Below are 288358 nucleotides of genomic sequence, written 5' to 3' on the forward strand. Positions count from 1 at the left end.
ACAGGGGCTGCGTTTAATGGCATGGCACAGTGGTGACAATGTATGGCACAGTGGCTGCGTTTAATGGCATGGCACAGTGGTGACAATGGATGGCACAGTGACTGCGTTTAATGGCATGGCACAGTGGTGACAATGTATGGCACAGGGGCTGCGTTTAATGGCATGGCACAGTGGTGACAATGTATGGCACAGTGGCTGTGTTTAATGGCATGGCACAGTGGTGACAATGGATGGCACAGTGACTGCGTTTAATGGCATGGCACAGTGGTGACAATGTATGGCACAGTGGCTGCGTTTAATGGCATGGCACAGTGGTGACAATGTATGGCACAGTGGTGACAATGGATGGCACAGTGGTGACAATGGATGGCACAGTGGCTGCATTTAATGGCATGGCACAGTGGTGACAATGTATGGCACAGTGGCTGCGTTTAATGGCATGGCACAGTGGTGACAATGGATGGCACAGTGACTGTGTTTAATGGCATGGCACAGTAGTGACAATGGATGGCACAGTGCTTGCGTTTAATGGCATGGCACAGTGGTGCGAATTGATGGCACAGTGACTGCATTTGATGGCATGGCACAGTGACTGCGTTTAATGGCATGGCACAGTGGTGCGAATTGATGGCACAGTGGCTGCATTTGATGGCATGTAACAGTGGCTGCGTTTGGGCACAGTGAGACTGCAATTTTTTTTTCCTTTGCGCCCCCCCAAAAATTTTGAGCACCAGCCGCCACTGCCTGTCAGTAGTGTTGCTCACGAATATTCGCATTGCGAATATTCGACTCGAATATAGCATATTCGAGAAATCGCGCTATATTTCGAATTTCGCGGTGAATATTCGCAATTCCGAATATTCGATTTTTTACAATTTTTTTTTTTAAAACAGATCACATCCTAGATATCTCCATCAACGTCTAAAAGCATTGCTGGTATCATTAGAGACCCTGGGCCGAGTAGCTGAAGCGTTCATTGAATTTTCCCGAAAAATCGCAATGCGATTATTCGGCAAACGCAATATCGCGCGATTATTTTCCTCGCCCCGATCTTCCGCATCAGAGCGATTTTTACAGTTTCATTTTTAAAACAGATCACATCCTAGTGATCTCCATAGACGTCTAAAAGCATTGCTGGTATGATTAGAGACCTTGGGCCGAGTAGCTGAAGCGATCATTTTATATTGCCGAATATTCGCAATGCGAATATTCGGCAATAGGAATATTGCGCGATTATTTGCTCCGCCCTTTTGCATCAGAGCCAATCAGAGTTCTCCTTCCACACTCGTCAGAGGTTAGCAACCAATAGGAACCTGCCTGCATGGACATTATATAAGCTCACTCCCAGCACCATTTCATTGCAGATTCAGAAGCTGGCTAGAGAGTGTGGAGGCTGTTTCTGTGTTCCTGTGTCTTTGTTCCTGATTGATTTATATCATCACCAGCATTGCTATTTAGTGATTCCAGTGGATCTTTTCCAGTATATCAACTGCTTTTTTCAAAGCAATAGACCCAAGAGCTTTTTTCAAAGCTACGTTTTGTGCTGTTTTGTGCTGTTTTGTTCATTTGTGTTACTGTTTGATCCTGCATCTTCGCTGTTCAGTGATATTTGCTAGAGATTTCAGTGCACATTTTGCTGAGCTTTCTAAAAGAGCTTTTCTAAAAGCTAAGTTTTGTTCATCTTGTGTTACTGTTAGATCTTGAAGGTTCGCTGTTCAGTGATATTTGCTAGGCATTTCAGTTCACATTTTCTTTAGTTTTTCCTAAAGAGCTTTTCTAAAAGCTAAGTTTTGTGTTCAGTTTAGTTAAATTTTGTGTAGTAAGTGTACACACTGTTAGTGTACATTTATTTCATCTAGCTTAGCTTAGTGTGTGTTTAGTGTCCGTGTTTTGTGTTTAAAAAAAAAAAAAAGTTAGTAAGTTAGTGTTTGTTTAGTGCTTTTTTTTTTTTCTTTTTTCTTTAATTTTGTAGTCCTTGTCTTTGGTGTACTACTTTTCTTATAGTTTAGTAGCTGTCTGTGTACGTCTTTGTCTGCGTGCCTGTCTTGTAAAAAAAACACAAAAACACATTTTGTTCACATTCCCCCCCCCCAATAAAGTTTACCCCCCCCACACACATATCAGCAATAATGAGCGGCATCCGTGGCCGTGGCAGCAGGGGTAGGGGAGTTACTCCCAGTGCTGGATCGCTGCCAGCACGGGGTACCTCTCGTGCCCCTACTAGTGGTAGAGGATCGGGTGCAAGGGGAGTACGCCTGATCCGGGAGTTCTTCCCATCGGGCAGCCGCCCGATATTGCCATCTCAGGCTGAAGTAGTGGTGGACTACATGGGGCACAGCAGTGCCACTGAGTCGTCGGTCCCGACTCACAGTAGTACCACCATTACACCGGTGCCTGTAGTACCCCCCCAGCCCCCAAGAGTCCAGCATCTTACTGTTCGACAGCGACAGTGATAGGGATATCTTGGGGGAGGCCATGCATCAGGCAGACCTTCAGCTCTGTCCTGATGGTCAGGACCTTTTTGAAGGGATGGATGAGGAGGATGGGATACCTGCTGGCAGTATCCCAGAGACATCCCTTCAAACTGGTGCTGCTGTTTTGGTGCAGGAAACAGCAGCACCTAGTCAGACCCAGGCGTGGGTGAGGGGACAGCGGAGCCAGGCTAGAGGCTCCATGTCAGTTGGTTCCCTCAGACCAACACATTTCAGCCCTTGGTCTGACATCTCTGGGGGCGAAGAGGGTGACCCATCATGGTTGCCATCTGACGCGTCGGCTCACTACGTCAGTGACGACGGGGAAGGTAGGCACCCTGGTGAAACGGTGCGCCAGGTCACCACCAGGGAGACCATCGTCAGGGTCTCCACTGGTGATGGCAGCAGGAGGTGTCAGGAGGAGGAGCAGCAGCAGCAGCAGCAGCAGCAGGCAGCTCCACCTGTGCGCACCGAGTCCCAGCAGGTGCAAGTAAGCGTCACCCCATCTGACAGGAGGGCGGTGCTGAAGTCACCTGTCTGGAATTACTTTACCCTGGTGGCAGACAACCCTACCGTGGCCATCTGCCGGATTTGTAAAGTGAGGGTGAAGAGAGGGAAGTCTTTGGCTCGGGTGGGTACCACAGCCCTGAACCAGCACCTGAGGATAAACCACTGGGCGGTGTTTGACGAGATGAAGCGTGGTGGTGGTAGCAGCGCCACCACCACAAGTGAGCAGGGTACAGCAGCCCCTGCCACATCTTCATCTCTTTCCAGCAGGTCATGCCCCCCCGCTCCCTTTAGTAGAGGTACTGGTACTGGCAGCCAGACCTCTACTTCCACAGCACCCTCCACGTCTGTGTCCCGCACTGCCGTCCGGCGCCAGGCGTCGATTTCAGACGCCTTTGACCGCACCACTCCCTTCCCCCCTGGAGACCGACGTGTGAGTTCCCTCAATGGGCTCCTGGCAAGGGTTATTGCCCAACATCTGCTGCCCTTCAACATAGTTGACAGCAACCCCTTCAGGCAGATGTTGGAGCAGGCCCAACCCCAATGGCGTGTCCCCAGCCGCCATTTCTTTGCCAGGACTGGTGTCCCTGCCCTACACCAGCACATTGTGCAGAATGTAACCCTGTCGCTGGATCACGCTGTCAGCGACAGGGTTCATCTGACAATGGATGGCTGGACCAGCAGGCATGGGCAGGGGCGCTACATCAGCTTCACGGCCCATTGGGTTTCCCTCCGAGGCGTCGGTGAGGGATCGGCGGCAACCGATCTTGTGGTGCCGCCCCGGGGTGTCCAGGGGAGAACTGCTGGTCTCCCTCAAGCCACTGTCTCCGCAGCTGCTGAGCCTCCCAGCAAGCGCCCCCGTAGCTACTCAAGTGTGGGGCACGTGCGCTGTCAGGCCGTGCTCCAGCTTGTTAGTTTAGGGGACCGGAGACACACTGGAGAAGAAGTGCTGAAAGCACTTCAGGCTCAGGTCCAGAAGTGGCTGACACCCCGAAGGCTCCAGGCAGGTATGGTTGTCTGCGATAACGGCAGCAACCTACTCGCCGCCCTTAGTGCTGGCAGTCTGACCCACGTGCCCTGTCTGGCACATGTCCTCAACCTGGTGGTGCAGAAGTTCCTGCGCACTTATCCAGGGTTGAGTGACATTGTGGCAAAGGCGCGTAGGATTGCCAGCCACTTCAGGCGCTCCCCAACCGCTACCGCGTCCCTGTCCAAGTTGCAGCGGAAGTACAGTCTGCCCCTTCACAGGCTGATTGTGGACAGTGTGACGCGGTGGAACTCCACCCTCCACATGCTGAAGAGGTTGTGGGAGCAGCAAAGGGCGGTGAGGGAGTACCTGATGGAACTAGGCACTGAGAGGGCTTCACCACAACTCCCTTTCATCGCCTGTGCGGAGTGGGGGCAGATAAAGCAGGTCTGCCAAGTGTTGTCCTCCTTCGAGCAGGCGACCAAGATGGTCAGCAGTGAGCACATCGGCCTCAATAGCGTGCTGCCAATAGTGTTCATGCTGGAGAGGACACTAGATCGCCTGCTCGAAGCTGGGGAGAGTGCCTTGGTGGAGCAGGAGGAGTCAGCAATGCTCCACCGAGACCAGGGCCAGGACGAGGAGGAGGAGGAGGATGATGATGATGAGGAGGAGGTGGTTGCTGGTGTCGTCCCGGAGTCAGGGCCTGGTCAGGAGGGAGAGCCGGTGTTGGGGGCACCGATAGTCCGGGGGTTGGGCATCTCTGAGCGTGACCAGCAGCGCCTCAGGGATGAAGAGTCGGACCTCATTCACCTGGCCAGCAGTGTGGAGTCACAGCGGGCTGTGCTCTTCCCCATGGCTGCCCACATGCTGAGATGCCTCAGGAAGGACCCCCGGGTTAAGACCATCAAGGCGAGGGATGATTTCTGGATGGCCACCCTTTTGGATCCCAGGTGCAAGGGGAAACTGGAGCAGTTCATCCCAGCCAGCCGGAGGCAGCACCGGATGGAGGAACTGCAGGCAGGCATTGTCAGCCGGTTGGAGCAGGCAACTCCCCGGCCTCCAGTTGTCCCCCCTCATCTCACCCAGCAGGTGGCTGCACCCAGCAGCAGCCGAGCAGGGGACCTAATGGATGAGATGAGGATGTTCTTCCAAACCGAGCGACCCAGTACCAGCACCAGCAGCAGCAGCAGTCACCACCAGCGGCTGGCCCACATGGTGGCAGACTACATGGCGTCCGTCGGTGCTTCTGACAGTATGAGCACCGACGACCCCATGGAGTACTGGGTTGCCAGATTGGACACCTGCCGCGAGCTCGCTCAGTATGCGCTGGAGTTATTGTCTTGCCCCCCCTCCAGCGTACTATCTGAGCGGACATTCAGCGCGGCAGGTGGGGTGGTCACGGACAAGAGGACCCGTCTGTCCACAGACTCCGTGGACAGACTCACATTCATAAAGATGAATGAGTCCTGGATCGGCGGTGACTTTCTGGCACCCGTCGTCAGTTCAGGGCGCTGAAGGGTCCCTTGTCATGCCTTCCCTGATGAAGCCCCGGACCTGATGTATTTACAGTGCTGAATATAACTATTTTAACATCTGAGAAAATCAATGTTAATATTTGGTACAGTAGGCTTTCTTTGCAATTACAGCGGTCAAACCTTTCTTGTAGTTTTACACCAGCTTTGCTACACACTGGAGGAGGGATTTTGGCCCACTCCTCCACACAGATCTTCTCTACATCAGTCAGGTTTCTGGGCTCTCGCTGAGAAACACGGAGTTTGAGCTCCCTCCAAAGATTCTCTATTGGGTTTAGGTCTGGAGACTGGCTAGGCCACGCCAGAACCTTGATATGCTCCTTACAGAGCCACCCCTTGGTTATCCTGGCTGTGTGCTTTGGGTCATTGTCATGTTGGAAGAACCAGCCTCGACCCATCTTCAAAGCTCTAAATCAGGGAAGGAGGTTGTTGCCCAAAATCTAGCAATAAATGGCCCCGGTCATCCTCTCCTTAATACAGTGCAGTCACCCTGTCCCATGTGCAGAAAAACACCACCAAAGCATGATGCTACCACCCCCATGCTTCACAGTACGGATGGCGTTCTTGGCATGGTACTCATCATTATTCTTCCTCCGAACACGGTTAGTGAAATTATGACCAAAAAGTTATATTATGGTCTCATCTGACCACATGACTTTATCCCATGACTCCTCTGGATCAGTCAAGACACCTATGTCAGAAGTTATTTACCACTCTATACTACTATTTTCACTGCTGTTCATCATGGCACCTCCTGCCCAAGTGATTTGACTCTCTATTGTCACTGTCTACTACTACTACTGCTGCTCAGTCAAGACACCGATGTCACAAGTTAATTGCCACTCTATACTACTATTACCACTGCTGCTGCTGCTGTTCATGGCACCTCTTTCCCGAGTGATTTGACACTATATTGTCTACTGTTACTAATACTGCTGCTGCTCACGACACTTATGTCACAAGTTATTTGACACTATTGACTACTATGGTCATTACTGATGTTGTAAAGTCCTGCCCACGTGTTTAGATGCTATCTAGTAATATTACCAATACTCCTTGTAAATGATGCCTGTGTGAGAGTAAAGTGGTCTTGCATAGCAAGAGCACTTATTGTTATCTCACATATATATTATTCTTATTATAGCCAACTTTTAAACGGTATCTCCTCCCACAGTTTTTACACTACATAGACAAGTAATATATCGAAACGTGTGGATTGTTCCAGAATGGTGTGCTATTACTTTGTGGAACGTTTCGCTTAATCATTCATGAAATATCGTCATTTTTGCGGCAAAATTTTCCCATAGGAGTGAATGAGGAGAGCTAGAGTGTGGAATGTGAACACCGGAAAAATCAGCACATGATTTGTAAACTGCGACCACTCCCTCATTTTCAAGCCGACCTACACAAATCTTATATCAAAAAGTTCAGCTCTCCCTGCTGCCATCACACGTGTTTACGGCTAAGCGAATGATCAAACGGTATTCACAATATGATAATTTGTTTGCAACCAACGACATCCATTATTTCAATGGAAGTCAATGGAGGTCAAAGTTTATAAAACTAAAATCTGCTGTTGAATTTGTAAACTTCGACTGTGCCTTAAATTTTATTATTTCAGAGACATACTATACATCAAAATGTAGGTCTGGGTCTTGTGATTCGTAAACTATAAAGATATTCACTGTGAGATTTATAGTTTTTAAGATCGAACAATGTAAAGGACAAGTATTCAAAAAACATTCCTCAATTTCTGCTGTGTTTACAGAGAGCCTGCAAACCCAAAAATTGGTTTCCTAGGAAAAGCTGAGGAGTTTAATAACACCTCACAAACAGTTGTGAGGTGAGTTGGTTCCTCCCACACAAGGCTGAGGGAACTTTCCTCTGTTAAGCAAGGGTCTCAAACTGGTGGCCCTCCAGCTGTTGTAAAACTACAGTTACCATCATGCCTCTGCCTGTGGGAGTCATGCTGGTAACTGTCATTCTTGCAATGCCTCATTGGACTTGTAGTTTTGCAACATCTCCCCGATGGGCGGTGCCGAGCCGCACGAGGAGCTGAGAGACAGAGGCATACAGATCATGACTGCACGGAGCTGTTGTAACATCCGTGCGATGAGCCATAAATTTGGCTTCTGCAAACTACAAACGAGCTGAGAGGAGGGGGGGATGGAAGTGCTCCGGAGGTGAGAGATAAGCCTGTCATGCTTGATATATGGGTGAGTGTAGAGAGGTGGCAGCATCCCCCCCATTCCTGCTGCAGCGATCCTCTGTGTGTGTGTGTACTGTTTGTGCAGCCCCCAATGTGTAAGGCAAACTCTTTTACTGTCTAATTTCTTGCTGTGATTTCCCAAACATCTCTCCCCTCTGGAACCATCTACTGATCTGCAAGCAGTATATTTCTTGCTGATTGGAATGTCTCCCTTTTTTTTATTTGTGCAGTGATGTTGACCTGTTTACTATGCAAGTTGCTGCCAAAAGACTCAATGGCTTTGTTAAAGTGATACTAAAGGGTATTATTTTCTTCTTTAAAATTAAAATAAAAATAAAAATCATACTTACCTACTGATCTTCTGCATAATTTCCGCAGTCTCTGACCATTTCCTGTAGCATGTCCGCATTCTCTGATCATCTTGTGTAGCATGCACGCAGTCTCTTATCTCGTGTAGCATGTCCCCAGTCTCTGACCATCTCCTGTAGCATGCACGCAGTCTCTTATCTCGTGTAGCATGTCCCCAGTCTCTGACCATCTCCTGTACTATGTCCGCAGTCTCTGACCATCTCCTGTACTATGTCTGCAGTCTCTGACCATCTACTGTACTATGTCTGCAGTCTCTGACCATCTGCTGTACTATGTCTGCAGTCTCTGATAATCTCCTTTAGTATTTTGGGGGGAGAGACATGCGCACTTGCGCTGCAATCGTGATGCATCGTGATGCATTGCGGAATCGAATCGAATTGAATCGTGGACTTGATAATCGTAATCGCATCGAATTGTGAGACGGGTGAAGCTGCGCAGCACTAGTTTTGATGGTGCAGTTTTGATGGGCTAGTTTTGGATGGAGCAGTTTTTGATGGGGCAATGGACCGAACTGGATCCACACACGGTTGGATCACATTTACATCTCCAGGGGCACCGTCTCCAGTCAGTAGTATTGGTGGAGGCAAGACCACGCAGCACAATTTACCCTGAAATTGTATCTTTTCTAGTTACATTACATTTTAATACTACTGCTGCTGCCTCCATGCTGAGTAAAGCTTCATGACCTCTCTGGCACAGCGGATCCACCAACAGCCTCCGCTACAAGCTACCAGACCTGATCGTAACAGCAAGTGTAACTAAAACAATGAACTTTATGTTAAAGCCTGGTTTGCGGCCTTTATACTGCAACCATTAGCCTGTCTGCAAGAGCAAAACTGCATTTTCTCTCTCTTTCTTGCTCTCTCTCTGTATATATATATATATATTGTTGCTTTTGTTATGTTCATTTTTCAACAGTTTAGTTTGTGTTCGTCGTGTCTGTGTCCGCGAACTTTAGTTTGTCCTAGGTTTGTGTTACATAAAATAATAGTATAACATTTTTTTTGCTTATTAGGAAGTTAGATGTGTTGATGTTGATGTGTTAGATGTGAAGTTAGATGTGTTGAAAAACCTAAAAATTTATCTCAAAAAGAAAGGAAACATTTCAAAAAAATAACATTTTTTATTAACATAAAAAAAAATTAAACGTAATTACGCATGCGCTGCTGAAGCTCTGCCATCTTTGAATAATTTATTAATTGCTGCTGCTCCAGCTGCCGATTCTGCTGGTCCAGGTAACAAATTTTTTCCTGATTCGAGAGGATCTTGTCATTCGTTTTTTGGATCAAAGCCTGCCTCTGCAGCATTTTTTTTGCAACTGTTAGGATATAAGAAAAAAACATTGTGATTTCAAAGACCGTTACCAAATAAATAAAATATTTATGTTGCTTATTAAACAATCATTATCATGTCTATACACTCGTTATGTGTCTAGCACATACAGAGAGTGAAGAATTATTGGGCAAATTAGTATTTTGACCACATCATCCTCTTTATGCATGTTGTCTTACAAGCTGTATAGGCTCGAAAGCCTACTACCAATTTGGCATATTAGGTAATGTACATCTCTGTAATGAGAAGGTGTGTGGTCTAATGACATCAACACTCTATATCAGGTGTGCATAATTATTAGTCAACTTCCTTTCCTTTTGCAAAATGGGCCAAGAGAAGGACTTGACAGGCTCTGAAAAGTCAAAAATAGTGAGATATCTTGCAGAGGGATGCAGCACTCTTAAAATTGCAAAGCTTCTGAAGCGTGATCATCGAACAATCAAGCGTTTCATTCAAAATAGTCAACAGGGTCGCAAGAAGCGTGTGGAAAAACCAAGGCGCAAAATAACTGCCCATGAACTGAGAAAAGTCAAGCGTGCAGCTGCCAAGATGCCACTTGCCACCAGTTTGGCTATATTTCAGAGCTGCAACATCACTGGAGTGCCCAAAAGCACAAGGTGTTCCATACTCAGAGACATGGCCAAGGTAAGAAAGGCTGAAAAACGACGACCACTGAACAAGACACACAAGCTGAAACGTCAAGACTGGGCCTAGAAATATCTCAAGAATGATTTTTCAAAAGTTTTATGGACTGCTGAAATGAGAGTGAGTCTTGATCGGCCAGATGGATGGGCCCGTGGCTGGAATGGTAAAGGGCAGAGAGCTCCAGTCCGACTCAGACGCCAGCAAGGTGGAGGTGGAGTACTGGTTTGGGCTGGTATCATCAAAGATGAGCTTGTGGGGCCTTTTCGGGTTGAGGATGGAGTCAAGCTCAACTCCCAGTCCTACTGCCAGTTTCTGGAAGACACCTTCTTCAAGCAGTGGTACAGGAAGAAGTCTGCATCCTTCAAGAAAAACATGATTTTCATGCAGGACAATGCTCCATCACACGCGTCCAAGTACTCCACAGCGTGGCTGGCAAGAAAGGGTATAAAAGAAGAAAAACTAATGACATGGCCTCCTTGTTCACCTGATCTGAACCGCATTGAGAACCTGTGGTCCATCATCAAATGTGAGATTTACAAGGAGGGAAAACAGTACACCTCTCTGAACAGTGTCTGGGAGGCTGCGGTTGCTACTGCACGAAATGTTGATGGTGAACAGATCAAAACACTGACAGAATCCATGGATGGCAGGCTTTTGAGTGTCCATGCAAAGAAAGGTGGCTATATTGGTCACTTATTTGTTTTGGTTTTGTTTTTGAATGTCAGAAATTTATATTTTAGAATGTTCAGATGTTATATTGGTTTCACTGGTAAAAATAATTAATTGAAATGGGTATATATTTTTTTTTTGTTAAGTTGCCTAATAATTATGCACAGTAATAGTAGTCACCTGCACACACAGATATCACCCTAAAATTGGTAAAACTAAAAAAAACTACTTCAAAAAATATTCAGCTTTGATATTAATGAGTTTTTTGGGTTCATTGAGAACATGGTTGTTGTTCAATAATAAAATGAATCCTCAAAAATACAACTTGCCCAATAATTCTGCACTACCTGTATACTTCTATCATAAATACCATATTATGGTTCTGAAATCTGACGGGTGCGCTTTAAATGTTGTCAATTTTTATATCTACATGTTATTGTTAAAATGTTATTAAGCTTTGTGCACATAATTACCCTCCTGACCGAGGCTCACAGCAACGGTCTCTTCCACCTCCTCGACCTCCCCTGCAGCCGCGATTTGACCAGAAATTTGGGGGGAGGGGGTAAGCTCCGCATCAGGCACCTCAACTTGAGCAGGAGCTGGGGTTGGCGAGTGGGAGGGCCCTGGCTGCTCCTCCTCATCCCTCTCCTCCTCTGCCGCATCCTCCTCTGCCGCATCCTCCCCTGCCGCATCCTCCTCCTCTGCGGCCTGTCGCCTTGTGCGCTTGGGGCGCACAGTTGGTAGCGGAGCTCCTATAATAACACAATGTTCATAGATTATAAAAATGTTTTCTAATGACGTATGCAAATTCTGTGTACTCTGCTGTATTGTATATGAATACAAAATTAATTTATATAGACAGTTAACCAATGGGACAATGTTATATTAAAGGGTCTTGTGGGCACTACAGGGGACTGAGCGTGAGCTGGGCTGCCACCATGGTAAAATGAGCTGTTTTTGTCTCCTTTGTTTTGTTCAGACGATCTCATGTTAAAAAAAGGGCTTGATGGAGTACACGGGATTACTATAACAACCCCACGCCTAACACAGGAATTTAGTGGGAATCTATATATATAAAACTCAACGTGTGTGTGCATGCATGTATGTATGTATGTTCCACCATCACGTCAAAACGGCTAAAGATATTTACATGAAACTTGGCACACAGGTTACTTATATGTCAGCCACAAACATAGGATAGGTGGTTTAACCCTTACCCACCCCCATTTGCCTTGGTCAGGGTTTTTCTTTAAAGTCCCATTCAACTCTATGGGAAATACATGTTACTTCATAACAGCTGTAGATATTTCGATAACACTTGGTCACATGTTATCTATACGTCCACTTAAAGTATAGGATCGTTAATTTATCCCTTAACTAACCCCATTGGTGAGGGTCGGGCTTTTTGTTTAAAGTCCCATGCAAAGCAATGGGAAAAGTATGTTCCCACATAACTTCTGTGTTCCTGTCTGCTGTCCCATGTTTTTTTCCAACAGTACTATGAATACCTTGGCTGGTGGTGATATATGTTACAACAACATGGCGTCTTGGTTAACAACATCTGACCTTACATTAATTACATATGACCTTACATAACTGTCCCCAAGGGACCCGGGCTGGCTCAACGCGATTGCCACTGCGCTGACAAGCCATTCACCTCTGCAGCTAGGGGTTCGGATCCCGCTCTCGGCTACATGTGAATTGAGTTTGGTGGTCTCAGCTCGGCCCCCGGTGGGTGTGCTATGCGAGGTAAGCCTGCGCTTAGTATGCCCACCTCCCTCCCACAAAAACCACCACACTTACACACGCACTCGCAATTGGGTTAACATGCACGCACTCTGACCATGCGGTCTCTAAAAAGAGAGGCGAAGGACTAACGGGGCTGGTTGAGCGGGCAAATCCTCTCACTCCCTTATAGGGAGTCCCTCTGCCCCGTTGGGCTTCGAAGCGGAGCAGGTAGGACGGTCTGTGTGGGAGGACCCCCTCACACCCGCCATTGCCACCCGGGGCATGGAGAAAGGTGGCAGATTACCTCTGGGGGAGGCCTGCCTACTCCCAACTCCTGCAGTCCGGCTCCTCTCTCGAGTACACGCACAAAATACACTTTAGGGGAAAAAAAACATAACTGTGACCAATAACTTACCAGGATGATATTTATTCCGGATACGCCTGACCCGGTTCATCTGGCGCCTCTTCAGGTCGGACCACTTTTTGAGGATCGCCATGCGAGTGGGTGCTTCGCCGTAGTTTCTCAATCAGGGAGCTTACAACTCCCTGTTTTTCTTGCTGCCTCCGCAGCTCATCGTATCCTGTTTCCAGGAACTTCTGCAAGATGAAGAACAAAGTATATTGTAATACTTTTGTTGACAGCCTTATGGATATATGACGTAAATGTATGCTATTCAACAATTGGAAGCATTCTCGCCTTATTAATCAATGACAGGGGTAACATGACAGATTTTATATCCTGCCATTTCGGTCGCCACCTTTTTTACATAAATATAGCAGCCATTATCATTTGCATAATTATGAATATATTATTAACAACACAGGATACACGTATAGGGGAGATATGCGTTGCTAACTCTTTTCCCTGTCAGGAGCCTAACGCCCCGGGGGGTCAGAGACGGGACCTTTTCGGAGGACCACTGACGTATGCAACCGTCGCAGTTTTTTGTGATGTCACTCTTTAGGTGTGTGCAAATTTTTCTTTCTACCGGGTGGAGTTTTTGGGTTGTGTTTTGCACGCCACAGGCTTTTCAACAGAAAAAAACCAGCTGGAGGCAGAATGGTTGCAAAACACTACGGGTTTGTTACCTAACTCTGGGTTTCAAGACCAGTCCACCTCCAGCTGTTGCAAAACTACTACTCCCATCAGCCACGGTCTGTCAGTGCATGCTAAGAATTTTACTTTTGCTGCATCTAGGGTGCCACAGTTTAGAGACCCGTGCATAAAGGCCTGAAAAATGGGGGCCTGCAGAACTTACAATACTAGAAGTGCCAGCATTCCCAGGCATGCTGGAAGTTGTAGTTCTGCAACATCTAAAGGGCAATATGTATTCGAACGTCCTTGGGCCTTGAGGACACTGAAGTCAGGACGTTCGCATACGTCCTATGTCCAAAAAAATGTTAAATTCATTATGCTAAATAACAAGGAAAAGTGCCTAAATACACATTTGCCAACCAGGGTGTCTGCAGCTGTCCAGGCATGCTGGGACTTGTAGTTTTGTAAAAGCAGGAGACACATTTTTTGTGAAATACTAATATCTGATCATATATACTAACTTTTAAACTAGACTAAAATGCAGTTGAAGATGATGAAATAACAGTGGTCAAAATACTTACACAAATCAGCAACTTTTCCTCAGACTTAGTGAAATTGCTTCCAACCATGTTGCTGTGTGATTGCGCTGCGATCATAAGTTGGAAACTGGCAAGGCTCCAGGAAATGGTCGCGTGTTGTTCGCGCGATTGCGCATGCGCGATCGAAAAATCGCAATCGCAATATGTTTTTTGGTTAAAATATCATAAATATTCGATTTCAGAGTGCTGCTACAGCAGTTTTCGAAATATCTGCAATCAATTTCGCATTCGCATTTTGTGAAATTGCGTTAAAATATCTCGAATATTCGATTTCAGAGTGAGCCAATCAGAGCGCTCCTCCAGCATATCTCGAAATTGCGCAATAAATATCGCATTCGCATGTTGCGATATTTCGATAAAATATCAGGAATATTCTGAGCCAATCAGAGCGCTCCTCCAGCATATCTCGAAATTGCGCAATAAATATCGCATTCGCATGTTGCGATATTTCGATAAAATATCACGAATATTCTGAGCCAATCAGAGCGCTCCTCCAGCATATCTCGAAATTCCGCAATCAATATCGCATTCGCATGTTGCGATATTTCGATAAAATATCACGAATATTCTGAGCCAATCAGAGCGCTCCTCCAGCATATCTCGAAATTCCGCAATCAATATCGCATTCGCATGTTGCGATATTTCGATAAAATATCACGAATATTCTGAGCCAATCAGAGCGCTCCTACCGCAGTTATAAAAAAATCGCAATTATTTTCGCATTCGCAATAGCGAAAAATCGCAATCAATTAATTTCGATAAAATATCACGAATATTCGAATTTAGCGAATATATCTCGAATATTCGAATATATATTCGAGATATATCGCGAAATCGAATATGGCATATTCTGCTCAACACTACCTGTCAGTGAAGGCTGCTGAGAGGTCATGAGACATAGCGGGGGCAAACATAAAAGAAGAATTGTGTACCTTGTGTGTGGCTTTCAGCTGTTCTTGCCAATGGGTTGAGTAGTGGGAGGTTAAATGCTTTGTCAAGCATGTGGTACCCAAATGTCTGGTGTTTTTTGCTGCGCTTGATCTGCTTGCGGCAGAGATTGCAAATGGCAACAGTGTGATTGGCTGCACATGTGCTAAAAAAGGCCCATACAGTTGAGCTGTGGGAAGTGGGCTGGGAACAGCTCCACAATCTGATGGCATGGGATGGCTCCTCTCTACTCTTCCATGATGGCTTCATCTGGAGAACATCCTGCCTCATTTGTGTTGTTTCTCCCCCTCAATTATTTTTCGAACAAAAGCTGTGCACTAACGATCAGATCATCATACGATTGCTTCGAAATCTGTATTTATTGCATGATTTTCTGATTGTGTGTACGGGCCTTTACTCTATGCGCTTAATGCTACAAAATCATATTACAACACACACACAGCGACTGCATAATTTTGTAAAGGAAATAGTTCATTTGGGCTAGTGTGGCCCAAACAAACTAATAGTTTGTTATTACTAAACTAACTATTACTAAAAGTAATAAAAAACTTGGAATTCTACTTTAAAGAAGTTGTAAAGGTTAGTTTTTTTATTTTCTAAATAGGTTCCTTTAGAGCCGGTTCACACAGGGGCGACCTGTCAGACGCCTGACAAGTCGCGGTCCGCAGTAGTCAATGGAACCGTTCTAATAGGAGCGACGCAAGTCTCTCCGACTTAGAAAAAGGTTCCTGTACGACTTTGTGGGCGATTCGGGGCGACTTGCATTGACTTCAATACAGAAGTCATTTTGCAAGTTGCCTCTCAAGTCGCCTTGAGATCGCCTTGCCGAGTCGCCCCCAAAGTCGTGCCGCCTGTGTGGGAACCGGCTCTTAAGCTAGTGCATTGTTGGTTCACTTACCTTTTCCTTCGATTTCCCTTCCCTAAATGTTTTTTTTCTTTGCCTGAATTTCTTATTTCCTGTTCCCCCTCAGTAAGCTTGCCCCCATCATCGAGCCATTCTGGCCGGGGGTTAGTCAACGCTGTATCTTGGCCTAGACCAACAAGGCCCAGGCCTAGGGCAGCACGAAAAGAGTCCCTGCCTGTCCCTGTCCCTGCCAGCTTGCGCTACACTGTTAGTGTAGTGCCAGTCTTAAAGGGCAGACTGGGCTGAGAGGCAAATTAGTCTAGCGCCCCCATAAATCGTCCGCACTGCTTCCAGCATGCAGGCAGCCGGCATTCCGTTACTGTGGGGGGGGGAGGGGGACCGCTTCTAATTTTGACTGTCCAATTATCCTGGACCACAAACCTTCCTCACTGTGCTATATGTTTTCTGCTGCACCATTGGCATGGTTATATCTTCTTAGGGGCAGATTCTCGTAGATCGGGGAAAAAATGGGTGGGCGTAATGTATCTGATTTACGTTACGCCGCCGCAAGTTTTTCAGGCAAGTGCTTTATTCACAAAGCACTTGCCTGTAAAGTTGCGGCGGCGTATCGTAAATCACCCGGCAGGATTCAAATTCGGCGGGTAGGGGGCGTGTTTCATTTAAATGAAGCGCGTCACCCTGCCGAACGAACTGCGCATGCGCCGTCCCTAAAATTTCCCGGCGTGCATTGCTCTAAATGACGTTGCAAGGACGTCATTGGTTTTGACGTGGACGTAAATTACGTCCAGCAGCATTCACGGACGACTTACGCAAACGACGTAATTTTATAAATTTTCGACGTGGGAATGACGGCCATACTTAACATTGGCTGCACCTCATATAGCAGGGGCAAGTATACCCCGGGAAAAGCCTAACGTAAACATCGTAACTTTACTGCGTCGGCCGCGCGTACGTTCGGGAATTCGCATATCTAGCTAATTTGCATACTCGAGGCGGAAATCGACGGAAGCGCCACGTAGCGGGGAAAAAAAATATTGCAGTTACGATCCAACGGTGTAAGAGCCTTACGCCTGTCGGATCGAATGGATATCTATGCGTAACTGATTCTAAGAATCAGTCGCATAGATACGACGGCCCAGATTAGGACTTACGACGGCGTACATGGCACTGCGCCGTTGTAAGCCCTTTGAGAATCTGAGCCTTAGTTCTTTCCATCAAATTATCAGCTTAAAGTAGAACTATAGGCAACACTTTTTTTTTTCACTTTGGATAGAGTAAGGGAGGGTTATAGCCCCGGTCAGTTTATTTTTTACCATCCCTGTCTCATTGCAGAGATTTAATTTCACTTCCTGCCTCATAGCCAAACAGGAAGTGAGAGGAAATCTATGCAAATTAAGGGAATCCATTGCCCCCCTCGGAAGTAGTGTTCCCAATCGAAAATTTCAGGATGTGTCTAAAACAGAAAGGGGTGCGGCCTTGGCAGGAAGGGGTGAATCATATTTAAATTAGGGGGTGCGCAAGTTTAGTCAGGCCTAGGGCAGCACAAAATCTAAGTACACTACTGGGGTTAGTAGGCGTGCTAGCCCCCTCCCTTTCCCTTGGACTACATCCCTGCAGGGAGACGCTGTGTTCACAGCGTCTCCCCGCAGGAATGTAGTGCCAAGAAAGGGGGCGAGTGCTCTGACTAACTTCCAGTCAGAACGGCTCAGATGATGGGGGCAAGCTTACTGAGGAGGAACAGGAAGTGAGAAATTCAGACAAAGAAAAAAAACATTTAGAAGGGAAATCGAAGGAAAATGTAAGTGAACCAACAATGCACTAGCTTAAAGGAACCTATTTAGAAAATAAAAAACGAACCTTTTCAACCCCTTTAAGATTACCCAGTCTAAATCCCTTTGCAGCTCGCTATCTATAAAGGTTTTACATTAGAAGTACAGTAGCTCTGCACTAATTTACAACATCATAATTAGCTTTTCTTTTAATTCCAGGCTGCAGGTATAAAATTGTGCAAATCTATTGAACATTATAATTTCCCACCTTGGTCTACACCTTTTTATCACATACACTGCTATACAACATTTCCTATAACTAAAACCTTTCTGACTGCATTTAGGTGGAAAGGTTGGTTTAATTTCATATAATATTGGTTTGTATTTTAAGATTTTTTTTTTTAAATCTCTCACCTCTCACCATTTCTTGTAAACCTAAAACACCTCTCACACAATTTCTAGAAGCAGAATGAATTTCCTAGAGCTGGTTTTCAAAAAAATAAATTTTTCACAAGTATGCTTGAATAACTGCTGTTCCTGCAAACATCGCTGTAAAGAGGCTAAGCGGTATCAAGAAAGGCGCTCAAAGTGGTGAATACACCACCAACTCTAGCTGTAAAACCTGCTTCCTGCGCTTAAATTTGCTCTTTCCCTCCTTAGTTTACAAAAAAAAGGGAAGGGGGGGGGGGGTTAAATGATGTCATAAGTCTTAAAGGAAATGTATAATGGCCCAGATTCTCAAAGGGCTTACGACGGCGCAACGCAATGTGCGCTGTTGTAAGTCCTAATTTGGGCCGTCGTATCTATGCGACTGATTCTTAGAATCAGTTACGCATAGATAACCATTAGATCCGACAGGCGTAAGGCTCCTATGCTGTCGGATCTTAAATGCAATTTTTTTTGCCGCTATGTGTTGCCTCCGTAGTTTTCCCAGTCGAGTATGCAAATTAGCAAAATACGCGAATTCCCGAACGTACGCGCGGTCGACACCGTGAAGTTACAACGTTTACGTTAGATTTGCGACACGTAAAGTTGCCCCTGCTATATGAGGGGCAACCAATGTTAAGTATGGCCGTCGTTCCTGCGTCGAAATTAAAAAATTGACGTCGTTTGTGTAAGTCGTCTGTGAATGGGGCTGGACGCCATTTACGTTCACGTCTAAACCAATGACGTCCTTGAGACGTCATTTTGCGCAATGCACGTCGGGAAATTTTAGGGACGGCGCATGCGCAGTACGTTCGACGCGGGAACGCGCCTAATTTAAATGTTCCACGCCCCCTACCCGGCTCATTTGAATTAGGCGGGCTTGCGCCAGGGGATTTACGCTACGCCGCCGCAACTTTACAGGCAAGTTCTTTGTGAATAAAGCACTTGCCCGTAAAACTTGCGGCGGCGTAACGTAAATTACATACGTTACGCCGCCTCAGTTTTACGCCCAGATATGAGAATCTGGGCCAATGTTTTCAACGTTTTCAATTTTTTTTTTTATTATGTAAAAGAGCTCAATGTAATGTCAATAACCTTATAAATATATATCCGAGAAGTTCTAAAAACAGGCTATAAAATTCATAAAGTATGTTGCAGATACTCTTTGGAAATTTGTCACTCCTCCACACTACAAATGTCAGGAAATGTCAGGAACAGGTACATGAATTTGTCGTAGGAGGCAGCCTCCACTGAGGCCGGAGTGTGCATACCAAACACTTCTTCCTCAGTAACTCTGAGGCCCCGTACACACGACCAGTTTCCTCGGCAGAATTCAGCTTCCGACCGAGTTTCTGGCTGAATTCTGCCGAGAAACCCGGCCGTGTGTACACTTTCGGCCGAGGAAGCCGACGAGGAGCTCGGCGAGGAAATAGAGAACATGTTCTCTATTTCCTCGTTGTTCTATGGGAGCTCTCGCCCCGCCGAGCTCCTCGGCGGCCTCAGTGCTGAACTGGCCGAGGAACTCGATGTGTTTGGCACGTCGAGTTCCTCGGCCGTGTGTACGAGGCTTGAGCCTGATAAAATCGCAAGCTCAGTGCTGATCCCTGGTCAGCCACAGCTTCCATAACACAGACAGGTGCAGCAGTCGAGAAGTTATCATGTGGGGTAAGCGGAGTCTTCCCAATCAAGTCCTCCTCCCTTGTAATTGTCAGCGGGTGGCAGTGGGTGGATTCTAAATTTGCTATTGGAGTGAATATCAGTCACAAGGGAGAAGGACCTGATGGTGAACAAACTAGTTCCCTAGGTGCATCTGCTTGTAAATGACAGATTTCAAATATCCCAGTTTAGGTAGTGCTTTGCACATAACATTAGCGTGAAATAAGGAAAGCATCACCAGATCTGATGTCTGCACAATCCAACTCTTCCACATATGCAATTGCTGTCAGACTGGTCAAGGGTAACGCTTGCCTGTGCCTTTATGGTGAATAATGCCAAAACTCCTTCTGCACAGTAACCACAGAACAGCTAGGAGATTCCTGACATTCTTCAAAAAAAAACTTTTGCAGTAAGGTAAAGCCTCCATCAATCAACATGTAATATCCCATCCCCATTGTGTTTAGCTGTTCAAGGGGCATGGAGGATAAGGGATGGAGTGGGCTGTAATTTCCAGAGTGTATACAGCCATAAATGTTTCTCTATAGTCTTGTGGGCTCCACAGACAAGAAAAAGGAGGACATTAACCGCTTAGAAGGGAACTGAAACTGGAGCATGCTCAGTAGATGTGTCAATGGCTGGTCTACACAATCTCAGGCTGCAGCAGGGACACAGGCAAGGAGGAAGGGGCAGTGAATAGCAGGATCAACCAAGTTTTTTGCAGAACTCAGGAAACAAATCCCATAGTGACTGAGTGAGTCAGCATGTACTGATTTATGCATAGTATTTTTTCTATATATTTTTTATATATTTTTCATATATATATATATATATATTATATACATACACACATAGGCCCGGATCCACAAAGAAGTTACGTTGGCGTATCTATTGATACGCCGCGTAACTTCTAGGATGCTCCGGCGTATCTTTGTTTTGTATCCACAAAACAAGATACGCCTGAAGCTGGGCTAGATCCGACTGACGTACGTCTTAGTACGCCGTCGGATCTAAGGTGCATATTTACGCTGCCCGCTAGGTGGCGCTTCCGTTGATCTCCACGTTGAGTATGCAAATTAGCTAGATACGCCAATCCACAAACGTACGTCCGCCTGACGCATTTTTTTACGTCGTTTACGTAAGGCTTTTTTCGGCGTAAAGTTACCCCTGCTCTATGAGGAGTAAGCAATGTTAAGTATGGACGTCGGGCCAGCGTAGAATTTTCCGCCATGTACATCGTTTGCGTAAAAAACGTTTGCGAATAGGGCTTTGCGTAGAATTACGTTCATGTCGAAAGCATTGGCTTGTTGCGGGTTAATTTCGAGCATGTGCACTGGGATACCCCCACGGACGGTGCATGCGCCGTTCAAAAAAAACTTCAATTACGTGGGGTCAATAGGGATTACCATAAAACACGCCCCCATCTTATCCATTTGAATTGCGCGCCCTTATGCCGACACAGTTACACTATGCCGTCGTAACTTACGGCGCAAATTCTTTGTGGATACGGAAAATACGCTGTGAGTTACGGCGGCGTAGTGTATCTGAGCTACGCTATGCCAGACTTACAGATGCGCCGAGGTACGTGGATCTGGGCCACAGTCTTTTTAGAAGAAAGTGGCCCGGATTCACAAAGCACTTGCGCCGACGTAGAACAAGATACGCCAACGTAAGTGCAAATGTGCGCCGTCGTATCTGTGCACCGTACCCACAAACTAAGATACGCCTAAAAACAGGCTTAATCCCACCGACGTAACTTGCCTACGCCGGCGTAGGGTGGGCGCAAATTTAGGCTGGACGCATGGTAGCGCTCCCATTGATCAGCCATTCAAATATGCAAATGAGGAAAATACGGCGATTCACGAACGCAGCCCGACGCAGGCTACACGATGTGCGCGTAAGTTGTACGTCCGGCGTAAAGTTAAGCACCATAATGGAGGTGCAACCCAGCAGCAGACATGTAAAGGTCTGCACCAAGGAATACAAGCCGGCGTATATTGCGTAGTTTACGTAGGACGTGAGTCTGACTGGGCGTAGGATACGTTCATGGCGTAGGCAGTGTTCCGGCGTATCTTAGGCAGTTGTTCCCGACGTGGTTGTGAGCATGCGCAGGGGGATGCGTCCACGGCATGACGCATGCGCAGTTCGTTAAACGTACTTGTCTGGCGCTCGGACCATTATTTGCATGGGGTCACGCCTCATTTGCTTGGGTTTGCATGGGTCAAGCCCACTTCCACCTACGCCGGCCTGCGCCTTCGAAACCTACGTCACTCCGACTCAGTGTGGGGAGCACTGGCTTCCTGAATTCCATGCTTGCCTCTCTGCGCTGCGTCGGCGTGGCGTACATTGGTTTGCTCTACGGCGGCGTAAGGTGCGCCCGCTCTCTGTGAATCTGGGCCTATATGTATACAGGCACTTGGTATATGAAGGGTTGATACCGATTTACACATATATATGTTTGGTGGATTGTCATTTATTAGTGGATTTGTGGTGGAACAGCGCAAGGTGAAATCCACAGGTATTCATTTTTGTTTATTTCACAAGATTAGGTAGACTCAGGTCACTTACCAGGGTAGCGCAATCCCTATATCATATTTCGGGCAAGCTACTATAGAGGAACTTGCACCCTTTTGATTGCAGCAAACCATTCAACACAGATCAAATTTATAAACATAAAGGGGCAGATCCACAAAAGGATTACGCCGGCGTATCTACTGATACGCCGGCGTAATTTTAAATTTCCCGCATCGTATCTTTGTTTTGTATCCACAAAACAAGATACGACGGCATCTGGGATTGATCCGACAGGCATACGTCTTAGTACGCCGTCGGATCTAAGCTGCAATTTTTCGGCGGGCGCTAGGTGGCGTTCCCGTCCAAATTCGCGTTGAGTATGCAAATTAGCTAGTTACGGCGATCCACGAACGTACGTCGGCCCGGCGCATTTTTTTATGTCGTTTTCGTTCGGCTTTTTCCGGCGTATAGTTAAAGGTGCTATATGGTGGCGTACTCAATGTTAAGTATGGCCATCATTCCCGCGTACAATTTAAAAATTTTTACGTTGTTTGCGAAAGTCGTTCGCGAATAGGAATTTACGTAGAATGACGTCACCGTCATAAGCATTGGCTTGTTCCGGTTAAATTTCGAGCATGCGCTCTGGGATACCCCCAGGGACGGCGCATGCGCAGTCGGGTCGCGACGTATTTACATTAAAACACGCCCCCATTACATCCATTTGAATTCCGTGCCCTTACGCCGCAAGAGATACACTACGCCGCCGTAACTTACGGCGCAAATTCGTTGAGGATACAAAACAAAAAAAAGTAAGTTACAGCGGCGTAGTGTATCTTAGGTACGATACGCCCGGCGCAATAATGCACCGCTGTACGTGGATCTACCCCACAATATTTGTCTTTTCCATTTGCGCCAGTAACATCCGTCCCATACATGTAATTCAATACCCCTGACTTATAACATACTGTATGTAGTGTAACTATGTTTTTATTTTACTAAACTGTAAGAGCTCCTCACAAGATACATTAGATGTGTCTATATTAATTGTTTCTTGTCATTATATTTAATTATTCATATTGCAGTACTGATTTGTATGAACCCTCAGGGACACTTGTTACAAGTGTAATTGTATCCTTTTTATTTTCACTGGTTCCTCTTGAAGATGTCAGTGGTAAAACTTTGCTATGACTGACACGCTTTAAGCTATTGTAACATTATACCCATTGTGCTGTCATTTATTTGATTGTGTTAATTACTATTTTATTTATTTATGTAATGTATAACAATCTGTAATATAAATGTAAAATGTTATGCAAATTTAGTTGTAGAGCTTTAGTGCACGCCAAAAATATGTTTGTACTTGCTTCTAAGATGCCCGCTACTTTCTAAAATGATTCAATCCAAACACTAGGACCAGAAATATTGACCTACTCGTAGCCTGTGGGAGATGATATCTTGACAAGTGAGGTGCTACTGCTGCTAATCCTTTTAACATGAAGGTTAAACAGTGTTCTGCATCAGCTCCTTTTATGCAAGTATATACAGTGGATGATGACATTTGCTGTATAGCCTGTGAAGGTGCACAGGGGATTCTAAGGTCCGTCAGGGTGGAGAGTGGGGAAGGGGCTGGTTAACATGTCATGGGCTGCTCAGTCCTAAATGCCAGGCCTATATTTTGTCCCAGTCCGGGCCTGACCATGACCACCAATATAACAGAGGGATTTACAAAAACCACCAATATATAAGTGGAAATTACATTGCAGATGCATCTCCTTGTTCAGGTGGGTAGTCAAGGGTTGGTAAGACCATGACACAACTGCCAGATTTTACTTACCCCCATCTACCCATGTGAATGGCAAAAATTAAACATGCAAAGTGAATGGGTCTGTAACAAGGGAATGTGCACTGACCAACAATGAAACCAGGAACTTTACATTGATCACCAAGGTAACCTGGGATTTACACTGACCCCCAATATAATAGATGCATTTACACTGACCATATAACCATGAAATTTATCATGGCCACCAATATAATGGGGGAATTTACAATGATCACCAATGTAATGAATGCATTTTCACAGACCACCATTATATTTGGAGGTTGGAGGAGGGTCTAAACTCGCTGAATAAATATGAAGGGGCTTCCTGTGTGGGGAAGGGTTTGATGAGGGGGCTAAAATTAGAGGGGATTTGCAGCATAATATGGTTTTGCTAGATGACATATGTCTATGCTCTTGCAAAGTTGTATATAGTGCATTCGGAAAGTATTCACAGCGTTTCACTTTTTCCACATTTTGTTATGTTACAGCCTTATTCCAAAATGGATTAAATTCATTATTTTTCTGAAAATTCTACAAACAATACCCCATAATGACAATGTGAAAAAAGTTTGTTTGAAATCTTATTGCAAATTTATATATAAAAAAAAATAAAAATAACATGTACATAAGCATTCACAGCCTTTACCATGACACTCAAAATTGAGCTCAGGTGTATCCTGTTTCCACCGATCATCCTTGAGGTGTTTCTACAACTTGATCGGAGTCCACCTGTGGTAAATTCAGTTGATTGGAAATGATTTGGAAAGGCGCACACCTGTCTATATAAGGTCCCACAGTTAACAGTGCATGTCAGAGCACGAACCAGGCCATGAAGTCCAAGGAATTGTCTGTAGACCTCCGAGACAGGATTGTATTGAGGCTCAGATCTGAGGAAAGGGTACAGAACTCTTTCTGCAGCGTTAAAGGTTCCTATGAGCACAGTGGCCTCCATCTTCTGTAAATGAAAGAAGTTTGGAACCACCAAGACTCTTCCTTGAGCAGACCGACTGCCAGGCCAGACTGAGAGATCAGGGGAGAAGAGTCTTAGTCAGGGAGGTGACCAAGAACCCGATGGTCACTCTGACAGAGCTCTGTGGAGAGAGGAGAACCTTCCAGAAGAACAACAATCTCTGCAGCACTCCACCAATCAGGTCTGTATGGTAGAGGGGCCAGATGGAAGCCACTCCTCAGTAAAAGGCATATGACAGTCAATTTTCCATAAAGGTATGATACAATAAAATGTGGTATGAATATGTGACAGTGACACACTGGCATCAGGTAAAGTGGGAGTAAACTCCTATGCTTGATTTTTACCTATAGGTAAGCCTGTAATAAGGCTATAGGTACTGTAAATATCTCCTAAATGTGCACGGTTTAGGAGAAATTTATTGTAGCTGCAGCCAGTGTTGTCACCGGCGCATGCGCTCTGAAGGAGCGGCATACCTGTGCCATTCCTTCAAAGTCCTGTGCCATTTTTGGTGGCTCTTGTGAATGCGTGAGAGTGACGTCAACGCAGCTCTGGCCACTCGCACAGCTGTAGTCCACAAATCCGGAAGGAAGACTGGTTAAAGATGGAAGCACCTTCAGCGGTGACCGCATGCCATTGGAGGGCTTCGTTCTAAGGTAAATGTTGCATAATGTGCTAGTATGCAATGCAAACTAGCACATTTTGCATGGTTTAAAAAAACAAAAACAATTTTATCTCAAAATTCAATAGGGTTGATTTAATAAAGGCCAATAGACAGTCTCCTTTTCAAGGAAATTACCCCCTTGAGTTAAATTGCATGTTACTTGTCATTAACCACTTCCTGCCCGCCCTTTAGCAGATTGACGTCTGGAAAGTGGTTCTGTTGACCTGACTGGGCATCATATCACAACATCCAGCAGGGTAACATCCCGCAGCGCGGCGATCATATGACACACAGCATCTCTGATCGTGATAAGGAGCCTCTGCCTGAGGCTTCTTACCACGTGATCAGCTATGACCAATCACAGCTGATCATCACTTGAACCAGGAAGTGCCGGTAAGTGGCATTCCTCGGTTCGTGCTGACAGGGAGAGCCAATCGTGGCTCTTCCTGTTAGAGGGGGGTCTGTGTTGATAATCAGCACATTGATTATCAGCACAGCCCCCTCAGATGTGCCAAGCACCTGCCAATCAGTGTCCAGCAGTGTCCCAATAATAGTCTGCCAGTGCCCACCACAGTGCCAATCAGAGCCCACCAGAATGCCAATCAGTGCCCAGCAGTAATCAGTACTTCATCATCAGTGCTGCCCATCAGTGCCACCTGTCAGTGCCCATCACAGCCACCTGACAGTGCCCATCAGTGCAGCCTTTCAGTGCCCATCAGTCCTGCATATCAGTGCCCATTAGTGCTGCATATAAGTGCTGCCTATTGGTGCCCATCAGTGCTGCATATCAGTGCCACTTTATCAGTGCCAACTCATCAGTGCCGCCTCATCAGTGCCCATTAATGAAGAGGAAAACAACATTTGTTGACAAACTAAGAAAAACGTTTTTTTCCAAAAAAAATTAGTTTGTTTAGCAAAAAATAAAAATTGCAGAGGTGATCAAATACCACAAAACGAAAACTCTATTTGTGGGGAAAAAACTGATAAAAATGTTGTTTGGGTACAGTGTTGCATGACCGCGCAAATGTCATTCAAATTGGGACAGTGCTGAAAGCTGAAAATTGTCCTGGGCAGGGGGGGGGCAAAAGTGACTGGTATTGAAGTGGTTAAAATAGTAATAATCAGGGCCCAAATATAATTTCTGCACAGAAGCCCTGACTGTGTCTGTCACCAAAGGATTAGGTCAGAGGTTAAGGAAGATACTGAATAAACCTAGAAGGAGAGTACAAAACCCCAGTACCTGATGTAGGAATTAGTTGGGAAAGTAGCATGTGTTGACAACATTGCATTCGCCTTCCGTCACACCAAATACGGCTTAGAAAATGTGTGACTTCAATTGAAATCACACAATTTGTAAGCCGCATTTCAGTGCGACTTGGAAAACATTTGTGTGACTTAAAGCAAAGATGCCTACGCACGACGCACCTGAACTTGCAAAAAGTAATGAAAGAACTACTTTCAAAATCAGTGTGACTCCGATGGCATCAGAGTCGCACCGATTTGATCACTTCCATTGTGGACAATAGAGTGCGACTTGTCATGCGACTTGAAACAAATCAAATTGTGTGACAAGTCGCACCGGGCTTAGAGTGCAGGGGTCTGAACTATGCATTATACAACATTGTATAGTTGCAATGGTAAGGAGTATGTATACAAAGTGCAGTGGTCAGGAATATGTTATGTGCAACATAGAGTATAGTGTGCAGCTCCCAGGAATACGTGATGCATGGCCCAATGTGAAAAAAGTGAAGGAGTCAGGAAAATGTAAAGTATAACAAAGTACATAGAGCACAGCAAACAGGAGTATGTAATATGGAGACCCTTTCTGGTCAATGAGATGAAAAAATGCCTCATTGTGGGAAGAAGAATGCCCCAGCATTGGCGGCCAGTGGAAAGAAGAATTTCCCTGTGTTGGTTCAGTGCTAGGAATGGCCTGATATCCATCTGTAGGAATAATTGGCATTATCTGTGGGAGGAAGAATACCCCACCATTCGTGTCAGAGAGATAAAATATTGGTGTCAGTCAGATAAAGAACATCTCTTCGTTAGTGTCAGTTGGATGAAATATTGTGGTCAGTGGAAAAAAGGAATGTCCCTTTCATGGTGTCAGTGGGAGGAATAATTTGCCCCATTATTGGTGTCAGTGGGAGGATATATATCCCATTGTTGGCATCAGTGGGAGGATATATGTCTCTTAATGGTGTGAGCAGGATTAGGAATGCCCCAGCAATGGCATTCAGTTTTTTACTACCTTGGAAGAGGTTTTCTTTCCCATACTGTTGGCTCTGCCCTGTAACCGATGACATTGGTTTGGAATTATGCCTGCACTCTCAGGCAGGAGACCAATCCACCTGGGTATTTTCTTTGGCATTTGAAAAGTTCAGCAGAGAAGGAAAGAAAAGGTATGAGCTGGTAGGGTGAGGTGCATAAAACCAAACCTGTACCTTTTCCCTGCAGATTTGCTTTAATATTAATTAACACTTACCAAAAGTAATGGCAGCATTACTTTGCATTGTTTAACCGCTTAAGCCCCGGGCAATTATGCAGGTAAGGGACCTGGCCCCTTTTTGCGATTCGGCACTGTGTCGCTTTAACTGACAATTGCGCGGTCATGTGACGTGGCTCCCAAACAAAATTGGTGTCCTTTTTTCCCACAAATAGAGCTTTATTTTGGTGGTATTTGATCACCTCTGCGTTTTTATTTTCTGCGCTTTAAACAAAAATAGAGCGATAACTTAAAAAAAAAAAAACAATTAGCTAGATTCACAAAGAGTTACGCCGGCGTATCTAAGCCGTCGTACATTTAAGTGTATTCTCAAATTGAGTTACACTTAAATGTAGCTAAGATACGACAGCCTGCACCGTCATATCTTAGCTGTCTAGTTCCGCTGGCCGCTAGGGGCGTGAACGCTGATTTACGCCTAGAATTCGTAAATCAGCGAGATACGCCGATTCACGAATGTACGCTTGCCTGTCGCAGTAAAGATACGCCGTTTACGTAAGACGTTTTCCGGCGTAAAGTTAGTCGAACAAATAGCTGGCCTAGCCAATGTTAAGTATGGACGTCGTTCCCGCGTCGAATTTTGAAATGTTTATGTCGTTTGCGTAAGTCGTCCGTGAATGGGAGCAGGACGTAATTTACGTTCACGTCGAAACCAACACGTCCTTGCAGGGTACTTTGGAGCAATGCACACTGGGATATGTCCACGAACGGCGCATGCGCCGTTTGTTAAAAACGTCAATCACGTCGGGTCACTAGTCATTAACATAAAACACACCCCCCTGTTCATCATTTGAATTATGCGCGCATACGCCGGCCCATTTACGCTACGCCGCCGTAACTTAGGATAGGAGGCAAGTGCTTTGTGAATACAGCACTTGCCTCTCTGACTTACGGCGGCATAGCGTATATGCGATACGCTACGCCGCCTTAAAGTTATGCCAGTGTTTCTGAATCTAGCTAATTATTTTTAACTTTTTGCTATAATAAATATCCCCAAAAAATATATATATATAAAAAAAAAAAATTTCCTCAGTTTAGGACGATACGTATTTTTCTACATATTTTTGGTAAAAAAAAATCACAATAAGCGTTTATTGATTTGTTTGCGCAAAAGTTATAGCGTTTACAAAATAGGGGATAGTTTTATGGCATTTTTATTAATAATATTTTTTTTACTAGTAATGGCTTTGATCAGCTATTGTTTTCGTGACTGCGACATTATCGGAAACTTTTGACACATTTTTGGGACTATTGTCATTTTCACAGCGAAAAGTGCTATAAAAATGCACTGATTACTGTGAAAATGGCAGTGAAGGGGTTACCCACTAGGGGGGCGCTAAAGGGGTTAAGTGTGTCTTATTGTGTGTTTCTTACTGTAGGGGGGGGGCGTGGCTGGACGTGTGAAGTCACTGATCGTCGTTCCCTATGACAGGGAACAGACGATCAGTGACAAGCCACAGAGAAGAACGGGGAAGGTTTGTTTACACTCACCTCTCCCTGTTCTTCAGCTCCTGTGATCCAATCGCGGCACACCGGCGGCGATCAGGTCTGCGGGTCCCGCGAGCGTGGTCACGAAGCTTCGGACAGGATCGCGAGCACGCTGCCGGCGCGCACTCGCGACTCACGGCTGGGTTCTTAAAGGGGACGTACAGGTACGCCCTTATGCCCAGCCGTGCCATTCTGTTGACGTACATCGGCGTGCGGCGGTCCTTAAGTGGTTAATGAAACATGCTTGTGTTCATTACTAACAAATCTCTAGGAATATGCTTTTATTTGAGTCATGTTTCTTATATGCTGATGACATCACTGCAGTTTTCCAAGAAGAAAATCCAGACTAATCACTGCAATCACACTGGGTATTACACTGACCATTTAGCACATTTGCTTTCATTTCTTATCCTTTTGGTTTTGTTTGTATAACAGGATATAACAACCATCTCTATCAGTGGCACTGTAAAAATGAACCTTTATTCTTGAAATACCATTGTGTATATTGCAGATAGCGATTAGCAAAACAACGGCTCATATTGGAATAAAGATAAAGTCAGAATGAGATCACTCTGTAAGGAAACAATTCTACTGTATTGAGATGAAAGACGTTACCCAAATAGAAGAGGACATTTCCTCACTAATTACAGGTTCTTTGTGGGACCACGGCTTCCTAAGAAGGGATTTGTCCCTGTAGACTTTTATGAGATTTCTGCTCATGGAGTAAGCTGTACCGTCAGGGGATCAAACGCCCTGAGAGTTTGATCTTGTGTAAATCTCACTTCTGAAGGATTTCTCGCTCTTACCTTTCATCAGAGGTAAGGCATTACACATGCACATCAAAGAGGAAAAGTACGGCTCACAAGTTGTCTTAAAAACCTCACCGTGTGTCTTGTGGGCTCAAATGAAAACAGAACATTCTAAAAGAATGAAAGAGGGTTTGAAGTGGTCTAAAATCCAAGAGAGGGTGGTGAGAAACAGGTGATGTAATAAACGGCGACCACCAGCTTTTGGAAATTGGCCAACAGCTTATTGCCACTGAAATTGTTAAATTACGTCTGAGGTATATTTTAAATTTTAAAATCTAGACATTCCATTTAGGACTTCTCTCTGTAAAGTAGCAGCCAGACGCACAACAACTTCCACTCCTCTGGTTCAAGAAACAGTATAGGGGTTGCCTTTTTAAAAGTTTATTACAGATCAGCATGGATGGGAATTAGTCCTGAACACTAAGCAAGGGCGTGAGGATGTTATCGCCTTAAAAACAGCTTCCTAACACAGTCCTCCATGACGTGGGCAGCACTGGTACACCATTTGCAATGTCCCAGGCAAGCCCTAAACTGAGTGAGGCAGGGGTTAACAACAGCATAGTCACTGAGGTCCCTTCTCCCTCAGGTCCGTACTCAGTGTCCCCAGGGCTTGGATGTATCCCTCAGATTTAAGCATGCTTCCAAATAACTTGTCCCACATCTGAGACCTCGGTTTGTGAGCTAGGCAGAATCTTAAACAGAACGGCCAGGAAATGCTAGCAGTCCTCCTGGCTTTAGATCCTCTCCTCCTAGAAAAAATACACAGAATGGCCGATTAGCTTCTCTCCTGACAGTGGGAGTCTGTGCTGATTGTTTATTAGCACAGCCCCCCTGCGGACCCAGGCCCACCAGGGATGGCCACCACTGATGACCACCGGGGATAGCATCCCTGGTGGCCATGGGTGCCAATGTGTGCCCACACGATGCCAATCAGTGTCCACCAGCAATACCTGCCAGTGCCTCCTAATCAGTGATGCCCATTAGTGCCATCAGTGCCACATATCAGTGCCCAATAGTGCTGCCTTTCAGTGCCCATCGATGCAGCCTTTCAGTGCCCATCAATGCAGCCTTTCAGTGCCCATCAGTGTTGCCTATAAGTGCCCATCTGTGGCACCTATGAGTGCCCATCTGTGCTGCCTATGAGTGCCAATCAGTGCTGCATAACAGTGCCACCTAGCAATGCCCATAAGTGCCACCTTATTGGTGCCACCTCATCCACTCTTATCAGTGCCACCTCATCAGTGCCCATCAGTGAAGGAGAAAACATACTTATTTACAAAACAGAAACAAAGAAGAACATTTTTTCAAAAGTTTCAGGCTTATTTTATTTGTTTAGCAAAAAATAAAAAATCTGACCGAACACTTCTGATTTTATAATTCAACATGTTAACAGTCTGTCGGATTTCTAAATCCTGTATTTCACTATATAAGCTCCTTTTACTGTTAAAAATAAGTGTGAAATGCCAAACTCCGCTGGGTGTAACAAGATGTCCGCTTACCTCCTTCTCAGTGTATCCTTACTGTGGACAAGTGCGGGGTGTAGCAAGATGGCAGTGACGGAATGTCACTTCCGTTACAAATTCTGACGGGTCGCCAAATCTGATGAAACACCTGCATGCTTTGCAGCTTCTCCTCTGTTGTCTACTTTACCGTGAAGACCATGCATTTCATGTTACCTACAAGCAGTGATTCCTGTACTGATTCTGCCTCCTGAAACACCTCCTCTCAGCACCTCTGTAGTCCAGAAGGCAGGCTCTGTGAATAAGGCCTCTTGCACACGGGAGTAAAAAATGCTTAGCTTTTTTATGATCTGAAATAAGATGCATTGTTGTCTATGGAACATTGCACACATCTGAGTATAGAGCAGTAATACAGCGTTGAGTACAGAACAGTGAAACGGAAAATTGTATTCTCACCTTTCCGTAATTTTCCTTTCCATGGCAACATACAATGGGTTGTGGCTCTGAGCCCACAACCTGATAGGACTGGTTAACTATAAATCAAAGACAGACCTGGCTCACAGCATTCTCTGGAACTCTCACCATTTGGATGGGAATCTGTATGCTGCCATGAAGATACACCAGAAAGGAAAATTACGGAAAGGCGAGTATACAATCTTCCTGGCGCATCATGGCAGCATACAATGGGAACTATTTCGCCATACGGGAGGCAAGAAGAGTTTTGTAATGGTCAGTGGCATAAGTATGCACAATACATTTTTCATATGTTACTGTCGTGAGCTGAGCCGGGTTCACCTAATAAAGTGTAATGAAGGGGAGGACCATAGTGCTGACCTGCAAATAGCCTCAGGTGACACTCGGCACTGCTCTGTCTACAGAGCTGGCACTGTCCTGGTTTAATGTGCTCTTAAGTCATCCCTGGAACAGTAGACTCTTTTAAGTGCCTTAAAAATCTAGGAGGTGACTGCACATGTTGATGCTAACTGACCCTACCTTAAGCCATGCCGGAACTGAGCACAGATTTCAGTTTTTCTGAATGAAACGGTAGCTGCCAAGCCGGCCATCAGAGTTAGATCACCATCCAAGTGATGTGTTTCTCTTGCTTTATTAAGAAAGACGGTAAATTGACTTCCTGGTTAAAGTGGAAGAAGAAAAACACCTTATGGATAAAAGCAGTCTGGGGTTTTTTAGTACAAGAAATAAATCCCACTGGTAGCGCTACACCATGAAAACGATAATACACAGTGTTCTGTGTAGTAAAAAAGGTAACACAAAAAAACCCTCCCGTGCAGCTGTCAACCACTTGAGAACATGGGCAACACACTAAAACAAAAAATACAGCGCTCAGGGGTTGGGTAAAAATCACTTTATAGTCTTAAAATTAGTACAATGTGTATACATGAACTGAAAAAGTAATATGCAAATGGCAAACAGTTATAATGAAATCTAATTAACAGTCCCCAACACATGTACAGAAGTCGTGTGGTGATAGTGGGCTAAAAACCAAAAATCACTTCTGGGAGGATGTTGAAAAAGCTTCCAACTAGTGTACATACAATGGTATGTGGAGATGGTACAGTACCTCAGCAGCCGTTTATATGCCTCTATGCAGGGAGATGGAATCAAGCAGTGGGGAGATGACATCCACGCTGAAAGTAAACGTTAGTGCTGTTCACCTGCAGAGGGAGATATTGCTGTGAATCCAAACCAACAGGGAGGCCGATGGGAGCGAGATCTCTCTTCGCGACAAAGGTGTGGGGCAGCGGGGAAGATCCTGGATGGGAACCACCGAGCCAGTACAAGGACGCCGCCGCGTCGGTCAAAGGCGTCTGGCACGCGAAACATGTCAGTCACGGCTCACCCCCATTTTGTTTGATGCCCCCACTTGTACACAAGAAGCCAGCTTTGAGACACTGACATTCTGGGAATTCCTCTAGTGACGCCAGCGCTTTTACCAATACTGCTCGTTTGTCTCTTCCACTGATTGGCCCCTGGAGTCACATGATCCCTGAGGGATAGGGTCCGGACATCACTCCCTTCCTCTTTGTGTGACGCAGCGGAGATTCCGCCCCTCCCTCCTCGCCTTTGACCGACGCGGCGGCGTCCTTGTACTGGCTCGGTGGTTCCCATCCAGGATCTTCCCCGCTGCCCCACATCTTTGTCGCGAGGAGAGATCTCGCTCCCATCGGCCTCCCTGTTGGTTTGGATTCACAGCAATATCTCCCTCTGCAGGTGAACAGCACTAACGTTTACTTTCAGCGTGGATGTCATCTCCCCACTGCTTGATTCCATCTCCCTGCATAGAGGCATATAAACGGCTGCTGAGGTACTGTACCATCTCCACATACCATTGTATGTACACTAGTTGGAAGCTTTTTCAACATCCTCCCAGAAGTGATTTTTGGTTTTTAGCCCACTATCACCACACAACTTCTGTACATGTGTTGGGGACTGTTAATTAGATTTCATTATAACTGTTTGCCATTTGCATATTACTTTTTCAGTTCATGTATACACATTGTACTAATTTTAAGACTATAAAGTGATTTTTACCCAACCCCTGAGCGCTGTATTTTTTGTTTTTTGGTTTTTTTTAGGACTATTCTGTCCGGGTAGAACGTTAGGTGAGGCTCCTTGATTACAAAGTTTGCAGCTCTGATACCTTTTTACAGAGGTTGTAGCAACCAGAAATACGGTCTTCAGGGTTAGATTGCAGAGTGTAGCCATTTCTGTAGGATAGAAATGAGGCCTTGATAAAGCTGAGGACCATAAGCAAGTCCCACATAAGGAACAATAGTTTCCTGGTAGGTCTATAACTCCATGCAAGCCTTTTAAGAATTGCATCACTAAAGGGCTCCTTAGATTTTCAAGGCTTTAACAATGTAGATTGGGTACCTCTCTAGTTCCTTTACTAATATTTTGCGGTCCGTAGGATTTTGCCACCTGGGAGTTGCTACCTGCATGCTGGACCTTTCAGATTTTCTGTTTTTTGTCAGATGATCTCCACGCTGACCTGCCAGTGGTCACCATTGAGATGGCTGTATCCTGTCTACTTCCAAATAGATTGGATTCGTTTTTTGGTATCTTGCACCCCATTTTTTTCTTAAGGTGGGGGCCTGCCAACCATGGCTTAATGTGTACAGAACGCCCCCAAAACATAATTTCCTGCTTGTGCGATTTAGCTCACTGATTTTCTCAGAAGTTTGCATGAAGATACAAGTCAGATTTTTGGCATCCACTGCAACAAAAATGTCATTTTTGGTGAGATACTCCCAATAAGAAAACACATCTAAAGGGATGCAGACCCTGTCCTCATTAGAGCCCTGCAGGTGAAGCTGCCAACTGAGTACAGGCTTCATGTATCAACTCCTTGGCCGATTCTTTAATCAATGTTTGCTACTTTACACACATCCTCTTCTTTGTTAGTTGTCACTTCCTTGTCAGACAATGACTTTCCACCAAAAAACCCAGCAACCATTAGGGCTGGTAACCTGTGGCGTTTGTAAAAGAGAAGCAATAATTATAATGAGAGGCAAGAAGATGAACTTGATCAACGTTGCCTGGATGTCTGCGCTTAATAGTGACTGTTCTGGCTTTTAGAGGGCTCCCTCCATTTTGAGTTCATTGCACGGCTGTATGCTACTTGCTCCAGGCAGATATGACATACTAGCTTGTCAGGCAATGACTTTCCACCACAAATGCAGATACTATTAGGGCTGGTAACCTGTGATGTTTGTAAATGGGGAGCAATGATAATGAGGGTTGAGATGATGACCTTGATCAATATTGCCAGGATGTCTGCTCTTAGATGGTGACTTGTGTTGACCTTTAGAGGGCTCTCTCCATCTTGAAGTGGATGTAAACCCGATTCATGAAATTTGAGCTGGGCACATATATCTGCAGTGTTTGGTTATCTCTTTTCAATGAGCCAAGTCGTATAGCTCTCTTCTGACAGGTTCCTCTGTTATCAGCCTGAGAACTCCTGGCATTTTTTTTTACCTTTTAGACAAAAGCAGCCTGAATCTTTTGTCATAGGAGGTTGCTAAAATAGATTAGCAGCGAGCAGCTCCTATTACAAAACAGCTCTGAGAGTCTCTGCCTATGAGGAGAGGGGGTGTGTGCCTTTCCTCCAATCAGCAATTTTAGCTAACTTGGCTGTATGCCCAGACATCACACTCTGTGTTAACCAGGAAGAGAAAATCTCCTAACAAAATCTGAACTTTCTAAACAGTATATAAATGTGAACACAGCAGATATAGATATAAAACCTATGTAGGGAGGTTTGGTTTATCTCACTGGGTGTATGGAGGGTTTACATCCACTTTAAGGTCCTTACAGGACTGTAGATATTGGCTCTTTTTTCACAATATCTTCATTACTTAATTAATCCCTTTACCTTAAAAGCAATGGGTGGTCTGACTGGGCAGCGTTCCCCATAGATACAGAGCAAAGCAGGAGACTGAAATGGAAAAACAGCATGACATAGTGATCCCAGAGCAAGCACTGAGAAGGAGATAGGAAAAGCCAAGGTCATTGCCCTAAAGAGCACAGTGTTTTTCATAAAAAGGGAAAACATACCTGTAAATAAATGACTACATAAGCATCCAGCATGCATGAGTAGAGAAGTTGCCCAAAAATGACACATTTTTGATCCTCTGTATCCGGTAAGAGTATTTGACCTATTTCGTCCAGCTGTGAGGAATGTCCTGTCTATGATGTTTGATGTGGCCACATGTTTTTCAGCTTATCACCTATTCATTGATGGACATTTATTTGCACATTAACTGTTGTTTTCTCTATTCCACATTTGTGCACATCATCCACTTGTTACTTCAGTCACTTTAGGTGACAGTATTTTTATTATTAGCGCTACATATTTTTTCTATCAATTTTTTTTTTACACTGTCACATTTTGCCATTAGTGATGATATCAGTGCCTGAGCATGCTCAGATCACCATCATGGAAAAGGGCTAGCCAGGGAACTGGCCACAAAGGCTGCATAATTTCCCCCTTTTCTTGCTCAGAATGTACTTGCACTGTTGTAGACATCTTGGAAATGGCAACTGCCCACAAAACAGAGAAAAGAAGTGAAAAGCAAATGGAAAACAAAGGAAAAATGTTGTCACTTATTCCAAAGCTTGTTTAAAGTTTTCTTTGACAGGCCTGCACCACCAAAATGGGGCTCCAACCATATAGCTCATGTAGAGGCTGTACAGGAAGGACTTCAACCCAGGAGAGGCTGAACCTGGCTCTTGGTTCCGTTATTCTGACTTGTGACCCCTGCATGGGTCCTGCCCTTGATGTAGGCCAGATATTGGCTGTTTTGTTGTACGTCTGTTTTTTTGTTTTCCGTTTTGTTTGTGGTGCTAAAAGCAAAATAAAAAGATAAAGAATAAAAAAAAAAAAAAACATCAGTAAATTATGACGCCTGTATGCAAAGGGCCTAAATGAGTATATTACAATACTGGCAACGAAGAAGAATTTTACTTGTCTATACAGTTATGCGGTTATGCACCTACTCTGCTATACTCAGGTCTGTACTCATAATTTTTGGCCCCTTGCACTCGGGCATCACAAGTTTCCGAGTAAAAATCTGTAAATTATGATGCCTGTGTGCAAGGAGCGTAATAGGAACGAGCTAGAAATAACTAAAATACAATATGGAAATGAATATATAATTTTACATTTTTACAATAGATACTCATGGTGTGTTTTCAAAGATGTTCTCAAAGACTCACAGAACTTACTGGCGTGCACTTGAAACTACAGTTTGACATTTTATACCCAAGTATTCATATTAACGACTTGACAAATTATATACTGTATGATTATACATATAATAGCTTGTTGTAATCCACACTAACTAATTACACGCTTCATAAAACCAGTGCAAAGTAGTTGGATGTAAGATAATATTTGGTTGATAATATATTGATAATATATTTGCGCTATTTGTATAATTAGGCTTTTGTGTACGGCAAAGTTGTCAAGGCAATTACACAATATGGAATGCCAACCAAGCATCCCTGTTTACCTACCCCCTGTTAATAAGGTTATCATATGACGTCTTTGATAACAGGGGTGGAGAGGTGTCTGAGAAACTCTACTTGTCGTTTCCCTCTGCCCCCGGGTCTTCTCTGACAAATGCCTCTCTCACTCTATGACTTCATGGGAGATGCTGATATTTCACACAGAATGAATGGCCGCAATTGTACACAGAAGGTCATGTGCAAACAGTATGGGAGGATATAGTCTACAGACCAAAGTTTGGAAAGTTCGAATCTGAGGTTAACTATTTTTATCATTGAAAGTCATACTGTAATAAATCAATAAAAAGAACTAAGCTAATCTCAATGTTCTACATTCATTTATATATCATATCCATATTCAATAAACTGCCTGAAAAAAAAAATATTAGTTAATATGTATATACAGTTAAAACTTTTTTTCTTAGCTTTGGATAGAGTGGTCTATTCAGGTCTCTCTGTTAGAGAGATTTTCCCTTGCTCCTTATACAAAACCTTGGATTGTGAGCATAAATTTGTTCCAGAAACATGCTTGTTATCCAAAGCACTTGTATATCAAAGCATATTTCCCCATAAGAAATAATGGAAACTCAAATGATTCATTCCACAACCATTTATTCATAAATCCTTCCGTTTATATTCCATATAAGATTATAGCAATGTGAGGAGGTTGTGTAACCATAAAATGTCCATACACAAATATAAGCCTCCACAAGGGGATCAGAAGCAAAATCCAGCAGGAGCTACAGAGTATAATAGAGAAGAGAGGAGTATAGCAATGTAGCAAAATGTTGCTAAATGTTGTACCTTCATTAAATGTAACCATATTGCTACACTTAGGCCCCTTTCAGACGTGCGGACCGTATGTTCGCTTTTTCATCCATCTGTTTGCGGATGAAAAAGGGACATACATTGGTCCCTATGTGATTGCGGGTGTCAGCGGATAAACATCCGCTGACACCCGTAATCATCCGCCTCCGCAAACATCCGATTTTGCAGACGGAAGAAACACTATTTTTTCTTCCGTCTGCGGATCGGATAAACACAGACACACGGTCCGTGTTCATCCGATCTCCCATAGGGGAGAGCGGAGAAAAGACAGGGCGGTCCCTGCACAGTGTGCGGAAACCGCCCTGTCATCCGACAGGCTCAGCGGGGATTTACGGAGCGATCCCCGCTGAGCTTACGGACACACAGAGGCGGATCATTACTGATCTCCCCCGTGTGAAAGGGCCCTTAGAGGCACCTCTCTTCTCTTTTATACTCACTTGTGACATGATATATTAAGACATCGCTTATATATCAAGTCAGAATTTATTAAAATATGTTGCTTGTCTTGCAAAACGCTCTCAAACCAAGTTACTCTCAAACAAATGTTTTACTGTACTGCTGTTAGGCGTGTAATTCCAATTTTACAAAATTATTTAGCAATTGACCTAGCAAAATCATATAAGTGCATTTGCTCTGTGCAAATGGGGTAAAAAAAAAATGTATAAGGCCGCGTACACACGATCGGTTAAACCGATGAGAATGGTCTGATGGACCGTTTTCATCGGTCCAAACCGATCGTGTGTGGGCCCCATCGGTTATTTATCCATAGGTTTAAAAAAAGCAATCTTGTTTTAAATTTAACCGATGGATACCTAACCGATAGAAAAAAAAACGATCGTTTGTAGGCACAACCATCGGTTAAAAATCCACGCATGCTCAGAATCAAGTCAACGCATGCTTGGAAGCATTGAACTTCGTTTTTTTCAGCACGTCGTTGTGTTTTACGTCACCGCGTTCTGACACGATCGTTTTTTTAACCGATGGTGTGTAGGTACGACTGACCATCAGTCAGCTTCATTCGTTAACCAATGAAAACGGTCCATAAGACCGTTTTCATCGGATGGACCGATCATGTGTATGTGGCCTTAGGCTATTTTCTGTACTGGCCCAATGTTTTCATTTGTTTAAAGAAGTTTTATCATCACAGCATACATTTTCATTTTAAAACATCAAAATGCTAATAACAATACAAACAATAATTAATTTTGACAATCCAGTATGTTGCGAGAGGTCATCTCTTTTCACGTATTCCTGGATTCCCGGCAAGCTTTGGAACTTCTCCTATGCTGTTTACGTTCAATTTATAAGGACTATGTATCCCATGGTACCTTGCTGCCTGCAAGTGATTTCTCTACTGACACCACCTCCTAAAACTCCTCCTCTCTGCACCTTTGCAGTTTAGAAGGCAGGCTCTGTGAAATGTGTGTCACAGCAGTGCCTACTCACAGAGCACAGGGAAAACATGTCACAGAATTCAAGTGGTAACAGGCACTTTAGATACAGACTTAAATGTTTAGGGATTATTCAAAAAGTATGTTTACAAACATCAAATGGGGTATGGGGACTCTGCAGAAGACTTGGTGGCCCTGTAGGAGGGTGAGGATTCTGGATGAAGCTGTGGGCAACTGTGGTGAATGGGTTTTCTGGAGGAGTCTGTGGGCTTTGCATGGGCAAGGTGGATTTAAGGAGGGCACTGCAGGAGCTAGGAGTATCACAGGCAGACTAGTACTTACCGAGGCCGAGATGCCGAGAGCGGTTCACCCTTGCGACTAAGAGCACTTTGACCCCTGGAGGTGAGACAGGGGAGGAATGGCACAAAGAGGCACAGGCTACCCAGCAGGTTCAAGTAAACTTGCATCAGGGGCTTTCAAGTGGTCGGGCAGCTGTGTCAAACTGGCAGGTGCGTGGCTTGCTGGAAGAACTTAACCAGAGAGTCCAAAACTAGGCTGAGGGTCAAGCACAGGCAGGTAAGGTAGTCCCAACACAGCCGGAGGTACTGTGTAGGGAACACACAAGGCAAGTCCAGGTCACAGGCAAAAAGGTCAAGGCAAGGAGATAAGAGGCAAAGTCCTGGTCACAGGCTGAGGGTCAAACACAGGAGACAAGTGGATTCCGTAGTACACGCCAAGGTCAGGTCCAGGAGAAGATCAGCAGAGTCAGAGGCAATCCAGGTCACAGCAGATAGTTAAACACAGGAACAAGTTACAGGAAACAGGAAGCTGAAGACAAACCAGCAATTCCTGTGAGCACGTCCTGAGCTTTTATACACAGCCAGGAAGTCATGTGGTGCGTGAGTGTTTCACTGTCAACTTTGCTGCCATCTAGCGTTCAAATGGAAGTAGAACATGACTCTTCACAATGTGTTTCTCTGACAAGGAGGCACTGTAGGGACTGAGAGCTCTTTGGGGGCCTGGGGGACTGCAAGAGGTTGAGGGGCATTGCAGGCTATAGGAGGTTAGGTGGCACTAAGGCTGCCTGTCAACTGTGGGTATGTGACAGGTAAACTGGGAACGGGTATGTGCCACCAACTCCCGCCTTCTATTGCTAGCTGCCAGTCCTTCTCTCTCCACCCTTAGCCTCTTCTGCCACGCCTTCGGTACTCCTCTCTCCCCCAGCCGCTGCTGTTATCAATGAGTGGAGAGCGTGAGGCAGGACAGCTCAGGACAAAGGGCAGGAGGAGGAGCTGGCCAAGTTAATCCGCAGGTGATTGGTTGCTAGGTCCTAAGCAACCAATCACCAGCTTGTTAGCATAGGTCACTCTGCTAGCTCCCGCCACCTGTCCAGAACTGTGCTGCCTCTCGCTCTCCTATGTGCACAGGTAGGATGCTATGGGAGGGAAGGGGAGAAAGAGGACACTACTGTGTGTGTGTGTGGGGGGGGGGGTGATGTGAAGGGGGCAGTGGACACTGCTAAGGGCGGAACCACTCCAGTAGCAGTGTCCTCTACCACCCTTCACATCACCCCCCCCCCCCCAATCCCTGCATTCTGAGCACAACACATTCCTTGACCCTGCATTCTGAGCACAGCGCACTCCTGATCCCTGCATTCTGAGCTTGACGCACTTCTGATCCCTGCATTCTGAGCGCGACGCATTTCTGATCCCTACATTCTGAGCACAGCACACTCCTGATCCCTGCATTCTGAGCACAACGCACTCCTGATGCCTGCATTTCTGCTCCCTGCATTCTGAGTGTAAGGCACTCCTGATCTCTGCATTTTGAGCGTAATGCACTCCTGAACACTGCATTCTGATAGTAACGCACTCCTAAACCCTGCACTCTCTTGTAATACTTTTTTTTGTGTCCACTGCGTTTGCGATCTACGTTTGGGTAAACCCGCAGTAGATCACAAAGGCAGTGCTTTTTGAACACGGTGCAGGAAACACACATGGAACACGCCTTTCTGGCATCATGTTCTGGTGTGAATCGGCCCTAACAACTGGACACTGTGTCCGGTGATCTTTGACTTCATCAGTGTGGTTCAAGTAGATCTCCAACTCTGAAGGTTGCCTACCCCTGCACTAAGGGAACTTGTAGGTACTGTGGATGGTTAGGGGATCAGCAGGTAGCTGGAGGACCAGGAGGCTTAAAGGACAAGGCCCAGCAGTGGGCCACAGCCTAGTGGTTGAGAACCATTGATCTATACCATTGTTACCCCTGTGTTCAGGGGCGGACTGACAACTCATGGGGCCCCCGGGCAATAGAAGATTATGGGGCCCCCGGGCTTACAGATGGCCACCAAGCCAGGAGACAGTACAGAGGCGGGCAGCTAAAATCTCTTTTACTGAGCCTGGCAACCCTGATGGGGCCCCCTAGTGGCATGGGGCCCTCGGGCAGTGCCCGAGAGCCTCAATGGTCAGTCCACCCCTGCCTGTGTTTTGTTTTGATATGAGAAAGCAATGCTTGATGATAACAGAGAAGCCTTTCCATACCAGGTTAATGGAATAACCATGTGATATGAAGCAAACCATGTACATACCAATCACATAAAAGATGTAATTTTACTTTATATCTCAAATATTTGCATCTGACAGCATAATTTAGAACACTTAGGACTGTGGCTTGCCTTATTTGGCTGTCGAGTGAAGTCATCTTGATGGCATTCAGAGAGCTGATACGAAGGCATAGGAAGTGTGATCCTTATTAGGAATGTACCCGGAATCTTATTGATTCCTGTTTACTGCCTGAAGATGTCCACGTTGTTCCTGGACGCTGACTCAGACCGGACATCAGGTGGAGAGCCCCTTGCTATGACACCTGTTTATGGAAGGTACAGGAAAGACTGACTAAGACATGGCGATCAATATGTACTGCACTGTAATGGGGATTCCCGGGGCTATTGTGTGAGGAGCATGTGTGGAAAACATTATGTGTGGTGTGAAGACAGAAAAAACAATGAGGCGAAGGAGACAAGAGAACGCGCGACAGAGCGGGGAGAGACAGGGCAGGACCGAAAAAGAATTGAAAATAACAAAGTAAAGAGATAAGAGAGACAGTGTGCACATGAGGCCACTTCCCTTTCAACTAAAGTTTCCAGTCAAGTAAATGCAATGATATAAAAATACACAGTACTGTGAAAAAGTTTTAGGCAGGTGGGAATAATATGCTTTCAAAAATATACATTTTAATTATCAATTTACAAAATGCAAAGTGAGCAAACGCTCACATTGGCGCATCTTCAAAGTTGCACAAATTCCAGTGCGACTTTGGAGTGTGACTTTGAAGCGACTGTTGGTGCGATTTTGATCCGATTTTACATTCTGTGCATCAAAGTCATCTCAAAAGTTGCACCAATTTGAACAGGAAAAGAATGGGGTGCGACTTATCATGGGACTTTGATGTCCAAAGTCGCATGACAAATCACACAAGTGTGAAAGGAGCCTAAATCAAATGAATATTTGGTGGGACTACTCTTTGGCTTTAAGCCAGCATCATTTTTTTTCTAGTCACACACAATGCTTGTGCAAACATCTTGGAGAACTAACCACAGATCTTCATGTATTCCCAGACAGTGTCCATGATGTTGAGATCAAGGCTCTGTGGGGGGCCAAACCATCGCTTCCAGGACTGTATGTCGGCTGTATGTTTGGGTCAAGATCCTGCTGCAGGGGACAACCACACGCCTCCCTGATGGTATGGCATGATGATAAGTATCTGCCTGTATTTCTCAGCTTTGAGGACATTTCTGAAAGCATTCTTAATTTACAGCATTTTTTTCACAAGTGCCTAAAACTTTTATACATAGTTAGGTTGAAAAAAGACACAAGTTCATCTTGTTCAACCATAAAAAATAAATAAAATAATAAAATAAAAAATATCATACAATTCCATACATATACCCAATTCTATATCCACAGTTGAGCCAGAGGAAGGCGAAAAACCACAGCAGAGCATGATCCAATTTGCTAACAGCAGGGAAAAAAATTCCTTCCTGATCCCCAGAGAGGCAATTGGATTTTCACGGATCAACTTTACCTATAAATCTTAGTACCCAGTTATATTCTGTACATTTAGGAAAGCATCCAGACCCTTCTTAAAGCAATCTACTAAGCTGGCCAGAACCACCTTTGCAGGGAGTCTATTCCACATTTTCACAGCTCTTACTGTGAAGAAACCTTTCCGTATTTGGATATGAAATCTTTTTTTCTCTAGACGTAAAGAGTGCCCCCTTGTCCTTTGTGTTGACCGTAAAGTGAATAACTCAACACCAAGTTCACTATATGGACCCCTTATATATTTGTACATGTTGACCATATCCCCCCTTAATATCCTCTTCTCAAGAGTGAATAAATTCAGTTCCTCTAGTCTTTCCTCATAGCTGAGCTCCTCCATGCCTCTTATCAGTTTGGTTGCCCTTCTCTGCACTTTCTCCAGTTCCCCAATATCCTTTTTGAGAACTAGAGCCCAAAACTGAACTGCATATTCTAGATGAGGTCTTACTAATGATTTGTACAGGGGCAAAATTATATCTCTGTCTCTGGAGTCCACCTGTATGCCAACAATAATGTTATGATACCGACAAGGTGCAAAATAGACATATTGCATTATGATTAATTTCTCTTCTCCAGCCTGTAAAAAAATTGTAGATTTTTATAGCAATGGGGCAGGAAGTTACGCCGACATTGCTATAGCAGCCTGTCAGGAAGAAGGACAGCCTCGCTAAGGCAATAATTTGCGAGATCTAGGGGTGCATGCTGGGAAACCAGCTGCACAGAAATCCAGGAAATTAACACAGGAGGGCTTCAGATGCCCACAAATAAAATGGAACCTACCTGCCAATTCCGGAGCTGTCTTTGAAAAAATAATAAAAATGTTTGGGGACTGGAACCACATATGGCCCGCCAAGGCGATTTACCCGGCCCACGGCACAGACTGTCCCTTTTTTAAGATTGCAGCAGTTCCCCCTCTGCAGCACTCCCCCCTCCCCTCTGCTACATTAGAGACATGAAGCATGACAGGTCCAAACAAAGGGCGGGACTTTTCGAGTTAAGAAGCAGGTAATTGGTTACTAGGCAGTGGGGCGGTCCCAGCAATCAATCATCTGCCTTTCACTTGAAAAGTCCCGCGCTTTGTCCGATTTGCATCGTGTGTGAATAAGGTAGGGGGGAGGAGAGTGCTGTGATATGATATGCGGGGGGAGAGTGATATGATATGCGGGGGGGAGAGTGATATGATATGCGGGGGGGGGGGAGTGATATGATATGCGGGGTGGAGGAGAGTGATATGATATGCGGGGTGGAGGAGAGTGATATGATATGCGGGGTGGAGGAGAGTGATATGATATGCGGGGGGGGGGGAGTGATATGATATGCGGGGTGGAGGAGAGTGATATGATATGCGGGGTGGAGGAGAGTGATATGATATGCGGGGTGGAGGAGAGTGATATGATATGCAGGGTGGAGGAGAGTGATATGATATGCGGGGTGGAGGAGAGTGATATGATATGCGGGGCGGAGGAGAGTGCTGTGATATGCGGGGGGGACGACAACGCTGTGATATGGGGGAAGGAGGGATCTGTGATGTGATGTGATATGATTGAAGGGGGGACTCTGTGATGTGCTGTGATATTGGGGAAGGGGGGACTCTGTGATGTGCTGTGATATGGGGGAAGGAGGGATCTGTGATATGATGGAAGGGGGGACTCTGTGATGTGCTGTGATATGGGGGAAGGGGGGACTCTGTGATGTGCTGTGATATGGGGGAAGGGGGGACTCTGTGATGTGCTGTGATATGGGGGAAGGGGGGACTCTGTTTTATGGGGGAAGGGGGGACTCTGTGATGTGCTGTGCTGTGATATGGGGGAAGGGGGGACTCTGTGATGTGCTGTGATATGGGGGAAGGGGGGACTCTGTGATGTGCTGTGATATGGGGGAAGGGGGGACTCTGTGATGTGCTGTGCTGTGATATGGGGGAAGGGGGGACTCTGTGATATGGGGGCAGGGGGGACTCTGTGATGTGCTGTGATATGGGGGAAGGGGGGACTCTGTGATGTGCTGTGCTGTGATATGGGGGAAGGGGGGACTCTGTGATATGGGGGAAGGGGGGACTCTGTGATGTGATGTGATGTGCTGTGATATGGGGGAAGGGGGGACTCTGTGATATGGGGGAAGGGGGGACTCTGTGATGTGCTGTGATATGGGGGAAGGGGGGACTCTGTGATGTGCTGTGATATGGGGGAAGGGGGGACTCTATGATGTTCTGTGCTGTGATATGGGGGAAGGGGGGACTCTGTGATGTGATATGGGGGAAGGGGGGACTCTGTGATGTGATGTGCTGTGATATGGGGGAAGAGGGGGACTCTGTGATGTGATGTGAAATGGGGGAATGGGGGGACTCTGTGATGTGATGTGATATGGGGGAAGAGGGGGACTCTGTGCTGTGATATGGGGGAAGGGGGGACTCTGTGATGTGCTGTGATATGGGGGAAGGGGGGGGGGGGGCTCTGTGATGTGATGTGCTGTGATATGGGGGATGAGGGGGACTCTGTGATGTGCTGTGATATGGGGGAAGAGGGGGACTCTGTGCTGTGATATGGGGGAAGGGGGGACTCTGTGATGTGCTGTGATATGGGGGAAGGGGGGACTCTGATGTGCTGTGCTGTGATATGAGGGGACTCTGTGATATGAGGGGGACTCTGTGATATGAGGGGACTCTGATGAAGGGATTATGTGAAATACTAATAAGTTTATGTTGATTAATTGTTTTTTTGTGCACTACAAAAAAAATGTGTGCAGTGTGCAAAGGTATTTGTTTATATATTTTTTTCAAACTATAATCCGGCCCCCCAACAGTCTCAGGGACCGTGAACTGGCCCCCTGTTTAAAAAGTTTGAGGACCCCTGCTGTAGAGCAATAGTGACAGCTAGATGATTTGGACCAAACCATTTACCACTGACAGGGGTGCTCACAATGGTCAGCTTTTATTATTTTTTGTAAAACCTTTATCTCAAAAAGAAAACAAACAACTGCTTCTGTAGCGACTGTCTAAAGGTATCTCTGGTGCTCCTCCATCTAGACTGGAGTCACACAAAGACTGGAAGTGTGCTACTAGTTGGGTCTAGGGTTGCCACCTTTTTGTTCAGGCCAAACGCGAACACTTTTGCGACGCAGGGCAATTTTTTTTCCGTAGTATACACTACAGGATTATAAAAGACCTGGGACACCTTTGGGTGCCCCAAGGAGAGTAGTGATGTGCCACGCATAGTGTTTTGCGGTGAACAGTAGGTGTAACCCCCAGTGATGCCGAACCTGCCCACAGAAAGCCCCCACAAAGCCACCCAAAGCTCCCAGACGGCAACAGATCTGTGTGCGAATATCTCAGTTAGTTGAGGAGGAGCCACAGCCCGGTTTGAATAATGTGTGGACTGAAATCCGGACACATGATTCAAAACCTGGACAGGTGAAAACCCTAGTTGGATCGCCAGGTAAAAATAAAAGGGAAAGGGTCTACAAATAAAACGATGTTAGTCGCCACAATGAAGGATCAGTAAGCTGCAATAAATTGCATTTTTGCTTTTGAGCTGAATACCAATTTAACTAGATGCGCGAGAGCCCGTAGCTCTACGTCGGATCTCGAAGCGGCCACTAGGGGCACGTGCGCCCCCTGCTCGCTCCTGACTCCTGTGTGCGTGCCCGGCGGTCGCGATCACCGCTGGGCACCCGCGATCACGCGTTACAGAGCGGGGACTGGGAGCTGTGTGTGTAAACACACAGCTCCCGGTCCTATCAGGGGAGAAATGTATAAACAGCGATCAGCCATTTCCCCTAGTGAGTCCACCCCCCTACAGTTAGAACATACTTAACCCCTTCCCCGCCCCCTAGTGTTAACCACCCTTCCCTGCCACTGGCATTTTTATAGTAATCAATGCATTTTTATAACACTGATTGTTATAAAAATGCCAATGGTCTCAAAAGTGTCTGAAGTGTCCACTGTATTGTCGCAGTACCGAAAAAAAGTCGCTGGTCGCCGCCATTACTAGTAAAAAAAAAAGAAATATTAATAAAAATGCCATAAAACTACCCCCTATTTTGTAAACTCTATAACTTTTGCGCACTCCAATCAATAAATGCTTATTGCGATTTTTTTTGTTACGAAAAATATGTAGAAGAATACGTATCGGCCTAAACTGAGGAAAAAAATCGTTTTTTTTATATATTTTTGGGGGGTATTTATTATGGTAAAAAGTAAAAAATATTCATTTTTTTCAAAATTGTCGCTCTATTTTTGTTTATAGCGCAAAAACTAAAAAGCACAGAGGTGATCAAATACCACCAAAAGAAAGCTCTATTTGTGGGAAAAAAAGGACGCCAATTTTGTTTGGGAGCCACGTTGCACGACCGCGCAATTGTCAGTTAAAGCGACGCAGTGCCAAATTGCAAAAAGTGCTCTGGCCTTTCACCAGCAATATGGTCCGGGGCTTAAGTGGTTAAATATTTTCTAAGGAAAGCCTAACTAACTTCATAAATATTTCAAAAAAATGTCAGCAGTGTTATAAATGAATAGTTTTTAAAGGACAACATCAGCATTCTTCTGCTTGGTCCCTATGCGACACACGATACTACAGTGACAAAACAAAGATATTCGGAACAAGGAAGTCATTCTCAGAAAAGCTTGTCATACTTAGGAAAAAACAAAAATAGTTGTAATTTTTTTTTTTTTTTTTCGTTCAGTCTTGTCCTACAAAGATATTACTTGCTAGATTTTTACATTTACCCTTTGCAGCATTATTCTTTTCAGTTAATTTTATCTACATTTGTGGTAAGTGGTATGATGGGCAGCGGAACATGATATTTTTAGTAGTTCCCCTTACACTCATATACTTCCTTCGATAAACAATTTTCCTTACATATTTATTTAGTTTTTAGTTTTTTTTCTGCTCTCCCCCGGTCCAGAATGAAGTGTAGGAATGCTCATTCAAGGTGGGAGGGGGTGAGAGGTGAAGTCAGCGCTCATTTGTAGGTCTCCAGGTGATATTACCTCATAGATTCTCAGGACAGAATAGTAGACAAAAGCCTTTTAACCTCTTCTCCTTCTCTGAGTCATATTCCGCCTTCGCCAGGCAGGAAAAAACAGCTCTGTTTGCCATGTCTGATCCTGTTTGTGACACACGGATCTGCATGGAGGGAGGAATGAGGAGGAGGCCGTCTTTTCCGCCACCCACAGGTCTTAGACAAAATAGTCTACATGCATAGGAGAGATGGGGACATAAAAAATAAGACGCATTGCTTGCGCCGGAACTAAGATATGCTCTTGCTAGCTCATTTCCATTCAAGGCAATGGGGCTTTCAAAAGGACAACTGCCAATACAAAGACTAAGGCACTCTGAATGACAGTTGTGACAACATTATAAATATAGAAGCTTAGTCATAGAAAAAAAAAATATGTTGCTATGTTTTGAGGGACATTTCTCGGATATTTAAAAAATATCTTCCTGGATTTTTTTTTTTCATCTTGACTGGTTAAAATATCCCTTTTTTTTATTTTTATGAAAAGTTACAACAAAATACCATATACTCGAGAAAAACACTGGGGTAGATTCAGGTAGCTGCGCTTTATGTTACGGCGGCGCAGCGTATTGTATTTACGCTACGCCGACTCAACTTACAGGAGCAAGTGCAGTATTCACAAAGCACATGCTCCGTAAGTTGCGGTGGCGTAGCGTAAATGGGGCCGGCGTAAGCCTGTGTAATTCAAATGTGGAAGGGGGGCGTGTTTTATGCTAATATGTGATGACCTGCCGTCCGTGTACATATCCCAGTGTGCATTGCTTCAAATGACGTCGCAAGGACGTCATTGGTTTCGACGTGAACGTAAATTACGTCCAGCCCTATTCGCGAACGACTTACGCAAATGAAGCAAAAAATTCTAATTTCGAAGCTGGAACGACATCCATACTTAACATTGGCTGCGCCACCTAATAGCAGGAGCAACGTTCACCGAAAAAGCCTTACGCAAATGACGTAAAAATCTACCGCCGGGCGCTCGTACGTTTGTGAATCGGCGTAACTAGGTAATTTGCATACTCTACGCCGAAAACGATGGGAGCGCCACCTAGCGGCCAGCATGAGAATGCACCCTAATGCCTAGTACACACGATAGGATTTATCCTGCGGAGCCGATTCCAGCGGATAGATTTCTTAGCATGCTAAGAAATTTTTATCCGCTGGAAATCGGTCGGCCTGAAATATATCCGTGGATAAATATCCGCTGGATCGTACACACCAGCGGATCTATCCGCTGAAACCGATCCGCGGATCAATTTCAGCGGATCGATCCTCTCGTGTGTACGGGGCCTAAGATACGACGGCGTAAGAGACTTATGCCAGTCGTATCTTGGGCTAATGTCGGCGTATCTTGCTTTCTGAATACAGAGAGAAGTAACGCTGGCGCAGATTTGAATTTATGCGGCGTATCTATGGATACGCCGGCGTAAATTCTCTCTGAATCCGGGCCACTGTGTTCAGTGTTCCGCCTATCACGATCGCCCTCTCGTCCTCTCGTCAATCACGAACGAGAGGGCGATCGTGATAGGCGGAACACTGAACACAGTGTTTTCTGGGAAAACGAGTGTTCCGCCTATCACGGAGCAGCAGAAGGAGGAGCGCGATTTTTTTAAACTGCACGGCCGCCGTCTATGTCACAGACTCGTACACAGATCGGATTCTGCAATGGGCACTGTAAGGTCAGGCTGAAATGGGCACGTGAGGTCTGGCTGCAGTGGGCACAGTGAGGTCTGGCTGCAGTGGACACGGTGAGGTCAGGCTGCAGTGGGCACAGTGAGGTCTGGTTGCAGTGGGCACAGTGAGGTCTGGTTGCAGTGGGCACAGTGAGGTCTGGCTGCAGTGGACACGGTGAGGTCTGGCTGCAGTGGGCACAGTGAGGTCAGGCTGCAAATGGGCACAGTGAGGTCAGGCTGCAAATGGGCATTGTTGACCCTTATTTCCGCTTACAGTAGCTGCTGCATTCTCACCCTCGGCTTATACTCGAGTCAATAAGTTCTCCCAGTTTTTTGTGGTAAAATTAGGTCCTCGGCTTATACTCGAGTATATACGGTATACATTTTTCAATTGCTATTTTTATTTAAAAAAAATTTAACATTAGATTCATGCTCATTTTGTCAAGGGGAATCGGGTAGTTTTTTTAAAATCGAAGCAGTACTTACCGTTTTAGAGAGCGATCTTTCTTGCCGCTTCCCGGTATGGTCTTCGGGACTGGGCGTTCCTATTTGATTGACAGGCTTCCGACGGTCGCATACATCGCGCCACGAGTTGCCGAAAGAAGCCGAACGTCGGTGCGGCAGACCGTTTTCAGCGAACAGTCCGTCCGTCTGTACAAGGCCTAATGCCGCGTACACACCATCACTTTATGTGATGAAAAAAAATGACGTTTTTAAAAACGTCACTTTAATTGACTGTGTGTGGGGGAAAACGTCGTTTTATGTCTTGTAAAAAACGACCAAAAAAAATTGAAGCATGCTTCAATTTTATGTGTCGTTTTTCAAAAGTGCACTTTTTACTTCACAGAAATTGACCGTGTGTAGCAAAAAACGTCGTTTTGTAAGACGTTTTTTCATCCACGCATGCCCAGAAGCTACTTCAATGGTAAAACGTGGTGGAACGTAACCTCACTTTGCAAGAACATTGTGAGAAAAACGATGGTGTGTATGCAACTTCGTCTTTGAAAATTGAAGTTTCAAAAACGTCATTTTTTACTTCACAGAAAGTGTCGTTTTTTTTCATCACATAAAGTGATGGTGTGTACGGGGCATTAGTCTCTGTGCAGTCCGGTATGAATGATGTGTCCAGGTCTGGGGCAGATAATAACCCGTACACATCATTCAAAAACACGACTGTCCAGGAGAAAACCAAACAGGTGGCAACTCTATCTGACAGGCTCCCAGTCAGATTTAGCAATAGCCCATTACAGGCAGGAACTCGCAGCCCCTTTAAGTGTAGTTCAGATAGTGAAACAGCATGTAATTTCTTCTCTGTGGCTACTGATCCCTGCACCACCCCTTCAGGCACTGCCAACCCACCTGGCTGCAGCTGCCCCTTTCACCAGGGCTGTCTCTACACCGGGCCCACCCGACTGACTATTCACCAGGCCACCTGGATGACTCTCAGGAGATCTCTCAGGGGAAAGGCCTGAAGACTTAAGCAGGCCATACACGGTCGAATTTCGAACAAATTTTCTTTTCAAAATCAGAAAGTTTGTTTCTTTTTTGTGATCCAATGATGCCACCATTGATTTTCGAAATTCGGCCGACCAAACCTTTAAGTTGCCGGGAATATTCGTTTCTCTTCGGGAATATTCTTCTCTCTCCGGGAATATTCTTTTCTTGCACATGCGCATTTTTTTTTCTATTACATTTCTCGCACGATTCTCCCATCATTGATCAGAAAATCGTTTGTTTTTCAAAACATTTCCAACATGTCGGATTTCTCAAATTTGTTTGCCGTACGAAAATTGGCTGTTGCTGCAGCTCACTAACGGTGCGAAATTCGTACGAAAATTCTTTGATACGATTTTCGAAAGAAAATTCTTTCGAAATTCGAACCGTGTATGGCCGCCTTTAAGCACACCACTGTCTTTAAGGGAGATTGGTTACGTGTGGCAGTCTCCCACTTTTGTTAGTCCCCACAGTGTTGCACTACTCACTCTGTCCTCTCTTGCTCTTGAGCCTCCAGGAAAGACTTCCTCCCGTGTGTTTTGGCAGGATCCTTCCAGCCCCCAAGCCCCAGCTCAAGGCAGGACACCCCCACCAGACTAGGGGGTGCCCCTCAGGGCCACACAGACAGCCCCTCCCCAACACTGTATCTCCATCTTCCACCCAACTGCCCTGCTGGCATGGCCCATGTCTATTTATGGAGTTATTGCAGCCCCTTGCTCTCTGGCACTGCTGGAATGTAAACAAAGCAGCAGGGATCCTGGATGGCTTCATTGACTAAATATGGTCATGACAACAGAAATCTGACAGGTGGTGGAGATACAGAGGTAGAGGTATTGATACAGCTGCTAAATTACAGAATTATGACTTCATCATTCAGTGGGTGGGGCAGGCGAATTGGTCAGATCAGGCTAGCTTGTTCACTGAACTGCAAACAGACTAGGTTTGGGTCAGCTCATGTTTAATCCCAACCGGAAGCCTATTCCTATAAGAAACATTTATCAGGAAAACAAGAGGATCTATCAAAAAACATTATTGCCCTGACCCTTAGCCCCTGTTCACACTGGTGCGACTTGTCATGCGATTTAACAGTTAGAAATCGCATGACAAGTCGCACCCAATTGCCGGCAATGGAACCATTCATATCGCCACGACTCATGTCTCAGCAATTAAGAAAAAGGTTCCTGCACTACTTTTGCTGATTTTAGCATTAAAGGGGTTGTAAAGGAATTTTTATTTTTTTTAATAATAGGCATCCTTTACCTGCAGACATTCCTCTTTTCACTTCCTCATTGTTCGTTTTTGTTTAGAAGTTGCTCTATTTCTTCTCTGTTCTGTTCACTTCCTGCTTGTCTGTATGAGCCATGACTAAGCACTGATCGCAGTGCGAAATGCGTAGACTGTATTCCACCCTTTGCTATTATTTGTAGTGCATTTTCCACCTATTTTTTAAATAAAGACAACCTAAGGTTTTTTTTGGAGGTGCGGCTGTCCATCTTTTCAACTTCTACATTTTGCCTTGTGCATTGCCGGCACTCTTGGCCTCCTGAGCAGCTACTGATTGTCCAGCAGACCCACCTTGAGTGGTAATTTCTCTTTACCGTAAAGGGAGGCTTTACTGCGGTGGTCAGTGGCGTACTCGCCCCTTCCTGGGAACTACATCTGTGCGGCAGGACGCTCTCTACGTGTTAGAGACTTCAAGGAGGTGTGAATTACTGGGTGTGCCGCAATGCATACTGGAAAATGTAGTTCTTACATGAACGTGTGCCGCAAACCAGGAAGTGAATGAGAGAACAGAAACTAGAACGCCGGAGGTGATATAGATGAAGGAATTTAATAGGTATTTACTCATTTTTTAACAGAATCATTACACTATTCTGTCTGTCTACCTTGCAGACATTCTGTGCGCAGCTCCCTCCAGACCCCACTTATACTTACCTGAGCCAGATCTCTATCCAGCACTGTTCCCCCAGAGCAGCATCTCTCTCAGCGGTCTCTTTCCTCACTGGAGATCCAGGCAGCAGTGGGAGCCATTAGCTCCTGCTGTTGTCAATCACAGCCAGTGAGGAGAGAACGGGGGCAGGGCCGAGCCAAGCTGTGTGTGTGTCAATGAACACACACAGTGTGGCTTGAGAGTGAGCCCACATGAGTGCCCTCATAGCAAGTGGCTTGCAATGGGGCACTTAGAGGGGGTACAGGAGCACCAGTGGGGAACCCCAGAAAAGGAGAATCAGGGCTGCTCTGTGCAAAACCATTAAACAGAGCAGGTAAGTATGATACGTTTATTATATATAAAAAAAAGATCCTTTAGAATCACTTTAAACTTTAAGCACTTTGGGCCAGATTCACATAGAGCGGCGCAAATTTAGTTTGTCCTAACGTATGTCAGTTAAGTTAAGGCAGCTGAATTTTGTGACGTAAGTGCCGTATCCACAGAGCATTTGCGCCCAAATTTTCACCAGCGCGACGTAAATACCGAGGCGTAAGGCGTGGTTATTGCAAGTGGGAAGGAAGTGGGCGTGCTCCATTGAAATGAGCCGTGACCCCATGCAAATGAAGGGCCGGCCGTACTGCGCATGCGCGCACGAATCTGCACCTCACTGGGCATGTGCAGAACTCGGTTTGGCGCAATCAGTGAGATAGGAAAAAGGCCAAGCATACTTAGTTTGAGAATCGCCCTGTGTATAAATAGCCCCAGACAAACGCACTTCCATTGCAAAAGTACATCCCTGTGTTCCCCTTTCCTAAAGCAAGTTGCTTTTGCTCTGTTGTCTGTTGCTGTTTGTTGGTGAGTGTATTGTTAGCTAAAAGATTTATTGTAGTAGGAGGTTGTAGTAGTTGTGTGTTTTTTCTGAGTGTTTTTTCTGTTTGTTTTTTTTGTTTGTTTTTTCTGTTTGTTTTTTCTGTGTTTGTTTTTGAATTTGTCTTAGCTGTCTGCTTGTGTTGTTTGATATTGCTGTCTTGTGTTTGCTGTCTGATTTTTGGGTGTGTTTGTTCAGTGTCTTTTTGTGTGTGTTTGTTCTGTGTGTATTTGTGTTTGTTTGTTGTGTTTGATTTTTGTGTGTGTGTTTGGTGCTGAGTGTTGGGTGTTATGGCACCAAAGAGACGCAAGTTGAATTTTTCCGTCAGAGAAAAGCAAATACTTGCCAGGGCTATCACCCGATTTGGGTGATATTTGCATGACCCTGAGAGCCGGGACACCCCCCCGGCCAGGAAGAGAGCCATCATCCAGGAGATAACGGATCAGATCAATGCGGAAGGGGGGGAGACGAGGACCCCCAGTGGGATAGCCAAGAAAATAAATAACCTGAGGAGCCTGGTCCATGACAAGATGGCCAAGATCAATGCCCATGCCACGGGCACTGGCGGAGGACCCCCCTGCTCCGTCAGGCTGACTGAGGAGGAGTGGGCAGTGGCCCGGTGCTTCCACCGACAACAAGTGGTGGGCCTGCCTGGCTTTGACTCAGAGGAGGGCGTGAGGACAGGTTATTTTTTTTTTTTTCTATCTGGTGTGTAGCATGTGTGGGTGGGGGAAGGGAATATGTGCCAAGTGTGTGGATCCTCCAACCTGTGAATGTTTTGTGTCTTCCACAGATGGCCAGGAGATTGCTGGGCCATCAGGCCAGGCTGCACCACCCCCAGGACAACAGGCTGCTGAAGAGCCCCAAGAAGGGCAGGAGTCCTCAGGGGAGGGGAGTGGCCACACCTCCCCTTATGAGGAGGTTGAGGGGGGGAGGATGAGGGGGAGGAGGATGGGGATGATCCGATGGACCTTGCAAGGGAAATACTTTTGACTTCGGATGTGGTTCCCCCTGAGGCTACCCCTGAGGCTACCCCTGTGGCTGGCAGCAGTCAGGCCTCCATCAGGGGTAGCCCCTCCCACTCCTCCCCCAATATGGCTCCCCCCACAAGGGTCTCTCTCTCCCCTCCTCCCAGGCCACAAGCCTCATCTGTAGGCAGGAAGGCGACCCAGAAGACCAGGGGGGTGGCCGAGGTTCTGCCGGCCAGTCTGCGGAGGGACCAGGCCCGGCAGACCCAACATCTGGGTCAGCTCACTCGGTCTTTGACCCAGATGGAGGACAGCCTGGGCTTAATTAAGGACCCGGTCAGTGAGGTGGGCACCAACTACTTGGCGGTCATCACATGCATTTGTGACCTGCAGACCGCCACAGCAGGCGTGGCCCTGGAGGTGTCTGCCCTGACCCAGGCTGTCCAAGCAGACACCCAGGCTGTCCAGGCCAATACGGCTGCCCTCACTGTGGGTCTGACCAGGATCGCTGTGGCCTTGGAGGGCAGGCCAGCAGGAGGACAGTCACCAGGGGAGGCTCCTCCTTCCCCTGCTTCCCCCCCCATGAGTCTCCTCCTTCCCCTGCTTCCCCCCCCCCATGAGTCTCCCCTGGTTGGCCGTGGCCGTGCCCGTGGGCGGCCCAGGCGTAGCTCACGCCGTCGCCATTAGATGTTGGTTGTACTTTTTTTTTATTTTTTATTATACTGTGATTATGATTTGGTTTATGTGTGTGAATGATGTGTGAATGTGGGGGTGACATTCCTGGTGAAAAAGAGTGTCACCCTCAGTTTTGGTGGATTAGGGATCCCCAGGACCAGGGAGAAGTGATCCCAGGTTCATGTGAATGGTGTATGAATGCACAGTGACATAATTGGAGCCGTGGTGTGGCGTTGCTGCTCCCTAGTCCCATGGGGGGTACTTGGGTCTAATCCAATTAGATGTGCATGAGATGTGTCTGTGCTAGGGACCACAGTGGGTGTGCATGCATGCATTTTTATTGTGCCATGATTAATGTGTGTGTTTACTGTGCAAAGATGCATTCTGCAAGAGTCTCCTGGCTGCTGTTCCCTCAGAAGAGGGGGTACCCTCGGTTACTAAAGTCACTAGTATAGCTATGAGCATGGATGCCCCTGGCATGTTGGTATACAGATTGTTGTCCTGCAAGTGTGTGTGCTCAGCTCTTCCCCAACGGTGTTGCTTTAGCTGACATTTACACGGCTGGTGTAAAGTTAGGGCACCTTTTATAAGGTGTAATTTTGCACCATGAAACTAGCAGATGCGCACAGGGCGTAATCTACGCCGCACAAGCGTACTTTTGTGGATCGCCCTATCTCCTTCATTTGCATATTAGCATCGAAAATCAATGGTGTGTCTAGCGTATTTTGCGCTTCAAGACGCGCCAGTGTAATCGTTCTAAGTAGGACGGAAAAATCTGGTTTTCAGGCGTATTTCGTTTTGAGGATCGGGCGCAAAGATACGCGCGGCGCATTTTTCAATTACGCCGCGCAACTTTAGATACGTCGGCGTAAGGGCTTTGTGAATCTGGCCCTTTAAGCTGGCCACACAGGTCAAATAGTGATCAGCGTGTGGCCTCCTCCACACATGTTAGAAAATCTTCAGATAAAAAAAATAAATAAAAAATAACCAATTATGGCCAGCCTTTTTTTTCGGCATGTAAAAAACGACGTTTTTAAAACATTTCATTTAAAATGATCGTGTGTGGGCTTCACATAATTTTTCGGGTTCTAAAAAACGACAAATAAAAAATTCAAACATGCTGCATTTTTTAACAACGTTTTAAACTATGTCGTTTTTCGGGTTGTAAAAAATGATCGTGTGTGGGCTTAAACGACGTGAAAAACCCGCGCATGCTCAAAAGCAAGTTATGAGACGCGAGCGCTCGTTCTGATAAAACTACCGTTCGTAATGGAGTAAGCACATTCATCACGCTGTAACAGACTGAAAAGCGTGAATCGTCTTTTACTAACATGAAATCAGCAAAAGCAGCCCCAAGGGTGGCGTCATCCGCATGAAACTGCCCCTTTATAGTGCCGTCGTACGTGTTGTACGTCACCGCGCTTTACTAGAGCATTTTTTTTAACGATCGTGTGTGGGCAACGTCGTTTTAATGATAAAGTTGGAAAAAACTTTGTTTTTTCTAGAGGCTGAAAAACGTTGTTTTTTACAAGCCGAAAAATTATCGTGTGTACGTGGCATAAGAATCAGGATCTAGAGATGCAGGAAGAAAGTGTATATGCACCAGTAGATGGTGCTGTTTATGTTCTTTAATACCAACCAAGTTTCATGCTACATACTGTATACAAAACTCCGTTTTTTTTTTCCATTCAGCCAGCTGAAGGAAAAAAAAAACGGAATCAATTCCCATCCACACATTTGAGACGGAATGGGAAATCCTCTCTGAGCTGACTTGTTTCTCTTTAGCCATTTATTGTCTTGTATACCTATTGCTGCTTATAATTATTCTACTTCTACCATAAGGAATTATTGGGATCCCCCTCATATGATTAATTGCTCAAGGAGAGAATAGCACAGGGAATTCCAATGGTAAACTTGGTTTTAATGTTGTAGGGGGTCATGGAACAATATTTGGAGCTGCTGCATGCTCTGCACTGTTTGGGGTGAACTGGTAACTGGACATTTTGACCACTTCACCAGTTCATTGACCCAACCAGCTTATGAAAACGTATTTGAGGTGAATCATCCTGTCCATTTCTGACATATGTGAAAATGATACTAACCTAGCTCCGAACATAACTCTATATTTCCCAGTATTTCTTTAAAATTGCAGAGTTCACTCATGGACAGAAAATAAAACGTACATCCTATGGAATCAAGGTTTAAACACCTCCTTAGTATGTTTGCACCTCACATATAACTCTTATACCTACCAGAACTTAATTGTATAATTTATAAATGGCTGGTATAATTCTATTTATTTAACTTATTTTACCCAATAAATTGTAAGTTGACCTCTTCTTTATATCTCTTGAAAATGGTCAACAATATAAATAGAGGGGTAATACTTCTCAGTGGGGACAGACAGGGGCGTACCTAGAGCATTTGGCACCTAGGGCAGATCCTATATCTGGCAACCCCCAGACGGCCAGGCAGCACAGTGGCGTAAAGGGACGGCACGTGTGGCGCATCTGCACACTGCGCGTGGAACTCTGAAGAATACTCCTCCCTCTGCTCCCCCGGGCAGCCAGGCCCCTCCTCTGCAAAAATGGCACCGACCGACCCAAGGATTGCCATCGAGCGGCCGGCACCAGACAGGAATACATGTAAATGGCAGTGGCACAGTTACTATGTGCTACTGCCAGTTACGTCACTTGTGTTGGTGTCACCTGGTGCAGTAAAATATATTTTCCTGTTTTCTGAAAGTGTGCCAAAGATGCAGCATGCAGGACTTTTGGTGTGCTTTCAGAAAATGCATAAAAAAAAACGTAAAACCTAAAAGAAATCTATTGGACCGCAGCTATAACTGCAGGTAAAATGTAGGAAGACCCCCTTTACATTACACATACCCCTACCTCTGGATCCCTTTACATTACACAGCCTACATACTTCTGTACCCCTTCAAATTACACAGCCCCCATACCTCTGGACCCCTTTACATTACACAGCTCAGCACCTCTGGACCCCTTTACATTACACAGCCCCAAACCTCTGGACCCCTTTACATTACACAAATCCGCACCTCTGGACCCCTTTACATTACACAAATCCACACCTCTGGACCCCTTTACATTACACAGCACTCTGTACCCCTTTACATTACACAAATCCGCACCTCTGGACCCCTTTACATTACACAAATCTGCACCTCTGGACCCCTTTACATTACACAGTGCCTGCACCTCTGGACCCCTTTACATTACACAGCCCCTGCACCTCTGGACCCCTTTACATTACACAGCGCCGCACCTCTGGACCCCTTTACATTACACAGCACCTTGCATCTCTGGACCCCTTTATATTACACACCCCCTATCTCTGGACCCCTTTACATTACACAGCACCCTGCACCTCTGGACCCCTTTACATTACACAGCCCCACACCTCTGGACCCCTTTACATTACACAGCCCCTACCCCCCGTAGCTCTGCCCTTTCCTACCTTAGTCTGGCATGCAGAGCGGGATGCACAGGAGAGCAGAGCAGGGAGCAGGAGTCAGAATGGGAGAGAGAAACAGCAGCACTGAATAGACAGTGAGAGCTGCCGGAGTTAACTTTTCAAGTAAACCAGCAGGCAATTGGTTGGTAGGTGGTCCTAGCAACCAATCTTCTGGTGGTTAACGTGGAAAGTTAACTCAGGCAAAGGTGCATTTTGCCCCCCCCCCTCGGCACGCACGCACAGGGCACAACACATTAGGGTACAGTGCACATGAGGGCACAGGGCACAACACATCAGGGCACATGAGGGCACAGTGAACATCAGGGCATAGCACATCAGGGTACAGGACACCAGGCCACATCAGGGTAAAGGGCACAGCACATCAGGACACAGGGCACAGCACATCAGGGCACACGACATTGAGGCACAACAGACTGGGGCACAGGACATCAGGGCACGGGACATCAGGACACATGGCACATCAGGGCACAGGGCACTTGGTGCACATCAGGACATGTTGGCACTCATCGGGGCATATTGGAGCACATTGGGGCATATTGGAGCACATTGGGGCATATTGGAGCACATTGGGACACAGCGTTTACCTGGCAGGCAGTATGCAGGAAGCATCTGTGATAAGTTCTCTCTCATGTCACGCTGCCCTAGCGGCCTCCTCTCTCTTCTCGTCCATCCCAGATGATGTCACAAGAAAATAGGATGGACGAGAAGAGAGGAGGGGCCGCCGGGTCTGGGTGACATGAGAGAGAATTTATCACACACACTGCCAGTGTGGCTGCAGCGCTCCCTTCCCTCCCTCCCTCCTCTACACTTCACACACAGCAGGCATCTCCCGCTGTGTGTATCGGAGCTTAGTGTGAAAACTTTGGCCGCGCTGTGAGAAAAGTCCCGCCCTCCTCCTAGATCAGCTTGTGTGATAGACGCTGTGATACATTTGCCTATATGTCTCAGTGTAATCCTCCCTGCTTGCCCTGTGTGATTCTGTCCTGGCTAACAGGTTATTGACGTGCTAATGTCCCCTCACTATTTCTAAAGGTTAATTGATCTATTGTGTTGTGTGAAGGAGATCTGTGTTTAAGTGGCTTGTGTTAATTATTCTGATTGCTTCATTGTGGTAATTATCTCTCTATATGCGGGGTCGAGCGGTCTAGTTAATGTATTCAGTACAACTAGTAATCAGCGTCATTGATGTCATTGTCTAAAGAAAATGTGTTTTCAGCATCGGCTCCGTCGTGTCTGCCTAATCATCTGTATGGAAGCCCCAGTGTGAGGGGGGCGGAGATTTGTCATTGTAACAGTTTTGGAAATGACATATAAGCTGTGTGATATAACATTAAAGTCTGTCTTGTTCTAGCAGTAAGCCTGGACTAATGTGTGGCTTAATGGGCGATCTCAGGAATATTCCTCCTAGTGGAATATTGGGTGATGTTCTTATGGAAGAAGGGAATCTTTGACGGGGATATCATACCAATACCATCACAATTGGTTGGCAGCAGCGGGATTTTCCCTTCTACTCTCCTTTACACCCGGGATTCCAAGCAGACACTGGAAGAACTACTGGAAGTTCGTGGAAGGATTGCTAGCAACAAAACCGAACGGGTCATCATAGCAGAATCAATGGAGATAGACCAGGAGGACAGGATTGCAGCAACGCCAGCAGTACAAGAGATGGAGACACCAGTGATTCAGGAGGAGGAATCGCCAGCCAACAAGCTAATGAGAGAGAAGCTAGCATGGTTCGGCCCGAACCCAACGCCGGATGTGGTGCTGAAAGTGATGGACCTGTTAGTAAACGCAGAGCTACAGAAGGATAAACAAATAAGAGACGCAGAGCTACAGAAGGATAAACAAATAAGAGACGCAGAGCTACAGTTAAAACTGGCAGCAGTCCAACAAGCAGCCGCACATTCTCCAAACAGGGAGTACAGCACAGCAGACGCAAGGAAGATTCCGTTTAGCGCTTTTAAAGCTTTTGATGAAAAGGACTGTGAGATTGATAACTACCTGGCAGACTTTGAGCGACAATGTAACCTGCACCGAATAGCTAGAAGAGACTGGGTTGCAATATTGTCAGGCAAACTGTCAGGCAAAGCTTCTGATGCTTTCCGGACCGTGCCAGATCAGGATATCCATAGCTACGCCAGGGTTAAAGAAGCGCTCCTGGCTCGTTATGCAGTAACCCCAGAGTCCCACCGACAGAAGTTCAGGGACTCACGCAAAACCACGAAAGACTCTTACGCGGAATGGGCATGCCAGTTGTCCCTGTCGGCCTCTAACTGGGTTAACAGCAGCCAGGCCACCACCGCAGAGGACATTTTGCAACTAATGCTCCTGGAGCAATTTTACAATCACATCCAGACAGACGTCAAAGATTGGGTGAGAGATCGCAGGCCCATGACTCTACCAGAGGCCGCAAAGTTGGCGGATGAATATGCGGATACTCGCAAGACAAACCAGGTAACATCACGGGTACAACCTTCACGACCAACGGTGCCCTCACACCCACCAGCCGCTAGATACCAACCTCCTAACAGACCGGTGACATCTAGCCCTCGCTATCCACGCCAGGAGGACAACGAACAACGCTGCTTCCGGTGCAAACAGCTGGGTCACTTCAAGCAGAATTGCCCCATGAACGACAACACCAGGTCAAATTGGTCTCAACCGGGGTACCGCCCACCAGCAGCAGCCCATTGTGTAGACTCGGCTTGGGATCTCCAGGAGCTGGGTCCGGAAGAACCATTGGACACCATTTACGAAGTCCTCACGGTACAATCTGGTATTACGGACAACAGGGAACACCATTGTCAGCTGGTCATGGGCGACAGCCATGAGCTGGAGGGGCCCTGGAGGGAGCTGGGCAGAAAGAGGCACCGCCGGCTACCCCCCAAGAAGAAGAGGTCCTGGAAGCCGTATAACAAGCTGACCTGGGAGGAGAAGAAGCGACTGGAGGAGAGGGAGTCGCAGCGGGCGTCCCAGATGCGGGCCGAGATGTTCGCCAAGGGCCCACCGGTGGCCCCTTACACCACCACCCAGTTCCTGATGATGAAGGACCACGTGGAGAGCCTGCAGAACATGAGCAAGCAGGAGCTGATCCGTGAGTACATAGAGCTGGAGGAGTGCATAAGCCGCATGGAGGAGGATAACAACCACCTGAGGTCACAGCAGGCTGACCCCCCCAGGCTCTATGAACTGGAGATGGAGCTGGAGAAGCTCAAAGAGGAGAACTGGCGGCTGCGGAGGGAGCAGAGGGTGGCTGACCCTATGGGGCCCTGATTCCTCCCCCCCCCCCCCCCGAACTCTGAGCACCGGTGCTACAGCATTTCAACAAATATAACTTTTTCTTTTTATGAATCTCCTGTGATTGTCACTTCAGAGCCATAACCTGCCCCCTCCCATAGCGGGACACCTAGATGGCGGCGCACAGACCCATTCGCCGTCTTCACACTGACTTCTGGTGACTCTGCAGATCGCACAAAGACTTGGGGACTGAACGGCGTGTGATCTGACGACCCGGTGGCATACCTGAGTCTGAAGCAGTTGCCAAGGGAGGTCAGTCACGCCAAACGGAGTTAACCACGGACTAAAAGCTCTGAACCCGTCAACCCAACTGGACCAGGGAAGGTCCAACCGGGTTTTCCGGAGCAGGGAGAAAAATGGGGGCCATTGTGATACATTTGCCTATATGTCTCAGTGTAATCCTCCCTGCTTGCCCTGTGTGATTCTGTCCTGGCTAACAGGTTATTGACGTGCTAATGTCCCCTCACTATTTCTAAAGGTTAATTGATCTATTGTGTTGTGTGAAGGAGATCTGTGTTTAAGTGGCTTGTGTTAATTATTCTGATTGCTTCATTGTGGTAATTATCTCTCTATATGCGGGGTCGAGCGGTCTAGTTAATGTATTCAGTACAACTAGTAATCAGCGTCATTGATGTCATTGTCTAAAGAAAATGTGTTTTCAGCATCGGCTCCGTCGTGTCTGCCTAATCATCTGTATGGAAGCCCCAGTGTGAGGGGGGCGGAGATTTGTCATTGTAACAGTTTTGGAAATGATATATAAGCTGTGTGATATAACATTAAAGTCTGTCTTGTTCTAGCAGTAAGCCTGGACTAATGTGTGGCTTAATGGGCGATCTCAGGAATATTCCTCCTAGTGGAATATTGGGTGATGTTCTTATGGAAGAAGGGAATCTTTGACGGGGATATCATACCAATACCGTCACAGACGCATTGTTCTGCCTATCACACGAGTTGATCTAGGAGGAGGGCGTGACTTTTCTCACAGCGCGGCCAAAGTTAACACACTAAGCTCCAATACACACAGCGGGAGATGCCTCCTTTTAGCTATGACTAAGCACTAGTTTCAGTGCGAAACGCGTCAGTGGTCAGGTTTTATTTTATTTTGCCATGACTTGCAGTGCTGTCCTTCTTTTAATAAAAGGCTACAATTTGTTCAGTGTGCGGCGGTCCAGAGACAATCTTTGTTCCTGCTTTGGGAGATGCCTGCTGCGTGTAATCCTGGGACTCACAGAGACGAGAGAGACACTGACACAGTGACACTGTCAATTTTCCGCCCTGTTCCCTGCCGCCTTAAGGCAAGTGCCCATGTTGCCTTGCACTAGTGCCGGCCCTGTGTGTAGCCCTCTCTGTTCAAATAGTCCTGCTGGAAAACCAGCATTCGATCAGCACACACAGCACTGATCAGTGTATTCTGATCCCAGAGTCATACTGTCAGAATACAAAGACACAACAGTAGGAGTAAGGCAGACATGGGACAAGGACTGGGGGCTAACCACCTAAGCCAGACAACATAATATTATAGACTAATAAATAAGAAAAAAGCCTGACAGTGAAAGTCCTTAGATTTGAATACTGTAAGCAATGCTGTGTATTACTAGAATATGGAGAACTAAGTATGGATGTTATCAAAAAGACCTCAGTGTGTTCTTCAATTTATTCTAGGAAGCAAAGCTTTACAATTCTATCTCAAGCGCTCCTAAAATATTAAACTATGCACTATTGAAAAATTTGGATCATGGAAATACACAAACACGTGAACACACACATGAGACTGCGTACAATGTTTACAGCTTAGCTACAAGAATTAATACTCATTATTTGTATTTTTAAGTTTGCTTGTGTATGCAGCAGCAGCAGCTCACATGACAACACAGCAACTATAATTGAGCCTGTAACACAGGTAATAACCACAAGGGGGTGCCCTCCCATTTTTTTCATACCAGCTGACTTCACGTAGATATATTACAGAAGCTTGTACAGTATTAGTATTATTATTACACAGGGTTTATATAGTACCACCAGTTTGTGCAGAACCTTACAATATAAAGAGAGACAGTACAGTTACAAAACAATAGAGTACAAGAGGGTTAGGAGGGCCCTGCTCATGAGATCTTACAATCTAATAGATTGTATTATAAAAGTACTCCTCACATAAAATATTTTTGAAAACATCATATTTCTTATATTTATGAAAAAATTGCATTTATTATTGAAGACTGTAAAGTAATGCAATTGGGAGTTGAAGATACTGGGGCAGATCCACAAAGAAGTTACGCTGGCGTATCTATTGATACGCCACATAACTTCTAGTTTGCTCCGGCGTATCTTTGTTTTGTATCCACAAAACAAGATACGCCTGAAGCTGTGCTAGATCCGACTGGCGTACGTCTTAGTACGACGTCGGATCTAAGGTGCATATTTACGCTGGCCGCTAGATGGCGTTTCCCTCGATTTCCGCGTCGAGTATGCAAATTAGCTAGATACAGTGATCCACGAATGTACGTCTGGCCGGCGCATTTTTTTACCTCGTTTCCGTAAGGCTTTTTTCGGCGTATAGTTACCCCTGCTATATGAGGCGTATCCTATGTTAAGTATGGACGTCGTTCCCGCCTCGAAATTTGAAAATTTTATGACGTTTGCGTAAGTCGTTCGCGAATAGGGCTTTGCGTAGAATGACATTCACATCGTAAGCATTGGCTTGTTGCGGGTTAATTTGGAGCATGCGCACTGGGATACCCCCACGGACGGCGCATGCGCCGTTCAGAAAAAACATAATTTACGTTGGGTCAAGTAAAATTAACATAAAACACGCCCACATCTTTAACATTTGAATTCCGCGCCCTTACGCCGGCAGATTTACGCTACGCCACCGTAACTTTAGAGGCAAGTGCTTTGTGAATACAGCACTTGCCTCTCAAAGTTGCGGCGGCGTAGCGTTAATACGATACGCTACACCTGCCGAAAATTACGATCCGCTACGTGGATCTGGCCCACTGTATGCATACAAGTTACTCACTAAGGAGAGAACCTCTGGGGGAATTGAGGATGGGAAAGGATCTGGGGGTCCTAGCAGATGACTCAACAATAGCATGCAATGCCAAGCAAGCAAGGCCAGCAGTCTATTGACATGCATTAAAAATGATATTTACTCAAGAAATAAAATGTTAATTCTACCGATTTACAAAACTATGGATCGGCCACCTCTCGAGTACACCATCCAGTTCTGATCACCAATCCTCAGGAAGGATGTCCATAAACTGAAGAGAGTCCAGAAATTGGCAACAAAACTAATAAAGGGGCTGGAGGACAACAGTTATGAGGAACAACTGTAAGCATTAAACGTATTCTCCCTGAAAAAGAGACACTAAGCCCTGGCTCACACCAGTGAGGCTTTGAAATCGCACTACTTCCATCCATCATCAGATCAGTGCGATTTGCACCTCCGATTTCATTGCGGCTTGCGACTTCATTTAACAGAAGTCTATGCAGGTCACAGTGAAATCCCCAAAAAGTAGTGCAGAGTAATCCCCCAAAAGTCGCTGCTGTAATGGTCGTGTGGTGGCCATGTTGTTCAGAATTCACCATGGCATGCAACACAAGGAGGCCTAATAGCAGCAGTGGTATCCTTTTTACATTCCCCCAGGAAGCCATCTGGCACAAATTACAATACACAACTGTTAACTGATGCCAGGACTTTCTTATCAGTCCATTGATCGGACACATAGACCTCTCCATTAGCCAATACACAATTCAGTCTAGGTACCCTCAAAAATCTGTCCAGTTCACAAGCTTGTGTGACAAGAGAGTTAACAGACATTGGATCATAAATTTCTTTAGTTGGAATCCACATATCTGTCTTTCGGTAGAATCCATCATTCCGGTATAATAGTCATAACTTCTGAAACCATGACAGTGTAGCCAGAATAAAGTCATATTTATCTTCATCATTTATTAGGTAGCATTTTGAACCCAAACACTCCTATGCTAGAAGATACCAAAATGGATTAGGCCCTCACATCCCTCCTATGAAAAATAGATATCCGAGACCTGTCCTATCTATATCCATTTAAAAACGAATTTCATGCTGGACAATAATATGCAGGGTAGCCCACTGTACCCTGCAGATATTCAGAGATATGAATACCGTATTTATCAGCGTATAACGCGCACTTTTGTCCCCTTAAAATCAGGGGAAAATCGTGGGGGCGCGATATACGCTGATCCCCGCTGTCTCTGAGCGCCGCAGTACTGCGCACTCGGCTAGGCTCGGCCACGCACGACTCTGCCCGCAGCCACGCGAGAGGAGCCTAGAGAAGCCGAGAGGAGCCGAACACACAGGAAATCCGGCTCCTCTCGGCTGAGGCGCCAAATACAAAAACAAACACCGCTGCAACCCCGGGCAAGGTGCGGATGGACTCGCAGACGGACACGCTGGACGGAGATGGACACCTGGATGGAGGCCGCAGACGGACACCTCCAAAGCCGCAGACGGACACCCACAAGGCTGGACGGACCCCGCGCAAGAAAGCCGCAGACAGACATCCACAAGGCTGGATGGAACCCGTGCAAGGCCGCAGACGGACGCCGGACAAGGCCGCCGATGGACGCAGGGCAAAAATGTAAGTTTTCTTTTTTTTCCTTAAACTACCTTTCTAAGCTTGGGGTGCGTGTTATACGCCGGCGCGTGGTATACCCCGATAAATACTGTACTTATAGAAAACTGTATGTGGAACTTGGCTATAATTGTGATGACATCCCAGCATCCACCCCTTAGACCAGATGATTGGTTATATGGTCTCTGTCAACACCCCCATTGATGTGAAGAAAAGTGGAATGCATACAAATTTGGGGAGCTCACAGGTACCATCAAGCAAAAGAAGACCTGTCAAGTTATGACAGCCAATAGATCACTTTGGCTGACATCTGCTGAAACAGGATTTGCAAGTACTCTCCATTTTCAACTCACTTTTATATCTCTTATTGCCTCTTATTTGGCTAATTAACTTAACCCAGTGACAATCGCTCACAGGCTGCTGGCACCTAGATCGTGGTCCCGCGCGCTGGAAAATTCTTGTGCAGGGTGCAGCTCAGAGTGGCATTGTTACGTACGTGACAGCATGGTGTGAGATTGGCCTGTCCTTTGTTACCAGTTGATGAGAAGGGCAGGGGTCTGATACCGCGTCTAGTCACAGCTGCGAATTCAGTCACAACAATTTGAATGGTTCCATTGCCAGTAATAAGGCGTGACTTGTCATGTGATTTTGAACTTTCAAATCGCATGACAAATTGCACCGCTGTGAACCAGGGCTTAAAGGGGTTGTAAAGCTTCCTTTTAAAAAAAAAATAACAAACATATCATACTTACCTCCACTGTGCAGTTTGTTTTGCACAGAGTGACCCTGATCCTCCTCTTCTGGGGTCCCTCGACGTCTGTCTCGGCTCCTCCCCACAATAGCTAACCCCCTCTGGAAGCTCTCCCCCAAGTGGTTTACCTTGCACTCTCCTTGTGTTGTAATCATGCAATAAATCATCCGTTTGGATGCTATTCACGTCGTTCCATGGTGTGCTGGCAAATATCTACATTGGGTTTACCTTGCAGGCACGCTCCCTGTCATACACGTTGCGTCCCATAGACACAGAGTGTATGTCTCAGTCCCGCCCCACGGCGACCGCATCATTGGATTTGATTGACAGCAGCACGATGCAATGGCTGCGCTGCTATAAATCTAGCCAATCAACTCCGAGAAGCAGTGGAGGAGAGGATGCTGGGGATGAGTCGAGCAGCTGAACGGGCTCAGGTAAGTAAAACAGGGGCTGGGGGGCCGTCAAGGTGTTTTTTCACCTTGATGCATTGGATGAATTAAGGTGAAAAAACATGAACCTGTACAACCCCTTTAAAGAGATTGTAAACGAGCACCTTGTAAAACAACCAATTTGGTTCAAATAGAAATGAGAGGCAAAACATTTGTGTATAGAAATAAAAAAATGTTTTTTTCCTTTTTTTTTTATAAATGATCACATTCTCTCTGTTCCCTCTGTTCTCAGCTTCATAAGAGCTGGGGAGAGGGGAAACAACATTACAGTGATCCTCCCAGTGAAAGGCTGTTTTGGGGCAGTGTCAGGACAAGTCTGATCAATAGAGGAGAGCAGCCTGAGTTCCCAGCATAGCTGGAGAACTGACCATGGTGTGTTATTCTGCTCAGTGTGGTCAGTTTTCAATAGGAAAGCAGAGGGACTGACAGTAACACCAGAGATTTTACACAAAGGAAGCAATTCAAAGAACAGGATCCTTTGTGATAGAAGTACATGGTTCAGCAGCCACCTATCAGGAATATGAAATGTCAAGACAACAAACACTTTAAGAGGGGATATGATTGCAATATACAAATCGTAAATTGGGAACTGTATCATTGGGAGGAAACTATTTCATCCTAGGTCTCTAATGAAGTCATGGGGCCACACAATGAAGTTGGATGAGAAGCAGTTCAATCCTAAACTATGTAAGAAGGTCTTTATTGTTAGAGTATTAATGATGTGAAACTCCCTTCCACAGTTGGTGGTGTCAGCAGGGAGTTTAGATAAATAACATAAAAACTCTTAGGCCCCATACACACGAGAGGATTTATCCGCAGATACGGTCCAGCAGACCGTATCCGCGGATAAATCCTCTCGAGGATTTCAGAAGATTTCTATGCGATGGCGTGTACACACCATCGCATTGAAATCCGCGCTGAAATCCTCTGGCGATGACGTGTCGCGCCGTCGCCGCTATTATGACGCGGCGACGGGCGCGACGCTGTCATATAAGGAATTCCACGCATGCGTCAAATCATTACGACGCGTGCGGGGAATCCCTTTGGACGAATGGATCCGGTAAGTCTGTACAGACGAGCGGATCCATCCGTTGGAATGGATTCCAGCAGATGGATTTGTTGTGCATGTCAGCAAATATCCGATCTGCTGGAATCCATCCCAGAGGAGATTTCTCCGCGGAAACGGATCCGCTGGCGTGTACACACCATAGGATCTATCCGCAGAAACCCATTTGCTGGGATTTATCTGCGGATGGATTCTATCGTGTGTATGGGGCCTAACATGTGTTTCTCCGCAAACACAATGTACAGGGATTTGGCAAATGGTAGTAATATACATTAATGCACACACATACGCACGCGGTGAACTGGAAGGACCGGTGTTTTTATTCAACCTTACCAACTTTGTTACTATGTAACATATGACTGAAATTGTCAGTGCCGATCATTATTTAATCTATAACATTTGCTATAAATGCAAACGGTTCTTGAGCTGGCATTTTTTATATGAGCATCTGCAGATACATTGTAACAAAGAAATACAAACAAGGAAACTGTCCAATTTGTAAAAGAATTCTGGCAAATGTTTGTAGCTTGAGTGCAAAAGATAGAAATAAGCCAAGTCAACAAAGCAATCTGTTCAATGTGTAGGCTTATACTGTATTTAGGCAGAATTTAAATTTTCAAGCAAAACTTTATTATGTAAAAGAAAAACAAGGCAGACGGAGAGTATGACTGTAATCATACAGTGCCATGCTGTCATTTCAACAACTGCCTAATGAGAAACTAACAAACTTTTTAGAATGTCCTGAATTTGCTGATTTGCACATTGACCCCCATGATCTGCTCAACAGCAATAAAATATTGTTCTTTTTTATACTATCTCATAGACTAGATTCACACATGTACCAAGATATATTTATATTTTTAAGAGGAAAAGGCATTCCCTATTTTGTTGTGCAACCTGCAGTACATATGCTGACAAGCTACAAATATAACAAAGAGCAAGCACACCCATAAATTCGGTAATGCTAACTTTATTCTAAAGCCAGAAAAAACATTTCTGACATAGATTTCTAAAGTGTTTGTCAAGTAACAATATTGCAATATGTAACAATGTGTTAAAATGAGTGTATATATATATATATATCGCTTGTGGCAAACCTAGCCACTTCTGGAACGCTGGACGTTACATGTCATACGGTTGTCTGTATTATATGCTATGTATTCTGCTGGGTCTTATGTGGGCATAGTAATTCGTATGCTGGTAGCCGTAAGCCACTAGCATTCAAGTACTTTATGTTGCCCAATCGGTGTTCGGCAGTTTTAAAACGAACTCCCACGACACATAACCCCAGACCCCAGCTATCAACCGACTTTTCCCTCGTGCAGCAATGCCTGATAGGAGAATTATCCAAAATGTTAAGTTCCCCATGTGGTCCTCACTTTATTACCCCTGCTAAATCTGTTTGGCTGTTGGAAACCCCTTGCATGGGGAATTATATAAATATGAAAGCCTGTGAATAAAAAGTCAGTTGACTCCCAGAGCTGTGTTTCGTCCGGTTACTGGGGGGGATTTGGGACATTGCCTTACTTTTCAGCGCTGACTGTGGATTTACCCTGGTTACCAGCGGAGATCGTGGATTTTAATATTGTACTCCGCTACAATTGGTGGCAGCGGTGGGATTTGTTGCTGGCTACCTTACCCCTGGCTTCTAGCAATTGTAGCGGAGTACAATATTAAAATCCACGATCTCCGCTGGTAACCAGGGTAAATCCACAGTCAGCGCTGAAAAGTAAGGCAATGTCCCAAATCCCCCCCAGTAACCGGATGAAACACAGCTCTGGGAGTCAACTGACTTTTTATTCACAGGCTTTTATATTTATATAATTCCCCATGCAAGGGGTTTCCAAACAGCCAAACAGATTTAGCAGGGGTAATACAGTGAGGACCACATGGGGAACTTAACATTTTGGATAATTCTCCCATCAGGCATTGCTGCACGAGGGAAAAGTCGGTTGATAGCTGGGGTCTGGGGTTATGTGTTGTGGGAGTTCGTTTTAAAACTGCCGAACACCGATTGGGCAACATAAAACAAAGTATTGAATGCTAGTGGCTTACGGCTACCAGCATACGAATTACTATGCCCACATAAGACCCAGCAGAATACATAGCATACAATACAGACAACCCTATGACATGTAACGTCCAGCGTTCCAGAAGTGGCTAGGTTTGCCACATCGCTATTCCTGTAGAAGCCGCAGGAATACTTTCTATGTCTTCCCCACAAGCTTTTCCCCACAGCCAGACACACAGGCTCATCCACACCTTTCTCCAATGACCAGTCTAGGGGTTTTGTCATTTTTATTTTTAGAGAATTTGAATAGGATTGAGGGAATTGAGTGGGGTACTTCAAAAACAAGAACTATGTACAACATGAGGATTAGTATTCTCTCTGAAAAAGCTGTAGTGGAGTCGGAGCTTGCAAACAAACAGTGGACCTAGCTTTAAAGTAGCGGTAGTAGTTACATGCAAACTCCTTACTATGAATCACTCACAAGCATAATTCCTGTAAGCAGAGGATTAGATGGGGTAAGCTCTTCAGAACACCAGCCGGTGTCCCCTTTTAACAGACCTGCCGCTGACTCTCAAGCACCAGAGGGGTATTAGCAGCACAAACGTCTCTAAGATCCTTCAGGAGTGTCTGTACTCACAAGGCCCAAGGACAGCTGTCCTCCTTCAGTGATACCAAGCCAGATCTTCAGTAGACAGCCCCTCAGTCAGCTCTTTCTAGTTCCAGGCTCTCAGCATCCAGGCCCCCAGGTCACGCACCTGAGGCCTAACAACAGCAGGAAAAGACCCTGAACCCAGTGTGCTCACCAAATATATATAATTTGCCAGCATGCCTTCAGAGCCTACCTCTCTTGGATTGGCCAGGACTGTATCAATATTCATGCTACCATCTACATAACTCCACACCTATGATCTAGAAGCTTCTCAAGCTCTCTGGAGACAGATGGAGCTATCAGGCTGGCAGCAGCTGAGCTTACTGAGCAGACCGAACTAGTAGACTGCAGCTGCACTGATTACAGTGAGCAAACTAAGCTCCACAAAATACAGTGAGCCAACAGTAAATCTATATATCTTAGCACCTACATAAGAGGGTGCTACATATATATGCACAAATAGCATAACAGTCAGAAGGACAAATCAAATGAGGACCTAAGTTACCATTAGGAATGAGCCGAAACACCCCCCCCGTTCAGTTCGCACCAGAACCTTCGAACGGACCGAACGTTCGCACGAACATTGACGTCTATGGGACTCGAACGTTCAAATTCAAAAGTGCTCATTTTAAAGCCTAATATGCAAGTTATTGTTGTAAAACTTCTTTGAGAACCCGGGTCTTGCCCCAGGGAACATGTATCAATGGAAAAAAGGTTTTAAAAACAGTTGTTTTTTCAGGAGCAGTGATTTTAATGATGCTTAAATAAAAAAATTAAAAAAAATTAAAATTCCTTTAAATATTGTACCTGCTGGGTGTCTATAGTATGCCCGTGAAAACGTCTTTGAGAAACCGGGTCTTGCCCCAGGGAACATGTATCAATGGAAAAAAAGTTTTAAAAACGGTAGTTTTTTTTAGGACTCCTGAAAAAACAATTGTTTTTAAACCTTTTTTCCCATTAGGGGAATCGGGTGTTTTTTTTTTAAATCGAAGCAGTACTTACCGTTTTAGAGATAGATCTTCTCCGCCGCTTCCGGGTATGGTCTTCGGGACTGGGCGTTCCTATTTGATTGACAGGCTTCCGACAGGCTTCCGACGGTCGCATACATCGCGTCATGAGTAGCCGAAAGAAGCCGAACGTCGGTGCGGCTCTATACGGCGTCTGCGCACCGACGTTCGGAAGCCTGTCGGAAGCCTGTCAATCAAATAGGAACGCCCAGTCCCGCAGCCCAAACCCGGAAGCGGCGGAGAAGATCTATCTCTAAAGCAGTAAGTATCGATTTTAAAAAAAAACACCCGATTCCCCTTGACAAAATGAGCCTTAATCTAATGTTAAAAATTAACTTTTTGGGTGAACCTCCACTTTAAACATAAGGTGTTCGCCCCCCCCCCCCCCAATGGATCATTAGCCACCACTGCTTTTGGCCTCTCTGTCTTCCTGTTTGAAGTCCCCAGCTGAGTAGGGATGAGTTTAAGGTTCAGCTCAGCACAAATTTGAGATGAACTTGGGCTGTTTCGGAATTTGGATGAACACTCAAACATTTACTACTACTATTTTACATGACAGCTGCTCACTGTCAATGTTTGTTAAGCACACCATTAGTTGCAGGTACTTAACAAGTAGTGACATTACCATTTATATGGCTGGGAATCCCAAGTTGTGTAAGCAAAGAGGTGGGGGGGACATCATTGACCAAATATGGCCATGTCCATAACTAGTCAGTGATGTCACCACATCCCTGCCCCCTATAAACCTATTGAAAAGGTGGACTTGTAGGCATGTCATGAGGTGGTAGTTTGTAAAAAATATATTATCTTTATTGCAAAATTAGTTAAAATGACATATAACAGACAGCAACACCCTATTACTTGACAAGGTCAACAGATACCAAATATAACAGACATGGAGGTATGGGTCCTTGAACTCTGAACTCTGGTATATGAAGTCCGTAACAGGTGAAAAAAGCGATTTGTATACAATCAAGGAGTTAGGTTCATTAAACTCCTCTATGCTTGCTTGTCAATGCATTTCACAATTTATTAGCTTCCTCAGGACATACTGGGTAGGTGCTGATACAAAATTAAACGTGTACAAAAGAATAAAGAACATACATATACCATTAAGTTAAATGTTTATATATGGGAAGAGGGGGTTGTGGGACTTTGAATGAGGTCCATGACGTGTAGGTCAAAATTACCTCCATCCCTAATTCTGGAGAAAAACAAAACAAGAGAGGGTTTGTTTGGGACTTCAAATAAAGCATGCAATTAGAGAACACGTAATGGACTGTAAATCTCCAATATACAGTATGTGAAGGCATCTGTTGTAATTGATGCTGGATTTACAATACTCAGTTTTCTTGGAGGGATTATATTGTGTTAATAGAGGACTTGTTTTAAACGTTTTTACAACTTAGGCCCTGTACACACGATCAGTCTAAACCGATGAAAACGGACTGACGTTCAGTTTCATCGGTCCAAACCGACCGTGTGTGGGCCCCATCGGTCCGTTATCCCGCGGTCGAAAAATTTAGAACTTGCTTTAAAATTGAACCGATGGACGCCTAACCGATCGGTCAAAACCGACGGTTAGTACGCAAAAGCATCGGTTCAAAACCCGCGCATTGCTCAGAATCAAGTCGACGCATGCTTGGAAGCATTGAACTTCGTTTTTTTCAGCACGTTGTTGTGTTTTACGTCACCGCGTTGGACTCAAATGTTTTTTTAACTGATGGTGTGTAGGCACATCAGACCATCAGTCAGCTTCTCATCGGTTAACCAATTTTGTTTTTTTTTTTATATTTTTTACTTTTTGCTGTAATAAATATCCCCCAAAAATATATAAAAAAAACAATTTTTCCCTCTGACAGGACCGGAAGCTGTGTGTTTACACACACAGCTCCCGGTTCTCGCTCTGTAACGAGCGATCGCGGGTGCCCGGCGGTGATTGCGCCCGCCGGGCACGCGCAACGGTGTCAGGGACGAGCAGGGGGCGCGCGTGCGATCCTCCGTCGCCGCGCGTGCGCCCCTATTGGCTGCTCGGCGAGATGACGTAATATTACGTGATCTGGCCTAGCAGAGCCGACCTGCCACCGTAAAACTGCGGCGGCTGGTCGGCAAGCGGTTAAACAAAAATCGTACAATCTGGTATCGTACAGGAATTTTTTTCGTGTTTGTCCCTTCAGAAAATTTCGGACAAAATTTCGGACAAAAGCTGTCATTTTTTCTACAATATTCTGATCATGTGTTTAAGCATATTACAAAAATGGAAATTTCATAAAATAATGTTAGTGTTGCTCTACCTACCGTTTCCAATTATATAAGGATAACCAGCCAAATGTCTTGGCAAATATAAATGCAGACCAAGGAACATCTGAACTGTAAGGACTTGTCTGTATAGAGAATAAATCTACATAATTAAGATTTGATTTGATAAGCATAGCTGTCCCATATGGAAAGACATTGAGCAAGCTGTGAATAAGTTGATAATTACCGAGCCCAGCCCAGGCGTCCTCGTTCGCCAGTTTATTTACCAGTGAAAAAGGATCCCAAAAAATGATGTGTGTCTTTCTGCCCTTATGAGTTTGATAGATAATTTTAGTGGATCAATGAATGTTTCGTTTTGGCTTTGAATGTGCCGTTCACATTTGTTTGTTAGTATTTTTTTTTTATTATTTTAAAAAAATATCTGGATTTTTATGGAGTTACACTATGAGTGCCGGTCTCTTCCATTCATATGAGGAAAATCCAACAAGACACATTTGATGTCGGAAAATTTTAAAGCATGCTATCTCACATCTGTTGTCGGAAATTCTGACAACAATTGTCCGATGGAGCTTACAAACGGTTGGAATTTCCGCTAAAACCTTGTCATCACACAATTCCCGTTGGAAAATCCGATCGTGCGTACGAGGCATTAGCGATCTACCCTTGCAGGGGTGTGAGGATCTGGGGAGTGGGGAACTGAAGGGGAGCACAAACATCACACGCAGCTGACACAGGATTTCACTTTATGAATGAACCCTGCACAAGTCACTTTGGATAATATTCACCTATAATCAGCACTATAGATTGGACTTGTATAATAGTATTTGTTAATTCCTTTCAAATGAAACTTGTGCCGCTCTGTGTTAAATAAGCTAGATGCGATTTGTAATGCATATGGTATCCCGTGTGGAGCTGTTGGTTATCCTACACCTAGATTATCACTATATGGTTTATATATATTTTTTTTTTGCACATGTAGTTTATTTTCTTTAGATGTTGGAGTATGAGTATATATATATATATATATATATATATATATATATATATATATATATATATATATATATATATATATACTGTAATATAAAAATACACACTCAAGTAAACCTGTGATGCACACATAGGGATTTACAAATGCAGTCTTGTGGTCTACACTTAGTGGGACAGTCTGGCTTGGTACCCCATTAATCCATATAGTGCAGGACAATTTTACCCCACTTGCCAGTGGGCTGTCACCTCATAGGAGATCACTCCCCAGATGACAGGGAGTGACATTTTTTGTACACACACCAGTAGTTATAAATAGACCTTAGGCACATATCACAGTAGGTCTAATTAACACTTGCACTTTCACGTTGTTAGTCATCACTGGAGGTTATTCTCTGGTGATAGGCAGCGCCACCCACCTCTATACACTTTACATATAATTCTTTATTCAGTGCTTCACATGTGGAGCTCCTGGGGAGGCAGCAGCCGCCCAGCCTTACCTAAGCGCGGTATTTGCCTTTTACTTTTAATTTATGTTTAGTGATCACATATTTAGAGTTATTCTCCTTCTTATTTTTTTTTCATATAAATTAAAAAATTTATGAGACTTTTACAAATTTTGCGTGCTTGCTCTTCCCTATGGTTCTTAATGGTTGTTAAATGCTGTATCCAACATTGTATGTATGCGTGTATTAAATCGAAAACATTTTAAGTGATAGTAAACGCCACTTGTACGTACAGGTAAGCCTATCAGAAGGATTACCTTTAGGTACTGTCAATAAATCCTAAACTTGCAGTTTAGGAGATATTCACAGACATGAAGCCGATGACATCACTGACACATGCGCTCTGAAGGTCTGGCTTACAGTGCCGCAACTTCAGAGCCCATGCCATAGCTTGACATCATTGCTCACCCTGCCCACTCATGTAGCCGGAGGCTGCAAATCCGGAAGAAGGACTGGGGAAAGATGTCAGCCTTCTCAGCTGGGACATTGCGGCACTGGAGGTAATCATTCTAAGGTAAGTTTTGCATAATGTGCTAGTATGCAATGCATACTATGCAATGCATACTAGCACATTATCACATTGCCTTGTCTATGTCTAAACTTTTGTTGCCAACGGTTTAGACATTAATGGCTGCGTGTTGAGTTATTTTGAGGGGACAGCAAATTTACAATGTAAAATGTGAGGGGTATACTAACTTTTGTGAGTCACTGTAAATTCATATTCACTCGTGATCCATGTTCATATAAGTTTGTGTTTACTTAGGATCCATGCAAACTTATCCATGACTAGTGTTGTATTTAGCCACTTGACCTCCGGAAGATTTACCCCATTTTATGACCAGGCCATTTTTTTGCAATACGGCAACTGATAATTGCGTGGTTATGCAACACTGTACATAAATCACATTTATTTATTTATTTATTTTCCCCACAAATAGAGCTTTATTTTGGTGGTATTTGATCACTACTGTTTTTTTTATTTTTTGCGCTTTTTTAAAAGCGTATATTGATTGGTTTGTGCAAAAGTTATAGCATCTGCAAACTATGGTCTATAAACTGGATTTTCTTTTTTTATACTAGTAATGATGGTGAACAGCGACTTAACGCAGGACTGCGACAATCTGAGACTAACTGACACTCTGAAAATTTGTGGGACCCAGTGACACTAATACAGTGATCGGTGCTAAAAATATGCACTGTCATTGACACTGGCTGGGAAGGGGTTAAACATTGAGGGTGATCAAAGGGTTAAATGTGTGCCTAGCCAGTGTTTTTGTGTTTACAGTGTGGTGCTTTCACTAAGGAATGTGCTGGATATTATTCCCTGGAAAACAAAATCCAGCACATCTCTGCTGACAGGACGAAGCTCTGCATTACCAGCGTGTCTCTTCGCCGATCAGCGAGTGATGGTGGGTATCCATTGGCTGGCACCCGCTGATCGGCTTGTGCTGTGAATAATCACAGCAGAAGCGGCATGCTGGCGGCGTGTGCCCACGCCCCCAACCTGGAAGTGCTGAATTACGTATATATACGCGATTCTGCACAGAGCAGATGCCCTGTAGCAGTAGACAGGGGCGGACTGACCATTGAGTCACTCGGGCACTGCCCGAGGGACCCATGCCACTAGGGGGCCCCATCAGGGTTGCCAGGCTCAGTAAAACCAGGGACCGTATGTAAAAATCTATGTTTTTTTTTAGATTTGTCCCTGATATGTCCGAAACCGACATGCTTTTGATGTGAAAATCCTGAGATTTTAGCTGCCCCGCCTCTGCACTGTCTCCTGGCGTGGTGGTCATCTGTAAGCCATGGGGCCCTTATAATCTTCTATTGCCCGGGGGCCCCATGAGTTTTCAGTCCGCCCCTGGCAGTAGATCTATAATAGAGCCGTCGTTAACTGGTTACATGGAGAAATAATAATCCAGAAAGACACCCACAGGACCACCTTTACGAATCATTTTCTGCAAGACTGAAATTGTTGAAGGAGAATTAAAAAAGGCAAAGCTGGCTTTAGGTTCAAAGCTAAAAAAAAAAAACTGCTCCTAAACCCATGGCTAAAGCATTAAATCATGTATATAAGGAACTACAGGCATATGACACCAGATCATAGAAGTATGTTGGACAGCGTAGGAGATAGTCAGATAAATTGAGGTAGGGAGTTCCAGAGCATGGGAGAGGCTCTGGAGAATTCCTCAAGATGACCATTAGAGCAGGAGACAAGGGAGTTAGAGCAGTGTTTCTCAACCTTTTTTTAGTCAAGGCACCCTTTAAAATTATGCAAAATCTCAAGGCACCTCATTCTAAAATGTAAAAAGTAAACAAAGAGTTTTACATAATGCAGCAACATTCACCCAACGTTAATTTATTCTTTCAAAACAAATACACATTCGCACACTGGTACTGACTAGTATTCTAATGTTTCTCTCCCCCCTTAGTTACTCTCCTTTACTCAGCTAATGTGACTCCAGTGCTGACAGAGAGGGGCAGGGGAGGGGCATACAAGAATGCTGTGCAAGCGCCCGAAGTCCATCTAAGCAATTTAAAGTGGAGGTTCCCCCTAAAAAAAAATCCTAACAATACATTCGGAAGACTGGTTACACTGCGGTTAGGCTGTTTTTTTGGTACATACCTCGATCTCGCCGTTTCATCCCTCGGCTTCCGGGTATGATTATTTCGGGTCTGGGCGTTCCTAGTTGATTGACGTTCCTCCGACCGACGCATACTTGACGTCACGATTTTCCGAAAGAAGCCGAACGTCGCTGCGCAGGCGCCGTATAGACCTGACTCTGTACGGCGCCTGCGCAATGACGTTCGGCTTCTGTCGGAAAGTTGTGACGCGCAGTATGCGCCGGTCGGAGGAACGTCAATCAATTAGATCAAGCAAGAATCATACCCGGAAGCCGAGGGATGAAACGGCGAGATCGAGGTATGTACGAAGAAAAAAAAAAAAAAAACAGCCTAATCGCAGTGTAACCAGTCTTCTGAATGTATTGTTAGAATTTTTTTTTAGGGGGAACCTCCACTTTAAGGTAACATTGGTTGTTATGACGCTAGTGGCTGCAAGGCTGTAATGGTGCACAATGAAGATCTGTGACTTAGTGTAACTAAAAGACAGGCTTGATCCTCCTGCTGGCTTGTATACCATTTTTGGACAATTTATAGGCATTTTACCTGAAGGCACCCTTGTTGGAAAATGCTGAGTTATGCCGCGTACACATGATTGGGCTTTTGCCCAAAAAAAAAGCATGGAATTTCTCCGATGGGGCATACACATGTCGGACTTTTTCCATCGGAATTTCCGATCGTGTGTACGCAGCATTAGAGAGCAGGAGGTCTTGGGAGGAGCAAGAGGATGGTTCGAGTGATACAGTATATTGAGACATGACTGGTGATGTATCTTGGGGTAGAGTTGTGGATGGCTTTGTATGTTGTTTGTAATTTAAATGATAATAAAACACTGTATTCAATATCTTAAAGGCCATAACTGCTGGATACATTACATTTGGCACCATAATGGGAAAGTTCAAAGTAGAAAAGTCTTCTATGCACTACCAATTATATTTTCAGAATCTCTTAAAGGTTTTGTAAATATTTTGGTATTGTTTCATAGTTTAGAGTAGACCCACTCAAGATACTTGATACATTTTTCAGAAGGACACTTCTGCCTTTTCTAACTCAAGCTGTAAGGTCCTTGTTGGTCAAACATTTTAAAAGATCCTTTGAAGATCCTTTGAAGTTAAATGCGATTAACGACTAATGTCGCATACACGTGTTTGGAAATTCCGACAACAAATGTTCGTTGTGAGCTTTTTGTCGGAAATTCCGACCGTGTGTAGGTTCCATCGGACATTTGCTGTCGGAATTTCCAACAACAAAAATTTGAGAGCTGGTTCTCAACAACAGTTCTTGTCGGAAATTTTGATCGTCTATATGCAATTTCGACGCACAAAACTCGTAGTGTTGTACGTCACCGCGTTCTTGACGTTTGGAATTTCCGACAACATTTGTGTGACCGTTTGTAGGCAACACAAGTTTGAGCCAACATTCCGTCAGAAAAAAATCCACGGTTTTGTTGTCGGATAAGGGTACATTTTCTTTGCCCTGATCCGTTTAATCCTCAATGATCAACACAAGGACAGAATATGTATGTTGGTGATTTTTATTGCTTTAATTTATTCTATAAGGTTAGGGTTTTGGGGAAAGCTGTACTGTCCATTTTTTATTTTGTTTGCACTAAATAAAGCAGTTTACAGTAAAGTTTACATTAAATAAAGCAGTATTAAAATAAAAAATAAAAAAATTATATTTTAGGAAATTTCTCTCCAGAGTGCGCGTACCTCCTCCAGTAAGGTATGGAACCCTAACACGCCAGTGTATTAAAGAAAACATAGCTATTGTTATATATTATATGTAAAATGCAAAGATTTTTGATGATAAAGTTTAGGATTTTCTGTTAAAAATATTTAAAGCGGAGTTCCGGCCACAATTTCACTTTTTAAATATAAATACCCCTGTAATACACAAGCTTAATGTATTCTAGTAAAGTTAGTCTGTAAACTAAGGTCCGTTTTGTTAGGTTGTTACAGCATTTAGACACTTTATAAAATAGAAATTGACTGGGGCCATCTTAAGTGTGGGCATCATGAAGCCAGACTGTATGACTTCCTGGATTTCAGCCTTGCAGACCTCGCACATGCTCAGTGCTGCACAAGCAGTGTCAGATCAGGTTTCAGCACCTGTGCTGTCCAAGTCACATGATTCTTTGAGACTGGGGAGTGCACAGACTCCTGGAAAGTTACATTCACTACATTCCCAGGAGTCTGTGCGGTGCATTAAGCACCTAGGTGCAGGAAGTGGGAAGATTAACTATTCTGCAGAGCAACAACACTTTGAAGGCATCTAAAAAAAAAAAAAAAAATTCGTAAAGGACTAATGACATTTTTTTAAAACTACTGATGTAATGTTATATTTATGGGTGGAACTCCACTTTAACAGAAAATATTTAACATGAGAAATGCTGCTGTATTTTATAGGGTTTTTTTCTTATTGCTTCATGAGAAAATAATACAATAATGTTTAATGTCACACCTTTTTAATTAGCTGTTATGAATTGTATTTTGCAATTCATCAGTCAGCAATATATTCCAGCCATCTCCCTTTACAGGTTTTTTACAGTTGTGCCAATTGCTGCCTAAGCAGTCAGCCTATGGAGTCTGTATTCTCTCAACAAGGAACCCTTAGAAGCCTTGAAGATGTCCACTAATTTGTGGTTCTGTATGGTTACTATTTCCTCACAGTTTTGTCTACGTTTTTCAGCTGTACAACACATTTTTTTCTGAAGTCATTAGAGCACACTTGTGAAGTAGGCAGTGTGCCCATATGATTTTTTTTATAAATTTATTAAATTAAGCATGTAACTCTGGCCTACAATGTTGGAAATATTTAACCGATTCCCGACCATGTCACGCAGATATACTGCGGCACAATGGCTCTCCTATGCAAAATCCCGTATGGGTACGTCCTACCGTTTTTTGGCCACCAGAGGGTGCTCGCCCGCACGATCACGGTGGCCACACGCGATCGTGTGCACGAGCGCCAGCATGGGGATTTGCGTGTGTAAACACACAAATCCCTGTGCTGTCAGAAGAGAGGAGCCATATCGTTTGTTCCTACTAAGTAGGAAAAACTATATGTCTCTTATCCTAGTCAATCCTATCCCCATACAGTTAGAACACACTGAGGGAACACACATTTAACATCTTGATCGCCCTCTGGTGTTAACCCCTTCTCTGCCAGTGACATTTACACAGTAAGCAGTGCATTTTTATAGCACTGATCGCTGTATAATTGCCAATGGTCCCAAAAAAGTGTCAAAAGTCTCCGTACTGTCTGTCGCAATGACACAGTACCATTACAAATTGCAGCTCACCGACATTACTAGTAAAAAAATAAAATAATAATAAAAATGCCATAAATCTTTCCCATAGTTTGTAGACGCTATAACTTTGCGCAAACCAATCAATATATGCTTATTGCGATTTTATTTACCAAATGTAGGAGAATATATATTGGTTTAAACTGATGAAGAAATTTGTTTTTGTTTTTTTCAATTTTGGGGATATTTATTATAGCAAAAAGTTAAAAAAAATATATATATGTGTATTTTTAAACTGTCGCTCTTTTTTTGTTTGTAGCACAAAAAATAAAAACCGCAGAGGTGATCAAATACCCCCGAAGAAAGCTCAGGGTACAACGTCAATTGACTGTGCAATTGTCAGTTAAAGCAACGCAGTGCCAAATCGTAAAACGTAGTCTGGTCAGGAAAGGAGTAAAATCTTCTGGGGCTGAAGTGGTTAAAGGCTAGATTCACCTTTGAAACATGTTGCATGTTCTACTCATATTTAGGGAGGAACATGTAACATGCATGTTTCTGACCTACAGTAATGTGTAACCTTAAATAGTTGCAGGCTCCTGTTTTAAAGGGGTTGTAAATCCTCCCGGTTTTTCACCTCAATGCATTCTTTGCATTGAGGTGAAAACCCTATTCTAGTGCACCAGCCCCCCCTTTTTTACTTACCTGAACCCGATTGTTCCCACGCCGGAGACACGCACATGCTCTCTAGGTGTCTTGATTGGATAGATTGATAGCAGCGTAGCCATTGGCTCCCACTGCTGTCAATCAAATACAATGACACATGCGCTGGGGGGCTGGGCCAAGTACTGCTGTATGTGTCTATGGACACAGCAGCAGGACACTGTAGCGTGCCCGCACGATGCCCCGAAGGAGAGCGATTTTCCAATGGGTCACTTCATGTGGGGAGGAGCCAAGAGCACCACGGAGGGACCCCAGAGGAGGAGGATCGGGCCACTCTGTGCAAGACCAACTGCATAGAGGAGGTAAGTATAACATGTTTGTAATTTTTAAAGAAAAAAGGGGGACCTTTAGGCCGCGTACACACGATCGGTCCATCCGATGAACCTGACTGATGGTCCGTCGCGCCTACACACCATCGGTTAAAAAAACGATCGTGTCAGAACGCGGTGACGTAAAACACAACGACGTGCTGAAAAAAAGTTCAATGCTTCCAAGCATGCGTCGACTTGATTCTGAGCATGCGCGGGGTTTTAACCGATGCTTTTGCATACTAACGATCAGTTTTTACCTATCGGTTAGGCGTCCATCGGTTCAATTTTAAAGCAAGTTCTCATTTTTTTGACCGAAGGTTAAAGAACCTATAGATTATTTTTATATAATTTTTTTTCATTCATTTTTGTAGTTTCTCTCAAGACGTGGGGACACGGATCATCTATCTGTGTTTCCGGTGTCTCTCATATAAAATCAATTGGCAGGTGACGTTCTTGAGATTGCCTCCTTTCCCAGTGGAAGCCTGTTAGAAGGGCGAAACGCAGCGTAGGTTGGAGCCTATAATTTTTCAGAGACGTTGCCATTACTTAGCCTGCTGGTTGTTACCGAGGTTATTTGGATTTTAGAGATACCGCTATTTGTTTCTGTTTAAACTGTCACTGCACAAGTATCAAAACTGTGTTGTTCCTACTCAGAAACTTTTTTATTAAAGAAGTGTTTTGCTACAAAGTACTACACTATGAAGTCTTCCTTTTCTTTTTTTACTTTGTTGCTACCTGTTTTTTAAAACATCCGGGGAGAGCTGTATACGCTGATCACCTCACTGCTGAGGAGTGGATTACAAGCGCTGCTGCACCTGAAGCACAGAACGCCAGATCCTGCCTGTCTGCATGAACTACAGCTCCCAGGTCGGGGATGATATGCCCATAAAATCGTCTCTCTGGTAAGAGGCTATTCTATCTACACTTTCCACCGTATTATCTGTACTGCATGGATGTACCAATTTTCCTATATTGAAGCAAGCTGATCGCTGGTGTCAGAAACTAGGAATGTTCGTTTATGGACTGTATTTGATTTTATGCACTTAATCTCACCAGTTTATGCTTTTTGAAAAATTAATTTTTTTACACAGGAAATCTTTATTACAGACTTTATTTTTGTTAATTTTTTCATATGTAATTTTACTTTTCACTTATATGTTTGTGGGTTGCGCACTATTACTTTATTAACAAAGAACCTATGGGGCCTACACACGATCGGTTTGGACTGATGAAAACGGTCCTTCAGACCGTTCTCCTCTGGCGATCCTATCGTGTGTACGCAGCCTTAGTGTATATTTACCTTCAAAAATATGTGCAATCATTATTTTTTATGTAAAAGTGAACTTAGCCTTTAACGACGCTAATACTGGGCACTTTCATGACCTTCCTGCCTGTGCCAATTTTCAGATTGCAGTGCTGTCGCACATTAAATGACAATTGCAACCATGTACCCATATGACATTTTTAGGTTGAATATGTGTTGATTTTGAAAACCAATACAACAAGAAGTTAAAAAAAAGGAAAAAGTCACACAATAAATGCAAAATGCAGTCAAAATCAAAATCAAAATCAAAACTGATAGTAAATGATGGATCCACCAGAAGCCCCGCTTGGAGCCAGGGTGAAGCAATGTTAAATACAAAAAAAGGAAGGAGAAGAGAGAGAAAGGAGGATGACAAAAATAATAATAATAAATAAAGGGCGGAGGAAGGGGGGAAGGAAAAGGAGGGGAGGAGCGAAGGGAACCAGACTGGCAAGCAACAAACTAATAGGAAAAATCGAGATGAAAAATGAAATGAGATACTGAGTGGGCCCACCCACAAACATCATGGGGCCCTAAGCCTGCCATAAATGGTGTCCAGCAGATGGTGTCTAACAACAGCACTCAACAACAGAAGGATAGCCGAGGAGAGGGGCCTCACACACACAAGTGGACTCCAAAAATATTAAAGGGAAAGCAAGTTTTTAAGTTTATCAGAAACCAAATAATGCATCCAAATGTACTGTAGCACTACCCCCGTAGGAGCTGCTGGTTAGTTTTGGGCCTGCACGTTACCTCAACATTCATTGTCTAGGGGAAGAAAGTCTGAAAGAAATTCCAATGTCCACACAAGATGTAAAACCTCTAATGCCCTGTACACACGATCGGTTTGTCTGATGAAAACGGTCTGATGGACCGTTTTCATCAGACGAACTGATTGTGTGTGGGCCCCATCGTTTTTTTTCCCATCGGTGAAAAAACGTAGAACCTGTTTTAAAATTATCTGATGGTTAAAAAAACGATAGAAAAAAACATTCGTCTGTGGGGAAATCCATCGGTTAAAAATCAACACATGCTCAGAATCAAGTCAACGCATGCTCGGAAGCATTCAACTTAATTTTTCTCAGCACGTCGTTATGTTTTACGTTACCGCGTTCTGACACAATCGGTTTCTTAACTGATGGTGTGTAGGCAAGACTGATGAAAGTCAGCTTCATCGGCTATCTGATGAAAAAATCCATCAGACCGTTTTCCTCGGATAAACCGATCGTGTGTACAGGGCATAACTGTTAGGTTTTATTTTCTATTGCTCAAAACTTGTGAAGAAGGTAGAAAATGAAGAGGAAGGGAAGGTTCAGGTACACGGTACAGTTCGCTAACAGTCTCCGCCACAGACTGATTGAGAACAAATTGAATAGTTCGGAATCCTCTGCCACAGGATGTAATACCCGAACTTCCAGCCGTACAGTTAAGGGCCTTTAAGCCGACCCAGGTGAACTGTAGGACAACTTGAGTTGTGGATCCCTCCTTAAACAAGTCACCAGGCCTATCCCTAGACATAAGCCTTCCGCTTGGTCTCCTCCAGGGCAGGTCCTCCCCCGGTTTCCTTCATTAAGTGTAGCTTCCTTCACTTTGATGGACAGCTTAGGATCTCTCTTGATTTGTAGGCGACAGCCAGCATAACTGGGCCTACTAGCAAAGATGCAGCCTCGGACCAAGGTGGTCCTGGGGCTGGAAATCACACAACACATACCTTGCGCCAGGAGGGCCACGATGCGAAGGACCCCAAAATATGGCGTCTGCCCTTAAGTATCCCTTCCTGGCATGCACAGGGGGGCACCACTCCCACTGGGCTACTCCAGAGAAAAGACACCCAATGACCTATGGCTTGCCCGTGTTCCAACACTGATCTGTGGGGTTATCGCCACCTACAAGCAACAGTGGGAAAATGCTATCAGGCACAGCCACTGCCAGGACAGAGGCTAATTCAGAATAAATCATACAGTCTCAGCCATATCATCGCTCAGACACCCACTAAATTTAAAATAGCGCCCAGTCATTTTGGAAGCAGGGCGCTACAGTACCAAACTGGTAAATTTATCCCACATGCCCATTTCTCGTGCCTGCATCTCCTCCAGCATCATGGTGTCATTAACTATGTCTGCCCACAGAGATAGGGGAGGGGAGGGGTGGTACTGGATTTCCAGAATCTGGAAATTAGTTGGAGTGCTGCAAAGCAAGCATTTTTTCTGGGACGTAACCGAGTCCGGGAGTATGGATAATAATGCAATAGTAGGAGACGGGGTGAGAGACTCATCTTGGATCTCATTATAAATCCTGAATATCTTATCCCAAAATAGCGGAATAAAGTCTCATTCCCACCAGACATGCAAATACATTCCCCGAGCGCTGTGACAAAGCCAACAATTGATCGAGGAAGTGGGGAAAATAGGGTAAAGGGTGACAGGATCTCTGTACCACATGGAAATCAGTTTATAGTTTTTCTCCTGAGTGAAGCTGGAAACGGAAGACGCATATGAAATTTTTATAATTTTTATGAGACAGATAGAGCTTTCTTTTGGTGGTATTTAATCACCACTGTTTTTTTTCTTTTATATTATTATTATTATTATTATTGCTTGCTAAACAAACGAAAAACAGATGGAAAATTCTGGGAAAAAAAGTTTTTCTGTTATAAAATTTGCAAATAAGTAATTTTTCTTCTCCTCTGATGTGTGCGGATGAGGCTGCATTGATAGGCTATACTAATAGGCATAGATAGATTGCACTGATGGGCATTGATGTGGCTGCACTTATAGACTGCACTGATGGACACTGAAGAAGAGGCACTGAAATGCTGCACGGACAGGCTGCACTGATTATCAATGTAAATGATGTGCTGACAGGCTTACCAGTTAACGGGTCTCCTTTCCTCACACTGTCGGGCTCTCTAAAGGTTAAATTAGTTCATAGCTCATGAATAGCCATTGTAAAAATAGTTATTTTCTGTCTCACTAGAAGTCTGGTTGTACCACCTCTAAGGTTATAATTCAAAGATTTAGACACTTAGTAAAATAAACAAGATAAGGGAGACATGAGCTCATAGTATAACTTTGTATAACGAAACAAAAGGGCTTATTCACAATTCCTATTGTATTTTAAATAATGTTTTTCTTTCATAATATAGTTATAGTATATCTGTATTAGTTATTCAAATATAAACCCGTTAAATACATAGGGCCAGATTCTCGTACCTGCGGCGCAGCGTAACGTAACCCGTTTACGTTACACCGCCGCAAGTTTTCAGTCTAAGTGCCCGATCCACAAAGCACTTACCTGTAAACTTGCGGCGGTGTATCGTAAAAACACGTCCGGCGCAAGGCGGCCCAATTCAAATGGGGCGGGTACCATTTAAATTAGGCGCACTCCCGCGCCGTACGTACTGCGCATGCTCCGTTCGCAAATTTCTCAACGTGCTTTGCGCGAAATTACGGCGCGCCGACGTGTTGAGAATCGCGACGTGCGTAACGTACTTACGCCGGGAAAACAAAAAAATTCAAAAGCGACGCGGGAAAGACGGGCATACTTTAACATGGTGGAGTACTTTTACACCATGTTAAAGTACCCCTAACTTTGCGACGGGAAACTAAGACTTGTGCCGACATAACGACGGGAAAAACCTTCGTGGATCGCCGTAACTGCTAATTTGCATACCCGACGCTGGTTTACGAAGCGAACTCCCCCCAGCGGCGGCCAAAGTATTGCATCCTAGGATCCGACGGTGTAATTCAATTACACCTGTCGGATCTTAGGGCTAGCTATGCGTAACTGATTCTATGAATCAGTCGCATAGTTAGAAGGGCCTAAAACAGAGATACGACGGCGTATCAGGAGATAAGCCGTCGTATCTCTTTTGTGAATCTGGCCCATAGATATTATTGTAATAAGGGTTATAAATGTAGATCCTATATTGGAGTGAGAGCTTTAGAAACTGCTTAGAATTAGAGTTACATTCTAATGAATTCAGTTTCAAGGAATTCAACAAACCCTTAGCTAATTATGTGGGGTTTATTATTCCCAAACACATAAATTTAAGAAGTCGCCAGGTTGGCTGAGGATATTAACATGTAATTGTCAAACACTGGACAATTAATGGTGTTTCATCTAGTCGAGGGCAGAAGGTCATGTCAATCACATTAAAGGCCATTTCTTATACAATACTGCCTCTATGAGTTAGAATGGTAATTGTTCAAGATGACGTTGGTCTTGGTTGTCATGGTAACCTACAAAACATAGCATCATATGACATCATCAATTTCATAGTAATGAGACACACACCCACTTTTGGAGTGAGATAAAAGTAGGAACTGGCAGGGGTGTCAAACTGGCGGCCCTCCAGCTGTTGAAAAACTACAAGTCCCATGAGGCATTGCAAGGCTAACAGTTACAAGCATGACTCTCACAGGCAGAGGCATGATGGGACTTGTAGTTTCGGAACAGTTGGAGGGCCGCCAGTTTGACACCCCTGATGTAGGGGTTGGAAGGAGTCTTATGGGACTCATTATTACCTCACGGGAAGCTTCTCAAACAGACAGAACTCCTAAATTCTGGTGAAGTATTATTCTGTTTATTTTACCCTTTTAGGTAATTGAAGTTTGGTTGGGCATATGCTTGACTAATCCAATCTATTGTTAGATCAGTTTTGGAGTGAGGTAAATTCTAACTGCAATATGAATTGGTTTCACTTCTAAAACTAGGGAGATAATATATTGTCATATCTCATAATACTAACTTTAAAGTTTTGGAATTGGATTGCTACAGCGGCGGTGCATCCATTGTGGGGGCAGGAGCGCCGCCCCCTCTCTCCCCTGCGCCGTCAGGTGTACAATACATAGAGATTCATGCAATGCATGAATCTCTATGTATTGTCACCGCTGCCGCCCACTATTCAGATGGCTCTGATAGGCTTTCTGATTACAGCCTGTTGGCTCTAATCGTGAAACAAAAAGTGCAGCGCTAATAAATGGTGGTCAATGTGAATCAAACATAACCAATAATGGGTGAATAAAGTCCAAAAAATGGATCTCCAAAGGGATAAAGGTAAATGGATCACTCCAGCAAGTGAGTACATTCACAGTTCAAATAAATAAGTGGGTATTTTCTCATGTGGTATATTGCTGTCTGAAGTAATCATCCAAAGCAAATGGGTACTCTTACCGACAGGTGTGGACTCACATGTTATTACTAACAGCAAGTCTGAAAAGCGTGATGGTCTCAGCAGACCTGGAACTCTGCATGGATGGTCACTCCGGGCGGTGGTGGCTGTATCAATCCAATCGAACGAATACCTCCAATACCAGGAACCAAACGGGTATGCAAATTAGCAAAATACGCGAATTCCCGAAACGTACGCCCGACCGACGCAGTGAAGTTACAACGTTTACGTAAGATTTGCGATGCGTAAAGTTGCCCCTGGGTATATGAGGCGCAGTCAATGTTAAGTATGGCCGTCGCTCCCGCGTCGAAATTTAAAAATTTACGTTGTTTGCCTAATACGTCCGTAATTGGCGCTGGACGCCATTTACGTTAACGTCGAAACCAATGACGTCCTTGCGACGTCATTTAGCGCAATGCACGTCGGGAAATTTTAGGGACGGCGCATGCGCAGTAAGTTCGGCGCGGGAACGCGCCAAATTTAAATGATCCACGCCCCCTACCCGGATCATTTGAATTAGGCGGGCTTGCGCCGGAGGATTTACGCTATGCCGCCGCAACTTTACAGGCAAGTGCTTTGTGAATCAAGCACTTGCCCGTAAAACTTGCGGTGGCATAACGTAAATGAGATACGTTACGCCGCCGCAAAGATGCGGCGATCTACAAGAATCTGGCCCTTTGTCTCAACACAGTAACTGATACTTTTGCTGGACATCTTGGTCTACTAAAGGAAGTTGAAAAATAACAAAAGCTATGGTCAGATCACCAAGTAAAAAATAAAGAAAAAAATATATAAAAAAGTAAACTAATGCAACTATCACATTAAAATTCCTGTTTTGTTTTTGAATTTATTACCTCTTTAAGCATATTCCTATGAAAGGTGTTTCACCACTATGCACGCAAAGTAATTCTTGTGCCATCTGATAAAAGAACATGGCAGCCAGTTCCACTTACTCAGCAGTTTAGAGATAATATTAAAATATTTATAGAAGTTAAGTAGCTAGGTACAGCTTGTTTCAAATTAAGTTGTGTCCACCTCCCTGCACCCTCCTTGCTCGTTCATCACCTTAGCAATGTAGTTCATCATTACCAACCACTATATCTCCTTCAAATAAATACAGCTTTTTTTTAGACTCTCTTTTCTTTATTTTCATCTGGTGATCCATCTAAGTCTATTGTTAATTAACATAACAAGGTCTCTTGCAAATGCATCAGTTAGAGTGTTGAGATAAAACATTTACCACTGAGAGCCGGTTCACACTGGGGCGGCACGACTTCGGGGGCGACTCTGCAAGGCGTCCTGAAGACGACTTCAGAGGCGACTTGCAAAATGACTTCTGTATAGAAGTCAATGCAAGTCTCCCCGAGTCGCCCCCGAAGTCGTACAAGAACCTTTTTCTAAGTCGGAGCTAGAACGGTTCTATTGAATAGAATGGGCAATGATCAGTATTTATGTACAGTTTTTATGTACAACCTTTATCCCAAAAGAAAAAAAAATGTTAGCCGTAACTGCTTATAAAGTGTAAGCTGGGGTTTGGCTTCAATTTGTTAGTGTACCTAAATCTGCTGGAACATCTAACACCCCCCTCTCCTCAGACTGAGAATGGAGACTGACAATGCTGCTGTCCAAAGGTGCCCTGTGCTCCTTCATCCAGAGTGAAGGCACTGTAATACAGGAGGTATGTTACTGTACCGGCCAGGCCAGCAGGTAAAAAAAAAAAAGAGGGGAAAAGGTTAAAAAAGAAGACTAGTGCAGCCACCACATCTAATTACTGGTAAGCAGCAAAATATTTAATTTTGGGATTTTGATTTAATACTGGTTTAACTCATCTAATGTTGTTTCTGAGGGGCCTTTAGCTTTCAGGAGCTCTAAGCAGTGCAGTCCATGCTAGGGTGACCACATTCCCAAACTACCATTCAGGGACACCCTCCCTTCCCAAAAATCAGCTTGTGCTGTAAAGAATCACAGCACAGTGATTTAACACAAAGGGCGGGATTTATGATTTCACCAATCACAAGCAGGGGGTTGGATTGTGCTCCTCCAGGCATTCCTGGCCAGGACAAGTACTGTCAATGAGTAAAGTGGTGATGTGGCAGCCTTTTTTGGGGGGCATCAGATTGGCCCGGGGGGGGGGGGTTGGCCGTGTCAGTTTCATTCCGGGACACTGTATTGTCCTGGAATGAATGTGCCCGGGACAGACCTGCAAAATGCGGGACTGTCCCGGGCAATCCGGGACACATGGTCCCCCTAGTCCATGCATGACCATGAACTAGCTACAGGAGGATTCAGCATGTTTTTGCATAATTGTATTAATATACAGTATAGAACATCCTGTGTTTGTAGGGAGTGGCAGGCACATCCTTTAGATTTCATCAGTATTTCTGTTAATACCAATATAAAATATCAGGTGCAATGCGCATATGATACATAATCATAAGATAAATAATGAAAAAATTTGCATCTACAAAGCTTTAGCTTTAAAGGTTCCCTCCCTGGTGTCATGTGACTCATTAGTGTTACAAGGTCTCAGGTCACTGGAAGTTCAACATGGCACCTCATGGCAAAGAACTCTGAGGATCTGAACAAAATAATTGTTGCTCTACATAAAGATGGCCTAGGCTATAAGAAGATTGCCAAGACCTTGAAATTGAGCTGCAGCACGGTAGCCAAGACCATACAGCTCAGCGTCATATACAGAGGTTGTCTTTGGGAAATAGACGTATAAGTGCTGCCAGTATTGCTGCAGTGGTTAAAGAGGTGGGGGGTCAGCCTGTCACTGCTCAGACAATACGCTGCACACTGCATCAAATTGGTCTGCATGGCTGTCATCCCAGAAGGAAGCCTCTGCTAAAGATGATGCACAAGAAAGCCTGCAAACAGTTTGCTGAAGACAAGCAGACTAAGGACGTGGGTTACTGGAACCATGTCCTGTGGTTTGATGAGACCCAGATAAACGTATTTGGTTCAGATGGTGTAACGCGTGTGTGGTGGCCACCAGGTGAGGAGTACAAAGACAAGTGTGTCTTGCCTACTGTCAAGCTTGGTGGTGGGAGTGTCATGGTCTGGAGCTGCATGAGTGCTGCTGTCATTGGGGAGCTACAATTCATTGAAAGAACCATGAATGCCAACATGTACTGTGACATACTGAAGCGGAGCATGATCCCCTCACTGGGCTTCAGGGAAGTATTCCAACACGATAACGACCCCAAACACACCTCAAAGATGACCACTGCCTTGCTAAAGAAGCTGAGGGTAAAGGTGATGAGCTGGCCAAGCATGTCTCCAGACCTAAACCCTATTGAGCATCTGTGGGGCATCCTCAAATGGTAGGTGGAGGAGCGCAAGGTCTCTAACATCCACCAGCTCCGTGATATCGCCATGGAGGAGGACTCCAGTGACAACCTGTGAAGCTCTGGTGAACTCCATGCCAAGAGGGTTAAGGCAGTGCTGGAAAATAATGGTGGCCACACAAAATATTGACACTTTGGGCCCAATTTGGACATTTTTACCTTTGTTGCCAGCAGTTTAGACATTAATGGCTGTGTGTTGAGTTATTTTGAGGGGACAGCAAATTTACACTGTTAAACAAGCTGTACACTCACTACTTTACATTGTAGCAAAGTGTAATTTCTACATGAAAAGATATAATAAAATTTTTACAAAAATGTTAGGGGTGTACTCACTTTTGTGAGATACTGTATATGGAAAGCTGTCATTTGTGGACAATAGCTGAATGGGATGATCAAAATGTATGTTGACTGCTCCCTGTATAGCCAATGATTATTGAATTTCCTTTAGTTCAGAGAACTGAGGGAAATGCAATAATCATTGGCTATACAGGTTATAGCAGGTTTTAATTGGTTCACTTATCTTTTGTATAGGGCTTACATATTCAACACAAACATTTGGCAGCAACTTATGCAAGTTTAAGGTGGTATCAAAGGCTCTTTTTTTTTTTTAAATAGCAAACATGTCATACTTCCCTGTTCATGTCATACTTGCCTGCTCTGTGCTGTAGTATGGTTTTGCACAGAGCAGCCCCGATCCTCCTTTTTCATTTCCCCCGCCGGCACTCCTGTCTCCTCCTCTTCAGCTGGTGCCCCCAATAGCAAATCGCTTGCTCTGGGGGCACTGGTGCGTGCTCGCTCCCGAGCCCCGCCCTAAGCGTCCATAAGACACATACAGCCGTGGCTCAGCCCTGCCCTGCTTTCTCCTCATTGGCTCACTGGCTGTGAGTGACAGTGGCAGGAGCCAATAGCTCCCACTGCTGTCTCAGCCAATGACGAATGAGTGACCCAGGAGAAGCATTTCTCTCATGCACATTGCTGTATTGAGAGGGAGCTCTCAGTATTGGGGAGGGAACTGCACATAGAAGGTTTTTTTCGTACACACCACAGGCTGTGACCCTGGGGCATACATGGTCGTCGCTGTACAATTAAGCACCTGAGTAGATGGTCTCTATTGATCAGGATTTGCTACCAGCCTGAAGTCAACTTCGGATACTTTTATGTATGTTTACGTTTGAGCGACTACCTGCCCCAGTTCTAAGTCCCTCATAGGGATATTCAGAACAAGGGGTTTCTGTTTTTGCTGTATATACCCCTTCCACATATGTCTTTTTGGCTTTGGATCTGACTGTCCATTCTTTTACATCGTGGAACTACTACCATAGATGCATAAAGCTTGGATTATTGATGACCACTTTTGACACCATTAAATGCGACATTTAAATAATTCCACAATAATTGTGCATACTCCCTATATGATCAGAGTGTCTTGGATGGATGCACCTACCGTGATGCATCAGATTTTGAAACAATATTTAATTATTATCAAAAAATCCTACTTGTCTCGTCCTGAAGAAGCCCCACGGCGAAACACGTAGGCGACTTCATAGGATTCATTTACCACCCACGACTTTCTAAATCCAGATGGTTTTATGCTGATTATATTTATTTACTTCTCAATATACCATTATTATTATGTAAATGTATTTTTTCTATTTTTGTAATAAACTATATATTTGTATATACTTCCGCTTGCCTCAAAGTCCGACCTTTACTCATTCCTTGGATTGGGTTTTTTCTTTATTCTATAAGGTTTTTTACTGCATGAAGGTAAAAAACCTTGAGCCTTTAAAACCACTTCAAGGCACCAATCCTGCTTTTAATAAATTCTTTGGCCATGGAACATACTTCTATGGTAATGTGCATTGTTTTTTTACAACAATTCTTCTGCAAGAATAGAACAGAAGGCACTCTACCTAATCTATCTAGCATGTTACAACATTCTATAATCTTCCAAGACTGATAGCCAACCTGTAAAAACATTCGATTGACTATGGAACCACACAGATGATAATCATTACATTTGTATTTTGGGCAGAAGTTTCTTGAGGGATATCCAAATACCCTTCCCTGGGGTTTCATTTTACCAAGAGAAGTTGAACAGCTTAGTTCTGTGTCATCTTGTTCGGTGTCATCTTACCTAAAATGGGTTCATTATCCACAGAAATTAAGAGTATGTACTTGAAGGAGAAACCACCCCTAAGGGTCCACCCTGGAGAATGGGTACTATACCTCATTACTCCATATTAGTGACAAGTGCCTTAGCACAGCACCATCTGCAGGCTGGAGGAGTAATCACCATAATTGGCTGTTACAGTGACCACATGATTTGTGATCCTGATCATAAAGCTGACCAAAGATTTATACATTTTTTCACCCCTTTTAATTGAAAAAAAAAAACAGATTACTCCATTCACATAAGTGTTTTCCACCATTTCTGTTCAACAGAAGTTAAAAAGGAAAGACTACACATGATTGAAATTCAGTCCTTTCTAAACCTGAGAAATTTCTTTATATGGCTAGCTTTAAGCCTCGTACACACGACCGGTTTTCCTGGCAAGTAAACTGCTGGGAGAGGTTTTTGCCCTGAAAACCAGGCGTGTGTATGCTCCCTCGCCGGGAACACTGCCGGTAATCCCGGCGGGAAAAAATAGAAAAACCTGCTCTCTATTTTCCCGCCGGGATTCCCAGCGTTTTTTTCCCCGCAAGATTTACTACATTTGCCAGTGCAAAACGGGAGCATAGGCCCTGTACACACGGCTGGGATTCCCGGCCAAAGCTCTCCCGCAGTTTTCTCGTTGGGATTCCCGGCGGACTTTATACCGCCGGGAATCCCGGCCGTGTGAACAGGGCTTGAGTCTAAGATCTACCATCACCAGAGACAGCACAGCCATAGCACTAGGAATGTGCACAGCTAAGTGCTCCTAGTTCCCATTTGCAATGTAGATTAAAGTGGAAGTCCATGCTAAAACTAAAATCCCTATAGACACCCACGACCTAACACTAACCTGTCTAGCCCTGTTAAGAAAAAAATCAGTATACATACCTTTTTTAAAGCTGATCCGACTCGATCCCACGCTGAGCTGTCAGCTGCGGCTTTGTTGTGTAGGTGGGGAGCAGAGGACACGTCCGACAACGAAAGCCCCATAGTAAGTCTATGGGTGACGTCACTTCCTATTCATTTCACAGCCATTGTCGACCGTGTTCTCTGCAGAGCTTCTGCTGCTGGGAATCAGGTCAGATTGGCTGCAGAAAAATTAAGTATACCAATTTCTTCTTTACAGGGCTAGACAGGTTAGTGTAAAGGCCCGTACACACGATCGGATAATTCAACAGGAATTGTGTAATGGCAGGCTGTTGTCAGAAAATCCGACCATTTGTATGCTCCATCGGACAATTGTTGTCTAGTTTTTCCGCCAACAAATGTTGGATAGCATGCTTTAAAATTGTCTGCCAACAAATGTGTGTTGTCGGATTATCCGATCGTGTGTACATATCCCAGTGTGCATTTCTCCAAAGTACGCCGCAAGGACGTATTGGTTTCGACGTGAGCGTAAATTACGTCCAGCCCTATTCGCGAACGACTTACGCAAACAACGTAAAAAATTCAAAATTTGACGCGGGAACGACGTCCATACTTAACATTGCGTACGCCTCATAGAAGCAGGAGAAACGTTACGACGGAAAAGCCTTACGCAAACGACGTAAAAAAATTCCGCGTTCACATTGATTTCCTTTTCAAATATGCAAATGAGGGAGATACACCGATTCACGCATGTAAGTGCGCCCGACACAGGCTAAGCCCGGTGCGCGCAAGTCGTACGTCAGGCCTAAAGTTATTCCATCAAAAAGGTGGAATAACTTTGCACCAGACGGGCACAGGTCAGCTGGAGAGCAGCTACAGCAGCAGCGTTACGGACGAGCTGAGCAAGCTGAGCACCCACACTTGCACCACAACACATCTGTGTGCCAACATGCCAGGGGCAGGCGTGCTCCTAGCACTACTAATGGGTCGACCGACTCGTAGGAGGGCACGGGAGAGGATATACCGCACACGCATGAACATCTTTGGCATGGGTGCTTCCTAGGTGTATCGCATCTCCAGATTCAGCCCTGAAGCCATCCAGGAATCGGCCACAGCCCTGCATGATGACATCACCAGCAAGACACACTTCTCACATGCAGTGCAGCCACTGGTCAAGGTCCTGGCAACACTGCATTTTCTTGCAAGTGGATCTTTTCAGCATACAAGTGGAGTAGTGGCTGTGATGTCACAATCCACCATGAGCAGATGTGTGCACCAGCTTGTCCCCGCAATCCTCAGACGCATGTCCCACCACTTCATCAGACCCACCCAGGAGCATCTGCAGCAGAAGGCAATGGAGGATTTGTACAGAATTGCAGGATTCCCACGCACCGTGGGGGCCATTGATTGCACACATGTGGCACTACAGCACCCCCGTGACACAGAGCACATATACCGCAATCGGAAGCATTGGCATTCCATCAACGTACAGGTGATAGCCGATGCCCAATGCCTCATATGGCACGTCCGTGCCAAACACCCAGGGTCCAGCCACGACAGCTACATATACCGTCAAAGCACCATCCCAACAGATTTTGAACAGAACATGTACGGGGACAGCTGGCTGGTTGGTGAGTGACATGGGAGTCAGGCATGACTGTCCAAACCCCATGATACAGACATCACAAGGGGCACATGCACGACTAACATCCTCCTGTCTTTTCCCTTCCAGGTGACTCGGCATATGCACTTGGACCCCATCTCATGACTCCATACCGGACTCCCCAAACCACAGGAGAGCAAAACTACAATGCTGCACACATACGTACCCGTGGAGTGGTTGAATGCACATTTGGCCTCCTGAAGTCCCGTTTCCGATGCCTGGATAAGTCTGGAGGGACCCTGTTGTGTTCCCCAAACTTTGTGTGCCAGATCATTGGTGCATGTTGCATTCTGCACAACTACGCCATGAGAAAGGGCCTGGAGATTGACCTACGTGATGACCTGACCCCCGAACCACACAATCCCCTCTAACCGAGGCTACCCCATCTGCAGTCAGAAGATGCCTGACAGAAAACATGTTTGCACGTTAAACACACACATTCATCATGACACAAGGAGAATGCACGCATGCACACCACTGTGGTCCCTAGCACACACCCCACATCCACATCACATTGGATTAGCCCCAAGTCCACCAATCAGGACTTGGGAGCAGCAATGCCGCGCCAAGGCCCCAATTATGTTGCTGTACATTCATACACCATTCACACGGGTCGCGGGGATAACTTCTCCCCAACGACTGATGGTGACACCCCTTACTGGCAGGAGTGTCACCCCCCCACATTCACACACCAGTCACACTGTAGCAGCACTCCTCACCGTGTGCTTTCCAAAAAAAAACTCATGACCTGAGCATATTAAAAAAAAAAAAACTCATCACCTGAGCATATTAAAAAAAAAAAAAAACTCATCACCTGAGCATATAAATAAAAGTTCGGGAAAAAAAGGCAGTTATTTTGCCTGACGGCGGCTGCGCCTGCTGGCACCTCTCTGGCTCCTCAGCTGCCTGGGGGAGCCTGGGGTGGGGGGGGAGTGGGACATCTGGAGGTGGCTCATCCCCGGGTGGGCCACTCCTGGTAGGTGATGGCTGCCTGCCCTCCAAGGCCACGGCAATCCGGCTGAGGAACAGGTTGGTTTGGGCCTGCATCCTCAGCTGGCGGGTGAGGTTAGACCGCTGATTGCGTTGCCGCTGTCTCCCCTCCTCCTGGATGGCAGCCGTGTTAGCGTTTACGGCCTCAATAAGGCTATCTACCTTGTCCACCAGGTTGACAGTGGTGGCCTGCAGGTCCACCACACAGGTGGCCACTGCAGAGCTGTTACAACTGCCATCCAGCAGTGCCTCATGGATTTGGCCAGTGTTATGAGCCATCTGCTGCAGGGGCCTGGCTATCTCCCCCATATGCTGGGTCTGCTGGCTCTGGTCCAGGGCTATTTTGTCCTGGACACTAATGGGTACACCCCTCCTCTTCCGCGTTGCCTTTCTTGGGGCAGAAGACTCAAGGGAGCGGGTGTAGGGTGAGCCCCTTGAGGTGGTTCCCCTGCTGGTGGGAGATGCAGAGGGGCTTCCCCTGATGGGGGTGGAGGTATGAGAGGGCCCAGCCATAAAACTGGACTCCTCTATAATGAGCCCGATCTGCCCAAGGTCCACCGACTCCTCCACCTCCTCGAGAGGAGAAGTGTGGACACTCCCCACCACCGCAGCATCTTGGGGGTCTTCCTGAGGCTGCTCCGGGGAAGATGTGGTGGGACGGCCACCGCCACCAGATGGGCCCACTCCCTCCTGCACATCTGTGGATGACATAAAGCAGTCACATGTTGAGGGACCCACACACTTGTCACATGTTCCCTTCCACCCTCTCACATGCTACACACCAAATGGGGGATATAAAACACTTGCCTGTCCTCGAGGCATCATCCCGGGAATCAAACCCCTCAACTCCCTCCAAATGCTCCCTCTGCATGCGCCGGGCGACCTTCTCCTCATCCGGTGTCAGTGCAATGTTGCAGGGTGGTCCACCCCCCGTGCCACTCTGGTGCTTACGAATAGTCGCAAGCTTCTTCCGCACACGGAGCCGCAGGTCATTAATTTTTTTGTTAATGTCCTTGCCGCTGCGGGTGGCATTGCCAAGGGCACTAACTTGAGTGGCTATTGTGTCCAGGATTTCTTGCTTCCTGGCGCAGGTGGTATCCCGACTCTCCGCACCATGGAGGAAGCGATCATACTGCTCCATACCAGCAATAACTATTGCCCTCTCCTGTGGAGAAAAGTTCTTCTTCCTTTTGCTGACGGGAGATGCAATACCAAACGAACAGCAAAATTACCTTGCTCAGCGTAAATTCAAAGCTGCGCCGGCGTATCTTCTTTCTGTATTCAGAAAGCAAGATACGCCGAAATTAAGCTAAGATCCGACTGGCGTAAGTCTCTTACCCCGTCGTATCTTAGGGTGCATATTTACGCTGGCCGCTAGGTGGCGCTTCCGTTGTTTTCGGCGTAAAATATGCAAATGACCTAGATACGCCGATCACAAACGTACGTGCGCTTGGTGGAGTTTTTTGCGTAAGGCTTTTTCCGGCGTAAAGTTGTGCCTGCTATATGTTAGTATGGAAGTCTTTCCCGCGTTGAATTTTGAATTTTTTACGTTGTTTGCGTAAGTCGTTCGTGAATAGGGCTGGACGTAATTTACGTTCACGTCGGCGGAATTTCGAGCATGCGCACTGGGATTCTTTCACGCATTCGCCGTTCGTAAAAAACTTAAAATACGCGGGGTCAACAATAATTTATATAAAACACGCCAACATCATCCCCATTTGAATTAGGCGGGCTTACACCGGCCCACATACGTTACGCCACCGTAACTTAGGGTGCAAGTTCTTTATGAATACGGAACTTGCACCCTAATTTACGGCGGCGTAACGTATCAGAGATACGTTACGCCCGCACTAAATTACGCAGGGCTATCTGAATTTAGCCCCTAGTGTTTTTCAAAGCTCACTGCCACAAGCTCATATTTATACACACAACTGAATGAGTCAAAGGACAGACTCTTCCACATCTGCTCTGTTCAGATGCTACAGACTTTCTATTAGCGGGGAACCGTATTAAAAAAACAAAACAGATTCTGCTTTTTTCCAACTTTTATGCTCTGTGAATCCTGCTTTATGGGTAAACTTCTTATAAAATGTTATTTTGTAAAAAAAAAAAAAAACCTTATTGAATATCAATTGTAATATGTATACAGTGGGGATTGAAAGTTTGGGCACCCCAGGTAAAAATTTGTATTAATGTGCATAACGAAGCCAAGGAAAGATGGAAAAATCTACAAAAGGCATCAAATTACAGATTAGACATTCTTATAATATGTCCAAAAAATGTTAGATTTTATTTCCATCATTTACACTTTTAAAAATACAGAAAACAAAAAAGTGGTGTCTGCAAAAGTTTGGGCACCCTCCCTCCCTTCCCACGGGTCAGATTGATATTTACAAGGAAATACAGTAATATCTTCTGGACTTGTAATTCAAATGTCGTCCACTAGATATCACTCCTAACAAAGAACTATTGTACATTTCCTGTTGTGTTACTGAAAACTGTCTTCACTTCCTATCACTACTCTTTTATCTTTTCCACTGGACAGTCCACATGGAGTCAGCTAAGCCTGCACCACATGTTTCCTATGTCCCGATCTCTTAAGGCAGCATCGCTGGTATGATAAAGACTGTTAATCTATATGCCTAGTAGACATTTGTTTGTGTTCATATAATTCTTATATGTTCATTTATTTGTTTATCTCTAGTTTCACCATTATTCATACACATCTTATATGGCCACCATCTGTTCATCGTAATAAAGATCCAAAGTTACAGACAGTCTGGTTATTTAGGATGCAAGGTTTAAGCTGTATGTTGAGCTACATACACGCCAGGGGCAAACGTATAGCAAGAACAGAACAATAGCAGCGGGAGACATTGGCTCCTGCTGCTGTCAATCAAATCCTGTAATGAGGGAGCAGGACTAGTGGCACTGTTCGTGTCAATAGATGCAGACAGCATGACGTGGGATGGAGCCTGCAGGTGTGCCACTATAGAAGTGGCTTCCTATGGTGGCACACCGTGAAGATAAGGAGCCAGGAACACCGGCAGGGGACCCAAGAATTGGAGGATTGGGGCTGCTTTGTGCAAAACCATTTCAGAGAGCAGGTAAGTATAACATGTTTGTTATTAAAACAAATAGGGTTTACAATCACTTTAAAGTGTGAGATAAAGGATACGTCTACATAACTACAGGTTTTGCAAGGTGTGGAAAGAGTACATGGATAGAGAAAGAGATGAGGAAATTGCAAAATAATAAGAAGAAATCCTGCTAGGTTTACAAATTACTGCATTTATCATTAGGACAGGTCCTCATTTCTGAAAAAATAAAATAAACAGAGCCCACTGCTATATTCACCCAATCTTTGGCACGCATTCCCCCGACTCCTTGCCGCTGCTTCTTTTTCAGGTTAAACATTCACCCACAGAAGAGTGGTGGAAGAAAAAAGACTAATGCCGCGTAAACACGATCCGAATTTTCGACAACAAATGTTCGATGAGAGCTTGTTGTCAGAAATTCCAACTGTGTGTAGGCTCCATCGGACATTTGCTGTCGGAATTTCCAACAACAAAAATTTGAGAGATGGTTCTCAAATTTTTCGACAACAAAATTGGTTGTCTGAAATTCCAATCGTGTGTACACAATTCCGACGCACAAAATTCCAGGAATGCTCGGAATCAAGCAGAAGAGCCGCACTGCCTATTGAACTTCATTTTTCTCGGCTCGTCGTACGTTTTGTACATCACCACGTTCTCGATGTTTGGAATTTCTGACAACATTTGTGTGACCGTGTGTATGCAAGACAAGTTTGAGCCAACAAATTGTTGGAAAAAAATCCACGGTTTTGTTGTCGGTAAGGTCCGATCGTCTGTACGCAGCATAAGGGGTCATCAAGTCTGCCCTAATTTTGTTCTTTAGATTTTTTATTTTATTTAACTGACAATTGCACAGCCATGCAACACTGATAGATATTTCATTTGGTGATATTTGTTTACCACTGTTTTTTTATTTTTTGTGATATCAATTTAAAAATACAATAAAAAAAATATATATATATTTTTTTTTTTCTTTTACTTTCTGCTATAAAACATATGCAATAAAAACAAATACAAAATCTAATTTCTGCATAAACTTTGTCCAAAACTTATTCTGCTACAGGTCTTTGGTGAAAACATATCCCAATAAGTGTATATTGATTGGTTTGTGTGACAGTTATAGAGCTAGATTCAGGTACGATTTACGCTGGCGTATCTGTTGATACGCCGCGTAAGTTAAAAGTTTCGCCATCGTATCTATGCGCGGTATTCTGGGAAGAAGATACGCCTGAATTTCTGCTTCCTCCGACCGACGTAAGTCTTAGTACGCCGTCGTATCTAGGGTGCATATTTACGCTGGCCGTACGAACGGCCCTTCATTTACATGGGGTCACGGCTAATTTAAATGTAGCACGCCCACTACCTGCCTAATTTGAATTAGGCGGGCTTACGCCGGCCCATTTTCGATACGCCGACGTAACTTTGGGAGCAAGTGCTTTGTGAATACAGCTCTTCCTCTCAGAGTTACGTCGGCGTAGCGCAAATGAGCTGCGCTACGCCGGAACAAAGAAGCGCCGCTGTACCTGAATCTAGCCTAGCATGCTCAGAATCACGTCGCAAATACTCCCTAAGATACGTCGGCTCAATACTCTCGACGTGAACGTAACCTACGCCCAGCCCCATTCACGTACGACTTACGTAAACAACGTAAAATTCGACACTTGTTCCGACGTCCATACCTTAACATTACAGTAGCTGTGCCTCATATAGCAGGGATAACTTTACGACGGACGTACGCCTTACGTAAACGGCGTAGATTACAGCGACGGGCGCAAGTACGTTCGTGAATCGGCGTATCTAGCTCATTTACATATTCTATGCGTAAATCTACGGAAGCGCCCCTATCGGCCAGCGTAAATATGCACCCTAGATACGACGGCGTACTAAGACTTACGTCTTAGTATCAGGCGTATCTTCTTCCCAGAATACCGCACATAGATACGATGGCGCAACTTTTAACTTACGCGGCGTATCAATAGATACGCCAGCGTAAATCGTACCTGAATCTCGCCCATAGTGTCTACAAACTATGGGATAAATACCAGAATTTCTTTTGTTATACTACTAATGGCGGTAATCAGCTATTTATATCTTCTGCGATAGGCAGGTAATTTGACACGAGCTGACACTGGGGGAATAGAAACAAGCAAGCAAGATCCCATCAGTGAACAAAGCTCTGTTCTGTGAATCACTTAGCCAATCAGCAGGTGCCAGTGATCAATCAATGTCCGAGATCCACTGATTGGCTTGCGCTGTAACGAATCACAGTACAGCCAGGCCATCGGAGGCACCTAGATCACGTACCAGGTACACGATCCAGTGCAGGGAGGCTGCTTTGCTAAATGTATTATTCTGAAGCTTACCAATTCTTAGATGTGGTGACTGCATTAGTTTTCTTTTCATAAAGTGATTTAAAGGATTTTTCACAGACAACGCAGGGGACAAGAAGCTGCAGTTACACACTGTATAAGAGCTGATTGGAGGCGAGGAACACAACCCACTTCACACAGCACACAGGAATACAGCAGTTGAGGCTGCTGGAGATCCCTCCCCTGTCACCTTTTTACTTCTCTGTGCCAGGAAAACTTGTCAGAAGTGACTTTCTGAAAACTTGTCAGAAAGAGACAGCAGAGAGAAATGACACTTAGTGCTTTGGAGAGAGACGAGTATACACTATAGAAATGATGTGTGCTTTGTTCAGATTTCATGTCTGAGGTTTACAATAAGGTTGCCACCTGCCCATGATTCACCCAGACAGTCTGGGTTTTGAATCATGTGTTCAGGTTTTTCGGCAGACTGACACTTTATTCAGACTGGGCTGTGGCTCCCCAAGTAACCAAGACAGTCACACACAAATCTGTTGCTATCCAGGATCTGTGTTCGGCTGTCTCTTGGGGCAGGTTCGGCATCACTGGGGTGTAGGGTGACAATGTCAGCAAGAGCAATTTGGCCACACCCATTCTTCGCTGCAACACACTATGCGCACCGCATTACTATTCTCTTAGGGGCCCCCAAAGGTATCCCAGGATGCTAAAGTGTTTGGGTTTGGGTTTGGCTTAAAGAAAAGGTGGCAACCCTAGTTTACAACCACTTAAAAATAGGATTTTTGTACTCACTGTTAAATCCTTTTTTCTGAAATCCATGGACGGACACAGCTCCTTTAGTCTTGACAAGTGGGTTATGTTCCGTCTATAAAGAGAGGAGGAGAGGACTAGGCAGACATGTAATTATACCAAAGCTGAACAGCCCCGCGGTCCCTCTGGTCATAACCCCTCACCCTGCACTCAGCAGCTCAGTTCGTCAAAAAGCAGTATGTAACGGACACATGCATGCTGCCGAGACAGTTATAATCTTCATGCAGGGAGGACTACAAGGAACTGCATGGCTTGTCACAAGTGGAGGTACCACAGTGTATTCTGAGCTCAAAGGGTTAATTGGACAAGTTTCTTTTCATTGTTGAATGCTAATGTACCCTTCGCATAGATAATGAACTCTTCTTTTGTGTGCAGGTAAACAGCCCCCCTGTGAGGTGTATGCTGATGGGGATTATGTGTGAGTGATAATTGTTTTAAAGGTTAATTGAATTCTATGTGCCTGGCCAGGAAATGTTAAGTGGGGTGAGGTGCCGAAGCGTCTAGAAACTGGCCAAGTGATTAATTCAAGGAGATGTCATTGTTTCAGGGGGTCTGTGTTGAAGCCCCCTACTGGGAAAAGGGGAGGGCGGAAACTGTCATTGTTCTTGTAACAGTTGTAACCAGATATAAGCAGGTGAAATATGCCAAATAAAGTCAGTCTGCTTGACCCTCCAAACGTAGCACGTCTCGTTTCTTGGAAGGGCGTTCGATGGGATATACCGGCGGTACCTGCATATCGCAGCTTGCCAGGGAAAAGGACGTCTCCAACGGCCGATACCCCTCACTACCAGTGGGTAGCCGTTACACAGTACAAACTCAAACAGGAGGGGTAGGTGCTGTGTCCATCCATGGACTTCAGAGAAAAAGATTTTACAGTGAGTACAAAAATCCTGTTTTGTCTTTCGTCCATGGACGGACACAGTTCCTTTAGTCTTGACAAGTGGGACGTCCCCAAGCAGTGTAAAAAAAACGAGGGGTGGGAACAGCAAGCAAACAAACTTCACCCCAAACAAATAGAGTTCCTCAACGGAGGAGTTGCAACCTTAAACAGCGGCCTGCAAAACCTTGCGGCCAAAGCAAGCATCCGCAGATGCATGCATGTCAACCTTGTAAAATTTGGTGAAGGTGTGAACGGACGACCAGGTCGATGCCTTACACACCTGTGAGACAGACGATTGATGTCGAAAAGCCCAGGAGGCACCAATCGCCCTGGTCGAATGGGTCGTGACAGGAAAGGGAGGCGCCCGCCCTTTTAGGGCACAAGCCTGAATCACAATCTGTCTGATCCACTGAGAAATGTTGGCCGACGAGACCGCCAGGCCTTTCTTTGGACCAGTCATCGACACAAACAGTGAGTTTGACCTCCGAAACTCCGAAAGCAGACAGATACAACCACAGAGCACGTACCACATCTAAGGAATGTAACGCAGCCTCTTTGGGAATGCGACGGCCGAGGACAATGTCCTCATCCAGATGAAAAGCCAAAACCACCTTCGGAAGAAACGAAGGCTGCGAGCGTAGCACCGCTTTATCCTTATGGAGGATCAAGTAGGGGGACTTGCAAGACAAGGGACAAAAACTTTCGCCTCCGAGGAGTCCGGGATCAAGCCCAGGTATTCCAGGCGCTGAGTCGGCACCAACACCGACTTCTGGAGGTTCAGTACCCAACCAAATTCTTGAAGGGTCTGACTGGCAATCACTACATCCTCCTCTAATTCTGAGTCTGAAGCTGCTCTCAGAAGGAGGTCGTCCAGGTAGCCCACGATAGCGATACCTCGCTGTCTCAGCAAGGCCAGAATCGGGGTGACCACCTTGGTGAAAACCCTTGATGTCGATGCCAGGCCAAAAGGGAGAGCAACAAATTGGTAGTGATCGTCCCTGACTGCAAAACGCAGAAATCTCTGATGCCTGATGCATATGGGGACATGCAAGTATGCATCCTTGATGTCCAAGGACGCTAGAAAATCACCCGGATGGAGTGCAGCGACCACAGAGCGAACTGATGCAATCCTGAACCTTCGCACCTTTACAAAGGTGTTGAGGGCCTTGAGATCCAGGATTGGACGAACCTCGACCTTCTTTGGGACTACAAACAGATTGGAGTAAAATCCCTGATAAAATCCGGCAGGTACTATCACCCCGCACTTCAGCAGGTCCTGCACTGCCCCAAACAGGGCATTCAGACGAGTTGGAGGAAGATGAAGGTTTGAGGGAAAAAATCTGTTTGGTGGGACAAGAAAGAAATTATATCTTGTACCCAGATGAAACCACTTCGCAAACCCACTGTCTTCCACCGAGCTGCAAACTTGTGAAGGCGACCCCCACCCGAGAGTCGGGCGGGGGCAAACCTTCATGCAGTAGCAGATTTGTTCCTGGGCTTGTTTGGCTTGCGAACCCAGGGACACTTTTGTCCCTCAGCTGGCCCTTGTCGGCCTGGGAGCGCTTACCTGCAGGCCCGGACTAACAAAAAAATGCTTCTAACTGGAAAAGGAGGGCCCAGGCCTGCGGCGTGGCTCCTTACCTTTTCTGGATTGTGGGAGCAGTGTGCTCTTACCCCCAGTGACATCCTTAATAATGTCATCCAGCGAGGCTCTAAATAGCCTTCCACTCTGGAAAGGCAAATCAGCCAGAGCCTTCTTGGAATTCTGGTCTGCAGACCAGCATTTTAGCCAAATCAGGTGACACAGTACCACAGCAGATACTGAGGCTCTAGAAAGCAGGGGAGCCGTGTCCAGGGCTGCATCACAGACATATTTGAGGCCATGCACCAACTGATTTTTACGCAGACCGGGGAAACCTGTTGTCTTTCCAACTCCTGGTGCAAAATTTTAGCCCATTCTGTAAGTAATGTGAAGTATGGTAGCTGTGCTGTGGGGGAGGGAATGGCAAGTTGGAAGTGAAAAGGGAATGCAAAGTAAAGGGATCGTGGGTGAACTAAACAGTGAGAGAAAAAAAGGTATCTGATGATGCTACAATGAACAATACAGATGAAAGTGAACAAACACCTATAATCCTGTAAAGATTTAACAGTGAAAATACATAGTAAAATGACTACTACATATACAAACACCAAAACTAGCATAAAATAAGTGGGAAAAAATGCAAAACTATCAAAAATCACACATGTGATAAAGTCCTGTCCATAAATAAGGATCAAATCTAGCAGTCCAGTAATTCTTCCACAGAACAGTGTCTAGATGAAACACCTCCACCAAAAAATACAACATGCACAAATGAAATCTTCAGTGATGACACCTTTGAGTGTGCTGGCAGCTCACCCCACGGCTGTTTTGTCCAAACAGCTAACAGAGATACTGATCGCAGCTGAATGTGTGGGCTGATAAAACACATCCTCCTGACTCCTAAGACCGCTCTCAGCGGCCAATGTGTGTCATGGAAAAGAGATGATATATGCAATGCATATAGCGTGACACTGTGAGGGTACCTCGAACAGGTAAAGATTTGAGAAAATGCACTGACATGAATGAAAGGACAGCGGGCATAAATCCATGAGTGCCGAACTCGTATCCCCCTCAGAGTGTCAGCTATACAGGTGAGAGTGTGATCTGATCCTCATACGTCGAAATGGCAAGGCTCAATGTATCATAGGAGCATTAGGAAGAGCGAAAAAGAGACCATAGCGTGACTCCATATAATGGATACATTTAATAAAAAAATGATAAAAAAGTCACATTTAAGTAGTGAAGTAGAATAAAACATCCACGAGCGCCGAACTCGTATTAAAACTTCAGACTCTGTCTGTACCTGGTGCTCCAATCCCTACGTATCGTCACATCATGTGACTTCATCAGATCCCCTGATGAAGTCAGGTGATGTGACGATACGTAGGGATTGGAGCACCGGGTACAGACAGAGTCTGAAGTTTTAATACGAGTTTGGCTCTCGTGGATGTTTTATTCTACTTCACTACCTAAATGTGAGTTTTTTATAATTTTTTTAATGAAATTTATCCATTATATGGAGTCACGCTATGGTTTCTCTTTCGATCTTCCTAATGCTCCTATGATACATTGAGCCTTGCCATTTGGACGTATGAGGATCAGATCACACTCTCACCTGTATAGCTGACACTCTTAGGGGGATACGAGTTCGGCCCCCGTGAATTTTTTTGCCCGCTGTCCTTTCATTCATGTGAGTGCATTTTCTCAAATCTTTACCTGTTCGAGGTACCCTCACAGTGTCACGATATATGCATTGCATATATCCTCTCTTTTCCATGACACACATTGGCTGCTGAGAGCTGTCTAAGGCCCCGTACACACGAGGGGATCTCCGCTGGAAACGGTCCGCCGGACTGTTTCCAGTGGAGATTCCTCCTCCGGATTTGGATCCGATGGCTTGTACTCACCATCGGATCAAAATCCACGCGGAATTCATCCGCGGTGATGTGTCGCGCCGTCGCCGCGATGATGACGCGGCGACGTGCGCGACACTGGAATGTAAGTACTTCCACGCATGCGTCGAATCATTACGACGCATGCGAGGGAGGGGAGCGGACGGATTGATCCGGTGAGTCTGTACAGACCACCAGATCAATCCGCTGGACCCGATTCAAGCGGATACATTTCTTAGCATGCTAAGAAATTTATATCCGCTTGAAAACGATCCGGCCGAGAAATCTCCGCGGATAAATATCCGCTAGGCCATACAGACGACCGGATTTGTCCGCTGGAACTGATCCGCGGATCAATTCCAGCGGATAGATCCGGTGGTGTGTACGAGGCCTTAGGAGTCAGGAGGAGGTGTTTTATCAGCCCAGACAACCAGCTGCGATCAGTATCTCTGTTAGCTGTTTGGACAAAACAGCCGTGGGGTGAGCTGCCAGCACACTCAAAGGTGTTATCACTGAAGATTTCATTTGTGCACGTTGTATTTTTTGGTGGAGGTGTTTCATCTAGACACTGTTCTGTGGAAGAATTACTGGACTGCTAGCTTTGATCCTTATTCATGGACAGGACTTTATCACATGTGTGATTTTTGATAGTTTTGCATTTTTTTCCCACTTATTTTATGCTAGTTTTGGTGTTTGTATATGTAGTAGCAATTTTACCATGTATTTTCACTGGTAATCTATACAGGATTATAGGTGTTTGTTTATTTTCATCTGTATTGTTCATTGTAGCATCATCACATACCTTTTTTTTCTCTCACTGTTTAGTTCACCCACGATCCCTTTACTTTGCATTCCCTTTTCACTTCCACGTTGCCATTCCCTCCCCCACAGCACAGCTACCATACTTCACATTATTATCACGTTTTCTGTTAGGATCAGATCCACAGGTGCTGCTGCAGTTCCCTCCCCTCCAAGTCCATCAGACAGCGCCGAAGTTCTCTATTTCTATACCATTCTGTAAGTGTCTGTGACACCAGAGCCCCAGCCAAAACTGACCGTAATGCAGATCCCAGCATGGTAAACATGGACCGGTCCTCCGCCTCGGACCTCCTATCCGCAGGGTCCTTAAATGCAGGGGTCCCCTCAACCGGAATAGTGGTTACTTTTTTTAACCGGGATACCGGGGGGTTAAAAACCGGGGGAGATGCCCATTTTTTCAGAAGGCTCTCCTCAAAAGGGTAGCAAACTGCCATGCGTTTTGGGACCGAAAAGGTCCTCTGCGGCCGATTACTTGTCTATAAACTTATCAAAATAAGTTACATAAGGAAACACCTTAGTAGTGCGTGTCAGCTTGTGGGACCCAAAAGGGGCCGACACCTCAGCAGATGTCCCAGCTGCATCCTCCAGTTTGAGGGTTTCCAGCACTGCAGTGATAAGTGCTCCAACAAGCGCCTTGTCCTGCGCTGACCTGGACACAGAGTTTTCCTCACTGTCCGAATGGTCCTGGTCTGCATACTCTGACCGTTCAGAACAGGGGTCCTGTTTCACAGCCAGGCCTGAGTCTGAGTCAGAGCTTTCCCCAGAAGATGATGGGGGAGGGGGCATTTTTTACACCCCTTGCACCTGCACACCGCTTCCACCCTGGCAACAAATGATTCCAGGACCGCCGACAAAGCACCCGCAGGTACCGCAGGGGCACCGGTTGCTACCACCGGAATGTCTAGGGAAGAAACGCTAGCTTCTGACGCCATCCTGACCCACACACTTGACAGCCACTCAGGGAACAAGTCAAGGTACAAGAAAAGGCCCACCCTCCTAGCTGCCCAGACCGAGGGGAATTCCCAGAGGACTCACCGCCCTGACACAGGCACTGCTTCAGCACTGCCGTCCGCTCAAAACTCCTGCACAGTGTGTGCCTGAGGTGTCTCTGAGGTGATCTGCCGTTCACGCTGTTTAGTATGACAAACCAGCACTAGAGGTCCAGCCAATGTAAAAATCCCCACAAAGATGGCCGCCGGTTACCTCAGAAAAAAAGCTACAAGAAAATGGCCGACCGCTGTATTAGCTATAGAAACAGCGCGGCTACAAAAAAATGGCCACCAGCTGTATTAGCATTAGGAACAGCGTGGCTTTCTAAAGTGAGAATTAAAAATAAAAGGCCGCGAAAACACTGGGTCTCAGAGCGGAGGCCCCCCACAAGGCAGACCACCCACACTAGAGCAGACCCGGACACACCGTGCAGCCCCCAGCCAGGACTCGGAGCCCCCCTCAGGGACCCCCCGGTGAGGTACACAGCAGGCCCAGCAAAGCATTGGGGGGAGGATGGACAGGGAGAAAGGAAAGGGAGGACTAGAGACCCCCTAATCGACCACCCCAGGAATGCCCAGCTGTTCCATCCTGCCAAGACAGGAGGAACCTTACTTACCCCCCCCTCCCTGCGAGGACTGCTGTATGCATTTCTGACAGACCCATCACCGAGCAGTACGGAGTGACTGTCGGCCACGGTCCATTGTGACTGGACAGCAGTAGCCCGGTCATATGTGGGCTCTGGAGCATATAGCTCACCGGCCACCCCTGGAGCAAAAGGGGTATGTCGTGGCAAACCCAGAGTATAGCTAAAGGCCTGCTCACGCTCGATGGCCGGACTGGGGAGACTACAAGGATCTATATTATCCAGCCTGTCACCCAGCCGGCAGTTGATAGTAGATCTCATGATCCAAAATTAAAAATAAAAAAATAAAAAAGTTCTCCAGGACCAATGGGTCCCTAGGGAGCCAGGTCCTTCTCCTACACTTGGCAGAAAAAAACTCAGCTGCTGAGTGCAGGATGAGGGATTATGACCAGAGGGACCGCCCCCTGGGTAAACTGTAAAGGTCTTAGGCTAGAGATTCTCATTGTACAATTCCATAGCTCCTGACTGTCCCTGATTTCGAGGGACTGTCCCTGATTTGGAGCAATGTCCATCTGTTCCTCATTTCTCTTCATTTGTCCCTCATTTTGGTCTGATCAGTACAGTACAGACCAAAGGTTTGGACCCACCTTCTCATTCAAAGAGTTTTCTTCATTTTCATGACTATGAAAATTGTAGATTCACACTGAAGGAATCAAAACTATGAATGAACACATGTGGAATTATACATAACAAAAAAGTGTGAAACAACTTAAAATATATTTCATATTCTAGGTTCTTCAAAGTAGCCACCTTTTGCAGCAGACACATCTCTAGAACTGTTAAGAGGAGACAGTGTGAATCGGGCCTTCATGGTAGAATATCTGCTAGGAAACCACTGCTAAAGAAAGGCAACAAGCAGAAGAGACTTGTTTGGGCTAAAGAACACAAGGAATGGACATTAGACCAGTGGAAATCTGTGCTTTGGTCTGATGAGTCCAAACTTGAGATCTTTGGTTCCAACCCCCGTGTCTTTGTGCGATGCAGAAAAGGTGAACGGATGGACTCTACATGCCTGGTTCCCACCGTGAAGCATGGAGGAGGAGGTGTGATGGTGTGGGGGTGCTTTGCTGGTGATACTGTTGGGGGCTTATTCAAAATTGAAGGCATACTGAACCAGCATGGCTACCACAGCATCTTGCAGCGGCATGCTATTCCATCCGGTTTGCGTTTAGTTGGACCATCATTTATTTTTCAACAGGACAATGACCCCAAACACACCTCCAGGCTGTGTAAGGGCTATTTGACCAAGAAGGAGAGTGATGGGGTGCTGCGCCAGGTGACTACCTCTTGAAGTTCATCAAGAGAATGCCAAGAGTGTGTCAAGCAGTAATCAAAGCAAAAGGTGGCTACTTTGAAGAACCTAGAATATGAAATATATTTTCAGTTGTTTCACACTTTTTTGTTATGTATAATTCCCACCTGTGTTAATTCATAGTTTTGATGCCTTCAGTGTGAATCTACAATTTTCATAGTCATGAAAATAAAGAAAACTCTTTGAATGAGAAGGTGTGTCCAAACTTTTGGTCTGTACTGTATATAAAATGCACTTTTTATCCATCAAAAGGTGTTTTTCGGCGCTAAACCTTCATCTGATTTCTAACTTTCTAAGTTGCTGCATTTGTAACTTCCAAAAGCCAATATAAAGGAATAGTAGTGGTAAAAAAAGCACTTGTGGGTTTAACTAATCTTAATTTTTTGTACACTTCTCCTTTAAGGGGGCGTGGCAAAGGTTGTGTCCTATTCCTGCATACTTTTTCTGATAGGTGTCCCTCATTCCCATCTCAAAAAGTTGGGAGGTATGCAATTCAATTTAATCAATGGGGGGCTCAGAACATCGGCATGGCCAGTGGTTCAAAGGATTTCAGCATCAAGGTTTCAAGCACTGGACCAGGCCATGGCTTGGCGGCAGAGGTAAGAGAGCAGCTAGGGTGCAAGCGTTCGTGACATTTAGCTGAGGGAAACTGGGTGGATTAGGGTCAGGTTAGCAAAACCTGAACTTCTTCTTTTAAAATTCTGGGGCGGGATGACTCAGAAATTAATTACTGCTTGGCATTTTTAAATACTCAGCAGGTTTAAGGGGTTGGCAAATAAGAAAAAGCAATATACAACCTAATTATCTGGTTGTATAAAAGGAGCTACCATAGTACTAATATTTCAGTGTTTATTCAGAAAGTTCTTTGGTAAGTTGCCTTAATTTATCACTTCTTTATAGGACTGTATAGTGGCTTTGCACATGTTTTGCTTCATTTATTGTGGTCAGACCTTAACATATAATGTAAAAATATTTTTTTGTCAGGTAAATATTAAATATTGCATAGGTTTTGATTTCCACCTTTATCTCGATTTATCATCGATTTGTAGCCTGTTAGCCTTGAATTACATCAGCAACTTGTCACTTTAAGATTCAATGATAATATAAATATACACACACATATAAATAAAAATATATGTAAAACCTATAAACTTGGATATAGAACGGTAGTACGGGATTACTAGTGAATGTAAAGTTTTTGTGTAGTGTAAGTAATTGTATCTTTTGTTGTCATGTTCTGTTATTAGAGGAATATAAAGGCTGGTATCACTGACTACCTTTTGAAAATGCTATATGCCTGGCTGCCTGTGGGCTCCACAAACAGGCACCTAGTGAAGTCAGTTGAGCTGATTTACTCAAGTAGAGGGTTTTCACCTAACAAAGTGAATGTTTATCTGCAAAGTTTATGTTAACTATACAAAATGAAAGTTAGTGAACCAGGATCATCATTTAAAAGATAATTAAAAAATGCAGCATTTTTTTAACACGGTTGGTTATTCAAAGTGAAGAGCTTTTAGTAACTTAAAGGGGTGTTCCAGTAATTTTTAATGTTTATTAAAAGTCAGAAGCTACAAAAAGTGTAGCTGCTGGCTTTTAATAAACATACACTCACCTGCTCCACGTTCCAGCGACCCGCCGGCCGGGGCTCCGCTCCTCTCTAGGCATGTGCAAAAGGGAAAATTTCGTTTCGGTTCGTTTCGCTTTAATTCGTTATTTAATTAATTTCGTTAAGTTAGGTTCGTTACATGTGTTAAATTCGTTTTCGGAACTCGTTCGTTTTCGACCGAATTTCGAAAAATCCGGTCGAATTCGAAAATTCTCTCTTCGAATATAATTTCGAAATTCGATCGGAATTCGAAAAAAAAAAAAAAAATTTGAATTCCAAATCGAAAACCCGCGGACGAAATTCGATCGGAATTCCAAAAAAAAAAAAAAAAAAAAAAATTTTTTTCGAATTCCAAATCGAAAACCCGCGGACGAAATTCGATCGGAATTCCAAAAAAAAAATTTTTTTTTTTTTTTTCGAATTCCAAATCGAAAACCCGCGGACGAAATTCGATCGGAATTCCAAAAAAAAAAAAAAAATACAATTTTTTTTTTCGAATTCCAAATCGAAAACCCGCGGACGAAATTCGATCGGAATTCGACAAAAAAAAAAAAAAAAAAAAATTCGAATTCCGATCGAATTTCGTCCGCGGGTTTTCGATTCGGAATCGAAAACGTTCGTTCGGATTCGGTAAATTCATTAATATTGCAATTCGGGAATTCGTATGCATCCGAATGTCCGAATAATGAAAAATTCATCCGAATTTCGATTCGGAACGAAACGAAATGCACATGCCTACTCCTCTCCCCCCCTCTCCGGCCGGCGTCTTCATTCTAAGTGTGGGCACCCGGCCGTGACAGCTTTCGGCTTCGCGGCCGGGCACCCACTGCTCATGCGCGAGTGGCGCTGCGCCATCTGATTGAACAGGCGATCGCCTGGGACCTGTCACGTGTCCCAGGCGATCGCCTACAGGGAGGGGCTGCCAAAAGGCGATTAGACTATTCACCTTAGCAGCCCCTCGGCGGAAGGAGGAAGTGGGACAGGAAGTCCCACTCCTCCTGAAGCCCCCACTCCCCCCCCAAAAAAATGACATGCCAAATGTGGCATGTAAGGGGGGGGCGAGGAGTGGATTAAGCGGAAGTTCCACTTTTGGGTGAAACTCCGCATTAAACCCTTCTAACTTAAAGTCCTGAAGCATGAAATGTTGGTGTTTAACAAATTGAAGGGGTTGTAAAGGTAAATGTTTTTTCACCTTAATGCATCCTATGCATTAAAGCGGAGGTTCACCTTCAAATTGTACTTTCTACCTAACCTGTCTCCAGCCTTAGTAAATCACTGCTGCGTTGTCATTTTTTGTCATATGTTTACACTTACCTGTATTCTTGCTGTCTTCCGGGTCTTTTTCCTTGCGGGGAGTGGGCGTGTCGCTCCTTTTCTCCGACAGGGAGCTCTGCGCAATGTCTCCTGGGAGTGAGTGTTAATCCTCCCAGGAGACGCGATGTGCGCGTCATGCCTTCCGAAAATAGACGGCGTGAGACTCGGCTGTTTACGGCGCTATACGGCGCCTGCGCCTGCCGTGTAGAGCTGACTGCACAGGCGTCGTAAAAAGCCGAGTCCCACTTCGTGTATTTTCGGAAGGCGTGACGCGCTTTACCAGCATGTCAATCATCTTCGCCTTGTCTTAGGAACGCCTACTCCCCGGGGCAGAGAGAACCCGGAAGCCGGGTGAAAACTACGATTACACCGTAAGTACAGCAGGGGGGGGGGAAACAGCATACTGCAGATGTCAGCAGTATGCTGGATCTAATAGTATATCGATTTTTTTGGGTGAACCCCCGCTTTAAGGTGAAAAAACATCCAACGGTACCGCCCCCTCCCCGAACCCCCGTTTTACTTACCTAACCCCTCGAAAGTCCCGCGCGCATCCACGTGATCCTCTTCGGTTCCCAGCCTGGCCGTTGAATGGCTAGGCTGGACGGATTGATAGCAGCGCAGCCATTGGCTGGCGCTGCTGTCAATCACAGCGGATGACGCGGCGCGCCGGGGGCGGGGCCGAGTGATAAAGTCGGCGGCTATGCCCGCCGCTGTATCACGGGAGTGCGCTCGCAAAAGCTTTCCACTATGCGAGCTCGCATGAAGGTGGAAGGCTTTTGCGAGGAGGAGCCGAGACAGCCGCCGAGGGACTCCAGAAGACAGGGACACTCTGTGCAAAAGGAGCTGCACAGTGGAGGTAAGTATAACATGTTTGTTAATTATTAAAAAAAAAAAAAAAAGTTTGCCTTTAGTGTTTCTTTAATAATAATATTCTAGGAATGGCATCTTTACATATAGATAAAATAATACAGGGTAAAAATTAATTTTGAATTCAGCCCTGGAGGATTTGGCTGCCTAATGACCGGCCATTTTTTGCGATTCGGCACTGCGTTGATTTAACTGACAATTGCGCGGTCGTGCGACGTGGCTCCCTAACAAAACTGACGTCCTTTTTTTCCACAAATAGAGCTTTTTTTGGGTGGTATTTGACCACCTATTTGGTTTTAACTTTTTGCGCTATAAACAAAAAAAGAGCGTCAATTTTGAAGAAAAAGCTATGTTTTTTACTTTTTGCTATAATAAATATCCCTCAAAAATATTTAGGCCGATACGTATTCTTCTACATATTTTTGGTAAAAAAAAAAAAAAAAAACGCAATAAGCGTATATTGTTTGTTTTGAGCAAAAGTTATATAGCCGGATTCATAGAGACTTACGACGGTGTATCAGTAGATACGCCGTCGTAAGTCCGAATGAGCGCTGTCGTATTTTTAAGCGTATTCTCAAACTGAGATACGCTTCACTGTTGCTAAGATACGACCGGCGTAAGTCTCCTACGCTGTTGTATCTTAGCTGCATATTTACGCTGGCCGCTAGGGGCGTGTACGTGGATTTACGCGTCGAATATGTAAATGAGCAAGATACGCCGATTCACGAACGTACGTACGCCCGTCGCAGTAAGCTACGCCGTTTACGTAAGACATACGCCGGCGTAAAGATAAAACACCTCTGTAGGTTGCGCAGCCCATGCAAAGTATGAACGTCGGAACTGCCGTTGTATTTTACGTCGTTTGCGTAAATGTACGTGAATGGGGCTGGGCGTAGGTTACGTTCACGTCAAAAGCAAGGAGTATTTGCGACGTGATTCCGAGCTACCAACGGCCCTCATTTACATGGGGTCACGGGTAATTTACATGGAGCACGCCCCCTACCTGCCTATTTTGAATTAGGCGGGGTTACGCCGGGCCATTTGCGCTACGCCGACGTAACTTAGGGAGCAAGTGCTTTGTGAATACTGGCCTTGCCTCTCTATTTTACATCGGCGTAGTGCAAATGAGCTGCGCTACACCCGCCTAAAAATACACTGGACTACGTGAATCTGGCTAATAGTGTCTACAAAATAGGAGATAGTTTTATGGCATTTTTATTAATATTTTTTTTTACTAGTTATGGCGGCGATCTGTGATTTTTTTTTTATCGTGACTGCGACATTATGGAGGACACACTTTTGACGCTATTTTGGGACCATTGTCATTTATACCCGATCAGTGCTATAAAAATGCACTGATTACTGAAATGACACTGGCAGGGAAGGGGTTAACCACTATGGGCGAGGAAGGGGTTAAGTGTGTACTAGGGAGTGATTCTAACTGTGTGGGAGCTGGGCTACATGTGATACAACACTGATTACTGCTCCTGATGACAGGGAGCAGACGATCAGTGTCCTGTCACAAGGCAGAACAGGGAGATGCCTTGTTTATACATGATCGCTTCTCCTCTCAGCCAATAGGGTTGACCTGCCTCCTGATTGGCCGGGAGGAGAAGCAGGAAGACAAAAGCGAATATAAATTTTTTAATGTCACACAACTGGGTGGGCTTAGCTGCGCCCAAAGCCCACCCTTTTTTGAAGCCTTTTAGAGCCTCTGGCTCTAATCACGTGCTTCTAAAAAAAAAAAAACTCTTTGGAATCCATGTGTCCGGCACCTTGCATGTAGATTAGGGTCCGGACGCATGGATTAGGGGACTGAAGCATTGATTAGGGGGCGGCCCCCTGTGCCCCTAATGGACAGGCCACCACTGCTATACATACCCTTAAAATCTAAATTTTAGGTGTGGCAATTTTTACATAGTTACATTGACCCAGTTTGAGCCAATGTAAGTATGCATGTGGGACCTGTGGGATCCCTGTGTAAGCTGGAAATCACTTTAGTAGACATACCTCCCAACCGTCCCGGATTCCGCGGGACCTTCCCGCAATTTGAAGTTTGTCCCAGAGTCCCGCGGATCTGGGCTGAAGTTCCGGAGTCCAGAGCTGGAACAAGTTCCAGTCCTGGGCTCCACTCAGTAGGTTTATCCTCAATGGGTGCAATGTGTGCTCTCACACCCAGCACCAATTGAAGATTTCTGATAGAAAATCTGTCCGCAATCTCTGCTTCACCCCCCCTTAATGCAGTCACCTGTTGTTAGGGCCGCCGGCGATCATTTGCAGGGCTCTCTGCTCTGCCGCATCTCGGGCTCCCGATCCTGCCTATTAGCGGTGCCTATGCTGGCTCTTAACGGACCTGATCCCATGTGCCAGAAGCCTCCATGCCGGCTCTCATTGGCCCTGATCCCGTGTGCCAGCAACCTCCATGCCGGCTCTCAACTGAGCCCTGATCCCGCCTCTCAGCGTCTTGTGCAAGGTAAGCGGAACCAGCAGGGGAGGGGGTTGCAGGTCGCACCGGGTGACACCATTCCGAGGTCCCGGAGGCAGGGCTTTTTTTTTCATTCGGCGCTAGCCATGTGTCGTCCTCTTACTGCTGTCACTTCTAATACAGAAGCCCGGCTTTTGTATATAGAAGTGACCGTGTAGTTCTCCGGGCAGTACGGCTACACTGAATACTCCCTGCATGGGTGTAGCAAAGCTCCTGTCGTGTGTGGGGGGAAGGCCAATGACATTCCTAGTGTCAGGGGCAGGCATCCATTCCGGCACACTGCTGCCATGTTGACTGCTGCAATAGTGCGATTGCCGCCACCCACAGCATCTTCTCTGCAGCTATCCTATCCACATCCTAATTCCAGCAACAAACAGGTTCCGAATTGATCCATTGTCTGCAGGAACAGGTCCCATCTTCCCCAGATCCCCCACACCATTGTCTGCTATCACCAGATAGCAGCTCCAACCAGTCCAGCTAGCTATTCCCCCCTCGGCCCCCCATGGTGAGCCCTCCACATCCCTGACTTGGATCTGTCCAGACATGACAGATGAGAATGTATTGGGGGATTTATGCGAGGAGGGGGGATTTGTGCAAGGAGGGGGGATTTGTGCTAGGAGGGGGGGAGTGATCTGAGGAGGGGGGATTTGTGTTAGGAGGGGGATTGATGCGAGGAAGGGGGATTTGTGCAAGAAGGGGGATTTGTGCAAGGAGGGGGATTGGAAGAATTGGTGGGAGGAGTGGGGATTGGGGGGATTTTTGTGAGGGGGGAGGATTGGGTGGATTTGTGCGAGAAGGGAGGGTTTTTGCTACGAGGGGAGATTTGGGGGATTTATGCGAGGAAGGGGGATTTGTGCTAGGAAGGGGAATTGGGGGGATTGATGCAAGAAGGGGGGATTTGTGCAAGAATGGCCGATTGGGGAGATTTGTGCATGGAGGGGGATTTGTACAAGAGGGGTTTGTGCGAGGAGGGGGGATTTGTGCAAGGAGGGGGGAATTGATGCCAGGAGGGGGATTTGTGCAAGAATGGGGGATTGGGGGGATTTATGCAAGAAGGGGGGTTTGTGTGAGGAGGGGGATTGGAAGAATTTGTGCGAGGAGGGGGAATTGGGGGGATCTGTGCGAGAAGGGAGGGTTTTTGCTACGAGGGGAAATTTGGGGGTTTATGCGAGGAAGGGGGATTTGTGCTAGGAAGGGGGATTGGGGGGATTAAAGCGAGAAGGAGGGATTTGTGCAAGAATGGCCGATTGGGTGGATTTATGCAAGGTGGGGGATTTGCTACGAGGAGGGGGAATTGGAAGGATTTGTGCAAGTAGGGGGGATTTGTGCACTGGCTCCCATTGCTGTCAATCAATGGCAGTGAGCCAATGAGGAGAGAGCGGGGACGGAGCCGAGCCGCAGCTCTATGTGTCTTATGGATGAATAGAGCAGCGGTTTGGGAGCGAGCACATAGCGGTGCCCCCAGGGCAAGTGGCTTTCTGTAAATGCTGGATTATGGTCCTAACCTATGTTATCTGAATCAAGGAAGCCACTGGACTGAGTGGTGAAGCATCTTCAACATTACAGAAGAAGTTTAGTTAAATGTGACTAACTACTGTTAGCTATACCATGACTTGGATCAATTAAAATCAATCTTCTTCCGTGCATGTTTTTACATTTGATAAACAGTGTTTTATGTGTATTTTCTTTATTTTTTCATTTGAGCAATGGCATGAGCATTAGTGAGTTTACCTCTTAAATGTTTCTGTGTAATCTTTTGTATTGCAGGATTACCAAATCACAGCACAAAAATGGACACACCTTTAATGAAATGTTTTGGCGAAATTTTGAAAGTTTTCCTTCAGGCTGCTGGGCCAGATGGAAGAGTATCAGGAGAAGACTTTAAAAAACTAATTGAGAAACAGTTTGGTCAAATAATAAAAGTGAGTACCTTCCAGAGTCTTGAAGCCATTTTTCTCTCTTAAATATAAATAACAGAATTTTAGTTATTTTACATTCTGGAATATGATGAATGCTTATATACTTAAATAACCAATGCAATCATTTATCTTCCTGTAAGATACTGGGGTAGTATTGAACGCAATGGGAATACTCCCAATATTTGTGCATTTTGTGATTGGTGCATAGGAGGGATGTTGGACTGTATGCTGCTATTTTGGTTGTAAAGGATCATTATTATATACACTTTATTGTGGCAATCAGTGGCGGCTGGTGCTCAAAATCTTTGGGGGGGCGCAAACGAAAAAAAAAAAAAAACAATTGCAGCCTCACTGTACCTATCAATTGTCACCACTGTGCCATGCCATAAAATGCAGCCACTGTGCCATCAAAACGCAACCACTGTGCCATCAAAACGCAGCCACTGTGCCCCCAATTGTTGCCACTGTGCCCCCAATTGTCACCACTGTGCCCCTACTTGTAGCCACTATGACCCCACTTGTAGCCACTGTGCCCCCACTTGTAGCCACCGTGCCCAGTACCCCCCCTGGCACTTACCTTTATGGCTTCTACGTCCCTCGATGTCCCTCGTCCCGCCCTCGATGACGCTTCAGCCAATCAGGTTACCTGATTGGCTGAGACGCCTGTCAGTCTTATCCTCGGACGTACGGCCGGTACGTCCCGAGGATGAGCTTCAGGAAGCCGACTGCAGCCTCAGGGCTGTACTCGGACAGCCTATCAGGGCAGCTGGCCCTGATAGGCACTTCCACACAGCCAGTCAGCCGCCGCTATTCAGCTGACCGGCGCTCAACATCCGGCCAGCTGAATAGTGGGCGGCAGCGGCGAAAATATACAGATTCATACAGTGTATAAATCTGTATATTTTACTGGCTGTGAGCGAGCCAGAGGGGGCGGCGCTCCTGCGTCCCTATGGACGCACCGCCACTGGTGGCGATAACAGATCTGGTATTTGCTGTAAACTTTGACTATGCCTGTTCCTTGTTCTAATGCCGCGTACACACGACCGTTTTTCGGGTTCTAAAAAATGAAGTTTTTTCTTTATGTCATTAAAAACGATCGTGTGTGGGCTCCAGAGCATTTTTCCCGATCTAAAAAATGGGCATTAAAAATTTCGAACATGCTCTATTTTTTCACAACGTTTTTAACATTGTCGTTTTTAAGGTTGTAAAAAATTGTCGTGTGTGGGCTTTAATGACGTGAAAAAAACTTGCATGGTCAGAAGCAAGTTATGAGATGGGAGCGCTCGTTCTGGTAAAACTACCATTCGTAATGGAGTAAGCACATTTATCACGCTGTAACAGACAGAAAAGCGTGAATCGTCTTTTACTCACACAAAATCAGCAAAAGCAGCCCCAAGGGTGGCACCATCCGAATGGAACATCCCCTTTATAGTGCCGTCGTACATGTTGTACGTCACAGCGCTTTGCTAGAGCATTTTTTTTCCACGATCGTGTGTAGACAAGGCTGTTTTAACAATCGGTTGAAAAAAACGTAGTTTTTTCTAGACCCTTAAAAACATAATTTTTTACAACCCGAAAAACTGGCGTGTGTACGGGGCATAAGGTTTTTTTTAAGGCTAACATTACTTATTAAGTTACCTTTTATTATTTACAATTAGTAGAAATTTACATTTATGCAATTTTTGGCAAAAATAATATTAACTATCTCCTGGGGATATCTCAGTTTTTTGTGGGGAAGTGTCTTGTTATTCCATATGGGGTATACATATGTGAGAGATAAGACGCTTAACCACTTAAAGCCCGAAAACATTTTTTTAACCTTAGATTGATGCTCATTTTGTCAAGGGGAATCGGGTATTTTTTTTTAAATCGAAGCAGTACTTACCGTTTTAGAAAGCGATCTTCTCTGCCGCTTCCGGGTATGGTCTTTGGGACTGGGCATTCCTATTTGATTGACAGGCTTCCGACGGTTGCATACCTCGCGTCACGAGTAGCCGAAAGAAGCCGAACGTAGGTGCGGCTCTATACGGCGCCTGCGCACCGACTTTCTGATACTTTCGGAAAATCGTGATGCGATGTATGCGACCGTCGGAAGCCTGTCGGAAGCCTGTCAATCACATAGGAACTCCCAGTCCCGCAGTCCATACCCGGAAGCGGCGGAGAAGATCGCTCTCTAAAACGGTAAGTACTGCTTCGATTTAAAAAAACTACCTGATTCCCCTAGACAAAATGAGCATCAATCTAAGGTTAAAAATTTAGTTTTCGGGTGAACCTCCACTTTAACCACTTACCCCCCGGACCATATTGCTGCCCAAAGGTCAGAGTACTTTTTGCGATTCGGGACTGCGTCGCTTTAACAGACAATTGCGCGGTCGTGCGACGTGGCTCCCAAACAAAATTGGCGTCCTTTTTTTCCCACAAATAGAGCTTTCTTTTGGTGGTATTTGATCACCTCTGCGGTTTTTAGTTTTTGCGCTATAAACAAAAATAGAGCGACAATTTTGAAAAAAATGAATATTTTTTACATTTTGCTATAATAAATATCCCCCAAAAATATATAAAAAAAACATTTTTTTTCCTCAGTTTAGGCCGATACGTTTTCTTCTACATATTTTTCGTAAAAAAAATCGCAATAAGCGTTTATTGATTGGTTTGCGCAAAAGTTATAGCGTTTACAAAATAGGGGGTCAGTGGATGTACAGCATGTATCCTTCACTGGTAACTCCACGGAGGGATATGGTAAACTCGTACTGACAGAACTCTTGGACCGTAGCAGGAAACAGTGGCATGTCATGCAGAGAGAAAGCCGCACATAGCGTAATACGTCCAAAAAATAATTTTATTAAAAGAGTAAAAACCTACTTACATCAAAATGAATGAATATAGGCACATAAAAGCAGTTTGCCGGCCGGCATAGATAGGAGCCCTTCCTCCTTGTACGAACGGGGTGACGTCACTGCACGCCGTCGACCCAGACGCGTTTCGTTATAGGATAACGTTTTCAATGGGATGGGCTCTGCAGTGATTCACCGCTTTAAATAACCAGGCCTCGCTTTGATCGCCAGGAACCGGAAGTGGCGAAAACGCCATTTTGGAATTGGGATAGTGTATCAAAACAGCATACCAAGGCAGGGATGCCTCGAATAAAAAAGACAGGGAGATCCATGCCATATGAGGACAGGATTATTTGTAAATTGAGTAATATATATATGAAATGTGAACCTAATAATAATAATAATCATTGTTTAACCATGATCATTGAACCAACCAAAAATTTAATACCTGCATTACAGGCTAAAAACACTGACTCCCCCATGTGGGGAAGCGAGGAATTACGTGCAAAAATAGAAAAATAGATAGTGAAATTTCAACTTGAAAAGGCAGGAAGGAGAAAAATATTAGTTCCTTCGCCAAATGTGATCGGGAAACACAATAATTGAACACTAAAAGTGTTACATAGTGAATATACACTAATAAGTGCTAAACTTCAATTAAGTGAACAATAATTATATGTTCAAAAAAACAACATTATTGTTTATCAATAAAAATAGTGACAACAAATAATTATGAGTGAATGTAAATTAATTAAATATAAACGAATACTCCCGATCGTATCCAATAGGGTGAATATTATTGGATTCTCAGGGTTAGTGATTGTATATTCGAGGACAAAACACCATCCTGGTGGGATCAAAGTTAGGCTAAATCAATAACCAAAACATAAAAATATATATATACATATTATTAATAAATTTATAACAAATCAAGCATTATTAATGAACGCATTCACGTCTGTATCCACGTTAAGACCATGTGGCATATAACATTTGAGGCGATGTATCCAAGCCATTTCGAGCTTGGATATTTCCCTCACCAAGGAGCTCCCTCTCCAATTGGGCTTATAAGTATCAATACCTAGGAATAAGGTATTCGACGGGTCTTTATTGTGTTTCAACAAATAGTGTTTTGACACTGAATGGTTTTTGAAGCCAGTAATAATGTTGGTAATGTGTTCGTTTAAACGAACGCGTAGTGGCCTCTTGGTCCTACCTACATATTGCAGGCCGCAAGGGCACTGCAACAAATACACAACACCTGTAGTCCCACAGGTGATAAAAGGCTTTATAAGATGTTCCTTGCCAGTGGCAGTAGATGTAAAGGTAGTAATACGTCTACTTCTGCACGAGTTGTTGGTACAAACCCTACAGCGTCTACATCTATAAAAACCTGTTAACTGGTCAAAAAAACTTGAAGTTTTACATGGAGGATTTAAAATATTGGGGGCAATACGATTACGTAAAGAGGGCGCTCCCCTAAATATGACCCTAGGTTTCTCTGGCAAAAGTTCTTTAAGAACAGGATCATTTTTTGCCAGGTGCCAATGTCTATTTATCAGTTGTTTGATACCTCCATGTTGAATGGAAAATGTAGTGATAAACGGGGCACAGCCCTGAAATTGCTCACATTGGTCTCGTGGCCGCTCAACCAAGAGTTCCTCTCTAGGGATGGAACTGACTGTCCCCAAGGTATCTTCCAAGGAATTTAGATCATACCCTTTCTCCAAGAAACGGTCAGTCAACACCTTAGCCTGCTCTGAAAATTCAATGGGATCGGAGCAGTTCCTACGGAGCCTCAAGTATTGGCTCTTCGGGACTGACCTAAGCCACTGGTCATGATGGCAACTTCCTAGTGGTATAAAGGAATTGCGGTCCGTAACCTTAAAGAAGGTAGAGGTTGTAAATTCATTCCCTTTGATCCGGACATTTAGGTCGAGGTAATGTACCTCTGTTTGACTGCCTTCAAACTTTAATTGAATACCTCTCTGATTACGATTTAGATCAGACATAAAGTTTTCCAACCTGTCCAGAGGGCCATCCCATAGGAGGAGGATGTCATCAATGTACCTGGCCCATAACATGAGCTCAGGCACATTAACACCATAGATGACATCCTCCTCCCACTTGGCCATGAACAGGTTCGCCAAACTGGGGGCATATTTAGCCCCCATGGCTACGCCGGTTTCTTGTTTGTAGAACTTCCCCTCGAACCAAAAATAGTTCGAGGAGGTGGCGAACCTAGGTTCGCCACCTCCTCGAACTATTTTTGGTTCGAGGGGAAGTTCTACAAACAAGAAACCGGCGTAGCCATGGGGGCTAAATATGCCCCCAGTTTGGCGAACCTGTTCATGGCCAAGTGGGAGGAGGATGTCATCTATGGTGTTAATGTGCCTGAGCTCATGTTATGGGCCAGGTACATTGATGACATCCTCCTCCTATGGGATGGCCCTCTGGACAGGTTGGAAAACTTTATGTCTGATCTAAATCGTAATCAGAGAGGTATTCAATTAAAGTTTGAAGGCAGTCAAACAGAGGTACATTACCTCGACCTAAATGTCCGGATCAAAGGGAATGAATTTACAACCTCTACCTTCTTTAAGGTTACGGACCGCAATTCCTTTATACCACTAGGAAGTTGCCATCATGACCAGTGGCTTAGGTCAGTCCCGAAGAGCCAATACTTGAGGCTCCGTAGGAACTGCTCCGATCCCATTGAATTTTCAGAGCAGGCTAAGGTGTTGACTGACCGTTTCTTGGAGAAAGGGTATGATCTAAATTCCTTGGAAGATACCTTGGGGACAGTCAGTTCCATCCCTAGAGAGGAACTCTTGGTTGAGCGGCCACGAGACCAATGTGAGCAATTTCAGGGCTGTGCCCCGTTTATCACTACATTTTCCATTCAACATGGAGGTATCAAACAACTGATAAATAGACATTGGCACCTGGCAAAAAATGATCCTGTTCTTAAAGAACTTTTGCCAGAGAAACCTAGGGTCATATTTAGGGGAGCGCCCTCTTTACGTAATCGTATTGCCCCCAATATTTTAAATCCTCCATGTAAAACTTCAAGTTTTTTTGACCAGTTAACAGGTTTTTATAGATGTAGACGCTGTAGGGTTTGTACCAACAACTCGTGCAGAAGTAGACGTATTACTACCTTTACATCTACTGCCACTGGCAAGGAACATCTTATAAAGCCTTTTATCACCTGTGGGACTACAGGTGTTGTGTATTTGTTGCAGTGCCCTTGCGGCCTGCAATATGTAGGTAGGACCAAGAGGCCACTACGCGTTCGTTTAAACGAACACATTACCAACATTATTACTGGCTTCAAAAACCATTCAGTGTCAAAACACTATTTGTTGAAACACAATAAAGACCCGTCGAATACCTTATTCCTAGGTATTGATACTTATAAGCCCAATTGGAGAGGGAGCTCCTTGGTGAGGGAAATATCCAAGCTCGAAATGGCTTGGATACATCGCCTCAAATGTTATATGCCACATGGTCTTAACGTGGATACAGACGTGAATGCGTTCATTAATAATGCTTGATTTGTTATAAATTTATTAATAATATGTATATATATATTTTTATGTTTTGGTTATTGATTTAGCCTAACTTTGATCCCACCAGGATGGTGTTTTGTCCTCGAATATACAATCACTAACCCTGAGAATCCAATAATATTCACCCTATTGGATACGATCGGGAGTATTCGTTTATATTTAATTAATTTACATTCACTCACAATTATTTGTTGTCACTATTTTTATTGATAAACAATAATGTTGTTTTTTTGAACATATAATTATTGTTCACTTAATTGAAGTTTAGCACTTATTAGTGTATATTCACTATGTAACACTTTTAGTGTTCAATTATTGTGTTTCCCGATCACATTTGGCGAAGGAACTAATATTTTTCTCCTTCCTGCCTTTTCAAGTTGAAATTTCACTATCTATTTTTCTATTTTTGCACGTAATTCCTCGCTTCCCCACATAGGGGAGTCAGTGTTTTTAGCCTGTAATGCAGGTATTAAATTTTTGGTTGGTTCAATGATCATGGTTAAACAATGATTATTATTATTATTAGGTTCACATTTCATATATATATTACTCAATTTACAAATAATCCTGTCCTCATATGGCATGGATCTCCCTGTCTTTTTTATTCGAGGCATCCCTGCCTTGGTATGCTGTTTTGATACACTATCCCAATTCCAAAATGGCGTTTTCGCCACTTCCGGTTCCTGGCGATCAAAGCGAGGCCTGGTTATTTAAAGCGGTGAATCACTGCAGAGCCCATCCCATTGAAAACGTTATCCTATAACGAAACGCGTCTGGGTCGACGGCGTGCAGTGACGTCACCGCGTTCGTACAAGGAGGAAGGGCTCCTATCTATGCCGGCCGGCAAACTGCTTTTATGTGCCTATATTCATTCATTTTGATGTAAGTAGGTTTTTACTCTTTTTATAAAATTATTTTTTGGACGTATTACGCTATGTGCGGCTTTCTCTCTGCATGACATGCCACTGTTTCCTGCTACGGTCCAAGAGTTCTGTCAGTACGAGTTTACCATATCCCTCCGTGGAGTTACCAGTGAAGGATACATGCTGTACATCCACTGACCCTGTGTTGTGATCATACTCCTTGGAGATCCCGCTGCAATCTTTAAATAACGCTGTTATTTATATGTGTTCTGGTAAGCCCCAGTCCATGTGGTGGCGGCTCACTTAATCATTTGTGCACTGGGTGTTGTTTGTCCCAGGAAAACTTCAAAGTTATTTGGACTTTTAATTTATTTCACTATTATGTTCATTTCACCAAGGATCTGAATGTCTCTCACACATGCCAGTGTGGCATATCTCACATGTTACAGGGACATTATTTCTTCTTTTTTGGACATTTATTCACTACACTAATTGTGTTGTCACATAGGTTTGAATATTTTTTATAGATTGGCGCGATTTTTCTTTTTCCTATATTGTTTGTGTTATGACACGTTATTGCTGCCTTTTTTATATTCATTTATTTAATCACGTTGTTTTGGTTAGCGCAATTTTTTCTTCTAAAAAAACTGGTCTATCTGTGCTTTTTTGCTGCCGCCACTAATAGTATAGGTAATTTCTGAGGAAGAGACTCCATTGTCCATAGCCACCATCACCTGTGGCTGCTCTGTTTCCCCCCCACTATTACTGCCTGCTCCCAATTATGTGTCAAACCCCAAAAACTTTTAATCACAATTTTCAACTGGCCAAATAACCAAACAATTACAAAAAAAATTAAATAGAGATGCCCCACTAGCAGAAACCCTTATCCTCTTTATTCTCTTCATCTGAATTCTTTACTACTTTCCAGGAGAATGTACAAGTGCAGAATGTTGTAATATAGAAAAAAAGACTTTCCCACACATAAACATATAGGGCCAGATTCAGGTAGGACTTACGCCGACGTATTTTCTTTTACGCTGCGTAAGTCCATGGATGCGCCGTCGTATCTATGCGCCGTATTCTTGAAACCAGATACGCCGGAATTCTGGCTCCATCCGACCGACGTAAGTCTCCTATGCCGTCGTATCTTCGGCGCATATTTACGCTGGCCGCTAGGGGCGCTTCCATTGATTTACGCGTCGAATATGTAAATGACCTAGATACGCCCATTCATGAACGTACTTGCGCCCGTCGCAGTAAGCTACGCTGTTTACGTAACGCTCACATACGACGTAAAGTTATCCCACCTAAAGCAGGGGTAAGTCATGTTAGGGTATGGACGTCGGAACAGCCGTCGTATTTTACGTAGGTTACGTTCAAGTCGTTACGCATTGAGCCGTCGTTTCTTAGGCAGTATATGCGACGTGATTCTGAGCATGCGTGCGCATGCACCGTTCGTTCGGCCATTCATTTACATAGGGTCACGGTTAATTTTAATACAACACGCCCACTACCTTCCAAATTTGAATTATGCGGGCTTACGCTGGCCCATTTACGCTACGCCGCCGTAACTTAGGGAGCAAGTGCTTTGTGAATACTGCTCTTGCCTCTCAGAGTTACGTCGGCGTAGCGCATATGAGATGCACTACGCCCGCTCAACGATACGCCAAGCTACCTGAATCTGGCCCATACAGTATATATGCACACACACACACATTATATATATTGTAAGATTGTGGGTTGTTAACTCTCGTGGTATGCGTTTTTTCAGTGATTCACACCAGTCAGGAACTATATTTTAAGGGCATGGTAGCCCATTTTTATTAAAAAGGCAAAAATAAAAAGTTCAATCCAAGGTTTCCCACGCAGGGGGTTCTTCTCCATCAAATGCAAACAGAAAATGCTAGCCCACCTGGCTCTCTGTAGCAGTACTTCTGCACGTTATCCTGGTCACCCAGACCAGCGGACTCCTCAACATAGACGGCTTCCCTTCAGCGTCTACAGCTCTGCCTCTTGCAGTAGCCAACGTTCTGGCTGTCTCCTACAGCCTCTCTGACTTCTGGAGACCTCCTGTCTCTTAGACCCGGTTCACACTTGGGCGACTCGTCAGGCGACGCAGCCACCTGACAAGTCGCGTCCCATTCTCGTGAATAGAACCGTTCTAATAGGAGCGACGCAAGTCGCTCCGACTTAGAAAAAGATTCTTGTACTACTTCGGGGGCGACCTGCATTGACTTCTATACAGAAGTCATTTTGCAAGTCGCCTTAGATGTCGTCTTCATGTCGCCTGGCCGAGTCGCCCCCGAAGTCGTGCCGCTCCTGTGTGAACCGGCTCTAACAGGAGCTGTCTCCAACTGGGAGCCCTGAGATCTTAGCACACTCTCATTATAAGGGCTGTGCTCACCTGAGCACACACCCTGCTGGTAATTAACAAAGTCTGGATACAGGGTTGGAGATTCCGTCCCACCCCAGACACTGTGGAATCTCCAAACTACAGAGCCCCATGACAGAGTACCAAAATCTGGTGAAAGCTGCACCAGCAGTCTTCTCCAGTCCACATCTATGCTCTGTAGAGTTGCACTCAGCAAATGTGCATACCCTGTGTCTATTTTAACACCATTTCTACTGGGACAGAGCCTCGCTCTGCCACAATATATATATATATATATATATATATATATATATATATATATATATAAATTAGGGCTGTTACTGATCAAAATGTTTCTGTTCGATTAATCGTTTTGTTTTTTTAATCGATTAATCGACTAATTTCGATTAATTATAACGCACATACAGATCCAACTACTTGTAGCTGATCTCCTTGCAAGCTGATTCCCAGCGCAGCTACCAACCACTGGAAAAATGGATAGCAGGATACAAAAAACACACAAAGGCAGCGCTCGATGGGAATAGCATTAAAACTTTTATAGTCTTCAAGTAGGTAACAAAATAAATATTGCACTGGAGATTAAATCGATGTAGCTACATAAACTGTAAAAATGGTGCGAGTAATACCAAACGGTACCAAAAGCAGTCATAAAAACATGTAGCTAAGTATGATACTGGTATAAAGTGTAAGTGGATGGCTGTAGAATCCCAGGGTGATAGAGGGAAGTGTAAAAGCCCTTGTGTGTGGCAGATAGTAAGGTCCTGCCGACATGCAGATATGAAGACACAGCAAAGGAGCCCTTCAGATGGACACGGCAAGCCCTGCCGGTGTCCGTGACGTTACTGGATCTCCGACGGAACTCCCTGAAGGCCCAGAAGCCGGCAGAGAGGTGAGTACCAATCAAAAGAATTTTAATCGATCAAAAAAATTAAAGATTAATCGATTAATTTAAAGTTAATTTTCACAGCCCTAATATAAATATATATATATATATATATATATATATATATATATATATATATATATATATATATATATATATATATATATATATAAAACAATTGCACATATGTATCTAATGTTAACAAATACAGAGTTTAGCTTATGCTGAAAAGATGCAGTCTATAGGAACAGTTGGCAATATTACTGTGGATAAAACTGTATTTTTTGTCATTTTTCATAAATGTTTTCTGCAAAAAAATTGTTAAAAATATTTTTTCTCTGCAGGAAAATAAAATCCCAGAGTCAATTAAAATTCTGCTGGAGAAAGCAGGGCCTTACATAAAGGATGGATGCAGCAAGGAAGAATATGCAACACTAATATGCTTTGTATTTCATGATTTTGTTAAAAACTACGAAATCTTAACGCAATGATTGTTTGTGTATCATACCTGCAAATCTGTAGGAGTTTTCACTACTTATGAGCACATCTTCATCGTTTACTGTTTTGACAACTACATGTTAACTCCTTCCATGCTTAAATAAATTCTATACGTTTGGCCTTACTTTTTTCATTGAATGTAAATAGTATTTATTCTTTTACTAATAAAGTTTTTTTTTGTTTTGGGCAGTGTTTGGAAGGGTAAGAATCTGTGTCCTCGCTCACTGTCCTTGTGACCATTGTCACCCCGACAAAAGCTGATGGAAAATCCAAAATCTTTACAGTGGTCTCTGGAACAGAGGAAATCTCCCAATGGGAACGCCTGTTCTAGGGATCTCACTCACTGTGGATAGATTAACGCTCACATTGTATCTCCAGGACAGAAATTGAAGGGAAATCTCTGCAATGTGACACAGAAAAAAAATGAATGTCATGAATGGAACTATGACATATGGTTGGGGATTGTGGACATGTATGCTGGATGGCATTGTGCTTGGAGAGAGCACCCGTACAGGCTATAGCTGATCAGGAACAAGGAAGCACAATATACTGTACTCACAGAAATGACAGGACTAAAGTGCAGAAAGCAGGAATACTAGCAAGAGATACTTACAGCACTGGGGTGTTGAGCAGGGGTCAAGTCCTGGGGGAAAAAAGTGTGGGAACTCCCACCCAAGATCCACTCCCCTACCAAAAAAAATAATAATGGGGGTGGGTGATATGTAGATGAGAGGGGTGCAAAGTGTATGGGGGTGGGTGGTATGTAGATGAGAGGGGTGCGGAGTGTATGGGGGTGGGTGGTATGTAGATGAGAGGGGTGCGGAATGTATGGGGGTGGGTGGTATATAGATGAGAGGGGTGCGGAGTGTATGGGGGTGGGTGGTATGTACATGAGAGGGGTGCGGAATGTATGGGGGTGGGTGGTATGTAGATGAGAGGGGTGTGGAGTGTATGGGGGTGGGTGGTATGTAGATGAGAGGGGTGCGGAATGTATGGGGGTGGGTGGTATGTAGATGAGAGGGGTGCGGAGTGTATGGGGGTGGGTGGTATGTAGATGAGAGGGGTGCGGAGTGTATGGGGGTGGGTGGTATGTAGATGAGAGGGGTGCGGAGTGTATGGGGGTGGGTGGTATGTAGATGAGAGGGGTGTGGAATGTATGGGGGTGGGTGGTATGTAGATGAGAGGGGTGCGGAATGTATGGGGGCGGGTGGTATGTAGATGAGAGGGGTGCAGAGTGTACGGGGGTGGGTGGTATGTAGATGAGAGGGGTGCGGAATGTATGGGGGTGGGTGGTATGAAGATGAGAGGGGTGCGGAGTGTATGGGGGTGGGTGGTATGTAGATGAGAGGGGTGCGGAGTGTATGGGGGTGGGTGGTATGTAGATGAGAGGGGTGCGGAGTGTATGGGGGTGGGTGGTATGTAGATGAGAGGGGTGCGGAGTGTATGGGGGTGGGTGGTATGTAGATGAGAGAGGTGCGGAATGTATGGGGGTGGGTGGTATGTAGATGAGAGGGGTGCGGAGTGTATGGGGGTGGGTGGTATGTAGATGAGAGAGGTGTGGAGTGTATGGGGGTGGGTGGTATGTAGATAAGAGGGGTGCAGAGTGTATGGGGGTGGGTGGTATGTAGATGAGAGGGGTGCGGAGTGTATGGGGGTGGGTGGTATGTAGATGAGAGGGGTGCGGAATGTATGGGGGTGGGTGGTATGTAGATGAGAGGGGTGCGGAGTGTATGGGGGTGGGTGGTATGTAGATGAGAGGGGTGCGGAGTGTATGGGGGTGGGTGGTATGTAGATGAGAGGGGTGCGGAATGTATGGGGGTGGGTGGTATGTAGATGAGAGGGGTGCGGAGTGTATGGGGGTGGGTGGTATGTAGATGAGAGGGGTGCGGAGTGTATGGGGGTGGGTGGTATGTAGATGAGAGGGGTGCGGAGTGTATGGGGGTGGGTGGTATGTAGATGAGAGGGGTGCGGAATGTATGGGGGTGGGTGGTATGTAGATGAGAGGGGTGCGGAATGTATGGGGGTGGGTGGTATGTAGATGAGAGGGGTGCGGAATGTATGGGGGTGGGTGGTATGTAGATGAGAGGGGTGCGGAATGTATGGGGGTGGGTGGTATGTAGATGAGAGGGGTGCGGAATGTATGGGGGTGGGTGGTATGTAGATGAGAGGGGTGCGGAGTGTATGGGGGTGGGTGGTATGTAGATGAGAGGGGTGCGGAATGTATGGGGGTGGGTGGTATGTAGATGAGAGGGGTGCGGAGTGTATGGGGGTGGTTGGTATGTAGATGAGAGGGGTGCGGAGTGTATGGGGTGGGTGGTATGTAGATGAGAGGGGTGCGAAGTGTATGGGGGTGGGTGGTATGTAGATGAGAGGGGTGCGGAGTGTATGGGGGTGGGTGGTATGTAGATGAGAGGGGTGCGGAGTGTATGGGGGTGGGTGGCATGTAGATGAGAGGGGTGCAGAGTGTATGGGGTGGGTAGTATCAAATACACCACTGGCCACTGATGCATTAGTGACCAGTGGCAGGTAATTAAAGGGTCACTAAAGGATTTTTTTTTCCTTTACCTTACTGCAGTCCTGGTTTCATGTCCTCATCGTTTTTGATTTGATGTTGCTGTGATTCCTCTCTGTTCTGGACACTTCCTGGTTGTCTGTTTCCTGATCACCACAGTACTGGGAGATTTCTCACTGTGGTGACTAATCAAGGAGGTGTGATTACTGTGTGTCAGAACCAATCCAGTTTCGTTTTGCAAAACCTTCACTGCCCTCTATTGGCTCTCTGGCTCTGTACATCAGAGAACCAGGAAACAACAGCAAAAACGAAACTAAACTGAAGGTACATTATATGATTGGTTTTTATCTATTTTTAATAATTTTTAAAAGGGATCAGTTAACTATTATGTCTCTATACCCTGTAAACAGTCATTTCAGCAAAAAACATTTTTTTCCTTTAGTGACCCTTTAACCCCTTTGTGCTCCAGTGTCAGTGTTTATGAACCCTTTCATGCTGCACCAAATAGGAGTAATAAACACTGACACTGGTGTCACTAATGTCGCACAAAGGGGTTATTAAACTGCCACTGGTCACCAATGCATCAGTGGAAGTACATTAACCCCCTCATTGCTGAATACCATTGTAAATTAACCCTCCCCCCCCCCCCAAGAAGTAAAAACGTCAGACAGTTAAAACAGCTAAGCCACTGTGATACAACACTGCCTTAGGTAGGTTAGGTTTTTAGCCTCTGCAAACTTACTTGTTGCACGGGCTCCTCGCAGGTCTTGGCCGCAGCAGCAGCAATCTATCTCCACCTTTAGGTGGGTCTGTGGCAGAGACTTTAACCTAAAGTTCCGAGTGACACTCTGGCTGCTAGGCTGGTGAGAGAGGCCTATCCAGATGCACTATACCCACTCTGGCTAGAGATTTATCATTGGAAGCAGGACTGTTTCCACACCAGTTAACCCTGAATCCGCCATTTTCCAATTCTTCTATCCCTTCATCTTTCTACTATTTACCGTTTTTACCCAACTTGGGAATAAAAGCACAGAAAAGACATTGGCCCAGATTCAGGTAGAGCCGCGCAATATTTGCGTGGGCAAAGGGCAACGATTTTTGCTCTGCGCCCACGCAAATATTTCAATTTGCCCGCGATTCACGGAGCAGTAGCTCTGTAAATTGCGCGGGCGCTATGCTAATTTGCCCTGCGTAAGGGCGCCTAATGTAAATGATCCCGCCAGGGGGCGGGAATCATTTAAATTAGGCGCGCTCCCGCGCCGAGCGAACAGCGCATGCTCCGTCGGGAAACTTTACCGACGTGCATTGCGGCAAATGACGTCGCAAGGATGTCATTTGCTTCTAAGTGAACGTGAATGGCGCTGGAATTCAAATTTCACGAGCGGGAAGGGTGGCTATACTTTAGCATTGGCTGCGCCTACTATGAGTAGGAGCAGCCTTATGCTAAAGTCGCCGTACGGAAACTCCGTACCTTGCGTGCGCAGGGCCCGCGCAACTTTTGTGAATCGGTGTTAGTATGCAATTTGCATACTATACACAGATCACAATGGCCGCGCCCCCTATCGGCCAACGCAAGAATGCAGCCTAAGATATGAAGGCATAAGGAGGCTTATGCCTGTCATATCCTAGGCTGCAGTCCGCGTAGTGATGTTCCTGAATCAGGGGCATTCGCTACGCGGGAGCAAAACAGCTATTGCGCCTCGCAACCTATGGTTGCGCGGGCGCAATAGCTTCTTGAATCTGGGCCATTGTGGACATTTAGCTGGATTCAGAAAGCCCGCCTTAACTTTGCGGCGGCGTAGTGTATCGTGTTTACACTACGCCGCCGTAAGTTAGCGAGGCAAGTACATGATTCACAAAGTACTTGCCTGCTAAGTTACGGCGGCGTATCGTAAATCGGGCCTGCGTAAGCGCGCCTAATTTATATTCGGCTGAGTGGGTGTGTTTTATGTTAATGAGGGGTGACCTGACGTGATTGACGTATTTTACGTCCGTGTACATATGCCAGTGTGCATTGCGGCAAAGTACGCCGCGCGGTCCTATTGGTTTCGACGTGGACGTAAATTACGTCCAGCCCTATTCACGGATGGGAACGACGGCCATACTTAACACCTAGGGGGCATGTTTATCTTTAGGCGGCCTATCTCTTACGGAAACAGCGTATCTTTACTGCGACGGGTGGACGTACGTTCGTGAATAGGCGTATCTAGTGATTTACATATTCTACGCCGAACTCAATGGAAGCGCCACCTAACGGCCAGCCTAAATATTGCACCCTAAGATACAATGGCGCAAGCCGTCGTATCTTAGATAGGTTTAAGTGTATCTCAGTTTGAGAATAAACTTAAACTTAGGTCGGCGCAGATTCTGAGTTAGGTCGGCGTATCTAACTCTCTGTGAATCCACCTAATTGACCGTATGTACGCATTTTCATCCATCTGTTGCGGATGAAAACGGGACATACATTGGTCCCTATGTGATTGCGGGTGTCAGCGGATGACTATCCGCTGACACCCGTAATCACCCGCCTCCGCAAAGCTCCGCTTTTTTGGACGGAAGAAAATCCTATTTTTCTTCCGTCTGGCGGATCGGTTTGGGTGAATACGGACATACGGTCCGTGTTCACCCGATCCCCCCATAGGGGAGAGCGGAGGAAAGATAGGGCGGTCCCTGCACAGTGTGCGGGGACCGCCCTGTCAGCCGACGGCTCAGCGGGGATTTTACGGAGAATCCCCGCTGAGCAAAGCGGACACACGGTGGCGGATCATTACTGATCCACCCGTGTGAAAGGGCCCTAAGAGTGTAGCGGTGGCCAGCGGGTGTCAGTCACGCCTGTCTGCAGCGGAGCAAGCGGCATGTTTACAAGGTATCGGAGACCTCCCTGCCCCCCCGCCTGGTTCAGCAGCGGCCGCCAGCTCCGCCTCCACCTCCTCTACAATTTGTCTGCAGTAGCAGGCAGCACTGAGTGTAAAGACAGCGATCCTTTACCAGTCTGGCCGCTCACCCTGCCAGCTTGGGGACACAGACTGGGGACATTCCTCCCTATTCAGGGGCGTACGTAGAGCATTTGGCACCCGGGGCGGATCCTATATCTGGCACCCCCCCCCCACATTAAAATGTAAAAACACCCCACTGTGCCCCCTGCTTACCCCTGCATCCTTCAATATCTCTTTGTTACTACTGTGTACCCCCTCTCCACAACTGCACCTCTGGACCCCTTTACATTACACAGCACCCTGCAACTCTGGACCCCTTTACATTACACAGCACCCTGCATCTCTGGGCCCCTTTACATTACACAGTACCCTGCAACCCTGGACCCCTTTACATTACACTGCACCCTGCATCACTGGACCCCTTTACATTACACAGCACCCTGCATCACTGGACCCCTTTACATTACACAGCACCCTGCAACCCTGGACCCCTTTACATTACACTGCACCCTGCATCACTGGACCCCTTTACATTACACTGCACCCTGCATCTCTGGACCCCTTTACATTACACAGCACCCTGCAACTCTGCACCCCTTTACATTACACAGCAACCTGCAACTCTGGACCCCTTTACATTACACTGCACCCTGCATCTCTGGACCCCTTTACATTACACAGCACCCTGCAACTCTGCACCCATTTACATTACACAGCACCCTGCAACTCTGGACCCCTTTACATTACACAGCACCCTGCAACTCTGGACCCCTTGAAATTACAATGCACCCTGCATCTCTGGACCCCTTTACATTACACTGCACCCTGCACCCCTGAACACCTTTACATTACACAGCACACTGCATCTCTGGGCCCCTTTAAATTACATAGTCCCCTTCACCCCTTTACATTACACAGCACCCTGCACCTCTAAACCCCTTTACATTACACAGCACCCTGCAGCTCTGGAGCCCTTTACATTACATAGAGCCGTGCAGCTCTGGACCCCCTGCATGTTACACAGACCCCCCTTCGGTGCAGACCCCCCTTCAGTGTAGCCCCCCTTCAGTGAAGAACCCCCCTTCAGTGTAGCCCCCCGATTCAGTGCAGATCCCCTTCAGTGTAGCCCCCCTTTAGTGTAGCCCCCATACAGTACATACATCCCCCTTCAGTGTAGCCCCCGTACAGTGCAGACCCCCCCTTCAGTGTAGCCCCCATACAGTGCAGACACCCCCCTTCAGTGTAACCCCCGTACAGTGCAGACACCCCCCTTCAGTGTAGCCCCCCGTACAGTGAAGACCCCCCTTCAGTGTAGCCCCCCGTACAGTGCAGACCCCCCTTAAGTGTAATCCCCGTACAGTGCAGACACCCCCTTCAGTGTAGCCCCCCGTACAGTGCAGACACCCCCCTTCAGTGTAACACCCATACAGTGCAGACACCCCCCTTCAGTGTAGCCCCCGTACAGTGCAGACACCCCCCTTCAGTGTAACCCCTGTACAGTGCAGACACCCCCTTCAGTGTAGCCCCCTGTACAGTTCAGACACCCACCCTTCAGTGTTACCCCCATACAGTGCAGACACCCCCCTTCAGGGCACCCCCCCCTTCAGTGCACCCCCGTTCAGTACCTCAGATCGTGGCGGCACATGATGCACAGCAGGTCCCCTCCCCCTGTTTACACATAAACTAAGGGGATTTAAGGTGGCTGCTGTTTGGCTGTGCCTGTGTGACATCCGGGATCACACAGACAGACAGCCGGCAGCCACAAGGAGAGGCTCCTATTCTCTGCTCGAGTCCGGCAAAGGGAACAGCGTTTCTGCTGTGAAAAAAGTTCAGGGACACCGTTCCCACGCGTTCCCTCAGGATTCGAGCCCTGGTGTTGAGTCCTGGCAAGACAAGGGTATCTTACAGCAGTGGAATGCTGAGGAGCACTGGGGTAATGATATCTATAAGGAACACAGAGGTACACAGGGGTCCCAGGGAATGCAGGTAAACAGGATACAGTTGGGGTGCACAAGGAGTCTAGGTCAGATAGGATAACCATTAGTACTGATAGGGATGAACACAGCATTCCCACACCTAGAGCGAAGGTAAGGGGCCTTGGAAGATCTGAGGCACAGTGTCTAAGGAACCACATTGTCTTCTCCAGAGCTCCTGAAGGTAGAGATGGGTCGCGCTGCACACAACTCTCAGAATGGTCCTTTGACTCAAGCAGGCAGCCACAGGCAACTAAGGGCTGAGAAGTAGATAGGACACCCTTGCAGCACTGAGGTGCAGGTATCACAGGTCAGTTGGTAGTACAGCCCAAGATGGCAGGAGTGCATGGAATTCCGAATCACACAGAGGCACTAGAAATGGAAGTAGTGTGCACACAGACACACAGGATCACTAGTAGCATACCTCCCGACTCTCCCGGATCCCGCGGGACCTTCCTGGAAATTCAACCCGCAGGTCCAGGCTGTATCCCAGAACAGAAGGCTGGAACAAGTCAGTCTGGCACCTGGCTCCCCCACTAACTTAATTTGCATGCAGCTAGCAGGGAGCTATCTTCATTTTACACCGGCTAATGCAGTAGCAGCTGGCAGCGGATCGCTTTGTCAGGGTATCGGTGAACCCTGCAGGAGATATTCAGGGCCAGGACAAGCAGGGGAGTAGGGCATGCCATGCAAGCGCCAATATATACTACTGAGTGCCCTGGGTTCAGACTGTCTTCTGTCTTCCAGCAAATGCATTTTTTTTTTTTACCACTTCAGAGTCGACCACAGCAAGAGACTTGCTCATGATTTTATTCATTAATTCCGTTTCTACTTTGGTTTCACATCATTTGTGGTATTCCGAATGTTATTTTATGTATTTTCATTTACTTCATTGTATTAATTATTTTTACTTATCTCGTTTATTTGTAAATATAAACCGTACCCACCCCCTCCCACCCCATTCCCTAATGGTTTGTCCCTTACTTTCCTTTTAGTCTTCTTTAATTACCCACTTTCTGCTATTATTTTTCCCAAGTATTGCTCCGTTAATTTAAAATCTTTCCACTGTCTCCATCTCTTATTATGTATATTGAGTTGGCCCTCTTCACAACTACATAGGTATTCCAGATTATTTTTTGGTATCAGTCCCTTTGCGGCGTTCATCAATGGTGGAATTAGTGTTTTCTTACAACTAATATTTGATTCTTTTGATTCGTGAAACAGACAAGCTTGTATTGTATTGGGTACCTTTTTCCCAGTTATCATTTCAATATATTAAAGGATTTCCTGCCAATATTCCTTTATTTTTGGACAGTCCCACTATATGTGTGTAGTTGTTCCTATCTGTCCACATTCTCTCCAGCACAGTGGGGTTTTATCTTTACTGAATTTTTGAATCACTTCAGGTGTCCTATGCCATCTCGAAATGCATTTATAGTTCATTTCAATTGTATTCATATCAGTTGCGGTGTTATTATTCTTTCTACTTGTTGGTCCTCAAATTTCTTTATTATTTCTTTTTCCCATTTCTCTATAAAATAGGGGTTTCCTTGTAGAGCTAATTCTGTCAGGGTTTGATATATTCTTGATATCACATGCCTTAATGGAGTTTGTGTAGAGGATAGTTTTTCTAGAGCTGTTAATTTCTTTTCGTCTCTAAGGCCCCATACACACGGGAGGATTTATCCGCGGATACAGTCCAGCGGACCGTTTCCACGGATAAATCCTCTCGAGGATTTCCGCGGATTTCTATGCGATGGCGTATACACACCATCGCATTGAAATCCGCGCCGAAATCCTCTGGCGATGATGTGTCGCGCCGTCGCCGCGATTATGACGCGGCGACGTGCGCGACGCTGTCATATAAGGAATTCCACGCATGCGTCGAATCATTACGACGCATGCGGGGGATCCCTTCGGACGGATGGATCCGGTGAGTCTATACAGACCAGCGGATCCATCCGTTGGGATGGACTCCAGCAGATGGATTTGTTTGGCATGTCAGCAAATATTCGATCTGCTGGAATCCATCCCAGGGGAGATATATCCGCGGAAACAGATCCGCTGGAGTGTACACACCATAGGATCTATCCGCTGAAACCCATTTGCTGGGATTTTTCAGCGGATGGATTATATCGTGTGTACGGGGCCTAAGGCCTTGTACACACGACCGAACATGTCTGCTGAAACTGGTCCGCGGACCAGTTTCAGCAGACATGTTCGGTCGTGTGTAAGGCCGACCGGACAGGTTTCCAGCGCACATTTGTCCAGCTGACCGTTTTGCAGCAGACAAATGTTTCTTAGGCCCCGTACAGACGGGCAAACATGTACGATGAAACCGGTCCGCCGGACCGTTTTTAGCGTACATGTCTGCCCGGAGATTTCTGTATGATGGCTGTACACACCATCATACAGAAATCCGCGCGTACTCGATACGCGGCGACGAGGCCGCGACGATGACGCGGCGACGTGCGCGGCCCTGGCAGTTCAATGCTTCCACGCATGCGTCAAAGTCATTAGACGCATGCGAGGGATGGCGGCCGCTCGGACATGTACGGTAGGTCTGTACAGACGACCGAACATGTCCGACGGACAGGATTCCAGCGGGCATGTTTCTAAACATGTTTAGAAATATTTGCCCGCTCGAAAAAGGCCCGGCGGGCAAATGTATGCTGGAATCCTGTCCGCTCGGCTGTACAGACGACCGAACATGTCTGCTGAAATGTTCGGTCATCTGTACGGGGCCTTAGCATGCTAAGAAACATGTCCGCTGGAAGCCTGTCCGTCGGACATGTTCGGTCGTCTGTACAGACTCACCGGACTTGTCCGATCGGCCGCCATCCCTCGCATGCGTCGAAGTGATTGGATGCATGCGTGGAAGCTTTGAACTTCCAGGACCGCCCACGTCATCGTCGCGGCAACGGAGCGGCCACGTCCCCGCGTATTGTTTTACGCGCGGATTTCTGTCTGATGGTGTGTACAACCATCAGACAGAAATCTCCGGGCGGACATGTCCGCTGAAAACGGTCCGGCGGACTGGTCTGTACGAGGCCCGTCCGTCTGTACACACCATCAGACAGGAATCCGTGCGTAAACAATACGCGGGGACGTGGCCGCGCCATCGCCGTGACGATGACGCGGCGACGTGGGCGGCCCTGGAAGTTCAAAGCTTCCACGCATGCGTCGAATCACTTTGACGCATGCGAGGGATGGCGGCCGATCGGACATGTCCGGTGAGTCTGTACAGACGACCGAACATATCCGACGGACATGGTTCCAGCGGACATTTTTCTTAGCATGCTAAGAAACATTTGTCCGCTGGAAACCTGTCCGATCCGCCGGACATTTGTCCGATCCGCCGTACACACGACCGAACATGTCTGCTGAAACTGGTCAGCGGACCAGTTTCAGCAGACATGTTCGGTCGTGTGTACGGGGCCTTATAGGCGAGGGCAGGGCTGCTGTTAAAAATCATGGGGCCCCGTACAGCCTACCTGATGGGGCCCCCTTTGACCCCACCCTCAACCCCACCCCTGGCCCCACCTCTGACCCAGTCTCAAAAGTTGCAGGGGGGGACATATGGTGCAATAAAGGTGGAAGTAATCGGGTGATTTCAGAGCTGCTCGATTACTTCCACATGAAAACTGACAGCTGCCTTTACAAGTATACACACACTACTGGCTGCTGTCTCCAGCCAGAAATGTGCTTACGTGTTAAAAAAGACATGCTTGCAGCATATGAAATAACAAATCAGATCATCACAGAGTGGAACTGTGGATATGAATAAAAAAGTATACAGTGCCACGTCCCGATAACTTAGATTGTGGAAAAATATATACACATATATATAAATACATATATGTATATAGCGGATGATGGACTTTGAAGGCATAATGAGTTAAAAAAATTGAATATTTATTGAGAAAAATACATAAGAATCATTGAAAAACATAAAATTCATAAATAAGGCCGTTCCTAAGAATACAGACGGTCGTTTTTTGTGATGAAATAAAACGACGTTTTATATCATGAAACAAAACAACGTTTTTGAAACTTCATTTTTAAAAAACAACGTTGCCTACACACCATCGTTTTTTCAAAATGCTCTGGCAAAGCGCGGTTACGTTCAGCACTCTTTTCCATTGAAGCTCACTTCATACCTTGCTTCTGAGCATGCGCGGGTTTAAAAACGTTGTTTTAAACGGCGTTTTAGCTACACACGGTAATTTTTTATGACACAAAGAAACAACGTTTTGAAAAACGACATAAAAAATTGAAGCATGCTCGAATTTTTTTTTGTCGTTTTTCAGAAGACATAAAACAACGTTTTCCCCACACACGGTCATTTTAAATGACGTTTTTAAAAACGACGTTTTATTTCATCACAAAAAACGACCGTCTGTACGCGGTATAAGAATACAAAAAAGCTAGCATGACAAAACACCTATTACATATGGGTACAATACAAAGATAAAGGTGGAAGACTAACAACCACTTCCTAGTGGTAGTTAAAACAAAACCCTTGAAGTTTGCAGGAGGTTAAATGTCATATGATGCTCAGACCGACATGTTGCGTATTGAAAAACGCTTCTTCAGGAGCTTAAAGCGAATTATTCCAAATGCGGAAGATAGGAGAAAAATATGGGCAGAGAACGTATCAGTAATAGTAATAAAAGCGGACAGAAACAAGGGATGTATAGTCCCTTTCTTGCTCCAGATAAATCCAGTTCACATAAACATAAACTCTGGTAGGGATCCGTAGTTTGGATATTACCCAGCAGTTTAATGTTGGGGGAGGGACATTCAGAAAAGATCCGCTTACTAGTGGGTACTGGAAATTATCAGGTTCATGGAGTAGAAGTAAATATTCCCATTGGTTGGAAAACTATGGGACATACTTCTCCAAGTACAGCATCGTTAGTGGTGTTGGAACCACACTTGTCCTCCGCCCGTAATGACAGTCATTATGGGCGGAGGACAAGTAACACAGTACGCCCAAAAAGTAACAAAGTCATAAAGTAACTTGTCGCCCACAAGTAACACAGTACGCCCATAAAGTAACAAAGTCAGCAGACAACAGCCATGTGACAAACTGTGATAGAGCCATGGAGCACCTTGTGTGCTGTGTGAATGATTATCATAAAGCACTGTGACGCTATGGACGATTCTGCTAAGATTACATGAACACTTCACTCACTATGTGCTGCCCATTGCGTGCCACGCCACCCTCCGCCGCCGCCAAGATTCATTTTTCCCGTTCCCTCCCTGTCAGCTGGCTCCTATCAGTCCTTGAAAGAGCGGAGCAGTTAAATCACTGTACGGATCACTCCACCAACCACCAGGGACGAGCGTCCAGAACTCTAAAGCATGCGGCTGGGCACAGGTTTGTGTACCTCAGCCCGAAAATGGAAAAGTAGTCCCTCCTCAGCGCCCACCTCCAGAGCCCCTCTGATCACGTTATGGGGCCCAGGAAAATATATTTATACACCCCCAAAGCCAGTAGGAGCGGGGGTATAATTTATTCAGCCTTTTTTTTTTTTTTTATGAAATACACTATAAAACTGTCCAGGCCCCCCTGATGAGCTGATAGGGCCCGAGCCCGGTACAACAGGGCTGGTTGTACTGCCCTATCAGCTGCCATGGGCGAGGGTACTTAATTTACCAGATGTTTTAGTTGTAGATATTCTCATTCACTAATATCCCATGTGTTTTTTTCTTTTATCTCCCGGAATGTTTTTATCTTTCCTTGATCTGTGATGTCTTTTATTTGTGCTGCCCCCATTTTAGTTCCCAGCAAAGTTTACTTTCATTTAACTGCAGCAATGCTCTACCAGGCAGCTAGTGTGATCATCTTAGCCAGCACCACCCACAGCCTTGTGGATGCTGCACACACAGAACAGTTCTGCCCTGAGGCTCTGGTGAGCAAAGAGGAAAGTAGGGCAAAGGAGGGGATCAGAGAAGGGATTGGTATGCAGAGGTTAACACAGAGAGTGGAGTGGAAAGGTGAGCCAAGAATGGATTTAGGGTGTGAAAGTAGAGTGACCACGTGTCCCGGACTGCCCGGGATTATCACGTAATTAAAATTTTAGTCCCGTGTCCCGGTTAGGGTGACCACATTTCCAAACTGCCATTCAGGGACACCCAACACAGTGCTTTAAGTGGGCCAAAAGAGGTGCCGGTACTCTATTAGGCGCCGGTGCTCCCCCCCCCCCCAATACTGAACATGAAAATACCCTTAGAAAGTACCCTGAAAAAGAGCTACTGTAGAAAGAGCTACTAAGTGTTTTTTACAGGGAAAGGGGCGACAATGGGCACAGTGGCATCATGGGGCACAGTGGTGACAAAGGGCACAGAGGTGACAATTGGCACAGTGGCATCATGGGGCACAGTGGTGACAATGGGCACAGTGGCATCATGGGGCACAGTGGTGACAATGGGCACAGTGGCATCATGGGGCACAGTGGTGACAATTAAAGGGCACAGTGGTGACAATTGGCACAGTGGCAACAATTGAGGGGCACAGTGGCTGCATTTGATGGCATGGCACAGTGACTGTGTTTGATGGCATGGCACAGTGGTGACAATTGATGGCACAGTGGCTGCGTTTGATGGCACAGTAGCTGCGTTTGATGGCATGGCACAGTGGTGACAATTGATGGCACAGTTGCTGTTTGATGGCATGGCACAGTTGTGACAATTAATGGCACAGTGGCTGCATTTGGTGGCATGGCACAGTGGTTGCATGTGATGGGCACAATGAGGCTTCAATTTTTTTATTTTATTTTTTGCGCCCCCCCCCCCCCCCCCAATTTTGAGCACCAGCCGCCACTGTTCCAGACATTTGTAATGTTTGTAGATCCTGGGACACACACACACACATGTGTGAAGGTAAAGTGTCTGCAGGGAAAAGTCAGGGAAGGGAGGGGGAGAGATAACAACCATCTGAGAGGAGCAGTGTGACAGGCAAAGATGAATGGATCTGTGTGAGGACGACAGGGAGCAGGACGGCCGGCCAGATAGTGGCTGAGGAAGGGAGGAAGATGCCAGGGAGAGAGAGAGAGCATTGCAGACACAGCCAGAACTGACCTGTAAAGCCAACGTGAGGAGACCTGTTACCACTGCTGCCCGAACCTGCTGGGAGGAAACTTCAAAGGCCCCCCATGCACCTAGGACCCCTGGGCAGTTCACAGAAGTGCCTGTGCATTAAGACAGGAAAGCCCTCCCCCGCTCTCACAGTGTCCCCCAGCTTTTAGGGAGAGGAAAGCAGGCAGCGCTGGGGGGAGACCAGGCACCTATAGGAGGATCACATGTGGCTAGAACAGGGAGGCAGATCGGTGCGCTGTGACAGTTACAGAAATGATGCCGACAGGAGGGAGAGATACACAGCATCGGTTCTGTAACTGTCAAAGCGCACCGATCTGCCTCCCCATCAGCGGGCCCCACTCGGCTGCGGGCCCCATAGCGCCCGCGTGGGTCACTATGGCGGTAGTTCCGCCACTGATCATCATATTCCTGGCCTGGGGCTGCGTTCCGGTACGGGAAACCCACGTACTGGGCGCACGGAGAGGTGCTGGTACTCTCCAGGGCCATTTTTGGAAGTGGCGGTACTGAGTACCGCCGCGTTCCGGCCCAGTTAAAGCACTGGGGGTGATATATTGTGTAGCGCCTGTGTACTTTTAGTCCAGGTGCTATGTTAAATTAAGAGGGGGATGAGAGAGTTACTTTGCTCTCATTCGGTTGATTCATGTAAATTGGGTTTCTGCCAGGCTGGGCTGTCCTGTAATTCCATTCTGTGTTCCAGAGATACCTTTCCATCTCTGGGTGACAGGAGGCGCAAGAAGAGTCCAGGCGGTGGTGCCTTCCTGCCAGCAGCCAATCAGAGGAGCTTCTCCCTCGCGGGGCATGCTGGGGGAGGGTACTTCTAGGGCAGGCGCCATTTTGAGAGGTACTTCTTGTGTTCCTGGTTTCCGGGTGCGGCACTCACCTTTAGGGTGTGCGCACACCACGGGCCCCGGCGATATGCCCTACCAGGCCGGGGCGCACGTGCTACGCGGAGTTCTCGGTTCTGGGCCCTCATGGCCCGGAGCAACTGAAGCTGTGGAGGGGCCCCAGTGATCGACTGGGTCCCCACATTCTGAGAGGAAGAACCCAAGCGAGTTGTGCTGTTCGATGGGGAGTCAGTCTGAGGTGAGCCCGGAGGCAGGCGATCCAACGGGGCCTAGACAATCCATCGGGGATCGGGGTCACTGGACACTGGAAAGTTGTACGTTGCAACTTGTCAGTCAGTGACCCAAAACTAAGAAGGCTACCTGAGGAAGATTCAGGCAAATTTGCATTTATTGAGAAGGATTCGCTCTATCATCTACGTTACAGAGCACGGGCCTGTGGCAGAGGTTCCACTCCTATTTCTATTTGAGCCAAGTCTGTGGCAGAGACTTGTTCCTTCTCAAGGTTCCGAGTGATACTCTGGCTGCCAGGTTGGTCTGAGAGGCCTGTCCAGGTACACTATACCCACTCCGGCTGGAGTGGCGACGAGGGGTTAGAGTCCCATTGGAAGCAGGATTGTTTCCGCCATCCATAGGCCTGAATCTGCAAGTTCTCCTTTCACCAACCTATCTCTATCTACCTCAAGTTAATTGTTTGCCGTGTTGGGCAAGAATAAAATCACATAAAACGACACCCTGCTGTTTGGACATTCCGTCATTGCTCTCATCATCATCATCATCACCCCTAGACACATCACAGAGGTAACCTAACACGCCGTCCCAATCTAACCAGCGGCTCCTGTGGGGGTAGCGCTACAATTACTATAAATATATTCTTGAAAATATAATATTAACAAAACAGTCAACTATAATATAGTAGTAAATACTGTATAATATTGCTGAAATATTAATGCTGTGTCTAATTCAGCTCACATGGCAATATGGTCACATGGTCAAATCCTTCCATATTAGACCACAGATATGACACCAGCTCAGTATCTTTTGTTTTCAACACTGTCTAAAAGTGTATTTCTTGTCACTTCTTGCACATTGCAAGAGTTTTTTATTTTGTTTTACGAAGCTGTAAAAAGATTGACAGCCCATGTCAAAATTGATTTTAACCTGAAGATCAGATTTTATTAGATCAATGCTGCATCTATTTCTTGTGTCAGACCAGCACATTCCCATCATGCTGAAGACCCTTTCAACTGCTGCATTTGAGCATGGGATGCTAATGACGAATGACACCACTTTCAAGAGGTTTGGCAGTTTTTCAGGTCCAGCCTTCTTGAATATTGTCAACCATTTAACATCGGTGTTCTTGGTTATTCGCGGTTTCCTGGTTCCAGGTGCGGCACCCACCTTTAGGGTGTGCGCACATCGCGGGCCCCACCACTATGGCCTACCTGGCCTGGGGTCGCGCGCAATGTGGAGTTCCTGACTCTGGGCCCTCATGGTCTGGGGCAACTGATGCTACCAGGGGCCCCAGTGACTTACTGGGTCCCCAGCTCTACTGAAGAGATCCTAAGCTACGTGCTGTGCGGTGGGGGATCGGCTCAAGGAGAACCCAGGTTGTCTGAGAGACTTGAACGAACCATCAGGGATCTGATGACCGGGACACTGACAGGTACACCGACTGTCAATCGGTGACCTTAACGCAATTCATTGGGAGGATTCGCTCTGCTGTTCACATTGTCAGCATTGAGCCTGTGGCAGAGGCCTCATCTGGCATCTTAACCACGTCCACTTAAGACCCGGACCAATATGCAGCTAAAGGACCAAAGGTGTTTTTACAATTTAGCACTGCGCAGCTTTAACTGGTAATTGCGTGGTCATGCAATGTTGTACCAAAACAAAATTTGCGTCCTTTTCTTCCCATAAATAGAGCTTTCTTTTGATGGTATTTGATTGCCTCTGCGATTTTTATTTTTTGCGATATAAACGGAAAAAGACCGAAAATTTTGAAAAATAATGATTTTTCTTATAACAAAAAGTAAAAAATATCAAATAAACTAAATTTTAGTCAAACATTTAGGCCAAAATGTATTCAGCCACATGTCTTTAGTAAAAAAAATTGCAATGAGCGTATATTTATTGGTTTTAGCAAAAGTTATAGCGTCTACAAACTAGGGTACATTTTTGGGAATTTACACAGCTTTTAATTTATGACTGCCTATCTCATTTCTTGAGGTGCTAAAATGGCAGGGCAGTACAACCCCCCCCCCCCAAATGACCCCATTTTGGAAAGTAGACACCCCAAGGAAACTGCTGAGAGGCATGTTGAGTCCATTGAATATTTTTTTTTTTGTCCCAAGTGATTGAATAATGACAAAATTTTTATTTTTTTTACGAAAAGTTGTCACTAAATGATATATTGCTCACACATGCCATGGTTATGTGGAATTGCACACCAAAATACATTCTGCTGCTTCTCCTGAGTACAGGGATACCACATGTTTGGGACTTTTTGGGAGCCTAGCCGCGTATGGGGCCCCAAAAACCAAGCACCGCCTTTAGCATTTCTAAGGGCGCAAATTTTTGATTTCACTCCTCACTACCTATCACAGTTTCGAAGGCCATAAAATGCCAAAATAGCACAAAACCCCCCCAAATGACCCTATTTTGGAAAGTAGACACCCCAATCTATTTGCTGAGAGGCATGTCGAGTCCATGGAATATTTTATATTTTGACACAAGTTGCGGGAATATGACAAACTAATTTTTTTTCATAAAGTTGTCACTAAATGATATATTGCTCACACATGCCATGGTTATATGTGAAATTGCACCCCAAAATACATTCTGCTGCTTCTCCTGAGTACGGGGATACCACATGTGTGGGACTTTTTGGGAGCCTAGCTGCGTATGGGACCCCGAAAACCAAGCACTGCCTTTAAGATTTCTAAGGGCATACATTTTTGATTTCACTCCTCACTACCTATCACTACCTATCACAGTTTTGAAGGCCATAAAATGCCAAGATGGCACACAACCCCCCCAAATGACCCCATTTTGGAAAGAAGACACCCCAAGCTATTTGCTGAGAGGCATGTTGAGCCCAATGAATATTTTTTTTTTTGCCCCAAGTGATTGAATAATGACCAAAAAAATAAAAAATTTACAAAACGTTGTCACTAAATTATATATTTCTCACACATGCCATAGGCATATGTGTAATTACACACCAAATTACATTCTGCTGCTTCTCCTGAGTACGGGGATACCACATGTGTGGGACTTTTTGGGAGCCTAGCCGCATACGGGACCCCGAAAACCAAGCACTGCCTTCAAGATTTCTAAGGGCATACATTTTTGATTTCACTCCTCACTACTTATCACCGTTTCGAAGGCCATAAAATGCCAAAATAGCATAAAACCCCCCCAAATGACCCCATTTTGGAAAGTAGACACACCAAGCTATTTGCTGAGAGGCATAGTGAGTATTTTACAGCTCTCATTTGTTTTTGAAAATAAAGAAAAATACTCACCATACCTCTCAGCAAATAGCTTGGGGTGTCTACTTTCCAAAATTGGGTCATTTGGGGGGGTTTTGTGCCACCTGGGCATTCCATGGCCTCCAAAACTGTGATAGGTAGTGAGGAGTAAAATCAAAAATTTACACCCTTAGAAAGCCTGAAGGCGGTGATTGGTTTTTGGGGTCCCGTTACACGGCTAGGCTCCCAATAAGTCTCACACATGTGGTATCCCCGTACTCAGGAGAAGCAGCAGAATGTATTTTGGGGTGTAATTCTACATATGCCCATGGCATGAGCAATATATCATTTAGTGACAACTTTGCGCAAAAAAAAAAAAAAAATATATATATATATATATATATATATATATATATATATATATATATATATATTTATTTTTCCCGCAACTTGTGTCAAAATATAAAATATACCATGGACTCGAGATGCCTCTCAGCAAATAGCTTGGGGTGTCTACTTTCCAAAATGGGATCATTTGGGGGGGGGTTTTGAATTGTCCTGGCATTTTATGCACAACATTTAGAAGCTTATGTCATACATCACCCACTCTTCCAACCACTTGAAGACAAAGCCCTTTCTGACACTGTTTGTTTACATAAAAACATATATTTTTTTGCAAGAAAGTTACGTTGAACCCACAAACATTATATATTTTTTTCAAAGCAAAGGCCCTACAGATTAAAATGGTGGGTGTTGCATTTTTTTTTCACACAGTATTTGCGCAGCGATTTTTCAAATGCATTTTTTGGGGGAAAAAGACACTTTTTTTTTATTTTAAAGCACTAAAACACACTATATTGCCCAAATTATTGATGAAATAAAAAAGATGATCTTAGGCCGAGTACATGGATACCAAACACGACATACTTTAAAATTGCGCACAAACGCACAGTGGCGACAAACTACATACATTTTTAAAAGCCTTTAAAAGCCTTTACAGGCTACCACATTAGATTTACAGAGTAGGTCTACTGCTAAACTTACTGCCCTCAATCTGCCCTTCGTGGTGATACATGCATGTTACAATTGCTGTTTACATATGACTCCAGACCGACGCTTGCGTTCGCCTTTGCGCAAGAGCAGGGGGGGACAGGGATGCTTTTTTTTTATATATATATATTTATTTTGCTTTTTTTATTTTATTTGTAAACTGTTCCTTCCATTTTATTTAGTTTCTACCATTTTTATTGTTATCTCAGGGAATGTAAATATCCCTTATGATAGCAATAGTTAGTGACAGGTACTCTTTTTTTTTTAAAATGGGGTCTATTAGACCCTAGATCTTTCCTCTGCCTTCAAAGCATCTGACCACACCAAGATCGGTGTGAAAAAAAAGGTCCCCCAATTTCCCAATGGCGCTGTTTATATCCGGGGGGGGGGAACATTCCCTCCCACTGAATGTAAAAGCAGTCTAGAGGCTAATTAGCCGCTAGGACTGCTTTTACATGAAAGCCGACCGCTGGCTGAAAAGAATGATACCAAGATGATACCAAAACCTGCAGGCATCATTCTGGTATAACCATTCAAAGTCCAGCAACATACCAGTACGTTGATGGTTCTTGTTGGACATGTATTGTAATCTTTTTTTCATGCAGCCTGTTGGCTGAACGAAAAAAAGATTGATCGGTGGGTATGCCCACCATTAGAATACCACCCTTCATCCACCCACTTCTAATGATGGGCATACATGCACCATTTATATATGCCGAAGCATGGGGGCATCCTCCCGCAAAGAAGTTATGCCGCATACACACGGTCGGACTTTTCTATGCCGTGTACACATGGTCAGACTTTTCCATGGGAAAGCCTCCATAGGAATGTCAACTGTATGTACGCGGCATTAGGAGCAAAATCGCTCCTCCGCCCCTAATGCCCCCATGCTTCGGCATATATGCTCTTTTTTTAACTGTGGTGGTGAAATCACCTCCTACAGCGTTGAAGTCGCGGCTTTATATATCGTGGGAGCAAACGCTGTTGCTAAACGCTAAATAAATCTGCACTGCAACTGAATGGCGTACCTGCTAAGCAAATGATGGTTAACATTAAAACAAAGTAACATTACAGTATAACAGTAAGATCATACCATACCTGCAAAGCAAAAAAAATACCAAAAAAAAACCATAGTAAAAAATAAAACATTTTTTAACGCAACCTAATATTGCGTATATATTGAATATATATATGCCGAAGCATGGGGGCATCCTCCCACAAAAAAGTTATGCCGTGTACACACGGTCTGACTTTTCCATGGGCAAGCCTCCGTAGGAATGTCGACCGTATGTACGTGGCATAAAAATCACCTCCTACAGCACTGGAGTCACGGCTTTATATATCGTGGGAGCAAACGCTGTTGCTGTCAAGATAAATAAGTCTGCGCAACAGCTGAATGGCGTACCTGAAAACAGTAAAGTAAATTACATACCTGAAAAGCAAGCATGAAAAAACATAACAACAATAAAACTTTGCAGATTAGAATACAGTAAAAAAGAGCAGAACAATAGAGAGAGAGAGAATAGAGAGGGAGAGAACAATAAAATGACAACTATTTTTGTTTTTTTATTTTATATATTTTTTTTGTTTTTATTTTTTACTTTTTTTTTTTTACACTTTTTGTAACTGTAACTGTTCAACTTTTCGGTTCCAGGTTTGGGTCTCTCAAAATGCGATGGCATCTTGGGAGACCCTGTGTAAGTGTGCCTAGCCTGTGAAATGTTTTACCCTACGCTAATGCTGCGTACACACGGTCGTTTTTTGTGATGAAATAAAACGACTTTTTAAAAAATGTAATTTAAAATGATCATGTGTGGGCTTTATGTCGTTTTTTGTCTTCTAAAAAACGACCAAAAAAAAATTTGAACATGTTTCAATTTTTTATGTCGTTTTTCAAAATGTCGTTTTTTTGTGTAATAAAAAATGATTGTGTGTGGGCTAAAACGACGTTTTTAAACCCGCGCATGCTCAGAAGCAAGTTATGACGCAAGCTTGAATGGAACAGAGTGCTGTCGTACGTGTTGTACGTAACCGCGTTTTGCTAGAGCATTTTGAAAAAACGATGGTGTGTAGGCAACGTCGCTTTTTAAAATGAAGTTTGAAAAACGACCGTGTGTACGCGGCATTATACTTCACTAGTGTGTGGTAGCGTTCAAAACATTCACCAATACAAAGACCAGGTTCGGCAGGACAGCGGGGACAAAAATAACGGGTGTCAAGCCTAGATCCGCGCTTGCTACAGACACGACATTTTCTTTGGGGGGCTCGTTGGGTAGGGGTACTCTCGAGGACATAAGAAAAATGCCTCTCATGCAGTCGGCTTACTGCATTTGGTAGGGGATGGTGAGGTGCAGAACCGCCTGGATACAGGAGTTCTAAGATGATCTCATCCTGGAAGTCAAGGAAGGATCCATTCCGTCCTGAAGCTTTGTATAAGACATAATCATTCAGTAAAGTCAATTGAAATACATATAGAGGCACTTTTTTGTACCAGCGTCTCGCCTTACGGGCAATATGATACGGAGCCATCAACTGGTCGTTGAGGTCCACCCCTCCCATATTTTGGTTATATTCGTGGACACAGAGGGGTTTCTCCACAACACCAGTCGCTGTACGAATTTGTACTGTCGTGTCTGCGTGAAGGGTGGTAAGAACGAAAACATTCTTATTGTCCCACCACTTCACAGCGAGTAAATTATTACACCTGCAGCAGGCTCTCGCCCCCAGCCTAAGACTGGAATCTACAAGCCGCTGGGGAAAGCCCCGGCGATTAGGTCGCATGGTGCCACATGCTCCAATCTGACGATCAAACAAGTGACTAAAAAGTGGCACGCCGGTGTAATAATTGTCCACATATAAGTGGTAACCCTTTCCGAATAAGAGTGACACCAAGTCCCACACGATCTTGCCAGCGCTCCCCATGTAATCTGGGCATCCTTCCGGCTCTACCTCACTATCTTTGCCATCTGTGACAAGAAGTCAGGTAAATCTGGGGGTGTTGTCACAGACGGGAGATACATTTCTGCCTTGTTTAGAAAATTCACCAATTACTATCGGGTGTCGGCTGCAGAAGTAGCCAGAAAGGTTTAAGGATGTTGGATAGCTTCAGCTGTTCAGAATGAGGAAATTAACGCCTCTATAAATTGTCCAGAGGATTACTACTCAATGCTGCATCCTAAGGCTTGTTGAGTTAAGGAGAGCAGTGAGCTGAGGAAGACTTCTGAAGGTGAAGTGGTTGTTGATACTTTTGCTGTGTGATAAAAAAATCAAAAAGACTATTGTTTTCTGCTGGAAGACCAGCAGTGTCTGCCCAGAAGTAGGCTGTGCCAGACTCCATAGGTAGGTTCCTGTGTTGTGAAGGTAGACGGCTCAATTGGCCAGGGTTTATTTTATGTTTTGTTTTGTTTATGCTGTTTGGATGCTTGCACATTTTTCCAGCAATATGGAAGAATAAACCATAACCTTTGTTTTTCAACCACCCTTGGCTGCCTCTCTGTATAGTTCAGTGTGTAGTGCACCCACTCAGGAGGCCACACACCCCCGCTACCGAGCTAACCCCTTACACATGGTGGAGAATGCGGGCAGTTAAAGTAAACCCAAAATGGAGGAGATACTGAAGCAGCTGGCTATAGCAAATGCAAATGAACAGCAGACAAATGCAGGTTTGCAGCGGAGCCTTGCAGCTCAACAACAAGCTCACCAAGAGAGCATTTCAGGCTTGGAACAGAGACACCAGCAGCAAATGGAGGCCATCATGAAACAGCTTCAGAGACAGCAGGCCGAGGTTGGGAGTCAGGCCAGTGACATACCGACTTTTCGGGTAAGCCACTTATTGCCAAAGATGACTGCAGATGATGACCCTGAGATGTTTCTGACCACGTTTATGAGAACAGCGGAAAAAGAGAGTTGGCCTAAAGAACAGTGGGCCGGACTAGTGGCCCCCTTATTATCTGGAGAAGCCCAAAAGGCATATTTTGATTTGGAGCTTGCAGATGCAAAAAACTATGATCGGTTAAAAGAAGAAATATTGGCACGTTTTGGTGTAACCCTGGCTGTCCGTGCTCAGCGGGTCCATAATTTGAGTTATCAGCTGAAGAAGCCACCTCGATCGCAGATGTATGACCTCATCCATTTGGCCAGGAAATGGCTGCAGCCAGAAACTCTGTCCGGACAAAAAATTTTGGAGCGAGTGGTCATGGACAAATTTCTTAGGTCTCTTCCTAACACCCTGCAGAAATGGGTGAGCCATGGCGGTCCAGAAACCGCAGACAAACTAGTAGACCTGGTCGAAAGGTACCTAACAACAGAAAATGTGTGCCCTTTCCCCAGAGACGCACAGACTTTCCACCCCTAGACCAGACCCTCCCCACCAAAGGATGGGGGTGGAGAGAGGGACCAAAGAACAACTAGAGGTATTATCGGGACCACTGCTAGTGGTTTGCGAGAGCGGCCTGGAAGACCCATCCCACAAGAGAGGACCAGAAGGTTGATCTGTTACCGTTGTCGTGAAGAGGGACATGTAGCAGCGGTTTGCCCACTGGTTGATGAGCCCATGCAGTGTGACTTTATGACAGAACGACGACAGTCCCTTTTTGCAACCACATGCACTGCAGTAAAGGGGAATGAGAAACCTTTATGTAGAATGTGCTTAGATGGTAAAGATGTTGTGGTATTGTTGGATTCAGGTAGCCTGGTCACCTTAGTGAAAAGTGATCTAGTGGTGGGAAAAACCTTGTATCCTAGGAAAATGGCTGTAGTTTGTCTACATGGGGACACTTGAGAATATCTGGTGACTACGTTTTCCTTTGAAACTTCCCTCGGTAACTTGTGTCACCAGGTGGGTCTAGTTCCCAAACTGCCACATGACGCCATTGTGGGAAGAGATTTCCCAAAATTCTGGGAACTCTGGGATTGCCCAGATTCCCCAGTAAATGGTTCTTCTGAGCCTGAACCATCTACTCCAGAATCCTCCACCCCTGCCTCGGTCTAACCCCTTCCCTACCACCCCTGCCTCGGTCTACCCCCTTCCCTACCATCCCTGCCTTGGTCTAACCCCTTCCCTACCACCCCTGGCTGTGTCTAACCCCCCTCCCTACCACCCCTGGCTGTGTCTAACCCCCCACCACCCCTGGCTGTGTCTAACCCCCTCCCTACTACCCCTGCCTCTGTTTAACACCCCCTACAACCCATGTCATATCCCCTCCCTAGCACCCCTGCCTGTGTCTTACACCCTCCCTACCACCCCTGCATGTGTCTTACACCCTCCCTACAACCGCTGCCTGTGTCTTAACCCCCATACCACCGCTGCCTGTGTCTGAACCCCCCCCCCCCCACCACCGCTGCCTGTGTCTGAACCCCCCCCCCCACCACCACCGCTGCCTGTGTCTGAACCCCCCCCCACCACCACCGCTGCCTGTGTCTGAACCCCCCACCACCACCACCGCTGCCTGTGTCTGAACCCCCCCCCCCCACCACCACTGCTGCCTGTGTCTGAACCCCCCCCCACCACCACCGCTGCCTGTGTCTGAACCCCCCCACCACCACCACTGCTGCCTGTGTCTGAACCCCACTATCATTGTTGCATGTAAATCTGACTTACTGATAAATTGAATTCAGGTTTTATTTGTAATGATATAAAATAATTCATGTGGGGGCCTTTTGGTGGCCATGATTTTCTTTTTAGAGGGGGGCAGCACTTCATTCCTGGGCCCAGGCAGTACAGTGTCTTGGGCCGGCCCTGGTATATATATATATATATATACACACGCACACTTTTTTTGTATTTTTGGAGGTGGGGAATCTTGGGTGAGTTCCCGCACTTTTTTTCCTAGGACTTGAACCCTGTAGGGGTGATAGAAGAGTCAAATAGTGATTGGTCTAGTCCCATTGTCTTAGTACCCAAACCAGATGGAAGTTGGCGGTTTTGTAATGATTTTCGCCGCCTGAATAAAATCACTAAGTTTGACACCTATCCTATGCCCCCGCATAGATGAACTGATTGATTGCCTAGGCACTGCCCGGTACATGATGACGTTAGACCTGACCAAGGGTTATTGGCAAATTCCTCTCTCGAAGTCGGCCAGGGAAAAAACAGCATTTGTAACTCCAGAAGGATCTTTTCAATATCGGAGGATGCCTTTTGGGCATACTGTAGCTCGCGCTACTATGCCTAATTTAATGCTAAAATGTTGGTAATGAGGGTGAACCACCGCTTTAACTCAACAAGCCTCAGGATGCAGCATTGAGTTGTAATCCTCTGGACAATTTATAGAGGCGTTAATTTCCTCATTCTGAACAGCTGAGGCTATCCAACGTCCTTAACCACTAGGGCGGACGGAATACCCTATTATTCTAACAGGACATCATATGACGTCCTGTCATTTAAAGCCGCCAATTCATTATAGCCGCAAGTCAGTTTTAAATGTATTTTTTTCCTTTCAGAAATGACACTTTGTGCAGGGACAGTTCTATGTACGGGAAACATGCTTTATTTCACATGCTAACTTTACACCTCCCCTAGGTACGAAATTTGAAGTAATATTTCACTTTTATTGTTTCACTTTTAGCATTATTATATTCACTGCTCCTGAAAAAACGTCCGTTTTTAAAACTTTTTTTTGCATTGATACATGTCCCCTGGGGCAGGACCCAGGTCCCCAAACACTTTTTAGGACAATAAATTGCATATTAGCCTTTAAAATTAGCACTTTAGATTTCTTCCATAGACTTTAACAGGGTGTTCCGCGGCTTTTCGAATTTGCCGCGAACACCCCTAATTGTTCGTTGTTCGCCGAACAGGCAATGTTCGAGTCGAACATGAGTTTGACTCGAACTCGAAGCTCATCTCTACTCAGTACCAAAATTTTCCTTGTGCACATTAAGGTCAGCAAACTCCAACGTAGGCTCAGAGTCAGCAGATGGCTGTCCGGCTCTACTGGTTGTGGGGACTTCCTCAGGCTCCTCCAGCCCTCCTGCCATAACTGAGAAAGGAAAACTCGGAGAGCCCTGAGAGGAGTCCCCTGAACCCACAATATCAGAAGTAGCCAGGAGTTCTGGCTCTGCGACTGAGTCAGGTACTGCGACCGGGTCGGGACGATCCTACAGTTCCCAAAACTTAGGAAAGTCCCTACCAATGATGGCCTCGTGCACCAAGTGGGGCACAAGTCCGACCGCATGGGACACTGTACCTAAGCCAGTTTTAAACTGAACAGTGGGGTAGATTCAGGTACCGCTGCGCACTCCTTACGGAGGCGCAGCGTACCGTTTTTGCCCTGCGCCCCCGGAAATTAACTGCGCTACGCTTCATTCACGAAGCAGTAGCCACGTAATTTGCGTGGGCGCTCCTCAAAAATGTCCGTCGTAAGGGCGCCTAATGTAAATGATCCCGTAGGGGCGCCGAGCGTAGGGCGCATGCTCCGTCGGGAAACTTTCTCGACGTGCATTGTGGCAAATGACGTCGCAAGGACGTCATTTGCTTCAAAGTGAACGTGAATGGCGTCCAGCGCCATTCACGATTCACTTACGCAAACTAAGTAAAATTTAAACTTGGCGACGCGGGAACGACGGGTATATGTAGCATTGGCTGCCCCTGCTATTAGCAGGAGCAGCCTTACGCGAAACCCGACGGACGGAAACAACGTAAACTGTATACGCAGGGCTCGCGTAACGTTGTGAATCGGCGTTAGTATGCAATTTGCATACTATACGCTGACCACAATGGGAACGCCACCTAGCGGCCTGCGTAAGAATGCAGCCTAAGATATGACGGCATAAGGAGCCTTATGCCAGTCATTTCTTAGGCTGCAGTCGGCGTATCGAGGTTCCTGAATCAGGAGCATTCGATACGCCGGGGCAAGTAAGCAATTGCGCTGCGTAATTATGGTTACGCAGGCGCAATTGCTCTTTGAATCTACCCCACTGGCTATAGGATACTCCCGGGTATCCCCATGTACACAGATCACAGCAACTTTTTTAGCATGAAAATTCACAGTTTCAACCATCTCAGCTGTAACCAAAGTAACCAGACTTCCAGAGTCCAGCAAGGCCGTAATAGTCTTATTATTAACAGTCATTTGACACTTGCAGGACAACACATCAGTATGCCAACATGCCAGGGGCAGCCATTGTCATAGCACTACTGGATCAACAGGCACGGATGAGGGCACAGGAGAGGATATACCGAATGCGCATGAACGTCTTTGGCATGGGGGAATCGGAGGTGTACCACATCTTCAGATTGAGCCCTGATGCCATCCTGGAATTAGCCACAGCCCTGCATGATGAAATCACCAGCCAGACAGAACGCTCACATGCAGTGCAGCCACTGGTCAAGGTACTGGCAACACTCCATTTCCTTGCCAGTGGATCTTTCCAATGTACAAGTGGAGTCGTGTCTGGGATGTCACAATCCACCATGAGCAGATGCGTGCACCAGGTTGTCCCCGCAATCCTCACACGCATGTCCCACCACATCATCAAACCCACCCAAGAGCACCTGCGGCAGAAGGCAATGCAGGATTTCTACAGAATTGCCGGATTCCCACGCACCGTGGGGGCCATTGATTACACACATGTGGCACTATGGCCCCCCACTGTGCCACAGAGCACTTATACCGCAATCGTAAGCAGTGGCATTCCATCAACGTACAGGTGATAGCCGATGCCCAATGCCTCATATGGCACGTCCGTGCCAAACACCCCGGGGCCAGCCACGACAGCTACATATACCGTCAAAGCAACATCCCAACAGAATTCAAACAGAACGTGTACAGGGACAGCTGGCTGGTTGGTGAGTGACATGGGTGTCAGGCATGACTGTCCGACCCCATGATGCAGACATCACAAGGGGCACATGCACGTCTTTTCCCTTCCAGGTGACTTGGCATATGCACTTGGGCCCCATCTCCTGACTCCATACCGGAATCTCCAAACCAGAGGCGATAGAAGATACAATGCTGCACACATACGCATCCGTGCAGTGGTGGAGCGCACATTTGGCATCCTGAAGTCCCGTTTCCGATGCCTGGATAAATCCGGGGGGCCCTGTTGTATTCCCCAAACTTTGTGTGCCAGATCATCGGTGCATGTTGCGTGCTGCACAACTACGCCGTGAGAAAGGGCCTGGAGATTGACATATGTGATGACCTGACCCCCGAGCCACACAGTCCCCCCCTTCCCGAGGCTACCCCATCTGCTGAAGGAACAGCAGTCAGGAGTTGCCTCGTGAAACGCATCTTTGCACGTTAAACACACACATTCATCATGGCACACGGACAATGTACGCATGCACACCACTGTGGACCCTAGCTCACACACACCACATCCACCTCACAATGGTTTAGCCCAAGTCCACTGTGCAGGACTTGGAAGCAGCAACGCCACGCCAAGGCCCCAATGATGTTGCTGTCAATTCATACCACATTCACACGGGCGTGGGGATAACCTCTCCCCGACGAACCAAGGTGACACGCTGGCAGAAATGTCACACATTGGCCACACACACATATACACACTCACACACCAGTCACACCGTAGCATCACCGGGCAAACCCTGCCCCTGCAAACCGGTGTCCAGTCACCACTTCTGCACTCCTGACCGTGTGCAGTCTGATGGTGCTGTGACATCCACGGAAAAAAAAATTGGGATCATGCCATTGACTGACATGGCATGCCCTTACAGGTGCATGGCACATGCATCTGTGCACGTCACCAAAATAAAAAAAAAGCTCAGACTCTGAGCTGCAATCGTCCTCAGGACAGTCATTTGCCCTCTCGCAGGCCAGGCCTCTGCTCCTCAGTTGTCGTGGTGACGACTCGGGTGGGGGTTTTGACATCACGTGGAGGTTCATCCCCTGGGCTGTCGCTCCTGGAGCTGGTTGCAGATGTTGCCTGCATCCCCTCCAAGGCAATGGCAATGCGTGTTAGCACGCCATTGGTCCCAGCCTGCAATTGCCTCTGCCTGGCATTGTGCTGGCGCTGTAGGCACCTGTTCTGGCGACACTCGGACTGGATGGCGGCAGTGTTGCCTGCACTATCACGCCCAGGCTCCTCACCTCCGCCACAAACCCTGCTGCTGTTGCCTGCAGCTCCCCAATTGCTGTGGTGTGCCGTTCCTGGGTGGCCTGCACGTTCCGATCCCTGGTCCCCAGATGTGGAACCCCCTGCTACCATATGTTGATGCATGGCATCCACGGTCTGTGACTGGTCACAGAGGCATGTGGCCATGGCTGCGCAATTGGCATTCACCTCCTGCGGGCAGTCAGAGATGGCCAGGGTATGTTCAGCCTGTTGGTTGAGGCACTGCTGCATTGCGGCTGCGGTGCCCTGCACAGCCACTGTGCACTCAGCCTGTGTCTTTGCCGAGGACCCAACAAAGGAGGACAGGCTGTCAGCCACATGGTGGAGATCGCTGGCTATTTCTGCCATGTGGCGTGTCTGGTGTGCCTGTTCCCTCTCCAGCCCTTCTTGGATGGATCCAGCTACACCCCTGGTCTTGGTCAGAGCCTTCCTAGGAGATGTAGACGGTTGTGTCCGTCTGGACGGGGCGGCCCTCGGGGGGGTTCCTCTGGCCGGGGTAGTCCTTGAAGTGGTTCCTCTGGACGGGGTAGCCCTCGGGGGGGTTCCCCTGATGGGCGTTGAGGTCGTCAGGAGGTCCGGCGAAGATGGTATCCTCATCGAGGTACAGGCATTCCTCCTGTCGGATGTCCACCTGCTCCTCCACAACGACCTCAAGAGCAGATGTGTGGGCACTCCCCTCCACCATTGTTTCGTGGCTTCCCAGGGGGTCAGACTGAGGAAGATGTTCCTTGGATGGCGTGGGTTGTCCAGCAGCAGAAGATGGCCCAGCTCCCTCCGGCACATCTGTGGATGACACACAGCATTCACATGTTGGTGCACCCACACACTTGTCACATGTTCCCTAGCACCCCTCATATGCTCCACACCGGATGGGGGATGAAACACACTTACCTCTCCTCAAGTCCTGTTCGCTAGAGTCAAATCCCTCCAGGCCCTCCACCTACTCCTGCTCCAGGCAGCTGGCGATGACCTCCTCTTCAGCTGTCAGCTTTACAGTCATAGCTGACCCGCCTCCCGTGTCCCTGAGGTGCCTTTTCATCTTGGCAAGCTTCTCTCTGACACGCCGACGTATGTCGTTGATTTTTTATTGGACCTCCTTCCAGGTCCTGGTTTCATGGCCAAGGGTGTTGATCTCCAGGGTCACCTTCTGAAGGATCTCTATCTTCCTGGCCTTACTGGTCCTCCTGCTCTGTGCGCCATGGAAGTACGTATCGTACTTGGCAATGGCCGAGGTCAGGATCGCCCTCTCATCCCCAGAGAAATTCTTCTTCCTCTTCTCCCTGTCAAACTCACTATCTGACATGTTGGCACAGGTCACAAAAGTACGTCTGCACCAGGGAACGCAAGCAGGCGTACTTTTGCGCTGGACTTGCGTCTGGCTGGGCGTACTTATGTTCTCGGCGTACGCGGTGGGCCGGCGTATCTTAGGCGGTTGTGCCGGCGTGGTTGTGAACAGGCGCAGAGGGGTGCTGTGCATGCGTCCACGTCACGGCGCATTCGTAGTTCGTGATACGCCGGGCGTAAAACACTGCACCACGCTCGGACCATCATTTGCATGGGGTCACGCCCACTTCCACCTACGCCAGCCTGCACCCTCGAAACCTACGCCATGCTGAGGCAGTGTTGGGAGCAATAGCTTGCTGAATGCAATGCTTGCCTCTACGCGCTACGCCGGCGTGGCGTATGGCGTTTGCGCTACGGCGGCGTAATGTGCGCCCACACTCTGTGAATCTGAGCCCTGATGTTTCCCCAGCTTGGTTTGCTGACAGGCAGTGGTTTCCCTTGTTTGGGACCCCAAACTTCAGTCCTGGCACCAAAAATCCTCCCCCTACTTCCTTGCCATGCTTACCACCCTCTTCCCCTGGAACAGTCTTACCGGTTGCCTGGGGACCGTGGCTTTTTGGGTGGAAAGTCCGTGCGGCTGTTGGGGTGGTGACTAGGTTCTCAGCAGCAACGTACCTTTCAACGAGTTCCACCAGGTTATCTGCCGAATTGGGGTCTCCTTGACTCACCCACTTCTGCAGGGGAATTGGCAGTGACCTCAGGAATTGGTCCATGACCACACGCTCCACTATTTGTGGAGCAGACTGACTCCAGCTGTAGCCATTTTCGCACCAGGTGGATTAGGTCAAACATCTGCGATCTTGGGGGCCTCTCAACTTGGAAGGACCAGATGTGGACCCGCTGTGCTCGAACGGCCAAGGTGACACCGAGTCGTGCCAGGATTTCCTGCTTGACCTTCTCATAGTCTCCCGCTTCTGCCAACTCCAGATCATAGTAGGCCTTCTGCGCTTCACCAGAAAGTAAGGGGGCAATCAGTCCTGCCCACTTGGTTTGAGGCCAACCTTCCCTCTCAGCGGTCCGTTCAAATGTTAGTAGGAAGGCCTCTGGATCATCATCCGTAGTCATTTTAGACAGAAAGCGACCCACATGGATGGCTAAAGGCTTGTCTCCAATATCCTTGATTTCCGCAGGTGCCCACTGTGCTAGCATTTCTGCAATCTTAGTCAGGGTTTTCCTATCCGCTTCTGCAGCAGTGGCAAGCTGTTCAAACAGCCTCTGCGATTGCTCCTGTGCAGCACTAATCTGCCTCTGCGATTGCTCCTGTGCAGCACCAATCTGCTTCTGCGATTGCTCCTGTGCAGCACTAATCTGCCTCTGCGATTGCTCCTGTATAGCAGCAATTTGTTGGTACAGCGCCTTGGTTTGCTCCTGTACGGTAGCATTGGCTTGCTGTTGTGCAGCTTTGGCTTGCTGCAGTGCAGCGTTAGTTTGCTGTTGTGCAGCATTTGCTTGCTGTTGTGCAGCTTTGGATAACACTGTTTTTTTGAGGATTTCCTCCATGTTGTCACTTTAGGTACTGGCCTTTTAAATAGTAACTTACTACTGCTGCCCGCATTCTCCACCATATGTAACCTGGGGGATAGGTAGCAGGTACAAAAGCTCCCTGGGATGAGAAGGCACACATACAAAGTCCATGGGATAAGTGACAAACAGTGGGGTGTTTATTTGTGCTATATACAAAGTCTTATTTACAGGTGCTGTACAGTGTGCCGAAAACAAACAGAACAAAAAATAGTTAAACAAAAACCTAGCCGTGTCTCGGCTCTAACTATACAATATTACAAGCCCTCACTACCAGGCTGAACAAGCCTACAACTTGTCATCTTCCGCATTAATACTGCTTAACAGTTTTTTTTACCAACCTCCTTGCTCTCACAGACCAACACTATCTGTGTTTCCCAGGACAGAGCAAAGGCTGTCTGCTCAGGTGAGCTTAAATGGACCTGGGAGAGAGGAACACCTGCACTGGATCAGAGCTCCCTGAACGTGTAATGCCGCATACACACCATCACTTTATGTGATGAAAAAAAATGACGTTTTTAAAAACGTCACTTTAATTGACTGTGTGTGGGGGGAAAACGTCGTTTTATGTCTTGTAAAAAACGACCAAAAAAAATTGAAGCATGCTTCAATTTTATGTGTCGTTTTTTAAAAGTGCACTTTTTACTTCACAGAAATTGACCGTGTGTAGCAAAAAACGTCGTTTTCTAAGCCGTTTTTTCATCCACGCATGCCCAGAAGCTACTTATGAAGCGAGCTTCAATGGTAAAACGTGGTGGAACGTAACCTCACTTTGCAAGATCATTGTGAGAAAACGATGGTGTGTAGGCAACTTCGTCTTTGAAAATTGAAGTTTCAAAAACGTCATTTTTTACTTCACAGAAAGTGTCGTTTTTTTTCATCACATAAAGTGATGGTGTGTATGCGGCATAAGAGAGGAGCCTGGGAGAAGTATAAACCCCGAACAGGACTTTCCCAGGCTCTCTCTGGGACGCTCTGCTACAACACCAAGTAGCTTTAGGTGCAAACTACAGAAGACACGGCCAGTACACACCAAGTAGCTTTAGGTGCAAACTACAGAGCACACGGCAGTACACACCAAGTAGCTTTAGGTGCAAACTACAGAGCACATGGGCAGTACACACCAAGTAGCTTTAGGTGCAAACTACAGAGCACACAGGCAGTACACATCAAGTAGCTTTAGGTGCAAACTACAGAGCACACGGCAGTACACACCAAATAGCTTTAGGTTCAAACTACAGAGCACACGGGCAGTACACACCAAGTAGCTTTAGGTGCAAACTACAGAGGACGCGGCCAGTACACACCAAGTAGCTTTAGGTGCAAACTACAGAGCACATGGGCAGTACACACCAAGTAGCTTTAGGTGCAAACTACAGAGCACACAGGCAGTACACACCAAGTAGCTTTAGGTGCAAACTACAGAGCACACGGGCAGTACACACCAAGTAGCTTTAGGTGCAAACTACAGAGCACACGAGCAGTACACACCAAGTAGCTTTAGGTGCAAACCACAGAGCACACAGGCAGTACACACCAAGTAGCTTTAGGTGCAAACTACAGAGCACACGGTCAGTACTTACCAAGTAGCTTTAGGTGCAAACTACAGAGCACACATGCAGTCAGTACACACCAAGTAGCTTTAGGTGCAAACTACAGAGCACACGGGCAGTACACACCAAGTAGCTTTAGGTGAAAACTACAGAGCACATGAGCAGTACACACCAAGTAGCTTTAGGTGCAAACTACAGAGCACACGGGCAGTACACACCAAGTAGCTTTAGGTGCAAACTACAGAGCACACGAGCAGTACACACCAAGTAGCTTTAGGTGCAAACTACAGAGCACACGGGCAGTACACACCAAGTAGCTTTAGGTGCAAACTACAGAGCACACGAGCAGTACACACCAAGTAGCTTTAGGTGCAAACTACAGAGCACACGGGCAGTACACACCAAGTAGCTTTAGGTGCAAACTACAGAGCACACGGGCAGTACACACCAAGTAGCTTTAGGTGCAAACTACAGAGCACACATGCAGTACACACCAAGTAGCTTTAGGTGCAAACTACAGAGCACACGGGCAGTACACACCAAGTAGCTTTAGGTGCAAACTACAGAGCACATGGGCAGTAAACACCAAGTAGCTTTAGGTGCAAACTACAGAGCACACGTGCAGTACACACCAAGTAGCTTTAGGTGCAAACTACAGAGGACACAGGCAATACACCACGTGAGAATACTGCAGCTAGCATAATCAACTGCCTGCCAGTAAATTAGGAAGTACTGATCTAGCTAAACTATACAGTGTATAAATATATGTACAACACCTGGGATGTATATATATCCTCTACACACTATGGGCCAGATTCAGATAGGTGAGCGGATCTTTAGATCCGCGTAACCTATCTCATTTACGTTACGCCACCGCAAGTTTTTGAGGCAAGTGCTTTATTCAGAAAGCACTTGCCTGTAAACTTGCGGCGGCGTATCGTAAATCCCCCGGCGGAATTAAAATTCCGCGGGTAGGGGCGTGTAAAATTTAAATCAGTCGCGTCCCTGCGCTGAACAAACTGCGCATGCGCCATCCGTAAAATTTCCCAGCGTGCATTGCTCTAAATGACGTCGCTAGGACGTCATTGGTTTTGACGTGAACGTAAATTACGTCCATCCGTATTCACGAACGACTTACGCAAACAACGTAAAAAATTTAAAACTCTGCACAGGAACGACGGCCATACTTAACATAGGATACGCTGCACATACCTCTCATATAGCAGGGTTAACAATACGCCGGAAAAAGCCGAACGCAAACGACGTAAAAAAAAAGCGACGGGCGGTCGTTCGTTTCTGAATCGGCGTAACTCCTCATTTGCATATTCCTTGTATATACAAACGGAAGCGCCACCTAGCGGCCAGCGTGAGATTGCAGCCTAAGATCCGACGGTGTAAGTCACTTACACCTGTCGGATCTTAGGGATATCTATGCGTAACCTGATTCTATGAATCAGGCACATAGATACGACGGCCGGACTCAGAGATACGACGGCGTATCAGGAGATACGCCGGCGTATCTCTTTTCTGAATCCGGCCCCGTAACTTTAACTAGCCTGCCTGCTCTATCTACCTAGAAAAAAAGACACTCTCTGGGCCAGATTCACAAAAGGGATACGTCGTATCCCTGTTTCTATCTATGCGACTGATTCATAGAATCAGTTACGCATAGATATCCCTAAGGCCTAGTACACACGAGAGGATTTATCCGCGGATACGGTCCAACGGACCGTTTCCGCGGATAAATCCTCTCGAGGATTTCCGCGGATTTGGATCCGATGGAGTGTACTCACCATAGGATCGAAATCCGCGTCGAAATCCCATCGCGATGACGTGTCGCGCCGTCGCCGCGATGATGACGCGGCGACGTGCGCGGCGCTGTCATATAATGAATTTCACGCATGCGTCGAATCATTAAGATCGCATGCGGGGGATCCATTCGGACGGATTGATCCGGTGAGTCTGTACAGACCAGCGGATCAATCCGTTGGGATGGATTCAAGCGGATAGATTTGAAAGCATGTCTTCAAATTTGTATCCGCTTGAAATCCATCCCAGGGGATAAAAATCCGCGGAAACAGATCCGCTGGATTGTACACACCAGGGGATCTATCCGCTGGAGCCGTTCCCCAGATCAATTTCAGCGGATGGATCCTCTCGTGTGTACGGGGCCTAAGATCCGACAGGTGTAATAGTTTTACACTGTCGGATCTTAGGATGCAGTACCGCGGCCGCCGCTGGGGGGATTTTGAGTCGTAAACCAGCGTCGGGTATGCAAATTAAAAGTTACGGAGATCCACGAAATTTTTTCCCGTCGTTACGTCGCCGCAAGTGTTAGTTTGCCATCGCAAAGATAGGGCACCTTTTACAAAGTGTAAACTTAGTACACCATGTAAAAGTATACCCGTCTTTCCCGCGTCGCTTTCAAATTTTTTTAAAATGTTTTATTTTTCCCGGCGCAAGTCTTTTGTACCCGTCGCGATTCACAAAACGTCGGCGCGTCGTAACTTTGCGCAAAGCACGTCGGGAAATTTGCGACGGGAGCATGCGCAGTACATCCGGCGCGGGAGCGCGCCTAATTTAAATGGGACTCGCCCCATTTGAATTGGCCCGCCGCAAATTTACAGGTAAGTGCTTTGTGGATCGAGCACTTAGCCAGAAAATTTGCGGCGGTGTAACCTAAATCGGTTACGTTACGCTGCGCCGCCTGGCTGTGAATCTGGCCCTCTCTCTCTCTCTCTTAGACAGATCTCTAACCACCGCCGCAACACACTACACAAGGCCGACCTGCAGACGGCCTTTTATAGTGTAGGGCGTGTACTAAACCCCCTGAGCCATAATTGGCCAAAGCCACCCTGGCTGTGGCCAATTATGGCTCTCAGTTTTTTGCGCGCTGTGATTGGCCAAGCATGCGGGTCATAGTGCATGCTTGGCTAATCATCAGCCAGCAATGCCGCAGTGAATTATGGGCCATGACGCGCCACTTGAATTTGGCGCGAACGGCCCGTAACTTTCGTATTTCGACGAACAATCGAACATACGATGTTCGAGTCAAACATGGGTTCGACTCGAACACAAAACTCATCCCTAACCATAAATACGGGTATAATATGTAACATGGTGCAAAAGGAAAATTTAGTTTTGAAACCATTCCTTTTTAACCACACTCCTTCTGCCAAATCCTCTTTTTACCACTCTTTTACCACTCATTACTAGGGATGAGCTGGTCGTTCAACTCGAACGTATGTTCGACTCAAACATCGTCTGTTCGTACGTTCGACGAATTTCGAACAAAACGGGTCATTCGCTCCAAATTCGAGTGACACGCGCCGGCCCATAATTCACTGCGGCGTTGCGCGCTGAAGATTGGTCAAGCATGCACCATGACCCTGCATGCTTGGCCAATCATAAGGCGCAAAAAACAAAGAACAATAATAATTATGGCTCAGGGGGTTTAGTACACGCCCCACACTATATAAGGCTGCCTGCAAGGCGGCCTCGTATAGTGTGTTTTGGCTTTGTTAAAGACAAGTCAGACAGTCAGTTAGAGAGAGAGAGATAGATAGAGACACAGGCCCAGATTCTGAAAGGGCTTACGACTGCGCAACGCAATGTACGCCGTCGTAAGTCCTAATCTGGGCCGTTGTATCTATGCGACTGATTCTTAGAATCAGTTACGCATAGATATCCATTAGATCCGACAGGCGTAAGGCTCTTACGCTGTCGGATCTTAAATGCATTTTTTTTTTCGCCGCTAGGTGTCGCCTCCGTCGTTTTCCCCGTCGTGTATGCAAATTAGCAAAATACGCGAATTCCTGAAGCCCAGGAAGAGGAAAGACCCTGGGCTTACCCAGTGACGTAGCAGAGGGTACGTCAGAGGGGGCGGGGTCACGTGACGGGTGGCCCTGCCTCCTTTATATAAGTAATGTCACAGCTTCAGCCGCTCATTCGCTGGGCTGTGTCCAACGGTGAGAGGAGGTCGGGGATGCTGCTGCGCTGGATGGATGGATCTTCTCATCAATGGAGCAGAGATCACCCGACGCAGGATCTTCTCATCGCTGGAGATCACCCGCAGCCGTCGCTGGATCAGGACAACGCAGGAAGCCGGGAACGAGTGGATTATCACCGCTGGAGTTTTTTTCTTTTTTTTTTTTATTAATAAAGGACTTTATTCTACGGTGTCAGTGTGTTTTTTTTTACAAGACTTTACACTCCCTTTGTGAAATGGTAGGGGTACAGTGTACCCCATTACCATTTCACACAGGGGGGGTCAGGATCTGGGGGTCCCCTTTGTTAAAGGGGTCTTCCAGATTCTGATAAACCTCCCGCCCGCATACCCCCACAACCACCGGGCAAGGGTTGTGGGGATGAGACCCTTGTCCCCATCAACATGGGGACATCCTCCCCATGTTGAGGGCATGTGGCCTGGTGCGGTTCAGGAGAGAGGGGGCGCACTCTGTCCCCCCCTCTTTTCTGCAGCCGGCCAGGTCAACGTGCTCGGATAACGGGTCTGGTTATGGATATTTAGGGGGAACCGCACGTCATTTTTGTTTTAAATTGACAGCGGGGTTCCCCTGAATATCCATACCAGACCTGAAGGGTCTGGTTATGGATATTTAGGGGGAACCGCACATAATTTTTTTTAAAATTGATGGCGGGGTTCCCCTTAATATCCATACCAGACCTAAAGGGTCTGGTTATTGAATTTGCGGGGACCTCCGCGCATTTTTTTTTTCCCGAACTCCGATCCCGGACCCGAACTTTTTTCAATTATTCGGGTTCGGGTCCGGGTTCGGGAAAAACCCAAAGTTCGTACCGAACCCGAACTTTACAGTTCGGGTTCGCTCAACCCTACTGCTGACTGAATATCCTTTTCCTCCTCACTGATCTTGCTGATAGCTAGTAAGAACATTTTTGTTTCTGGGCTCCGACACCAGTGCCTAAGGCCCAATTTTTCTGCCCCTGTTTAACAGGGGCGTCTAATAACAATTTTTAATGCAATACTTTGCATGTGGCTCTTTTCTGCGCTCCAATTACAATATCTGAGGGGTTGCAGTGTTGTGTTGTGCCCAAGGCCCAATGTTTCTGCCCCTGTTGAACAGGGGCATCTAATAACAATTTTTAATGCAATACTTTGCATGCGGCTCTTTTCTGCGCACCAATTACAGTATCTGAGGGGTTGCAGTGTTTTGTTGTGCCTAAGGCCCAATGTTTCTTCCCCTGTTTAACAGGGGCGTCTAATAACAATTTTTAATGCAATACTTTGCATGTGGCTCTTTTCTGCGCTCCAATTACAGTATCTGAGGGGTTGCAGTGTTGTGCCCAGGGCTGTGGAGTCGGAGTCGGAGTCGAGGAGTCGGAGTCGGGGGAAATTTTGGGTACCTGGAGTCGGAGTCGGAGTCGGCAAACAATGCACCGACTCCGACTCCTACTAAATTTAGATTGGAATTAAAAAAAAAAAGCAAGTTTAAATGTCCCAATTCACAAAAAGTTATAATTAATGACTTCTCTACTGTAGGAATAAAGACCAATGCATGCAGTGCCTCACGTAACCGCAAAACGAACACGTTAAGTGACGTGAAGAAGCATGCTTTTCATGTGCTTCACTATATGGCACGCAACGCACAATTAGGAGCTGCAATACTTATACTTTCCATAGTGTTGTGTTCTGCTTTTACAGGGAACGCAGCGTCCATGTGTAACCTAGCCTCTCACTGATAAGGGATTAAATAAATATGTTTTTTGCAGGACTAGAGAGTGAGACACTTGTATAAGTGAAGGGAATGGAGGGCCAATAGTTCAAGACTGAAGCTGTAAACCATTGGAAAAACTGCTGTCATTTAGCTAAGGCTATAAAAACTTGTAAACTCCGATTGTTAGCTTAAACTTTAAACATGACTATGGGATTCTCCTAGGAAAATCATGTTTTAGAATAAATGCCCCTTCCTGGATCCTCCCACTGCCCTATCTTCAGCAGCAGATAAGCACACAAAGGAGAAAGCAGCAGCCCAACTACATAAAACTTTGTTTTCATTGTGTTTGTCTTTTGCTTAAACTGTGCAATACAGTAGACTGTTGGCTTCCCAGCCAGTAGTCCTGTGGTAGGTTGCGTTTCTTTCCCTCAAGGAATGTATAAAATACATTCGCATATTAATACAGAGGAGTCGGAGTCGGGGAGTCGGAGTCGGAAGTACATAAAACTTCGGAGTCAGAGTCGGAACATTTATCTACCGACTCCACAGCCCTGGTTGTGCCTAAGGCCCAATGTTTCTGCCCCTGTTTAACAGGGGCGTCTAATAACAATTTTTAATGCAATACTTTGCATGTGGCTCTTTTCTGCGCTCCAATTACAGTATCTGAGGGGTTGCAGTGTTGTGTTGTGCCTAAGGCCCCATGTTTCTGCCCCTGTTTAAAAGGGGCGTCTAATAACAATTTTTAATGCAATACTTTGCATGTGGCTCTTTGCTGAGCTCCAATTACAGTATCTGTGAGGGGTCGCAGTGATTCTTTTCTAATTTGAGTTCATTCTAGCTTTCTCCTATGTTATCATAGTGTCCTGTTTATTTTCCTTTACTAAATACTCATCATTGTCAATGTAAACACCACAAATCTAGATTTGTTCTTTTAGGCAGCATTGATATAATAAGAAGCCAGACATTGTTGAGTATCCAAAAATATTTATTGTATCACACTTAAAATGTGTCATTTTCATTTTTTTTTTAAATATCTTAATAGAAATTGTTTATTTTTTTTATTTTTTAATAACTATATTTTTGCTTTGAAATACTTGTCTACATCTATTTTTTTTTTTAAACCCTCCCCAGAACATCAATAAGATTCTTGAGGTTTTGGTCCACTTTCTGTTGTTCTTTATGATCTTCTCGAGGGCGATGTTTGTGTCCTCTATTTGTGCCCTGCAGGACATTGTCTCCCCAATTAGCACCTGGGCACTATAGGTGTCTAAGCCGCCACCAACAGCTCGTACACCTGAAATTTGGGAAAAAACATGTATTAAAATTATGCAGGCCTACATGTATTACCTGAAGCTGTGCTGTATGACACTGACCTGATGTGGTGGCATTTTGCACTTCCTGCACATCCGGCGAGGGTGGGGCTTGGCACTGTTTAGGGTTGGTCGGCTCCACTTCTGCAGCTTGATTGTGGCCTATGAGATTGTAAAAAAGGGGATAGATGAATCAAAAAGATTAGAGGCCTGAAAGAGGAATATCAATCATTCTTTTTAAAAAGTGTGGTAAAATTGTCTGCTTTTACAATCCTTCTAAGCTTAACACAGGATTTTATCCATTACCAAAGCTGCTGCACTTCTCTATGTTTGGACAAGTTTCCTACATGGAAAAACAACAAGTATACACTGGATCACCTCTGTGTGACACCCTAACTAGGTTGTTCTTGTGACGAACACTCAGTGCCGATCCTGACCTCCCTGGGGCCCGAAGCAAAATGACATGGCACATTAAAAATGAGAAGCGGGGGGCGCTGACGACAGTGACATGTCACATTAAAGAAAGTTGAGAAGTGGGGGGAGGGGGTGTTCTGCTGTCGGAATTGACTCAGCCAGCGAGTTTAGAAGCGGGGTGAGGGGGCGAAAATGACTTCTCACCAGGCGGGACCTCTAGTACTTTGGGGGGCCCTAAGCGGCTTTGCGGGGCCCTAAGCGGCTTGGGGGCTGGGGGGGGCTATTTTTTTCAATGATTTTTATCCATATTGCAGGGACCAAGCATTACATTAAAGCCGCAGGCAGTATTAAATTACTTTTTTCTGAGAGTAATCTGATGTTGTTGCAGGGACATTTCTAAACACATGCCACTACTATAGACACCCAGCAGGTACCATATTTAAAGGATTTTTTTTTCACTTTAAGCATCATTAAAATCGCTGCTCAAGAAAAAACTACAGTTTTGAAAACTTTTTTTTCCATTGATACATGTTCCCTGGGGCAGGACCCGGGTTCTCAAAGACGTTTTCCAACAATAACTTGCATATTGGGCTTTAAAATGAGCACTTTTGAATTCGAACGTTCGAGTCCCATAGACTTCAATGGGGTTCTAAATGTTCGCGCGAACGGTCGGTCTGTTCAAATGTTCTGGTGCGAACGGAACCCGGGTATGTTCGGCTCATCCCTACTCATTACCACTTTTTACCTCTTTTTACTACTGCTTGAAGTGCACCTTTGCTCTCCCTTACACTGGTTGACCCTTTTTATTCCAGTTTGACACTGACCGTGTATGCTGTGCAGTAGATCACACTGGTGAGTGAGTTGTAAATCCTGGGTGCAGATTTCACTGGTCTTATGGATGCTGGTATGTTTATTTTGTGTGCAGAATTTCAGAAACTAAACTAAAAAGGTTCTAAACCTGTAGAAATATGTTACAAAATTGTCGTCTTCAGAACGTTCATTCAATTAACGAGTTAACCTTCTTAGCGGTATTCCCAAGTGTGGCTCGGGGTGAATTTCAGTACCAAAAGCGGGAACCCCCGAGCCACACTTGGGATCGCATCACAGGATCCAGGCAAAGTTACTTACCTTGTCCCCAGGATCCTGCGATGCTTTCCAGCTGTGTGTTTCTTCTGCTCGATTCATCACAGTGCCGAGTGTTTGTACCGCTCTGGTTGCAGAGATATTGTGCCCTATCCAGATTAAATTTTTTCAGGGGTAGCAGAGTAAAAATCTCCACATACTCACACATACAATCTCCCTTTGTTTTCTGAGATATTAAACATTCGATTTAATGCACTCCATGTTGCTGAATTTAAAAAAAAAAACGTGCCATTCGTTTGTGCCGCATTTGTGCTCGTTTTTTGCCGCAAAAATAAACATTTGTGCCACTTTGGTTTCTGAGATATTGTGCGTTATAGTTGCTGAAACCCCGCCCACTTTACACTCCACTTTGTTGAATTTTTCAAAACAAACACACCATTCGTTTGTGCTGGATTGTGCCTCAAAAATAAACGTTTGTACCACTTTGGTTGCAGAGATATTATGCCCTATACAGATAACATTTTCCAGGGGTAGCAGAGAGAATATCTCCACATACTCACGCCGACGTATCTCGAGATACGCCGCGTAAGTGTAAATATGCACCGTCGTATCTATGCGCCGTGCCCACAAAACTAGATACGCCTGAAAATAGGCTTCATCCGACCGACGTAACTTGTCTACGCCGGCGTATCGTGGGCACATATTTACGCTGGACGCATGTGGCGCTCCCATTGATTTCCTATTCAAATATGCAAATGAGGGAGATACGGCGATTCACGAACGTACGTGCGCCCGGCGCAGGCTACGCGTGGTGCGCGTAAGTTCAACTTCCGGCCTAAAGTTATTCCTCATAAAGCAGGTGTAACTGACGAGCTGAGCAACCACACTTGCAGGACAACACATCTGCATGCCAACATGCCAGGCAGGGCCGCCATCAGGAATTATGGGGCCCCTTACACAGCTTCAGGCATGGGCCTGGGGGGGTGCTGCTGCGAATTGAGAAAGAAGAAATAAAGAAAAATATATATAAAAAAAGGAACTAAAAAGAATAAAAAAATAATTTTAAAAATATCAAAAACATTTTTTTTTCTAAAAAAATAAAAAAAAGTTTACTTGCCATCTGGGGTCCTGTGCTCACACACACCACATCCACTTCACATTGGTTTAGCCCAAGTCCACCATGCAGGACTTGGTAGCAGCAATGCCACGCCAAGGCCCCAATGGTTTTGCTGTCCATTCATACCACATTCACACGGTCGTGGGGATAACCTCTCCCTGACGACCCAAGGAGACACACCTTGCTGGCAGGAATGTCACCCACATTCACACACCAGTCACACTGTAGCCTGCACTACTAACCGTGTGCAGTCACTACAAAAATAAAAAAGCTCATAATCTGAGCAACGGAAAAAAAAAATCTCATAATCTGAGCAAAGAAAATAAAAAAGCTCATAATCTGAGCCAAAAAAAAAAAAAAGCCCTCAATTACCCTGTCTTGGGCCAGGCATGGTGCCACGGCTCCGGCTCCTCAGTTGTCTGGGGGGGAGCCTCGGGTGGAGGGGGGCATCAGGAGGAGGATCATCCCCTGCTCTGTCACTCCTGCCAGATGCTGGCTGCCTGCCCTCCAACGCAAGGGCAATGCGGGTGAGGACAGCGTTCGTCTGAGCCTGCATCCGCAGCTGGCGGGTGGTGGTGTGCCGCTGGTGGCGCCTGGTCTGCCGTCCCTCCGCCTCGATGGCAGCTGTGTTGGCCTGTACCGCCACTCCCAGGCTCTTCACCTCTGCCACAAGGCCTGATGTTGTGGACTGCAGCTCCCCAATGCAGGTCACCATAGCAGCGCAGTTAGCGCTCACATCCTGAAGACTGTCAGAGATGGAGCTGCTCTGCTCAGCCTGCTGAGCGAGGCACTGCTGCACAGCCAATGTGCATGCAGCCTGGGTCTGGGCCGAGGAGGCCAGGCTGTCTGCCACACGGCGCAGGTCACCGGCTAGAGCACCCATATGGCGTGTCTCCTGGGCCTGCTCCCTCTGCAGCCCTTCTTGGAGGGCTCCAGGTACACCCCTGGTCTTCCGTAGAGCCTTCCTGGGGGATGGAGAGGCTTGTACCCGTCCGGACGGGGTAGACCTGGAGGGGGTAGACCTGGAGGGGGTAGACCTGGAGGGGTAGACCTGATGGGCGGGAAGGTGTCTGAGGGTCCAGGGAAGCCTTCGAAATCAAAGCCACGCCGACGCAGCTTGGGGAGCACTGGCTTCCTGAATTCCATGCTTGCCTCTCTGCGCTGCGTCGGCGTAGCGCAAAGGAGGCATAAATATGCGCCAATGTATGTGAATCCGGGCCAATATCTCTGCAACCAAAGCAGCACAAACGTTTATTTTTGCGGCACAAACGCGGCACAAACGAATGGTGTGTTTGTAATCTAGCAACATGGGGTACAAAGTGGGCAGGGATTGTATTAAATTGAATGTTTAACCACTTGCCGCCCGCCATATAGCAAAATGACGGCGGCAAAGTGGTTTCAATATCCTGACTGGACGTCATATGACGTCTTCAATATATTGAGCCGGGGGCGCGCATCGCGGCGATAGTTGTTGCGGGGTGTCAGTCTGACACCCTGCAACACCGACCTGGGTAAAGAGTCTCTGATAGAGACTCTTTACCACGTGATCAGCCGTGTCCAATCACGGCTGATCACGATGTAAACAGAAAAAGCCGTTAATCAGCTTTTCCTCACTGCTCCTCTGACAGGGGGGTTTGTGCTGATCGATTATCAGCGCAGCCCCCCCAAGGATGCCCACACTGGACCACCAGGGATGCCACTAGACCACCAGGGAATCCCACCACAGGTATGCCACCCTAGACCACCAGGGATGACAATCAGAAATGAATAATGGATGCCAATCAGTGCCCACAATGGGCATCACTGATTGGCAGGCATTATTGTTTGGCACTGATTGGCATCCATTAGTACAACACATTACAGTACATTAGTGCCACCTATCAGTGCCCATCTATGCCCATCTGTGCCACCTATAAGTGCCCATCCATGCCCATCTGTGCCGCCTATCAGTGCACATCCGTGCCGCCTATCAGTGCCCATCCATGCCGTCTATCCATGCCCATCTGTGTCGCCTATCCGTGCCAATCCGTGTCGTCTATCCGTGCCCATCTGTGCCGCCTATCCGTGCCCATCCGTGCCGCCTATCAGTGCCCATCCATGCTGCCCATCAGTGCCACCTATCAGTGCCCATCAGTGCCTCATATTAGTGCCCATCATCAGTGCCCATTAATGCCACCTCATCAGTGCCCATCAGTGGCGCCTTATCAGTGCCCGTCAGCGCAGTACCATCAGTGCTCATCAGTGAAGGAGAAAACATACTTATTTACAATGTTTTGTAACTGAAACAAAAAAAATACTTTTTTTTTCTATATTTTCTGTAATTTTTTTTTTTTTTTGCAGAAAATAAAAATACCACAGGTGATCAAAAGAAAGCTCTATTTGTGGGGAAAATTATAAAAATTTAGTTTGGGTACAGTGTTGCATGACCGCGCAATTGTTATTTAAACTGCAACAGCGCTGAAAGCTGAAAATTGGTCTGGGCAGGAAGGTGTATACGTGTCCTTTATGGAAGTGGTTAATATCTCAGAAACCGAACCGGCACAAAAGCAAATTTTTGCAGCACAAACAAATGGTATATTTGTATTCAGGTTTTACAAACATGCCACACAGCTGATTGTCCATAGCAACCAAAAAGTGTCCCTTTACATCAAAAGTGGTTTTAGACCAGCTAGAAAACAGCGATAATAAATTAGAACACTTGTAGAACTGAGCGATATCATTTGTGGGGAAATTCCTCATCAAACACTGAAAGTAATGACAGCGACAATTCTGCAACTGAGCAAATTTCAGTGTTTTTGATTTGATTACATTCAGTGCCGATCCTGACCTTCCTGGGGCCCTAAGCAAAATGACATGTCACATTAAAGTTGAGAGGGGGGGGGGGCGCTGCCGACAGTGACATGTCACATTAAAGATTAAAGTTGAGAAGCGGGGGGAGGGGGTGTTCTGCTGTAAACGACATCTTACATTAAAGTGAGAAGTGGGGGGGTGCTGACTTCTTACCTCTTCTCCCATGCAGCCAACGAGTTGAGAAGCGGGATGAGGGGCCGAAAATGACTTCTCACCAGGCGGGGCCTCTAGTAATTTGGGGGGCCCTCCGCAACTTTGCGGAGCCCCAAGCGGCTTGCATAGTGAGCCTATAGGGCGGATCGGCCCTGATTACATTATTGAATAATTTTTATTCTTATTATATTATTATTTGTTATAATTATCTATAGTTATTTATTATATTATAATTTATGGTTAGTCTACTAGACTCTTGTTTGGACAGATTTAAGCGTGTTAATCCTAAGAATTACAGGCCTACAATATAAAACGTCAAATTTTCATAGAAAACAATTGTACCGCTTTATGCATCAAAAATGTGACATACCGCCAGGTAGGTTAAAGTGGATGATTTGACAATCGGTCTTGACCAGAGAGAGAAAAAACACATTTCACATTTTTGAATCACTCCCAGCCAAGAAATATTCTAACTAGTCTTATGCGCATGCGCTTGCCAAAGTTAATCCAGGAGATCGAGACATTGACATGGTGCTTGAACAAAGGTTGTTCAAAATCAGTCGAATCCATGAAGGCATCATCAAATGGTCAAATGAATAATTGTTATACTATCTCATTTAAACATTTGAATGTTACTTTCTGGTCCTGCTCTCTTCTACCTCCTGGTCACTGCAGACCATTGCAATGCTGTTTCATACTTTGGTACAACACAGGGGCCCGGATTCAGAAAGGACTTACGACAACGTATCTCCAGATACGCCGTCGTAAGTCAAAATGTGCGCCGTCGTATCTATACGCTTATTAAGGAAAGCAGATACGCCTGAATTTTGGCAAGATACGACCGACGTAAGTCTCCTACGCCGTCGTATCTTGGGTGCATATTTACGCTGCCCGCTAGGGGCGCTTCCGTTGATTTACGTGTCGAATATGTAAATGAGCTAGACACGCTGATTCACGAACGTACTTGCGTCTGTCGCAGTAAGCTACGCCAGTTAACGCAAGGCGTACGTCCGGCGTAAGTTTACCCCTCATAAAGCAGGGGTAAGTCATGTTAAGGTATGGAACAGCGTCGTATTTTACGTTGTTTACGTAAGTCGTACGTAAATGGGGCTGGGCGTAGGTTACGTTCACGACACATGAATGGACCCGGCGTATCTTAGGGAGTAAATTCGACGTGATTCTGAGCATGCGCACGAATGCGCCATTCGTTTGGCCATGCATTTACATGGGGTCACGCTTCATTATAATACAACACTCCCACTGCCTTGCTACTTTGAATTACGCGGGCTTACGCCGGCCCATTTACGTTACGCCGGCGTAAATATGGGAGCAAGTGCTTTGTGAATACTCAGCTTGCCTCTCAATGTTACGTCGGCGTATCGCATATGAGATGCGCTACGCCTATCTAAAGATGCGCCGATCTCTCTGAATCCGGGCCAGGGTATCTTGTGTGTTATGCTGTGCTAAAACACATACAGCATCTTTATGTGTGTTTAGGTGCATTGCTGCTTATTCATTTAATTAAACTGCCTAACACAGCATGATGCAACACAATGTCACTTCACAAAGTGTGCACAATAAAGTAAACCATGCTCTGGTCTGACTGGGCCCTTAACATCAATGATCTTCAAATGGACTGTAGAACAAATAAATGGATATAGGGTCAGTCTGAGGAAGGGGAGAACCTGTGAAGTTATATTTAGGCTTCCTGCTTCATTAGACAATATAGCCTGGACAGTCTATTGTTCAGAAAGGGAAAGGCTGCTCGGTTCTATTGAAATATAGGAGCTCCACAAACAGATCAGATCTGGCAAGAAGAAAGATGTGAGAATATGAGGCTATTACACCCAGAAGGGTGTGAGTAGGGCTCTTAACTGAATGCATTTATCTGGGTGTGTCAGCTACAGTAATATGTACAGTATGTTAACCACTTGCTTACTGGGCACATATATCCCCTTCCTTCCCAGGTGAAATTTCAGCATTCGGCACTGCGTCGCTTTAACTGACAATTGTGCGGTCGTGCAACGTGGCTCCCAAACAAAATGGGCGTCCTTTTTCCCCCACAAATTTAGCTTTCTTTTGGTGGTATTTGATCACCTCTGCGGTTTTTATTTTTTGCGCTATAAACAAAAAAAGAGCGACAAATTTTTAAAAACTCCGTTTAGGCAGATACATTTTCTTCTACATATTTTTGTTTTAAAAAAAATATATGGCTATAAGCGTATAGTGATTGGTTTGCACAAAAGTTATAGCGCCTACAAAATAGGGGACAGAATTATGAATTTTTATGAATTTTTTCTTATTATTTTTTTTTTACTAGTAATGGCGGCGATCTGCGATTTTTATTGGGACTGGGACATTATGGCGGAGACATCGGACACTTTTTTTACACATTTTTGGGACCATTCACATTTATACTGCGATCAGTGCTATAAATATGCACTGATTACTGAATAAATGTGACTGGCAGGGAAGGGGTTAACACTAGGGGGCAAGGAAGGGGTTAAATGTGTTCCCTGCTGTGTACCACCTGATGTGCCCTGCTGTGTGTCCTGTAATGTGCCCCATGATGTGCCTTCCTGTGTGCCCTGTGATGTGCCCTACTGTGTGCCCAATGCCCTGTGTTGTTCCCTGCTGTGTACCCCTTGATGTGCCCTGCGCCCTGTGATGTGCCTGTGCCCTGCCGTGTGCCCCATGATTTATGTAGGTGGGGCTTTGTGTAGGTGTGGCTTGTGTGTGGGTGGGGACACAGGGGGCCCCATGATCTTCTATTGCCCGGGGGCCCCATGAGTTGTCAGTCTGCACCTGCTGGCGCCCATCTTTTCTGCAAATGTCCACACCCACCATGCTCTGTGGTAAAATGTGTTGTTTGTTTGCCTTACCTTGTAATGATGGACTCATGCATTGTGACTGAAGTTTATATTGTCATGACTGATCGACTTTCTTATGCCCATGCATTGGTTCACCCAGCTTGACCCTATGTGCCAAAAGGACAGGGAACTTCTTGTTCCGGGTCACACAGAATCCACTGCATGCCATGTCATGTTACATCACAAATGTGGGAGTGCTAATGTGAAGATAACACATCTCTTCAGTATGGTGAGCTCGGTAACTATTCTGCCTATTTTTGTGTGTGTGTGTGTGTGTGTGTGTCAGATCTAATTAAAGTGATATTAAAGCTTCAGCTTTAAAAAAATGAAATAACATGCATGGTATATTTACCCCTTTACCGGTGCCCCCAATAGCAAGCCACTTGCTATGGGGTCACTGGTGCGCACTTGCATCCATAAGACACATAGAGCCGTGGCTTGGCCCTGCCCCTGCTCTATTCTCATTGTCTCACTGGCTGGTATTGACAGCAGTCGGAGCCAATGACTTCAGTGTCTCCGTTAATGAGGTGAGAGAGACGCAGGACCGCCAATGCTCCTGTGAACATTGCTGGATTGAGAGGGGGCTCAGGTCAGTATTCAGGGGGGTGTAGGGGAAGGACCACACAGAAGTTTTTTTTATCTTTATGCATAGAATGCATGAAGGTAAAAAAAACGTCAACCTTTGCAACAACTATAATTTTTAGCTCTCACCTGCCTCGCCTTCATCCCCTTGCCCTGATGCGCCCTGTCCTCCTACATTGAGATCTAAGACTTGACGGGTTTCCAAGCCAGCTCCCTTACCAGACTCTGAGGGAGTGTCAGGGCTGGGCTCAGCCAATCCTTCTTTGAGCTGGCCGCTCAGCTGTCGGCTAATTGCCAGCTCCTATCTCTCCACAGTGACTCACCTGTTGATGATATCCTGTTTGTCAGTCCTGCCTACTTAAGCCGTCCAGCTCACTTGATCTCTGCCTTCGCCTTGGTCAACATCACAGAAATCTCCTGCGTTCCTGTTGAAGACTTGCTTGGCTGACGTTCCTTCTGGCTCCAGATCCTGCTTGCTGTTCTACTACATTTATCTCTGGCTCTCTGACATTTGGCTTGGCTGACTATCTGATCCGGTTCCTGAACGCTATGTTTTGACTATGCTTACTCTGTTTATCTTTTTATTATTATTATTATTATTATTATTATTAATAAACAGTGTGATTTAACTGTACTTCTGTCTCAGTCTGATTCATGGTTTCTGACAAGGAGAAAAGGACAAAGAAGAAATGATCCTTGACTGGTTGTGGGTTCCCCCTTTCGAAGACATCACAATAGGGAATCTCCCTACCAAAAAGGATAGAACCTCAACCTGTTGAAGAGGAAGGAGAGGCCTGCACCACTCTCTGTAAGTTAGACTGGAGGGGTAAATCCAGAGCCAATTGATGACTTGGGAAAGCAAAGACTTGAGGAATCTTCTGTTCCTCTCCTACAAGAAGCTGTGGAGGAGGATATACCTGCAAGAGAGGAGGAACCCGTGCCTGATTGTAGTTTCTGGGGTACAGACCGTGGGTCCGAACCTTTGGAAAGCATATACTCCAGACTCAGAAGAAAAATCTGCCTTCCCAGACGACTAACATATGACACTCTGGGTGAAAGCTCTGAAGAACTAATTTCTACAGCTCAGCGTTCTAGTCAAGAGCCAGTTTCGTTTTACCGAACCTGTGGTAGAGGATGAAACTGTTCCACCCTCTGACACTACTGGGTGGACCACTACTCTATTATTGGCCTGTAAACAAACTAACAAAGTGATCTAGCTCTATCTGATGACTTATGTAACTTACATGTACATACGTGTAACGGAATGACCCGTGAAAACCAGAGACTTTTGAAGGATGAGGGGTACTCCTGTGCCAGCGTCACTAATAGCTCTTGGGTCTAGGTTCACCCTCTGCCCCTTTTGGGCATAGGGTGACTGAGAAATATTACTTATAAATTACATGAGATGTGACTGATAACTGATAATTCATATTGCAGGAATATTACAGTTTGGTTCAGGCTGACCCACACCAGGTCAATAAGAGTGTTTCCTTCAATGTGAGGACACATGCTTTTGAGATGCTAATTGAGGCTGTACTGGGGTGAGGTGGATTTGAGCTTGGTAGACAGCCTGGCTCCTTCCTGGATCTCTCATTATGTATGCTAATACTGTTTTATGTGTGGAATGTACTTGTCAACTGTAGTAATTATGTCAGGTCGGTGCCAAAACGTCTGACATAGAAATGTCTATTATACAGGTGAATCACTTATTGTCGGAGACGTAACGTCTGGGGGATAATTAACTCCTCTCTATGTAATTATCTAAAAGAATGTGATTGAAGCCCAATGAGTGATGTTGGGGGTGGAGAGTTTGATTGTTCCTGTGATTACTGAAACATGCCTTGTAACTGTATATAAACCCGAGAGCTAACCATTAAAGCATTCATACTTTTGACTCAGAGAACGGAGCTTGTCTCGTTATTCTGGGAAATTAAATGGATCGTGTCTGCTAGATTGTGGAGTGTCAGATGAGCTGTCGTGGTTGATGGAATGGGAATATCGTAAACGGTGGTGACCGTTACATGGATCGTGTCTGCTAGATTGTGGAGTGTCAGATGAGCTGTCTTGGTTGATGGAATGGGAATATCGTAAACGGTGGTGACCATTACAGTGGTGGCAGCAGTGGGATTCAAAATTGTGAGTTTAGTGGTCTGTGAGGTCCAAAAAGGTTGGCGACCACTGTTATAGGCCACTGCATCTCAACTGTTACCCACCCTTGGTATCCAAGGGGCAACAGCAGCACCATAGCCCTGCAACCTAACTTGTGCACCTCAACGCCAGCATGAGGAAGCACTCCCGTGGATGATGACACTCACCATTTCTCCAAAGCATCTTGTGCATTACAATCTGAAGGTAACATTGTGACACCCAGGATGTCTTGTAGGTGGTAACCTTGAACCCAAGCACTGAAATATATCCAAGACAAAACTTAAATTGCACCATAATTATGAAGAAGGTGCATTTTGTAGGAAAAATAAATATAAATGAAACACAGGCTTTCAAATTAATGCAAATTTACACAATTCCACAGCAAATATAAATGACATCACAGTGTTTCGACAAAGACAAAACATTTTCTTTCCAGTGCTGCTCTCCCTTGGCCAATATCCACCGATGCAATACGTGAATATGCAAGTCTTGTTCAAATGAAAAGACCAGCGAACATTTTTGTGCATTACACCACACAGACTGAAAGTGGCAGCCACCATGGAGAGACTGAAACTAATGTCTTTGGTTTCTAAGTGAGGATGGTTACTGAACAGTCATCCCAGGAAAGTGCATCCTAAATATTTACAGCTATATATTAAAACTCTGCCAGAGAACAGAGATAGACAGAAGGCTACAGTAAACCTAGAGCGTGTGTAGCTGTGATATGGAATAGATAAAAGCTTGACAAACGTCTTTAAAAAGTTCCCGAACTTGGGATTAAATGAGAAATAAAAACACAAAATTTGTAAATATATAGATTTGGATATATTCTGATAGGTTGTAGTAGTTTTAGGGGTAGTGTAAAAAAAGACATATTATATACAATATATATGTGTGCGTTCACCTAGGCCGACTTTCACCATCTCAGAGTAAGTGAATTCGTCTGTCATTTTTTTGTGCAAAATATAAATGATCACAAAGATGTTTTACAAATTCTGCAGCCAACTGGATCTGATCTATGTGGCCACAATTGGTTCCATTTGGAGGACAATCTGGTGTCAAGTAACACAGCAACTTAAAAAGTGACGATGTGAAGTGCAATCAGTCCAGTATTATGATAGAATCCGAGTCCATTGGCACGCATGGCTTACAAACGGAACGTACAATGTTCATCATTCTTGTTGCCACTTTATTAGGATTGTTAGGCATTAAAAGATCTTTATCCAAGTTTATTACAGTAAATAAAGGAGGAACAGGTAGGCCTTGCCTTGATTTGTCTATAAAAAGGGGCCCGACGAAATAGAGAATCACTTAGAATGGAGAATTGACTTTCCAATAAGAATGCTTATTGTCCCAGACCACTGTGTATCTTTCATTGTGAGCGGCAAATAAACAGGACTGGAATCCACAGTCCCCTTTTTGGAGACCCCAGTCCGTAGGAGGAGAATCAGAAGAGTATGCCTGGTTTATACGTTCCCATATCAACGTTATGGGCCAACAAGTTTCCTATATGTTTGTAAAACATCCATTTTCATCTTACACTGGATAAAACAAAAACCTTCTATAGCCAGAAACCTTTATCCTCCAGGGCAAACTATCCTGCTCACTCGTGAAGAAACAACACAAAACCTCCTTCGCTCTCTCCCTCCCAGCCTGGCTCCTGGATCCCACTGCTGCCACCAATTGTAACGGAACCCCAAATGGGACAGGGGTTAAATCCATTTACGATATTCCATTCCACCCAAGACAGCTTATCGACACTCCACAATTAGGCAAACGAACACGACCCATAAGAATTTCCCCAGAAATGAGACACACAGCTCTGTTTGTTTCTCTTCAAAATACATCCCTCCCACCCTTGGGAAACAGGGTGGGTTGAATTGTCCAATGACAATGGTGATACAGGTCAGGTGTGTTCAAACTTCTCCTTCAGTAAACAGTCTTAGCAGGGGGGGTTGCTGGAGTAATCCCCCCCCCCTTTCCTCACAACAAAACACTTAAACATCCCGTAATAGGTAGCCAGACTGTCTACCAAGCTCCAATCCACATCACCACAGTAGCAGACTTAATTACCACAATAGACAATAGGATGCAATCACACCCCACCCCTTTCATCACAGCAAGCTTAATAGTACACATCAGCCAACACACAATATATATACAATATATACAATAACTATACCACATTAAATGTGACTAGCACAGACCATAGTGGGGTTCTCATTCACCCTGTGCCCCTAAAGTGACTCCCGTTACATGGCTCCCTCCTTGTGGGACACTCCGGCAGACCCGGCTTGATCCTTCTCGGGTCAACTTGGGGATGTCCGGAACTAGGAGGCCATCTTGCTTACCAGGTCGGTAGCTGATGGTTAAGGTGAATAATAGAATTCAGTTCTGGAACAGTCACTTGCTTTGCTTTCTCAATGGCTCCCAAAACTTGTTGCTGATGCTCTTTGGAGAGATAAGGCCCAGACCTGTGCTGCTGCAACCAACCCGCTTGCTGCTGAGACCTGGGTAAGACTATCTCCCCCGACAGGTACCGTAGATCAGGCACAATATCACAGTCTAAAATGGGAATGTGACAAGTTGGCCAGTGGGAAATCGGAGATGCAACAACACTACGTCATGTATTATGAGATGTCCCGTGGCTTGAACATTGAAATGCACAAACAGGCTGAAATTGTCAAAAGCTTAAATGAAATTTGCGCCCAGGTTGTGCCTTATCTCTCCCAAGAGCAAGTTTTGGGAACCATTGAGAGAGCAAAGCAAGTGACTGTTCCAGAACTGAATTCCATTATTCACCTTTACCATCAGCTACCGACCTGGTAAGCAAGATGGCAATGTGGATGGGTTATCCCGGCAAACATCCCAGCCTCCTAGTTCCGGACATCCCCAAGTTAACCCGAGAAGGATCAAGCCGGGTCTGCCGGAGTGTCCCACAAGGAGGGAGCCATGTAACGGGAGTCACTTTAGGGGCACAGGGTGAATGAGAACCCCATTATGGTCTGTGCTAGTCACATTTAATGTGGTACAATTTCAGCCTGTTTGTGCATTTCAATGTTCAAGCCACGGGACATCTCATAATACATGACGTAGTGTTGTTGCATCTCAGATTTCCCACTGGCCAACTTGTCACATTCCCATTTTAGACTGTGATATTGTGCCTGATCTACGGTACCTGTCGGGGGAGATAGTCTTACCCAGGTCTCAGCAGCAAGCGGGTTGGTTGCAGCAGCACAGGTCTGGGCCTTATCTCTCCCAAGAGCATCAGCAACAAGTTTTGGGAGCCATTGAGAAAGCAAAGCAAGTGACTGTTCCAGAACTGAATTCTATTATTCACCTTAACCATCAGCTACCGACCTGGTAAGCAAGATGGCCTCCTAGTTCCGGACATCCCCAAGTTGACCCGAGAAGGATCCAGCCGGGTCTGCCGGAGTGTCCCACAAGGAGGGAGCCATGTAACGGGAGTCACTTTAGGGGCACAGGGTGAATGAGAACCCCACTATGGTCTGTGCTAGTCACATTTAATGTGGTATAGTTATTGTATATATTGTATATATGTATTGTGTGTTGGCTGATGTGTACTATTAAGCTTGCTGTGATGAAAGGGGTGGGGTGTGATTGCATCCTATTGTCTATTGTGGTAATTAAGTCTGCTACTGTGGTGATGTGGATTAAAGCTTGGTAGACAGTCTGGCTACCTATTATGGGATGTTTAAGTGTCTTGCTGTGAGTAAAGGGGGGGATCACTCCAGCAACCCCCCCACCTCTGCTAAGACTGTTTACTGAAGGAGAAGTTTGAACACACCTGACCTGTATCACCATTGTCATTGGACAATTTAACCCACCCTGTTTCCCAAGGGTGGGAGGGATGTATTTTGAAGAGAAATGTGTGACCATGTGCTTGCAATAAAGATTCATTCCCTGTTTTGAACCTCAAACAGAGCTGTGTGTCTCGTTTCTGGGGGAATTCTTATGGGTCGTGTTTGTTTGCCTGATTGTGGAGTATCGATAAGCTGTCTTGGGTGGAATGGAATATCGTAAATGGATTTAACCCCTGTCCCATTTGGGGTGCCGTTACAGTATGTACACACAGTCGTTTTTCGGGATGTAAAAAATGAAATTTTTAATGGTCTAGAAAAAACGTTTTTTTCAACCCGATTATTGTTAAACCGGCCGTGCCTACACGCGATCGTGAAAAAAAAACGCTCTAGCAAAGCGTGGTGGCGTACAACACGTACAACGGCACTATAAGGGGAAGTTCCAATTCAGATGGCGCCACCCTTGGGGCTGCTTTTGCTGATTCGCGCTTTTCAGTCTTCGTGCTTTTCAGTCTGTTACAGCGTGATGAATGTGCTATCTCCATTCCGAACGCTAGTTTTACCAGAATGAGCTCTCCCGTCTCATAACTTGCTTCTGAGCATGCGCATTTTTTTCACATCGTTTGCTTTTCACCAGGTCCGAGATCACATATAGGAAAAAACTCCACATAGGGTAGTACTGCTTAAAAGTTTATTGTGTCCCACAGTGCCCCCTACAATGTACGTACCAGAAACAAAACTTTAATAAAAAATGAAAACTGACTGTATGTGTTTAGGACCTACTGGAACCCGTGGGTGTTAAATGCCGGGGGGCAGGGGGAAGAGGTGACAGAGATAGAACAGAGGACATAGTGGACATATGCCTCTAACAGGTGTCATGCGATGTGTTGTCAAAAACCTCTTCCTATCCAGGCGTTGCTTCCAAAATATTCAGACATAACTTCATTATATGATGGTTTATTCTTCCAACGATTATGACAGCAAACAGATTAATGCTTACGTTGTTACAGCTTAGTCAAACATCATGGCAGGTAGGCATCACAAAGTTACAGAAGGAGGAAATAGATGTTAAGATGATTTGATCTCTCTTGCTTGGAAGAGGGTCCCATCCCTCCCCCCATCTCTCCTGTCGGGCCGGGAGACCCAGGAAATCCTAACTTACTATGCTTACCACGTGTACATTTATACAGGTTTAACAGCTAACTAAGCACAATTGGCTCGTTTCCAAACAAGGTCGCGATGAGCTCTAACGCTCGCTATGTACATTTAAGTAACATCTCCTCCCCTATCCTTGACTTAGGACTTTTAAGAATAGATATGGCCTAACCTACCATCTGTTCTGTTGTCCTACATTGACCTTCGTTTGTCTTTAACAAACCTTCAAATTCTACCATGTTTAAGCATTGATTCAGAGACCTTTATAACATAATATCAATACATTTAAAATCTAACAATTCCCCCTTAATGCACTGTAATTAATAAACAAAATAAGTGCATTCATCTTAAATAATAAAAGGTTTCTGATTCACTTTTTTTCCAATACAAACAATACAATTTAACATTTCAGATATTGTACATAAACTTTTTCCAAAATTCTGCGATATTCCTGTGAAATATTTAACCATTTCATTCCTTTAAGAAATTATAAATTATTATATTATTAATTAATTTTTAATTTATTCTCCATCTAAATGATGTAATATTAAAATTTTTCTTCCTTTACCTTTATAAATTTTACTTCGTATAACTTCAACCATATCATATAACTATTTATCATAAAGAAGAAATAAATATATTTTTGATGTATCAAATTATATTACTCTATAATATTAATTAATAAATACAATTTTTTTCATTTCTCTTAAAATTTCAATAACCAAATTTCTTCAGTATAAGTTTTTTATACATTATCCTTAACACTGAACAATTATAAACATAATACGTAATCTATATGTTTGTGGATATATAAAAACATAACTTTCCCATTATTTGATTGTCATATTTTTATATATTCTATCTTTCTTTCTATTTATATTTTATTTATCTATCTAATTTATTTACCTATCCATATAATTTATTTATCTATCCATGACCAGCAAGCAACTCTTTCTTTTATTTATTTTTCAATGTTCCATATTATTTAATTCAACAATAATTCTGTTTAGATACTTTAAAATCTTTTTCTTCCACACAAGCTTGTATGTTTTTTAACTATATTAATACTTCAAATGTATACTTTGTTATACATACTTGTAATAACAAACTATCCATCCAACTTTCCCAAGTTATGTGTTCTATAAAAATGAATAAAAATTAATTATTCTATGTGAAATAATAATTTTATGTGTATCAATATGTATTCTTATAAAAGATTTAGAAACCAAAATATAACAACTATTTTTCCATATTTCAAAAAATTCAAAAAATTCCTATATTAGAATTACATTCCAACTCCCCCTTACATAATGATCAATCGATCAATATGTCACTTTTGATGTAAGTCCATATGAATAAATCATTGAAGTTCATCCAAAAATGTTGATCCTTGATAACATAATCAAAAAATAATTTGAAAAAACTAGAAGTAATAACCAAAATAGAATTTTTAGTTGTGCTTGTTTCATGGTCATGGAAGTATCCAAAAAATAAAATAACCTTCCCAATTGAAATCTGATATTTCAGTTGGCATTCGTATTGACATCCCTGGTACCTTTTAAATCTATAATTCCTAACCATAACTTTTGCTACTGGAATAAATTATGAAACATACTCATAAAAAGTAGAAATCTTATTCAAAACATAATTTCTATTCAAATTTAGCAAAGGCCTAGCCGTATTTTGTGAACAAACTTCTGAAATTCCTATACTTGTACTTTGTCTTACTTTATAGTATAAGATCACTCTTTGCCTTTTGGATTGCTCTATAAACATAATAAAACAATATTCAAGAAGTTTGATGACAAAAATGCTCTAATAATGAGTAGTTCAAAATTTCTTTCATTAGCTCAAAAAAAAAAATCAATTAATCAATTTGTCAGTCAATCTGTCAGGTACCTGGATATGCAAAAATAAATATTTTCATTTAAAAATAATTCTATCCATTATTGTTGGAATCAATTATTTTTACAATGAATTTTATCTTCATTATCAGTCTGTACTGAGACAAAATTTTCATCGTCCCCCTTTTTATTCTGTGACTAATTATATTTTGTAAAAGTAATATTTTTATCATATTATTGTACTTTTCTTTACTATACTTTACTTATAATAGCTTTAATTTTGCAAAAGACCATTTAGGTTGGGTATCCTAAATATCTTTTTTTTCAAAAAGAAACTTAAATCATGTTTAAGTATTTTTCCTTTTTAACCAACTTATACAGTATGGTTAATTGTAACCACATGCCCTGTCACTCTGACTGCTAAACAAACAAGTCTTAAGATCACTTTTTCAGTGTAGACAGATACTCAGAAAGTTTCATCTGTGCCTCCTGGATCCATTTAATAAAAGCACAAAAACCCTCTCAATAAATATCCACTGAAAAATTGATAAAGTAACCTTTGCATGATTTACTTGCATAATTGTGGCTTATTACACTGCATAATTTTAGCTTCAACTGACCTTACTTTTTAACATCCAGTTGTCACTCAGACAAAAGCTTAATCAAAGTCTTGTGTTGACACCTCATGTTTAAAAATAACACCTTTAACAAATGGTGTAAAATCCACGTGTTTTTTTAAAACAATTACTTTAGTTAGTACTTAGTAATACCTTATTAAATATTTTTTCCATCCATGAAACTTTATTTCAGATTTCTGAAAAAAGTTTAAACACTAACGTGTTCAGATCCATAGGGGAAAAAACCCTTGTCATGACTGACCATCTGCTTAGTAACTCGACCTCCATTTCTCTGTTAATGACACACTCTCAGAGAAAGATCTGTCACCGTCAGTCTTAGCTACCATTCACTATACAATTGTCAACCAATCTCATTTTATCGTTTTTACAATTTTTAACCTTTTTTTAAAAATTTTAAAGCATATTTGGTTTGTACATCTGCTAAAAATCATGTACATAACGTTATAATATGACATTTCTTGATTATAATAATGACAAAACATTGTTTAGGAGAAAATCTCATGAAACTTCACAGATTAGTTCCAGCCTAATGAACTGTGAATTGGCCATTTTCCTGAGAAAATTCCTCCAAACAAAATTCTCATTCTCATCAGAAATAGTCAATTATAAAAGCTTTTAACAATAGTTGTTGTTTACCATTAACTGAATTTTATACAGTTCTTACATAATCTTAATCAATAGTTTTTCCTTTAAACTTCTGCCCCTGTATGTGCTTTGAATGACATGCAATAACACATTTCTGTTGTTTTAGGCTAAAATATTCCCGAACATATATATGCAGCATTAAACTTAATTTCCTTATTAAAGAACTTCTTACACTCTGGTATTAATTAATTAATTACTTAATTACCCCACTACTGTTTACATGCCTGCATATATACATATATATATATCAATTCCCGAATATTACTGAGATATACTTCTGAACCTTGAGATTTTTAACCATCCCATGTTAAACCACTTATATAAAAAACATATTTACCCCTTGTTTAGAATGATTTTCCTGTGTACACTTAAAAAAACAAGAGATGCAATGTCCTTTAACTTTGTCTTCTTAACTTTAGTTTCTTTCGTTTGTTTGTTACATTGTCTATCTTTGGTGATTTTTCTTGTTGCATTTTCATGTTGCTGTATCTTCATACGTTGCTTTATCTTGGAAGAGTAATGTCCTTATCTTATTCATTGAAGAATTAATTTTCTAACAGTTCTTGTCTTTTTCCTCTGGCCCGCCTTCTTTTTATTTTTGTTCTTTTTCCGTTCCTTTTGGCTCACGTGTTAGTGTAAATGTTTATTTAAGCTGTAAAGTAGCCTCAAGTAAACAAATGTAAAGATGCGTGCGTAAAAAAATAATGTCTTTCTCCTTTTTGTGTATGCGAAAGGAATGTATAATGTATAGTGTATTCTTGGACAGTTCAAACATCAAAATCCATAATAGCTCACTCAAAGAGTACATCTGCCTGTGTGACTACAATGGTGGCCTTAAAAAATAACGTGAAGCTTCTATTTGGCAGCTTTCTTCACGTACGTAAACGTCTACGATTTTTCTTCATAACCTGAAAAGTCCTCAATGGATTTTGCATGATATCTTGAAACCTTCTGTCCAAAATAGCTTTGGCTCAGTAGCCCTGTGTAAGCCTTGTACGTTTTTTTTTTTTTCTTCTGCTCGTAATCTACAAGCATTCTGACAGATGAGAAAACAAATAAAAACTCACCCTGTGTTTTAGAGCCTTCTCATCTTCTGTTGGAAAACAAACGCCTGTTTTGCTAGGTTCTGTGGTCGTATTTTTCTTCAAGACTTGAAAGAACATATTTGACTTCATTTCTTCATTTCCCCCTTGTCAAGGCTTTAGGAAAAAAATGACCAGTCTGGCTGGCAATCGCCAATGTTAAATGCCGGGGGGCAGGGGGAAGAGGTGACAGAGATAGAACAGAGGACATAGTGGACATATGCCTCTAACAGGTGTCATGCGATGTGTTGTCAAAAACCTCTTCCTATCCAGGCGTTGCTTCCAAAATATTCAGACATAACTTCATTATATGATGGTTTATTCTTCCAACGATTATGACAGCAAACAGATTAATGCTTACGTTGTTACAGCTTAGTCAAACATCATGGCAGGTAGGCATCACAAAGTTACAGAAGGAGGAAATAGATGTTAAGATGATTTGATCTCTCTTGCTTGGAAGAGGGTCCCATCCCTCCCCCCATCTCTCCTGTCGGGCCGGGAGACCCAGGAAATCCTAACTTACTATGCTTACCACGTGTACATTTATACAGGTTTAACAGCTAACTAAGCACAATTGGCTCGTTTCCAAACAAGGTCGCGATGAGCTCTAACGCTCGCTATGTACATTTAAGTAACATCTCCTCCCCTATCCTTGACTTAGGACTTTTAAGAATAGATATGGCCTAACCTACCATCTGTTCTGTTGTCCTACATTGACCTTCGTTTGTCTTTAACAAACCTTCAAATTCTACCATGTTTAAGCATTGATTCAGAGACCTTTATAACATAATATCAATACATTTAAAATCTAACAGTGGGACGTCCTGATAACCAAAGCTGTCACGTCCTTCCTGGTTCCGAGTCCATGGAGCGCATACGTCGGTTACCTCTGGTAAGTGTATCCCCAAAAGGGGAGGTTTTCCCCCCACGCGGTGGACATCATTTGGTGAAAGGAGCACTCTGCACTGATGGTTTTATTTATTTCCATCCACATCGCTATTACTACCTATATTCAGTTGATATAGAGGACTTTTTCAAACAAGGTTTTGATTCGAGCACTGCTACAGCAATATTTGTTTGAACTCTGGGACTTTCTATAGTTTTAGATGTTTTTAATATTACTGTTTATTCCATGTTGATCAAGTTTTAAGCAGCTGCTTACATTTTAGGTATCACATCTCACTGTTTCTGTTCAATTCTCAATTGCTTGGTCCCAAGCGCTGAGTGGTGCTTGTTGTGAGGTAGGGCAGTATACAGCACTTTTTTTGCTTCATATCTTCCATTACTAAGAAGTAAAGCCAAAGAGTGTTGAACCCGTTTACTTTGTGTCTGTGTGTTATTCAAAGATATACATAACATGTCTGAACCTAGAGTGTCAGAAAAACTGGAGAGGTCACAGGGTCGGGGTGGTATGAGAGAACGTGCATTACAAAACAACCCTCTAGAGGGCAGTGCTACACTTGGCTTCCTGTTCTCTAAGGGGGGCGGTGGTAGGAGGTGTGTGGGGATGGAGACAAGGAGCGGTCCTAGAAGTAGGTAGGGGCAGAGACAGGTGTGGCCTAGAGGAGGAGAGTTAGTTCCTGCACCTTTTCTCTGAGAAAAAAAGCCCTGGTCACCACTTTATACATACATACATACAGTAGCACCAACCTAGCTATCTAGCACTGTGCATGTGAGATAATAACAATAGGACAGAGTCTTGTCTGTCACTAGGATTCAGATCAAGAAGCTATTGGCAGCTACAGTTAAACAGCCAGAACACATGAACAATTACCTAATGCAGCTCTTGTATGTGGACATTTGACCTCAATTCCTCTTTCGCTCCATTTTTACCTTCTGTTTTTTTCCCCAAGCCATTCCCCAGGAAAAATGAAGTGCTAATACATAATTATACGTAACATTGTGATATTAGCAGCTAACAGTAGAGGGCAGCAGTTGCCAATAACGCCATTAAAGTGAAAGTAAACTTAACCCCATAACTTTTTCATATATTAATCCACAGTAAAAACACTACTAATCTCTGTATTTACATGTCTCCTTACTTGCTCTGTTGGTTTGTGATCTGTCCTGTTTTTTTAATGACATCACCAGCACATGCGCATATCTCTCCTGATTCACGGCATGCTCTTTGTGCTGTTAGTCCATTGAAATCTATGCCATGTCCATAACATCCGCTCCCTGCGGCACTGCGCTATAACACCACGAGATAACATTTTCGTTCACACTTCCTGCTACACCCCATATGACCATGTGACATCATAAGGGGTGTAAACCTAGTCATAGGACAGCATTCTGTGGAGGCGATCAGCTACATATAGGGGAGTTTATTACATGGAACTAGAACAAGGCTTTGCTAAGAAACTATTGTACATGCACAAGATTATAGCTAGGGCAAGTGAAAAGGTGGAAGTATATTGTACAAGAGTCAGAAAACAATAGTTAAGGTGGCACTGGCTTATCCAAGGAGGCACAAATATTAAAATATCTAAAGTAAGTAACATGTGACTGGGATTGCGATATTTTTTTTCGAATTACTTAATATAATGGCCTAGTTAAAAAGAAGCATCAGTGGGGGAGAGTTTACTTCCACTTTAAACTACATGATCAATGCACATCTTATGCAGGTGCAAAACACAAGATGCATATAGGAAGATTTAATATGCCCATACTGTAAGTGTCAAAGTGGACTGAATGCATTTAAGGCAACAGGCAGGTTATGCAGGGTGATGATTAAAGTGGAGTTCCACCCAAAAATGGAACTTACACTTTTTGGATTCCTCCCCCCCTCCGGTGTCACATTTGGCACCTTTCAGGGGGAGCAGATACCTGTGTAATACTATGTATTTACTGTGACAAGAATAGTCTCAAACCTTGGGTAGCAATGCTCTTCCAAGGTTGGACCTTAAGCGCTGTGGGTGGGTACAGTGGCTATAGGGTAATAACCCGTATGTGCTATTGATAGGCGCAGTGGCCAGCATACGTCCACAGCAGCTATAAGCAATAGCAACCAGTGAAAATCAATATAAGTGATAGAGTGAAGCAACACCATAAACCAAATACGTGATTGAATAAATCAGGTGCCCTAGAAATGGACAGCTGAAGCGATCCCAAACTGGCACTATATATAACAAGATGCGTGATAGTGCTTCCCCAATAGTAACTACTCCTCACTACAATAATGGGAATATGTCATCGGGGTCCTAACATATTTTCCCAAATATAGCTGGTAGATTGATGAGTGAAAGGTCATAAGAAAATGTTAGGTGACAGAATTGGTATAAACAATCATGTGTAACCAATAATAAACCTTATACACACTTGAAATATAAAGCATGAACATAGCAACCCCAGGTATGAATTGCTCTTGTAAAGTCCCACTCAAGATGAAAAATATATCATAAGTCCATACACCATGGCGATGATATGAATATGATTTCCCCTTCTGGTGGACTTGAATCAGATGTATACTTCAAGGAGCAATCCCCAAACACTTGGAAATAGGTTTAAATGAGGTACTCTACCGCAGCCTTTCTCAACCAGTGTGCCGCGGCACACTGGTGTGCCGCCAGAGGTTCTCAGGTGTGTCGCGGGGTCAGTGGAAAGAAGGCTGTCAGATAAGCTCTCCTGCCGAACTGTGAGAAGCTCTGTCGGCTTCAAAAGTGAAAGTAAAGTGCAGAGGAGTGTGCTGTGCTCTCTGCTTCCCCCTAGAGTGCAGTACCCAGCTGAATGAGGAATCCGGAAAGGTACTGAGCTAGAAGCTAGATTCATTTTAAAATGGCTTTATACATGTGTCTGTGTGTGTGTGTGCATATGTGAGTTTCTGTCTGTATGTGTGTGTGTGCATGTGTATGCGTGTGTAAGCATGTGTGTATGTGTCTGTATGTATGTGTGTATGTTACTTTTAATCCTGACCCCCCCCCCCATTCCTGTAGCATCAGAATGGCTTTTGTAGGGCTTGTTTGATAGCAGCAAGGACTGCTGCTCCTCTCCATGCACAGATCGCTTTTCAGAGGCATTTGACAGGCGATAAAGAGGCATTATGTTGCCTCTTTACCACATGTTTTAAGCCCATAAAAGCAGCATCACTACACCGCAACCGTGCAATGCACACAGTTGCGGGGTAGTTGCAGTGCAGCCACATTCACCCTCGGTATACCTCCAGTTGCAGGCACAGCATGTGCACACCCTCAGCTGCTGCCTCTGCAGCTAAAGGTGGAGAAGTTGGGGGGTGGTAAAAACAGCTCAACCATGTGGTTTTACCACCCCTATGACATGTAAACAAGCCCTTGGTTCACATCTGTGTAGCTGCATGTAGGGCAGTCCATTCATTTCCGTACCCACAAAATGCAGGGAAACAAGTCCCCAAACTTTTTTTTTTTAAATTGCACTGCAGCAAAAGCACCCCACGTTTTCCAATGTGTGGGGGTACTGGTATCCCTAAAGAGCAGAGCATTTGTCTGTGTGCCAGGAATGAGCGCAATTTTGCGCGTGTTCAGCGACACACCGTCATGTGAACCAAGTCTTGGACTTGGGTGCCTCAAGACTGAAAATACTTTTTAAGGGTGCCCCGACTAGAAAAAGGTTGAGAAACACTGCTCTACCGGATGCAGTGGACCCGCAACACACCATACGGTGAGGGGTCTTAAGGGCTTGTGTGGGCCGATCGCCCTTTTTGGTTACCGTCTGGATGGTGCCGTCTGGATGGTTGTCCTAGGCGTAATTGATGTCCAATGTGCACGAAATACACTTGTAGCCAGGTATTCCAATCCGGCATACGAGCATGCACCGTAACAGTACCGTTCAATCAATACCAAAATGGGGAAGAAGGAGAAAAGGAAAAAAAACTCCTCATAGTGTAAACATTTTAAAAAATGTAATAAAACGCTTTCAAAAATCACACTGGTGACAGGAAAATCCAAAAATGTAAAAACACACGTAAGAATTTCAACACACAGCGACTCTCCACCCTGATGGATGGACAGGAGTAATCCAATGGTGTGCAGTGGAAAGAGTGGTAGGACCAGCGTACCCGACCGGTTTAGTCTGATAGAGACTTCAACAGGGGTGTACAGCTGGACCCCACCTTTCACTTGCACTTAAATACCCTATACACCCACCTGTATGAGACCCCGTTCCCTCCGCCTGGAAGTGGCGGTGTGCATGCCAATTGCAGATGGCTTCCGGGAATCTGCGTTCCACAAACCGGAAGTCCATAGGCGGGGTTTGATGATTCAAACCCCATAGGTTATTCCAGGTCCCTGTTACGATGCATGCTCGTATACCGGGTTGGAATACCTGGCTACAAGTGTATTTCGTGCACATTGGACATCCATTACGCCTAGGACAACCATCCAGACGGCACTATCCAGACGGTAACCAGAGAGGGCGATCGACCCACACAAGCCCTTAAGACCCCCCCACCATATGGTGCGTTGCGGGTCCACTCAATCCGGTAAGAGTACCTCATTTAAACCTATTTCCAAGTGTTTGGGGATTGCTCCTTGAAGTATACATCTGATTCAAGTCCACCAGAAGGGGAAATCATATTCATATCATCGCCATGGTGTATGGACTTATGATATATTTTTCATCTTGAGTGGGACTTTACAACAGCAATTCATAGCTGGGGTTGCTATTTTCATGCTTTATATTTCAAGTGTGTATAAGGTTTATTATTGGTTACACATGATTGTTTATACCAATTCTGTCACCTAACGATTTTTTATGACCATTCACTCATCAATCTACCAGCTATATTTGGGAAAATATGTTAGGGCCCCTATGATTGTGGCTGACCTATTCCCATTATTGTAGTGAGGAGCAGTTACCATTGGGTAAGCACTATCACGCATCTTGTTATATATAGTGCCAGTTTGGGATCGCTTCAGCTGTCCCTTTCTAGGGCACCTGATTTATTCAATCACGTATTTGGTTTATGGTGTTGATTCACTCTATCACTTATATTGATTTTCACTGGTTGCTATTGCTTATAGCTGCTGTGGACGTATGCTGGCCACTGCGCCTATCTATAGCACATACAGGTTATTACCCTATAGCCACTGTACCCACCCACAGCGTGTAAGGTCCAACCTTGGAAGAGCATTGCTACCCAAGGTTTGAGACTATTCTTGTCACAGTAGATCCGCCATATAGGTGGTTCTTCTATTGGCGCCACACTTTATTTTTCACTTATTTTCACAATTATCCTTTGTTGTGTTGGCTGCCTAAAACTTTGTTTGTGGTTTAGTGCAATATATTTAGTATTTTAATACTGTGTATTTGTAGCTGTTGGCTTTTTTTTTTTAGGCGGACCTCCGCTTTAAGCACAATCAACATTAATAGTCCATATAAAATAGCAATTTTTTTTTGTTTGTTTAAATCCACTTTCTGATTAGGAATGAGCCGAACACCCCCCGTTCGATTTGCACCAGAACTTGCGAACACACCAAATGTTCGTGTGAACTTTAGAACCCTGTTAAAGTCCATGGGACTCGAACGTTTGAAATCTAAAGTGATCATTTTAAAGGCTAATATGCAAGTTATTGTCCTAAAAAGTGTTTGGGGACCTGGGTCCTGCCCCAGGGTACATGTATCAATGCAAAAAAAGTTTAAAAAACTGCAGTTTTTTCGGGAGCAGTGAATTTAATAATGCTTAAAGTGAAACAATTAAAGTGAAATATTCCTTTAAATTTTGTACCTAGGGGGGGGTGTAAAGTATGCCTGTGAAATAGCGCATGTGTCCCATACTTAGAACTGTTTCTGCACAAAGTGTCATTTCTGAAGGAATAAAAGTCATTTAAAAATGACTCGCAGCTATAATGAATTGTCGGCTCCCGGCAATTCAGAGAGAATTCATTCATTCATAAAAAAAAAAAAAGCGTGGGGTCTTCAGGCCTGGTATGGATATTAAGGGGAACCCCGCCGTCAATTTAAAAAAAAAATACGTGGAGTTCCCTCCAAATACCCACTTCAGGTCTGGTGTGGATTTTAAGGGGAACTCCACCCCAAATTTAAAAAAAAATGGTGTGGAGTTCCCCCAAAAATCCACACCAGACCCCTTATCCGTGCACGTAACCTGGCCAGCTGCAGAAAAGAGGGGGGGACGAGAGAGCGCCCCCCCTCCTGAACCATACCAGGCCACGTGCCCTCAACATGGGGAGGATATCCCCATGTTGATGGGGACAAGGGCCTCATCCCCACAACCCTTGCCCGGTGGTTGTGGGGGTTTGCGGGCGGGGGGCTTATCAAAATCTGGAAGACCCCTTTAACAAAGGGGACCCCAGATCCTGCCCCCCCTAGGTGAATTGGTAATGACGTACATTGTACCCCTACCATTTCACGAAGGAAGTGTAAATAATTGTAAAATAACACACACACACACCGTGGAAAAAAGTCCTTTAATAAAAAAAAATTAAATCCAGCGGTGGTAATCCACTCGACAGCCCGGCAAATGGCGTGGCTGGAGCTAGTGACATTTCTTATATAGGTGAGGCGGGGCCACCCATCACGTGACCTGCCCCCCTCTGATGCAAGTGGAAAGCCTGGGATTCCCCAGTGACGTAGCAGAGGGTGCATCAGAGGGGGAGGGGTCACGTGATGGGTGGCCCCGCCTCACCTATATAAGAAATGTCACTAGCTCCAGCCGCGTCATTCTGATTGACCGAGGGTATCATCAGCGAATTACACTAGCTCTGCCCCCCTGTATCTCGGCAGAGCATGTGGGGGAGAACACACAAGCAAAGCGGCGCCCCACAAGTGATGGGAGAGAGTGCAGTGCCCAGACTACTTCTCTTGCAATCAACAGATCTATCTGTTCTATGAGCAAGAGCATTCTACAGTACATGATGGTGAGCCGCAATACTAACAGTGCTTCTGTTGCAGAGTCTGCTTTTAAGACGAAAAAAGGGATAAAACAGTAACATGCAACAAGAAACACGTGAATGTTGTGTGTGCAAGAAACAGGGTCATTCAGCAGATTGCAAAATTAGGAAAGCTAGAATGCAAAAACAAACTAAACTACTGTAGCACTCTCTAGTGCTAGAAATGTAGATAGTTCTTTTTTTTTTTAAGTGTAGGTATATTTTTGCAGGCTTGGCTGGCAGCCAAGCCTGTCTGTGTTTTTGTCCTGGGTTGGGCAGAAATCCAGGGAGAGCTGGACTTCTCGAATGTTCTTAGACCTTCTAGAAGAATGGGAGGGGAGGTAACATGAAGTTGTCTGGCGTATTCTGAGGGCCCTGACCTATCCCCAACTTGGATTGGCAAGGGGCAGGCCCCCTCAAATACTCAGGGTCAGCTCGGGAGGAGGAATTGTTTGGGTGGAAGCTGGAGATGAAGTGTTAAGCTGTCTTGGCCTTTAAGGGAGCTCCTCAGGCTGGGCGGGGGGTGACATTGAGCCTGGGCTCGGGTGCGGACGGGACCCTCTCAAGACACGTCATGTAGGTGTCCTGGACAGGAGGCACAGGCAGTAAGGAGAGGACAGCAGGAGAACACTGCCTTTCAAGACCCCAGGTGCAACAGGAACAGCCAGGAGGGCAGGTGAGTGACACACAGACAGAAGGACTGGGAGGCATGCCTGAGAGGACTGAGATGGAGCAGTCTGAGTTGGGTGCAGAGCCAGTCAGGAGGACTGTGGTGGCACAGTCAGTAGAAAGAGGCAGCTGCAGCCAGGGCTGGCAGCGCCTGAAGAGGTGGTACTGGGAGCAGTAGCCACGTGTGGGACAGCTAGCAATAAGGACTACGTGCTTTTGCTACTCTTTATGTGCCCGCGGTCTCTGCCTGCAAAGAGCATATGTTTTGGGCCTCACAATCAGTGTCAGGTCCCCATTTCAGTGCTAGCTGATCCTGGGAGTGATATGTGCAAGTGTATGTGCTGGAGGTGAAAAGAAGAGGTTGTATACACTGGTGGTGCATAAAGTTTGGTCCCTAAAAATCTTCAATCAAGTGGGAATCCCATATGTGGGCATCCCATTTGTATGCTATCCCCATCCAAGTTTAAGTCCCCTAATAAAAAATAAAAAAAAAGTACAAGGACTGTTTCTTGACTTGGTGAGCCTGGGAATTTGTGTGCCTGGCTGTCCAGGGTGAGAAACGGTCCGACGGACCATAATTAACAGCAGCCGGGTTCACTACAAGAGGCCAAAAGTATAGGGAAGAAACTGATTTTGTTTCAGATAATCAATGTTTTTCAATCCAAAAGTTGCACCTCATCTTTGCAGGAATGGCGTGTCTATTCAGGAGCTATGACAAATGAAAGCAATGGCCCAGGTTCACAAAGCACTTACGCCGACGTATCTTGAGATACGCCGCGTAAGTGTAAATATGCGCCATCGTATCTATGCACCGCACTCTGAAACCAAGATACGCCTGAAAATAGGCTTCATCCGACCGACGTAACTTTCCTATGCTGGCGTATCGTGGGCGCATATTTACACCGGACGTATTTGGCGCACCCGTTGATTTTCTATTCACATATGCAAATGAGGGAGATACGCCGATTCACGAACGTACGTCCGTCCGACGCAGTGCGCGTAAAGTCCTACGTCCGGCGTAAAGTTATGCCCCATAAAGCAGGTGTAAGTCAGCAGCATCCATGCAAATGGCTGCACCAGGAAACACAAGCCGACGTATTTTACGTAGTTAACGTAGGACGTGAATAGAACTAGGCGTAGGTTCCGTTCACGTCGTAGGCAGTGATCCGTCGTATCTTAGGGAGTAGTTCCGACGTGATTCTGAGCATGCGCACTGGGATACGTCCACGGGAGGGCGCATGCGCCGTTCGTTTTTAGTACTTGTATGGCACTCGGCCCATCATTTGCATGGGGACATGCCTCATTAGCATGGCTCACGCCCACTTCCACCTACGACGGCTTACGCCGAGGGAACCAAGCGCAGTTTGGGAGGCAAGTGCTTTGAGAATTCGGTGCTTGCCTCTCTGCGCTACATCGGCGTAGCGTATATTAGATACGCTACGCCGGCATAAATATGTGCCAATGTATGTGAATCCGGGCCCTTGTATTTATTCATCTTGACCAGAGTAAAACAGAAAAAATCACCACAGTTTATGGGTGAACAATGGAGTCAGAAGGAATGGGAGACCAATTTCTTCAATGTCCTATTTCCCAGAGGGTTACCAGAAATATACCTGTGAAAAAAGTCTTCTATGTTCCTGCTCTTGAAAGTAATCTTTTTTCAGTGAAGAAGCTCACAAAACAAGGCAACGTAGTAACCTTCCAAGATGACAGTTGTACCCTCACAAAAGGGTACTTTACTTGCAAAGGCTAAAACTACAGATGAACTGTATCAGGTGAACTGCAATGGGGTAGTTAACACCACCAAGGTGGAAAAACATTCAAACTGCATTCACACATGGCACAGATGACTTGGCACAGAAACCCTGACATAATAAAGAAATTAACTGAGAATAACTGCAGCATGTACGTGGAATACAAATGAGTGCAGGTGATCCATGCCCCAGCTGTATAAAAGGAAAAGATAAGACAAGAAAAGCCTTTCCAAAGCAGAGTTAGAGCTAAGAAACCTCTGGACTTAATTTATTCAGATCTTTGGGGTCCAATGGAAAAATTGGCTCCAGGAAAGAAGTATTTTCTCACTTTTATATATGATGGCCCGGATTCACGTAGCACTTCCGCCGACGTATCTCGAGGTACGCCGCGTAAGTGCACATATGCGCCGTCGTATCTATGCGCCTGACTCTGAAAGCAAGATACGCCTGAAAATAGGCTTCATCCGACCGACGTAAGTTTCCTACGCCGTCATATCGTGGGCGCATATTTACACTGGCCGCAGGGGGCGCTCCCATTGATTTCCGATTCGAATATGCAAATGAGTGAGATACGCCACTGCAGGAGGGAGGATTATGATGCTAAACATGGCCTATACGAATACCCTAATAAGGTGAAGGCCCAAGTAATGGACAAAGTGGTGAAGTCTCTACCACAAATTTGGGGTGCGCAGATCCAAGGAACAGCTCCGCAAAAGATGGTCTGACATCAAATTGAGGGAGCCGGAGCAATACCAGAAGATTAAAAGACTCATTAGAAAAAGTAAGTAATTTTCCTGTGTATTTAGATTAGTATTATTAATATCATGGTGCTGCATGTGCTTTTTCTTTCATGTAGTACAGTTCAAGATGTCAAGTTTCTTGTTTGTGGGCACAATAATTGGTCGTATGAGTGGTCGTTCATTCGCTCACTAATAATAAAATGCGATCTTTTTGTCTGATACAGTGTTTTTGAAATTTCATCATGCCTATTTAGTATGATGAAGTTCATACAGTTAACACTGTATCAGACAAAAAGATCGTATTTTATTATTAGTGAGCGAATGAACGACGACTCATACGACCAATTATTGTGCCCACAAACATGAAACTTGACATCTTGAACTATTTATGTGAGAAGATTCTTTTTTTTGTTTTTTTTTAGTGTAGATGTGTTCTTAACTAGATTTAACTAATCAAACTGAATTCAATATACAGTAAGGAGAGTATGCTCAGCAGTTGGTTACACATGTGGACTCAGTAGCACAAGTGTTGGCCACAAGAACAACCTATTTAGGGTGTCACACACAGGTGATCCAGTGGATACTTGGTTGGTTTCCATGTAGGAAACTTGACCAAAAATAGATAAATGTAGCAGCTTTAGTAATGGATACAATCCTGTGTTTAGCTTAGAAGTATTGACAAAACAGACAATTGTACCACACTTACAAAAAAAATGATTCATATTCCTCTTTCAGGCCTCAAATCTTTTTGACTCAAGTATCCCTTTTGTCACAATCTCATAGGGTGAGAACGAGCTCCAGACAGGAACCGAGAAACCCCACACATCATACCCAAGCCCCACCCCCGCAGGATGTGGAGGAAGAACAAGCAGAGGAAGGAGAAAGTGGAACCACAACAGGTCAGTGTCATACACCACAGCTTCAGGTAATAGATGTAGGCCTGCATATTTATAATACATGGTGTGTTTCCAAATTTCACAAGCTTTGATGGCTGGGGACAGCTTGGATACACACAGCGCCCAGCTGCTAATTGGCGAGGTTATGGCCTGCTGTGCTGACATGGAAGACATCAACACAAGTTTGGGGCAGATAAGGGAAAATACAAAAAAGGTGGAGCAACGACTAAAATACGTGATTGATGTTCTTGGGAGGGTTTAAAAAAATAAAATAAAAAATATATATATTTTTTATACTTTTAAGTTTGTTTGTTGGTAATGTTTTATTTGTTTTTATTTGTATTTTAAAAAATAATGTTTTTTTTTTAATCAGATTTTTTAGTTTTATGTGCTAAAACGCATGAACAATGAAAAACGAAAATAGTTACATTGTTCATGCGTTTTAACCAGAAAAAAAATTATTTGAGATTAGAAAAAAAAATTGGATTGCAAATCAAACATTTTTGGAATCTTATCTAAAAAAAATATATATATATTTTTTCAAAAAAAAAAAAAAAAAAATATTTTTAGAATAAAAAAAAAACGTTTTCACCAAAAAAATCTATATTTTACTGAAATAACAAAAAACAAAAAAAATGACCCATTTAAAAGGTGAAACAATATAAAATGTTTTATACTCAACAATGTGTGGCTTCTTTTATATCAATGCTGCCTAAAAGAACAAATAAATATTTGTGGTGTTTACATTGACAATGATGGGTATTTAGTAGGGTTGTCCCGATACCGATACCAGTATCGGTATCGGGACCGATACCGAGTATTTGCGGGAGTACTTGTACTCCCGCAAATGCCCCCGATACCTCATCCGATACTCGACCCCCCCGCCGCCGCAACGAATGCCGCCGCCGTCGCATACCGCAACAACGCCGCCACCGCCGCATGGTTAAACAGCGTGCGGGGAATATCACAGCTTTCATTTGAATAGCTGTAGTGTTTCCCGCCGCGCCGCGTATAGACACTCCCCCTTGCTCGGGATTGGACGGATCTGTCCAATCCCGAGCAAGGGGGAGTGTCTATACGCGGCGCAGCGGTGAACACTACAGCTATTCAAATGAAAGCTGTGATGTTCCCCGCACGCTGATTAACCATGCAGCGGCGGCGGCATCTAGGTATGGGGGGACATGGCTGGATATATGGGGGACATGGCTGGATATAGGGGGGACATGGCTGCATATATGGGGGACATGGCTGCATATGTGGGGGGACATGGCTGGATATATGCTGAGATATTCCTGAAATCATCAGGGTTATTTTCCTGGATCTCCCGCAGCAGAGGCATATGAGAGAACTGGTTCCTACGGAGAAACCAATTCTTGGCCCACAAACTCCTCCTCACCCTGTTCATGGACCGGAGCCGGGATAAAGCAGAAATCCCAGCACCAAGCACAGCACGATCTCGGCGACGAGAACGTACCCGCGACATGGCTAGAAAACGGTAGTCTAATCAGAACGAACAGCAAGGCCTCTGAAGAACAACCTGAAAAACAGTAACGAGTGGACAAGAACGCACTGCAAAAACAGATACGAACTGACTACAAGCACTGAAAGACAGATACGAACCCACAAGCACAAACTGAACAACAGAAAACGATCTTTAAAGCACGAAGACTGAAAAACGCGAATCGTCTCTCTCCAAACTTTTACTAACACACGGTAACACAAAATCAGCAAAAGCAACCCCAAGGGTGGCGTCATCTGCATGGAACTTCCCCTTTATAGTGCCGTTGTACGTCACCGCGCTTTGCTAGAGCATTTTTTTTCACGATCGTGGGTGGGCAACGTCGTTTTAATGATGAAGTTGGAAAAAACATTGTTTTTTCTAGAGGCTGAAAAACTTCGTTTTTTACAAGCTGAAAAATGATGCGGCATTAAACTTTTCTCCTAGTACATTAGCAAGTAACTGAGGCATGCTGGAAGTGTGAGGGGGTTATACTAGGCTGGTCTATGCTTTTTTTGCTTGCCACTGTCAAATTACTACTGTAGACCACAGTGTAACCCCAAATTTTCTCTGAATCTGGTGTCCCTCAATGAATTGGAAAGATTTGTATCCATTTGCTATTGTTTCCCTATGAGATAGACAGTACCAGCAGAATTTTTAGTGACCCAACCCCCTAGCAACAAAGCAATTGACTATGCAAAGTTATGCCCTGTGGCTTCTGCCTCACAGTCCTTTTGCCTACAATAGCAGTATTGTTAATGCCCAGTTGATCACCTTGTTATCGTTAGTAATTATAAAGTACCCCAGTTTAGAGTAAATGCAATATAGAAAATAGAAGCTATATGTGGGTGTAGTATACCTCCCAACCCGCACGGATTCTGCGGGACTTTCCCGCACAGACTGCATCTTCCCGCAGTCCAGCGAACGGGTTAATTTTTTCCCGCACAGGAAGCTGTGCAAGAAGGGGGGAGCACGGAAGGAGGAGGAAAGGGTCAGCTGAAGGTAAGCGGCATCACCCAATCCGCGGCAACCCCCTCCCACTCAACAACTTCAAATGCCTGTAAATGTATTATGTATACTTCATGCCCCTGGTTGTTGGCTTAAAAACCACAGGGGGAGGAAGTAGAGCGAGAGAGAGAGAGAGAGAGAGAGAGAGAAAGTTTCAGCCTGTCCTGTCCATGCTGCTAGAACCTGGAGTATAGGCTGAATGAGTTCCTGTGCCATACCACAGTTTCTGCCTTTGAGAAGTATCATTCCAGGCTGGTCAGACAACAGTAGGAGAATCTCCCTATTACCACTAATCCTGTATTCAGGTCTCCAACACAAAGACAGATGTTACTTCATGATCATCCTCAGGGCTTCTACAACTGGACTTTGCTGCAACAATCATTATATATACCTAGGTATATGTGCACAATTCCACCAGGACACGTGGACTCCTATTGGGCCCTTTGCATTGTCTATTGGATGTATGTACTGTTATTAATCTCTTCTTATAAAGCTTGTAATATTTCTATACTGGTGTGCATCTACAGTATATGATTATGGTTAAGGTTATATGCTGGCGGAGGGCTACACGGGTTTCTTAGCAAAGATCTCACAGCCTGCTGTCTTTTGTATTTGATACTAGTAAAAGCATTAAAATATACAAATTTACTGATTATGCACTGTATGTAATGGGGTTGATTTTCTAAAGGCAAAAAAAAATGCACTTAGTAAATGCGGTAAAACTCTGCTGATTTCTATCATCCAATCAAGTGCAAGTAGAAAAAAAATGTGTTTTTCGTTTCCCTTACACCTGATTGGGTATTCTTTACAAAGTGAAGCTTTGATGCATTACATTTACTAGGGAAGATAAGTACAACTGCACTTGCAAAGTGCACAGTTTATTTGAATTTAGTAGATCAACCCCATAATGTACTGTATATGCTTGTTTACACAAAAGCAGATTTTGTACAAGTGATCACTTGCAGCCTGGCAAAACATTTACCGATTATGTACAATGTTGTCTGTAATGTATAATGTCTGGCTTAGTTAGGATTTTCAGACACAGCTAAAGTCCTCGGGTGTAATTCCAATTTAGCAGTCGGTTATGGCTACCATAAAAGAACAATGGTCTTATTGAGACAGACTCCCAGGGAATGAGACACACAGCACATGATGTCTGAAGATACACAGACAGAATGAGACATACCAACCAAGTGTAATTCGACAGAAATGGGAATACATGATAGCCCACAAAATTAATGGAAGACAAATGTATTATTAAGGCATGATATGCAAGGTTGGGCAAACTAATAGAAGGAAGATCGCCAAACACAAATGGAATTAAACCTGACAGCATTACATGAGCAGGTAGGAATCTCTAAGCTCAGCTGCCTAACTTACTGTAAAGGGTGTTTGGCATCCCTAAATATGATGACGGCAACATCTTTAAAATTTTACAGTTCTAAGTGGCTGTTGATTTTGCTATTACTTTGGTCAACATCTGTCTACAATAAATAATATATAACCGCATACAGTACCATAATAACTGTCCCTATGAGCAACCTCCCTTTTCCCCTTCTGTTCTGACAGGTAAGGTTGTCACCTTTTCTGGGTAAAATATTGGACTTATGATCTTTTTTTTAGGCTAGGTGCACACTAGCCTGCATGGTAAAACACTGCTTTGTTTTTTACTGTCCTGTCAGCTCCAATATGAGGCTACATGATGCGCATTTCAGCGTAACACGTGGCTTTTAATTTATTATATTTTTTTATTTGAAGTGTGACACTTCATTCATGTCACTGCATAGCAGTGCTGGGCATTGCACTAGTACTACTATGCAGTGACATGCTGCTTGCCATCCAGTTTAGTGTTTAAAAAAATGCAGATATGCTGAATTTTTCTACACTGCAAAGCAGACTATCATCACATCACACTAGCATTGGGATGTGGATCGGCGCACACAGAAAACTAATTTCTATGTGTCCTGGTGGTGACCTGCATTTATCTACTGTGGAAAAAACACAGTTTACCACACATAATGTGTATGAGCCCTTAGTAATAACATGGACAACAAGTTACATTTTCAGCAGCAAGGCAAAATAATTACTGGCTTCTACTGCCAAGTGCAGGCACTAGACAAAACTAGTTAATGCAGTGGTCGCCAACCAGTGATCCACAAAAATGTTGGTGGTCCCCAGGGGTGCTGCTGCAAATCAACATTGTGGCGGAAGTATATCACACAATGTTGTTTCCAGTGTTGTTCCAGTCAAAAGTGTCAGCGCCTATTGATACCCAATGTTTCCTCTGTAGTTCCGGCTCCTGTGAACTCAGAGGGAGGCAACAGGAGTAGTGCAGAGAGTGGAAGGTGAAGAAGGAGGAGACTTCCAATGGCAGCGCTGATCACAGACTGTGGAAGGGAGCATGGAGCTCGAGCATATGGCTGGACAAGGAGGTGAGATCAGATCCAATGATAAGTCTGTTTAAGGCAGCAGTGTTATCCAGAAGAAGGGGGACAGAGAGACGGAGCATTATGTGTATAGGGCAGCAGTGTGATCCAGGAGGAGGGGGGCAGAGAGCCAGAACATTATGTGTGTAAGGGCAGCAATGTGATCCAGGGGGAGGGGGGCAGAGAGATTGAGCATTATGTTTATAAGGCAGAAATGTGATCCAGGGGGAAGGGGGCAGAGAGACGGAGCATTATGTGTATAAAGCATGTAAAGTTCATGTTAGTCGCATGTGGGATTCGAAATTATGAGTTTAGTGGTTCGTGAGGTCCAAAAGGTTGGTGACCACTGGCAGCAATTAGGATGTCATCTCTGAACAGGTGGAAGAAGAAAGGGTCTGCAAATGACATAAGTCGCCGCGGCACCCTTACATGAAAGTGGGAGCGAATACCTGTTTTTGACAAGAATCCGTTCCCCCCTCCCCCCCCAAAAGGTGCCAAATGTGGCACCGGAGGGGGGGAAGCAGATAAGTGGAGCTTCCAGGACAGGACACTGGTACAGTGGATGGGGGGGGGGTCCAGTTTAAAGGAGTTGTAAAGGAAAATAAAATTGAGTAAAATTAATGTCTGCAAGGTAGACAGAGAGAATAGTGTAATGATTTTGTTAAAAAAAATAGTAAATACCTATTAAATTCCTTCATCTTTTTTTTTCTTCCTCCACTTCAGACTCAACCAGAAAGGACACGGTTCAATTGGCCTTTGCGTCTCTTCTAAGGTTTTGCATCATAAGTGGTCAACACTTCTTCTCTTTTCCTTTTTTTTTTTTAACTTATTTCCTTCATTCGTTATATATATTTTTTCCCTTACTACAAGACAGGGGTTATTAATACATCTATGTCTCCATGGAGAGTAATTCCCATTCCCTTCCCCCCTCCTCCTCCCTCCCCCACTCCCCTTCCCTCCCCCACTGACCTCTTCTGCGTTAAATCCTGCTTTCCGGCTTCTCTATCTACAGCAATATTACCTCGTACAGTAATGTCACCTCATATCTCCAGCTTATATAGCTCTAAACTTTAGACATTAGACCTTAGGCACCCATCACTTCTGCGTATCTCATCGTGTCCTTAAACCCTTTCCAGTTCTCCCATTTCTCTTCTAAATCCGCCCAATTCTCTTCATCTCTATATCTTAGGTATTCCAAATTATAGATTCCCTCAACTCTGTTGCACCACCCTCTCAGGGATGGACTTTCCCATTCTTGCCAGTTGCGGGCTATTTGGTTCTTTGCCGCGTTTAAAAGTTGTGGAGTTAATGTTTTCAAGTACTGTTTGGTTGGGGTTCGGGACCCATGTAACACGCATACCCAAGAGTCGTCCGGGAGTTCCTCATTTGTTTTTTCTCAATTTTTTTGTCTAATCTCCCCCCAATATTTTTGAATTTTTGGACAGGTCCACCAAATATGGGCCATGGATCCCACTTCATCACACCCTCTCCAACATAACTGTGAGGTAGTTCCTAAGAACTTATGTACTTTATCTGGGGTAAGGTACCAGCATACTAAACATTTATAATTCAGTTCCATAGTATCATTGTTAATTGATGTCGGCTGAACTCTCATTATTATCTGGCTGATCTTGATCTCGTTTACGCATGATCCCAATTCCTCCTCCCATTTCTTGATGTATGGCGTGACGTGCTATAATCTTGATTCATTCAAGATCTGGTGAATCTTAGATATCGTCCCCTTTTCGGTCTTTCCCTCGCATAATTTTTCGAAAGGCCAAAGATTTAACTCTGATCTAACCGGTTGGGGAAGACTATCGAAGAAATGTTTTAGTTGCACGTGACGCCATTCATCTATCGAAATCATTTCCTTTTTATTTTTTAGTTCCTGGATTGTTAACAACCTCTTTTGCTTCATAACGTCTTTTAATTGAAGATTATCTTGCAATATCCATTTACCGAATCTTTTTTTTCCCCTGGTGGAAAGAATTTCGTGTCAGCTAACGGTATAAGAGGTGAATTATACTCCCATTTTTCTTTCTTGTGCAATTGATTACATAATTTTACTGCGTGCTTCGTGATATAGTGAGCTTCTGGGCTATTTTCTCTATACTGTGCCAGGACCCAAATAAATTTTCTCAGTGCTATTTTACTCATTGTAGTTTCCAAATTAACCCATCTTTTTTCTATATTATTTTTAGCCCAGTCGATTATACGTGACATAGGGTGGCAGAGAGCCATAGCTTTGTGTGTGTGGTAGAGGGGAGGTGCCACGCATGATGGCGCCGGTCAGCAGCTGAGCGCTGAGACTCTCGTTCCCGACTCCATCCCCAAGCAGATGGAGCTGATTAATGAATGAGTGAATGACCCAGACTCAGACCTAGATCCGATGCACCTGATGATGAGATACTTTTCCTAAGCTCTTGGACACGTGGAGCTAGAGAATAACGCGTGGAGAACCCACTCTGTTACCTACTCTGCTACCTCTGAAACTATCCCCGGGGCGAACCGGATCCGCGGCCAGACACTGTGCAGTCTGATATCGGCACAGCATTGATATCCAAATCAGCTTTGGCTTGGGCTGAGGCTCTGGCTCTGACTTTGAGCACGGCGGAGGCGTAAGGCGTAAGGTACGGAGCAGTGCAGTGCGATACGATATGGAGGAGTGGTGAGAGGGGGACCTGGCCGGACTGCACACCCATTGTCACCTATTGTCTCCGAAACTAACTTACCTGAGGTCCGGATGCCGGCGCACACTGGGTGAGTGAGGTGTGAGAAGCCTGCAGATGTGTGTGTGGTGTCCGGGGGCCCCGGGAGGCAGCGGTGTAGTGGCAGCATCAAGACAGCGGCTGAAGCTGAACATTACTGATCCACGCATCACGGTCGGAGGTCCCTGAAGGAGGAGTCCAGGAGATCGCATCAATCAAGGGAATCGGTCCCCGTCTATGGTGTGCTGTGTATCCCAGAACTCCAGGACTGTCCCAGGGTGAAATAGCTGAGCCATAGGATTTGGTAGGAATAACTTGTGACAACTTGTGTCAATTTGCTGAGGGGAAAATGTGGTTCTTTGGGAAACCTAGAAGCCCTGATTGATTGACTGATCAGTGAAAAGTGAAAAAATATCCTACCTCTCTGGGGGAGGGTTCCTTTGCTGTGTAGACTTGGCATATTTGGCATATTGCTGGACTGAATTAAGAAACCTACCACTTATTTTGTACACAAAAAAAACCATTTGAGATCTGAGACAGTGTTATGTGGTTGCTGCCCTTCGGTGAGTGGGGAGAGGCAGTAATCAAGGGGTACTCTGAGTAAATCAAAATTGAAGACATCCAGGACAACTATCAAATGCCGATATACAATATAATATCCTAGTGAGCTAAGCAGGGGTAGAGATGCAGAATCAAATATATCACAGCAAATGACTAAAGTGGCTTGATAATATTGAATGCTGTGTATCTTTTCAATACTGCTAATAGACAACTGTCCATCTGGTGTCCTCTCTTTCCCAGCTGGTTCTTTCATTTTTTCTTGGACAGCACTAAAAAACGTAGTAGGACAAAGAGGAAGAAGGCGTTTCCTTTTTTTTTGGATAAAGAGCCCTGTATTTGATAAACTTTATAGAAAAAAAAAAACTAAATACGAACTGGACATCTGAATCTAAACAACCCCCCCCCTTTTTTTTTAGACCCTTTTTTTTTTTTTTTTTTTTTTTTTACACGTACACGTGTTACATATGTGTTTTTTTTTTTTTACACATTCACGTGTTACAGGGGTGGTTGGGTGGGTTTTTTTTTTTTCACAATTGGGTGTTTAACTGTATAACTGTATAACTATTGTTTGAATAGAGGTAAGGTTAATCTAGGACCCCAGTCACCTAGAAAACCAGGGGAAATAGGCAAGGGCTATTGGACTATATCGGTACTTAGGTTAATCAGTTATCAATAGAGTATAGTAAAGATAAAAAAGTTTAATTTATTAAAACATAAACATAACATAAATGACTTGAGAAATACACAGTATTTTAAAATTACAGAGATGGTGATGTAAAACAATTGATTATACGACCAAACAACACCTGATGAGGATGGTATAACGAGCCCAAGTTGCGGGCAACAATCAGGCGGAGGGGGTCATATAGATCAGGCTCTCAACTAGTTTCGCTACTACAGGGGTAGCTTCGTCAGGAGATTTTGGGTCTGTGAATATAGATTCACTCCTTGGAGGAGCCTAGACCCCACGTAGTGATACACACCCGGCCCTGGGACACGCTGCTGGATCTACCGACTCTAGTGGTTCTAACCCTGTACCTCCATTGCTGGCACCCCCTAACCGGGCTCTCCCAGAAGTGTTCCTTTGGCGGCTCCTTTTGCTGGTCCTCGCCTACTATTAAATAGGTCCCAGGGCAATTAAGTGTTTTGATACTATATACAGTCAATACAGATTCCCACCTTGCTGGGGGCAACTTCATCACCATCTATAGCCTACGTAGGTCCTTGTCTCTACGTGGGGTCTAGGCTATGTGGGGATTAACCTTACCTCTATTCAAATTATGATAGGATGATGGTACTTTTACGTTATGTCTTTTTTTTCTTTACTGAGAGGTTTCCTTATAAATCATTGTATAACTATTGTTATAACTGTACATATAAGGGTTTAATTTAATTTATTTACTTATTTTTTGATTCTTACATTTTCATTTATTTATTTATTTATTTTTTAGAAGGTTGTAAGTGATATATTAACAGATAGAATTTTAGGGTAAGGGGTATTAGATAGATAAGGGGTAGTGATACCTGGCACTGTAGAGGGTAATACTGTAAAACACAAGATTGGTTACATAGGTAAACGCATAATAAAATAGATATTTTCAGATAGATATTTACACTTTGAGATTGATTAAATAAATTCACTAATTAATTTGAGTACTAGTGGGGTTAGTATAGGACAAAATTAATAGAGGCAATATTTAGTGAAGGACAGGGAAAAGAACATCTAAATATAGTGAGAAAAGTAAGAGAAGAGAAAAAAACAATAACTAAACATTAAACTACGAAATAAAACAATGGGGAAGAAAGGTCCAAAAGTTACAGAAAGCGGGAAAGGGAATTCTATAAAGACGTACATGGTACAGGATAAAGTAGATCAAAGGGTAGAACAGGAGACGGAGGAGATGAAAGAATTAGCCCCCCCTCTAGAGAGCTCAACAGCTGGAAATTTTAATAGGGAGGAAAGGAAATCCCCTCAGAAAAATCAAGAAGAGCAACAGCAAACATCGGAGATGGAGAGTAGAAAAGAAATGGATAATTCCCAAATGCCATCTACCAAACAGGACATGGCCGAGCTGATGAAATACCTGGAATGCACGATTAAAGGTGAATTAAATGCAACTAGAGCAGATATTAAAAGTGTATTAACGCAAGTTGAAGAATCGGAAGCACAATTAGATGAACACAAAAAAGCTATCCTGGAATTACAGGAAAGAGCGGATAGGGACTGGATAGAAATGAGGAACCTCCGATATAAGCTTGAGGATCAAGAAAATAGAAGCAGATGAAATAATTTAAGGGTCCGAGGTTTACCAGAGTCGGTAGAAAGTAAAGATCTAGAAGATGTGATTCGGGAAGTATTTAATAAAATAAGGAAAAGAGAAGCAAAAACTCTGCTAGCCTTTGATAGAATACACAGAGTACAGAAATCTATGAAAGCCCCTTCCGAAACAGCGAGAGACGTAATAGTGAGATTCTCCCAATATAAGGATAAACAACAAGTTCAGTATGGCTTGAGAAACACTGAAGATATTGAATATGAAGGATCTAAGCTGCTTCTCTTTACGGACTTATCACAAGAAACATTGGCGCGAAGAAGAGCTCTGAAACCTTTGATTAATCAGTTACAAGAGAAAAAGATCTACTATAGATGGGGATTCCCGGCATGTTTAACAGCCAAAAATCTAGGAACATCAGCTGTCTTGCGATTCCCAGAAGATTTGAAGGAATTTTGTACCAAGATGGAATTGCCACATATTAATATAGAAAATTTGGGGAAAAAAACTCCAGAATGGGGAAAGCTTAAGAACCAGCCATGGAATAGGGTGTAACGGAAATAGGGAGGAAAAGAAATAATAGGGTAGCAGATAGGTAGAGTCTGGGTCACTAAGAAATAGACCTGCTCGGGGGGGGGACTTGGCGGTGCCCGCCTGGGCCCTCGGGCCCACTCCCACATAGGGGGTGGGGCTTGTGGGCCCGGATTGGCATCTACAGACCCCCTAGGAAGGTCTGGCCAGGCTTGGAGGCTAGCAATAGGCCCCAACTTGGCTGACCGCAACATTGTTTTTCAGTGGAGGGTGGGGGAGGGGGAGGGGGGAAGGGAGAGGTATTTTATGTGGTGTTTAGTTATGTTTGTTATTGTCTATGTACATTGAATGGTCCATCCTTGGGAAAATATTATACAAATATTATACAAAGGTTATAAGCTCTGGGATGTATATACTTGACTTTTTCTGAAAAATGGCACCCCTAAAAATTATCACATATAATGTTAGAGGGTTAAATAGTCCCTCCAAGAAATACTGCAGTAACTGAAAAACTGGGCATCAAATGTTTTTTTTTTTACAGGAGACTCACTTTAAGTGGTCTTCCAGGGTTGGATTAAATTCTAGACACTTCCCACTATGGTTTTATGGATATTCACCATATAAGGCCTGGTACACACGATAGGATTGATCCGCGGATACGGTCCGCCGGACCGTATCCGCGGATAAATCCTCTGCCGATTTTAATCCGATGGAGTGTACACACCATCGGATCGAAATCCGCGCTGAATTCCCATTGCGGTGACGTGTCGCGCCGTCGCCGCGATGATGACGCGGCGACGTGCGCGACGCTGTCATATAAGGATATCCACGCATTCGTCGAATCATTACGACGCATGCGAGGGATGGGTTCGGACGGTCTGTACAGACCACCGGATCGATCCGCCGGTGCCGATTCCAGCGGATAGATTTTTAAGCATTTCTACAAATTTTTATCTGCTGGAATTCGGAAATATCCGCGGATAAATATCCGCTGGAACGTACACACCAGGGGATCTATCCGCTGAAACCGATCCGCTGAGATTTTTCAGCGGATGGATCCTCTCGTGTGTATGGGGCCTTAGAGATCTAAAGGTATAGCAATAGGATTTGATAGGAATACCCCCTTTGTGTTAAAAGCTATGGAATCAGATTCTGAAGGGAGGTATCTTTTGTTAAAGGCTCTTTGTTTAATAAAATGTATACTCTAGTTAACATCTACTGCCCTAACACACATCACTGTCTCTTTTTGGAAAAGTGTTGAATAAATTGGAAAAATTCGGAGAAGGGGGGGTGATTATGGCAGGCGATCTTAATTTTGTGTTTGATCCAACCCGGGATACTCAACCCCTTTCTTTACAATCAGGAGGAAAGGATCTCAAGGTCATTAAAAGAAAACTACACAAACAACAATTAGTGGAAGTCTGGAGGATCTTTCATCCTAAAGGAAGAGATTTTACATATTATTCTCAGGCACACTCCACTTACTCGAGAATTGACTATATTTTCTTAGACCACCAGCTCATGGAAGGGGTAACGAAAGTAGAGGTGAAATCTGTAACCCTATCGGATCATGCCTCAGTGATGGCCCTATTGGATCTGAAGCAGGCTAGGAAAGTCTGTGTGCATTTCCGACGGACATATAATGCCAGTGCTCGGCTGGCAGACCTCCAAAGGGAATACAACCTGCCCAAGAATCGCCTAATCTGTGACATGCCTACCAGGTGTAACTCTATGTTGGCCATGCTGCAGCGGCTGCACATGCAGCAGAGGGCCATCAATAAAAATCTGTGCCAATATGGCATCAGAACTGGGTCAGGGAAGCTTGTTTTTTTCCCCCACGCCAGTGGGCCATGATCAGGGATGCATGCACTGTCCTGTCACCATTTGAGGAGGCCACGAGGATGGTGAGCAGTGACAGTGCATGCATCAGTGAGACTGTCCCTCTTATATACATGTTGGAGCACACACTGCATTTAATAATGGACAGGGCCCTTGAGGCAGAACAGAGGGAGGAAGAGGAGGACTTCCTTACCTCTCAAGGCCCCCTTTATCCAGACAGTGGTCCTGCTTGCCCGCCTATCACACAGGAAGAGGAGGAGGAGGATTGTGTCAGCATGGAGTAGGAGCCTAGCACTCAGCCATGGACTTGTACGTGGCTGGGATGAGGTGGCTGTGGATCATGTTGTCCTCAGTGACCCAGAGGACTCTGCACCGAATGCCTCAGCAAACCTACGTTGTATGGCCTCCCTGATCCTGCAAAGCCTGCGGAAGGATCCTCGTATTCGTGCCATCAAGGAGAGGGATCATTACTGTCTGGAAAACTCTCCTTGATCCACGTTACAAGAATAAGGTTGCGGACCTTATCTTGCCTGGCGCAGAGGGAGCAGAAGATGAAACATCTTTGGGAGGCCTTGCAGAATGGTCTGTGCAACACATTCCCAGAGACTGGGAGGTTACAAAATCCTGGTCCTGGACAACGTGTTGCTAAGGCTTCGGTCAGTCACAGAAGGAAAGGTGGAGAAGGTTGCCGTCTGACCGATGCGTTCAGACAATTTTTTAGTCCGCAGCCCCAAGGTATGACCGGTTCCAGCAACCATCGCCAGCGTCTGTTTTACATGGTGCGGGAATACCTAGGAGCAGGATCAGACTTGGACACCTTTGCCACCGAAAAACCTCTGGCTTACTGGGTCTTGAGGATGGATCACTGGCCAGAGCTTGCACAGTACGCAATTGAGCTACTGGCTTGTCCTGCATCCAGTGTTCTTTCAGAACGCACATTCATTACTACAGAAGGCTTTGTAACCGATCACAGGTCGATCGACTCGGTCGATCGACTGACCTTCATAAAAATGAATCAGGCTTGGATCACCACCAGCTACCAAGCACCAGATGCTGATGTAACTGAATATTTGTTTTTTAAATGTTAGATCCCTTTAAGACTGCCTATGCTGATGCTGAGTCACTATCCTGTTATGCTGAGTGACTATCCCTTTCCTCCTCAATAATCATGATTTTTGGTTCTGGGCACCGCCACCAGTGACTAAGGCCCAATTTTTCTGCCCCTGTTTAACAGGGGCGTGTAATTACAATTTTTGATGCAATACTTTGCAGCGGGCTCATTCCTGCTCTCCAACTAGAGTATCTGTGAGGGGTTGCAGTGTTGTGGCACCAGTGGCTAAGGCCCAATTTTTCTGCCCCTGTTTAACAGGGGCGTGTAATTACAATTTTTGATGCAATACTTTGCAGCAGGCTCATTCCTGCGCTCCAACTAGAGTATCTGTGAGGGGTTGCAGTGTTGTGGCACCAGCACCAGTGCCTAAGGCCCAATTTTTCTGCCCCTGTTTAACAGGGGCATGTAATTACAATTTTTGATGCAATACTTTGCAGCGGGCTCATTCCTGCGCTCCAACTAGAGTATCTGTGAGGGGTTGCAGTGTTGTGGCACCAGCACCACCACCAACAAAGGCCCAATTTTTCTGCCCCTGTTCAAGAGGGGCATGTAATTACAAATCTTGATCTAATATTTCACAGCAGGGCCCATTCCTGTGCCCACCAAGAGTAACTGTGAGGGCTTACAGAGTTGTGGCACCAACAAAGACCCAATTTTTATTCCCCTTTTCAACAGGGGCATGTAATTACAATTCTTGATCTAATATTTCACAGCAGGGCCCATTCCTGCACCTACCAATAGTAACTGTGAGGAGTTACAGTGTTGTGGCACCAGCGCCAGCACCAAAGGCCCATTTTTTCTACCACTGTTCAACAATGGCATGTAATTAAAGTTCTTGATATAATAGTTCACACAACAGGGCGTTCCAGCGCCCGCCGCCCACCAAGACTAACTGTGAGGGCTTACAGTGTTGTGGCAACACCAACACCTAGGGCCCAAATTTCTGCAGAGTATATACGGCAGGCCCCTACTTTCAAACATCCAACTTACAAATGACTCCAACTTGCAAACGGAAGGAGACAACAGGAAGTGAGAGGAAATCTACCCCTAGGAAGGGAAATTCTCTTCTGTAAGAGGTGTCTCCTGTCCACTGATGCTTTATCACCAATCCTTGTTTCACTAAAAAACACAAATTTTCAAAAAATCATTTGTCATTGGGACAGAAAGTGAATTGCAATCTTCTGAACAGATGCACACAGACAGCAAAACAAATGTTACAGGGGTGATAATCCTTCTCTATGTTTTCAGAAAAGCTTAAAAAAAGATTTTATGGCTGGATCTACACTTTAAAAAGTACCAGTTCACAATTACAAACAGATTCTACTTAACAACAAACCTACAGTCCCTGTCTTGTTTTCACCGCCTGTATACTGCTGTTCAAAGTATATAGGGCCAAAGGGGCTAGTAATGGCCTAGGGGGAGGGGGGCGGGGAAACCCATGCTATTTTTCTCAATGATTTTCATCCATATGGCAGGGACCAGACATTACATTAAAGCCGCAAGCAGTTTTAAATGACTTTGTTCTTATAGTAATCTCATTTTGTGCAGGGACAGTTCTAAACATGTGCCACTTCACAGGCATACTATAGACACCCAGCAGGTACGATATTTAAAGGAATTTTTCTTCTTCTTTTTTTCACTTTAAAATAAATAAAATAAAATAACTGCTCCAGAAAAAAAGACTGTTTTTAAAACTTTTTTTTCCATTGATACATGTTCCCTGGGGCAAGACCCGGGGTTCTCAAACCCGTTTTCCGACAATAACTTGCATATTAGGCTTTAAAATTAGCACTTTTGAATTCGAACGTTCGAGTCCCATTGACGTCAATGGGGTTCTAAATGTTCGCGCGAACGTCCGGTCCGTTCCAAGGTTCTGGTGCGAACCGAACGGGGGGGGGGTGTTTGGCTCATCCCTAGTGCTGATGTTCCTCCCTCCGTATCGAAACAAAGGGGGAGGATATGTGACAGAACGAGGCTCTGTCATTATGAAAAGGGATTGAATAAGGACACAGAGTTTGCATGTCAGATGACGGCAAGGCTACAGAGAAGATATTTTGAGAGGAGAAATCTGCTCTGGCAGCTTTCTTCGGGTTTTGCTAGTTCTGGATGGGGCCCTGTAGTTTGGAGATCCCTCAGAGACTTGAGTAGGACGGTATCTCCCACCCTGTGTCTGGGTCTTGTGGACAGCCAGTAGGGTGTGTGCCCAGGTGCACACAGCCCATATAACGAGGGGCTGGTGAGAGCAGAGAGTGGAGAAAGGTGGAGTGTGTGCAGCTTGTTACTAGGGTTGCCACCTGTATGGGATTCACCCGGACAGTTGGGGTTTTGAATCATGTGTCCAGGTTTCAGGCGGACTGAAACACAGACACATTATTGAATTCAAACAGGCTGTAGCTCCCCAAGTAACTAAGGTAGTCACACACAAATATTTTGCCGTCCGAGAGCTGCAGCAGCCGTCTGGTGGCAGGTTTGGCATCACTGGAGGGCAGGGTGATGATGTCAGGAAGAGTAATCTGGCCACACCCACTATTCGCTGCGGCACGCTATGCATTACTCTCCTTGGGGCACCCAGACAGCTAAAGTGTTCGGGTTTGGCTTAAAGAAAAGGTGGCAACCCTACTTTTACTGCTGCTGCTGCTGCTGCTGCTGCTGCTGCTGTATCAAGATAGACCTGTGTCTGGAAAGCTGTGTACGCTGTGTGAGACTACAGCCCTGGTGAGGGGGGACTTCGTGTTTGACAGACTGGGAGGGTTGGGATGGCTACAAGGGCCTGTGAGACCAGAGAAGGGTCTCTAAGGCTGGGAGAGCCGAGGCAACTAGCAAATCCAGGGGGGCTGAAGGAAGTCCTGAAGTCTAGGAGACAGTGAGCTAACCCAAGGGCTGGAGAATCCTGTTGAGACCAGGAGTAGGCTGGTTTAGCAGGGAACTGCAAGGCAAAGTAAGGAGCCAGGAGGCTTGGCATTTTCTTTTGTGTGAGTTTACTGGAGAAGAACTCCCTCTTTGAGGAAATCCTGTGTATAAACTTTTATTTTGTTCCTTTTAAGAAAAATGGGCTGCCATGCTTTCAAACGTGATAACTGACTGCTGTGGACTGTCTGGAAAAACGCACTACCACTGAACTAAACACCCCCATGTCACAACACACAAACCCGCGTGCTGTCGCTCTTGCCCGCCGGCCACGTGCATCAGGTTCCCTTCTGGTGGCTCTCCTGGGCGAATCCATATATGTATAGGATTTCGTCCCAGGAGAGCCATTCTCCCACAGTATATCTGCGTGAGCCGGTCGGGAACTGGTTAAATGTTTCATATCGGTTACTTCACTGTACGTAAGCCAATTTGAGTGTTAGAAATTCAGAAAATTCATAATTCTCAGTTCTACAGAATGAAATGTTCAAATCTCACTAGCTATATCAGTTAGAGCTAACTGAATCTTTGCAATGCACTTAATCATTGGTTTAAACAATCTTATCCAATTTCATTAAATTAATTTGTTCCTATGTGAGCCCACACACATTTAGGATCTAAAAGCAGCTTCCTACAGGGGCACTCAGTGGGGGGGAGCCAGAACCGCCAGCCAGGGACCCGAGAAGAGGAGGATCCAGGGTGCTCTGTACAAAACCATTACACAGAGCAAGTAAGTATAACATGTTTGTTGTTTAAAAAAAAAAGTCAAGCCTTACAAACACTAAAATTTTATTTAATCATTTAACCACTTGCCGCCCGGTCAATAGTCAATTGACGTCCGGGAAGTGGTTCTTAAATTCTGACTGGATGTCTATTGACGTCCAGCAGGATAACATGCCGGCGCGCTCCCGTGGGGGCGTGCAGCGATCGGTGGTGCGGGGTGTCAGTCTGACACCCTGAATCTCCGATCTCGGTAAAGAGCCTCCGGCGGAGGCTCTTTACCACGTGATAAGCCGTGTCCAAGCCGTGTCCAATCACGGCTGATCACGATGTAAACAGGAAGAGCCGTTGATCGGCTCTTCATCACTCGTGTCTAACAGACGCGAGTAGAGGAGAGACGATCGGCGACTCTCCTGACAGGGGGGTTCACGCTGATTGTTTATCAGCGCAGCCCCCCTCGGATGCCCACACTGGACCACCAGGGAAGCCCACACTGGACCACCAGGGAAGGGGGCAATAATAAAAAAATAAAAAAAAATAATGGGCCTATCAGTGCCGCCTATCAGTGTCCATCAGTGCCGTCTCATCGGTGCCCATCAGTGCCACCTTATCGGTGCCCATCAGTGCCACCTCATCAGTGCGGCTATATCAGTGCCCGTAATCGAAGAAGAAAACTTACTTATTTACTAAAAAAATTAACAGAAAAAAATAAAAACTTTATTTTTTTAAAAAAAAATTGGACTTTTTTTAGTTGTTGCGCAAAAAATAAAAATCGCAGAGGTGATCAAATACCACCAAAAGAAAGCTCTATTTATGGGAACAAAATGATAAAAAAAAATGTTTGGGTACAGCGTAGCATATTCAAAATGCGACAGCGCTGAAAGCTGAAGATTGGCTTGGGCAAGTGCCTGGTTTGGAAATGGTTAAAATGTTTACTTAAAACTCCCTTGTTGCTGCTATCTTCTTTCAGGTTCAGCCATTTTGGCCATTTTGATTGGTCATCCTGGAATGAAATCAGTGGCGGCTGGTGCTCCATTATTTTGGGGGGGCGCAAACAAAGCCCCAACCAACCCCATAACCCCCCCCCCCCCCCCCCCGGTCACTCGCCCACAATAGGTCCTACAGGTAGATATACAGACAGACAAATAGAAAGACAGACAGACATTGTGTGGAAATAGAGACAGATGGATAAATATGCAGACAGATAAATAGACAGATGGAGAAATAGATAAACATTGGGTAGGAGGGGGGGGGGCAGACAGACAGATAGATAGATATACAGATAGAGAGATAGATAGATAGATACAGACAGATAGATATACAGATAGATAGATAGACATACAGATAGATAGATAGATAGATAGATAGATAGATAGATAGATAGATAGATAGATAGATAGATAGATAGATAGATAGATATACAGATAGATATACAGATAGACAGACAGACAGATGGATAGATATGCAGATACAGATAGATAGATAGGTATACAGATAGATCGATCAATAGATAGATAGATATGCAGATACATAGATAGATAGATATACAGATAGATAGATAGATAAACATACAAATAGATAGATAGATAGATAGATAGATAGATAGATAGATAGATAGATAGATAGATAGATAGATAGATAGATAGATAGATAGATAGATGGACAGACAAATAGATAGATAGATAGATAGATAGATAGATAGATAGATAGATAGATAGATAGATAGATAGATAGATAGATAGATAGATAGATAGATAAACATACAAATAGATAGATAGATAGATAGATAGATAGATAGATAGATAGATAGATAGATAGATAGATAGATAGATAGATAGATAGATAGATAGATAGATAGATAGATAGATAGATAGATAGATAGATAGATAGATAGATAGATAGATAGATAGATAGATAGACATACAGATAGAAAGATAGATAGATAGATAGATAGATAGATAGATAGATAGATAGATAGATAGATAGATAGACATACAGATAGATGGACAGACATATAGATAGATAGATAGATAGATAGATAGATAGATAGATAGATAGATAGATAGATAGATAGATAGATAGATAGATAGATAGATAGAAAGATAGATAGATAGATAGATAGATAGATAGATCGATCTATAGATAGACATTGGGTCTAAGGGGAAGAATGAGAGATAGATAAGACAGACAGATGAGAGAGATTTAGTGGTGAATGGGAGAAACATTTACTACGATCAGCAGTCCCCCATCCCCCCCCCTCCTGCTCTTCTCTCGAGTCCAGCTGCACACAGCTTCAAGTCTGTATGCTCGGAGCAGCACTGACTGTGAAAAGGGGGGAGGGGGGGGGGGGTCCTGCTTCACCTCTCCCCCAGCTTTTCACTCGTAATCTGCTGGTGAAGACAGATACATGTGCCTGGCAGGAGAGGTCAGCCACCAGCAGATTACGAGTGAAGAGCTGGGGGGAAAGGTGAAGCAGGACCCCCCCCCCCCCCTCCCAGTCAGAGCATACCGACTTGAAGCTGTGTGTAGTGCTGCTCAGCGGGACCCTGGAGAGGGGAGCGGGAATCCCGTCCTCAACTGGGGGGGGGGGGGGGTGCTGGTGGTGACGGGGCTGGCTGTCAGTGGCAATACTAGCGCGGGGAGATGCTGCGGGGCACGGTGGTGGTTCGGCTGGTGCTGGAGGTGGCAGGCATGGATGGATTAAGCTGCGGGGAATGGAGGTATGAAAGTAACTGCTTACCTTCAATGACGCCGCTCCTCTGATGCCCCCACAAGCGCTCCAGAAACCGGAAGTGATTTAAATGGCACTTCCCACTGACTCTACTTCGGTCCCCGCTGGCCAATCACATTACACCACTAGGGCATTTTGACAAATGAAAGGACAGTGGGAGTGTGTGCGGGCGCACAGCTTGCGCCCTGCACACGCCCTAAACACGGGCAAATCAGCTTTCCAGCCTGCAATCAGCTGATTGCAGGCTGGGAAGCTTCCCATAGACCGCCGCATGTCCGGCGCCTGATCACTCTTAAAGTGACATTTACAAAAAAAAAAAAAAAAAAATTTTTTTTTTTTTTTTTTTTACAGCTTGGGGGGGCGGCGCCCAAGCGCCCCCTATGGACGGGCCGCCACTGAGAAATAATACCTGCACATGTGCACAGGATTTTAGGATTTAATTCATCCCAGCACTAACACAGAGCTGTGCTTTCACAGCTCAGTTTAAGACCTTTAGAAACTTTCTGGCAGGCAGGTAAACTGTTGCAGAAAAGACATGCTGAAGGTGTTTTTTCCATTTGCTAGAATTACATCACTATAGTAACCAACTAACCAGTTAGCAAGAAGTACTGAAACAATGATAGGCAGTGGGAGATAATTCATAGCAACCATTTAGATCTCAGGTTAAGTATTCACCTATCAGGTAATTTCTGGTTGCTTTGCATTACTGCACATCATTACACTCTTTTTTCAGCATCAAGGAGGGATTACACAACTATACATTATTCAGAACTACTCCTTCAAGAAACACACAGCATTTTCTAGTACTTTGTGAAAGGAAGATACTCTGTATTTTTTTTTTTTTTTAGATGTCTTTTAAATTTGCATCACCTACTTTTCCATGTACGTCATGTCCCTATTTGGAAACATACTGTAATTACTGAAATATTTGAGCTCATTCTAACTTAAGATGCCAAAGGCTCTAATATTGAAACAAATAACAAGGAGGAAAGAGGCCAATTTCATCTCATGCAATTCCTATGTAATCTTTGTTTTTTTGTATTGTTTTTTTTTTTTTTTTGTTACTGCTTTGATGCTCTCTGTCTCTATCATTTGTATGTGTTTCAACACAAATTGTAATTCCCTGTGTAGATTGTCAGGGAAAAACCCCACATGTTGCATCTGTGGTACACTGACCTGCATTTAAAAAAATCCAGCCAATCGAAAAGAAAAAGATCATCTAAAACACATGGCAATCCATTGTAAGCATATGCTCAAGTGCATACATCTTGACTTAAAGTGGAGTTCCGCCCATAAATATAACATTACATCAGTAGTTTTAAAAAAATGTCATTAGTCCTTTAAGAATTTTTTTTTTTTTTAGATGCCTTCAAAGTGTTGTTTCTAGGCAGAATAGTTAATCTTCCCTCTTCCTGCACCTAGGTGCTTAAGTTTCCTAACCTACACCGCACAGACTCCTGGGAATGTAGTGGGTGTAACTTTCCAGGAGTCTGTGCACTCCCCAGTCTCAAAGAATCATGTGACTTGGACAGTACAGGTGCTGAAACCTGATCTGAAACCTATTACACTGCTTGTGCAGCACTAAGCATGTGCGAGATCTGCAAAGCTGAAATCCAGGAAGTCATACAGTCTGGCTTCATGATGCCCACACTTAGGATGGCCCCAGTCAATTTCTATTTTATAAAGTGTCTAAATGCTGTAACAACCTAACAAAACGGACCTTAGTTTACAGACTAACTTTACTAGAATACATTAAGCTTGTGTATTACAGGGGTATTTATATTTAAAAGGTGAAATTGTGGCCGGAACTCCGCTTTAAATGTAGCCTGACGTGTATTTAATGCTTCTTCGGATGTAAAATTCTGGAGATCAGCAACTTTCAGTTCACAGTTCTGGGGAAAATAATATATTTGTATTTTTTCTTCTCCCTGCAAACCACATCCGTACTAATTGCTCAATTTCCGTAAGCCTTCAGAAACTAGAAAATCCCTTCTATAATAAATATATTGCACTGGTGATACTACACAAGTGTGGGAAATCTCTGGATCATATATTCTGCCAATCTCATATCACTCTGCAAGCCTGTCTTTTCTTGTTGACCCCTTTGAAAGATGAGGGCATTATGCATAGCCTTTTATCCTAGATGAACCCCTTAAATAAGATTCAAGTCTCAGGGAACCCTTGCTAAGATTAATTCATCAGGGGTGATTGGGAAAATGCCCTTAGCATTTGTGGTCAGTGGGACCAACTTTTGCAGTGGTGATCAGAATGCCACTCTTATGCCCTGTACACACGATCAGCATTTCCAATGGAATAAAATCCGAAAAATCCGAAGTTCAAGCTGTCTTGCATACACACTGTCAGACCAAATTCGACTGTGCAAAACACAGTGACGTAAAACACTACGACAAGCTGAGAAAAATGAAGTTCAATGCTTCCGAGCATGCGTCGACTTGATTCTGAGCATGCGTGTTTTTTTTCTCCGTCGGAGTTCGATCGGAATTTCCGTGGGGAAAAAATAAAACATGTTCTATTTCTAAACTCAGACGGAAAAAAGTCCGATGGGGCCCACACATGGTCGGAATATCCAATGAAAAAATTCAGTCTGACTTTTTTCATCGGAAATTCCGATCGTGTGTACAAGGCATAACAGACAGCCAGAAATATCATTGGTGTTAGCTGGTGTTGGACCAAGAACTATGCAGCCATTAGATGGAAGCACAATCAGCCACAGTTTAAGGAATCTCTAGCAACATCTGGAGGAACCCTAGGGTTCCACGAAACCCTCGTTGAGAATGGATGCATTGGGTAATGTGAGCAATTAAATGACCACTAGAGTGACAATGATTGGGCTGCACAGGCAGAAGTCTAGGTGACTTTTTTTACATGCAAAACTGCTTTTTTTTTTGCTTTTTTGGCTTCATAGACTTCAATGGAGAAGCTGCGGAAAAGCACGTAGTGCGTTCTCACAGTGATTTTGCCACGATTTGCGTTTTATCGTTTTTGGTTTTTTTTTGTACAATTTGATACAAGCTTTTTTTGCAGCTTCTCCATTCAAGTCTAAGGAACCGTTTTGCATGTAAAAAAAAGTCACTGACCCTTTTTCCAAAAAAAGCAGTGGTTGGAAAAAAGCATAAATGTGAACATATGCTATAGGACACCATGTTAAAAGGACTCTAGTGCGTTTCCGGAAAAAGCACCATAAAAACGCATAGGTGTGAATCAGGCCTTAATGTGACTTTTGGAAAACAGATGTAAGTTTTGTCATGTTCCATTGCAGTTAGTGGTGAGTGAAGTCACCTCTGTTTACTAATTCCGGGTGATTGTGCATTTGTGCTACCAAATAACTAAATAGACTAAAACCTCATTCTACAAAATATGATGCGGGAAAACCATGAAAAATAGTTTTCATTTCTTCTAAAACTGTGTGTTTTGGGAAATTGTACTGTTTACCCAAAATAACCGTTACCTGATTCAAAACTTGCTTAGATTTCTATATACATTGATCAAGCATAACTTTATGACCACCGACAGGTAATGTGAATAACATTTATTATCTTGTTACAATGGCATCGGAAAGTGGATGGGATATATTAGGCAGCAAGCATGTTGTCCCTGAAATTGATGTGATGAAAGCAGAAAAATGGACAAGCGTAAGGATTTGAGCGATTTCGAGCGACTTTGACAAGGGTCAAATTGTAATAACTATGGGCCAGATTCACAAAGGAGATACGACGGAGTATCTCAGATACTCCGTCGTATCTCTCAGAGTATCTATGCGACTGATTCATAGAATCAGTTACGCATAGATATCCCTAAGATCCGACAGGTGTAATTGTTTTACACTGTCGGATCTTAGGATGCAGTACCACAGCCGCTGCTGGGGGGAGTTTGCGTCGTAAACCAGCGTTGGGTATGCAAATTAGGAGTTACGGCGATCCACAGCGGTTTTTCGTGTTCGCTACGTCGCTGCTAGTCTAGTTTCCCGGCGCAAATTTAGTTGTCGTTTTGGGTGCCCTAACTTTACACAGCACACGTATGTGCTGTATAAAGTATGGCAGTCGTTCCCGCGTCGAAATTTAAAAATTCACGTCGTTTGCGTAAGACGTCCGGGAATATGGAAGTACGCTACGCACGTCGCCGTTCGAAAAAATGACGTCACTTCGCGCAAAGCACAGCGGGAATTTCAAAACGGAGCATGCGCAGTAGGTCCGGCACGGGAGCGCGCCTAATTTAAATGGCACACGCCCATTTAAATTACGCGGGCTTACGCCGGAGGCCGCCAGCGTAGGTTTTCATTGCAAGTGCTTTGTGAATCAGGCACTTGCGATGAAAACTTGCGGCGGTGTAACGTATCTACGATACGTTACGCAGCTGCTAGTCTACGTGAATCTGGCCCTATATGACTGGTCAGAGCTTCTCCAAAACTGTAGGATTTTCTTGGTCTGTGTACCTACCAAAAGAGGTCCAAGGAAGGAAAACTGATGAACCAGCAACAGGGTTATGGGTGGCCAAGGATCACTGATTCATATGAGGAGCAAAGGCTTGCCCATGTAGTCTGACCCAATAGAAGAGCTACTGTAGCTAAAATTGTTGAAACAGTTAATTCCGGTTCTGATAGAAAGGTGTTTAAACACAAAGGCCCAGATTCACATACATTGGCGCATATTTATGCCGCCGTAGTGTATCTTCTTTACGCTACGCCAACGCAGCGCAGAGAGGCAAGCAGTGGATTCACAAAGCCAGTGCTACCAAATCTGCGCTGGGTTTCCTAGGCGTAAGCCGGCGTATGTGGAAGTGGGCGTGAGCCATGCAAATGATGGGCTGAGGCTCAGACAGATACGTATAATGAACGGCGCATGCGCCGTCCCGTGGACGCATCCCAGTGTGCATGCTTAGAATCACGTTGCATCTACTCCCTAAGATACAACGGATCACTGCCTACGGCGTGAACGTAACCTACGACTTATGACTTTACGCGCACTGCGTCGGACAGACAGACGGACGTTCGTGAATCGGCGTATCTCCCTCATTTGCAAATGTGAATAGAAAATCAATTGGTGCGCCAAATACGTCCAGCGTAAATATGCGCCCACTCTACCCCGGTGTAGGCAAGTTACATCGGTCGAATGAAGCCTATTTTCAGGCGTATCTAGTTTTGTGGGCACGGCGCACAGATATGACGGCGCATATTTGTACTTACGCGGCCATTGTGAATAGCAGTTTCTTGTGTATGGGGCTGTGTAGCCACAGACTGGTCAGGGTGCCCTTGCTGACCCATGTCCACAGCCAATAGCACCTCTTGAGCATCAAAAATGGACCACGGAGCAATAGAAAAAAGTGGCCTGGTCTGATGAATCATGTTTCTTTTACATCATGAGGGTGGCCGGGTCTGTGTGTGTTGCTTACCTGAGGAAGAGATGGCACCAGGATGCAGTATAGAAAGAAGGAGAGCCAGCACAGACAGTGTGATGCTTTGGATAATGTTCTGCTGGAAAACCGTGGGTCCTGTCATTCATATAGATGTAACTTTGACACATACCACCTACCTAAACTTTGTTGCCAACCAAGTACACTCCTTCATGAAAATGGTATTCCCTGATGGCATTGGCCCCTTTCAACAGGATACTGCACCCTGCCAAATTGCAAAAATGGTTCAAGAATTGTTTGTGGAACATCTGTCATGATCACTACCGTGCCGGGCGGGCGGCGAGGCGTGGTCGTCCCCCAGTTGGCTCTGGGTGGAATTGAACCCAGGACCTCTCCATTGCTGGTCCAGGTCTTTGCCTCTGAGCCACTGCTCAGTTGATATTCTTCTTGCTGTCCGTCGGAGCCTGGTTCTGAACTCTGTGTTACTTCGGACCAATCAGTGGCCTGAGCGGCCTATTTAAACCAGCCCCTTCCTCCTTGCAAATTGCTGGTCCGTTGCAGCTTCTGGATGCTATAGGACACCATGTTAAAAGGACTCTAGTGCGTTTCCGGAAAAAGCACCATAAAAACGCATAGGTGTGAATCAGGCCTTAATGTGACTTTTGGAAAACAGATGTAAGTTTTGTCATGTTCCATTGCAGTTAGTGGTGAGTGAAGTCACCTCTGTTTACTAATTCCGGGTGATTGTGCATTTGTGCTACCAAATAACTAAATAGACTAAAACCTCATTCTACAAAATATGATGCGGGAAAACCATGAAAAATAGTTTTCATTTCTTCTAAAACTGTGTGTTTTGGGAAATTGTACTGTTTACCCAAAATAACCGTTATCCGATTCAAAACTTGCTTAGATTTCTATATACATTGATCAAGCATAACTTTATGACCACCGACAGGTAATGTGAATAACATTTATTATCTTGTTACAATGGCATCGGAAAGTGGATGGGATATATTAGGCAGCAAGCATGTTGTCCCTGAAATTGATGTGATGAAAGCAGAAAAATGGACAAGCGTAAGGATTTGAGCGATTTCGAGCGACTTTGACAAGGGTCAAATTGTAATAACTATGGGCCAGATTCACAAAGGAGATACGACGGAGTATCTCAGATACTCCGTCGTATCTCTCAGAGTATCTATGCGACTGATTCATAGAATCAGTTACGCATAGATATCCCTAAGATCCGACAGGTGTAATTGTTTTACACTGTCGGATCTTAGGATGCAGTACCACAGCCGCTGCTGGGGGGAGTTTGCGTCGTAAACCAGCGTTGGGTATGCAAATTAGGAGTTACGGCGATCCACAGCGGTTTTTTCGTGTTCGCTACGTCGCTGCTAGTCTAGTTTCCCGGCGCAAATTTAGTTGTCGTTTTGGGTGCCCTAACTTTACACAGCACACGTATGTGCTGTATAAAGTATGGCAGTCGTTCCCGCGTCGAAATTTAAAAATTCACGTCGTTTGCGTAAGACGTCCGGGAATACGGAAGTACGCTACGCACGTCGCCGTTCGAAAAAATGACGTCACTTCGCGCAAAGCACAGCGGGAATTTCAAAACGGAGCATGCGCAGTAGGTCCGGCACGGGAGCGCGCCTAATTTAAATGGCACACGCCCATTTACTAATTCCGGGTGATTGTGCATTTGTGCTACCAAATAACTAAATAGACTAAAACCTCATTCTACAAAATATGATGCGGGAAAACCATGAAAAATAGTTTTCATTTCTTCTAAAACTGTGTGTTTTGGGAAATTGTACTGTTTACCCAAAATAACCGTTATCCGATTCAAAACTTGCTTAGATTTCTATATACATTGATCAAGCATAACTTTATGACCACCGACAGGTAATGTGAATAACATTTATTATCTTGTTACAATGGCATCGGAAAGTGGATGGGATATATTAGGCAGCAAGCATGTTGTCCCTAAAATTGATGTGATGAAAGCAGAAAAATGGACAAGCGTAAGGATTTGAGCGATTTCGAGCGACTTTGACAAGGGTCAAATTGTAATAACTATGGGCCAGATTCACAAAGGAGATACGACGGAGTATCTCAGATACTCCGTCGTATCTCTCAGAGTATCTATGCGACTGATTCATAGAATCAGTTACGCATAGATATCCCTAAGATCCGACAGGTGTAATTGTTTTACACTGTCGGATCTTAGGATGCAGTACCACAGCCGCTGCTGGGGGGAGTTTGCGTCGTAAACCAGCGTTGGGTATGCAAATTAGGAGTTACGGCGATCCACAGCGGTTTTTCGTGTTCGCTACGTCGCTGCTAGTCTAGTTTCCCGGCGCAAATTTAGTTGTCGTTTTGGGTGCCCTAACTTTACACAGCACACGTATGTGGTGTATAAAGTATGGCAGTCGTTCCCGCGTCGAAATTTAAAAATTCACGTCGTTTGCGTAAGACGTCCGGGAATACGGAAGTACGCTACGCACGTCGCCGTTCGAAAAAATGACGTCACTTCGCGCAAAGCACAGCGGGAATTTCAAAACGGAGCATGCGCAGTAGGTCCGGCACGGGAGCGCGCCTAATTTAAATGGCACACGCCCATTTAAATTACGCGGGCTTACGCCGGAGGCCGCCAGCGTAGGTTTTCATTGCAAGTGCTTTGTGAATCAGGCACTTGCGATGAAAACTTGCGGCGGTGTAACGTATCTACGATACGTTACGCAGCTGCTAGTCTACGTGAATCTGGCCCTATATGACTGGTCAGAGCTTCTCCAAAACTGTAGGATTTTCTTGGTCTGTGTACCTACCAAAAGAGGTCCAAGGAAGGAAAACTGATGAACCAGCAACAGGGTTATGGGTGGCCAAGGATCACTGATTCATATGAGGAGCAAAGGCTTGCCCATGTAGTCTGACCCAATAGAAGAGCTACTGTAGCTAAAATTGTTGAAACAGTTAATTCCGGTTCTGATAGAAAGGTGTTTAAACACAAAGGCCCAGATTCACATACATTGGCGCATATTTATGCCGCCGTAGTGTATCTTCTTTACGCTACGCCAACGCAGCGCAGAGAGGCAAGCAGTGGATTCACAAAGCCAGTGCTACCAAATCTGCGCTGGGTTTCCTAGGCGTAAGCCGGCGTATGTGGAAGTGGGCGTGAGCCATGCAAATGATGGGCTGAGGCTCAGACAGATACGTATAATGAACGGCGCATGCGCCGTCCCGTGGACGCATCCCAGTGTGCATGCTTAGAATCACGTTGCATCTACTCCCTAAGATACAACGGATCACTGCCTACGGCGTGAACGTAACCTACGACTTATGACTTTACGCGCACTGCGTCGGACAGACAGACGGACGTTCGTGAATCGGCGTATCTCCCTCATTTGCAAATGTGAATAGAAAATCAATTGGTGCGCCAAATACGTCCAGCGTAAATATGCGCCCACTCTACCCCGGTGTAGGCAAGTTACATCGGTCGAATGAAGCCTATTTTCAGGCGTATCTAGTTTTGTGGGCACGGCGCACAGATATGACGGCGCATATTTGTACTTACGCGGCCATTGTGAATAGCAGTTTCTTGTGTATGGGGCTGTGTAGCCACAGACTGGTCAGGGTGCCCTTGCTGACCCATGTCCACAGCCAATAGCACCTCTTGAGCATCAAAAATGGACCACGGAGCAATAGAAAAAGGTGGCCTGGTCTGATGAATCATGTTTCTTTTACATCATGAGGGTGGCCGGGTCTGTGTGTGTTGCTTACCTGAGGAAGAGATGGCACCAGGATGCAGTATAGAAAGAAGGAGAGCCAGCACAGACAGTGTGATGCTTTGGATAATGTTCTGCTGGAAAACCGTGGGTCCTGTCATTCATATAGATGTAACTTTGACACATACCACCTACCTAAACTTTGTTGCCAACCAAGTACACTCCTTCATGAAAATGGTATTCCCTGATGGCATTGGCCCCTTTCAACAGGATACTGCACCCTGCCAAATTGCAAAAATGGTTCAAGAATTGTTTGTGGAACATCTGTCATGATCACTACCGTGCCGGGCGGGCGGCGAGGCGTGGTCGTCCCCCAGTTGGCTCTGGGTGGAATTGAACCCAGGACCTCTCCATTGCTGGTCCAGGTCTTTGCCTCTGAGCCACTGCTCAGTTGATATTCTTCTTGCTGTCCGTCGGAGCCTGGTTCTGAACTCTGTGTTACTTCGGACCAATCAGTGGCCTGAGCGGCCTATTTAAACCAGCCCCTTCCTCCTTGCAAATTGCTGGTCCGTTGCAGCTTCTGGATTGACCTTGCTGCTGAAAACCTTGTTTGGATATCTTGTTACCTGACCCTTGGCCTGCTTTTGGATTTTCGCTTTCTGTAACCCTTTGACCCCGGCTCGGACTTGGACTACCTGATCTCTTTATTCCCTGACCTTTGGCTTTGGACTTTGGATATTCTGCTTGCTTCAGCCCCTGACCCCGGCTCGTTCCTGGTATTATCTTCAACCTTGTTTCCCGTGGGCACCTTCTGTTTGGACTATTTCCTGTGTGCTTCTGAACAGCCTCCAGTGAGCTTCGGCTATCCAGTTCCCGGTCCACCTTGGATTCCCTCCTGTCACTGGACCCGGTGCCTCTTGGTGCGTCCTTCCCTCTGTCTCAAACTCCAGCGGGTGGATTGCATCGAGTCGCAAAGGTGAGCCGCCCTTGGCATCTTGGCCTCGGTAAGTAATTACTCTGACAACATCACAAGAAGTTTGGCCTCCAAATTCTGCAGATCTGTGGTATGTGCTGGAAAAACAAGTCCAATCTATGGAAGCCCCACTTACAGAACACAAAGGACCAGCTACTGATGGCTTGGTGCCAGAAACCACAGCATACCTTCAGAGGTCTAGTGGAGTACAGGCCTCAATGGGTCTCGGCTGTTTTAGAGGCAAAGGAGGCACCATAAAGTTATGGCTGATCAAAGTATATGTCAGGCAAGATTTCTAAGAAGAATTGGCAAATATGCCAATATCCAATATGGCCGTGCTAATCTGCGCATGCACATTAGCGAACGCACGTTCGCGCATGCAAAACGTGATAATTGCCAGTGTTCCCTGGCCTATATAAGGACACCAGTGGCTCTCACAAATTGCTGGATTATTGTCAGCCTTGGATCCTGTGTTCCTATGCCTTGTGCTTCTGCTTGATTAGCCGTTACCAACCCAGCTTACCCCTGACCTGCTTTGGCTTCTCTCCTTGCTCTGAACTCAGCTTGCTTCATGGACCTTCTCCTGCCTATTGCAGATTGACATCCTGTGTTTGACCCCGGCTTGAACTTGATTACGCTTCCTGCCTTTGCCCCTGACTGACTTCCTGTGTTTGACCCCCCGGCATGGCTGCTCCTGCTTTACCCATCTGTCTAGATCCGCCAGCACCTCCAGAGAATAATTGGCTGTGACCACCTTCTCTGCTCCTGGATTACCTTGCATCTGGAAACTTCAGGTAGTTTCATCTTCAGGCAACCCATGCATCTTTGGGTATAACACCCTCTGTCACCACCTTCAGGCGTACTCTGCACTCAGCAGCAAGTGGAGCCCTCTTGTCACCTCAGCCCCCAATCTGGTATGTGACAGTACCGTTTTATATAGTCCAATGCTTTGCAGTCAGCTCAGCAGCATTTACCACAAATAGATTAACAGTAACTACAGTATAATGCATTTTGTTGGCGCTGTGGCTTTCCTGTTAAATGTTTTCCATCTGTTTCCCTGTTAAAATATCATAGTGTGTAGTAAGCCTAACTCATTTGTCACTGCAATCATTATCTATCTATAAAAACACTTGTTTGCTTTCAATACAGGCACGCACAGCTCAACTATATGTTCAACCAGGGATATGCAGTCAGGGGAGGCAGGTGAGGCAAATCCTCACCCGCCATGAAGATAAAAAAAGGATCAAGCTTCTAGAGTTTGACCTGGAGTCACAGAGACCCCAAATTAGCTAAAGTCCTACTCCACCAATGGTCCAAATTTAGGGCTCCTACCACCTATTGTTTCAGAGGTATGGGGCTCCTCGCGCAGAAGCTACATACAGAGCGGTCAGTTAAAATACAAGCTGGCACACTCTGTTTGCAGCAGACTGAGAGGAGGAGCTCACAGTGCTTTTGACTTCTTGCCACTTGGCACTGAGCCCAATGGACAGCTTAGAGAAAGGGTGTCAAGCTCAATTTAATCGTAGACCGCATCAGCATTTATTGCCCGCAAAAGGGGCGATATTATCTGTAAGATTAGATGTCCAGCGCATTCCCTCCCCTTACATTGGATGTCAAGAACCATCCACCATCAGAAGTTGAGTCCCCCACCCTCCCTTACATCACAGTGCACCCCCCTGAACTCATTTATCTGTTAAGCCACCTGCTTGAGTACAGTTTTTGAAAATATAGTAAATTACATTAAAAATAATATATAATAATTAGTTGTATATTATTTACTTATGGTAATTAACCCCTTGCCACCCAGGCCAATTCTGACACTTCTCTTCAAATCACAATTTTTTTTGCTAGAAAATTACTATATATATATTTTTTTTTTTTTTAACAGACACCCTAGGACATGAAATGGTGGTCATTGCAACTTTTTATGTTACACTGCATTTGCGCAGCAATTTTTTAAACAGGTTTTTCTTTTGGAAAGAAACTCGTTTCATGAATAAAAAAAATCATTTAGCTCAATTTATTTGTATACAATGAAAGATGATGTTGCGCCAAGCAAATAGATACCTAACATGTCACGCTTTAAAATTGCGCACACTTGTGGAATGATGCCAAACTTCAGTACTTAAAAATCTCCATAGGCGTCGCTTTAAAAATGTTTACAGGTTACGGCCCGGATTCACAGACACTGGCGCAAATTTATGCCGGCATAGCGTATCGAATATACGCTACGCCGACGCAGCGCACAGAGGCAAGCACAGTATTCACAAAGCACTCGCCCCCAGTCGCTTTCAAATCTATGCTGGGTTTCCTCAGCGTAAGCCAGCGTAGGTGGAAGTGGGCGTGAGCCATGCTAATAAGGCGTGACCCCATGTAGGACTGAGCGTCATAAAGTTACGAATAACGTACGGCGCATACGCCGTCCCGTGGACGCATCCCAGTACGCATGCTCAGAATCATGTCGAAACAACTGCCTAAGATACGTCAAATCACTGCCTACGATGTGAACGTAACCTACGAGTAGCCCTATTCACGTACTACGTAAACGACGTAAAATATCTATGCGCTGATTCTCTAAATCAGATACGCCTGAATTGTGGCAAGATACGACCAACGTAATTCTCCTACGCTGTCGTATCTTGGGTGCATATTTACGCTGGCCGCAAGGGGCGCTTCCGTTTACGCGTCGAATATGTAAATGAGTGAGATACGCCGATTCACAAACGTACTTGCGCCCGTCGCTGTAATCTACGTTGTTTATGTAAGGCGTTTTTCCGGCGTAAAGTTAAACCACCAAAAAGCTGGTCTAAGTCGTTTAGGGTATGGACGTCGGAACCACCGTCAGATTTTACGTCGCTTACGTAAGTCGTACGTGAATGGGGCTGGGCGTAAGTTACGTTCACGTCGTACGCATTGAGCAGTCGTATCTTAGGGAGTATATGCGACGTGATTCTGAGCATGCGCGCGCATGCGCCGTTCGTACAGCCATGCATTTACATGGGGTCACGATTCATTTTAATACAACACGCCCAGGAGCTGCGGTGGCTCAACGCGATTGGCACTGCGCTGACAAGCCATTCACCTCTGCAGCTAGGGGTTCGGATCCCGGTCTCGGCTACATGTGAATTGAGTTTGGTGGTCTCAGCCCGGCTCCCGGTGGGTGTGCTATGCGAGGTAAGCCTGCGCTTAGTACGCCCACCCCCCTCCCACAAAAACCACCACACTTACACGCACTCGAAATTGGGTTAACATGCACGCACTTTGACCACGCGGTCTCTAAAAGAGAGGCGAAGGACTAACGGGGCTGGTTGAGCAGGCAAATCCTCTCACTCCCTTATAGGGAGTCCCTCTGCCCCGTTGGGCTTCAAAGCGGAGCAGGTAGGGCGGGCTGTGTGGGAGGACCCCCTCACACACCCGCCATTGCCACCCGGGGCATGGAGAAAGGTGGCAGATTGCCTCTGGGGGAGGCCTACCTACTCTTAACTCCTGCAGTCCGGCTCCTCTCTCGAGACAAAATACATTTAAAAAAAAAATAATAATAATACAACACGCCCACTACCTGCCTACTTTGAATTAGGTGGGCTTACGCCAGCCTATTTACGTTACGCTGGCGTAAATATGGGAGCAAGTGCTTTGTGAATACTCAGCTTGCCTCTCAATGTTATGTCGGCGTAGCGCATATGAGATACGCTATGCCGGCACAAAGATACGCAAATGTACCTGAATCTGGCCCAATGTATTTAGAAAAGTACAAATCCATTCGAAGCACGTTAGGCAGCGCCATTGTGAGAGAGATAAAGAAAATTATGAACCAAAAAAAGTTACGAATCAACGAAAAACAATGTACTCTACCGAAAGTACGAATTATAGATCAGTTAAAAATAAGGCTTACATTTAATATGAATCATTCCGATTCAACGAAAAATGACGCTTGCGAAAATACAAATTAGTCAGAACACGAAAAATCCCATTTAGCAAAATTACGATTGATTACGAATCAACAGGACGGAAAAGAAACTAAACTAAACAAATCTTTCCGTTGTGCACAAGTCTAATTCCTAATTCCTGCAGCGCGCACCACAGTAAATAGTAATGGTGCATGGTCTTTTTTCACATTTTTTTCACCACAGTAACTAGTAATGGTGCATGGTCTTTTTTCACATTTTTTTCACCACAGTAAATAGTAATGGTGCATGGTCTTTTTTCACATTTTTTTCAGCACAGTAAATAGTAATGGTGCATGGTCTTTTTTCACATTTTCTTCACCATAGCAAATAGTAATGGTGCATGGTCTTTTTTCAAATTTTCTTCACCATAGCAAATAGTAATGGTGCATGGTCTTTTAAAAAAAAAATGTATTTACCTTTATACATTGCATGTTAGTGTGCAACATTATGTGGGTTAACATGCCTACAGTAATGCACTGCAACAGTGTGAATCCAGCTGTAATGTACTGCTTTTAGAGGATAATGTCAAAAGGTTAAACTATAAAGAATTTTGTTTACCTTCCCTTCTCTTTGGTTATTCGTCATCCCAGGCATTTCCCTCTGGTTTACGTATTATGTATCGCACAGCGCAGACTGGTGGTTAGAAAATGGGAAGAAAAAAGTACTGTACTGTATATAATATACACCTGTGTATTATCATCCCCATTGATCAAAGGCCGATTCAGGATTTGTCATTCTCATTGTGGTGCTGCCAAAGTGCCCCAGGGATACAAACTATGAACTAACACAACCTTCCTGTGCATATTTTTCCTGCTTGAGCTGCACTGAGCTTGACTTTGTGTCCCGATAAGGAAAAGAAATACAAAGAGAGAAACCCAGGGCCATGTAATAATGATATCATGTACTGAGCCAACAAGTTTAGGAGTTAAGATGAGACATTAAACTGCCAAATTCAATGTGATCCTCTTCTCTTTGAATTGCATGACCCTCTGGCAGGAAATGTGTTATTAAGCCTAATCCTTAAATATGAAATGATTAAACTTATGCCGTAACACAATTATGTTTCACTATAAAGTAACGCACAGTAAAGAAGGCAAATAATAAAGGGAAAGTAACAATTTGGAGTCATATTTTATTTTTATTAAGTTTTAAAGATTTTAAACTGTTGTTATATGTGTGTGTATGTAGGCAGGTTGATATACAGTGTCGCACAAAAGTGAGTACACCCCTCACATTTTTGTAAATATTGTATTATATCTTTTCATGTGACGACACTGAACACATTACACTTTGCTACAATGTAAAGTAGCGAGTGTACAGCTTGTATAACAGTGTAAATTTGTTGTCCCCTCAAAATAACTCAACACACAGCCATTAAAGTCTAAACCACTGGCAATAAAAGTAAGTACACCCCTGAGTGAAAATGTCCAAATTGAGCCCAAAGTGTCAATATTTTGTGTGGCCACCATTATTTTCCAGCACTGCCTTAACTCATTTGGGCATGGAAGGTCAACAATATAGCGAGAACAAAAAGTCTGATTTGATTCCTAAATTGGCCATCTCCAAAAAAGTGACGCTCTTCCCTCCAACCTATGTAAAGTTTGGCATACGTCGGCACAAAAATATGAACAACTTGATGTCCACAGAATAATCTGTATAAAAATTAAATAAGGGCTCTACTCCCAGGGCGTGAGGAATACAGGAGTACAAAATAGGCAATGTAGTATATTAACCACTTGACAACTGGGCACTTAAACCTACTTAATAACCAGACCAATTTTCAGCTTTCGGTGCTCTCACATTTTGAATGACAATAACTCGGTCATACAACACTGTAACCAAATGAAATTTTTGTCCTTTTTTTCCCCACAAATAGAGCTTTCTTTTGATGGTATTTGATCACCTCTGCGGTTTTTATTTTTTTCGCTATAAATGAAAAAAGAACGAAAATTTTGTAAAAAAATGAATTTTTCTTCATTTCTATTATAAAATTTAGCAAAAAAGTAATTTTTCTTCATAAATTTGGCCTAAAATGTATACTGCTACATATCTTTGGTAATAATAAAAAAAAAATTGGGATATTATTTAGTCTGGGTGGGAGTTATAGGGTCTACAAGCTATGTTACCAATTACTGAAAATTGATCAATTTGATCACATCTGATGTACTGACAGCCTATCATTTCTTGAGACCCTAACAAGCCAGTAAAGTACAAATACCCCCCAAATGACCCCTTTTTGGAAAGTATACATTCCAATGTAGTTAGTAAGAGGCATAGTTAGTTTTTTGAAGTTGTCATTTTTTCCCACAATTCTTTGCAAAATGAAGATTTTTTTTTTTTTTTTTTTTTTCACACCATATTGTCATTATAACAGGTTGTTTCTCTCACATGGCATGTATATTCCACAAATGACACCCCAAAATATGTTCTGCTGCTCCTCCTGAGTATGGCGATACCACATGTGTGAGACTTTTACACAACCTGGCCACATACAGAGGCCCAACACTGAAGTAGCAACTTCTAGCATTCTAGAAGCATAAATTACACATCTAATCTCTCAACCACCTATTACACTTTTGAAGGCCCTGGAGCACCAGGACAATGGAAACGCCCACAAAGTGACCCCATTTTGGAAAGCCAACACCCCAACGTATAATCTAAGAGGCATAATGAGTCTTTTGAACGGTTATTTTTTTTCCAGATGTTTTTGGAAAATGTGGGAAAAAATAAAAACGTATTTTTTTTTACAGAAAGTTGTCCATTTATAGGATATTTCCAACACATAGCATGTACATAGAAAAAATTACACCCCAAAATATATTCTGCTGCTCCTCCTGAGTACGGCGATACCACATATGTGAGACTTTTACACAACCTGGCCACATACAGAGGCCCAACACTGAAGTAGCAACTTCTAGCATTCTAGAAGCATAAATTACACATCTAATCTCTCAACCACCTATTACACTTTTGAAGGCCCTGGAGCACCAGGACAATGGAAACGCCCACAAAGTGACCCCATTTTGGAAAGCTAACACCCCAACGTATAATCTAAGAGACATAATGAGTCTTTTGAACGGTTCTTTTTTTTCCAGATGTTTTTGGAAAATGTGGGAAAAAATTAAAACTTATTTTTTTTTACAGAAAGTTGTCCATTTATAGGATATTTCCAACACATAGCATGTACATAGAAAAAATTACACCCCAAAATATATTCTGCTGCTCCTCCTGAGTACGGCGATACCACATATGTGAGATTTTTGCACAACCTGGCCACATACAGAGGCCCAACACTGAAGTAGCAACTTCTAGCATTCTAGAAGCATAAATTACACATCTAATCTCTCAACCACCTATTACACTTTTGAAGGCCCTGGAGCACCAGGACAATGGAAACGCCCACAAAGTGACCCCATTTTGGAAAGCTAACACCCCAACGTATAATCTAAGAGGCATAATGAGTCTTTTGAACGGTTCTTTTTTTTCCAGATGTTTTTGGAAAATGTGGGAAAAAATAAAAACTTATTTTTTTTTACAGAAAGTTGTCCATTTATAGGATATTTCCAACACATAGCATGTACATAGAAAAAATTACACCCCAAAATATATTCTGCTGCTCCTCCTGAGTACGGCGATACCACATATGTGAGACTTTTACACAACCTAGCCACATACAGAGGCCCAACACTGAAGTAGCAACTTCTAGCATTCTAGAAGCATAAATTACACATCTAATCTCTCAACCACCTATTACACTTTTGAAGGCCCTGGAGCACCAGGACAATGGAAACGCCCACGAAGTGACCCCATTTTGGAAAGCTAACACCCCAACGTATAATCTAAGAGGCATAATGAGTCTTTTGAACGGTTCTTTTTTTTCCAGATGTTTTTGGAAAATGTGGGGAAAAATAAAAACTTATTTTTTTTACAGAAAGTTGTCCATTTATAGGATATTTCCAACACATAGCATGTACGTAGAAAAAATTACACCCCAAAATATATTCTGCTGCTCCTCCTGAGTACGGCGATACCACATATGTGAGACTTTTACACAACCTGGCCACATACAGAGGCCCAACACTGAAGTAGCAACTTCTAGCATTCTAGAAGCATAAATTACACATCTAATCTCTCAACCACCTATTACACTTTTGAAGGCCCTGGAGCACCAGGACAATGGAAACGCCCACAAAGTGACCCCATTTTGGAAAGCTAACACCCCAACGTATAATCTATGAGGCATAATGAGTCTTTTGAACAGTTTATTTTTTTCCAGATGTTTTTGGAAAATGTGGAAAAAAATAAAAACGCATTTTTTTTTACAGAAAGTTATCCATTTATAGGATATTTCCAACACATAGCATGTACATAGCAAAAATTACACCCCAAACTATATTCTGCTGCTCCTCCTGAATATGGCGATACCACATGTGTGAGACTTTTACACAGCCTGTCCACATACAGAGGCCCAACATCCAAGAAGCACCATCAGGTGTTCTAGGGACATAAATTACACATCCAATTTCCTTACAATCTATCGCATTTTTGAAGGCCCTTCATATTTCTAACACAGCATGTACATACCAAGAATTACACCCTAAAATACATTCTGCTGAGTAATGGGTAAAAAAAAAAAGAAGATTACCTGTGGTTTTAGTAGTGCAATTGTCCACAGAAGGAGAACCCTGATCCAGGCAGCAGGCAGAGACGTGATCACTGGTCAGCGACAGTGAATGGAATTGTCCAGGCAGCAGGCAGCAGGCAGGAATGTTGTCCATAGTCGGTACAGTGCCAGCAGTGCCAAAATATTCGTCCTGGTAGGAACATGGTCCAAGTAGCGGGCCAGGAAAGAATGGGGACAGGGGTAGAGGCTTCTCCCACCCAAATCTCTTTGAAGCCTCCGGGCAACCAGACCCTAATCCGGGAATGAGAAAACTAAAAAATTAGTTTTTTCATCCAGAAAAACAATTCTGGAGCCCCTCACATATGTGAGACCCCTGTGTTCCCACTAGTATAGCAGGGTAAAAGATCAATCCAAGGGGCAGGCAAAAAACGTGGTCAAACAGTCCAGGGTCAGTTCCAGAGCAGGCAGAGGTAGGTACAGTTTAGGGTTAGGCAAAAGAGTGGTCGTATAACAAGCCAGGGTCAGTTCCAGAGAAGGCAGAAGTATGTTTAGGGTTAGGCAAAAGAGTGGTCGTATAACAGGCCATGGTCGGTTCCGGAGAAGGCAGAGGTATGTACAGTTCAGTGCAGTGGCATAAGGGGTGTGGGGGGAAATGACAGGAAGTGAGAATTGCGTTTACCATACGTCCCTAATAATGTAGAAACGTATGGTAACGGCGGAAACATGTACCAATACAGAGGCCTGGTTGGGAAGGACAATCGGGACAGTAATACGTGGTGTCTTTTCGAATTCCTCTTCTGGAGCACACCCGGCACCTCTTCTGATTTCTGTGGCATGATTCTTGGGGACGGTTTTCTCAGGGAAGTGACGCTCGTGGAGTCTGCTCACAGAATCAGAGCGAATGTTTTCCGGTGGGTTTTCAGGGTACAAAAGGGCGGTGATGACTTCTTCTTGATAGTCCAGATATGATACGGGGTTCTCTGATGATTTTTTGTAGATTACATAGGAATTATAGAAGGCCAAACTAAAAAAATAAATGGACACTTTCTTATACCAGTGGCGGGATTTTCTTGTGGGCAGGTAGGGTTCTAACATCTGGTCATTGAAGTCCACTCCCCCCATGAACAAATTATAGTCATATATGCATTTTGGTTTTTGGATTGGGCCGGTTCTTTTGGGGACTTCCACGTGGGTGTCATTGTGGATTGATGAGAGCATGTGGACGTTCCGTTTGTCCCTCCACCTGACAGCCAATATCTCCTGGTTCCTCAATGCTGCAGACTCCCCTCGTCTGAGCTTTTCATTCACCAGTTTTTGCGGGAAGCCTTTTCTATTGGGTCTTACTGTGCCACATGCTGGGGTATTCCTAAGGTAAAGACAGCGAAACAGGGGCAAGCTGGTGTAGAAATTATCCACATAAAGGTGGTATCCCTTTCCAAAGAGTGGATAGATCAGATCCCAGACTACTTTTCCGCTGACTCCGATATACTCTGGGCATTCAGGGGGATGCAGTTGGGAGTCCTTCCCTTCGTACACCATGAATGAGTAGAGGTACCCTGTGGCTCTGTCGCAAAGTTTGTACATTTTGACCCCATATCGGGCCCTTTTGCTGGGGATGAACTGCTTGATGCCCAGCCTGCCTGAGAATTTGACATGGGACTCATGCACGGATATGTTCTGGTCAGGGGTATATAATTGGGGAAATTGTTGAGAGAAAAAATTTAGAAGTGGCCGAATTTTATATAGCTTGTCAAAAGCAGGGTCATTTCGGGGAGGGCACTGGGCGTTGTCGTTAAAGTGGAGGAACCGCATAATTATTAAATATCGGGATCTTGGCATAAGGGAGGAGAAGATTGGCATGTGGTGAATGGGTTTGGTGGACCAGTAGGAGTACAATTGTTTTTTTTTGAAAGTCCCATAGAAAAAGTTAGGCCTAAGAAAATGTTAAATTCCTCCACGGTGAGTTCTCTCCACTCAAAGGGGCGGGCATATCTGGAACCAGGGTTGCTTCTTATGTACTGTTGTGCGTAGAGATTGCACTGGGCCACAATGAAGGATAGCAAATCTTCGGTGAAAAGTAAATTAAAAAAATTAAGCATGGAAAAGTTTTCGGTGTTTACCTGGACACCTGGCTGGGCAGTGAAAGGGGGGATATTTGCTGCTCCGGAATTAGGGGGAAGCCACAGGGGGTTTTGAAGGCCATAGGGAAGGCTGGCATGGCCCCTATCCCTTTTGGGCTGAGATGACACCCTACTGGTGCCTGGGCTTTGTTGCAGTGGCACAGCGCTTGTGGTGGACGGCACAGCGCTTGAGGTGGACGGCACATCGCTTGAGGTGGACGGCACATCGCTTGAGGTGGACGGCACAGCGCTTGAGGTGGACGGCACAGCGCTTAAGGTGGACGGCCCTGCGCGTCTGGGAGTAGGCCCACTGTCTATAACGGGTTCATAGGCCGAATCCGAATCAGACAGAGACTCCTCGCTGCTCTCATCTCTCATGGCTAGTAGACGCTGGTAGGCCTGCTCACCAGTAAAGAATTTTTTTGCCATACTGGTGGCTGGTGAGGCTGTACTGCAGAGCACTGTGGTGGCACTGGTGGACACAGTTGGGCACAGGCGGCACTTATGTGCACTGTAGTGGCACGGGTGTGGCTCTGGTGGGCACAGGCGGCACTGGGCACAGGCGGCACTGGTGGGCACAGGCGGCTCTGGTGGGCACAGGTGGCTCTGGTGGGCACAGGTGGCTCTGGTGGGGCACAGGTGTGCACTGATTAGCAGCACTGGTGGGCACAGGCAGCACTGGTGGGCACAGGCGGCACTGGTGGCACAGGCGGCACTGGTGGCACAGGCGGCACTGGTGGGAACAGACGGCACTGGTGGGCACAGGCAGCACTAGTGGGAACAGACAGCACTGGTGGGCACAGGTGGCACTGGTGGGCGCAGATGGCACTGGTGGGCACAGGCGGCACTGGTGGGCACAGGCGGCACTGTTGTGGCACTGGTATAGGACTGTTGTGGCACTGGTGCGGCTCTGGTGACACTGGTGCGGCTCTGGTGACACTGGTGTGGCACAGGTGGCACAGATGTGGCACTACTGGGCACAGATGTGGCACTGTTGGGCACAGATGTGGCACTTTAGGCACAGATGTGGCTCTATTGGGCACAGATGTGGCTCTATTGGGCACAGATGTGGCACTTTAGGCACAGATGTGGCACAGATGTGGCACTATGGGCACAGATGTGGCACTATGGGGCACTATGGGGCACTAATTGGCAATGTAACACTCACAGTTTATCTCCTCTTCTCTCCTGCTGATACTGTGTGAGGAGAGGAGATGAACTTTCTCTGACCTCCTTTGTTTACATTGTGATCGCGCCGTTATTGGACGGCGCGATCACATGGTAAAAGACCGTTGTTATTGGTCAATTACCGCGATCTGTGTAGCGCCGGGTCTCATAGACCCGGCGCGCACAGAATTTTCTTTGTGCGCGCCCGAGGCGGCGCGCATTCCTGATTTTGCTGGGCGCCGTTACATAACGGCGGACCCCAGTTAAGCAACCACCTTTCCGCCGTTATATGACGGCGGCTGGTGGTTAAGTGGTTAAGCAGTCAATCATTTATCTTCTGTTTGTCTTCTAGTTTCTGGATGACATGCTTGGTGTCTTGCAAATATGCAGGGAGTCCTACTGTAAGGGCCCTTTCACATGGGGCGGATCAGTGATGATCCACCCCGTGAACCTCCGCTTGCTCAGCAGGGATCGCTCCGCTGATCCTTGCTGAGCCGGCGGATGACAGGGCGGTCCCCGCACACTGTGCAGGGACCACCTGTCTTTTCTCCATTCTTCTCTATGGGAGCATCGGATGAACACTGACCGTCTGTCCGTGTTCATCCAAACCGCAGACAGATGGAAAAATAGGGTTTTCCTTCGTCTGCAGAATCTAAGGAATGCAGAACTGGGCGAGATCGGGTGTCAGCAGATGTTTACCTGCTGACACCCGCGATCTCATGGGGACCAATGTATGTCCCTTTTTCATCCGTACACTAATGGATAAAAAAGCGGACATACGGTCCACCCGTGTGAAAGGGCCCTATTCTCCACAAAGTCACAAAGTCAATGTTTGTAACAATATGCCTGCAATTGGTACCCCTAGAAGGATAATAGAGAAAATCTCTGAAAGTAAAGGGATGAGGGCAAAGACAGTTATGACAGATGTCCCTATTAGAAGATTTCCCAGCAACTCTAAAATTCTGTTTTGGTAACAACAAGCACCAGCAGGAATGAGCTTGGGTTTGGTCCAATATAGGTTCAAACCAAATCTAAGCCCGATCCCAAGCTCAACTCTGGTCAAATAGAGTGGTACATCTTCTCAATGGAGTCTAAAATCATGTAAAATGTACAACACATTAAGCCCCCCCTTCCTCTAAATTGTAATCTGCAGTAAGAATGTAAATTCAAAACATAGAAAGTTCTCTTCTTCTTTTACTGAAGCTCTGTTTTGTCTGCTAAACTGTACACACAATTCTCTATTTTTGTTTGTGTGAGGAAATATCCAGATGAAATTTCCACTTTCGGGGTCAAGAATAATTTTGTGCATTCAGGTTAGTGTTTGCATTATTTTTTTAAGGATAATTTAGGCAACAAGTAATTTTTGATCAGTGAACACCATATACTGTACAGTACTATCCACAAAACATTGAAATTGGGGGTAACTTAATGCGCAAACCACACTAATAAATAGAATGGATATAAAAGATCTATAGCAGCAGCCACAACTAGTGTTCACACACTTAAGCAATATTAAAAGGTAAGGTGTTGGGGCGCTTACTAATGGTGAGTAATACATTTACAGAAAATCCAATGGTAAACATCAAATAAATGCTAGGCAGCAAAAAAAACCTTGGGCCAGATTCACAGAAGAAGTACGCCGGAGTATCTACTGATACTCCGGCGTACTTTCAAATTTGCCGCGTCGTATCTTTAGTTTGAATCCTCAAACCAAGTTACGACGGCTTTTGGCTTCGATCCGACAGGCGTACGGCTTCGTACGCCTTCGGATCGTAGGTGTAATACTTCGGCGCCCGCTGGGTGGAGTTTGCGTCGTTTTCCACGTCGGGTATGCTAATTAGCTGTTTATGGCGATTCACGAAGGTACGCGCGGCCGTCGCATTCTCTTACGTCGTCGCTAGTCGGCTTTTCCCGGCGTATAGTTAAAGTTGCTATTTCTTGGCCTATCTTTAGACTTGCCATGTTAAAGTATGGCCGTCGTTCCCGCGTCGAATTTTTAAAAAAATGTTTGCGTAAGTCGTCCGTGAATAGGAAAGGACGTAACTCACATCGAAGTTCAAAAAATTACGTCGGTGCGACGTCATTTCGCGCAAAGCACGGTGGGAAATTTCAAAACGGAGCATGCGCAGTCGGTTCGGCGCGGGAACGCGCCTAATTTAAATGATCCACGCCCCATTTGAATTAGGCGGGCTTGCGCCGGAGGGATTTACGCTACGCCGCCGCAAGTTTACAGGCAAGTGCTTTGTGAATCAAGCACTTGCCCGTAAAACTTGCGGCGGTGTAACGTAAATGCGATACGTTACGCCGCCGGAATTGTACCTGAATCTGGCCCCTTGTTCCTAAAAATTAATTAATCCAGCGAACTACTAATTAATTAATCCACGAACTATGACTAATACAATCTTGTGAACTAAATAAGGGATGTATCATTCCTAATGACACCCACCAGCCATCCACGGGGTGATGAAGGAGGGGTTTGAGTGATGTTTGTTATGCAAACGTGAACCACTTTATGGAGTGATTGAGGCGCTTGCTATTAACAAATGTTAACAATAATAAACCAGCTCCATACAAGCAAAAATTTGCAAAAAATAGTGAAAAAAGTGAAACACAGCAGTGTTAGACTCTGTGTACAATATGAGCAAAATAGAAAAATCGTGCAAAAGTGCATATAATCCAATAGTGTGTAAATTCCACATACGACCAAATACACAGTAATTAAGCAGCAATATCCAATCTGCTGTAAAAAATATTGTGCAAATGAGCAAATCAAGGTATAAAAATCCAACAGATAATAGTGATATATTGTGGTATTAAAAAACTAAAGCAGATGCGTTTCTTCATGCAATAATGTGCCATATATGTTCTCTTTAAAATTAATACAGTCCAAAAGTGCAGATGAATCCAAGGAAATTTCCCAATAATTCATAAGGTGTATAGTGCTCCAATCCACAGATTATCACCAGGTGCTCCACTTCAGGGTGACCCTGCCTCCCCAGCCTCTCACCTTAGCTGGCTTATAACAAAGCCTCAATGAATCCTCAATGGCAGACAGCTCACAGGCAATAACAGGCTTGAAACCAGGCAGGTCCCTCCAATCTTTAACCATGCAGCCTTTAGCATCAAACAGATGGCTCCCAGCGATATAGTAAAAGAAAGTAGACTCCAATAGTGCAGTAACGTTTGTATAAAATTTTAATAAAACAAAAGTAAACACTCACATTTAACGATACATAAGGCGCACAACACACTATCTCCTCCGCTCCCGGCCGCGAGCGGAGATGACATCACCACCGGCTCTCTCCCTCTAGCGTTAGGTGGCTGTACACGCCACTTAATCATAGGGTATGATGTATTCATCTTCACTTTTGAACTGTATTAATTTTAAAGAGAACATATATGGCACATTATTGCATTAAGCAACGCATCTGCTTTAGTTTTTTAATACCACATTATATCACTATTATCTGTTGGATTTTTATACCTTGATTTGCTCATTTGCACAATATTTTTTACAGCAGATTGGATATTGCTGCTTAATTGCTGTGTATTTGGTCGTATGTGGAATTTGCACACTATTGGATTATATGCACTTTTTTTTTCTATTTTGCACATATTGTACACCGAGTCTAATGCCGCGTACAGACGGTCGTTTTTTGTGATGAAAAAAAACAACGTTTTTGTGTGGGGAAAATGTCGTTTTATGTCTTCTGAAAAACGAAAAAAAAAAAAATTGAAACTTGCTCGAATTTTTTGTGTCGTTTTTCAAAATGTCATTTTTTTGTGTCAATTAAAATGATAGTGTGTGGGCAAAACGACGTTTTTAAACCCGCGCATGCTCAGAAGCAAGTTATGAAGCGAGCTTCAATGGAACAGAGTGCTTTGCTAGAGCATTTTGAAAAATGATGGTGTGTAGGCAACGTCGTTTTTGAAAATGACGTTTCAAAAACGTTGTTTTTTTTCCATCACATAAAACGTCGTTTTGTTTCATCACAAAAAACGACTGTCTGTACGCGGCATAACACTGCTGTGTTTCACTTTTTTCACTCTTTTTTGCACATTTTTGCTTGTATGGAGCTGGTTTGTTATTGTTAACATTTGTTAATAGCAAGCGCCTCAATCACTCCATAATTTTAAAACTACTAAGTGGTTCACGTTTGCATAACAAAAATCACTCAAACCCCTCCTTCATCACCCCGTGGGTGGCTGGTGGGTGTCATTAGGAGTGAAACATCCTTTATATAAATCACAAGATTGTATTGGTCATAGTTCGTGGACTGCGGCTGGATTAATGAATTTTTAGGAACAAGGTTTTTTTTTTTGCTGCCTAGCATTTATTTGGTGTTTACCATTGGATTTTATGTAAATTTATCCACAAAATATAGTCGCTGTGTTCGGTCAGACTCTATTGGCATAAATAAAAAATACAATAACAATATCTAGCTTCTAATGTAACCCTGTGGATTTCAAAACAATCCAAATCAGTGCTCAATCCATGGCATGCAATCTGGAAATGCCAGTGTAGTAAGTTACCTGATGTCCTTATCTGCAACCCAAAAGGATGAAATTACATTCCTCTGCAGGAAAAAAAAAACCTCTATGTGGCTTTAATCCAATTAAATGAATTATTTAAACAGTGCATGTTCTTGTTTGCTTAGCTTAGAAGTACCAGTGGTTTTCATACTATTTTATTTTTGTGCTTATTTAGAATGACTTTGTACAACGTTCTCAAAACAGAGTTTAAAAACCAAGCATAAAACACCCATCTTTTTGCATATCTAGATTTGCCTCATAAAAATAAAACAATCAGTGCCTCACTTTTCCCTGATTTGTGTGAATTGCCAATTAGTACAATTAGTTCCATACCTGTATATTTGAATTACATACAGTGCCTTACAAAAGAATTCACCCCCCCCTGGCTGAATTATATGTGATGGATCAGACCACAATAGTCTAAAATTAGAAATACATAAAACTATTTTTCAGAAGGAAAAAAACTGATGATTGTCATGTGCTTATGTATTCACCCCCTTTGTTATGAAGCCCATAAAAAGCTCCGGTGTAACCAATTACCTTCAGAAGTCACTGTAATTAGTGAAATGATGTCCACCTGTGTACAATCTAAGTGTCACATGATCTGTCATTACTCATACACACCTTTCCTGACTGACTCCATGGCAGCCTACGTGTGGGTTAATCCCGCCTCCTCTCCATTGATAGGACCCCATACCCATAAAGGTTTACTCACCGCCCAGTACTGGTGTTCCTTTTTTGTCCTCCTCCATGGACCAACTTTAGGAAATTCTGATTTGTGCAAAACAAGGACTTACTTGAAATAGGATGGCACACTTTAAGCGGTGCAGCTCGGATCCCAGCCATGGGCGGGTGGAGAGCTTTGCAGCAACTTCCCCTCCGCTGTGCGGTAGTAGCTGCGTGTGCTGAAGATCCGGACTTCCTGGCTGGCAAGGTCTTATATCTATTTCCATGGCAGTCACCTATATGTTGTATGTCCCCATGTGTGTTTTTTCTGCCTGTATGGCGGCTGGAGCGCTTCTGCGTTCCAGCGCCGTTTGCTCTCTTCCTGGTGTAAGCACCAGAGCCCTTCGCGCATGCGCAGTACCCAATCCCAGAGCGAGGCTTGGTTCGCGCATGCGCAGTCGGACGGGACTCGCGGCGGCCGCGCAGGCGCCGTTGAGCCATCCACCACTGCGCAGGCGCGTACGTGGGCAGCGTCTGACGTCATCGGCGGGGGATTCAAAAATCAGCTGCTCGCCGATGTACACTGGGGTTCTTCCTGTCAGGCGAGCAGCTGATCCTGTGACATTCTACCAGGTCAGTGAGGGATCTGCCTATGCTATAGGCATAGATCCCCCCTGTTATTCCACTTGCTTACATGCTTACTGTCTTTGCTGGTATCTTAATGCTGCATAGATTAATTTTTTAAATCGATTTTAAAATGTATTTATTTTCTTGCATAACATTTTTGAATTTTTTTCTATATGGTTTTAAAAATGTTTTTTCTTCTTAAAGGGGCAGTACTCTTATATTGTTGTTTTTTATCTGGCATCTTAGGATCTCTTCAGTTGTTTGGATATATATATCACATTACTATGCAGGTCCAAGAAACCACGGACCAGTCACCGTCTACAGGTGGCCAGCCCTCACGCACAAGGTATGTGCGGGTGAGAGGGGCATAGGGGTGGAATTCATACTTTGTATATTTTTTATATCTGACTTATTCCCCCTATACATATGTCTCACCTTTTCCTTAGCCCTTCCGGTCCTGATCCTTATGCCGCTATCCAGTCCGCAGACCTTGCCAGGCCACATCATCGTTCTTCTTCTAAATCTAAATCAAAGAGTAAACGAAGATCTCCGTCTACATCTTCCCATCAGAGGAGAAGTTCCCATTCCTCCTCCAGACACCGCTCCCACCGCCATGAAAGCCGCTCTGATCGCAGAGCTTGCTGGGGATGTGATACTTATGTCCCGGAGGGCAAATCATTATGTGACCAATGCTATGCCCTGGCGGTTGGGGAAAAGGAGACTGAAGATCGTCGTATCGAGTCTCTTGTGGAACGTGTGGTACAAAAATCTTTGAGAGAGAATATCTCCCACACGCAAAATCAAGCCAGTACCGTCAGGTCTGGTTCTCAGGCCATTGAGGTCCTTGAGGATCCCGGTCCTTCCCAGCCTCGCGCTGCTTCTCCAGATTCCCAGGAGGGTGAACCGGAAAGCGATGAGGAGAGTCTAGAGTTCGACTTCTCCCAAGTGACACCACTTATCAAAGCAATCAAAGAGGCTCTCTTGTGGGAAGAGCAATCTACTTCTCCAGCTAAGCAAAAGAAGTATTTCAAACGTCTGGGGAAGGAACGCCCGAGTTTTCCGTTGTTAACCGAATTGAAGGGCATCTTTGAGGAAGAATGGAGTAAAGTGGACAAGAGGTCCTCTATGGCCAATAAGGCCTCCAGACTGTATCCCTTCAAAGCAGATGACGTTAAACACCTGGAGAATATTCCTGTGGTAGACGCAGCAGTGACACGACTGGCCAAACATGTTACACTTCCATTGGCTGATTCAGTGTCCTTCAAGGACGGTCTTGATAGAAGGATGGATCAAGACCTCAAAAGAATCTACGGTCTGGCTGGTACAGCCTGCAAACCTGCTTTGGCCTTGGCAGCTTTATCCAAAGCAATGGAGGCCTGGACGGAAAATGTGGACTCCTTCCTTAAGGGTGTCTCTGAAGAGCTGGCCAGTAGTTCTGCTACTTCAGAACTTAAACTAGCAGTTGCCTTTCTGGGGGAGGCATCCGTTGATTTAATTCGCCTATTGGCAAGAATTATGCTGTCCTCTGTTACAGCCAAAAGGGCCTTGTGGTTGCGCCCCTGGGTCGCTGACCCATCATCCAAACAAAATTGGTGTAAGATTCCCTTTGAGGGATCATCCTTGTTTGGCAACAAGTTGGATGACGCCATTTCTAAGGCTACAGGTGGTAAATCGGGTTTTCTCCCCCAGGACAGGCGTCAGTCCGGTAAGAAGAAACCGCAATTCAGAAGGTATAGTCCGGACCGCACTAGAGAGGCTCGCGCCTACAGACCTGGCGGGAACTTCAGAAGAAACTGGGGTAGAGGCCGTGCATCCTTTCGCAAACCAGCGTTTTCTAACCAAGCGTCGAGTGGGCGCGATCAGCCTAAGTCCTTTTGAAACAACGCCCGCCCAGGCGGATCGGGTGGGAGCTCGACTGCTCCTCTTTCGGCACGTTTGGGCGGCCTCGATCACAGACTTTTGGGTCATCAAAACAATAACATCAGGCCACGCATGGTCATTCTCCAACATTCCTCTTCCAAGGTTCATTTCCACCCTTCTCCCAAAGTCAGCGGATCAGAGACAGGTTCTTCTAACATATGTGGATCTACTCAAATCCCAAGGAGCAGTAGTATGCGTCCCAAAGGACGAACAGTTTCATGGAATATACTCCCCCCTCTTCTTGGTGCAGAAGAAAAGCGGTGCTTGGCGTCCAGTCATAGATTTGACCTATCTAAACAAATTTATAAAACACAGAAGGTTCAAGATGGAAACTCTGTCGACAATCCAGCAAGCCATACAGCCAGGCGATTGGATGATCTCGATAGATCTGAAGGACGCTTATTTCCACGTCCCGGTGGCAATCGAGCTACAGAAATATCTCAGGTTCCACGTTGGGCAAGAACACCTTCAATTCGTGTGCCTACCCTTTGGGCTGACAACCTCACCGCGAGTCTTCACCAAAACCCTATTAGCAGTGGTGGCCTTCATCAGACTGAAAAAGATAAGACTTTATCATTATCTAGACGACCTCCTTGTCCTAGCCCAGGACAAGACACAGCTCTTAGCGCAAAGAGATCAGGTAATCTCGATCCTGTCCGAATTCGGTTGGCTCCTGAATCTATCGAAAAGCCATTTAGAACCAACTCAATACCTAGTGTATCTGGGAGCCCAGTTCGGCACAGTGAAGAAAACCATCTCTCTTCCGGTGGAAAAGATCCCTGTGATTCAAGAGAGGATTTTTCGAGCGTTAGACACCCACCACCTGAAGGCATTCCAGTGTCTAAAAATCATCGGAACAATGGTTTCCACAACCCCCATGGTGAAATGGGCATTATGGAGACTACGTCCCTTCCAGTCCGGCTTCCTCAAACAGTGGAAGTCAGGCAACAAGAATCAGCAGATTCGCATCTCAACTTCCATGAGGAACAGCCTCTTTTGGTGGCTCCAGCCAAAAAATCTACGGAATTGTCATTCCATCGCCCCGGTCTCCTGGGTCACAGTGACGACCGATGCCAGTGGCTACGGCTGGGGGGCCCTGTGTGGTACAAACATGGCACAGGGCAGATGGGATGCTCGCCTCCGCAATCCGGGCTCGAACATACTAGAGCTTCGAGCAGCCTGGTGTGCCCTCCAGTCCTTCTCCCAACTCCTGAAGGGAGAGTCGGTACTGTTAAGGATGGACAATACCACAGCAGTGTCCTATGTCAAGAGGCAAGGAGGGACACGGAGTTCGTCTCTTCTACGGGAAGTCGAACCCATCATGAGGTGGGCACAGGAAAACCTGGTCAACCTGACAGCAGTCTTTATTCCCGGAATACAGAACTCCCAGGCAGACTATCTTTCTCGCACTCAGCTGGACATCAACGAGTGGTCTCTCCACATCCAAACATTCCAATGGATCCTGTCTCTGGGAGTCAGTCCCCAAGTAGATCTTTTCGCTTCACAGCACAATACCAAGATGGAGAAGTTCTACTCGAGAGGTCATTGCAGTCAGGCGATCGGGACGGATGCCTTGACGGATCGGTGGAGTTTTCAGAGAGCATATGCTTTTCCCCCGATCCCAGTAATTCTGAGATTCCTACAGAGACTTCAAGCAGAGGATGTCGAGGTGACACTAGTGGCCCCCTACTGGCCGAACAGACCATGGTTCCCTCTCCTGGTCCAACTGAGCTACCGGGACCCAGTACCTCTACCAGTCAGACCGGACCTTCTCTCTCAGGGTTCACTCCTACACCCTTGTCCGGCTCTGATGAAACTGACGGTCTGGTTCTTGAGAGGGAGAGGCTGGAATCCCTTGGTTGCGCCTCTAGAGTGATCTCCACGCTGATGAGCTCGAGAAGGGCAAGCACGAATAAAGTCTACGGAAGAATTTGGGCTAAATTTGTGGAATTCTCTACGGTCTCAGGCAGGTCCTTTAGGAATCCAGAAATCCAAGATGTATTGAGTTTTCTCCAAACGGGGTTAGATCTTCCCTTATCCGTAAGTTCACTGAGAGTTCAAATCTCGGCTCTGTCGGCCTTCTCTGGAATTTCGTGGGCAGTACACCCACTAGTTAAACAATTCTTTCGAGGGGCATCAAGGTTGAAACCTCAAAGGAAGCCAAGATTTCCCAAGTGGGATCTCCCACTAGTCCTGGATTTTCTGAGTGGACTCAGTACGACGGGGCCTTCCCCGTCCTCTATAAAGGACTTTTCAGCTAAAGTGGCATTCTTGGTCGCTATCACCTCGGCCAAAAGAGTGTCGGAGATTGGGTCTCTTGGTCACAAAGAGCCATTCCTGACCTTCTTCCCGGATCGGGTGGTTTTGATACCCATGCTGGGTTCAAATCCGAAAGTTTCTTCTGTCTTTCATGAGAATCAAGAAGTTGTCCTTCCTACCTTCAGGTCTTCGGATTCCAATGAGACTCACCCTCTAGACATGGGCAAGATCCTTTCTGAATACATCCAGATGACGTCCCCCTTTAGACGTTCGGATCATCTGTTTATCCTGCACTCAGGCAGTAACAAGGGGAAAAAGGCTTCTGCCAGAACAATCGCGGCCTGGATCGTTCAGACAATTCAGCAGGCTTACAGGGCGAAGGGCTTGGCTCCTCCGCAAGCGGTGACAGCTCACTCTACCAGAGGGATGGCAGCTTCCTGGGCGGCAGCTCGTCACGTGGCTCCAGATGTCATCTGCAGAGCGGCCTCTTGGTCTTCTATACATACTTTTATGTCTCATTACTGTGTTGAGCCTGCATCTCTTTCCTCTGTGAATTTTGGTTTATCAGTTTTGTCAGTTGACGGGACAAATTAAAATTTATTTTTTGTTCAGCATACCCACCCGTGTGGTCTGGCTAGTTATTTCCCACACGTAGGCTGCCATGGAGTCAGTCAGGAAAAAGGAAAATTTATTATCATACTTACCGTAATTTTCCTTTCCTGATGGACTCCATGGCAGACGGAGTTCCCACCCTGAAATTATGGAGTCGGGATAGTTACGGAACACCAGTACTGGGCGGTGAGTAAACCTTTATGGGTATGGGGTCCTATCAATGGAGAGGAGGCGGGATTAACCCACACGTAGGCTGCCATGGAGTCCATCAGGAAAGGAAAATTACGGTAAGTATGATAATAAATTTTCCTTTTTTTGAAAGGCCCCAGAGGCTGCAACACCTAAGAAAGAGGCACCACTAACCAAACACTGCCATGAAGACCAAGGAACTCTCCAAACAAGTAAGGGACAATGTTGTTGAGATGTACAAGTCAGGGTTAGGTTATAAAAAAATATACAAATCTTTGATGATCCCTAGGAGCACCATCAAATCTATCATAACCAAATGGAAAGAACATGGCACAACAGAAAACCTACGGACTCACGGACTGGGCAAGAAGGGCATTAATCAGAGAGGCAGCACAGAAACCTAAGGTGCTGCAGAGTTCCACAGCAGAGGCTGGAATATCTGTACATAGGACGACAATAAGCCATATGCTCCATAGAGTTGGGCTTTATGACAGAGTGGCCAGAAGAAAGCCATTACTTTCAGCGAAAAACAAAACGGCACATTTTGAGTTTGCAGAAAGACATGTGGGAGACTCCCAAAATGTACGGAGGAAGGTGCTCTGGTTTGATGAGAATAAAATGTAACTTTTTGGCCATCAAAGAAAACGCTATGTCTGGAGCAAACCTAACACATCACATCACCCAAAGAACACCATCCTCACAGTGAAACATGGTGGTGGCGGCATCATGCTGTGGGGATGTTTTTCAGCAGTCAGGACTGGGAAACTGGTCAGAGTTGAGGGAAAGATGGATGGTGCTAAATACAGTGATATTCTTGAGCAAAAACTGTACCACTCTGTGTGTGATTTGAGGCTAGGATAGAGGTTCAACTTCCAGAAGGACAATGACACAAAAACACACTGCTAAAGCAACACTTGTATGATTTAAGGGGAAACTTGTAAATTTGTTGGAATGGCCTAGTCAAAGCCCAGACCTCAATCCAATAGAAAATCCGTGGTTAGACTTCTGTTCATAAGCGCAAACCATCCAACTTGAAGGAGCTGGGGCAGTTTTGCAAGGAGTAATGGGAAAAAATCCCAGTGGTAAGATGTGGTACGCTCATAGAGACATATCCAAAGCGACTTGGAGCTGTGATAGCCGCAAAAGGTGGCTCTACAAAGTATTGACTTTAGGGGGGTGAATAGTTATGCACATTGACTTTTTCTGTTATTTTGTCCTATTTGTTGTTTTCCCCACCCTAAAAACACATCTTCAAAGTTGTGTGCATGTTCTGTAAATTACATGATGCGAATCCTCAAACAATACATGTTAATTCCAGGTTGTGAGGCAACAAAACACGAAAAATGCCAAGGGGGTGAATACTTTTGCAAGGCACTGTATCCTTACTCACAAAACAAAATTCAGATGAAACTCACAGTATGGGTGAAATACATTAAGAGATATGGAAGTTAGGAGAAGGCCATCTCAGATATGGTAAGTGCATCTACAGTATACTGTATGTGATATCACTGATCAAACTGACAGCCTACCAAAGTGCTAATTATATAAGCAGACATATTGCATGTGGTTATGGAGACTTTAGGAGTACATACAGTATGGATGTATAAGACTGCTTTTAGTTTGCTTCGTAATACTGAGTGCTGGCTTGAATAATATTTTGTGAACCTTGTTCATCTTTGAAGCAGTGTTGAGTGAACTTTTGGAGGTATGATCCTATGAAAATATACTGGATCAATCCACAAAAATCTCTCCTGTTTGTTCAGAAGATTGACTTCCTGTAAAGGGGCTTGCTTATGGAATAAAATACATGCCTCTGAAAAAGGATAGGTTTATTGCCCAATAATCTGTCAAGGTAGAGGAGTCACTCATTCTATAGTATGTTTTAAAGTAAGATCCCTGTTTTCCTTGTGATATGCCCAAGTGTGGATGTGTGTCAGTGTTGCCAACCTACCAGATTGAAATTTACTGACACAACAATCAAGACTTACTGGCACAGCCAAGTTTTTACTGGCATTTCCAAAAATTACAAAATCACAGTTTTAAGTGCAAATTAGAGTATTTAGGCTACAAACAAATACAATGTGCAATTAGCAATATGATTCAAGGTAGATAATAAGGCAAAAAACATATTTCTTATTTTATTTTTGATATAGTAAGTAAGTAGCTCAGGGACAAGCCTCAGGAGGGCAAGAAATTAGAATGGGTGGCACACACACATACAATTTACTCTCACAGTGACAATGACAGCAGTGTGCAGCCACACAGATGATGACGAGACCTCACTGACATGACACGTCCCCTCCTGTGTCCCAGTGACAGTCTCTCTCCAAGACAAGTGATACCTCCAGTCCACTCCAGTCTAAACAGCATTGACGGTCCTGGTCCCAGCCTGCCTTGCTCCCAGGCTCTGGCCGCTCTGCTTGGCGCCATTGCACCATGACATCACACGACATGCTCAGGCACCGCTCCCGCCAGGGCCGCCCGATCACACTGTGGCAAGCACTCGGATGGTCCTAGCCGGCTCTGGACCAAACCAAGCGTCACAGCCATATTTTTTTACTGCCAACCTTTTCCTTTTACTGGCAGGAGAAAATTGCCTGTTTTTTACTGGCTGCCAGTAAAAATACTGGCGGTTGGCAACACTGATGTGTGTGTGTACGTGGGGTTATCCTGAGCTGGTTAGTGTTTTAACTGGTTAACGCCCGCCGCATGTACATGTACGTCCACAGAATGGCACGTACAGGCATATGGGCGTACAGGTACGTCCCCGCCTTTCTGCGTGTCGGGGGTCCGATCGGGACCCCCCCCCCGGTACATGCGGCGGTCGGTAACCCGCGGGGAGCGATCCGGGATGACGGCGCGGCTATTCGTTTATAGCCGCCCCGTCGCGATCGCTCCCTGGAGCTGAAGAACGGGGAGAGCCGTATGTAAACACAGCTTTCCCGTGCTTCACTGTGGCGGCTGCATCGATCGAGTGATCCCTTTTATAGGGAGACTCGATCGATGACGTCAGTCCTACAGCCACACCCCCCTACAGTTGTAAACACACACTAGGTGAACCCCTACTCCTACTCCTGTGGTTAACTTCCAAACTGCAACTGTCATTTTCACAATAAACAATGCAATTTAAATGCATTTTTTGCTGTGAAAATGACAATGGTCCTAAAAATGTGTCAAAATTGTCCGAAGTGTCCGCCATAATGTCGCAGTCACGAAAAAAATCGCTGATTGCCGCCATTAGTAGTAAAAAAAAAAAAAAATAATAAAAATGCAATAAAACTATCCCCTATTTTGTAAACGCTATAAATTTTGCGCAAACCAATCAATAAACGCTTATTGCGATTTTTTTTTACCAAAAATAGGTAGAAGAATGCGTATCGGCCTAAACTGAGGAAAAAAAAAAATTTTTATATGTTTTTGGGGGATATTTATTATAGCAAAAAGTAAAAAATATTGCATTTTTTTCAAAATTGTTGCTCTATTTTTGTTTATAGCGCAAAAAATAAAAACCGCAGAGGTGATCAAATACCACCAAAAGAAAGCTCTATTGGTGGGGGAAAAAAGGATGCCAATTTTGTTTGGGAGCCACGTTGCACGACCGTGCAATTGTCTGTTAAAGCGACGCAGTGCCGAATCGCAAAACCTGGCCTGGGCATTTAGCAACAAAATGGTCCGGGGCTTAAGTGGTTAATGATAGATCTGTCATTTTTTTTATAGTGGAAGTATATATATTGTTGTTTTTTTTTGTAGTAAATGAATCAGTAAATTTATTTGTAAAGAGTCTACTTGAGTGCAATTTGACTTTCTTTTCTCTCTAGTGTAAATTAACTAAATCTGCCTCAAAATTTAAATAATGTTGTATGTCTTACACACTAGGATGAAAATTGCTACAGCTGGTTAGTGTGGTGGTCTGTGGAGAAATGCCTAGCTTGTTACTATAGTTGACATTTTGACAGCATTTGCTGCACATATCTGCAGCTAAAAGAGCCAGTCTGAGAACTACAAAGAAAAATCTCATAATGTCCACAGCAAATATTCTCAAGTTTTTTTCAGAGGCCACTTTCACACCTGCGGACCGTATGTCCGTTTTTCATCCATCCGTTTTCGGATGAAATACGGGCATTCATGTATCCCTATGGGATTGCAGATGTCAGCAGATAAATATACGCTGACATCCGATCTCATCGGTCTCCGCTATGCTCCGTTTCTGCAGTGCATTGCTGGCTGATGATGAGCCAAGCATGCACTATGACCCGCATGATTGGCAAATCACAGCACGCAAAAAACGGAGAGCCATAATTGGCCAAAGCCAGGGTGGCTTTGGCCAATTATGGCTCAGGGGGTTTAGTACACGCCCCACACTATATAATGCTGCCTGGAAGTCGGCCTTGTGTAGCGTGTTTGTGGTTTACAGAGAGAGACAGAGAGAGAGAGAGAGTGTAATTTTTTGGAGTTAGATAGAGCAGGCAGGCAGGCTAGTTAGTTAGAGTTACAGTGGGTAGAGGATATATATGCATCCCAGGTGTTGTATATATATTTTATACACTGCATTGAGTTTAGATAGATCCGCTCTTCTTAATATACTAACAGGCACGCAGGTGATCGTGCTAGCTGCAGTATTTTCACGTGGTGTTGTAAGAGAACTATTAGAGCTGTCCCCGCGAATTCGCAGGAGCACGCACGTGCGTGGGAGCATGCGCGGGGAAGCACCCGCACGTCCCTTGGCGCCAGACAGCTTATTTAAGGGGTGCACTGACCCCAGCCTAGTGCTTATGGATCTCAGCGGTTCTGGTCCCTGTATCCTGTGCCTGTTCCTGTGCTCCTGATCCCAGTTACTGAACCTCAGCTTCCTTGACCTTGCTATTGGACTCGCTTCACCTCTGACTCTCGTTACGTGGAACCGGCGGCTACATATAAAGATCCTGGGTCATCCCGTGTGGAGATCGCAGGAGGGGGGGGGTGAATCGAGATTGCGATATTCTCGCGATTAATCGTGCAGCTCTAAAAGGCAGGGATCTTCTCATATTATTACCACAGGCAGGGGATCATTCTGCAAGTATTTTCACGTGATGTGCTGTGTCCTCCACAGTGTGCATCTAAAGCCATGTGAATACAATTGCTGTTTTTGTCAATTAATATCACAGGCAGTGATCAGCAAGTATTTTTACTGCGCCCATTCCTGCGCCCACCAAGAGTAACTGTGAGGGCTTACAGTGTTGTGGCAACACTAACACTTAGGGCCCAAATTTCTGCAGAGTATATACGGCAGGCCCCTACTTTCAAACATCCAACTTACAAATGACTCCTACTTGCAAAGGGAAGGAGACAACAGGAAGTGAGAGGAAATCTACCCCTAGGAAGGGAAATTCTTGCTTTTAGAACTACCACCAACTTTGCATATCTGGTGGACCTGCTGATTCTATTGGCCTTTTATGGACACCACTGAGGCTAGGACACATTTCTTCAAGGCGGTTTGGTTTAATTGGTCTAACAATAATTTTTTTTTTTAATCAGGCTGGTTTAAGTTGTTTTTCGTTGTTAATTCTAGTAGATGTCTTTTTAGTACATCTTTCCACAAAGAATTATCTGGTCACATCTTTGGCAATTGTATCAGGTTAGAACTTTTATATGTTTTTTGGTCAGTTTTTTGCGTGATTTTCTATGTGCCCCCTTTTTTGGTGGCTACTTTGTGCCTCTTCTTTCTCAACGATACTCATCTGTTCTATGTTATATCGTTTAATTTTTTAATGCCTTTTAGATATCATTAGCCTTCAAAGATGGACACACCCCTGAAAAAAGGGAATTTCCCTGAAACGCGTCGGGCCTCATCACAATACTTGAGACAACTTTGTATTCATTTATGATTGTTTTTATGTATTCTGAATTGTTATGAATTATATTCATGATTTTATGGTCGCCATATACCTGGCTTGTTGCCTTTAAAGTTCCAACCCCTTGCTAGGGGGACACCCCTTTTTTCATTTGTGTAAGCAGTGTATTAATTCAGAGTCATTTACTTGTGGTGTATGCATCTGAGGACCAAAATTTGTGAGTTTTTATCTAAATCTTCCCATATTTCTACAGCTTATTTAAATTTGTTATTGTTTTTTATCTTAGTCATTTCGGCGTACAGTACAAGTTAAAGAGTGAGACTTCAAACACTTGGACAGAAAACAATGTTTCTAACAGTCTGTTAAAGGAAGTCCTTGGGACCTCTTGGTCAATAAGTATGTATTTTGTGAAGAGACTGCAGTGCAATTACATTGAATCTCTACAAATGGAAACTTAATCTCCATGTGTTGTTTTCTAGTGCAAAGCTCGAATCTGGTGCCCATGCTTTAGCTCTTATGCCTTGTACACACGATCGGTTTTCCCGGCGGTAAAAAGTCAGCCAGGAAAACCGAGGGAAAAACCGAGAACCTGCTTGGTAGCTTTTTCACCCTACACATGGCTGGGTTTCCTGGCAGGAAAACTGTCATGAGAGCTTTGGTCAGAAAACCCGGCCGTGTGTGTATGCTCCATAGGTAAACTGCCGGCTTAAAAACCACTGGGAATCCAGGCGGGAAAAAATAGAACATGTTCTCATTTTTCCTGCCAGGATTCCCAGCGGTTTTCTTGTCGGGAAAACTGTGATGGAGCATACACGCGGTTTTCCCGGACAAAACTGTCATGGCAGTTTTCCCGACAGTCGTGTGTACGAGGCATTACTGGTGGGGAATTACACTGAGATCCTATCTTCCATCACTACTTAGGGAAAGTCAGCACTGGGGAAAGGTGAAACACCTTATGCTGGTTGTAATAAGGCTAATTGGGGAGCCACTCAGGGATTTCAATCCCATGTGTCAAATAGTAGTTATTTGGAAAACCTTGAAAGTGTATCAACAGCAAATTATCAGCCATCGTGTTAAGATTTTCTCCAGTAATTCAGCTGTGGTGTAATATATCAATATGGGGACAAAATGAGCTGAGACCTTCCACAACAGGCAACAGAAATGTTAACCTTAAGAGCCGGTTCACACTGGGGCGACTTGGGATTCGACTTGAAGTCGCCTCAAGTCGTCCCAAGTTGCGCTGTCGAGAAAAACAATGCAAGTGAATGGGAGCGGTGTTAATACACGACTGGAGTCTCTCCGACTTCAAAAGAAGTTCCTGTACTACTTCAATCCGACTTGTAGGCGATTTGTACCCATTGATTTCAATGGAAGTCTGATCCAAGTCTGATCCAAGTCTGACCACTGTCTTAACTGAAGCGACTTTCCAGGAAGATAACATACATTTCTCAGGCAAACCTCTTGATGAATACCAGTTTGGGCCTTACAGGTCAGAAGTGAGTTTACCACATCTAGTCTCTACAGTTAACAGCATGGTTAGGGAACAGCTCATATGAAGTAAATATCTTTCATTCAAAATAGTTCTGATATTACCGTCAAGTTATAAGAAGGTTATTTGGGCCACAATCTGCAGTCTGGAAGGAGGTTTCCTCCTGACCAGGTAGGAACAAAACACAGACATTTCACAGAATATGAAATGTTTTGTAGGATACAGGCAGTCCCAGGGTATGAACAAGATTCTGTAGGTTTCTTCTTAAGTTGAATTTGTTTGTAAGTTGGAACAGGTACAATTTTTAAGGGGTTGTAAACGAAAAAATTATTTTCCCTAAATAGATTTTTTTACCTTAGTGCAGTCCTCCGTCACTTACCTCATCCTTCCATTTAGCTTTAAATGTCCTTATTTCTTCTGAGAAATGCTCACTTCCTGTTCTTCTGTCTGTAACTCACCACCGTAATGCAAGGCTTTCTTCCTGGTGTGGAGAAAGCCTCTTGAGGGGGCGAGCAGGCAAGTCAGGACACTCTCTACTTTGCAGATAGAGAAAAGAGCTGTGTGTTAGTGGGCGTCCTGACACTCCTGCTCACCCCCTCCCCCCTCAAGAGGCTTTCTCCGCACCAGGAAGAAAGCCTTGCATTATGGCGGTGAGTTACAGACAGAAGAACAGGAAGTTAGGATTTCTCAGAAGAAATAAGGACATTTAAAAGCAAAATCAAAAGCTGAGGTAAGTGAAGGAGGACTGCACTAAGGTAAAGGAAGCTATTTAGGGGGAAAAAATCCTTTACAACCCCTTTAATGTAACTCCAGCAAAAAAAAAAGATGTTTAAGTTTTGTATAGTAGAGGGAATGATAGGAAAAGGGGGATGGCAGCATTTGCCCCCCTTTTCCTCATGGGAAAGCGATGGATCCTATGGTTCCAATTTTCCCTGAGGAGCAGTTTTCCCTCAGGTAAATTGGTGGGCTCTTTTGCCCCTGCAGTGACCTCTTACTGCAGGGGGTTTTTGGCGGGCTCTTTGCTCGACAGATGACCTCTGCAGCTGGGGTAGAAAGCCCGGGAAAATCCAGTTTGAACTGGCCAGAACCAACCCGGTTGTGGGCTATTTAAGCAGGGTTCCGATAGCTCAGGCTCATTCGCCTCAGAAGACTTAGGAGCTGTGGTGTTCTTCCCCCCCCCCCCCCCTACCCCTCTTTTTAATTTTGTCGCGGTGTTTGTTATGTGGTAGGGTCACCTTTGTCTTATCAAAGGGGGACGAGCTTTTCAATTATTTTACATGTTTATTAATTTTAGCTAATGCTATGGTATTTGTTTTAAGCTGGGCAATTTTATTGACAGCCTGAGCCGTAGTGGCTAGGTTAGCTTAAGAGGGTTCCGATAGCTCAGGCTCATTCGCCTCAGAAGACTTAGGAGCTGTGGTGTTCTTTTCTGAGCAAGCAGCGTCTTCTGAGGCCGGAAAATGAGCCTGCTTCGTCGGCTAATCGAGAGAGCAGGGGAGGATGGGGAAGATTGGATCAGAAGATGTCTAGACCTACCTCTGCCGTCGGGTCAAGGAGCTCCGGTGGGAGCTGCATCGTTCAGCGACGACTCCGGAGCGGTGTCGGCCACCCATGACCATCGTGCGGAGGAGGACCGGAAGCCTTCAGCGCACCATGATGAAGCCAGCATGGAGCAGGAAGAGGAGGTCCCGAGCCGGCGGCAGTGAAGAGGCGACACCCCTGCCCGTGTTCCGGAGGCGGCGAAAAGGAAGCGTACGCCGCGCAGGGTGTACTCCCCCTCTCCTTCACGTACGGCTGCTGTGCAGAGAGCTGGTCCTTCTGAAGACCGTAACACGAGGTCTGGTTCCAAGCCTAGAGGCGGTGCTAGGGGCGGAACCAAGGGCGGAGCCAGGGGGCAGCGGGAATTTCAAATTTCTTCCCCATACAGGTGCCCAGGAGGTTCGGGAAACAGCGCGGCAGGAGGGACAAGAGTCGGTGCAGGAAGAGAAACGATCGATGGAGGGGATGCTGAGAGATGGGCTCCTTCACAGCCATCTGCAGGGACTCAAGCATCATTGATCACAGCGGCTCCCAGGTCTGCTTCGGTGCCCTCTGTTATCACACAACCCATGGAGCATGATGTCCAGGTGACTAGTCCTGTCCTGGGACCTTCAGAATGTCCAGGTATGAGTGAGTCATCTTCTAATGTGCTGTTAACCAACCTTATAGAGTTTCTTTCACAGGTTGCTTCACAGTCTGTGAGTGGTGCTGTATCTGCTGCTAATGAGCCGTCTGCTATTAGCGTATGGGCACCATCTAGTGGCAATTTAGCTAATTGCAACCAAATTTCTAAAAATAATTCCAATCCTGATCTTATTTTAGCCAGGTCTCAGAATTTACCTGAGACTTGTTTAAAAGAGACCATGTCATGTGAAATTTCTCCTCTTAGTTTTCATTTGTCAACAATAATTAAAGAAAAGATTTGGCGGGGGGAATTTATAGATTTATTATCTTTGCTCCCTTCTGCTAAAGACTTTGTCAGATCGGAAAAAAAAGATGAGGATGAAAGACGTAGACCAATACAAAAGTCATTTAATAACTGGCTTCAGGCCTTTTGTATTTTTTCAGGGACTTTGTGTGAAAAATTCCCTGAAAAAAGCTCTGGTTTATTTCAACATCTTGACATTATATTGGAAGCATACAAAAGTTTTGGTGGAGTTGCTTGGTTTGGCTATGACGAAGCATTTCGCCAAAAATTATCAGTACACCCCTCGTTAAAATGGGGTGTTAAGGACGTTGGCCTTTGGTTGAACCTTTTTCTTCCCCAAAGGCCAACTTTTAGTAAACCAAGCTCCAGCACACAATCTTCTAGCAATCCGGGATATAGGAAAGGGATCTGCTTTAATTTTAATGACAGCCAATGCAGATGGCCGAACTCGTGTAAATACAGGCACGAGTGTGCCTTTTGCGCAGGCGGTCATTCAGTCACAAAATGTTTTAAAAAAATGTCAGCTGCTAACCAGCAGTCAGGGAACTTTTCAAAAGGCCCTAACACCAGTGATATTTCAAAATATGGTCCCTTGGCTCAATCTTTACCCAGACCGGTTGAAGGCCCAGCTCCTCATTGAGGGTTTCAGGGACGGTTTTATGCTTCCTAGATTTTCTGGTCAGGGATGTGTATTGGTAAATAATCTGAAATCAGTAAATGAGTTTTCTGATATAGTTTTTGACAAAATTTATTTGGAAGTTGTGGAGGGAAGAGTGGAAGGTCCTTTTTCCTCTCCTCCTTTTAGTAACTTTAGAATTTCACCATTAGGGATTGTCCCCAAAAAAGAGAAAGGTTCCTATCGTATGATTCATCATTTATCTTTCCCTAAAGGTGAATCGCTTAATGATCAGATTGAAGAGAGCATGGCATCAGTAACTTATGCATCATTTAAGGACGCTTTAGTAAAATTAAGACGTTTAGGTAAAGGTTCCCTGTTGGCGAAGGCTGACATTAAGTCTGCTTTTCGCCTTCTGCCAATCAACCCTTTATGTTTCAACTCTTTAGGTTTTTTCTTTAAAGGTTATTTTTATTTTGACAAATGTCTGCCTATGGATTGTTCCCTATCCTGTTTCTATTTTGAAACATTTTATTCATTTTTAGAATGGTCTGTAAGTTCTGAAGCAGATTCGGAATTTATACTCCATTACTTGGATGACTTCCTATTTTTAGGCCCCCCCGATTCACCCGATTGCTCTAAACTTCTAAATAATTTTTTTGAAATATTTGGTGTCCCACTGGCCTTTGAAAAAACAGTTTGGCCATCCACTTCCTTAGAATTTCTTGGTATTGTCATCGATACCGAATTAATGGAGTTTAGGCTTCCAGATACAAAAATTATGAAGCTTAAACAGTTGCTGTTATCATTGATTTGGAAGAGAAAGGTATTATTAAAAGAAGTTCAGTCTTTACTAGGTATGTTGGCCTTTGCTACAAGGATTATGCCGGTAGGTAAGATTTTTTCCAGAAGGCTTTACATAGCAATTTCTGGCCTAAAATCCCCCTTCTCACATGTACGTGTATCCCACGACATGAGAGAAGACCTCCTGGTTTGGCTTCAGTTTATTTTTCACTTCAACGGTCGTGCAGTGTGGCAGGAGGATTTTGTTTTAGACAGGGATTTTTTACTTTTCACGGATTCTGCAGGCTCTTTGGGTTTCGCCGCAATCTGGCGGACCCACTGGTGTGCAGACCTTTGGCCACAAGATTGGAAGGTGAAGGGTCTCAATAAGAATATAGTATTGTTGGAATTATTTCCGATTGTGGTGGCACTGGAGATTTGGGGTGAACTGTTCAAAGGGAAAAGGATTCTGATTAGAACGGATAATAAAGGTGTAGTATTTGCCATCAATTGTCTAACATCTAAGTCTCCGCCAGTCATTATCTTATTAAGGTATTTTGTTTTTAAGTGTTTGAGCCTGAACATTTGGTTAAAGGCTATACATATCGCAGGTAGGGATAATGATCTGGCGGATTCTCTATCTCGTCAACAGATGGAACGTTTTTTCCAGATTTTCGGACCGTGTGGGACTGCCTTGTCCACCCAAGTTATGGGATTTGGTGTGAGGTCCATATCTGACTATATTGCTAATTATGTGGCTCCCTCAACCTGGGCAGGATACCAGTCAGCCTGGTTGTTGTATTTGAGTTTTTTAGATCTAATACAAGAGCCAGCTTTGTTTTTTTTCTGAAACTTTGGCGTTACGTTTTTAGAATTTTTTATTTACAAAACAATACTCATGATCTTACGTTCAAAAAACATTGGCTGGAGTATCATTTTTTTCTTAAAATTAACAATCTCCCTTCGTTTATGCATTTCTTTTCAGTTAAGCAAGCTTAGAAGGGTTACAAGAAAGAGAATTTTACAACCGACTCTCGGGTACCAATAACACCAAATGTTTTAGTTGATATTTGCTCTGTTACGTCTAAAGTTTGTTTTTCGTCTTTTGAAGCTGTTTTGTTTCAAGCTGCTTTTTCTATTATGTTTTTTGCTGGGCTTAGAATTTCTGAGCTGGTTTCTATCAGTGCTTCTGATGTTGTTATATCAGATGGTTCTGTCAAAATTCTGATTAGGAGATCTAAGACTGACCAACTAGGTAAGGGTAACTGGCTACATTTGGAGAAGTGGGTCAATTCTAAAATTTGCCCAGTCTTGCTGTTAAAGAAATATCTTTCAAATAGACCCTTAAGAAGTTCAATTTTTTTTATACATGAGTCAGGTTTGCCTATGTCAAAGTTCCAATTTACCAGTGTTCTTAAAAAATGCTTAAAGTTTTTGAAGTTAGATCACCTACGAATTACGTCTCATTCATTTAGGATTGGTGCAGCAACTGAAGCAGCCAGGTTGGGTTTAGATGTTAGCAGAATAAAGTCAATTGGTAGATAGAAGTCAGATAGCTACTTATTATATGTTCGCCCTAACAATTATTTTTAATTCCTTGCAGATAATCCCAGAGTCATTTGGATTGTTGGTCACAGTTTCGTCTATTGGGCGCAGTTTAGAGCAAAATGCAGGAATTATTCTGTTAATTTAGGTTTTGATGTTAATAAATATAAGGTTTTTTGGTGTGGAAAGAAGGGCATGCTATGGTCTGAATTGTGCCTGGAGTTGTCAAAACTTTCTCTTCGTTCCCCCCCACCTGATGTCTTAATAGTTCATCTGGGGGGAAATGATATTGGAAAGCGGAAGACTCTGGATGTCATTTTTAATATCAGGGATGATCTGAAAAAGATTAAATCAATTTTTCCAAACTGTGTCATAATTTTTTCGGAAATAATACAAAGGTTAGTTTGGCCTTCCCCTCCTTCCATGCGCCCTTTTGAAAAAATAAGAAAGAGAGTCAATAGGGCTGTTTCTAAACTACTGGCTAGTATAGACATCTACTCTTTCAGGCACACAGAGCTGGAGGGGGGTATCCCTGGTCTCTATAGATCTGACGGAGTTCATCTGTCAGATATCGGGTTAGACATTTTCAACACAGACATGAGCTCTTGTGTGGATTTGGCCGCGGTGTGGGGTTCTGTGGCAGGTGTTTGTTGAACCACCTGCCTTGTGGGTAATTTTATTGGCAGCCTGAGCCGTAGTGGCTAGGTTAGCTTAAGGCTTATTTAACTACTTGCCGTCGCCGCACCGTCATTTTACGTCCACAAGGTGGCTCTCCTAGGCGAGACCACGTAAATGGACGTCCTACCCTTTAGCCGCCACTAGGGGCGCACGCGCGCCGCAGGAGGCGCGCGCGCGCGCCCCCCGCTCGCCCCCGACTCCCGTGCGTGTGCCCGGTGGGCGCGATCGCCGCCGGGCACACGCGATCGCTCGGTACAGAGCGGGGAACGGGAGCTGTGTGTGTAAACACACAGCTCTCGTTCCTGTCAGCAGGGGAAATGCTGATTTTCTGTTCATACAATGTATGAACAGAAAATCAGTGTTTCCCCAAGTGAGGCCACCCCCCCCCCCCACAGTAAGAACACACCCAGGCATACTTAACCCCTTCCCCGCCCCCTAGTGTTAACCCCTTCACTGCCAGTGGCATTTTTATAGTAATCTAATGCATTTTTATAGCACTGATCGCTATAAAAATGCCAATGGTCCCAAAAATGTGTCAAAAATGTCCGAAGTGTCCGCCATAATGTCGCAATACCGAAAAAAAAATCGCCGATCGCCGCCATTACTAGTAAAAAAAATATTAATAAAAATGCCATAAAAATACCCCCTATTTTGTAAACGCTATAACTTTTGCGCAAACCAATCAATAAACGCTTATTGCGATTTTTTTTACGAAAAATATGTAGAAGAATACGTATCGGCCTAAACTGAGGAAAAAAAATGTTTTTTTATATATTTTTGGGGGATATTTATTACAGCAAAAAGTAAAAAATATTCATTTTTTTCAAAATTGTCGTTCTATTTTTGTTTATAGCGCAAAAAAAAAAAAAACGCAGAGGTGATCAAATACCACCAAAAGAAAGCTCTATTTGTGGGAAAAAAAGGACGCCAATTTTGTTTGGGAGCCACGTCGCACGACCGCGCAATTGTCTGTTAAAGCGACGCAGTCCCGAATCGCAAAAAGTACTCTGGTCTTTGGGCAGCAATATGGTCCGGGGGGTAAGTGGTTAAGGTTATTTATGTAAATATTTAAATTATTTATTTATTTACCTTTTGAAACCAATAATAAACACTCGCGGCCTTTATCATCCAACAAGTTGTCTGATGTCTCTTATTTTATTTTAAGTATTTTATTTTAAGTATTTTAAGGGTATGTTCCATCTGCTTTCCCATGATAGGAAAAGGGGGATGGCAGCATTTGCCCCCCTTTTCCTCATGGGAAAGCGATGCATCCTATGGTTCCAATTTTCCCTGAGGAGCAGTTTTCCCTCAGGTAAATTGGCGGGCTCTTTTGCCCCTGCAGTGACCTCTTACTGCAGGGGGATTTTGGCGGGCTCTTTGCCCGACAGATGACCTCTGCAGCTGGGGTAGAAAGCCCGGGAAAATCCAGTTTGAACTGGCCAGAACCAACCCGGTTGTGGGCTATTTAAGCAGGGTTCCGATAGCTCAGTTAAGTACAATAAAGCGCATGTGGTATAACATGTAAAGAAAAAACAACAAACCACATGCCTGAAACTTTACAAATACAGTGAGTACTTTTATTTCTATCTCCAATACAAATAAATAGCTGTACAGTTTAACCAATGGCGCCTGCTCCTCTTTGATTGTTTCTTTCATCATTCCGATAGCTCAGGCTCATTCGCCTCAGAAGACTTAGGAGCTGTGGTGTTCTTCCCCCCCCCCCCTACCCCTCTTTTTAATTTTGTCGCGGTGTTTGTTATGTGGTAGGGTCACCTTTGTCTTATCAAAGGGGGACGAGCTTTTCAATTATTTTACATGTTTATTCATTTTAGCTAATGCTATGGTATTTGTTTTAAGCTGGGCAATTTTATTGACAGCCTGAGCCGTAGTGGCTAGGTTAGCTTAAGAGCCGGTTCACACTAGGGCGACACGACTTCCAGCGCGACTTTCAGAGGCAACTCCGACACGACTTGAACATGAACCACAGGGCGATCTGGGGCGATTTACAACACAACTTGAAGTCGTCTCCAGGACAGGAAACTTTCTAGTGGCCAATAAAACAACAATCAGCTCTAGGGGAGGGAGGGAGAGGGAGGGGTGCAGGAGATGTTTCCCTGAGAAATGTATGTTATCTTCCTGGAAAGTAGCTTCAGATAAGACAGTGATCCGACTTCTGAGGCGACTTCCATTGAAATCAATGGGTACAAATCGCCTACAAGTCGGATTGAAGTAGTACAGGAACCTTTTCTGAAGTGGGATCGCCTTGAGTCGTGTGTATTAACACCGCTCCCATTCACTTCCATTGTTTTTCTCTTCAGCGCGACTTGGGACGACTTGAGGCGACATGAAGTCGGATTGCAAGTCGCCCCAGTGTGAACCAGCTCTAAGGCTTATTTAAGGTTATTTATTTATGTAAATATTTAAATTATTTATTTATTTATTTACCTTTTGAAACCAATAATAAACACTCGCGGCCTTTATCATCCAACAAGTTGTCTGATGTCTCTTATTTTATTTTAAGTATTTCATTTTAAGTATTTTAAGGGTATGCTCCATCTGCTTTCCCATGGTTAACTGACCATGCAGTGATGTGGGATTGCTGACAGGTTTACCAGACAGTCGGTGGCAGCATGCAGAGAGTAGCAAGATGGCCACCCGGTGGTTTCCGGGACTAGCATGGTGTCACGCTGCCTCCGTTCTTAAGTGCGAGTTGTTTGTAAGTCAGATGTTTGTAACTCAGGGACTGCCTGTAAAGGTAAATAAGGTCTAACAGTCAGTACACTTTAAGTAATGGTTGGAATAATAATACTGGTTGCAGTCCTTTGCAGTGTGTTACATCTAGCTTTGTAAACCCTGGGGTTGATTTACTAAAGGCAAATAGGCTGTTAACTTTGTAAGGGAATTTGCTGTGCGCAAGAGCAAATAGACTTTTCATATCCACATACCCTCAGAGAAGGCATCTTCTAGCCTACTTGGACCTTTGTGCATGTGACTTCTCTTGTTGTCCTTACCAATCTAAAGCCTGGTACAAGAACGTTTTCAATCAGCTGCTGGTTTTACAGCATGCAAGCTTGACAGAAGCCGGTCATGAGATTGGCTTCTGTCGGACAAGGACCTGTACACATGGGCTGAATGTTGAACGGTTTCTAGTGTACTGCCTGATTTTTGGCCCATGTGTATGGGCAGGGCCGGACTTACCATTGGGCTTGACTGGGCTCAAGCCCATGGGCCCCGCCCAATAGGGGTCCGGAGGTCCCCCGGGCCCCGGACGGCAACCTCCCTTTTTTTATTTATTTTTTATTTAAAAAAAATGTTTTTTTTATATATTTTTTATATATATAAAAATATATATATATATATATATATATATATATATATATATATTTTATTATTATTATTATTATTATTATTAAAGGGCCCAGAGGTCTCCAGGGCCCCCGGATGGCAACCCCCTTTTTCTTTTCTTTTTTAGGGGTCCGGAGGTCCCCAGGGGCCCGGAAAAAAATGTTATATATATATATATATATATATATATATATATATATAAAAATATATAAATATATATATATATATATATATATTTTATTATTAAAGGGCCCAGAGGTCTCCAGGGCCCCCGGATGGCAACCCCCCCCTTTTTTTTATATATATATATTTTTTTTTATTAAAGCGGAGTTCCAACCACAATTAGCATTTTTTTAACTGTATGTCCTTTCATCCTGCATTTTTATAATATAAATCCGGTCACTTACTATTTTACAATCCGCCGCTGATCCGCATAGATATTCAAAAAAGATAGTTTATAAAACTATGTCTACACCGTTGTCATTTTGCTTGTGGCCATTGTGAAGCCTACAAGCATTTACTTCCTGGAAGTCTTGGATGGGGAGTGATAATTGGGTAGCGAACTGCATCCTGGGAAATTATGACACACATTTCCCAGGAGCATTAGAGGGAGATGATGTCAGAATCATAGGTGATTTCAAAGGCAGATTTCGTGGGACCGCATAGCAACAGGCATTTCCAAATGAGTTTTTTTTTTTTACTTTTTTAGGTCTAATGAGCACAATAATGGGAAAAAAAATTGGGATGGAAACTGCACTTTAAAGGGCTCAGAGGTCCCCAGGGCCCCATGTGGCAACCCCCCCCCCCCTTTTTTTATTTATTTTTATAAATGTTTATTTTTTTATTTTTGTTTATATATATATATATATATATTATATATATTTTATTAAAAGGCCCCAGGGCTCCAGATGGCAACCTCCCTTTTTTTATGTATTTTTTATAAATGTTTATTTTTTTTTTATTTATTTTTTTTTTATTAAAGGGCCCAGAGGTTGATTTCTTATTTTTATTAAAGGGTCCAGAGGTCCCCAGGGCCCCGGATGGCTACCCCCTTTTTTATATATATACAGTACAGACCAAAAGTTTGGACACACCTTCTCATTCAAAGAGTTTTCTTTATTTTCATGACTATGAAAATTGTAGATTCACACTGAAGGCATCAAAACTATGAATGAACACATGTGGAATTATACATAACAAAAAAGTGTTAAACAACTAAAAATATATTTCATATTCTTGGTTCTTCAAAGTAGCCACCTTTTGCTTTGATTACTGCTTTGCACACTCTTGGCATTCTCTTGATGAGCTTCAAGAGGTAGTTACCTGGCGCAGCACCCCATCACTCTCCTTCTTGGTCAAATAGCCCTTACACAGCCTGGAGGTGTGTTTGGGGTCATTGTCCTGTTGAAAAATAAATGATGGTCCAACTAAACGCAAACCGGATGGAATAGCATGCCGCTGCAAGATGCTGTGGTAGCCATGCTGGTTCAGAATGCCTTCAAATTGAATAAATCCCCAACAGTGTCACCAGCAAAGCACCCCCACACCATCACACCTCCTCCTCCATGCTTCACGGTGGGAACCAAGCATGTAGAGTCCATCCGTTCACCTTTTCTGCGTCGCACAAAGACACGGGGTTGGAACCAAAGGGGCAAATCCACAAAAGAGATACTCCGGCGTAAGCCGTCGTATCTCTGGTTCTAACTTTGGAACTGATCCTCAGAAGCAGTTTTCCTAAGTTAGGCAGAAGATCCGACATCTGTAAGGGACTTACACTGCCGGATCTTAGGATGCAGTACCGCATCCGCCACTGGGGGCATTTCGAGTCGAAATGCCTCTGCTAGTATGCAAATTAGCACTTAGGGCGATCCTCAAAGCTTTTGTGCTTAGTTTTTTCGCCGTAAGTGTTAGTTTGCCTGGTGTAAAACTAGGGCTGCTTTTACAAAGTGTAAAGTTAGTCACACCTTGTAAAGGCCCATTCAAGCGACGGCATTTGGTATGCATTCCCGAGGGAGAACTCCACGGCAATTTGTAAAATCCAAACCGGCATGGGTTCCCCCCCAGGAGCATACCAGGCCCTTAGGTCTGTTATGGGTTGTAAGGAGACCCCCCTACGCCGAAAAATTGACGTAGGGGGTCCCCCTACAATCCATACCAGACCCGTATCCAAAGCACGCTACCCGGCCGGTCAGGAATGGGAGTGGGGACGAGCGAGCGCCCCCCCCCCTCCTGAGCCGTGCCAGGCCGCATGCCCTCAACATGGGGGGGTTGGGTGCTCTGGGGCAGGGGGGCGCACTGCGGGCCCCCCCACCCCAGAGCACCCTGTCCCCATGTTGATGAGGACAGGACCTCTTCCCGACAACCCTTGCCGTTGGTTGTCGGGGTATGCGGGCGGGGGCTTATCGGAATCTGGGAGTCCCCTTTAATAAGGGGGCCCCCAGATACCGGCCCCCCACCCTAAGTGAATGGATATGGGGTACATCGTACCCCTATCCATTCACCTGTAGGCAAAAAGTAAAATGTAGTAAACACACAACACAAGGGTTTTTAAAATAATTTATTATTCTGCTCCGGATGCCCCCCCTGTCTTCGTTATTAGCTCAATTACCAGGGGGGGCTTCTTCTTCCACTCTCCGGGGGTCTTCTTCCACTCTCCGGGGGTCTTCTCCGCTCTCCGGGGGGGGTTTCTTCTTCCGCTCTCCGGGGGGGGCTTCTCCGGACTCCGGGGGGCTTCTTCCATCTTCTCCCCTCTTCCGCTGTTGACTCGGCGAACCCCGGTTCTTCTGCAGCTCTCCGGTGCCTTCTTCTTCAGCGCTGGCTGCCTGCTATGTTTGTGTGTTAGCTCGATTTCAAACAGGCAGCCGGCGCGGTCTTCTGTGACGTCATCTTCTCTTCTGTTCTTCTCCCCTCTTCCGATGTTGACTCGTCGCCTGTTGTCGCTGTAATGATGGAAGCGCGCCTTGCATCACATTTATATAGGCATCACCGTCCCATCATGCTCCGGCAGGTACCCACGTGGTGGGTGCCTACCCACGTGCACCCACCACGTGGGTACCTACCGGAGCATGATGGGACGGTGATGCCTATATAAATGTGATGCAAGGCGCGCTTCCATCATTACAGCGACAAGATGCGACGAGGCAACATCGGAAGAGGGGAGAAGAACAGAAGAGAAGATGACGTCACAGAAGACCGCGCCGGCTGCCTGTTTGAAATCGAGCTAACACACAAACATAGCAGGCAGCCAGCGCTGAAGAAGAAGGCACCGGAGAGCTGCAGAAGAACCGGGGTTCGCCGAGTCAACAGCGGAAGAGGGGAGAAGATGGAAGAAGCCCCCCGGAGTCCGGAGAAGCCCCCCCCCGGAGAGCGGAAGAAGAAACCCCCCCCGGAGAGCGGAGAAGACCCCCGGAGAGTAGAAGAAGACCCCCGGAGAGTGGAAGAAGAAGCCCCCCCTGGTAATTGAGCTAATAACGAAGACAGGGGGGGCATCCGGAGCAGAATAATAAATTATTTTAAAAACCCTTGTGTTGTGTGTTTACTACATTTTACTTTTTGCCTACAGGTGAATGGATAGGGGTACGATGTACCCCATATCCATTCACTTAGGGTGGGGGGCGGTATCTGGGGGCCCCCTTATTAAAGGGGACTCCCAGATTCCGATAAGCCCCCGCCCGCATACCCCGACAACCAACGGCAAGGGTTGTCGGGAAGAGGTCCTGTCCTCATCAACATGGGGACAGGGTGCTCTGGGGTGGGGGGGCCCGCAGTGCGCCCCCCTGCCCCAGAGCACCCAACCCCCCCATGTTGAGGGCATGCGGCCTGGCACGGCTCAGGAGGGGGGGGGCGCTCGCTCGTCCCCACTCCCATTCCTGACCGGCCGGGTAGCGTGCTTTGGATACGGGTCTGGTATGGATTGTAGGGGGACCCCCTACGTCGATTTTTCGGCGTAGGGGGGTCTCCTTACAACCCATAACAGACCTAAGGGCCTGGTATGCTCCTGGGGGGGGAACCCATGCCGGTTTTTTCGTTGAAAATTGGCATGGAGTTCTCCCTCTCAGGAATGCATGCTGAGCGACGCTGTCATTTTTTTTTTTAATTATTTGTTTTCCCGGCGCGTCTTTTTTTCACCCGTCGCAACTTTAGTGTCCCGTCGCAATCCACAAAGCCGCCCGGCGTCAATTACGTTCGCGCGATGCACGTCGGGAAAATGACGTCACACGCATGCGCAGTACGGCCGGCGCGGGAGCGCGCCTCATTTAAATTGTAAACGCCCCCCGGAGAGGAGGAACGCCTTACGACGGCGGCACTTAACTTACACGGCTTGAAATTTTTACGTAAGTGCTTTGTGGATCAGGCACTTAGGTAAAAACTTTAAGTCAGTGTAACTTAACTGCTGAAAGATAAGTTACGCCGCCTGGCTGAGGATTTGGCCCAAAGATCTCAAGTTTGGACTCATCAGACCAAAGCACAGATTTCCACTGGTCTAATGTCCATTCCTTGTGTTCTTTAGCCCAAACAAGTCTCTTCTGCTTGTTGCCTTTCTTTAGCAGTGGTTTCCTAGCAGATATTCTACCATGAAGGCCTGATTCACACAGTCTCCTCTTAACAGTTCTAGATATGTGTCTGCTGCAAAAGGTGGCTACTTTGAAGAACCTAGAATATGAAATATATTTTCAGTTGTTTCACACTGTTTTGTTATGTATAATTCCACATGTGTTAATTCATAGTTTTGATGCCTTCAGTGTGAATCTACAATTTTCATAGTCATGATAATAAAGAAAACTCTTTGAATGAGACGGTGTGTCCAAACTTTTGGTCTGTACTGTATATATATTTTTCTTTATTTCTTATTTTTTTGTAAAGTCCCCCCCTGCTTCTCAATTTGCGGCAGCCCCCCGCTTCTCAATTTCAGAGGGCAGCACCCCCCCGGTTCTCTGCTCCAGGGGGCCCATGCCTTAAGCTGTGTAAGGGGTAGAGTTGCCACCTTTTCTTCAAGCCAAACACGAACACTTTAGCACATTTTTTTTCCGTAGTATGCACAATAGAATTATAAAAGACCTGCCTCAAGGAGAGTGGTAATGCAGCGCGCTGTGGCAAACAGTGGGTGTGGCCAAACTGCTCTTGCTGACATTATGGCTCCCCCTCAGTGATGCCAAACCTGCCCCCAGACAGCGGCCCGCATCTCCCGAATGGCAACAGATTTTTGTGTGACTACCTCAGTTACTTGAGGAGCCACAGCCCAGTCTAAATAATGTGTCCGGGTTTCAGGCAGACTGAAACCCGGACACAAGATCCCAAACCCAAACTGTCCGGGTGATTCCTGGACAGGTGGCAACCCTAGTAAGGGGCCCTAAAATTCCTGATGGCGGCCCTGCGCATACCTCCCAACACGCACGGATTCTGCGGGACTTTCCCGCACAGACAGCTTCTTCCCGCAGTCCTGTGAAAGGCTTAATTTTCCCGCACTGCAAGAGGAGGCAGCACGGAAGCAGGAGGAACCGGAGAGGTGTGTGGAGGACTGTGGCTGCTGAAGGGAAGAAAGCCGACAGCCGGGCTAATGACAGTCTGTGGCCCCGGCTGTCGGCACAGGTGAGAGGCACTCCCCCCCCGCTCAACAACTGCAAAACCCCCCCAGGAGGAACCGGAGTGGTGTGTGGATGTCTGCTGAAGGGAAGAGAGCCGACACATTCCGTGCACAGGTGAGAGGCACCCCCCCCCCCCTCAACAACTTCAATTCGCCCCCGCTCAACAACTATGACCCCCCCCCCCTCGCTCAACATCTTCGACAAGCCCAGGGGCCCCCACCACCCTAAGTCCTGCCCTGTGTATGGGGCTTAATGGATTTGAAAGCAAAAGCTGCTACCCTGCCTAGACCCTCATTCTTATTTAATTAGTCTCTGAACAGGATGTCAGCCTTTACTACATCAGGAAATCCATCATCTATTTGCTCCATTTACCAAAAGCAAGGTACTGAATAAGGGAGGTGGATGATGACAATAACGAATAAGTAATAGAAGCGATAGTTATGGCCAGGGACCCAGGGCACTGAGAAGGAGATTCAGAGCCTATGACTCTAGCGACTGGCTTCAGACCAAGAAAAGGAATATTTGAGGTGAAATAAGAGACAGGAGAATTTGATTCAAGAAGAGCAAAAGTTATATACAAAGCTCTCTCAAAACCACATCTCCAAAATAAGGAGCATTTAAGTTTCTGTGGGTCAAGCTACTAGTAGAAGTTGTATGTTGAAGAACTTGTAAAAGCTGTATGGTTAGTAGTAGTCCCCTGCATGTTCAGAATGCATCCTGTACAAGGGCTGATTTCCTGAATGTCTATATATGAACTTTGTGAGTTGAGATGATGCAAAGTTGATTATTTATCATTTCCTGTGACAAGTAGATGGATAAGGGGACTTCTCTTTCTAATATTGTTTTCTGTCTGGAAGCGTTTAATTGTTCTATAAAAGAAACGCCCACATTACAAAATATGTTATCTTCTCATGAAATACTTAGTCATGCCAAACATTCTAAATATAGAGGTGCATTGTTTTTTGAAATGCAATATGTTCCAGAAGTGTACAGCATTTTAAATAAAACTTCCTCTGAAAATTATCCGTTTTGCTTAAAACAAATCTTACAGTTCAATGCACGGTTCACAAATATTGTCTGGGCTGCCTCTCCCTCTTTAAACTGCCTAGTCATAGAAGGTCCAAAGAAAAGAGGTCAAATGTTAAACCTGTAAAGTAAGAGGTTAAATGTTATTACCTTACCCCCATCTTCTGCCTGTGTCTACATGAGAATGATATACTTCATATTCCCATCGCACACATTCCTGGATGAGCTCTTGGATTTGGGTGCTGTAGCAATAACCAGCTGGATACTGGTACAAGTCACAATGAGAATATTTGCCAGCACACCATGGAACAACGCAAATAGCGTCCAAACGGGTGATTTATTGCATGATCACAGCACAAGGAGTAAGGATGAGCTCTGGTGTGTTCGCATAGAACACGTGCAGAGCCCGCTAGGAAGTCTGCACGGCGCTGCGCTAATAACAGCCACGGAGACATTTCCCGATCTCTGCACCCGAGCATCGGGACAATGTCTCCCTGGCTGTGATTAGCACGGCGCCGTGCACACTTCCTGGTGGGCTCTGCACGTGTTCTATGCGAACACGCCAGAGCTCATCCTTAACAAGGAGAGTGCAACGTTTCAGAACCATGCAGGACCCCTTCGTCAGGCATGCATTCTGGCCAGATCCCGGGAATACAAAGCAGCCCTAATCTTTTGAGAAAATGCTCCTGCAATGAACCGGAGTGTCTTCTCATGACATTTGGCATTCCTGAGGAATCTCCCCAGAAGGACGGTAATGTGAAGATGGGCAAGTTAAGTAAGGATACACACAGAGCCTCAGCATCCAGCCAGGGAGAGTCCGGAGTCAGAGCTGGAGGAGGGAGGTAGGTAGCGAGGAGACGAGGCTGGTGGGCTGCTAGGGTACTGTCCGGAGGGGAGGAGGAGGCAGTCTGCTCCCAAGCTGATGTCACTTCCGGTATCGGTTTCGGGAACGGAGAATTTTAGCGAGTACCGATACCCCTGTAAATGCCAAGTATCGGCACAGATACCGATACCGTATCGGTGCATCCCTGCCAACATCCGAATTTACTTTTATTTATTTTCAAGGTAACCATTTTATTTGAAATGCAACACCACTATTACTCAATACTCCCTTCTAAACTATTGAACCCTCTATATTATTATTAGGGGGAAACAATAACTCAATTTGACTTTCTTTATTGTTTTTATAATAATAATATAATATTATATAATATTATATATAGGACAGGATAGGATGGTTACTGAAAGGCCAATAAAGTCGACCTCCAGGCAAACAATTAACAGTTAACCTCTTCCTACCGCCACCTAAATGGCGGTAGGTGGGCATTTGGGTCATGTGACTGCATTGAATAGCTGTCCCATGATCAGAAAACTCCTGATTACAAGTATGCATGGAGAGTCTTCCACTCCCCGCCGGTAACTGTGCTGGGAGCACACAGCAGCAGCCTCAGCACAGATAAGTGTCTACATAGGGACGCATATATGCGGCCACTTATAGGGACGCATATATGCGGCCACTTGGTGTTAAAGCCCATCCGTTAAGAGGCAGCATATATGCGTCCCCTTTAGTAAGAGGTTAAAAAGGATTTCACCCAAGTCATCACCTATAAATTCTGCTGCTGCTGCTGACTTTTAAAAATCAGGTACTTATCAGTCCATCACTTTCTCAGCAGTGCAGGTCTCTGGTGCCATTATCTCAGATTTAAGAGCCAGCTGTGACGCCCTGATAAATCACAGCCGGCTCCACACTGTGCATGACTCTTGGAATGTATGTTGTGTCTCAGGAGACTGTGGAGAGCGCCCAGGCAGACGCCATTCTTACTTAGGCAAGAATTAAAGAAGTAGGAGTGGGTACCTGTAAAAAGATACACAATTCCCTTAAAAAAAAGCAATTCTGTCACTTCAAAAAGTTACTGAAAATAACTTAGTAAAAGTAAATACTTTCCACTTCTGATGCCTGAACCACCAAATGCTGCGTCTTCTGAAACTAGCAGTGTTGATCTGCCGGGTCCCTTACTACGATTACTGTTTGCCCTGTACTTTAACCACTTAAGGACCCCTTCACGCCGATATACGTTGTGGGGTCGACGGCGCGTGCACGCGACCCGGTCCAAAGCTCCGTTCGCCGCCGGTGTCCCGCGATCGGTCCTCCGGAGCTGAAGAACGAGGAGAGCTGTGTGTAAACACAGCTTCCCCGTTCTTCACTGTGGCGCTGTCATTGATTGTGTGTTCCCTGTTATAGGGAAACACGATCAATGACGTCACACGCCCAGCCCCGCCCCTCTACAGTTAGAAACACATATGAGGTCACACTTAATCCCTTCAGCGCCCCCTAGTGGTTAACTCCCAAACTGCAATTGTCATTTTCACAGTAAACAATACATTTTTATAGCATTTTTTTCTGTGAAAATGACAATGGTCCCAAAAATGTGTCAAAATTGTCCGATGTGTCCGCCATAATGTCGCGGTCACGAAAAAAATCGCTGATCGCCGCCATTAGTAGTAAAAAAAAATATTAATAAAAATGCAATAAAACTATCTCCTATTTTGTAAACGCTATAATATTTTCGCAAACCAATCGATAAAAGCTTATTGCGATTTTTTTTTTTACCAAAAATAGGTAGAATAGGTAGAAGAATACGTATCTGCCTAAACTGAGAAAAAACTTTTTTTTAAATATCTTTTTTGGGGATATTTATTATAGCAAAAAGAAAAAAATATAGATTTTTTTTTAAAATTGTTGCTCTATTTTTGTTTATAGCGCAAAAAATAAAAACCGCAGAGGTGATCAAATATCACCAAAAGAAAGCTCTATTAGTGGGAAACAAAGGACGCCAATTTTGTTTGGAAGCCACATCGCACGACCGCGCAATTGTCAGTTAAAGCGACGCAGTGCCGAATCGCAAAAACTGGCCGGGTCCTTTACCTGCATAAAAGTCCGGGTCTTAAGTGGTTAAATTACTGTATTTATTGTACTTATACCAGCTGCAGAAAATAACTTTCTAACAAATTGCTACCCCATTTTTATCAGCTGTTTGATTTGAACAAACATAAATGAAGCTATGACATTCTGTGTAAAAAATAATCTGTGTTGTATGAAAAATCGCCCCATGTAAAGCCAGCTATAGGGCAAGGGCCCAGCTGAGGATTCTAAATTAAACTGACAGTCTGAATGTTCTGTACTTTATGGGTGAACTTGTGAACAGATTTATTTGTAAGTTGACATTGCCACCTGGTGGTGAAACTGGTAAAACGAGGGTAAAAGATAATGCTTGCTCACCAATTAATTAAAACAAAAATGCTAAATAAAAACAATACATTAACAAGATCACAACACATAATCTGGGATATATATGAAATTTGTAGCAAGAAAGCCTTCATAAAATCCCTCTTGATCTATATCTCGTCCTATCTCACCAGGCTTGTGTTGATTGAGAGCTGAAGGCTTTATGTCAGCCAGCCCATTACCTGGATTATACAGGTGCCTAGCCAGATTAACAAGTGTCCAAGAGCTAACCAGTAAACCATTAGGCCAGGTTCACACTGGTGCGACATACGCTCCAACATTGGGAGCTCATTGCGCATGACGTGTGATAAACGATGTTTCCCTATGAGAGCCGTCTTAACTGGTCTGACACAAGTCGGTCCAACTTTGAAAATGCTCCCCGCACTACTTTGATCCTACTTCAGCCCATTGAATGTCATTGGAGTCGGATCAAAGTCGGAATGCCGTCTTGCATGCTTCGACTTTGGCATGCGACTTTGTGCTCTGATATTAAGGGGGAACTCCACGCCAAAATTTTGAATAAAAACCGGCATAGGTTCCCCCTCCAAGAGCATATCAGGCCCTTGGGTCTGGTATGGATTTTAAGGGGAACCCCCTACGCCGAAAAAACGGCATGCGGTCCCCTCAAAATCCATACCAAACACTTATCCGAGCACGCAGACGAGCGAGCGCCCCCCCCTTCTGAACCGTACCAGGCAGCATGCCCTTAACATGGGGGGGGTGGGTGCTTTGGGGCAGGGGGCGCCCTGGCCGTTGGTTGTCAGGGTCTGCAGGCAGGGGGCTTATCGGAATCCGGGATCCCCCTTTAATAAGGGGGACCCCCGATCCCGGCCCACATCCTATATGAATGAGTATGGGGTACATCGTACCCCTACCCTATCACCTGGGGGGAAAAATTGTCAATTAAAAAAAAACACACTAGACAGGTTTTTAAAGTAATTCATTAGTCAGCTCCGGGGTCTTC

The sequence above is a fragment of the Rana temporaria genome, chromosome 7, assembly GCF_905171775.1.
Source record: "Rana temporaria chromosome 7, aRanTem1.1, whole genome shotgun sequence".
NCBI lineage: Eukaryota > Metazoa > Chordata > Amphibia > Anura > Ranidae > Rana > Rana temporaria.